The sequence below is a fragment of the Anoplopoma fimbria genome, chromosome 15, assembly GCF_027596085.1.
Source record: "Anoplopoma fimbria isolate UVic2021 breed Golden Eagle Sablefish chromosome 15, Afim_UVic_2022, whole genome shotgun sequence".
In the NCBI taxonomy this organism is placed as follows: domain Eukaryota; kingdom Metazoa; phylum Chordata; class Actinopteri; order Perciformes; family Anoplopomatidae; genus Anoplopoma; species Anoplopoma fimbria.
In genome coordinates this window covers 4,778,319-5,013,569 of record NC_072463.1, presented here as the reverse complement: position 1 = coordinate 5,013,569, position 235,251 = coordinate 4,778,319, and the positions used below count along the sequence as shown (strand labels likewise).

At 37.5% G+C, this 235,251-nt stretch overlaps 8 protein-coding genes, 1 long non-coding RNA gene, 21 other non-coding genes and 1 pseudogene across 34 annotated transcripts in view; 12 read left to right on the top strand and 19 right to left on the bottom strand.

Moving 5' to 3' along the window:
* The first annotated feature begins 745 nt into the window (after window positions 1–745).
* On the top strand, window positions 746–3,852 carry ckba (creatine kinase, brain a). Of its 2 annotated transcripts, XM_054613350.1 has the most exons (8): window positions 746–855; window positions 1,103–1,304; window positions 2,117–2,271; window positions 2,360–2,492; window positions 2,843–3,014; window positions 3,122–3,245; window positions 3,329–3,518; window positions 3,622–3,851. In XM_054613350.1, the coding sequence occupies exons 2-8, from the start codon at window positions 1,112–1,114 to the stop codon at window positions 3,798–3,800; spliced, it is 1,146 nt and encodes a 381-aa protein (XP_054469325.1). In that variant the 5' UTR covers window positions 746–855; window positions 1,103–1,111; the 3' UTR covers window positions 3,801–3,851. The 2 variants fall into 2 exon arrangements, with proteins under 2 accessions (XP_054469325.1, XP_054469326.1); XM_054613351.1 differs by lacking the exon at window positions 1,103–1,304 and having other exon boundaries at window positions 753–855; window positions 3,622–3,852.
* Window positions 3,853–5,115: 1,263 nt separating this feature from the next.
* On the bottom strand, window positions 5,116–56,135 carry mark3a (MAP/microtubule affinity-regulating kinase 3a). Its single transcript, XM_054614667.1, is given in 20 exon segments — window positions 5,116–5,925; window positions 8,176–8,220; window positions 13,330–13,356; window positions 14,855–15,127; window positions 19,028–19,134; window positions 19,737–19,843; window positions 19,846–19,953; window positions 21,031–21,178; window positions 21,919–22,031; window positions 25,071–25,170; window positions 27,552–27,671; window positions 28,346–28,582; window positions 30,757–30,813; window positions 31,990–32,060; window positions 34,349–34,414; window positions 37,134–37,182; window positions 47,882–47,935; window positions 49,270–49,452; window positions 55,472–55,681; window positions 55,760–56,135. Coding segments are annotated over 19 exon segments (2,262 nt in total). The 5' UTR covers window positions 55,523–55,681; window positions 55,760–56,135; the 3' UTR covers window positions 5,116–5,579.
* A 2,680-nt stretch (window positions 56,136–58,815) lies between these two features.
* eif5 (eukaryotic translation initiation factor 5) lies at window positions 58,816–66,003 on the bottom strand. Of its 2 annotated transcripts, none has more exons than XM_054614428.1 (11): window positions 65,788–66,003; window positions 64,162–64,441; window positions 63,921–64,002; window positions 63,288–63,460; window positions 63,086–63,197; window positions 62,851–62,981; window positions 61,626–61,787; window positions 61,224–61,385; window positions 60,930–61,094; window positions 60,160–60,303; window positions 58,816–59,268 (listed from the first exon to the last, which is right to left on the bottom strand). In XM_054614428.1, exons 2-11 carry the CDS (start codon window positions 64,231–64,233, stop codon window positions 59,170–59,172), a joined length of 1,302 nt encoding a protein of 433 aa, XP_054470403.1. In that variant the 5' UTR covers window positions 64,234–64,441; window positions 65,788–66,003; the 3' UTR covers window positions 58,816–59,169. The 2 variants fall into 2 exon arrangements, with proteins under 2 accessions (XP_054470403.1, XP_054470404.1); XM_054614429.1 differs by having other exon boundaries at window positions 64,162–64,302.
* Window positions 66,004–69,239: 3,236 nt separating this feature from the next.
* Window positions 69,240–76,218, top strand: vps29 (VPS29 retromer complex component). Of its 2 annotated transcripts, XM_054614452.1 has the most exons (5): window positions 69,275–69,325; window positions 71,640–71,651; window positions 72,938–73,129; window positions 73,946–74,181; window positions 75,674–76,218. In XM_054614452.1, exons 1-5 carry the CDS (start codon window positions 69,323–69,325, stop codon window positions 75,789–75,791), a joined length of 561 nt encoding a protein of 186 aa, XP_054470427.1. In that variant the 5' UTR covers window positions 69,275–69,322; the 3' UTR covers window positions 75,792–76,218. The 2 variants fall into 2 exon arrangements, with proteins under 2 accessions (XP_054470428.1, XP_054470427.1); XM_054614453.1 differs by lacking the exon at window positions 71,640–71,651 and having other exon boundaries at window positions 69,240–69,325.
* Window positions 76,219–86,202: 9,984 nt separating this feature from the next.
* On the top strand, window positions 86,203–92,997 carry LOC129103818 (exocyst complex component 3-like). The gene is made up of 11 exons (XM_054614422.1): window positions 86,203–86,392; window positions 88,020–88,467; window positions 89,594–89,711; window positions 90,018–90,104; window positions 90,349–90,449; window positions 90,556–90,657; window positions 90,843–90,981; window positions 91,090–91,197; window positions 91,761–91,913; window positions 92,006–92,127; window positions 92,660–92,997. The coding sequence occupies exons 1-11, from the start codon at window positions 86,257–86,259 to the stop codon at window positions 92,892–92,894; spliced, it is 1,749 nt and encodes a 582-aa protein (XP_054470397.1). The 5' UTR covers window positions 86,203–86,256; the 3' UTR covers window positions 92,895–92,997.
* Window positions 92,998–98,169: 5,172 nt separating this feature from the next.
* LOC129103409 (tumor necrosis factor alpha-induced protein 2-like) lies at window positions 98,170–109,746 on the bottom strand. 2 transcript variants are annotated; one of them, XM_054613871.1, is made up of 12 exons: window positions 109,640–109,746; window positions 105,673–105,864; window positions 104,046–104,688; window positions 102,919–103,030; window positions 102,307–102,429; window positions 101,551–101,645; window positions 101,371–101,463; window positions 101,129–101,255; window positions 100,659–100,778; window positions 100,057–100,212; window positions 99,805–99,926; window positions 98,170–98,821 (listed from the first exon to the last, which is right to left on the bottom strand). In XM_054613871.1, the coding sequence occupies exons 1-12, from the start codon at window positions 109,689–109,691 to the stop codon at window positions 98,653–98,655; spliced, it is 2,004 nt and encodes a 667-aa protein (XP_054469846.1). In that variant the 5' UTR covers window positions 109,692–109,746; the 3' UTR covers window positions 98,170–98,652. The 2 variants fall into 2 exon arrangements, with proteins under 2 accessions (XP_054469846.1, XP_054469847.1); XM_054613872.1 differs by lacking the exon at window positions 109,640–109,746 and adding an exon at window positions 106,403–106,425.
* Window positions 109,747–113,218: 3,472 nt separating this feature from the next.
* On the top strand, window positions 113,219–113,425 carry LOC129104029 (small nucleolar RNA U3). The gene has a single exon (XR_008531769.1). It is a non-coding gene; the product is annotated as a small nucleolar RNA U3 (small nucleolar RNA).
* A 1,695-nt stretch (window positions 113,426–115,120) lies between these two features.
* LOC129104028 (small nucleolar RNA U3) lies at window positions 115,121–115,327 on the top strand. The gene has a single exon (XR_008531768.1). It is a non-coding gene; the product is annotated as a small nucleolar RNA U3 (small nucleolar RNA).
* An 836-nt stretch (window positions 115,328–116,163) lies between these two features.
* LOC129104043 (small nucleolar RNA U3) lies at window positions 116,164–116,370 on the bottom strand. The gene has a single exon (XR_008531782.1). It is a non-coding gene; the product is annotated as a small nucleolar RNA U3 (small nucleolar RNA).
* Window positions 116,371–117,486: 1,116 nt separating this feature from the next.
* LOC129104027 (small nucleolar RNA U3) lies at window positions 117,487–117,693 on the bottom strand. The gene has a single exon (XR_008531767.1). It is a non-coding gene; the product is annotated as a small nucleolar RNA U3 (small nucleolar RNA).
* A 542-nt stretch (window positions 117,694–118,235) lies between these two features.
* LOC129104026 (small nucleolar RNA U3) lies at window positions 118,236–118,442 on the top strand. Its single transcript, XR_008531766.1, has one exon. It is a non-coding gene; the product is annotated as a small nucleolar RNA U3 (small nucleolar RNA).
* An 839-nt stretch (window positions 118,443–119,281) lies between these two features.
* LOC129104042 (small nucleolar RNA U3) lies at window positions 119,282–119,488 on the bottom strand. The gene has a single exon (XR_008531781.1). It is a non-coding gene; the product is annotated as a small nucleolar RNA U3 (small nucleolar RNA).
* A 1,118-nt stretch (window positions 119,489–120,606) lies between these two features.
* LOC129104025 (small nucleolar RNA U3) lies at window positions 120,607–120,813 on the bottom strand. The gene has a single exon (XR_008531765.1). It is a non-coding gene; the product is annotated as a small nucleolar RNA U3 (small nucleolar RNA).
* A 542-nt stretch (window positions 120,814–121,355) lies between these two features.
* Window positions 121,356–121,562, top strand: LOC129104024 (small nucleolar RNA U3). The gene has a single exon (XR_008531764.1). It is a non-coding gene; the product is annotated as a small nucleolar RNA U3 (small nucleolar RNA).
* An 839-nt stretch (window positions 121,563–122,401) lies between these two features.
* Window positions 122,402–122,608, bottom strand: LOC129104041 (small nucleolar RNA U3). Its single transcript, XR_008531780.1, has one exon. It is a non-coding gene; the product is annotated as a small nucleolar RNA U3 (small nucleolar RNA).
* Window positions 122,609–123,280: 672 nt separating this feature from the next.
* Window positions 123,281–123,487, bottom strand: LOC129104033 (small nucleolar RNA U3). The gene has a single exon (XR_008531773.1). It is a non-coding gene; the product is annotated as a small nucleolar RNA U3 (small nucleolar RNA).
* Window positions 123,488–124,603: 1,116 nt separating this feature from the next.
* LOC129104054 (small nucleolar RNA U3) lies at window positions 124,604–124,809 on the bottom strand (annotated as a pseudogene).
* Window positions 124,810–125,350: 541 nt separating this feature from the next.
* Window positions 125,351–125,557, top strand: LOC129104023 (small nucleolar RNA U3). The gene has a single exon (XR_008531763.1). It is a non-coding gene; the product is annotated as a small nucleolar RNA U3 (small nucleolar RNA).
* An 839-nt stretch (window positions 125,558–126,396) lies between these two features.
* Window positions 126,397–126,603, bottom strand: LOC129104040 (small nucleolar RNA U3). The gene has a single exon (XR_008531779.1). It is a non-coding gene; the product is annotated as a small nucleolar RNA U3 (small nucleolar RNA).
* Window positions 126,604–127,722: 1,119 nt separating this feature from the next.
* On the bottom strand, window positions 127,723–127,929 carry LOC129104022 (small nucleolar RNA U3). Its single transcript, XR_008531762.1, has one exon. It is a non-coding gene; the product is annotated as a small nucleolar RNA U3 (small nucleolar RNA).
* A 542-nt stretch (window positions 127,930–128,471) lies between these two features.
* On the top strand, window positions 128,472–128,678 carry LOC129104038 (small nucleolar RNA U3). The gene has a single exon (XR_008531778.1). It is a non-coding gene; the product is annotated as a small nucleolar RNA U3 (small nucleolar RNA).
* Window positions 128,679–129,517: 839 nt separating this feature from the next.
* On the bottom strand, window positions 129,518–129,724 carry LOC129104037 (small nucleolar RNA U3). The gene has a single exon (XR_008531777.1). It is a non-coding gene; the product is annotated as a small nucleolar RNA U3 (small nucleolar RNA).
* A 1,119-nt stretch (window positions 129,725–130,843) lies between these two features.
* On the bottom strand, window positions 130,844–131,050 carry LOC129104044 (small nucleolar RNA U3). The gene has a single exon (XR_008531783.1). It is a non-coding gene; the product is annotated as a small nucleolar RNA U3 (small nucleolar RNA).
* Window positions 131,051–131,592: 542 nt separating this feature from the next.
* LOC129104036 (small nucleolar RNA U3) lies at window positions 131,593–131,799 on the top strand. Its single transcript, XR_008531776.1, has one exon. It is a non-coding gene; the product is annotated as a small nucleolar RNA U3 (small nucleolar RNA).
* A 1,224-nt stretch (window positions 131,800–133,023) lies between these two features.
* On the bottom strand, window positions 133,024–161,953 carry exoc3l4 (exocyst complex component 3-like 4). Its single transcript, XM_054614143.1, has 15 exons — window positions 161,782–161,953; window positions 159,049–159,285; window positions 157,591–157,704; window positions 156,679–156,912; window positions 155,056–155,452; window positions 154,752–154,970; window positions 152,741–152,858; window positions 151,659–151,784; window positions 150,975–151,075; window positions 148,951–149,049; window positions 145,776–145,899; window positions 144,226–144,348; window positions 143,501–143,653; window positions 142,400–142,521; window positions 133,024–134,971 (listed from the first exon to the last, which is right to left on the bottom strand). The coding sequence occupies exons 2-15, from the start codon at window positions 159,257–159,259 to the stop codon at window positions 134,755–134,757; spliced, it is 2,358 nt and encodes a 785-aa protein (XP_054470118.1). The 5' UTR covers window positions 159,260–159,285; window positions 161,782–161,953; the 3' UTR covers window positions 133,024–134,754.
* LOC129104030 (small nucleolar RNA U3) lies at window positions 135,609–135,815 on the top strand. The gene has a single exon (XR_008531770.1). It is a non-coding gene; the product is annotated as a small nucleolar RNA U3 (small nucleolar RNA).
* LOC129104031 (small nucleolar RNA U3) lies at window positions 136,222–136,428 on the bottom strand. Its single transcript, XR_008531771.1, has one exon. It is a non-coding gene; the product is annotated as a small nucleolar RNA U3 (small nucleolar RNA).
* On the bottom strand, window positions 137,548–137,754 carry LOC129104035 (small nucleolar RNA U3). The gene has a single exon (XR_008531775.1). It is a non-coding gene; the product is annotated as a small nucleolar RNA U3 (small nucleolar RNA).
* LOC129104034 (small nucleolar RNA U3) lies at window positions 138,427–138,633 on the bottom strand. The gene has a single exon (XR_008531774.1). It is a non-coding gene; the product is annotated as a small nucleolar RNA U3 (small nucleolar RNA).
* Window positions 161,954–188,340: 26,387 nt separating the features above from the next.
* Window positions 188,341–192,271, bottom strand: si:dkeyp-72h1.1 (uncharacterized protein LOC799956 homolog). The gene is made up of 3 exons (XM_054614661.1): window positions 192,194–192,271; window positions 191,115–191,289; window positions 188,341–188,408 (listed from the first exon to the last, which is right to left on the bottom strand). The coding sequence occupies exons 1-3, from the start codon at window positions 192,269–192,271 to the stop codon at window positions 188,341–188,343; spliced, it is 321 nt and encodes a 106-aa protein (XP_054470636.1).
* Window positions 192,272–214,125: 21,854 nt separating this feature from the next.
* LOC129103584 (uncharacterized) overlaps window positions 214,126–235,251 on the top strand; it is a 24,156-nt gene continuing 3,030 nt past the window's right edge. Inside the window, exons 1-3 of the long non-coding RNA XR_008531746.1 lie at window positions 214,126–214,304; window positions 214,500–214,584; window positions 222,116–222,251. This is a non-coding gene — a long non-coding RNA (uncharacterized LOC129103584). The remainder of the gene's footprint in view (window positions 214,305–214,499; window positions 214,585–222,115; window positions 222,252–235,251) is intronic.

Sequence of the window (235,251 nt, the reverse complement as noted above, 5' to 3'; positions counted from 1 at the left end):
TTATATTTATTTATATAACATAATATGTATAATATGTATTTATATATATTTATATATACATATATATATATACATATATATGTATATATATGTATATATACATATATAAATACATATATGTATATATATGTATATTCCGTATATATATGTATATAAATAAATATAAATATTATACATATTTGTTATATATACACATATATATACATATTTATGTATATATATATATTCATAAATATGTATATATATATATATATATATATATATGTGTATATATATATATATCAAATACATATAATTGTATTTATATTTATTTATATACATATATATATATATATATGTATATATATATAAATAAATATAAATACAATTATACATATTTGATATATATATACATAAATACAACTGAAAATACTAGACTTTTAATTTTATATATATATATATATATTATTTTCAGATTATAATTAGATGCTTTCATGTGTAGCATTTTACTGTTGTTAGTGCTGATTTTAATTTAAAACAAACATGTCAATGATCTTTATGTAAATGTGTAATTTAAAGTGTAACTGTTAGTTGTGTTCAGTATTCAGTCACTGGATGTAACACTATGTTGGTAAACAGGTTATTGATCTTAAGATGAACATTAGACTGATGAGTCTCTGCGTGAGGCTCCTCACGGACCAATCAGATGAATGGACTCCTCGTCCCGACCAATGAGAGCAGAGCGGCTCCGCTATAAAGCTCCGCTCTGCTCACTCTGAGGCTGTCGACGCTGCTGCTGCTGTGAGACTCCTCTTCGGAACAATAGGGATCTTTGTCTCCAGTCCAAGTAGTGATAGTCCTCAAACGAGACAGCAGGTAGGACACATCCTGAGCTCTGCTCATGACTTCATGATTATCTGCGATTTTAATGTGAACTGTTAGATTTTATATTAATGCAATGATATAAAATAATACCATTTTAAATTAAATGTATCTGCTGCATATTTGAGCACCAGTTTAACGAATCAGGACACCGTGTCCACTGCAGGACATCCCCGTCACCTGATCACTACTGTCTCCTTCCCTGTCTCCTTCCCGGTGTCTCCTCCTCATCCTCCGCCAGGGATCAGCCATGCCTTTCGGTAACACGCACAACGAGACGAAGATGAAGTTCTCCTCTGAGCAGGAGTACCCGGACCTCAGCAAACACAACAACCACATGTCCAAGATCCTCACTCCCGCCATGTACGAGCGGCTGAGGAGCAAGCAGACCCCCAGCGGATTTACCCTGGATGACATCATCCAGACCGGGGTTGATAACCCAGGTAAAAAAACCAAAGCGGCTTTTCTGCGAATCCGTTCCGTTCTGTTCTGTTCTGTTCCGCCTCACCGACCGCGTCTCCGTGCTTTGTCCCTGCGAGGACGAGCAGCTTCCTGCACTGTGACCTTGTCGAGGGATAAACCCTCCACCGCTCTGACATGGAGAGAAAACCAGTCAGAAACCAGTTAGAAACCATGACTGCTGCCTCCATCAGAGCATATTACAGCTTTATAGGGCAGTAACGTTAAAGATTAGCAGGGTTGCATAATGCATGAAGGGCGGCAGCTGATAATCCACTGCTGCTTTCACTGTTTCCTCTCTCACACACACACACACACACACACACACACACACACACACACACACACACACACACACACACACACACACAGCCCAGTGTAGAGTGATCTGTAGAGTGATCGGTGTGTAACCTTCAGCGTTGAGGTGAAGCTGCTCTGCTGCAGTGTAGCGGAGGCCTCTGCCTCACCCTGCAGACTGTGTTTCTGTCTAGTTCTGAGAGCATGGCCAGGCTGACCCTGAAGAGGCTGTCAGCCGAGGAAGAGTACCCAGACCTCAGTCAGCACAACAACCACATGGCCAAGCTCTTAACCCTGGACATGTACAAGCAGCTGAGAGAGCGGGCTACACCCAACGGCTTCACCATAGATGGTGTCATTCAGACAGGGGTTGACAATCCTGGTACAGTACCGCAGTCCCATCCTGAGACCTGGTGACACTCAGCACATTGAGTTAGTGAAGGATGTGAAGTCCGTCTGTCCGCCTTCTCCCCTGTGACCCTGTTGACTTTGTGTGCAGGCCACCCCTTCATCATGACGGTGGGCTGCGTGGCAGGAGACGAGGAGACATACGAGGTCTTCAAAGAGCTGCTGGACCCCGTGATCGAGGACCGCCACGGAGGATACAAACCCTCTGACAAGCACAAGACCGACCTTGAATCTAGCAACCTGAAGGTACCGCAGCCCTCTGATCCTTAAACATGGCTGACTATAATGCTGAACAAAGAAGCTAACACCTCCCCCTCCTCCTCCTCCTCCTCAGGGTGGTGACGACCTGGACCCCAACTACGTCCTGAGCTCCCGAGTCCGAACAGGCCGCAGCGTCCGCGGCTTCTGCCTGCCGCCTCACTGCAGCAGAGGAGAGAGGCGTGCCGTGGAGAAGCTCTCCATCGAAGGTAAGAGGACTCTCAAACCCTTTATTGCTGACAGTGCGAGTCCTCTGCACTCTGTCAGTGACTCAGCGTGGACAGAAGCCGTCTGTACAGAGTGCTCCGCATACAGATGAGGAGATGTGCTGATTCTTTTGTGTGAAAGGCTTCAGAGTCGAGAGGGCCGGGGGCCTGGAGCAGTGATGCTCAGCGTGATGCTGGGCGCTCTCATTAGTGTGGCAGTGGGCTCCCTCTAGTGGTAGAACCAGGAATAACAGCAGATTAGAGAACAGAGCATTAAAGGGTGAACTGGAATTTATGCATTTGTTCATGTTTCTGTTTGCGTGTGGTCTTAACCTGATCTCTCCTCCCTGCAGCTCTGGCCTCACTGAGCGGAGACCTGAATGGAAAGTACTACGCCCTGAAGAACATGACTGACGCCGAGCAGCAGCAGCTCATCGACGACCACTTCCTGTTTGACAAGCCAGTGTCTCCTCTGCTGCTCGCCTCAGGGATGGGCCGGGACTGGCCCGACGCCAGGGGCATCTGGTGAGAATATAGCATCTATATTGTCACTCAGCTATGTAAGGTTTGTCTTTTTTTTTGGAGATTTAATATGGAAAGAAACTAAAGAATGTAATTATTTTTGTCTGAAGGCACAACGATAACAAGACCTTCCTGGTGTGGGTGAACGAGGAGGACCACCTGCGTGTGATCTCTATGCAGAAAGGCGGCAACATGAAGGAAGTGTTCAACCGCTTCTGTACCGGACTCACCAAGGTGAGCAGGACATGTGACGGTTATCTGACGCGGGCGTCTGTTTCCACGAGCGGCACCTTATCATCCTGTTTTTGTGTGGTTAGATCGAGACCCTGTTCAAGGAGAGGAACCACGCTTTCATGTGGAACGAGCACCTGGGATACGTCCTCACCTGCCCCTCTAACCTGGGCACCGGCCTGCGTGCTGGTGTGCACGTGAAGCTGCCCAACATGAGCAAACATGCCAAGTTTGAGGATGTTCTCAAGAAGCTGAGGCTCCAGAAACGTGGAACTGGTTTGTACCGCCCTCATATTCTTTCATTCTATTGTCACCTAAATACTGTCTGCTTGTTAAAGACACTGACCTCTGACCTTAAACATTCTGTCGTCACCATCAGGTGGAGTCGACACCGCCGCTGTGGGCGGAGTGTTTGACATCTCCAACGCCGACAGACTGGGCTTCTCCGAGGTGGAGCTGGTGCAGATGGTGGTGGATGGAGTGAAGCTGCTGGTGGAGATGGAGAAGAAGCTGGAGAAGGGCCAGTCAATCGATGACATCATGCCCGCCCAGAAGTAAAAACCATCCCGACTCCCAGCAACACCCCCCCCTCCATCTGAATGAATGTTTGACTCCGTCCCTGAAACGCACTCTGTAACAGTTTGTTTGTGTATTTAAGACGAAACGGTTCCTGTGAGGATGAAAATAAAAAAATGTTCTGTTTCAACTCCTTTGTGGTTCATTATTATTATTATTATTATTATGGAGGTGTCATCACGTCCATTGGTGGTTCTGTTCTGAAAGGTGCACAGGACGGATGAGAGCTGAAGATGTAGGTTATAACATTACCAAACTCAAATTTAAACCAACGCCTACAAAATATATCAAATATTCTTAATCTCATACATGTAGCCTACGGCTGGAATAAAATTGGTCCCTGAATGCAGCACGTTGAGGTGATAAAAACACTTTACTTGATTTTCACGCTGCAGTGATGAAGCATCTTAAATCTCTTATGTTTGAGATGATGAATGTGAAATGCACCATTTTAGTTCAGCGTGTCGATGCTCAGGGGCCTAGAGATGCTACAGTGTTGCATTATGGGAAATGAAGGCTGCAGAGTTTGTGCAGCTTGACTCATACCAGACCAGGAATCTCTGCAACAGTTGCTTTTCCTTTTTACAATCTGTCTGATATAAATATCTTGTGTTTATTCAAAAGCATCTCTGCACTTAATGAGCTGGTTTGTTATGAAGTTAAGACTTCCTGTCCAGCTGTAGTGAGTGAGGGGACACGAAGAAATACATCATTCCAGAAATAAAACAACCATGAATCAGTGTGTTCAGCAGAAAGAATGAGCTCTGAAACCAGAATAACTCAAATAGTAACAGTTAACATTGTTGTTTGGGATTTGTAGTCCTTTAGACGTTGACACAAAGATGTCTCTTGACTTCTGAAAGTGTGCGGAGACACTGCGGCACAAAAGACGCATAATACATCCAAGAGTACTTTTCCAAAATAAAAATAAAAACTATATTCTTTTTGGGAATATTCCATATATCAAAGTGTAAAAATGCAGAGGAACCATACATCCAAATAATTACTGAAACATATTTATCTTATTTATAATTTTTCCCATTTGAAATCACTAAAACTTGTGTTAATTAAATCATTTTCTTTTCATGCAAAACAACTTAAATACTGGAATAAAGATCCACACAGAAGCAACAAAATACATATACATTTTTTTATATATATTTTCATCTTGTGTCCGGATACAAATAACCAGCGTGAGACGTTCAAGTTGACAGACACTTTAATTGAGACATGAGTGACCCTTAAACCATGTGACCAATTATACACGGACTCCCCCGCATCTCTACTTTTTTAAATGAAATACAAAAAAAAAAAAAAAAAATGAGTATTGCAGTGAAGCCGTGTTGAAAGTAAAGATACAATTATTTACACTGAAAACAAAAACAAAAAAAAAACCGCTACTTAAATTTCTTTTTCTTTTTTCCCCAGAGGAAAAACGAAACAAAAAAAAAAAAGATGAAAAATAAATAAGACTAGAAATGTTTATCTTTTTTTGTCCACATTCACAGCATGACAAATCATATTGAACTCGTTAAAGTCGGCCTCCGCGTGGCCACAACAGACTGAGATATTAGTAGGTAATTCAGTGATTATTGCCAAAAGCCTTAATCTATACATTATAATATTCAATACATACTCTGTATTTTGTTTAAAAAAAGGGAGACATTTGGAAACTGCTACTTGGATGATTGTACAGCTTAAATACTTCTAGATATATATATGTATACTTTTTAAACCCCCTTTTTTGTTTGTTTTTTTTGTTCATAGCTTTAACTCGTTGGCAACTTTGGAAGCAATGTTTTTGAAAGCGATGGATGATCCGGATATCCGTTTGAAGCGGACGCCGTTGAGGGAGAGTCGGGGCAGCTTGCAGACCTCCATCTCCCACTGGACCAGGTTCTCCGCCCGCCCGTCTCCGTGGACGCAGAGGAGCAGGAAACTCTCTTGCTGTTCGTAGTCGCAGTTGTTGGCGTCGAGCACCTTGCGAATCTCCCGCATGATGTCGCAGGGCTCCATGGAGCTGGTGGTCCTCATACTCCAAGTGAATCTGAGGGAGCGGGGTTTACTGTCTTTATTTTCCCCTTTTTGATCCCCAGGTACATGGCGACTGTTGGGAGGAGGAAACAAAGAGAGAAAGGTTTTAGTGACGCAGATTTGATTCAGTGGTTTTCATCACACGCTGCTTTGACTGTTTCCACAAAAGAAGAATTTATCGTTTGGGAGATTAAATACACAATGTGTCATCAGTCAAAGCAGCTGGCCAAAGTTTAAAGGAATAGTTTGAACTTTTAGGGTTTAATTCGCTTTAATGCCGAGAGTTACAAAAGAATATTGATACAACCATGGGCATGATTGTCTTTATAGTCCTTTTACGACTCTTTGTAGTCCTTTTATGTCTCTTTGTAGTCCTTTTATGTCTCTTTGTAGTCATTTTATGTCTCTTTGTAGTCATTTTAAATGTCTTTGTAGTCATTTAAGTCTCTTTGTAGTCCTTTTACATGTCTTTGTAGTCCTTTTATGTCTCTTTGTAGTCATTTAAGTCTCTCTGTAGTCCTTTTACATCTCTTTGTAGTCCTTTTATGTCTCTTTATGGTCCTTTTATGTCTCTTTATGGTCCTTTTAATTCTCTTTGTAGTCATTTAAGTCTCTCTGTAGTCCTTTTACATGTCTTTGTAGTCCTTTTATGTCTCTTTATGGTCCTTTTATGTCTCTTTATGGTCCTTTTATGTCTCTTTGTAGTCATTTTAAATGTCTTTGTAGTCCTTTTATGTCTCTTTATGGTCCTTTTATGTCTCTTTATGGTCCTTTTATGTCTCTTTATGGTCCTTTTATGTCTCTTTGTAGTCATTTTAAATGTCTTTGTAGTCATTTTACGTCTCTTTGTAGTCATTTTACATCTCTGTAGTAATTCTTTGTCTTTTTGTAGCTGCTTTGTGTCTCTAAAGTCATCATGTGTCTTTGTGTTTTTTGAGACACTTTGTAGTTGTTTTAAGTCTCTTTGTAATTGCTTTTTGTCTCTTTCGTAATTTTGTGTCTCTTTGCAGCTGTTTTGTGTCTCTTTCTGAATACTTTGGTCTCTTTCCAGATGTTTGAGGATTCCTTGAGTTCATTTTCTCTTCCTGGAAGACTGTAAACACGGGCAAACAGCTTACCTGGCTCTGTACCTTGCTACCAATTTACATGTGTAAAAATGTCATGTTTAGGTTTTAATGGACTATTTCTTGGCCGTGTTTCTCATCAAACTCTCTCTGAAAGCGAATTTCCCAGAAAGTCTAAAACTATTCCTTTAAACATAATTCAGCTTGTGGCTGGTGTTTGTTTCCATCAGGGCTCAGCCACTAGCTTAAAGTTTAAGTTGAAGCCCCTCACAAACAGTATCATCATCATCATCACATTCAAGTCACAAAGCTCAGCATTCGTTTTTCTGGAATTCTTTTTGTAAAAGGTATTTATTGTATTTTTTGGGGGCAATTCTGTGCCCTTGTCCTCAGTCAAAATGTGTTCAGTAGGTGATGATATGATCCTTTATCATTATGCAACCAAATTAGAAAGATTTCTGTTTATTGTATTTTTTTATATAAAGTATCATGTCTGCATTTTGTAAATATTGAGTTCACACAATCAAAAAAAAGAGCTCAAATCAAAGTGACGATATGAGCAAATAAAGAGATAAATTTAAGGTCCAAGTTGATGTAAAAAAAAAAAAAGGTCCTAGTTTGTTTCCATACATTAAGAGGTTTAGAGTATAATTAGTTCATTAGAATAAGCTAAAAAAAATGAACAAAAATCGTATCTTATGTATGATAAATTTAGCCAAAAACAAGTTTCACATTCTTGTCCTTAAAAATGAACTGAAGGACAGGAATTAAGAATTTAAAAGAGTTAAACATTTTGTTTATTGAGCAGTGGACTGATTTTATTTTAATCCAGATGGTTGAAAGAGTCTTTGAGGAATAATTCATTCTAAATATCAGTATTCATTTTCCAGAAAACGTAGCTCTGTGACTGTGAATGTGATGTAAACGGGGGCGAGACACATCCATGCTGTTACATATAAAGCATTAAGGGGGGATTAGGAGCATTCTTCAGGTCGACAACACCACAAATACAGCATGCTAACAGAGCATTCCAGTACAGCGACATGCAGACAAAACAAAAACAAGCAACAATGCAACACGCAGGTTTTTACAAACATCCCGGGAGAAACAAAGCAGAGCGGCTTCCTACGCGAAGGGAGTCGAGCAGCTGGAGCTTGCAGACGAGGACAAAATGGAACGTTTAAAGGGGCAGCGACACATTTGATGGGGGGGAGATGATGATGGGGGAGGATGTGATAGGGGGAGACAGGTAACCTCACCTTGAGCCCTCAAGTCTCCCGTTTCTCTCAAACTCGGTTGAGACTCTGAGGCGCATGAGAAGATCAGACATGGAGGAAGAGGAAGATAAAAAAAGAAGAAAAAAAAGAAGATGTGGATTGTTCACGACAAGAAATAATTTCAATATCAATAAAAAAAAAAAGAGAATATGTGATAAATAAGAAGAGTGACACCGATGTGAAACAACAACGAGAGCCACCACCGAAAAAACACAAAGAAATGGAAGGTTTTTTTTACTTTTTTTTTTTTTTTTTTACTTCCAGTGAAGAATCATGAGAAATAAATGAATAAAAAAAAGAAAACAGTGATGAATGTTCTCAAACTGAAACCAACAGTTCACAGACGACCGAGAGGAAAAGCTTCTAAACACAGACATGAATCTGGTGAACTGGAGTTTGGACCCAAAACAGCCGAATAACAAAATCAACTTCCGACAGAGAGCGAAACCTTTCTACACAACTACAGAAACGAGAGACGGCTTAAAGTGAAAACTATTCTTCATCCTCGACCATTAAATCACAAGCTCTCTGAAAGCCGTGTTTTAAAAAGGTCTACAAGAATTACAACATGAAAAATGATAATATAGTTCTTTAAATAAATGTTTCCTAAGCAAAACTTTTTTAGCTCGTTAGTTATAATTTATTATAAAAGAGAAATTGACTTTATTTTTTAGATTACGGTTATACAACAATATATACACTACATGATATACTGAAAAATACCATTTCCAATGAGAGAATATATATTGAGCTGATACAGTCAGAGGTTTTTTCATATCTTTCATACTACTGTATATTTAATATTTAATCTCTCAATTACTATATTTTAATTTTTTCTATAAAAGTTGTTATATGTATACAAAACTATGTATCATTTTTGTATAAGTTATTTTTTTTACTTTTCTTTTTATTCTAATTTTATCTTCCTCCTATTATAATACACATTATTATTGGCTTCCCTATCAATTTATCTGTAGTTATTTTTGACTTTGTGCTGCTTCAACCCCCAAATTTCCCCTCTGGTGGTCAATAAAGGTTTATCTTTATATTAAATAAGCAAGACTGCTTTGGTAATATCGAATATTCACATTTTGTATCCTTTTTTTCTATATTTTATTTCCTTGATTAGACAACAACTTGCATTTCTGTAATAATTCTTTACTAAAAAATACTAAAAATACTTTATTAAGACGTGTATCTAAATTAAATGACAGAAAATAATAATGTTCCTAAAGATTGGAACACTGTTAGCTTTTACTGTGAATATCCTGTTAAACAGACAGGAAAGCAGTCTCTGAATCACTACAAACAAAAGGAAAACGTCTGAGTAAAATCACAAAAGATCAGACTAAAGAAGCAAAATAAGCAGAAATCTCCCTGCTGCTCTCACAGAACGGGTTTATGATTATCAGGCTCCCAGCATGCACTGCAGCCTGGAGGACAGAAACAACAACAAAAAAAACCAAAAAAACAGGACGAGGGTGGAGGAGGAAGTGACTCCAAACTCCCCGACAGCTCGACAACAAGAGGACAAGTGAACAGACAGGACAGCAGGTCCTGGGTCAGTCAAGAGAGGCTGTGAAAGTCACAAGACCGAGGGGGGGAGGGTGAGGGAGGGTGAGGGAGGGTGAGAGAGGGAGTCCCTCCACATAACTCAAGACTTTATCTCAAGAGGAAGAGATTGAGGGATTGAAACATTCCCTTACTCTAGATCTTCATCTTCCTACAACTCTCTATATCTTCCGCTCCTGAATCTGAAAAGAAAAAATGGGAATCTGAAAAAATATCCTCAATGGACACATGACAAGAAAAAAAAAGAGCGAGAGAGAGAGAGAGGGAAAGAATATTAAAAATGTATGGACATGAGGACAGGCCGGATAATCAAATAAAATAAAAAACATGGGAGGAGGATGATGAGAAGGAAGGAAGGAAGGAAGGAAGGAAGGAAGGAAGGAAGGAAGGAAGGAAGGACAGGCGGATAAGGAGACTGGAGGGCAGAGGACTTACTAAGGCTCTTTCCTCCCTGGGTAGAAGGGACGGCAGGCCCTGTTTTGGCTGTCTGCCGTTTGGCCGGGTCAATACTGACCCTGAGAGGAGAGGAAGAGCAGCAAGAGGTCAAAAGGTTAAAAGGACACAGGAAGGTTAGGAAGACAACGAAAAAAAAACACACAGACTGTAAGGAGAGGAGGAGGAGGAGGAGGAGGGATGTGTTTAAACCTAAAAACGCCCTGAGGAGGAGGAAAATGACAAAAACTCGTTGGTTAAAGTCCCAGAATGTGATGAAATGTACGGAGGGTCAAAGGTGACAGAATGGAGTAAAAAGTTATAAGATGAGTCAAAAATATAGCTGAATAAATTAATTCATAATATTGTTTATTAAATAATTAAAATGGAGTTTTAAAAAAATGAATGCATGAGTTTTATATTTTCCATTTAACTTTCAATCAGGTGGTTGTAAAAAAGCAATAAATCCTATATAATTAATATAGGCTTAAAATGTATATATTTTAGTCTTTATCTTCAAGTTGCTCACTTAATTTTTTATATGAACCCAGGTTCAATGACACTCTGGACTGCAAAATACAAATATTTTAATTATATATTCATCTTTTTATTATTTTGTTGGTTAACCATTAACCAAAAAAAGAAGAGAAAAATGTGAAAAATGTCCATCACAGTTTTTTTAAAGTCCACAGTGACTCCCTCAAAGGTGGAGTTTAGTTAAAACCTAAAGATAAAAATAAATAGTATGTTTTAAAACTAAAATAAATGAAGTTTGAGTTTTTTGTTTTTATTGCTTTTTAGAACCAACTGATTGTAAATGGAAAGCATAAAGCTCATAAACATATTTTAATACTCCATTTTAATCATTTAACAGTTCATATTATTCATTGTTGTATCCAGGTATATTTTAGACTCCTCTGATAATCTTTTACTACATTTCGTCTCCACAGAAAATGAAGACAAACACAAAAAAACACAAAACAAAGTGGGGTGATTAGAGTGAGACGGGAGGATTTTGGTGATGATGGGTGACTCCAGAGCTCTGGATGATGAAGAAGATTGTCGACCAATCAGCCACCAGAGGGCGCTGCTGAGCCTCCAGACAGCAACCTGCGAGGGCCAAAAAACTCCTCCCCTGTTCCTGATACCAGTGACTTGTTCTGGTGTCTTAATTACCTAAAAAGCTTAATTTTAGGATTTTTTTTTGTCTTGTTGAGTTTTTTATTTTTCAGTTTCACCCTCTGAACTCTCATTATTTGGAGAAAACGAACCGAGACTAACCCGACAGGAACCACAAGGATTAAAAAAAAAAAGAGTTAAAAAGAGAGTCTAAGATTGTATTTTGTTAGATATTTTATGTTTTGTATTATATAAGAAAAGCACAACCACCCTGATCGGGGAAAATTCTTCTTAAAATGATCCACCAAAGCACAGAAATCCAGTTCAGGAACTCCAAACGTTCCCAAAAAACAAAACAGAAAGTTGCAAAAAGGACAGAAGATTCGACCTGACAGGTCTTTCAAAAGATATTTACTTTTAGTTTAAACACGTAACACCAAAGTCCTACACAAACACAACAATCTACACAAAAGGCTGTGTTCACAAAAGCTCTTTATGGCTCACACATTTCATCCTCAGTCTGAAAACTGGAAAAAATCTCATCCGATAGCCAGAAGAAATCACATCAGAGCCAGAGGCAGTAAAAAAATAAAGAAAATCTCCATTTTCTGTGAACAAAATGCAGCAGGATAACGTTTAGGGCTCCGCCTAAAATCGTGCAGTTTCAAACAGCAGAGAGAGAAAGAGTTCAGTTGATAACAACAATCGATGTGGTGAGAAAAACAAACCACAAATCAATGGCAGCTGTAAGAAGCGACCCAATGCATGCATCAGCAATTGATTAGTGGCAAGCTGCTGCTGCTGCTGTTCTGTTGTTGTTGCTGTTTGGTTAAATCGACTGATTGGTTCAAGGAGTCTGTTCTGCTCTCCCAATCAGCCTTTATCCACTCAGACCAACCACAGCCACACTGGGACCATTAACACGCACAGAAACACCAGTTTAAAACCTGATTAATGCAGAACTCCAACTGATAAAATGATCGTTTTGATCTATCTTTTTTTTTTATTCAATTAACTGTTAGAGAAAGATGGTTTTTAAAATATGCTCACAGCTTTATTTCCAATAATTAAATATGAACATTGATGCCACTCTCATATCTGTGCTGTAAATATGAATCTAGAGTCAGCAGCCCGTTAGCTGAGCTTAGCATAGTGACTTGAAACGGAGGGAAACAGCTAGCCTGGCTCTGTCCAAAGGTGACAAAATCCACCTACAAGCACCTCCACAGCTCACTACTGATGGGTTTTAGTTCGTGGTGCATTACACAGAGAGGTGCTTCTGCTATTATGCCTATTCTCGTTGATATAAATGGGGTGGACAAAATAATAGAAACACCTGCTGCCTCCAAAATTACTATAACGCCAAATCGACGCCTCTCAAAAACATTAAAACCTTCATGGAAGATTGGATTTGTTGCATTAAACTGCATCATTTCTTGCTAGGTGTACCTAATAAACTGGCCAACGAGTGTTTCTGCAGGTAAGACGGTCCAATATACATCAGTTCATGTAAGGACTAAAAAAAACAAGATCTAACATGTTAATTAGTAAACTTAAGAGGTGTTGGGAGGAATATTTTGTCACCTTTGACAGGGCCAGGCTAGCTGTTTCCATCTGCTTCCAGTCTTTATGCTAAGCTACGCTAACAGATTACTCTGCATTTATGTGAGCGGCATCAATCTTATAATATCTAATAAAAACAATTACCCAAACATTCCTTTAACAATAAAACTAGTCATGACAACATGGGTTTATAAGGTAAACTCTCCACGTTGAAACTATCCTTCCCTCACATTAATCAGATAATAAAGTGTGTGCATGTAAACGTACCCAGAGAGTTTGTTTCCTGCCAAGCGGTGTGTTAGTTCAGTGCCAGCAGCCTCACACACGTCTGCAGAGTTTCAGAGGACGTTTTGTTTTTTTGTTTTTTTTTGGTGAAATTGTTTTCCGTTAATTTAGTTTTGGCACAGAGCAAGAAAAGAAAACAAAAAAAAGGCAGTACAAGAGTCCTACCTTTTGGTAAACCTGAATGACATGTTTCTACAACAGAATCAGACAAAGAAACAGTGAGAATGGTGACGGAGGAGTGAGAGGAGGGGGGGGGGGGGAGGGGGAGGAGGGTTATGAGGAGTCTGAAGGAGTGAACTAAGACGAGGTGATTGGATTCATCGACGGTGAAAACAAAGGATGATTTCACCGTCGGATGATTTCAATTCCTCATTTTAGGTCAGTCATAACAGGAGTGATGTCGCTGACCTGGCCGCCAAATTAAGAGCCTTTAATGCAGAGAATATGTTTGATATACGTTTATTCTATGATTAGGGCTTCTATCAAGTATTCAATTAATTGTCTGCTGATCATTTTCTTTATTAAATAAATTATCTTTTTGATTTTTTTTATATCCTTTAATATGCCAGAAAATAAAAGGATTGTTAATCACTGAACTCTTATTTTTTTATTGAAGTGAAAAGTAGAAATACTCTGTTACAAGTAAAAGTCCTGCATTCAAAATTACATCAAAATATACTATAAGTATTGAACTAAAAAGTAATCATTATCCAGAATGGCCCACATCAGAGTTATATGTATTATATTACCTGGTAAAAGTGAAGCTCATTTTAATTTCTTTATATACTGCTGGATGGATTTATCTATAATAATATATTTAAATGTATTGATTTTGATCAAATGTAGTGGAGTATATTTCTCTCTGAAGTGTATAAGAGAAGTTTAAAGGAGCAGAAAATGGAAATACTCAAGTAAAGTACTTCAGTAAGTTTCCTCAGGTGAAAAAACGCCAAAATTAAATCTTCAAATGTTTTGTCCAACTAACAATCCAACACCTTAAGATATCCAGTTTATTATAAAGTAAAGCAGCCAATACTCACATTTGAGAGGCTGGTTTAATTCAATTTTGGCCACAGAATCTATTAATTAATTTATTAAACAAGAGTTCTTTTACAAGCTCAGGTTTGTTCGTGAAAGGTGTGAAAACTCAGATTCCAGATTTAGACCAAAGAAAAAACTAGAGGTGTGATTTCACCTTTTTCCATCTTGCTTTTTAGTACATTCACTGCATAAAAAAGTTCTCTTCTTAACTATTATGCAATAAAATGATCAGCAAACACATTTATTGGATCACTGGGTTTCAACCAGTAACAATATCACAGATTTCATTATAAGGAGGTCAAATCGAGGCTCGTTCAGAGACGTTTCGGTTCTCTGTGGTCGGCGTCCAGGCAGCGACGGATAAACAATTTAGACTCCAGAATTAAATCACATCGTACAGGACAGTGAAGAGTTCCCCCAGCATGAAAGTAATCATCCTAACGCTACAAGGCACTGTGCTGATTGGCTTCTAATCCGGACAGACAGTCACAGGAGATTAAACCGTTCAGAGCAGAGCGCCGGATTAACTTCTATATTTCACATGAAGAACTCAGAAGCTTTGGAAAAAGTTCACATAAAAGAAAGAGAGCTAAACCCCCCCACCCCCCCTCTGGTGCTTCAATGGCGTGAGAGGTGTTTCCTCGCCTACCTGCGGGTGAGTTTGGAGGTGAGCTTGGAGAACAGGTTGCTGGTTCCACGGCTGCGGGTCTGAGAGAGCGGGGTGGCGTCGTGGGAGAGGGTCGGCGAGGCCGGCGGGCCGTTGTACGTGGCCGTGCGGCGGTCCCTCAGCTGGCCGCCGTGGAAGGTGCTGCGGCTGGCGGTGCCCCGCGGGAAGCGCAGGCGGTCGGGAGTGGTGGCGTTGGCGATGCTGTTGATGGACGCCACCGGGTTCCTCTGGCCGCCGGGCGACGCCGCAACACTGCTGAGGGGGAGGAAGACGAGCGGAGACGGTTAACAACTCATTTGAATTTAAGTTTTTCCACTGCAGACACGTTCTTCACTGTATTAGTGTGTTTTTAAGTCTTTTATTCAATATTCTGCAGACGTTTTAAATGTCGTCTGCAAGATTTCCCTCCAAAATATACACAAACCAGAGTTTACAGTGAAGGTCAAAAGGTCGCTGCTGCTGCTGTACAGTTTGGTACGACGAGCATTCAGCTGCAATGGAAAAACTCTCATTTCACTCTCTCACCAGTTCCATCACATTTCCCTCCTTATCTCTAAAAATGGCCGACAGTTTGTTATTCCTACGTGGATTCCTAATGCTGCCATGGGATTTAAGTGAATGAGTCTAGCAAGTTAGATGTCAACAGGGTAGGAAATTAAATAAAAAAGGCAAATCTTCCAATTTAATTAGCTGGTGGATTAAGATTCGTTTTGTTTTTCCAAAAGCCCTCCGATACGTTTTTATTATTTTTTATGATAGAAGTGTGGGAGATAAAACGTTTCTTTTTATGCTTCTTTTCGACAAAATAGTTTTATGAACTTTCAAGACACAGGAACTAAATCTGGAGCCCGTTTTATACACTTCACACACAGGATTAAATTAGTCCAAAGAGTGATTTTGAAAAAATGACAGCTGTGTTCAAGATGCATATTTAATTGTGTTGTTTGTTCATTTCTAAATGGACGTCAATGGAAAACTCCAGGAGTGTGTGTCTGCAGAGTATAATGAGGTTTATTTAGTAATAAAATAACCAAATTAGAGCGAATAAGCAAAAGAAAAAGAGAAAGAAAACTCGCTCTTTTTAATCCTTTTTTCGACCGAATGCTTTTATGACTTTTAGAGCTACAGGAACTAAATCAGGAACTTAAAAAAATCCGGTTTTGCACACTAGCAATTTGTGCTTCCTCGTCATGTGAAATATGCAGATAAGGATTAATAGACGGAAATGGAAGATGCAAGACGCAAATGTAATCCTGTTGTTTGTTGTAACTACTGTTGCTTGATTCTCTTTTATGAATCTGGGTTCACAGAGGAGGTGGAAGAGGAGACTGGAAACTCCATGAAAGTCTGTCTGCAGAGGAGAATACAGTTATTTATTCCTACTTTAATGAAGAACCACATTTTTATGATTAAGAGAGAATAAGTAAAAGAAAGAAGACACTCGTCTGGAGGTCAAACTACAAATAACTTTGTCACAAGATACGCCCGCAACTCTTTCTAAATGTGCTTGTTGACTGTGTGAATTAAACTGAAACAAGTTGTTGCAGTTTTAACGTTCAGTACTGAAGAACTCAGCTGTGATAGCCCCAAACCAGGGACTTCTGGGGGCCAAAAACAATCACATACAGAAGGATTACAGTTTGCTAAAACATTTTGTGGGCCCCTAAAGCAAATTATAGTTGAGTTAACAGGACTAAAACATCTTTAAATAAAATGTACGGGTCAATGTGGGAGATTTTGTGCATAAACTCACCAGCCAAAGAAAAAGTTTAGAGAAGAAATCACTGTAAAAGTGGATATAAATGAAACTGTTGACGTTAATTTCCCACCCTGAGCATCAAGCTCCTGACGTGCACCATGAGGAGGAGTGAGTCGTGTCCCTGATCAGTTAAGAGACTAAACAAAACCAGACGATGGGTCTTAAAAAGGACAGCGGGGGGGCGGAGCTCGGCTCAACGACAAGCTGAGGGGAAGATCCAGACGGAGAAGACCAGGGGGTCAAAGTTCACAGCAGAGGATGGAGAGGAGCGATCAGGAGCACAGCTGTGAGAGTTATTGTCTCCTCCGGTTGATGATGATGCAGACAAGGAAAAATATTATCACACACAGAGTTCAGGAGCTCCTTCATCAAAGCGCGGCGGCTTGATTTCAGTGTGAGGATAAATATTTTCCTCTACTGGTGCCTCCACTTTTTAAATCCGTGTCTGAAATCTACACCCACCATGTTCCAGGTGACATCACTTGTTTTTGGTGGATAGTTCATCCGCTACAGTGATGCTTCCTGTGATGGATTCCATGCAGTCTGTTTCAATATATTAGTTTACTCTGCAAATATAAGAAAATCAGATAGAAGCCGAAACTAATTCTGCATTTAAAGAGGATAATTATCGGTTGCTTGAGTTTGTCTAAAGAGGTGTTGAGGGATTGAGACTGAAAACAGACTAAATGTACATGCACACTAATATTCCTATTATACCGATTAGGGTCTTATTCAGAATGTAGCGTTTTTAATGCATAATATGATTTAGATGTTTGGGATACAGCACCAGTCAAAAGTTTGGACACACCTTCTCATTCAATGTTTTTTTCTTTATATTTATTTTTTTCTACATTGTAGATTAATATTGAAGACATCCAAACTATGAAGGAACACATATGGAATTATGTGGTAAACAAACAAATGCTCAACAAACCAGAATATGTTTTATATTTTAGATTCTTCAAAGTAGTTGAATGAGAAGGTGTGTCCAAACTTTTGACTGGTACTGTACGTTGATGTTATTTTTTTTGGGACATTCGTAACATCTGTCTTAACAGCCAACAGTTTTCCACTAAGATCATTTTCTATGGAGGGCTAACGTTGATGCATAAAGCTGTTGCCGATACTGCTGCATCACTTCCTGCAGATTATTCTCATTAAATGCATGTTTAAGATAGCTAATGGTAAGCTAATACTACCAATTACGTTTTTTTTTTCTTCTAAAATTGGATTCAGACATCTTCTGCAGTAGTTTTGAAACACTGCATGGACGAAAGACGTGTCAAAACGAGGACTGACGTTACCATAAATAGAACTATAAACAACTGGTTTAGAATAACTACAACGTTTAGCAGGTTAGTTTGTGGGTTTGCATGGAAGATAATTAGCCGTGCACGTGTTGAACAGCTGCAGATCATAATTTGAGCATAGATTTCAGACACTGACGACCAAAAGAAAGTTGCTCTTTGCGTTCTTCTCTCAGCAGGAAATGGAGTCCATGGTTTAGTTGCGGTGTTACAGAGTGTGAAGCTGGCTGGATGTGTGGGGTTAGCGAGAGGGCCAGACATGAGAGGAGACAGACTGGAGGTGGTGGTGGGTGGTGCGGGGGTGCGGGGGGTTGGTTTGGAGGCCCTGTCGTCTTACTTGGGCGAGCAGTAGTCCAGGGCGTAGTAGGAGTGGGGCAGCGTGGCCCAGCCCGCCTGGCAAACGTACAGAGGGCCGACGTTCTGATACCTCAGCCGCACCGAACTGGACGAGGCACCGAACGCGGCGGCCGCAAAGCCAGAGGACGGGCTAGTGGTGGCACAAGCCATCTCAGTCATGCTGGTCATGCCACAGTGTGAAATAAAAAAAAAACATCCCCCAGCGGAAAAAACAAACAAACAGGCAGAAATGAAAAAAGAAACAAGATGAGTAAGAAAAAGGGGAAAGTAAAAACAAGAAAGAAAGAAGGAAGGAATCGGAAATAAAGGGGATGAAACAAAAAGGAAATCTTTTCTTGGCGTTTTTCTTTTAACAATAAAACGAGTGAATCTGGGCTAAAATGGTGAAACGCTGCTATTAGAGTTCAACCAGTGTGAGTTTAGAAGGCTGCCGTTATATTTATTGGCCTTTACTTTGAATTTGTGTTCGTAATGAGGACTTTTGCATTCTTGTTGGGTAGGAAAAAAACCTTCTAAAACAGCATTTAGAACACAGAACTGGCAAAAAAAAAAAGCACAAACTGCTCGTGATATAAGATATAAATAAATAAACTGGCTTCCATGACAGGTTCCACAAAAGTGCTCAATAATCTCATTAAAACTCTCCCCGAACGAGGATTTTTTTTTGTGACTGTCAGCGCGTAATGTTTTGGTGCTGAAACCAGGTGAAAGACGACAGACTTCCTCTCTCACCTGTTCTCCTTCCCGTTGGGGATGACGGAGAGGCGGTCGGTGTTGTTTCTGTCGCTGCAGACGTACGTGTTCCTCCGGGTCATCCCCGCCGACGCCGTCGTGTTATTCTGGAGAGAGAACCACGTTTTAATATAAACTGTTTTAGACTGAAATCGGGGAAAGGAATAATAACAACATGCAAATTATAAAATATGTACAAATATGAAAGAATTAAGAAACCAGAAGACAGGTTCAAAGAATGATCACAAAGTTTAAGGTTTTTATAACCATGATTTGAATCATCAGTCGAGAGTTTGGTCTAATTTTAAGCTTTAAACACGATAAAATAATGACAGATTATAAACCAAAAACTGAGGCGCGAATTCACAAAAGGATTGCACAGATTTTAAACCACTAAACCTGCACAAAAAGGACAAAAATAATCTAATCTTTCTGCCTAAATGTATACTTTAACTCATGAAGGATTGCAATCAGACGCAATTTTTTTTTTTTTAAATTACACTCTTTAATACTAATGCTGTTATTATTATATTAAAGAGAAATCATCAGTATTAAAAATAATATGAATAATAGTATTTATGAAACCAAAAAAATATAATAATATGATATAAGTAAAAGCAGGAAACACAAAAAATGTTACTAGTCAGAGCTAGAAATAATTCAGTTTTTATGCTAAATGATACTGCAGCTAAATGTTAGATGGACTCACGGCCGGTCCGGTGGTGACGCCTTTCCTGCGGTCGGGGATGTCGGCCTTGTTGGGGTTGTTGGCGTTGCCTAGCAACGGGCTGGCGGGCGGAGCCCCGCGGCTCCCCGGGTGCCGGGTTTACGCAGCTGGACCCCGCCGTCCTCCTTGGCGCTGTTCTCCGCCGTGGTGGTCTGACTCCTCTTCGGATGAGACATCCCCGGAGGGACGTTCTGACCAACTGCAGAGAGAGAGAGAGAGAGAGAGAGAGAGAGAGAGAGAGAGAGACACAGGGAGACGGGTGTGAGACGGATGTGAGACGGATGTGAGACGGATGAGTCAAAGATGCTGTTTACACCTCTGGCAAAAAAACACGTTTAATTTATGTGTTTTTCATCTAAAATGAGACAACCTACATTTGGACTATTCTGACACTAACCCAAACTGACTAAGAACAAAATCATCAGCACATTAAGGTATTTTTAGAGAACGAAGAGTGATTTAGTTCATAATTAAAAAAATTCTGCCTCTTGTTTATGTTTTTAATGAACTAGAAGTTACATTTTGTCTCTCAAAATGGGTTTGGCTGATCAGAATCAGTACGTTACACATACAAGGAATTTGGCTGGGTGATTAATTGGTGCGTACAGTAAATAAATAAATAAATAATAAAGAACTAAAGACTAATTTTAAAATAGTAATATGAAAATATACAATAAAATATGGTTAAGAAGTAAACAAATAAGAGTATGTTAAAACAGGTATATTATATTATTTAGTGTCAAGATGCATTTAGTTCATTCATCTTTGATTAATTGAAGGAAAAATGTAAAAAAATCACTGGTTCCAGCTTCTGAAATGTGAATATTTGCTGGTTTTCTTAGATTTAAACTGATTCTTTTTGCTTGTTTTGTCTGACAAACTGTCAAAAATGCAATTTCAATTCATCAACTTTGACTTTTCTGACATCCTGAAGATGAAAACAATCATTCAATGAAGAGAATTATCTGCAGCTTAATTGATAATAAGAGGAAACCATCTGCAGCAGCCCTTCATGCAAACAGTTATTCAACATATTGTCATTTTGTATCAGTATAAAGCTCGGTGAATAATGACCGTTTTAGAACCGGAGCTTTAAAAGCTTCTCTGTGGAGCTATTGAAGCTGCAGATCTCACAGAACGGAAAGTTATTGACGAGGTATTATATCACAGTGGACGGGGCTGATCCATGCAAACAGGCTAAAAGGTTAAAGTGCCTCCGTCATGTGACTGCGTCCGACAAAGAGATGGAGACAGAAAACGTCGGCGTCTCGCTCACCTTGCTCGCTGTAGCGCCGCTGTTTGTGGTTGGAGGAGACGCTCCTCTGGACCTTGAGGTGGGAGGGCGACTGGCCGTTGAGCTCGCTGTTGGGTCTCGCTTTGGCCAGAGAAAGGTTGCTGCTGGAGGCCGACTCGCTGGGCTCCATCTGGAGGACAGACGCACAGATTACAGTCTCAAACATTCAGGACATGGACATGAGGGTGAACTAAGTACATTTACGCAAGTACACATTTGAGGTACTTATACATTACTTAGGTATTTACATTTTAGTCCACATTAAACTTTTTACTTTTGACATCTTTAGCTACTTTAATAATACAAAATATAAATAAATGAATACATTATACTAGATTAAACTACACAGCAGTATATAAAATAATGAAATGGGCTTAAACATTAAATTGCATCAGTCATTATAAGCTAGTAATATATTATGTATTAATCTGAAATGGACCTTTTATATATTCTTTCTTTTATAAATTGTCTTATTTTCTGTTTTATTTAGTCTGTATGTTTATGTCTTTTTTATAAAAGCATAAAACAATACAATAATTCTGATACCAGGTTTATTCTAATGTACTGATATCATGTTTTATTATATTATATTGTTCTTATATCATGGGTATTATACTATATTGTACTGAGGTGTTTATTATACTGTGCTGATACTAGGTTTGGGGTATTATATTGTACTAATAACCATGTTTACTCTACTGTACCGATACCAGGTATATTGTACTGTACTGATACCAGGTATGTACCGATACCAGGTATATTGTATTGTACTGATACCAGGTATATTGTATTGTACTGATACCAGGTATATTGTATTGTACTGATACCAGGTATATTGTATTGTACTAATAAGCAGCTTGGTGTTTGTACCTCGGAGGCCTTCCTGCCCAGCAGCAGGTAGGTCGCTGTGATCTCGTCATACTTCATCTTAGCCAGAGACTCCTGGATCTCCTCCAGGTTGTAGCCCATCCCGACCATCACATCTGCACACAGACAAAACAACAAACAAAGGCTCATTTAAATAAATCATAACCATCAATTTAATGAAGAACAATTTATATACAATAAATGATCAAAAGCCCAAAGAGTTTCGTCCATAATGCGACAGAAAAACGCTCCCTGATGATGTAAATGTAAAGAACACGTGATTCATCTCTCTAAGACGTGATCATTATTTTTAAGCTTAAACCTAAATGATCAAATTCAGTGTTAATGGTTATAAATAATAATGAATAAACTTTAAATGTATTGTTAGAAAAACACACAGAAGAATACAGCAAGCGATCAGTCCTCAGTAACACACTCTAAATGTGTTGAAAAGATAAAGTTTTATTACAATTTAAACATTATAATGATGAATAACAGATTATGACGGAATTCTATCTTTATACAAACCCACTTGTATTGATTTCTAACATCTACCTGTTTATATCTTAATTGTTAATCTCATTTTAACTTTGTTTTTATTATATATCCTTTTGATTTGCACCTTATATTTGCACTTTTCACTCTTTGTTTTGCAACTGCTGCACAACAACTTCCCTCGATAGATTACATTTTATCTTATATGCTGCTTGCATAAGTTTATGATGTCTTTTTTTCATTATATATGAATAATTTGTTACAATTATATAGCAGTTAGACATTCGTTTGGGTAAAATTCATGCTCCAGGTCTGCTTTTAATCGATATTTTTATTGTGTATTTTATGTTTATTGTTCCTTAGAACATTTACGTTTCATGTTCTAAAAACTGGCCTTGTAAATTAACGGCCCTTTGTACGACCACCTTGTGTTAACTATGTTTTCTTGTTGTCTGAATTTCCGCTCCTGTTAAGCACTTTGTGACTTCTGTCTGTGAAAAACGCTTTATAAATACATTTGACTTACTTATTTACTGCAGCAGTTTTTCATTTACATTTAGATTCCCGCAACTGTTGACCAAATATACCCCCCAAAAAAACCTTCCAAATGAAACCGACTCATCCTGTCTGACAGAGTTTTCTTGCTGTCGGGGTGGAAAAGCCTGTGAGGCAGCGTTGCGATCGTCACGTCACACCAGTGAACTCTCCACTGAAAGCCGTGTTAATGACATTATTCTGGGTGAATTTTTAACGGCTCTCTCCTCTGCAGCTTTTTCACCGACTGACATCTTCTAAATTTGCTCTTTCCATCGTGGAGTAATCCTCCCCGGCAGACGTGATCAATTTGAGTAAACTAATAAAAAAAAACCCATCTCTGTTCTATACCTGGAAACTAACACTTCATGTGAAATCTGTGATCTGCAGCACAGGAAGAGAGAAAGAAGGTGGGAAACAATCTCCTCCTTTGTAACGAGCAGAATCTGTGATATTCTAACATCCATCTCTCTGTTCATTTCTCACTTTCACCCTCCTGCTCCCCCTCAACACTTCTGCTTCTCCTCAGAAAATGTGCCAGAAGTCTTCAAAGCAAATAACAGATATATTGAATGATATTTCAAGTTAAAAAAAAAGAAAAGAAAAGCTGCACGTTTTGAGCCGAGACGTAGGAAAACATGACGCTGCTTTCTTCGCCCATCTGGTGAAGGAAAAAGGGCTTTTTTTGGGAACGGTTACGTAAAACGTTCGTCACAGATTTATTCAGACGTGACGGCAGCTGACGCCTCTCTGCTGGAGTTAAAGTTAAACGTTATGAAGAGAGTTTTCTGTTCTCTCACAAACAGATTCGATGGCGTGTTTGTTAAGCATATTTAGCAGTTAAAAAATGTAATAAATGTCACACAAACTTCACTATTTAGCATAATTAAGAAGTAAAATTCTGCACACAGTGACAAGAGGAGACGCTCGTTTAATTCCCATTTGTTCATGTTCACGGTGTTTTGCTTGTATGAATCACTATCTAATAAATCTGCCGATGATTTAATCAGTCTGATAAATGTCAAATAAAATGCATCATCTAAGTTTCCCAGACCCCTAAAAGTGACTTCTTTAAATGTTTCTTCTTTGATTTACCATCAAAGAAGAAATAATGAAGCAATAATCCACCTTTGATTGATTGGATGGATGGAATTTTCAAAATAAAATAGCTGCAGGTAAATTTCCTTGATTTATTTACTGACAAATTGCATCAGCTCGTCTATTGAAAATTGGCTCATTCACAGTTGTCTTATTTTACTTTTAATTGCCTTTGTGTGTGAGACGATAATCAGTTTATCTTTGAATGAATGGAAATGGGGATTTTTCAAAATAAAATGGTCACAAATTGTATCAACTCTAATCTCAACGTTTTAAATATTGGCTCATTCACATTTTCATCCTTTTTATTTTGTATTGTGTGTGAAATGATAATTAATAAATGTATTACCTTGCTCTTAATAAAACATGCATTGTGTGCATTATGTAAATCTCACAGCATTTAATTCAAAGTCTGACTGTAGGATTGCAAACGTGATTTTTATGTAAGATTTACTACGCGGTGAAGCAGATGCATTTGCAGGTTTTGTTCACATCTCGACAGTTTAATGAATTTTGCCTTTAGAGACTGAAATATGTTTTTTTTTTTATTTGGTAAAACATTAAAGTAAAGATTTAAATGCATTATTTAGGATTCAGGGATCCCGCAGCAACATTAAGACATCTCTTCCTCAGCTTTTCTTATTTTCCTTGGTGACGGGGAGTTTGCAGAGACACATGTGCAGCTGCTGTTACATAAGATAACCCCCCCCCACCCCATTTACAGCTCTCATCCAGGACACAAAGGGGAGGTCTCTCTCTCTCTCTCTCTCTCTCTACCATTCACTCTTTGCGTGCAGCAGCACTGCTCCTGTTTATTTATTCATCATCACGTTTCATCTTTTCTTTTAAAAGCTCTTCGGCTCTGAAATAATGAGAGCAGCTTTGTGTTGAGGCGCTGCGACCTCGTTAACGTTTATAACCCCTCTTGCATTTTTCTCAAAAGACATACAGATTGTTTTCTGTGATGAAAAAAGGAAAGGAGATGTTTTTTTTTTTATAATAATACAAGATGTTAACGTTTTGTTTACCTATTCTCTTCTGGTCCGTGATGTCCAGCTCCGGTTCAGTGTAAGGCTTGAGCTCGTCCTCCTCAAATCCTGCATTGATCCATCGATCCTTCATGATTTGCTGCAAAATCAAAGACAAACATTTAAAACCCGACTGATGCAGATGTTGATAACGTTATAATGTTAAATATGTACTAAGTGTTCCAAGTTAAAACCTATATATTCAGCCAGGTTTTGATTAAGAATGGTTTAAATATGATTTACATTATTTTGTTCACTTATTTTATTGCATTTAAGTAGAAAATTGTATTCTAGTTTATTGTTATTTATTAGCCACCTCAATGCATTTAAGCTGTAAAATGTTATTCTATATTTTTGTTATTTTATTAACAACTTTATTGCATTCAAGCATTGCATGGATTTGAAATCTAATTTGGCAGTAAACAGACATAATTAATCACTAATACAGCTTCACTTCAATTTCCTTATCTCAATTAATTAGGAAGCAAATTCTGAGTGACAAGGTGTTAAGATGGGACTCTGCTTTCATGTCAATTTGCTCATGTTACAGGCGTTTTGCTTGAAATTGAGAATATAGAGCAACAGTGCAAGTGTGATTCATTTTATTTACTGAATCAAAAGGGGAAATATGATTTTTACATCCCGAGATCACGTGAGAAGAAGCAACTTAAAGAATTCAACTAAATTATTATTTTCTTAAATTAATCTGCAGATGGTTTAATCATTTCGTCTTAAAAAAAAATGGGAAATAAAGTGACGTCTTCAAATTGTCTTGTTTTGTCAGACCAAATTCATATTTACAGCATTGTGCTTTAAAAAGAGTCCTAACAGTAGCTGTGATACAGAGCAACGATGGACGTTCTTCTATTTAACTGTTTATTTTAGGAGTATTTTAGTATTTCTGTGTGCTTTCAGTTTGGTAAAGTACATCATTACATGTTTTACTTTCACTTTCAGCTCTTTAAATATAAGTTTCATTATCATTAAACATAGATTATTATTCTGCCCTTCCACAGTAACGGCCATATTGCTCGGCGCTGCCTCTCATTAGTTTGCACCTTCATTTTTAATTTGCAGCTGATCAATCGCTCTCTGTGGGGGGGTTTTAATAAAGGACGAAGCCAAACTAATTATCGGCGGTCGGGCTTTGATGTAACCACAGCGTCCGCCAGAATCCAGGGCATCGGGTGTCATCTGAGGTAAACAACATCGAGCTTAATTCACTTACATTCAAGATGTTATAAAACCGTTTCCTCCTCAGAAAACAAATCAAATGAACGATGGGAACCAAACCTCTTTGATTAAATGCTCCATTTAAAAAAACAAGAGTTGTTTTAAACCTTCTCACGTGTCCAGAAAATACTATTTAAAAAAGAAATAATGTTTTATATGTAAATGATTTACTGCAATGTGATCGCCAATCTGATTGATCTCTCCGTCCTTCCTGCCTCTCACATCAAACACGACGCTCTAAAATAAATTACATGTCTAAATATACGTCTACTATAATCAGATTATAAATTGTGGAATTATATGATTAACTTTATCAAGAGGTCCAAACTCGTAGTAACAGCCCACACAGTCGAAATGTATTTAATTTCATTTAAAACTGTATTCATAGATGTTTGCTTCGTAAAAAATAGTGAAAATGTACTAAACGTGACACCTTTTACAATGTTTGTATAGTCCAATCTTCATAATTATTACTAATACAATAACATTATCTGAATACACAATATCTGTTTCTAATATTACCAACAGCAAATTTTCGCATATGTGAAACTGGAACCATGAAATGTTTTTTATATTAAAATTAAACGATTATTCAAAAAGTTGCTCTTATAATGAAACTTTTTAATGTTTTTATGCAAAAAAATCTTAATTTATAAAGTGCTAAAAGCCATCAGATAAATAATGTGGAGTAGAAGAAGAATGTGGAATGAAAGGGAGAGATTCAAGTATTGTACAAGTACCTCAAAATTGTACTTAAGTACAGTACTTGAGTTAATGTAATTCCACCTCTGATGATAAGAAAAAAAGATCCCACAGCTGGAATCAAACCGGTTATTTTGCGGTCGTCTGCACTGGTCACAGTCATAAAATAAACCTCCTTTAATTTGAGTTGTTTTAATCATTTTACTCTTTACTTTCTTCTGACTGGACTGAGCTGGTTTCATGAGTCGCCCTGAACGCTGTGAGGAACCATCGACTCACGGATGAAGTGAACAAGAAAGACAATTTTTGGTACGAACACAAGAATGGAGTTGCATTATTCATGGTTACAACATCAGAAAGAAGGTGGAGAGAGAGAGTGGGCCGGGGCGCTCACGGATAAAAAAAAAAAAAAAAAAAAGGACATCGTGGGCGTCAGAGGAGATGATGCAGGAGGAGGAGGAGGAGGGGGGGATAGATGACATTCTCCGATGGTGCAGTGAGATAAGAATTGAGAAGTATATTTACATTTTCTGCGTCCTCCCTCACCTCGAGAGTCCCCCGCTTGGACGGGTTGAGCACCAGGAAGCGTTTGAGGAGGTTCTCGCAGTCCGTGGACATGTAGAACGGGATGCGGTACTTCCCTCTGAGAACACGCTCACGCAGCTCCTGCAGGGAGGACGACAACAAAGATGTTAACAAAAAAAACACTAAAACATGCAACGAGTCAGATTTCGAAATACTGAACATCTGAAGAAATCAATAGAACGGTGTCAGTTTCATGCTAAAGGAAAGTGAGGCCACAATGCAGAAAGTAGCTTCTAATATCTTGTTAATGTGTAAATGTGCTCATATCTATGAAAGGGAAATAAGTGAATGAATAGATACAAATAAATATATAAAAATTGTAAAATAATCATGGTTAAAAAAATACAATTAAAAAAAAGCAATATATTATATATACAAATAATTTAAAATAATGTTAAATAGTCATAGCTAACAAATAAAAAAAAAAAAATAAAAAATCTAAATTAATTATGATAAATTAGGGGTCTAGAGCAATACATCCTATTATATAGGGCATAAAATGGACAGGAGGATGCATAATTTTTAACATTACTAGTATATTTATCATATTCTTTACTGTAAATTTTTTTTTATATTTATTTTGAATTACAGCAGCCGTTTTCTTTTTTTATCGTTTTGCAATCAACAAAAACACCAAATTCATTAAATGTGAAAACCCACTTTGCAATAAACTCCTTTCTGATTCAGATTTTTTAAGTAACATTAGATCATAACCTGGTAAACAGTAAACTATAGTTCATCCACGCCGGCGTTACCTTGAGGTTCTGCCCGTCGAAGGGCAGCGATCCGCTGACCAGCGTGTAGAGGATGACCCCCAGACTCCAGACGTCCACCTCCGGCCCGTCGTACTTCTTCCCCTGGAAAAGCTCCGGCGCGGCGTACGGCGGAGAGCCGCAGAACGTGTCCAACTTGTTTCCCATCGTGAACTCGTTGCTGAAGCCGAAATCTGCGATCTTGATGTTCATGTCTGCGTCGAGGAGCAGGTTCTCCGCCTGAGAATGGACACGAGAAGGGTTACGATCCTTTTTACAAACAGAACATCCATCCAGCTTATAAACTGTTTATCTGCTTATTCAGTCAGAGGCTCTTCCCATTGTGTATTTATGGATTGAAAAGGTAATAAAAAACATGAATAAGTTACTATTATTAAACAAAAGGTCAGATCATGGCTACTAAAATTAACATTAAGTTTTACTGGTCTTCACATTTATTTTAAATATTTATTATTCAATCATTTCATTTTTTCAATTAATTGATTTGAGGAATAGTTTGCCAGTTTAAAAAAAGACTGCACACCTTACACTTTGGTTTTTGAACAGATTACACAAACAGATGGTGTGCAGGCTAGCAGTTTCCATTCACTTTAAGTCTTTATGCTAAGCTAAGCTAGCTAGCTGTAGCTTTAGATTTATTGTACAGATGTGAAAAAGGTTTAAATCTTCTTATCTCACCAACAGCAAGACACTGAATGAGCACGATTCTAAATTTTATGAACCATTTATTCTATTGTTTAGTATTTAAAATGTCAGAAATAAAAAGTTCAAAGTGATCTCTTGAATTTCCCAACAAACAGATATTTCATTTACGATAAGAGAAAAGCAGCAAACATTCACATTAAAAAAAGCTTGATTCAATTATTTTTGGGGGTGTTTTGACTTTAAACAATTAGCCAAACTATAGTCTGTTGTTTGAAAAACTGATTGATCATTTATGCTCTAATAGCACTTGTCCACTTTCATAGAATGATCGGTTTGATATAGCCTCATCGAATAAAAAGCAGTGTCCAAAACGTAGACTTTGACTCAAAACATCTGCTCACATGAGGCTGTAGGCCAGAGACTAATTAGGAAGCTGAAGCAAAGAGAGCAGAAGAAGAAGAAAATATCTTCCATTGAGCTTGAGGACTGAACCATGAGGAGTAAACAACTCTCACTGTAACGTGGATGACCATAAAAAAACAATAAGCACATTTAATCTCAGCGGGTGAGCGTGCTGAAACCAGAGGGATTGTGGTTCATATTTAATCGTGTTCTTCGTATGTTTCTCCACACTCATTAAAAACATACATGTATTCTCCCTCCTCTCGGATCATTCACGGAGCTCCACACAGGAAACAGTTTAGACGGCGAGATAAAAATACAGACGCATCAATATTTATACTCTGGGAGAAAGTAAGGCGGCGTCACGACATGGACGGGGAACATCTACACTACAACGATGTGATGTGGTGCAGAACACGCGAGCGGTTTGGAGGAGACGCCTACTTTATGGAGTTATGATGTGTACAAAACAAACAAAGCTGGGAGGAAGATGTCAGAAAAAGGTCAGAGCAGAGCCTCGTTAGCAGGGATGTGGCGTTTCTGGAGTTGGATGATGAGCTGTTTGGAGCAGTCAGGGGGAAAACGGGAGGCAAGATGAGAGTCATAAAACACGCGAACGCTGACGTCAGATCAGCGACCTTTTCCATCCGATGTGAGTCAGAGCTAATTAGACTCAAAAGGTGGCGACACATTGCACATTTAAACTCTTCATAGGATTACTGATGAACACGAATACTACTGAAAATGAGGTTTAATTTGATTTGCTCTATGATGCAAATTGCCATCTGGAATATGATTTTTTTCTGTAGCTCAGAAATTATAAGTGTGCAGAAAATATTCAACATTCAGCACCAACATATGATTAAACTGTGATGTTTAATGCTTTACTGATATATCAGGAAAATAGAAGAAAAAAACATTAATGTGGAACCCTGAACGGTAAAGAATCAAAACTGATTAATCTGATTGGTCCATCAGGTCTAAATTGCTCAATTTTGGATATTTTTTATACAAAGTCCTGTTTCAGTTCATGTCTTACATAATTTAATACCTATATTGAAAGAGTTCTTGCAACAAAAAAAAACCATACATGTATTGTCAATATAAAGATCAATGGAGATACATTTTGAACTCTTAAAAACCAAGTTCTGTTTGGTCTCTAAATTGAAGTCATGTTTGTGGTTTGTTGTTCATCATTTTTACTGTTTGCCTTCAGAAAATGGTGATGTTGATTTTGATAACTGCAGCACACACTAATGTGTGGGTGTGGCCGCATTGCATTCTGGTTATTGCAGTTTCCGTCAGTGCGAAACCAAAAACTTGATCATTTCCGTCTCTGAACTCACCTTGAGGTCTCTGTGAACAATGTGCTTCTGGTGGCAGTACTGCACCGCCGATACGATCTGTGGGAGGAAAAAAAAGAGACGAGAGTTCAGTTAATGCTGTTCTGTTCTCAGGCTGTGATAAAGGATGTGGTAAGAAGAAGAAGGGGAGGAGGAGGAAGAGATCGAACATAACAGGTGGGGCTGAAGACACCAGGAGGGTGAGAGGACGGGTTTCCTCTGCAGCACATTTCTCTCTCTCACAGAGAGGAACGATCATTATCAAAAAAACAAATAGGTATTTTTTTGTTTAGTAGGTATTAGTTTCATTTCTTGCATCTCCAGCTCCTAATTAAATTGAGAGAGGTGTTCAGTGTTGTTTACTAAAACATCTACACTTTACAGCTCAATGTGTGTGAAACCCTCTTAGCCAGTTTGAGGACGACGGTTTTCAAGCCTTGAGTTTGGCATTCAGGCCGTCGCCATCTTGTTTTTTTGGAAACAGAAGTGACAGAGGGAGGACTTAAGTTAAACCGAACTCTGAAGACATTTTCAGATAACTAACATGTTACAATTAACTTTCATGAAGTGAAAACAAACTGTGAAAAGGTTAAAGTTGTAAGACGCAAACATGAAAAAAATCACAGGCCTGAGAACGCCGTGGTTACGACCTGTCAATCAGTGTGTAGCCCCGCCCTAAAGCATACCCTGCTTTATGGTCTATTTGACTCTAAATGGAGCATAGTTTACTAAATGAACATCATGCTGTATTGAAGAAGACTTGAAACTAGAGATTGAGACCATAAACTCATGTTTACAATGTTTGTCACCGTGTGTTACCTTGATTTTATTTTAGCAGAGACGAATGTAATTGTAATTTGATGTTTTTATGTGGTTTGCTGTTAAACACAGCTTCCTTGTGCTTTAATTAATGAAGATTTTTTTTCAGTTTTTTGGATTCTCTGTTCACCCTGGAGGCATGAGAGAAAAACTAAGTATTGGGAGTGAAGTATTCCCTCTAAACCCTCCTTTTAAACACAAAATAAGTTCAGCGTTTGGCCAGTTTCTCATAAAACATTACGAGGTGAGTGATGGTGGACGGGGCAGGTTTGGACGTCTCATCGCTCTTTCAGACAGCTCAAATGTGTCCGTCCCGGAAGCAGCGCAGAGGACGGCGACCTGTCTGAGGATGAGCCGGAGAGCAGAGGTGTGAAACCGGAACACTGCAGGTGGGGGGGTGGGGAGAAAGCTGCGTACCTGTCTAAATTTAGCCCTGGCCTCCTTTTCCTTCATTCGTCCATGTGCAACCAGGTAGTCAAACACCTCTCCTGCAGAAAAACAAGAGAGAGAGAGAAAGAGAAAGAGGATTAGAGGAGCAATGCATGAGAAGTTAGAAACAAAAAGTGAGTCACAACTTCTAAGAATATGCAGATAAGAATAACTTCAGAAGGAACTTTTCCCGAGCAGCTGGCCTGCACCGTCACCCATGTGCATGTTCGGAGGGCGTTTGTTGACCGTACTGAGGCGAGCTCGGTGCTGCTTCCTCCACGCTGAGCCTCTCCCGGAGGCACAAAGCTGCTGTCGAGTCTCGGATCCGACAAACAGACCCTTCCTCTCGTCCCACACTTCTGCACACTTCCAGCCAAAATGTAACTACGAGGGCTCGTGTGCTAATTGAACACGAGTGGCTGGCTGGCATGCATGTGTGTGTGTGTGTGTGTGTGTGCCGAAAACAGGAACTAAATAAAATAACAAGCATCGGAAAAAAAACGCCCTCCACTTTTCCCTGAATCCTTGAAACCCTCCCACTCTCTCGGCGTTGACCTGCAAAGGCGGTCGGAGTGAACGGTTCTGTACTTCATGGCTCCAGAAAAAGCAACAATTCATGGCAGCTCTGTGAGTCAGCGGCTACAGGCAGAACGTGGCAGCTAACACTTTGCATGTCAGAGCTGAAGGGCACGGCGTGTGCTGTACATGGGGAGGAGATGAGGGAACAAAAGATTGGGAACCTGGAAACACATTTATGTGGAGAGGAAAAACTAGAAATCTGGATCACAAATGTGTGTGAAACAGGAATATAAAAATATGTTTAAAACATTTTCCGGCAGCAAACACATTCCTGAATAATCCAATAATACAGAAGCAATTGTTTGAGCCACATTGCCCAACCGAGTTGCCCTTTTTTTCAGCCCCTGATACAAATATTACCAAAATGGCCTTTGATGGATGTCTCTTGAAACCGCTAAACAAATTCAACAAGTTCCTGGAGAGATCCACGCAGTCCTGCATCACATGCTCGAAAAGGTCGCCTTGAGATTCTGCTTGAATTCCAGAGAATCAAAGCCAAAGTTTAGAGAAATATTAGATTAACTTCATTTTCAGATCGGATGTAAATCGGCCCCTGATCAGAGCTCCCGTCTCAGAGGTAATGGGATTTGCTCCTCGGCGAGCAGGACTTTGTCGGTTTGTCGCCCCAATGTGACCTTTAGCAAGAAATCAATGACAAGATGTGTCTCCTCTGTGACGCTGCATTAAACGAGAAGTCACAAGAAGCTTTCACAAGAGAACTGAAAAGGAAAGATTTCTTTTTTTTGTTTTGCTGTAATCTTTTTTTTTTTAGGCTGCAAAAGCTTCAAAGATGTGCTCTCTGACATCTAATGACATAACAAAGAGATGCCACGTCCTGTTCGTCCATCATGGAAGCTTTTCCTGGAAATGTTTGTCCTACTTTTCACATCTAATGAGCATCCCTCCTCATTCGTCTTCATTTTGCTGCAACACAAAGTCACTCATGATTCACCTTTACAGACTCATCACTAAAACAGAGAGTCGGTCACAGACAGGTGTGTGAGGAGCTTCAGAGGAGGAGGAACTACATTTATCATGTTCCACTAAGTGGAGGAAGTGAGTTCATATCTGATGCTGAACACACGTAAAACTCATGATGACATCGCCGACATTTTGTAGAAATCCACGGAGCTGATGGGAGTCGACCGGCATGTTTTTCTGGCTCTGACTCGCCTTTTTTCTGAGTTTCTGTATGTCACCAGTTCTCCTGTTTTTCCTGTTTGTTTAGAACAATGGACCCGTAAAATAAAGCATTACTCTATATTTAAGTTGTGAAGATGCTGATTTCATGCTTCATGTTATGTCTTTACTTAAATAATATACATCAAAAGGTACTAAGTCATCTTTTTAGGCTCAGTTATTAACATATTAACAGTTTTGTGTTTTCTTCCACATTACTCCTTCCAGGTTGAGGTGGAGTCTGCAGACTATATGCAGCTCCCAGTGTGTTTGAATTATTAACGCACACATTTATCACATTTTGGTGTTAATAAATCATACTTGGGTCTCTGGGAGCAGCACAGAGCTTGCAGATTTCTACCAACTATACCTGGTTCACATGTTCGTTTACAGAACTTTCACAGTCTCCTTTTGCAGAAACAATCACTCGTTTCATGTTGATGTTCAGTGCGAGGAAGGCGGCTTTTTAAGGGTCGTATTGATCTCTAAAATGTGTTTTCTTTCAACTAAAGGATGCGTCTCTCAGTCGGACATGTCGACATGTTACATGCTTTTTACTTTACTGCAACAGTTATGATTTCTGTCTCACCTCCGCTGGCGTACTCCATCACCAGGTAGAGCGTCCTCTCCGTCTCAATCACTTCAAAGAGCTTCACTAAAGGAGGGAGAGAGAGAGAGAGAGAGAGAGAGAGAGAGAGAGAGAGGAAGAAAAGAGAGAGAGAGAGAGAGAGAGAGAGAGAGAAAGAGAGAGAGGAGAAAAGAGAGAGAGAAGGAAGAGAGAGAGAAGAAAAGAGAGAGAGAGAGAAGAAAAAGAGAGACAGAGAGAGAGAGAGAAGGAGAGAGAGGAAGGAGAGAGAGTAAGAAAAGAGAGAGAGGAAGAAGAGAGAGAGAGGAAGGAGAGAGAGTAAGAAAAGAGAGAGAGGAAGAAGAGAGAGAGTAAGAAGAGAGAGAGGAAGAAGAGAGAGAGAGAGGAAGAAAAGAGAGAGAAACAGAGAGAGGAAATTATAAATTAAATTATGTTTAAAAATGGAGGAGATTCAGACAAGAGATTGTAATAAATTCATGCACATAAACGCCAAAACATTTTCCAAACGGGCGCCTAGAGAGAAGAGGAGGGGAGTAAAGTCACGTGGATCTTACTGTGTGTGTGTGTGTGTGTGTGTGTGTGTGTGTGTGTGTGTGTGTGTGTGTGTGTGTGTGTGTGTGTGTAAGATGTTAATTGTTATACAGGTTATACAATCATGTGAAATGTTTTCACTGGGAGGCTCCATAAAAGAAACAAATTAAATAATAAATTAAATAAATATAATAACAAAATATATGAAACAATAAAAACATCCATAAGAAAAAAAAAAACAGTAAAGAAGTTGCATATTGAACAGGGGTTGGATTGCACATACTGGTGATAGATCTGTGTGTGTGTGTGTGTGTGTGTGTGTGTGTGTGTGTGTGTGTGTGTGTGTGTGTGTGTGTGTGTGTCATGACCATGTAAGTGCAGAGTCGAGCCGATCTTAGCACCACTCGATATTTACTGCACGGTCCAGAAGCCGCAGTGTGTTCGTCGGGCTCGGAGATATAAAAAGGAGGGCTGTGTGATGAGCGGCTGAGCGGCTAAATATAGACGAGGTGGGAGAGATGGAAGACAACGAGGGAGAGATGGAGAGCGCTCGCCACCACCGGCCTGGTAATTAGAAGCACATTTCTGCAGAGGGAACCGTGGAGCGTCGGGGAGAAGAAGTTAAAAGTAATTGGAGGGGAATCCCTTCTGCTTGTGATACTTTTTAGAGGAGCTTCATTATAAAGCTGAAACAATAATATGATTAATCGATTAGTTGTTTGAAAAACTGCAACTATCTGGAATAAATGAATCATTGAGCAGATATTTGCTGAATCCGGCTTCTTGAATGTGAAGATTTGCTCCTTTTTCTTTGTTACAACTTTTACTAAGAAGCTTTTGCAATATTTCAACCTCGCCAACAAAACATTTTAATTTATGTATTTCATTAAAAGTTTCCTTTTTTGGCTTTTGGAGGAGAGAGCTGAAATGTTTAAGATGCAATCAATGCTTTTCTTTGATTTTCTACTACAATTCATAATAATAGATAAGTAGACAGAGGCACCATTAATAGGTAGGGTGTATCAATAAATATATATATTTATTATTATGACATTCTTGTTGTCCTTTATTGGTTACAAACTTCCAAACTATTAGGAGTTCTTTCTTTATGTATCTTTGTGTATTTTTGTATATATGTAGCCTAGATTTATACATTTGTAAATATGCATAATTTACTTCCTTTTTCACGTTTGGACTGATAGTTTTGAGTCTTGTGTGCTTGTAAATGCATTGTGGGTATTTATTTATTTAAGATGGCGACTGTCTGAGGAAGAGCCTGGTGCTCAAAACATTACACAACAAATAAAATCCCTCAAAGGAGGAGCTACTTATCTGTTTTAATTCTAACAGCTGCAATCAAACCATGGACGTAAATTATTTACCGCATTTTATTTGTTTTGAAAAGTATTTATTGGTCTCTTTCTTAAAAGACAAATCTTGTAATTGTTGTCGTGTTATGTGACATTAATAACCTAAATATATTCTAGAAGTTATCTTAAGAAATTGTGATTTTCTTATTAATTTTCTTATGTTTTCTGTTCCAACATTTAGTGAAAAAACTGATAAACTAATCTTCAGACTAACTGCCAATGACAATAACAAGCATTAGTTAATATGATGCCATTTGTCCTTCCAGCTCATGTTGTGGTTTTGATGATATTGCGTTCTTGTTGCTGCAGCGGTTTTCGGTTAGTTGGCGTTTCCTCTTGCAGTTGGATGTTTGATGCCAAAGATTGTGCTGCTCATAAAACTAATCTCACAACAAAGTGAAGAGAATCTTCCTCCAGTTTAAATCTCACCTGGTTTGTCAAGAAAACTCTGTATTTATATAAACTTTCACATTTTCCAGGTTTGTTTTGATTTTGAAAGAACACTCAGTAAACTCTTCTGACATATTTTGTGTGAACAAAAACAAAATAAAAAAGGAACTAAAAAAAAGCTGAAACAGCAAGTTAAAGCAGGCTGATGAAATACAGGCTGTGTTGCAGGATCATGTGACTTTCCAGTAACAGAAAGGTCAAAGGTCAGACAGCCTCTCTGAGCAGACGGAGAACTGATCGGTGTGAAAATCTAAATGATTGAGGTTCACTTTATCTTTAACAGTTTTGATATTTCAAATATACATGTGTGTAAAATCTCAACATTCACATTTACTCATATTAAAGTCTTAAATCTTGTGTGTGTGTGTGTGTGTGTGTGTGTGTGTGTGTGTGTGTGTGTGTGTGTGTGTGAGAGAGAGTGTGTAAGACCCACTTACCTATATTAGGATGATTCAAAATCTTCATTATTCTAACTTCTCTGAAGAGCTGAAATGAAAGAGAGGAAACATGTTTAAAGTTCACTCTGTTGGTTTCAAGACTCAAGATTTTATTGTCAACATTATTAATGGGGATTTTTATAACCGGCAAATAAAACAGGTAGTAAAACTTAAATAAGTAGTGGGTAAAAAAAAAAAGCGATACAATAATGGAAATAAATCTGAAAAGACTGACGAGAGCGGTGACGCCGTTTACACAAGTTTTCCGTCTCTACAGTTTTAGTTTCGTGTGGAAATTACTGTAAAAAAGAAAACCGGTTCCAAAATTCAGCGTGTCCAGACACCAGACATGAAATGATCGAACCCAATGAAATTCTATGAAACCCAATTTGATATCGGGGTCAAAAACAAAAAAAAAAATAACTTTTCTTTCAACATACACTCTTTTATTTATATTTGCTTGCTTTTTTTTTTTATTGGAAGTCACCAGGTCATCACATCCTCTAAAACATCTCCTTCAAAACAACTGGATGTATTCCTATATCTCGCCAAAAACTACATTTTACAAGATTACATTTGAACACATCATCATAACAGAATCTACCTTCGCCCAATACTCATTTCTGCTGAATAGAGCCTGAACACACCATAATGTAAATCAATGGCACTATGCATTAACGTTAGCTCAAAGGAAGACAAAAAACTGCTAACGCTAACTAGCTCTCGTCCTGCAGATTTCAACAAAGGATTTGTTTTTCACAATGTGGCATTTAAGGGAAAGAATAAGGTGAATCCATTGGACGTGTTGATAGTGAGTTTACTGCGTCCCAAAGACATTTAATATTGTTCCCCGAACAACTGGACGACTTTAGAAAAACAAGTACCGTCACGTTTTCAGAATTTTTCTATCGACTTGATACCGAATTATCAGTTCTCAAACATCCCTAACCAATAAACCACAAAATTGAGAAAAACTAGGGATAGACCTCCTCAAACAAATACTTTTCAAAGTAATTATATATACACTGCAGTTTCTCTTTAAGAAGTACTTTCAGTTACATTCATCCAACAGCAGTTTGCACTTATTAAGTGGCTTTTCCGTGTCACAAAGCAATAACAAATGTATTATTTACATTTAAAGGGGTGTTCGGATTTGACCACACAGATCATCATACATTTTTCAAATGTCAGTTCACTGTTTTCTCCACGTTGTGAGGAAACAACACACACTCTCTTCACAGGAGATCATGAGTTCAGACACACAAACGCTGGCACATTTGTCGAGGAAATGTGATCAACCTCAACGACAGGATTCCCCTCAGATTGAACGCCGCACAACATGCTCCGTCACGCCTCCACCCTCGGCTCTAATAACCAGACACTCGGTGGACACACGCTCTTCCTCCCCATCAGCATTCAGAGTGACCAGACGAGAGGATTTGTAACGGCCAAGAGTGCTCTTTAAGTCTTCCAATGTACGTCGCACACAAAAAAGACCCGAGTGCTGTTGTATTATTGATCGGCTGTTAACTACACCCGGCCCTCTTCACTTCCATAAAAATATAAAAAGGCATAAATGTTTCATGGGGCGGGAGAAGCCACGGCGTTGGTTTACTGACGAACAAATCGAGAAGCTTTTGCAGCCAGAAAACTAAAATACCTTCAACCAAACGTACAAACCGTTAAACTGTTAGAGCTCAAAATGACGTTTATTTTGACTGAAAAACATTCAAATAAATCCAATTGTTCCATTAATTATGATATATAACAAAGAGGAACAAACAAATGCTCAACATTTTTACTTGCTCACAAGATTAATTATTAAAACCGTCTGTTTTCCAGTTGTATTTTTGCAGCAGCACTGTGTAAGATCTTTGTTTACGGCTTTACTTTTAACATTTTATTCAAATAATTCATTGTTATCCATACATGTATCCTACTGCTACCCAACTGTTCTTTATGAATATTGTTTTAAGGGATTATCTATTGTGTATTGATTTTTTTTCTGACCGACTACAATCAAATAATCATTTATGATCATAAAATGCCCAAAATAAATTGCAAGAGTTTAAGATTATATGTTAAAATAGATTATTTTGTTTGCAAAATAGTCAAAAATTTAACATAATTCAACAAATCTTTTGAAAGAAAGAAAATTTAAATTGCAGTTTTAAAGCTCTGACTAGAAATGCTTCATCATATACATGCAAGTGCATACATGACATTTACTACTACTCTGTATTTTAGGGGTTCAGTGTGACGCTCAAGAACTCTTCGACATGCAAAAACGGGGATCGAACTACCAAATTTACTGAGCCTGACCTTAACTTTTATCTGCTTAAAATATGAAATATTCTGCTGATCGACGATATATAGCTATATTTGTGTTTTTGCTCATTTATCCAAAATGTTCTTTTAGAATAATATATTACCAATAAATGCACAGACGATTTTTTTGTATTTTATTAGTCTATAAAATGCCAAATAGTAATAACAGATGCCCAATGTTAGTCATCAGAGCTCAAAATAAAGTCTTATTTTGTTTGAAAAACAATAAAAATCCCACTTGACATTACTGTTAAATATTAATAAATTATCTAAAACAGTGACTAATTGTTTGAGCAGCACATTTTCTTGCTGAGATAATAAATCATTGCTTATTTATTCTCATTCATCTCTGAGCTTTCATCCTCTCTCTCAGCTGGGAGCGAAATATGAACGACAGCAGTGAAAGTGAGTCTGAGCGACGGATTCAAACCCACGGCGCCTTTAACCCGCTGATCCACTGGGGACGCCCGGGTGAAGCCCTCTGAAGCCCGAGAGGCAGACAGATGGTGACAAACAGCGGGTGGTGTTTTCACATTCAGAGTGTAGAGATACACATGTTGGTGCTGATGTTTCATTCTCTGCACTGTGAACCACATCTGGACGTCCACTATGCAGATGTTTGTGACGTAAAAAGATGTATATACACACTACATTAATGCACCACTCGTTTACATTAAAGCTTATACTTTTCACGACTATTGTGCACCTTTCTACCATATTTAATTTTTAGAATGGATATTTTATTTCTATATTTATCAGCTGAATTGTTTCATGTCTTTGTTTCAAATTAGATTTGACCTATTTTACATTTATTTAGGACTGTTCTCGACAAATTAAAGTCTTAGTCGTCAAATCGATTATTTGTTTCAATCAACAAATCTAAAAAAGGTTGTTTCTCTACATAAATTCACACCAAAGCACCACTTTAAATCTTGTGTTTATCAGAGATGTTTTAAAAGTTTCTTGGAAAGAAGTAATTCAGCATGAAAAAAAAAGAACAAATAAAGGATTAATAGACAAAAGAAATCTTAGTCAACTGAGAACAAAACAACCAATTTGTAGACCAATCGACTTTTGTTTTGTTACATTTGTTTTCAGTTCAGTCAATGGTTTAAATTTGGGAGCAATTTGTTTGAGTGAAGTCCAAACAAATCACTAACTAATTATGAATTCTTCAATAGTATTTCAATTCAGTGTTGTTTTTTCCATCTATCCAAATATGCACTTTATGTTTTCCTCTATAGATCAGCATTGAGTAAATATAGTAATAGTGTTCTTTTTAATTTAGAGGGTATTATATATTTTTTTTGACATATTTAGTTTCATTATTATCTACAAAAGATCTTCCTCATTAACAATGTTTTGGTTCATCTTTGAAAAAAGAAAAAAATATATACATATTAAACACCTAAGTATGGTTTAGATGTTGAGCTACCTCGTCATGTGCAAGCTTCTCATCATTCCAAGTGTTGATTGTAAAGAGGAATGTTGTTCCTGATGAGTGATGTGGGTTTAGGACTCTGGCCTCTTTTGAAAGTTATGACGGCAACCGTAATTATAATTTTCAGCGTAACGAAATACTTTGTTCATGTTACAAAGCCATATAGCAGGAATGTCTGTTTGCATCAGAGCACGGCGACTGGTCGAGCCAGGTAAATTCTTTGTCACCGATGCGGCAGCGAAAGAGGGGTTTTATTTGAAGTCACCAAGGAGTCCTTTACCGTCACCTCTCTGCTGTCCTCTCTCAAAATAAAAAAGGCATAAATGTCCATAAAAATACTTGGAAAAATCATCAAAGCTTAATGCAAAATGTTCAAACATACTATCAAGGAGTCAACATCTGGTTCTAAAGAGTGAAGCCAATGCTGAAGTGTCTTAAAGCTGCATTCTCTCTACTGTCCATCAGGGGGCGACTCCTCTAATTGTATAGAAGTCTATGAGAAAATGACTCTACTTCTCTCTTGATTTATTCCCTCAGTAAACATTGTAAACATGAGTTTATGGTCTCAATCTCTAGTTTCAAGTCTTCTTCAATACAGCATGATGTTCATTTAGTAAATTATGCTCCATTTAGAGTCAAACAGACCATAATGCAGAGTATGATTTAGGGCGGGACTACACACTGATTGACAGGTCGACACCAGAGACGTTTACGGCCTCTACGTCACTCCTCCTCAGTCCATATATGGTCACTTGTGTTTACTGGTTGCAAAAAAACGACTTGGCGACGGCCAAAATACCAAACTCAAGGCTTCAAAACCGCAGTCCACAAACCAAACCAGCCAGTCTGTGACTATTATCATGGAAAAATGTAAGCATTCTGGGAAATGTAGTAAAGTCAAAACAGACAAGACAGGAATGGTCTGGAAACCAAATGGTGAAAAAGTGAACACCTTGGACATAAACTGATGGTGTAGTTGTTTCTCAAAACTGTCATTGATTAATTTTCTGTTTATCAAAATGTTTACTTCAATATTTCTTCCAAAAATTAAGGATTTCCTTGTTTCATATCACTGGATATTTACATCTTTAGCCTTCTTCTCTAACAAAATAAGAAAAGCTAAGACATGAATCTTTTATATTTATGAGATTGTTAATAATTAATCCTTTCCAAGATTCATTCTTTCTAGTTTCTATTCACGATGATGTCATATATCTCCGTCCTGCCGTTTCTGTCTAGAAAGCAGCTTTAAAAAAACCCCAAAAAAACAATAAAATAGTTTTAAAAAGATAACTATCACTTTTATACGATAGTCATTTGAAAAACCCACAACCTGCGGTGAATGCCGACTGTGGGCGGTACGGAGATCATGAATCTCAGTTCAGTTTCTGGTTCAAAAGACCTCCGAGGGGTTAATTATGAGCTCCAGTCAGCGAGGCCTTCAGGACGGAGTCGACCGGTTTGGAAGCAATGTTCACAAACTGAGCCAGGACGAGGAGGAGGAGGAGGAGGAGGAGGAGAAGAAGGAGGAGGAGAGCCTGAGGCCTCCTCGCTGTCCTTACACTCAGACTGTGATCATTATATACTGGAAATACTCTGAGTGCTCACAAAGTACAGAGGAACAAATCTGAGCTGGAAGGAAGACGTCTATCATTTCTGATAACTAGAAAACCGCACAAATATATATTTCAGCTTGTCAGTCCGAGACGAAAAAAAGCATATTAATACTTTTACAGAGTGACCAGTACATGGAAATACTTTGTCAGGTATGTGGTGAAGTAAACAGAAATAGTGGAAAAACAGGAGATGATTCACCACATAATAGGACCATGAGGTCGAGGACGTAAACCCGCCGGTGATCCAGTCATACCACCGCAGTGATGCAACCCCGGATTTCACAATCTGTCTTTGTGATCGATACGAACGCACCTTCAGTACGAGTGACACACGGTTTTAAAAGGGTTAAATTACACCTTTGTTCAACGGACTTAGTTGGAAACCTCCCTTTTGTTGTATTATAACTGATCCGAGGCTCGTAAACTTAATCCTAGGGGGCTCCCTATGAGATCATTTATTGCAGGTTTCTGCCGAGTTGAGACACGAAAAATCGGATTACAGCAACATCAGCTAAGAACGGTGGATGTCTGTGCAACTTTCTTGCAGTAATTCAACCCCCAGGTGTAAATTTAATTAAAAAGAATATCCAGTTGTTTTTTTGTTAAGCTCAGCTTTCTGAAAAAAGATAAACTTGCTCCTCAGTGCAGTTATTTGGTCGCTCTAAAGCTTAAATGTTGTTGTTGTTGTTCCCATCTGGACCAACAGATCAACCTGAGGGAATAAACACTGGTTCGTCTCAGACGTTTGAAGTTATGGGGCAACAAATGAAGAGAAATCTTGCAGGAATATGAAGCCATAAGTCATCATAAATCTATTTGTTAATCTGTTTTAGTCGAAGATCAATCAATCAATCATTTAAATGATTTTTTTAGAAACAAGAAAAAAAAACAACCAGTATACATTTCACAAGAAAAAACAAGCACAAATGGAGAAAAGTCCAAAAGATATTGATTATATAATGATATTTTTGTGGAACAGAATTTTGTGACCTCAAGCTGCGGGTTCAGACTCTCATTGCTGATTTGGTCGATTCATTTATACGAATAGTTTGATAATTATCAGGACGACAAAACTTTCTCCGGTTCCAGCTTTTCAAATGTGATGATATGATATGCTCCTTTTCTGTTTTGTTTCCTTGTAAATTAAACATATTTTGAATTAATCTTTTGATATACATCATATATTTTTATTAGATTCGAAACAAGCAATTTGAAGATACAAAAATTGTGATGACATTTTTTCATAGCTTTTTTATGTTTTGAATGATAAACAATCGATAAGTAATCAAAAGGCAGATTGTTAGTCGTACTGCACAAAGTCTGGAACTAGAATAAAGATTCATTCATCAGAATATATATAATTAAATAGTAAGTAAACAAGACTGAGACTCTGGTTTCAGTAACAGACAGTTTGAAGCTCAGAAATATTCAAGTCAGTACTCAAAAAGTATTGAGGTTCAATTCAGAGTACCGAGTAATAATCACAGACTGTAAATATTATATTATTTTCCCGTTTTATTAATAATTTCAATGTCGCACTTCATAGTTTTCTGCCTCCAGGTTGAAAAACATCGCTTTAAATGACGATTAGGGCCTTTAAAACGTCTCTGTAACCACTAAATCAAAAGTGAAACCTCAGCACAGAGAGCAGAGGTTGTTTACATTTAATCAAGTGTTACACTCCCTCCCTGACCTTTGATCCCGGACGACAACAAGAGTGTCAGCAGGTTGAATCAGGACAGAGAGGAGGAGGAGAAGAAGGAGGAATAGAAGAAAACGGAATAGAAGAAGAAGAAGGAATAGAAGGAGAAGAAGAAAAAGAAGAAGCAATAGAATAAGAAGAAGAAGCAAAAGAAGAAGAAGAAGCAAAAAAATCGAAGAAGAAGAAATCGAAGAAGAAGAAGAAATCGAAGAAGAAGAAGAAATCGAAGAAGAAGAAGAAGAAGAAGAAGAAGAAGAAGAAGAAGAAGAAGAAATCGAAGAAGAAGAAGAAGAAGAAGAAGAAGAAGAAGAAGAAGAAGAAGAGTGTGAGCGGTAACAGATGTGAATGTCGACTCAGCTCCTCAGAACTATTAAGAACAGCGGCTGAAAATAAACGTTCAGGCTTCAGAGACGATATCTCCTCCGCTATCAGCCTCTCGCCAATACTTCCTGTTATATAAGAGGTCAGGGGCCAGCGGCTCTGATGCAGGTCGACCGTTAACAGTTAGCAGCTCACAGGAGAAAGAGGAGCAGAGCAAAATACAACACATCATCCTATCCCTCAAAATCTCATGTGAACCGGAACGCATGATTTCACACGCAGACCCGAGGTCCTCGATGACGTCCTGTGAAGTCTTAAAATACCAACAGAGTAAATGTTTTAGAAGGACGACGCTGAAATTTGTGTCACTGCCAACAAATCCCTTTAAAAAGACAAAAGGCTGTTTCCAAAACCACTCACAACTCATCCGGATGTTCAGTGGGAATTATTACACATTATTACACCCTATATTTGGGTTTTCACGTGCCGTTGAATCCATTGTTGTCAATAAAAACCAGAGAGACGCAGTATATAAATTAACCACCGACGACGTGAATCTTTAAAAAACGTCACAAATATACAATGTTTTAAAGTAGTTTCGGGGCTGTAGCTGTCAGCAAATGTTACTCAAATGGAAGCCACTAAAGCATGTGTTGTTGAGCCATTTAATGCAAAGAAATACACATTTAGGTGGTTTTTATGGTGTGGCTTATTGACAAATTTATATTCTTTTTAATAGCTTTGGGGGATTTAAGAGAGAGAGAGATTTCTTTTGGAAAATAAGCTTATTCTGCTTTCTTGCTGGGAGCTAAATGAGAAGATTGATACCACTCTATATATTATTATGTAGCTACAACCAGCAGCAGGTTGGGTCAGCTTAGCTTAGCGACTGGAAACAGGTGGAAACTGCTAGCCTTGCTTTGTTTAAAAGGTCACAAAAATACACCGAACAACACCTCTAAAGCTCACTAAATAATAAGTTATATTCTTGGTTTAATACGGTAAAAAACAGATGCGTAATAAAATGTTTATGTTTATTGGAGGTTATGTGCCGCAATATTTCTTGTCCAGGACCCTTTACTTCCTAGAGTCCAGTCTTTATGCTATGCTAAGCTAATCAATTGTTGGCTTCAAATTTATCATACAGATGTGATGGTTTTGATTTTGTCGTCAAACTCTCATGCATCAAAGCAAACAAGTTTATTTCCTTTAACCTGAGTGACCCTTGTAGATTGTCAATTTGTTAATTATTGAGCTACATCCCCTTAAAATAAGCCACAAATCTAATCCATGTCAGGGTTTCCTTCAACTCTGAATATCCAACTCATCGACCAAGAAGAAATACAGAGAAAGTAAGTCTATCAATAGAAACGCGTGACAAAGATGTGAACATTTAAAGTGTCAATCATAAAAAAAAAAAAAAGAACTAGAAATGTATAATGATGTGTGATTTCTTTTTTTCTAGTGTGTTCCAGTTTCTTAAAATAAACATTAAAGGAAATCTAAATCCCTGGTGAGCAGCAGGAGAAAAAAAAACAAAAAAAACTGACAAATTCCTTGACGTTTAAGCAGGAACCTAAAAATAACAACTAGAGCCGCAGACAACAAAAGCCTCATGCTTTGTGTTTTTCCGTGAACGGCGCTGTCATGACTCAGTGTTTTTTTATGTCGCCGTCGTGTCACAGCTCCCGAACGCCGACTGGCCTCCGAGGTACAAAAGGACACGATCAATGGAGCTTTGGAAAAGACTGATGGAAAACCGCTAGCCTATCACTGAGAGGGACGAGGAGAGGGGGGCGCTGAACATCGACACCCAACACATCATCATCATCACCACCACCATCATCATCATCATCATCATCATCGCCGCCACGCTAGGCCCCGCCCCTCTCCTCTCCTCCTGTCTGATGAGCTAAACAACCCTCCGGAGCTGCAGAGTCGATTTCGCTCGCTCTGACTTCCGTGAAACCACTTCCAGACCGAGAGACACAGCAAACATGTTCAGATCAAACACAACCACACACACAACCCACCCACCCACACACATACACATACACACACACACACACACACACACACACACACATCTCCCTTGCTAATGAGTAAACTCAACAACAATAAAGAGAGTCAGAGTTATGGGCAGCTCGTTCTCAGCTCACTGACTTTTTTCAAACTGTAAAGTGAAACTGCTTTTTCACTGGGTGGCAACAGGAAAATAAAAAGAAGCATTCACTCTGCAGCCTCTGAAAATTTGCATTTTAAAAGCAAAAACCTGCTTCCTGATTTGGTTGATTTAACAAGGAAAACAAGACTGTCACTCCCTGTTGCATGGCGACCGAACAGCGTGAGGAAAAAGGGTTTTCTTGGAGGCAAATAAATGTTCATAAAGACTCTTCAACACACAGTTTTCAGCAAACAGCGTTTAGATGTGACAAAGTGAAATCTTAAAAACCTTTTAAAAGCGGCCTAAATACTTTTATTTACCCATTTTTCCTAAATTAGCTGAACAGAAACAATAAACCAGTGGTGGAAAGTCTCTCAGTACATTTGCTAAAGCACAACTTTGAGGTACATGTACTTTACTTGTCGGTGTCCTTTCAGAATAAAAGCACTGAGTCAGCTGCTTTCACAGTAGCGGAAAGAGATGGTGTTTGAAATTGCTTTCTACACACTGCAGTGTTGGGAAGTAACAAAGTACATCAGTGTACAATTATGAGGTACTTGTACTTTACTTAACCATTTTATGCTACTTTATACTTCTTCACTACATTTTATAGAGAAAAATATTGTACTTTTAACACTTTTTTTAATGAGTTAAAGTCAGATTCAGATTAATGCAAAATATAAATCAACTAATACATTATGATATACATTAGGTTGGCCAGCTGTATTAAAGAGATTAAAATTAGCTCCAGTTTTACCAGCTGCAACATTACAGTGATTAAAAACAAATACTGTTATATATGTTAATCTGACACAGGACGTTTACTTGTAACAGAGTATTTCTACACTGTGGTATTACTACTTTTACTGTAGTAAAATACCTGAGTACATATTCCACCACTGACTGATAAAATCTCCTTTTTAAGCCTCGTGTTTTATATTAACAAACATTTTAAACCTAATAGGAATAGTCGATGTGGAGCTGAGGCCTCCAAAGAAATCATAAATGCTCTTATACGGAGAACACGTGCTCTGTCCCAGAATGCACTGCTTCCCATTTGCACAATTAATACTCAATCTGTTGTGCTTCATGAATTTATAAACGAGTTCTGCCTCAGCGTGAGAGTAGAACAGCAGAGAGAGAGAAGAGAAAGGAGAGGAGAGGGGGGTAAATTACCTTCTGAAGGCTGTTTGGGTTCAGCTGCGTCTTGTCTATTATCTTAATTGCCACCTGTGGAGAGAAAAAAACACAACACACAAAAACGAAACCGAGTTAAATAGGACGTAACAGAAGATGAGGAGTCTGAGAAAGAGGAAGTGGAATATGAAAAATAAATAAAAAAGCAAAGAGACAACCACACAGAAAAGGGAAACTGAATCGATCTTATCTTTTAAAGGACTAAACAGTCAATCTGAGAGCAATAAAACTCTTTAAACTTCCTCTGTGGGGAAATAAATTCAGTAATATATTGCATAAACAGATAAAAGGAGAGGATTGAGGGCAAAAGAGCTGAATCATATCGTTAAAATATGAACGCTTGCTCTTTCTGCTCATAAATTATGAACAAATCAAACGCTCAGAAGCAGCTCTGCATTAAACTTCTATTACTGCCAACGAGGTTTAGAGCGATGAACCTGTCAGGATGTGAAGTTTAAAATGTACAAAATACTAGCACAGTTTCAAACAAGGTTGTTCTTTTTTGATACCTTATTTTAAAAGAAGGTAGTTTCTATTAAATCCTTTTTTTTCCACTTACGAGAAGAAGTTCTTAAATGTTGAATGCCTTTAAAACACAAGCAGTCGTATAACAAATATTCTGAATTAAATGACGAACTGCCTGATCAAAGAATGAGCAAACAAAACTACAGATCTGACAGGAAATTAAATGCATTGCTTGTAATAAAAAGTGGATATCGACCTGCAGGTAAAATCCCCCACAGAGTTGCAGTGAAACTAAAGAATCCATTTGTTTTTGGTCTCAATGATCAGTTTTCATAGTTTTAGCAGAGAGTTTAGAGGTTTAACTAATGCATGCAACTGTTGGTGCCGACATCAAGGCTTACAAAGCACATATGGTGACACAAAAGAGGATACATGTACTATAAGCATTATTTTATGGTATTAATCTAACTTTATTACAGTATATTATTTATTTTGCATATATTTATACATTATTTTTCCGATTATTATTCTACTTATTTATTTTTATTTGAAACAGAAATGCAAACCTTAGCACATAAACAAACATGAATTTATTTATTTAAGAATTATTAATTATGTATTTTTATTTAAATATTTTTACATTTCTTTATATATATATATATATATATATATATATATATATACTATAATTTTTTACTATTTTTAACCTAAAAAGAAAGTTAAATTAACATTTTAAATTTGCCAACTTTGTTACTTTCACTTTAATATTTGTTACGATATATTTGTAGGGTTACTTTTGTTTTTGCTTTTAAAATTCAAAAGTTTAACCAAAGTTAACTTTCTCAGAGTAAGAACTTCTTAAATATGACGTCCCCCTCCATAAAACCAGCGTCCCGTCTCACCTCTCTGCCGGTCAGGATGTGCCGGGCCAGTTTGACCTTGGCGAAGTTGCCCTTGCCGATGGTTTTGAGCAGCCGGTAGTTTCCGACGTGGGGCTGCTGCGGCTCCTCGGAGCTGCGGGATCGAACGCCGGTCCGGGCCGAGCGCGTGGTGATCTCCTGACGTCCATTACTGTGAGACGTGTGCTGTGAGGAGAAAAAAAAAAACACAAAAACAAAAGACTCGGTATTTTAGAGCAGCGCTGGTTATAGAGTGGAACACTCTGTGAGTCATGTTGACCCAGAGTGACGTTCACACCGAGACTCTGCAGGAAACAAACGCACGATATTTATAGTTCAGCATCCAGACGAGGAAAGGATTTATTCCTCCGGCCGCGGATGGCTGATAAACAGAGTTTTATAGGCAGATTCATCTTTTCATCAACCAAATATCAGAGCAAGATAATACATTAATACACAGACGTTATCCAGAGGATATTACATCTTTAGATCCAGGTTATAAACTTTTATGTTTCTTTTAAATAACATTTTTAAGCAGTTTCTCCTTTTTTTATGCGTTATGTAAACCAGTTTTAATGAAACGTGCCTTTCCTTGACGATTAATTGACTCACTGTTGTCTCGTTTTGTCAATGAAATATCAAAAAAATAGTGAAAAGCCTCCAGTTATTCAGTTCGTCATCAAATGACACCAGGAAAAGCTTGAAATCCTCACATTTCACAGATTGGAACAGTGAATTTTTCTATCAATTTTCTTTAAAAATGATTTAATCTATTTTCGAATTTGTAAAAGAAAAAAAAAAATCCTGTCGATGAAGAAACAGTTCCACCTCTAAAATAGATTATTTGAAATGCAAACTGCTGAATTAAAACTGGTAAAATGTGTATGAACTTAAAATCATAATGAAGATTATCCATACAGGGAGCAATGAAAAGACTTTCTACATACGAATAAAGGTCACGTTCTCACAAAAGTAGCCGACAACTAAATTACAAAAATGTGACCAGGTTGAAGAGCGGAAATCTGTTTAAAGCTTGAGATCAATTAGTTTTTGCTTGTTTCAGATATTTTTGCCAAATTTTCGTGTCCTGCATGTTATCAAGCATAACTGTGCTTTTCTTTCCTCTCTTCTCCTCTTTTAGGATAATGTTTTATTGTAGAATCATAGTGTTTTAAATCAAAATCTAAAGAATGTTTGGCCGAATGTAAAGCCCCTTTAAAAACACATCTATGTTTTGACCTTGATATAAAAACAAAACAAAAAAATGAAATGTAAATTAATCTGGCGAGCAGCTTCAGTCAATGTCACATCCTGTTGTTGGCATGCAGACTTTACAGCAGAGCGTAGAGCAACAAATAAAGGTTTCAAAAAGGTTAATGAAAATGTCAAAGGGTCGATCTATAACAGTCTGGTTACGAAACTACTGTTCTCATTTACACCATGAAAAGTTGTTTTATAGATTTGGTAAACCGCCCAGATATGGATGCATCTGGTCTCTTTATCAGGCTAGTTAGTAGACGACTGTTTAAACAGTATATCTAATTTATTTAGTGGTAATATTTAGCACCTCTGCTCCGTTTCATATCATTCATTTATATTCATTCTTTATGATGATAGTCAGATTATCTGTGAGTATTTATTGCATGTTTTGAGGCTGTAAAAATATGTTAAAGTAGTGTATTCAGAGGTAAAAGAACACACTAAACGTCCAGAAAACCCAATGCACTCTGGTTTTTGCATGTTTTAATTATACAATCAAAGATTAACAGCTCGGTCTGCTGTCATGATTATTTTGTTACACAGCTCTGACAGCTCCACCAATGAAAAGGATTGATTTTTTTTTTTGGGGGGGGGGTTGATGTGAACTCAAACCCCCCCAACAGCTAAACTAAAAAACAAAAACCGGATAGATACTCGGTGCAGCTTCAGTATCGACCGTCGGCCCGATGCCTCATTAACAGAGTCGGTGCCCCTCGGCCCATCCCAAACTTAACTGACCCCATTCAGCCCCGGAGACAAAGAACGGGACGACGACTGAGGAGAGGGAATGAATAACAAGAGTTTAGTCTTTCATGCAAAGCTGGAATTATATATATAAAAAGGAGGTCAAACATGATAAGCATGAAAACTCTACTTTATATTTCAATCCACATGGCACCAATCCAATTTTAAAAAATCATAAAGTTGTCACATAACTAATTCTATAAGCCAATGTGCAGATATTACAGCAGAAATAAGGATTCAACAGAATCTAAAGTCACTATTTGGTTGGAAGGAACCCAATAAACTTACAAAAGCCTCAATGTGAAATAGTTTACAGACACCACATGAGATGACAAAATACCATAAACCACAATAAGGTCACTTTAAACTCTCTGCTGAGCAGCACACACACACACACTATAAGTCACTAAAGGAATATTTTAGGCCTCCTACAGAGATAGCAGGAGAGATAAAAATAGGATAAGGTCACTGTTGAATACAGACTACAAAATAAAAGCCTGGAGGACACGCTAAACTGTTTTTCCACTTCCAACTAATCATCTGTTTATCATAAGAAAGGACACAGAAATATATGTCATTTTTCCATGTTTTCTGGCTAACAACCATTTCCTGTAAAGAACAAAAACAACCCCGTCCCAGCTCAGTTTTGATGGTTTCCTTGTCGGCGGTTACTCACGAGGCTGCGGTGTCTCCTGGCTGCCTGGGAGCCCGTCATGTTTGGACAGGAACTCACTGATGAAGCCCATAGAGAGTCCCACTAAGCCAGACTTTCCCAACTCAGAGCCCAGATAACCACAGAGAGACAGCAGGACGGGGGGAGGAGGAGGAGGGGAGGAGGAGGGAGGGAGGACACACTGATCCCAGTCAAGCCGGCTACAGGAGGACACGCCGAAACCAGTAAATCATGGACGGTGGTGTCCTTTCAGAGTAAAAGCACCGAGTCAGCCGCTTTCACAGTAGCGGAAAGAGATGGTGTTCGAAATTGCCTTCTACACACTGCAGCAGTGGTAGGAAGTAACTAAGTACATCTGTGTACAATTATGAGGTACTTGTACTTTACTTAACCATTTTATGCTACTTTATACTTCTTCACTACATTTTATAGAGAAAAATATTGTACTTTTAACACTTTTTTAATGAGTTAAAGTCAGATTCAGATTAATGCAAAATATAAATCAACAAATACATTATGATATACATTAGGTTGGCCAGCTGTATTAAAGAGATTAAAATTAGCTCCAGTTTTACCAGCTGCAACATTACAGTGATTAAAAACAAATACTGTTATATATGTTAATCTGACACAGGACGTTTACTTGTATCTGTGTACAATTATGAGGTACTTGTACTTGATACGAGTATATCCTCTTCCTGTCTGCAGTTGGGATCATTCACAAAGCCTCCTGACTAGGACACTTAAATCCACAGGACAAAGACTTAGTTACACTCCTTTGCACAACTCTACTACACTTTAAACTTTAATTATATACTTGTTTTAAACATACTCTAAACAACTATTGCAATGTGTATTGTTACGCACCAATCACCAAGCCAAATTCCTTGTATGTGTAACGTACTTGGCATTAAACTGATTCTTATTCTGGTATTTCCATTTTATGCTACTTCTATTTCACTGCATTTTGGAAGCCAATATTGTACTTTTTACTCCACGACACTCATTTGATAACTTGAGTTACTTTGTAGATTAATAATGCAAAATCATATACATTTTTATAGTTACAGCAGTTTATAAATGGTTAAAAATAGCTCCACCATTACCAGCTGCAACACTTAAGTGATATATGTACAATAAATGTTTATGCTCTAGTAACGTAACATTTATTATTCTGAAAGTAGCCAGTCAGCATTAAGAGTACTTTCACTTTTGGTACTATAAGTATATTTCGATGCTTTTACTTTTGTACTTTTATTCAAGTCAAATTTTGATATTTGTAACAAAGTATTTCTACACTGTTGTATTACTACTTTGACTGAAGTAAAAGATCAGAATACTTCTTCCACCACTGATACAACAAACTCAATCAGAATGTGCTGCATATTGCAAATTAAATTAACTATGCCACCAACAACAGACTGTTCAAGAGTAAGTATGTAAAAAGAAAAACCTGTTTATCATAAATGTACATCAACGTGACCTCTTACATTCAACTTTATATTTTCCAGTAATATTTAAAGCCAAATCAAAATAAATATGTTGGTGTTAAATAAGTTTTATACAGTGAAATATGAGTGAGCTCCTAAGTGTGTCCTCTTAACTGAATTTACTAATTGTAAATTATTTTATCCAACGTTTGATTATTTAATTCGTCTGCGTCGCAGTCCGCCATTGGACAGTCAGAAGAGCTGCAATGCATTATGGGACGGTTGATTTTGTCCAGTAAGCTCATGACTCATACTCAGAAAACCTTGCTACTGTGGTTTACATCTAGGCATTTCTCACGAACAAAAACCAAAAGTCCACAAACTATGCAGCTGGAACTCACTACAAAGTTATACTTAGTATGAATAGTTTGTTTGGATGTGACTGAAACAGACTGAGTCTCTTTTGTGAATGATTACTATGCTCCTGTACAACGTAATGCTGACATTTCCAGCAAAGTTACATTCACAACTCAAGATTATCTTCATTATCAATGTAACTGTTGAGTTTTATCTCAGTTAATCAATAAAGAAACATCAGAAAACACAAGACTGGCGACACAATGTCTCGTCTGCAAATGTTGTCTTGCAACAATGCGTAAAAATGTTATCATGCCTTTCTGTCTGCATGTATTATACAACGTTTGGGAATATTTAACATCTTCTCTCATGGACTTAAAGTTTTAGTCTGTAATGTATGTGTGAAATCGACGTACACTTGACGTTAACTTTGCTGCCTTCTTGGGTTTTAACTATTTGCATCAACAAAAATCAAAGCACAAATATATTTCTTCCGTTTCAATTATTGCTCCTGCTGGTTTCCAGTCGTCTTTTTCTGGCTACCAAGTCGTCACAGTCTCAGCTACTGAAAAGTCCTCAGTTCTCCACGGGGATCAATAAAAAAGTCTTATCGCTCTCTGAGGTTTTGTTTGTCCAGGATAAGTCTTATCTCCAGCTGATTCTCTGCTGCTACCGTGATGAGTCGAAAGATTCTGATGATTTCACACATGGACGTTACACAGTTCAGAGTATAAATGTATATAACCAACTGAATTCATGCCAAAAAGAAAAAGGTTGAATTACAGCATTAAAAGAAAGTACAAAGCAGTTAATAGAAATAGGCGGATTAAGTTTTTTATGTTTATATCATTTTTGTTTAAATATCTTTAAGGTTTTAAAGAGGCGCCAATTCAAAAATGGTGCCTTCAATTTCAGAAAAACTATAACAGACATTAGACTCTGACACTTTTAAATGTTTGATGAATGACCCAATAATGAAAATAGTTGCAGCACAATTAAAATGTAAATAACATTGACTGTTGATTGGTAGCAATCTTCTTTTTTAATTTATATTTTTTCTTGGCGGAAGATTTAATAATTTTAGGTTATCAGAACTCTATTTCAAAACATTTTAAATGTCTGTATGTTAAAAAAATCTACAAAACAACAACAATAGATCCGTTGTTCAATGATAACAACAATGCCATGTTGCCCATCTCCTTATGCCCATATTTGTTTAATTTTGAAAAACCCGACCGGAAACTGCGTTGCCGCTACCTTGACAACGCTCTTTCAGACGGGAGACTCTGTTAGGTCACGAGGAGGCGGGGCTTATGAGGACTAACGAGGGAAGCTGAATGGTTGAAACGTTTGAGTGACAGCTCGGAGCACCAATGACAACACCCGGATAGAAGCTACTGTTGCCTGCCAGAATCTGCAGGCAAAGTGCTGTAGTTTTGTTCCTCTGTTGGGCCTAAATGTCCAAACTACATCATAAATACGCTTTTAAATTTAAAACAAAAACATAAAATGCATGTTAATAAACCCTGGCATGAACACTGGATGACATTAAAACCCTTTTTTGACGTGGAGGACATGCTTGTTTACAATTAGTTTAAAAAACAAAGTGAAACAATTAGCTTTATCATACAGTCCAATTATGCAACATACTCTGCCATAACTGCAGAACAACACACACCTCCTGCTTCATTCTTCTTGATTATAATGCACATAAATGCACATAAACAGCCTGTATACTCACACTTTCAGTCACCTTCTCGTTGACAGTGGGTAAAGGGGTTTTTGTTGACATCTTTCTTTATATGTCCTTTAATCCCACCAGGCGGCGTTTGATGTCCCCCCAAAAAAATCAGATTATTGCGTTGCCTTGCAGGGGGACACTGTCTCAGCATGGGTCGTGACGATTTTCAAACCGGACGTGTTTGGAGCCGAGCACCTGAACTGTTAGAGACTGGAATAAAAACATAAAGCACTAATAATCTTATGTTTCTTTTTTTTTTTACACACACACACCGGTGGTCAAACTCACACTAGTGTCCGTCTGTCCGTTTTTTGGTCGGGGTCAGTGAAGCTATCTGAACTAAACGCTAAGGCGCTGTCGCCACTTCAAAAAAATAAAATAAAAAAAGAACCACCCGAGGCTTGTTATTTCACCCACAAAGTGTTTAAAAAGAAGCCATGGCGTCGAGAGTCAACAGCCGAGGTTTCCTGGAAGGGCTCAGAAGGGTTTGGAGGCTGAAATACTCGCCGTCGACTCGGATTTCTTCCATCTCCGACGACCCAAAGTGAAGCTGGTGTGTCTGTTTTAGGTGGGACCAAAATGGCTACTCAGCGGCTGGGCTGGATTAGGATGCGTTCAGGGACCCCGTGCCCGGCTCGGACGTCAGAGCTTCACCAAGAGCAGGCAAACAACCAACTGTGGTGGGAGAAGAAGGTTGCATGTAACTAAGTACTTTTATTCAAGTACTTTGATGTATTTCTATTTTATGCTTTTACTACATTTCAGAAGGAATATTGTATTCATTTCTTTGACATTTTCAGATTTAGATTATTAATAAAAAAAAAAAAATACAAACAGCTAATACATTATGATATATTATTAAATATTTATTATATTCCTTTATTGATCCCCATGGGGGAAATTCAAGTGTTGCAGCAGCTCAACTACACAGATGGTCTGGCTAGCAGAAAAACAATAAAAAATACACATACTATACAACTACACAGACAATAAATACACATACTAATAATAACTACAAATTCATAATGACATTTTTACATCTGGTATTATAAGTAGGCTATATAAATACTACATTTATCTTACTTTTATTGTTATTCTATTAATTCTAAGCATCTTTGAGTACTCTGAAAAGCGCTCTATAAATAGAATGTATTATTATTATTATTATTTCTTATACACATATTTATTACTCTATTGTTTATAGTTGTTTAAATTATTACTCTTAATTTTCTTTTATTCTTATGTTGTTTTTTCCTTATTCATTTTAGATTAAACTGTGGTGCAAGAACTTCTTTCCAGATTAATAATATTCTGTTTTATTTTATCATATCTTTATTTATCGTATCACATCGTATCTTTTGTACTTTTACTTAAATAAGAGTTTAAATGCAGAACTTGTACTTGTAACAGAGTATGTCTACACTGTAGTATTGCTACTTTTACATAAAATCTAAATACTTCTTTCACCAATGGAAGTTTTTTTACCCAAGTAAAAACAGAAATACCAGATTTTATTTATTTAAATAACACTTTTAGAATAATACATGTTGCGTTACTGATAATATTCATTGATGTTTTAATTTACGCATCACTTTAATGTTGCAGTTGTTGGAGCTACTGTTCAGTTACAAACTTCTGGGTATTTTAATCTATAATGATACAAAATCAAATATTTATTGATTTAATTTTGGATTAATAATCCTTAATCTGCAAAGTATTTAAAATATCAAACGTAGTCTAATAAAAAAGTGCAATATTTCCCTCTGAAATGTAATGTAATAGAAGTAAAAAGTAGCATTAAATGGAAATACTCAAGTAAATACAAGTACCTTCAAAGTGTACTAAAGTATTGTAATTGAGTAAATGTACTGAGTAAATATTCCACCACTGATCTACAATTAATATAATGTCGGTTATTTTCTCGATTAGTCGATATATATTTAAATATAATAAACAAGTCAATTATAATTCTATCTTTATTTTGTTCTATCTTTATTTTGTTGTATAGTATGTGTATTTATTGTCTGTATTGTATTGTATGTGTTGTCTGTGTAGTGTGTAGTTGTATAGTATGTGTATTTATTGTCTGTGTAGTTGTATAGTATGTGTATTTATTGTCTGTGTAGTTGTATAGTATGTGTATTTATTGTCTGTGTAGTTGTATAGTATGTGTATTTATTGTCTGTGTAGTTGTATAGTATGTGTATTTATTGTCTGTGTAGTTGTATAGTATGTGTATTTATTGTCTGTGTCTGTGTAGTTGAGCTGCTGCAACACTTGAATTTCCCCCATGGGGATCAATAAAGGAATATAATAATAATATAATGTCAAAGTACTCAATGGTGTTTTATATTTCCGACAGCACGTGAACGCAGCGTCAGTGAGTCCAGCTGAACGGGTGGAGGAAGTGAGGAAACCGGCCGAGCTGCGTCCCATTGGAGCAGAAAGTACAGAGCGGCCTGTCACCATCCAGCAGGAAACGTCTCTGAGGGGATTTATTTAGCTCCACACAGGAATAGTTCAGAACAAATCCAGATATTAAAGGGAGAAAACACACAACAGAAAAACAACCTGCTTTCATTCTTTTAAAGCAATTTAGCATGAATAAAGTTTAAATTTGTGACTTTTTCAATCTGATTGACTATTTAGTCTTTTATTAATGCAATCCTAATAAAATAAATATTTAACACCATATACATACATAAATTAGTCAGAATTATTCTTAAAATCCAGATTTGCTCTATTTATGTGTCGCATATTCTAAATGTATTGTCTCCATGTCCTGTTGGAGTTACCTTTTATGTCCAGCTTTGCCACAATAAATACAATTTCTTTACCATTTTTCATTAATTATAGAACATTTTTGAATTTTGAAATTAAATAAAATGTACTTGTTTTATTGAGATGCACTACACTAAATATAGTTAAATTAAAAAGGTCAACATGAAGCCAATATTTCATTTCACGCTATATTATATATGATTCACTGATTGGAATCTAATGTCCCCTAAAAAAATAAAATAATCAAATTAAATAAGCCCTCAATTCCTACTCATTTGGAATACGGCTGCATTCAGTGAATATTCTCATTTTTGATTCAACTTGTTTTTAAATGTCATAAAAGAGCCCATCACAAGGCCCCATGTTTACATATTTAACAATCCAAAACTCATAAAATATTCAGCAGTCTCTAAAAGAAGACAAAGAAAACAACATGTTCACCTCTGACAAAATGGAGGCCAAGACTTTTGGTGTTTTTGCTTTGAAAGGACTAAATCAAATGACTCAATCATCGATTCTAAGCCAACTTCTTCAGACAGGAAAGAGAAAACAACAACGTGTAGTGGATAGCAAAACATTCATTCTTTATTGACTGGAAAAATACAGGGACCAAAAAAAAAGAAGAAACATGTGCAGTCAAAATGATCCCCCAAAACACCCATGATTAAAATCCCCAAAGCGACTTCGTTTCATCAACTTAATACATCTCAAAACTACAGAGTTAATGTGCAGCAAGTAAAGCACTATGTTAAGTCATGCCACAAAGCAGAGGAGGGTGGAGGGGAGAGGGGGAGGGAGTAAAGGAGGGAGAGGCCAGCCAGTTAGGTGGTTCAGGGCATCCAGAGTCAAAGCCACAACACAAGAAAAGCTTCATCATCGTCGTCATCATCATCATCATCATCATCATCATCAGTCTCTCAGATCGCATCGATATCGATGTCGTCCTCTTCTTTTTCAGGCGTGTCCGGTTTCACAGTCTCAACTCTGAGCTCGCGGGCGGAGGGCGAGTACACCACCTGAGAAGAGAGAGAAAGAAACGGGTTTAACACCATCCACGGAGGTTTCAGACTACAGCTGCAACCTTTGACTAACACTGGAAACTAGAACACGGCTGGTTTCAGTCATTACACGCAGGTTTCTCTACGTTTTTCCACAACATTCAATAAAATAACTCAAGGTTTAAAATGTTAAAAACACAAGCGGCTGGACAAAAACCTTTCCTGAAAAAAAAAAAAAAAAAAAAAGAATAAAGAATAAAGATCGATCCCAAGAATAAATAAAGAAGAGCACGATGCTGACCTTCATTTCATTAGTTTGTATCACTCTGCTTTGACTAATAATTTATGGCTGATGTGGTTTTTAAATTACCTTCACTAAAAAAGAAAGAATTCATGAATATGCAAATATTAATCATATTAAAAGTTAAACTAATGAACACAAGATTATTCCTACTTCACTTAAAAGTATTTTCTAAGATGCATACTGGTTTACGACTGGTTTTAAAGCAAGTTGTGATAAAAGATCCTGTATGCACACACGGAGAACTCAGTCAACATAAAAAAAGAAAAAACATATTTGAGTGTTCAATAATGAAAGGGAGTTTGGACAAATATCTATATTAATTACTTAACAATTACATTGGCAAAAAAGGTTTCAAAGACCTTCGTCAGAGCTCTCATTATGCATAAAGATTTCTTTCTTCTTTGCTGTATTTTTTGATATTTGCATATTGACTGAATATTTGACATCAATAAATGCATTTTTTAAAAAAAGGAAGTTTCTGATGAGCAGCTATGCAGAGGTGGGTTGTCTAAACGTCTGCAGGAACTCACATTTGTTTTAATATCTTCTTTATATAATTACAATTTAATGTTAACGCAACATCGTGATCTACGTCGGTCTGTTACCTCCACGTTCTCATCATCTTCCTCCACCTCCTCCTCCTCGCTGCCCCCGCTCTCCTCCTCCGCCTCCTTCAGCCATTTGACAAACGGAGCAGCCTTAGCGTGGATCTCTTTGGCGAGTTCCTTAGAGACGTACTTCTTAGAAACCTGGAGGAGAAAATCAGTCAGGTTAGTAACGGCTGCAATTAAATACAATGACAATTAATGATAATCTAAATGTATCCACATCATTAGTGGAGCTGATTTAAATATTTATTCATCCTCCTGCCTATAATCCTGCTATAAACAGCTTTACTATTATTACAGGCATTCTTAAAGTAAAACTATAAAACAATGAGAAAGTTTTTAAAGGCCAATTTAACTCTGGTATCAAATAAGATTCATAAAAAATGGAAAGGCACAGAAAACAGGGGACAGGACTAAATCACTGCTAGATGTTTCAAGATTAGTTTTTTGAGGATTGTTTTTGATATTTTCTTGATTTAAAAAAATTGATTTAATATTAAATGCGCAAAAATGGTGTTACAAAAGTGGTCATGTCCATGTTTAAGTATTAGTTTTGGGAAATCATTTTAATCTAATTTAACAGTTGCATTAAATACATCACTCAGAGGCACTAAAGCCAATATTTAATTCTATTTACCGTTGTACAAGTACATATTTAATTAATTTTTTCTTAATTTTCTTGTCAAATCATCTCCATTTCATCTTTTATTTTTGTCCTTTGACTATCATTTGAATGTAATAAATCAATATAAGACATCTCCACCCACCTTCTCTGCCCAGGCGAATATGACGTCTTCATCCAGCAGGTCTGCGTCGTACAGGTCTTTGAGGATGATGGGGACGCGAGCCAGCAGCTGGACCTGATACAGCTTCACCACACACTCGAAACCTCCCAACAGATACTTCTGGGCCTTCTTGTTGTTGTGGCAGAACTGAGGGGCAAATTTATTAAAAAAAAAAAAAATCAGTCAAAAGACGAACAAGATTTAATTTGACAAATGTTAATTTGTCATCCCATAAACAGATTAATGAAAACCACAGTCGTGGATTACTCAACGTACCCGCAGGAAGTGGCGTTTGTACTTCTTGACCTGGTCGCGGATGTTCTCGTTGAAGAGCAGCTCGCTGAGGATGAGGGGGCCCATGGCCTTCACATCCAGACGCTCTGCCTCCGCCAAGATATCCTTATCGGCTCCGTCGATGGTTCCGCTCTCCTTCTTATGCTGGAGATGGGAAAAAACAGTAAAGTTAAGGAGGAATGGAAACCAGATTATACTGAGAAAAAAAAAATAGATTTCATACCTACACTCTAATAGTATTAGAGTATTATTTTTCTTACTTCCAATTAAGCTCATAAATGTAATATTTGTTCTTCATCTTTACAGCTAAATTACTAGACTTTAAGAGGAAGCAAAACAAAAGGATGTTTTGAATAAAGTGTGTTTAAGAACAGACAGTCTTACTTTCACAAAGTTGTAGAACAGGTTGACCCTCTCCTCCAGGGGTTTCTCCAGGTCCTCGCTGAGCGTGAGGTTCTTGGCGTGGTCGCTGATCTCCTCCATCCTCCTCCTCTGCGCCTCCTCCGTAGTCTCCTCCGCCCAGTCCTCATCGTCGTCGTCTCGGTCCTGAAGACACACAAGACAAGCAGAGGTCAAGACAAAGTGATTGAAATGTGTTTTCAAGGTTTTCACTGCAAAATGTTGGTGTAGAGACAAACACCTGATACTTTAGACTAAAAATGAATCCTTGTGTGTTAACAGTTAAAAATGTAAATGTTTAAACACAAGCAGCTGTATGAGAACCTTGGCTGAAAAATATTATGATTGATAAAAATAAAAAAAAGTGGAGTTAGGGCTTTACCTGGATGTGATCATTTTATATTTTATTTTTTTATGTAATATAATTTGGCTGTTAAAAGGATAGGACAAGTTATTTGTCCCCTCAAAGACTTCATCTTGTTAACCATGCTTTATGGGTGTGGCTTTTTGTTTTTGCTGTGTCATTACCATTCATATCTATTCATCCAATGTGTTTATTATCTAGACTCAAAAAAAAATGGCTCAACTTGAAGAGTTGACTTAAGGGCTCACCGACTGATGAATAATCTACTTTAGAAGGCAGCCTTAAATAAATATTAAGAGTAACTTTCAGAACTTGTTATTAGATCTTCACTTTAGATACCCAACCAAATTATTTAAACATGTTTTAAGGCATAAAAAATGATCTGCTTTGACTTTTAATATCTTGTTTTCTTTACCGTCAACTTTTCCTAACTAACGTCCACCCTTCTGCCTCAGATAACAAACCTCTGAGTGCTGCAGTGAACTGATTATCTTACGCTACTGCAAATGTTTGTGGCGTTTTGGGAGGTTCATTTGTTCACCTTTGATACTATTTTAAGGATTGAAACCAACTTAATCACCACACAGACTAAACGAGGATCAAAAGTCACACTGGACTGTGCCATAGTGAGGTATTTTAGTCTTTACTGATCTTTGTTTCGGCGGCGAGTACACAGTCAGCTGCTCACGGGGTCGTTGAACTCAGAGACCACAAACAGTTTCTTAAAGTTCCAACAGTAAGTAAATAACACTGTGTCCGACTGGTATCAGGAGGCTTTGTGTTTGCTGGTGATAAACTCTCACAGCAGCGGCAACGTTGATCCTAGAGAGAGACTAGAAAACCCACCACAGCATCGGGAGCGTCAAAGTTTTCTTGGCTTCCACCCTCTCCGCTGCCGGAGCCGTTCTCCTTGTCCTTCTTGCGGTTCTTCTTCTCCTTTTCTTTCTTTACAGATGCGGATCCACCTTCAGTGGCCTCTGTGATTGGAGAAGCAAAATAGTTATGAACAAAAATCTGCATGAGTGAACGATCCTAATGTGTTTAACTCTGCTGGTAACTAAGAGAAAGAGCAAAATCTCACCTGGTGGGTTTTTGAGGATGAACGTGCAGAGTTTGTGTCTGGTGTCTAGCATGCCGCGGTATCCACAGGCCTTACAGGAATTACCAATGGTTTGTTTCTTGGGATTGACATGCTGAAAGAGAGAAAAAGAAAATCTGATTAGATCGAATAAATCAATTAAAAAAACACAATTAATTTGTCACAGACGCTGTGAAATATTCACCAGATCAGTTTCAGGGTTGTCACACTCGGGACACAGCACAAATTTTTTGATGAACCCATCAAGCATGTCCTGCAACTTGTTCGCCTCATGGGATCCATTGACGATGTAACGGTCGTTTTTGCCATCAAACTGGGTCTGAGCACCGAGTTCACAACCAAAAAACTTGGTCGGGTCTGTGGAGGAGATCAGACAACAGTTTAAAACAAAACAGTCAGAGATTTAAACAAAAGGTATTTTTTGAACTCCTGTAAAAGTGTAAATCATTTTTTATTATTTATTTATTTTAAAATCGACATCCTGCCTCTATAAAAGGGCCGAAAAATGTAATTTACATTCCGTAGCCTTGTTAGTTAAGGGGACACCTATTAGATTAAAGCTAGTGGAACTAATCCCGACAGGTTGTTTGGTTGAAAAGTTAATTATTTATATGATAAAAAAGGAAATATTCATCAAGCTCCAAAAAACAGAAAAGCAGCAGGAAAGGGAGTTAAAAAAGAATCTTTAAATTTCTAAGTTAATTCTGGTGTTTGGTTGATCTCTGGGTACAAACGCACTTCTCCTTGGTTTAATTCCAGTAATATGGAAGGAATAAGAAACATAAAGATGATACTGCAGATGTCGTGTGTTGCTTACATGTTGGAGGCCTGTTCAGCGCCTTTGCAACATCAACCATGTTGACAATGACCGTCTTGATTCCATTCCCTTTGCCTTCAACCTGGATGAGAAAAGAAGAAACACGACCATCAACAACCACAATATCAAGAAAATGACAGTGTTCCTTCTTCATAAATGTCATATTAGGCTTCTCCGATTTGACATGAGAAAGCCGATATTTTTTCGATTTCTGTAATAAATCAAACGCGTCCAAACCTACCTTGGCAATCAGACGGGGCATCTTGTAGCGATAGAACTGGTCCAACACGCTGCGGTTGACGTTGACAGACATTTTGGCTGGCTGTTAGCACTATCAGTAAGATAAAAGGATCTTGGTTGGGGATTTTTCGGGATCTTCTGTCTGGAAAAGAGGGGATGACATAAACGACTGCAAGCGCGCTCTGTCTCTGACATGAAAAACGCTGTGCCGCTGTGGCCGCAAGCTCCTTGCTTGAAGGCTAGATTTCCACCACACAGGTTCCAACGGCTGCGCAACAGCTCTGAAAGAGGAGAGCGACAAAAATCAATGAATATTTAAAAAAATAAATGAATAACAGTTACTGTGTGTGTTCTAGACAATTTGACTTAATAGAGTCTATTAAAACTAAACTGTCATTTAAAATTGTTTGATTATATTTAATTTAGAAATGTTTTGTTGTTGGTTCAACCCTGTAAAGCACTTTGTAAATAACAAGTGCTGTAAAATGCACTTTACTACTGGTGTTACAAATGCTTTAGTATTAGTTCCTTTTTATTGTAAACCTTGCACTGACCCCAAAATGGCGTTTTCCCAGTACCATATAAAGTTGTGTTACAACACTCCATTAGTCTGATCCAGCAACCAGGAAAAAAACTCCAATATATCTGCTGAATTATGATACTTTATTTACTTTGAAAAGTAACAAAACTGAATAAATAATTTGAAGACATCAAATAAGGCTCTGAGAAATTGTGCTAAAGATCCTTTTTTGTCATCTGACAGTTTATAGCCAAACCGATTCTACCCTTGATTATACAACTGTATTTGTAATATAAAAAGGTAGCACACAGTCCAAATTGTAAAATCTGATTCCTGTAGTGAATGACAGACCGAGTTATGACACCGGTATGTCAGTCCAGAAGGACGGGCCAGAGACAGCTGGGGGGGTGGGGGCACTGCAGAGTCCATTATATATATAAATAAGTCTCCTCTTATACAACTTTGACCGGTAATACCTGCATTGCCAGATAGATTACAAATATGAAAAGCCTCTGCACTCAGGAAAAAAAAAAAAAAGAAATACTGCTGACCAAATCAAATCCAGCAAATATCCATGTGATCCAGGAGTGCGCAGGCATGACAGTCAAGTCCAAAGACAAACTAAAAACCAGGGCACTCAACTGGACGCTTTTGTGGCCATATATACGTAACACTAATTGTTTAGTGAAAGCCTTTTGTCCCACATGAGGGCCTCTGGCTTTAGTCACATAAGGCCTTCTCTTGTTATTAGGGTCAAAAACAGGAGGCCTAGCAGCTGCAAAACAACAGCTTTAAAAACATCTAAACTCCGGCTAGCTGGTCGTCTTCATCTGTCCATCTGACATCAACAGGTCTGACAGTGACACAGGGACACAGGGGAGGCAGGGCAGAGGTCCAGGCTGCTCCAGACGGGAGGCTAGTTAGCTTAGCTGGCTGCTTGGTGCAGAGTGCGTCATACAGTCACTGCACACGAGTGAGGGGACTGGGAGACGCCATTTTGATACAGTGGCACATTAAAGCATGCAACCTGCAACGCTTCAAACACAAACATTTAAATAAAAAGGACATGCATTTATATTTATATTGTTACTATTGAAAAAAACTCACCGTTTTCGCAAAACAAAGACATAAACACAACGCTGATCGTCCAAGAGCCGCAGTGAACGCTGGTCGGTGCTGGTGCTGTACTGGTTGTACTGGTTGTACTGGTTGCTGCAGGGCTTCTGGAGGGGGAGCGTCCGAACGGTGCAGGCGCCAGACTCAGAGAGGGGGGCTTATCTGGAACGACCTCGGGGTGTCAGGGGGGAACCTTTAGGGGGGGGAGAGGGGTAAAGACTACAATTAGTATTGTTAGACTACAAAAAAACAAACAAAAAAAAACGCGAACATTAGCAGAATCAAATGTCCGTCATGTGCCCCCGTAGTCAGGGCGGAACTATTGTCAGAACGGAACAAAAAAAAGGACCGGACGGTTCTCAAAGATTCCGTTATGTCAGCTGATCACGTGACGTCAGCTCAGCCAATCAGAGCGCGAACCAGCTACTGCTACACGTGTATTAAAAACACACACATATATAATATATATAATACATATAAATACTTAATATAAATATATTCAACCTCAAGGTGAGACAAGAACACAGCGTCGTTTTTTTGTTTTTTTTTAACTCACAGCCAAAGATGCTAAAGCTAATGCTAACGCTAAAGTGACGTCCCGATGCTAACGCTAGCAGCTAAAGCTAGCGCTGACGACGCAGTGCGGTGTGAGCCGATGCGGGATCGATATCGATACGTTGCGGTATTTTAACTGGCTGGCGTTAGATATCGACACTACTACGACCCGTCGATGTGGAACCCACGTCAGGTAACAATGTGCCGGATCGACCCCACGCCTCACCTCTCGAATGTTCTGCGGAACTCTGCTGCTCACGTCGCTTTTTACTGGCGGATGTCAAGGCGACGGACGCTACCTGCTTCCGGGCGGCGCATTCATTTCAAAATAAAAGCACTTGTGGTACATCATTCTAAAAGTGGTGGAATTGGAACTGAGTGAATCTACTCAAGCAATTTTACTTTTTTGAGCTACTTGTGCTTTATTTGAGTATTTACATTTTCTGCCATTTTAAAACATCCACTGTAATATATTTCGGTAGCCACATACATCTCATTCAATGTTTTTCTTTAACCAGTCAAAAGTTTGGACACACCTTCTCATTCAATGGTTTTTCTTTATTTTTATTTTTTTTATATATTTTTTTATTTTGTATATATACAGTACCAGTCAAAAGTTTGGACACACCTTCTCATTCAATGGTTTTTCTTTATTTTTATTTTTATTTTATATATATTTTTATTTTATATATATACAGTACCAGTCAAAAGTTTGGACACGCCTTCTCATTCAATGGTTTTTTTATTTTTATTTTTATTTTTATTTTTTTAGCTCAACTACAGAGAAACAGATAATAAATAAAACATATTATACAGTAAAAAAATATATAATAATAATAAAAATGTACAGTATATCCACATGGGGGAATTATGTCAAACAAATGTTCACATGATGACAGACTGTGGTCAAACTGTGTTGTTGTACAGTCTGATGGCAGTGGGCACAAATGAGCGTCTGAAGCGCTCCGTCCTGCTCTTTGGTGGAATGAGCCGATGGCTGAAAGAGCTGCCCAGCTGCCACAGTTCCTCATGGAGAGGGGGAGAGGGATTGTCCAGGATGGCTCTGAGTTTGACCTTCATCCTCCTCTCACCCACTGACTCCAGACTGTCCAGCTCCAGACCCACCACAGAGCTTGCTGGCTTTCCTCACCAGCTTATTTAGTTTGTTGGCATCTCCAGTCCTGATGCCACCACCCCAGCACACCACAGCAAAGAAGAGACATTATGCTATTTACACCCCTCCATGCATTCGACAACATTAACTCTAACTATAAATCTAATAATGAATATTAATTATTAATTCATATTAAGTGCAGTACATTTTGTTCGAGGGAGTTAACTCCACTTTTGCCAGCTGCAGCATTAGGAATTCTGACATATCAATACAAACACTGATTGTATTATGACATTTTGAATCTGCATAATGTGTATTATATACTTTTGCTACTGCAAAATGTATATTTTGTGTTACATTACATTACATTACAGTCATTTAGCAGACGCTTTTATCCAAAGCGACTTACAATAAGTGTATTCAACATAGGTATTCAAGAGAACTACTAGTCACCAGAAGTCATAAGTGCATCTCCTTTCTTAAACAAGCATCTAAGAGCATAAACCAGAGCAAAAGTACAGCGCAGAAACAAACTAATACGAAGACAATAAGTGCAACAAACTAATATGAATACAATAAGTGCTAAGTGGAAGGCTCAGAGTAGTGTGTTGATACTTATGTACTGCTACTTGAAAAGTAGGACTTGTACTTGTAACAGTAATTTAAGTAAAATATCTGAATACTTCTTAGTGCTTTTGACAGATGAAATGTGCAAGATTAAAAAACGTAAGAACAGATGACAAGGATTTATGGACCCCTCATTACTTAACGTTCAATGTCTTTCTTCCGGCTGCTGTCAGGTTGCACAACCAGCTCTGCTCCCAGTCGACCACATGACACATGACACTAAAAACCTGTCCAATACAAATACACTGTGCAATTAAAGTTATAATAGTTATAGTTACCTGTTACCTGTGCAATACAATACACTGTGCAATTATAGTTATTATAGTTTTCTGTCTGTATATATAATATTTCAGTTGTGGATTATTTACTGTTTTTATTGCTTATTTATAATACTTGTTTTTTTTATCTTGTTTTTTTTTTTTACTATGTCTCTTGTTTGCACTATAACCTATGCTGCTGTAATCCTGTAAATTTCCCCACTGCGGGACTAATAAAGGATTACAGTACCAGTCAAAAGTTTGGACACACCTCATTCAATGGTTTTTCTTTATTTTTATTTTTATTTTTTTCTACATTGTAGATTAATATTGAAGACATCCAAACCATTGAATGAGAAGGTGTGTCCAAACTTTTGACTGGTACTGTAGTTGGTTTATTATAACCAGAGGTGGAAGAAGTATTCAGCTCCTTTACTGAGGTAAAAGTACTTATACCACAATGAAAATACACCAAGTCCTGCATCCAAAAGATAACTTAATTAAAGGTTTGTAAGGTTATCATCAAAATGTACTGTTAGAGTATTGATAGTGCAGTAAAATGTACTAATACAGTACCAGTCAAAAGTTTGGACACACCTTCTCATTCAATGGTTTTTCTTTATTTTTATTTTTTTCCTAAATTGTAGATTAATATTGAAGACATCCAAACTATGAAGGAACACATATGGAATTATGTGGTAAACAAACAAATGCTCAACAAACCAGAATATGTTTTATATTTTAGATTCTTCAAAGTAGTTGAATGAGAAGGTGTGTCCAAACTTTTGACAGGTACTGTATCTTATTTTAGCTTATTTCACGTCACCTGTTTTATTTTGAAAAAACAAAAGGAAGTCTTATATCTCCTTTGACGCATGCGCGGTAGATTCTCTTCTCTGATTGGCTGACGGCTTGACGCTGTGCGTGCGTAGGCGCTTCCTCAACTTGACTCGCAGAAACAGCAAAATAGAAGATGGTGAGTATGAAATGGCGAAAAGGTGGTTATTTACCCGCATTTTCAGCCCGGTTTTCGGGCACTTTTCTCGCCAGGTGTTTACCCAAACGAGTTGTCGACGTCAGGAGTGCGACGTCGTGTTTTAAAGCGCGTGCACACAGTCTGAATTGAGTTTCTTGTGGAGGGGGAGGAGCTTCAGTCGGATATGGATCAAGGATCACATGACAGCTGAGAATATAGTCCCCACAAATGAGCCCCACAACAAGCTGCAAGCACCCTTAAAGCCCCTCCTTGCTTATGCATGGGGGGCTTGCAGCTTGTTGTGTTTGTGCACAGATCATTATTATTATTATTATTATTGTCTGTTTCATTGATTTCACCACATTTTTGGCACTTTTTGCTGTATGCAAGCTGGGCTAACAGGCTAACAGCTACTATATGCAATGAGGCATGCTCATGTGTCAGTCACTCAGTTATTAAGCAGGACTGTGACTGTGAATGTTTATGATTATTATGATTATACATGGCATGCATGATTGTAAAAACGTCAAAGTTTAGCAGAAGTTTAAATATATATACAGTACCAGTCAAAAGTTTGGACACAGCTTCTCATTCAAGAATGTAAAATATAAAACATATTCTGGTTTGTTGAGCATTTGTTTGTTTACCACATAATTCCATATGTGTTCCTTCATAGTTTGGATGTCTTCAATATTAATCTACAATGTAGGAAAAAATAAAAATAAAGAAAAACCATTGAATGAGAAGGTGTGTCCAAACTTTTGACTGGTGCTGTATATGAAGAAACATACTCCATTGGTATGTTTTTGATACATTTGTAATTAAAAGGTTATAGCTCTTAAATATTGCATTAAGGTTTAATGGGGTGTATGCATAAACATTTTTTTCTGTAAAAGTTTAATTTACACATATTTTACATTTGTCGTCTTACTTAAGCATAAGTATTAAATGTTATTATTATACAATAAGATATTAAAAGAACAAAACAATAGACATTTATTATTATCCATACGCAAAAGTGCATTTAAAAAAAAATGTTTTTAAGGTGATTTAAAAGAGAACAAAGACGGTTCTTGCCTGAGATAAATATGAGGAAAGATTTACACATACGGTACCAGTCAAAAGTTTGGACACACCTTCTCATTCAATGGTTTTTCTTTATTTTTATTTTTTCCTACATTGTAGATTAATATTGAAGACATCCAAACTATGAAGGAACACATATGGAATTATGTGGTAAACAAACAAATGCTCAACAAACCAGAATATGTTTTATATTTTAGATTCTTCAAAGTAGTTGAATGAGAAGTTGTGTCCAAACTTTTGACTGGTACTGTATATCTGATGTTTCTGGATTAATAATGTGTATGTTGCATTGCAACTTTACACCCTGTTGTCTAGTTTAATCTGCATCAATGCATCATATTCTATAAAATCATCATGTGTTTTTATCTCTAAAAAGAATAACAGCCTTTGTGACGATGCGTTTTCCAGCTGATCCAAGAGGCAAGAGAGTTTATTTAGCTGAAGAAGTAGAAGGATTTTCTCAACACATGAAGGAACAATTCATCCTTCAGTTTATCACAAACATTCAACATCAACACATCTGGAGATACAAGGTTTTTTTAGGAAGGGGAAGAAAAACTGTCTTCTGAGAAGAAACTAAAGCTGTCAGATAAATGTAGTAAAAAGAACAATATTTACTTCTAAAATGAAATACAGTAAAAAGTACAGTATTTACCTGTGAGCTGTAGTGGAGTAAAAAGTACAATATATATATATACCTCTGAGATGTAGTTCAGTTAAAAGTAAAATATTTACCACTGAGATGTAGTGGAGTAGAAGTATAAAGTAGCATAAATAGAAGTACTCAAGTAAAATACCTTGAATTTGTACTTCAGCACAGAAGTTGCGTCCATGTATTTACTTACATTCCACCACTGATTATAACTCATTTCCTGTCAGCACTTTCATATGCCTTCTTTGCATGATTTTGCTCTCACTCAGTCAGGTGAAAACTACATTTGTGCTTCATCATCATCACTAACCATCAACCATTAACAGTCGATTCAATCACATTGTTGTTTTATTACTTTAATTTATTTTTGGAATGAATTATTTCTGTCTACTTAATCCATTCACTTTTTAATTTCTAATTTCAGTTTTCCCCTCTTTCTTGTCTTTTGTTTCTTTTTGTTCTTTTCGTATCTTTGATCATGCCCTCGTGTCGTTCTCTCCATGCACATCCCGCCTTCCTCCCTCTCTCACCCACTCTCCTCCTCCCTCCCCTCATTGCCCGTCTCCAATCAACCAGGCTGGTCACCGGGTAAGTGCCCCCCTCCCCCCCGATCCCTGTTTTCTGCTCGCTCTTCTGCTCGCCACACTAACAGCAGGGTTTGGTATTGCACATCTGTGGAGGTCTGATGTTTCTGCTGCTAATTCAGCCACCGCACCGGCAGACTACGATGCTTTAATTCCACCTGCTGCTCTCAACTATTCTGCTAAAAAAGAATTACCCTCATACCCAAAAAGTCTAGAAATAAGTCAGAGTAGGAAACCGAAAGCTCCCTTATTATATTTCAAAATCTGCTATGACTCACAACCTAAAATGATTACTCCTTTGGGGAGTCCTTACTCGTGACTCATCTAATTCAAAACAGGAAATCATTGTGAGTGGAGGCGTTCCACTTCAGAAAGGATGAGCAGGACACATTTTAACATTTCTGTTGTGTGAGGAAATAAAGTCCATAGTAAAACAAATTTACTGTTCTGGTTTTAGAGTAAAAGAACATCTGATTCAGTAACTATTCATCATAAGTGACTCAAATTAAATAAATACTCCCCAAAGGATTTGACAGTGCATGTGTATGCAGCAGCAAGAAGTCATCAGTTCCTGATTCGTTTTATCAGCTTAACTGATTTACGGTGTAAAATAAATAATTGGAATGTTTTTTTAACTTGCCAAAGTCGTAACATGCAACCACGATTAACATTCACAGCATCTCTCCGCTCTCCAGAGGAGTTAAAAAGGTTATTTATGGGTTTCATGTTTAGTATGAACTTAAAGGTTTGTCCGTGTTTGATTCTTATCGACTCCTTGTGTTGTGTGAGAACATAATTATCTCGCTCTCATGTCCTACATCTGTTATTGAGTGTCTGAAATCCTGCTGTGCTGGTTCAATCCATATTTTTCCACCATGGGCGGCTGTTTTTTTTTCGATTATGTAAGAAGAAACTTTCCAGTTTGAATTCAGACACTTAATAAACTCAGCTTGTTACTCACAAAAACTGCTTAATTTACAAGTTTGAGCTTTTATGAATTCAGCCCTGTATATCCACAGTACTGAATTCATCTGGAGAAGTTGTTGTTCAGGTGCAGTAACATTAAACTGAACAGTATTTTGCTGGTTTCAAACAAGATACAAGACAACTTGATAATAAGTAACAGAGGAATACAGCGGTTCTGGTGGATCCCGACCTGCGGCATCCCTCAGAGCTCTTTCCTGGGCCCACTTTCTTTTCTCATTGTTCAGATGCTACATCTCACAGCCTGAACTCTCCCTCATCGGTGGGTGACTAACCTGTATATGTGTGTGTATGTGATGCCTTCAGTTGGTCCTGGTGTTAGGTGACCTGCACATCCCCCACCGGTGCAACACCCTGCCAGCCAAGTTCAAGAAGCTGTTGGTCCCGGGGAAGATCCAGCACATTCTCTGCACCGGCAACCTCTGCACCAAGGAGAGCTATGACTACCTGAAGACTCTCGCCGGGGACGTCCATATAGTCCGTGGAGACTTCGATGAGGTCAGCGTGTGTTTGAAGGCAACAGTGAAAGAGAACACAGCCATATTCATCACTCCACAAAATACAATTTGAAATAGACAGACCCAGTTTCTTCAATCACTAAGTTTTCATGCGAAAATGGCAGAAAATGCTGTTTTCAGCGTCTCAAATATGTTTTATAACTGATTATCTTTGGGTTTTGGACAGACAAACAAGACACTTGAAGAAATCACCTTGGACATTTTTCCCTGACATTTTATAGACCACTCGATTAATCAATTAGAAAAATTAAAAGTAATCATTAGTTGCAGCCCTAGAAATTAATTGTGCTGTCAGTGTGGTTGCAACATTTGAGATTTCTGCTTCTTGTTAAGCCAGAGTGGTCTGTTTATACTTAACAATGTGATGGAGGAATTACATTGTTCTTCAAAGTCTCTGAAATTTTTATTTCAGAGAATTTTCATTTAGAGGTATTAAACTAAGGGCACAGATGGGAGAAAAAGACATAATTTATGAGGCTTAATATTTATGTGCAAGAAGGAAATGAAATGGATCTCTTGCCGGTAATAAAGACCTTTTACCGGCATGTAATGAAATTGTAATTACTCCCTCCTCGCTAGTTGAGTTTTATGTTCCTTGTTCAGAATTTTAAAGAAATAGTCACATTGAAGAACTCCAACATCCTTTTAATACAGTCATGCCACAGCTGATTTTACTCTTTAACCTGCACATATGACCGTTTTCAGTGGTAGATCACTTAGAACAAGTGTATAAATACAAGAATTTTCCAATTAAAACAACAGTGCATACATTTTTTCCCTTCTGGTTTCCTCTCAGAACCTGAACTACCCGGAGCAGAAGGTGGTGACGGTGGGCCAGTTTAAGATCGGCCTCATCCACGGCCACCAGGTGATCCCGTGGGGCGACATGGCCAGCCTGGCGCTGCTCCAGAGGCAGCTGGACGTCGACATCCTCATCTCCGGGCACACGCACAAGTTCGAGGCGTTCGAGAGCGAGAACAAGTTCTACATCAACCCCGGCTCGGCCACAGGAGCCTACAGCGCACTGGAAAGGTAGAGGAATCGTTCAAAGGGGCCTCGGATTAGAAACACAAAGGATTGAAGTCTTAATTGTTGATTACATAACATCACATATGCGTGAAACCCAGATCCGAACTGGCAAAGTGCACATTCATGCAGTTCTATTGTTGCATTTGCGTTGATTATAAAACATCAGATTTCCTCTCATGTGAGCATCTTAAATTAGAATTAGGACACTGTGAGTGTGATTATTTTCTTTGTATTAGAAAATTAAAACTACAGAGATTTTATTAAACTGATAAATTGGTAGAGAAAGCCCAGTTTAGTCCTAACTAATCAAATATTGTTCTCAGTCTTCAATGCAGCAAACGTTAGTATTTCTAGCGTGACATGTTCATTAACTGTTATCCATTTCATCCCAGTCATGGTAGGAAGATACGCAGAAATAAAAATGTAATAATCAAATCAAAAAATACAGATTTACTAGAACAAATATGTCTCTGTAAGTCAACTGAAATTAGTGAGAGATAAAAATCTGCTTTACTGGAGCTGAATGTATTTCTTAACACATAATTATTATAAATTAATAATAATATAATCATGTTTTGCCCACAAAGAGTTGTTTTAAACTTGTTTGTATCCTGCCTCCATCTTAATCTTAAAGCTGCTCAGTGATGGAAAGTAACCAATCACATTTACTCAAGTAATGTACTTCAGTATAATTCTTTCTTTTACTTTAGTAATTCCATTTTAAGCTACTTTATACTTCTACTCCACTACAACTCTGAGGTAAATATTATACTTTGTACTCCACTAAATTTATTTAAAAACTTTAGTAACTTTATTAATACAAGGTGCCTATCAACTAATAACGTATGGTATATTAATATAGGTGAAACTACACATAGTCATTAAACAAGTCATTAAAACAGCTTTTGTTACTTCCCAAATTCAGATTAATAATTTTTTTAAATCAATAATTATGACATATAACAGGTTAAGATAAAATAATTTCACAAACTAAAAACGATTCAAATGAACTCCACCTTTACCAGAAAAAGATTATAATTCAGTAATATTATATATTTGATTCTGAAATAAGCCCTTCTTCATAATGAGTAGTATTTCGGTACTTAAAGCATATTTTGATACTAGTACTTATGTACTCTAAGTAATATTTTCAATGCAGGACTTTAACTTGCAACAGAGTATTTTTACACTGTAGTATGGCTACTTTTACTTAATTAAAGGATATGAATACTTCATTATAGCATTGAAGACATTCAATGTTACATTACATTTGTTACATTACATTTAACAAATTCAACAGCAACATTTTTGCGACTCCTTTCTATCAGATAAATAGATTTTCTTGATAGGAAAGATGTTGCTGCAGATCTTTTTCACACTGATGATGTTCTCCAGTACAACATGTGTAACCATAGAAACCAGACTGACTGTAATCACCAGCAGTGTAAGAGGAAAAGCATTGACCTTTAAACACATCTGTCTTCTCTCCTTACAGCAACATCATCCCCTCTTTTGTATTAATGGACATCCAGGCGTCCACAGTGGTGACATATGTTTATCAGCTGATCGGCGACGACGTCAAGGTGGAGAGAATCGAGTACAAGAAATCTTAAAGGGCGGCGGGAGGAAGAGGAGGAGGAGGAGGAGGAGGAGGAGTTGGGTCAGCGTTGCTTCATCTATCGTTTCATTCCTTGTCCACCAGGGGGCAGCAGCTCCCCTGCAGTCACCACCATGTTAATGCTGTAACAAACTGTTCAGTAGCTTAACTCTAAAAAAGAAATGTGTATTATATTGTTTATACGTCATCAGCATTCGCTTGTATCCGAGCTGTCATTTGGTAACTGTAGAGAATGCAATAATGTCACACGTGTTTGTTCTCAAAAGAAATATTTGGTGCCATTTTTTGTTTCCTTCTTTTTTTTGGATTTTAGTCATTTCCCGCCCGCGTCGTGTCCTGTAACCAACAGGCCTTTAGCTTCATGTAGTCGACCTTTTTTTCATTTGGTTTATTTCCCACAATAAAGATCTTATTTCACTCCATCGGTTGTTTTGTCTTAAATAACAGATAGATAGATAGATAGATAGATAGATAGATAGATAGATAGATAGATAGATAGATAGATAGATAGATACTGTGATTGAGGGAAGAGAGAAGGAGCAGTCACTGAAGGGGAAATCCAGATGTTTTTGTGTTTAAACTTAGTGTACAATACATTTCCAAAAGTCTCCACATTTTCTGTAAATTCAAAGTCCATTAAATCTCTATGACAGCTGAACATCTCTTTCCAAAAACATTTCAGTCTTTCCTCTAAATGTTGGAATCTTGTGACCATTTAAACACTTAAATGTCTTAAATCTTATTTTAAAATGTAGCTTTGAGATTGTCTTGCAATGAAACTAAGCAGCCTTGTTCAAACAATGAAGAAGAAGGGAAAGAACAGACCATACGTGAACAAGCATGTCTGAATACTTTTGGTCTTATGGTGGAACTAAGAATCTGATTTATTGAAAGATTAAGAAACCACAGAGGAGATGTCTTCAGTGTTTATGACGATGTAGGTTTTTTTAATAACACAATTACACACAAATTACTTCACTTTTTAGAGTTTAAATTCTTGGATTTGATGGTTTTTATGATAAAACTTCTGAAGAAAGAGATTTCCTTTTATCCACCATTTTTCCTGACCTTATAGAGAAGTCTCTAAAACATCATTTAGACCCCCATGAAGGGAGATAAAATGTACCAAATATATATTTAAGCAGGTAAATTAATAGATAGAAATGTGTAATAATGTAAGAATATTCAGATTTTAGTTTGTACTCTGTTGGTTCTTTAGGGGTGTTGGGTTGTGCTCAATGAGGGAATTCAGACTCATGACCTCAGTATTTTGAAAACACTGTAAGTAAAAACAATACATGAGAAATTACTATAAATGAATATAAGAAATGATTAATGACGGATACGATTATTAAAGCAATGGGTCAGTGGATATGAAACCTTTGACTCATTAAAGTTAAAACTACACTAATTCAATAATTATAGCCTCACAATAATAAACATTAATGACCAAACAATTCTTTTGGTAAAAGGTTGCACATTCAGCAACTTAACCAAAACTCTCAGTGGAGCAGACACTTATTAGTAATTTATTCAAGTGTTAAATATTACAGAGTACATAAATACATATATTGAAGGGGTTTTAGAGGTTTTGGGTAGTAAGATAAATAAATAGTACATGAGCAATGCTGTGTTTCTGTTGATATATTTCCATCTCCTCAGCACTACTTATACAAAACAAATTAAGCAAGTGTGGAGAATTTTAGATTTTCAATTTAAAAGGTACATTAAACAAATACATGTTGTTGGTATCTGTCTGAATTCCAAACCAAAAAAAACCTCCTGCTGGCTTTGTTTTGCTTGAACATGAATGTGAGCCATTGATTGGAGGTTTTTGGGGTCTGATTGTGACTGAGCCACCCTTTTACATCCCCATCAGACATATAGAAAAAAGTGTATTTATACCATAGAGCATAGGTTTTCAAAGTGGGAGACCTGCCTCTCCAGGGTGAATGCAGATCATTGAATGGAATTGAAAAAATATAACATTAATTAAAAGAGCCTTTTTTCCAAGCTTTGTCTTGCTCACAGTCTCAGATTGTGAAAAACCCATATAGCAATATAGAGTTTAGGAACCATCGAAGTCCAACATATAGGTCAAATAAAGAAGATTTTCAGTTATTTTCAGATAAATAAATTCCCTCTTAAAGGGCAGTAAAAACGTTATCTGTTGCTTCTTGTTCAAAAAATATTGCATGTGGTTGTCGTCACTCCAAAGAGTTTATCATGTGACCAGTTGAGACAATCAGATGGGATCCCATTGCTCATATTTCACCAACACAGGAACTGAACATGTGATTACCTGGAAATACAGTCTTCAAATCGTTTCCTCTCGCTGCCACTGGGGGCGCCAAAGAACAAAATCACCTGGTGAAGGTTTAACAACAAAGCTGCAATCTGAGCTGCTACTCACAGTGTGTTTTTTGTTTGAATAAGATCCACTTTTTTATGGTAATTTATTATAAACCAAGAGGTTTGTTGGCCTTCAACCTGGAGTTGTGAAAGTGGGGATATTATTCTCAGGTTCTATCGACATCAAATGTTATTGCGATAGCTGAAAGGTTCAACAGAAATGTCATAAATGTGAGGAGGTGTCATCATCCCATTCTCCCACAGAGAGTGAACTCATCATCCAGTCCCTCCTCCTCCTCCTTATCTTCCTCAAACAGCCTTATTCTGGCTCCTGGCAACAAAAACAAAAACATTTAATCAACTAAACATGGATTGTTTTACATAAACAAAATAACTTATTGATTAGATGAGCCCTAAAATAAATATACTTAAATATAATAAACACATTTGACTGAAGCTTCTCTACAAAATTACTATAAAATAAGAAAAATATATTTAAAAAATTGCATATTTGAAGCAAAGATATAAAACAAGGCTCCTATGTTAATTGACAGATGAAAACTAGTCCAGCTGACTTACTTCTTGGACTTTTTCTCCTCAGTGTTGGAGATGTTATCGTTGTTTGTTTCTTTATCTTTGTTTGTTTCGATGCTGATGTGTTTGAAAGCCTGCAATGTATATGAAACAGAGGATAGTTACAAATGTTTACATGCTGATTAAAGAACAAAAAAAAGTGAGATTTCTGCAACTTTAAATATGGAATGCAGTACTGGAAATTAAAATATGTTCTCTCAAATACAGATAAAAGCATTTTTAGAATAGTAATGGATGTGTAATCGCCTTGAAAACACGTCTTCAATGTTTTCTTTGTGTTTAAATATCTGTTAATAAGTGTGTGGCCCACCTGGCATGTTTGTTTGGGATTTTTGGAAGAAAGGATTTCCCAGGATTCCTAGCACCAGCGTTTATCTTCTCCTTGTGAGGAACTTCAGCTCGATGTTTATCACCTTCATCATTCCCCGGTGAGATAACAGACGACACAACATAGCCGTCTCTTACAGCCCTGCAGCCTAAACAACCTCAGGCACAGAGCAAAGTAGTGTGTCACTTTTCTGACGTTGATGAACATTGTTTTTTTTCTCATTTTTAATGTTTAATATGAAGATGTCGGCCATATTTTTTGGCCCGGATAATTGTTTTCGTTGCTGCTGTTTACATTCTTATGATGCATATTCAAATAAATCCACTACAGGAATTTACTTCTGTTATTGTTTGTTTTGTTTGTCATGTGAATTTCATTGTGCATCCCTGCATGATGACAATAAATGATCCTTGAAACCTAAAGCAGGTTCTTTCTAATCATTTTGTGACAGAAATACATATACATGTTGTACAATTGCAAAACAGTGTTGAATCAAGTCAAGGTTTATTTAAAGTGTCTCAACATCAACTAATGCAATGAATATTTGAAAAATAATGGCAATTAAACCAACAAAGTGTAGAGAGTGTTGAACCAAACTACTGATACAGTAAGTTAAACATTGTAGGACGGATAGATAACGTGGACGTTTTGACCTTGACTTCTGGGGAAAGATAAGAAACCAGAACTACAACAATTCCAGGAAGTGTGCTGATATGTGTGTTTGATAACTAAGATATGAGAGGGAGTAGTTCATGTAGTGTTGTTTGATGAGGTGACGCACGTGCACGGCGCTGTGGGAAGCTGCGATGGTGTACAGATATTCCTTCTGAGCCGGTGTGAGTGCTGCGTGCTGAGGGAGAGACAGAGGTCATCTTTCACACTCACTCACTGATGGCATTCATGTTGCTGTGCTTCATCCTGTTGTATTTTACTCTAATGACCTTTAATTAGTTTGGAACATAGGATCAATCACTGTTTAATTAGTTGTAGAAATTAGGTCAAAGGCAGCAGTGGAAGAAGGGTTCAGGTAAACTACTGAATAATAGTATAATTTATTTATGTATTTATTTATGTATTTCTTTGTTTATTTACTTATTTATTTATTCATTCATTCATGTATACATTTAATTAAATTAATTAAATGTAATTAAATTTTATTAAATTTTATTAATTAAATTTGGTTGATGTTAATTATTTTAGTTGAGTTATTATTTATTTTTTTAAACTTTAACAACAATATGCAACGGAGTAACATTTCAGAGGAAGTACATTAAATAAAATAAATAAAATAAATAAAATAAATAAAATAAATAAAATAAATAAATAAAATAAATAAAATAAATAAAATAAATAAAATAAATAAAATAAAAAAATAAAATAATTTAAATAATAATTACAAATAAAGTTAAGAGAATGCCTTTAAAGATACAAGCGAAAAAAATCAGGCCACAAACCTTTGAAAGCACACAAAAAATATGTTTTTACTGAAGTTAAAGAACAGATAAAAGTACTTATACCACACTGTGAAAATACTCAACTACACTTAAAAATCTAAGTACACGTCAAAAAAGATTTCTGTTATTTTAGGTAGTTCTCATCACGCTGATGTACGTAAATTGGGTTTAAATTAGTGTTTTGATGCTATAAAACTATTTTGAGGCCGATCTCTCTCTCCGCTTTGCTGCTTCAAAGCCTCAAAACTGCTCCAGCGAAAGTCAGGACATTTGAAAGATCAGACCAGCCCATTCAAATGTATTCCGATTGTCAGAGTTGATAAAGAGGCCATCCGTGAAACTCTTTGTCATGCAAATCATTTCACTGGAACTGTTAAGATGGGAATGTTTTGGTATTTAACTGTAAGAACTAAAGCAAAGGCTAACAGTGTAGTTTCAAAATAGATCTCATTGATTCTTTTACCTTCAGAAATGGTCCTGAGGTCATGGTTTTGGGGATTTGTACGGTCGTTGCGTGTTGTGGTTCATATCTTGCAGCTGGTAGTCTGTAGATTTTCAAACCACTGTTGTAGTTCACAGATGCATCTTTTGAAGCTGTTAGCAGAGAAGAAAAACAGACAGACATTGTGATAAATATTTGCCTCAGTTGAGACTGAATGTTTCCCTAACAGTGTGCCAAGAGGAAGACAGAAAAACCTGCTTTTATAGAGAAGGGGATGACACACATAACTGTATAAATGGGGATATTCGTGCACACTTTTTTGACTGTCTCTCCTCAAAAGCATTCCCAATGCTGCACTCGTTCGTGCACAGGAAAAGTGACAGACGTGGTTGCTTGAGAATGACAAAAGAAGAATTCAAACCCAGCCTACTTTCACATCTCGACACACCTCATTTATTGGCCACCTGAAGGGGAAGATATTGTTGGATTGTCTGTTGGGGAAAGTTTGATGCATAAATCAACTGCTTGTCAGAATTTTTGTAACTTTCCCATATAGATAACTAGACGATAGAGCCCAAGTATGATTTTAATCTCAGAGGTCATATTTGTTTGGTGAAGTTATCAAAGTGTTTCTGTGTATTTTGGTACATGTGAGCCAAAACCAAAGGCTTGTATGTGGACTTAATTAAACAGTTTCTAATCACTAAAGAGCACGAGTTAGCTTTCTTCCAGTAACCTGTATCAGGTCAGGTTCAGGTGTAGGATTCCCCCCCGTTTCCATTGATCTCACGTCACCGTGTCCCAGATAGAAAACCTGACTATCAGGTTTCAAAGCAGACAGGATACTAGACATGTCGTGTTTTATTTAATTAACAAGGAGATCGTTACCAAGGGAAGACAGAGAAATAGACACCTGAAGAAAATGCTGAGACGTTATTTGGGTTTCCTCTTATTTATTTTTCTTTTCAGCTATTTAAAAGAAAAAGTAAACTCACCCATCATTGTTTCATTCATCCCAGTAGTCCTGCAACAGACACAACATAAAAGTGTCATCTCAGTGATATTTACACAAATTTACAGGTTAAAAAACACAATAAGAATATCATATTTGTTGACAACATGCACTGATATTCAATCATTACTTTACCTTGGCAGTGTCTCATCCTGATGGAGCCAGCCGACCGTCTCACCTTCTGCAAATTTCACCTTTTTCTTCATGTCAGGTATCCTCTGAACAAGCATCCATCTGTCCAAACTGAGGTCAGTCCAGGTAATTAAATTATAGAGCCCAGTGGGTGTGTCCTTTCACATAAAGCTCCAGCTTATTTGTTGAACCAAATGAGAGAAATAACAAACTTTTGCAGTAAAATGTTCTGGATTCAACACTAAAAAACAACTTGTATTCAGAGTTTGCATGCTCAAGTTTCATCCATGAAAATCAGGTGAGCTGAAGGTTTCAAACTCACGTCAAATGCAAATATTGTGTCCCTCAACATGAAAGAGCAGGCGGTAAAATAAAAGAATGAAGAAATGTTTCTGTCTGGAATTTCAATCTGATTCTTCCACGGGATTAAACGTGTTTTTTCAAATTCATATCTGCGCTTTCAATCGTTCTAAAAGGGATTTGGAATACTGATTTTACATTTTCACTTTGAATAAACCTTTAGCTTTAAGTTAATTACTGATGTAAGCATTACGTTTATGTTTAAAAACATGGTTGATTTGAAAAGTCAGCATGGTTTTATATATATATACTTCCCCACAGGATGAAATTAAATGACTTTGGTGGTACATAAACTATTTACTTTTCCATTAGTACCATCACCTGGTCTTTTATTTTGTAGTCTAAAACTATAAATTTATGACGTTGGCATATTAACATTTCAATTTTATTTATATAGCACATTTCCACACATTCGCCTCAAGGGGCTTTGCAGTCTGTACAGCATATGACACCTTCCTTTGACCCTAGATTTGGAAAAACTCCAATTACATTACATTACAGTCATTTAGCAGACCCTTTTATCCAAAGCGACTTACAACCAGCAAGCTTATATTACATATCATTACATATCAGTCACCCATTCACACACTGATGACACACTGATGACAGACTCTAACTGACATTCACAACATCCAGTCCACACCGATGGCAAGCCTTGCCAGCTTGCCCATCAGACTCTAACTAACACTACGCCACAGCCGCCCATGCAAGGTGCCAGCTGCCCATCAGACTCTAACTAACATTCACGCAACATCCAGTCCACACCTTCGGGAGCAACTTGGGGTTAAGTGTCTTGCCCAAGGACACATCAACATGGATTGCCAAAGCTAGGTATCGAACCTCCGATCCTCTGAATGGAGAACGACCCTGCTCTCCACTGCGCCACAGCCCATACCAATGTAAGCACGCTGGCATTAGCATTTAGCTCAAAGACCCACAGAGATGCTACCAAGGCTCTAGACTCCTTGTCTTGGTATATTCTAACATCACAACTCCCTTTATTTATTTACTTTATTTTGTTTTTTATATTGTGATATTTACACATCCATAAGTAGATGTTTCCTGTTTTTTATTCTTGTGCTTCCTCTATCATTCAATTTGATATTGTGTATTCATGTGGTACTTTTATATTGTTTATAATTGATAATCATCTCCTGATTGGAGATGCAACTGCTCTGTTGATCCTGGTCTGTGTTTTGCATTAATATACATTAGAAAGCCCCTGAAAAATACCCTTAGAGCCACGGTACGTTTAAATGCACCAGCCAGTGGTTAGGTGGCGTTTTGGCATGCTGTTGAACTCAACCAGTGGTGAACTCCAATATTAAATATGCATGTCCTGTGTCATTTGTTGGGATTAAAGGGACCCCATCTCTCCTGAACCTGGGTAATGGATATTCCCCCTTTGCTCTGTGTGTCTGTAGAAGAGACGGGGAATTCCTCTGATAAATTCCCAACGGCGTTCTCTCCCACAACACTTTCTCTGTTTGTTACCACCAGACACACCCATACCAACCTACCAACCTGTTACTGAATAGAGCTACGTCACCTTATTCAGAAACGTTCTTTGTAATATGAGACATCTTCTTCCCCATCTGCAACTCGCCTCATCAACAAGGCCCGGGACCCGGTCTGACATGGACTCTTATCAGATCCCAGAGACACGTCACGCTACATTAACGACGTCTTCACATCCGTCTATACACGTTACATTAAAGCACATCTTTGGGAAAATATAGCTCGTTCTTTTTAAACTTCACACTGTGGACCTTTGCACATTCCTTGGACAATTTTGCACATTTAAGAACAAAACTATCACTTTAAAAAAAAAAAAAAAAAAAAAAACAGCACAGCTCTTTAATTTGAATTGAATACACAAATACTGTACCTCCAAAAAATATTCCTTTTTATATATATATATATATATATATATTTAGCTATATTTTATATAGATTTTACAGTATTTTATTGTAATTCTTAATTATTTATTTATGTTTCTTTTCTTTCCTTTTTTATTCTTAATTTGTTTTCTCTTACTTTGTTTAGCTTATTATGTTATGTACCAAAACAAACAAAGTCAATGTACTGTCACATTCTTGGCAATAAACCAGATTCTTATTCTGATTCAGTCATTGAGAGGCACTAATGCTGAATAAAATATGAAACTGGAAATAAAACAGTTTCACATTTAAATCCCCTCTGGTGTCTTTTCTTTCCATACAAATTTGCCAGCAAGAGAAAGTGCATAGCCTCTTATTCCATTTGCAAACAACTCTCTTGGTTGTCAGTAATGACTCAGCACAATGGTATGTGGTTTGATATCTATATAAAAAAATTAGTTCTGGTCCGCAAAACTGTGAAGCAGCTAGTGGACTTGATAACTGTTTACTTTGGATTTTAGTTACATTATCAATAAATTAATCTGCATGTAAACTGTGTCACCATGCAACAATAACGTCAAGCAGACATTTTGACTTTCCTTTATTTGGGTATACTGTCAAGTTCCTAGGTGTTTTTCAACTCTTGCCCAACTTGAAATGGCCTGGTACATGAACCTCAAAGAACGCACGGGACAACTCTTTCCAACACAGCTCAATTTTTATTTATTTTTTTCCTTATTTGTTTCTTGTTGATGAGTGGTTGGTCCATCAGGTTGAAAACCTTCAAAACACAAAAAGCATAAGTTACCCAAACATGCAAATAAATTTTAAACAATTCTCAGTACCAAGTACCAAGGCTTACAACAGGTGGAATTTCTGAAACAATCCCAACTAATGACTAAGAGAATGCAAACAGTATGCAGAAAGCTCATCAAACATTAACCTAAGTTGAACAATCAACACAATACACTCAACCAAAAGCCAAACTCTGAACTGATATGCATGCTGTCTGTATAAATGATTACTAAATAATCATCACAATAAAAAGTCTTGTTACCGTACCAGTGGCTCCTTTGGTTGTACCTCGAGTTGAATCCTTTGTTTGTTGCTCTCTCTGCTGATATGCTTGCTGAGAGACCTTCCATTCACAGGTGTTCCAACTTAAAAGGGTAATGAGCAGCCTGCACTGGCCTGCCGGTGGTGCATTGTGGGACTTGTAGTTTTTTAAGGCAAAGTCATGTGAGCTGATATGAACTGAAATTAATCTTTACCTCAACATATACTAAACCTAAGGCTTTGGTTTAGTCTTTAAGTTTTAAGGTGGCTCAAAATGGCCTTTTTTACAGCAGACAATTTGAGGAAAAGCACAGATGTAACTAACAACATGACATGTGAGCCACCATGGACCCTGAAACTGAAACTGAAACAGCAACATAGAATTCAGCCATCATTCATTTTCATTATTTGCACCTGTGCTTTTCCTCCACTCAGTCAAAAAGTATTCTTATGACAAAGCATATTGTATGGAATGCATTTAGAATGGTTGGCAACATATTAAAGTAAAGTACACATGATTTGTAGTTAGGGAGCTTGCAAGTACAATAACTTTCACCTTATTATTTGACAAAACAATCTCACCACAATGTTAAATGTGCTGCTCTGCACCATTCCATTGTTACTCTATTATTACTTAGGTGGAGTACTGACAGGTTATTACTGCAGCTCTTCTCAGCATGATGCAGCACATTTCTCTTTAGCAGTGGGGTTCAGCCCAAAAGGAAAGTGAAAGTGCAGTGTTGATGATGACGTGATGGGAAAGCCCAGTTCACCTTCCCTAGCAAAACAGCACAGAGCTTCGGACTCTCAGATCAAAAGCAGCACTCAGCAGTAACGTGCATCAGACCAAATGACACAGTGTGAAGACAGAGGCTCTGTGAAGCCTTTCCAACTGCGGATGAAGAAAATGAGGGGATTCAGAGGACTAAGCAGATCTTGGAGGACCGACAGCAGGAGACCTCTAATAGAGAATGACATACAAGAGGGTAAGACTCTTCTATGAGTTGCTTTTGTTTGTAAATGCACGAATGAGCTCCTTTATTTATTCAGACTCATTATTTAGATAATTGTTATCCTTTATATCCTCTATTGTCTGTCCTGTAGGTGTAGATTTATATTTCAATGCAGCTTGAAATTAATATAATTGTAAATGCACTTCTTCTGTTGGTGTGAGGAATGTGCAGTATCGAAGTTATACAGTATATAGATTATATTATTATATTATATATATAGATTTTTTTAAAAAATTTTTTTACTGTTATAATGTTTCTCTGCCTTGTTTATATTGTTCTTGCATTTATTGATTCTGTTTTTACCATGTAAAGTGCCTTTGAGTAGCTTTTAAAATGCTATATAAATAAATTGTTTTATTATTATTATTATTATTATTTATTATTATTATTATTATTAGAACATCTGAAAACTGAGATATGAAATGGTGAATTATCAAAACAGATTGGCTCAGAAAAACACAACTGCAGTAAGAAGTAGAACTGCTTTTACTCTTCTGATTCAGGTCTTCTCTAACAAATGGTCTATTAAAGTGACAGAGGTATGAAACATGTAAAAACTGTGAACAACAATTGAAAGTGGAGAGAATTCAAAGTGTTGGAGCAGTATTTGGACAACTGTAAAATCAGATTTTATCAAACTACTGCATGCTTCCTGGTGTTGATAACTGGCCTGTTGGGATTTTTGTGAACCTGAACAAATATTTGATCATTATTAACCTTGAGGAGTGTCTTGAAGGGAAACTATGCAAAAAAACAGGTTGACTTGTCATTGGTCCAGGTTTTATTTCCTCCGTACTTCCACAAAGAAAAACCAACCTGTTACTCTACTTTCACATGGCTATTTGCAAAACAATGCTGAGCAGCCAAGAACTCGATTGATGAACCAGAAATAAAAATAAAATGTGAATGGACTAGAAAGTAGGCATAGATTAATGATTATTCTTTTTTGCAAAGCACAAGTACAGCTGATGGTGATGGGAATGTCGGTAGATTTGAAGGTATTTGGTCCTAAACCAAAGAATGTGATGAGCTGGTATTTTGACCTGATGGTGGCGCTATTTGCAAAGTCTGAAATCACCAAAGTTATTAGAATTCAACAGTGTCTGTATAAAATGTCATGGCAAATGCCCATTATCGATTAATCTGCAGATTATTTTCTCTACTAGTCGACTGATTGTTCTGTTTAAGATTCTGAAAATAGTGACAATGTTTTTTTTCTGTCCAACCAACTGTCCAAACCTCAACATTACTGCTAATAAATTAACATTATTAAAACATCAGAACATCATATGCATAGCCCAACAAGAATGAGAATTTTTCAAGAAACTAAAGCTGCAAAATAGTTGTAGTGAAGTAAAAAGAACATTACTTCCCTCTAGTGGTGTAGAAGTAGGAAGTGGCATGAGATTAAAATACTTAAATCAAGTACAAGTACCTCTTATTTGTACTTAAGTAATAAGTTACAGTCCACCACCACGTTTAACACTCATAAAAGGAGTAAATCAGTACAACTGTGACATACATGTTTCATTTCTTTGTATTTTACAGTAATATTTAAGGTGTTTTTACCCTAAAAGGCTTGCATTTGACTCTTTCATAGACCAGGCTTCTAGCAGCTATGACAACCTAACCCACACTTCGAACAACAACGAAGAACGACGCCGGCAGAGTGAGGAGCAGATCACACTTCAAGAACTAGTTGAACTTCTGGGTATGGCCCCTGAGTCCTTGACCTCAGAGGACGGATCTCTTGGCTCAACGCGTCCTGCAGAACAGCAGATTGTTGTTCGCCTCATACAAACATTTGTGAACCAGCACTTCCCGAAGCCACCGGCCACTGTGGACCAAAACCTCTATCAGTACCTGTTTAATGTGCAGACAACTGTGAAAAAGGAGCTTGTGAGGCTGGGTCCCCGGTTGCAATCTGAGGGGTTGATCGAATGCTACCATCGTCAGACATTTGATCATCTCGATGATCTACTTCAAATCATCAGCTCCCCCGAGAATTCCTTTGTGCTGATGCAGTGGGTCCTACATACATATCTGAGGTATCTTTCTCTACTTTTTTTACCCACTCTATCTTACCAGGTATCAGGGTAGTATTTGAAGCAAGCTTACATTAACAACAAACCTCTGTGTTGTGTTGTTGTAGGTGCTGCCATCTGGTAGTGCTTGTAAATCACTACAAACACAGACAGGGACATGAACATATGTACACCCACAAAACAATAACACTTAAAATGACTAATCCAGAACAACTCAGTGCTGAAAATAATATAATTATATTGTTGAATTTTATAAATTAAAGTGATGGAAAAGTTCATTATTCTTAGTTAGCATGCACCAGGAGGCTATACACCCTGTTCTTCCCCAAGGGCTGTATTTGTGGCGACCACACCACAAGCGTAATTTAAGCTTTAGCCTGTTAGCTGTGCTTTTATTTGAAAAACGGCCTTTAATTTTGTAAATACGGTACTTATTTACATTTTATTGAGCATAAACACATAATAAAAATTGTTTTATACATCTAATGACCTGTAACTGGACAATTTGACATTTTGGGATAATTAACACTCTTGCTCAAAGTTAGATGAGAATATTTATATCACTATCTTGATAAATATTAAGCCATTGCCAGCAAACAGTTAGCTTAGCTTAGCAAAAAGACTGGGAACAGGGGGAAACAACTAGCCCAGCTCTATCTATCCAGAACTCTAACAAAGTCCACCAACAAGTACCTCTTAAACTCACTAATTCACACGTTACATCTTATTAAAAAAACAAGTTTACTGGTCCCCGTCAATAAATATATCTGCACATAACCCATTGTATATGTGGCAAATTGTCGTTTTTACACTTTTTTATTTCGATAAAACAAACAAGAAGCTTTCGACGTGCTGGAAGGCTGGTTTTGTTATTTCTGTACAGAGCCATGCTAGCTGTTTCCCCTCGTTTCCAGTCTTTGTGCTAAGCTAAGCTAATCATCTTCTGGCTGTCACTTCATATTTACAGACAAATATTTTCTAATCCACATATAAGCATGTAAACATACAAAAAAATGTCACAATCTACTTCTTGTATTCTGAATAACTCTTTTATTATCTCTGAAAAGAATTATATTTGATACAGATGTTGCTGCTCAGTTATGATATTGGTATTTGTGTTACTTTCCAGTAAGGACCTGCTTGGTCATCCTGACCTTCAATATATGGATCCCATAAAAAACATTGACCTCCTGCTGTTAACCGAGTGGGTATCGAGAGCGAGGGAAAAACTGCTTGAAAATGTGCAGGTACGAATATGTACCTTTTTAAGCTTGTCCTTGGTAGTACAATTTAAACACCTCATCATATTAAAAGATACTACTTGTTTGTTTAACCTCTTACACCTTTTATGAGGTATTTATGTGTCTCTGATAGCCAGCAAGCTAAATCCCCCAAATGCCATCATTACTTTATTGTGTCTTTATTAGCTATCAAGCTAAATCACAATACTCCCCTCAAAGTATTGTGAATTAGCTTGATAGCTAACAAAGACACGATAAAGTTATAATAGAATTACTTCTGATGTATGTCTGTGTGTATATTTTGGTTCACAGAAAGAGATTAAACAGCGCCTTGAGAGAATTCTGCAGATTGAGAGAAGAAACAATGCTGATGATGAACTGTATGTAGACACAATTCAGGTACTTACTGACCCAGAAATATACTATAGGAGCGTCTGTTGTTTCTGTAAAGCACCATATGGAAGGAGTTGTGTGTGTTTGTGTGCGTATATATATATGTCTATTTATAACTTTATCTCTTTTTTTTCAATTAAATATTTGTTTGATTCCTTTTTTATATTCTATTTTTCAGTCTGTTCATTTGTTGTATAATAATAATAATAATATATATTTTTTTTCCTTTCTGTTTCTGTTTCTCTTTAAGTGCATTGAGGCCATGCCCAAAGAATTACTCAAAATCAGCCCAAAACTGTCTGATGAAGTGCTTGAGATTTGTTGCAAAGAGCTGCTGATATTTCTAACACGGTGAGAAAAAAATGAAGGATTTCCACATAGACTTTTATGAACATATATATCATGATAAAGTCAGTACGTTGCATTGCTAAGACTGCATATTTTCTTTGGTTTGTAGGTACACCGCTGAGCAGCGTGACATTCTTGTAGAGAAAGCAAGAATGGACGAACCAGAAACCGAACACTTCTTCAAGACTTTGAAGAACTGTAAAAACCTCAAGTGAGCATTATCAATTCAGTTCTCATTATCTCATTATCAAGCTTGTTATTGTTTCTTAAAACATATTTTATCTGCAAAAATAATAATAACACACTCTGTAAACAGCTAATGCAACATAGTAATGTAATTAAAATACACATGGTGTATGTAGCCTAAAGACTTGATGACTTGACATTTCCTCTCAGGGAGCACGTCCAGACCAAAGCTAAAGACTTAGGAACATCCCCTCTCAAGGAAATCATGACCGAAGCTGAGGCAAAGCTTGAAGACATGGAGGCTTTTACTTTGAAACTTCTGAGGGAAATCGTATCTGACATTGCAGAGGTAGCTGGTCAACTTAATCACAAATATACTGTTTTCTTACATTTCAAAACAAGCATATTTTTCTTTTGAGAAATGTCAAACCATTATTATTGTTTTGTTAAATCGCAGAGCCACCTCAAGAAATACTTCAAATCGGATAACACTGAATTCATCCTCTTAATCCATGAGGTGAAGAATCTTTTCTTCAAGCTTTCGAGCTATCAGGATGTACAAAAGGTAAGCCAAAAAATCTGAGCTCCAACAGTCTTGAATCTTTTTTCCCTCCTAAATTTCTATTTCTAAAAGATCTGAAATATTCAAAAGTTTAAGTGACAATGAACAACAACAAAAAACTATTTTCTGATTTATGTGGAGCTCTGTTTTGCCCTTTTGAGTCTGGCAAAATGTCAATTTTTTTCAACATTTGTGCTTATTTGTACCAGACACATATACGTTTCCATTCGTCCATGAACAAATACATTTAAAAGAAAAGAAAAGTGAAAATTAATGTTCCATCCTTGATGCGATGCGGAAATTATAGACTTTTTTTTTTTATTTAAGACCGGAAAGTTTCACTTAAGAGTTTGTATTGGATTTATTAAAATGGTGACGGATTAATTTGCAGATATGCACTTTAAAAGTATTGAAATGGAACCCAAAGGGAAACTATATTACATGCAGAAAAATACAACGTAAATTATCTCTGAATAAATTGTAAAAAATATGAATTTATGGCATCATTTTTGTGTCTAAATATGTTTGTGTTGTTTCATTCTTGTTCTTCTCTTTGCGTCTCTCAGAGAGTGATGGACGAGGCCTACAAGCTCATCGCTCACATTTACCTCAAACGTCTCATCCAAATCAGGCAGAGCAAACTGAGGAAGTACTGGCATGATGTTAAACAAACATTGGCTGAAGATGCTTTGCTGCTTCACAACAACATCTCAGATCTGGTGAGGTCAACGCTCTGCTTGTTCTTATGATATTGATTTTATTAACAGCTGGATAAAAGCCTTAATGACCTGTGTGTGTTGTGTTGTTTCAGGCTCCTGGTGTTGATCAGTGGAACCTCATGCTGCTGAAAGTCAAAGAGCTATTGGAATGCAAAGACCTTGATGCGACCAAGATGACAGCTGCAAAAATGTACGAGGAATGCCGGGCGTGGAGGTAAATCTTTCTTATGTTCCTTACACACATCCGTGTCCGTTTTTTTCCAAAAAAGTTGGCGTAGTCATCTGTGTAAGTTAAGAAGGTCCGATCAATAATCAGAAACACGCAAAGATCTGTTCTGTTAAAGCACTAAACATTACTGGGTTAACCTTTGTGCTACTGGGTTAGCCTTTAAAATACTGGGTTAGTGCTTGTTCTATTAGGCTAGAGAGTTCTATGAACTATGACCCGTTCCTTGTTCTTGCAATGCAGACACAAGAAAAGGTTTGGGTTGTCAGAACTATGAACAAGTTCCTCCGCTCCATAAACAGCTGTAAAAGATAATAATAATGTGGAGTTCCTTTTTAGGGGCCACAAACGGTGCAGGTTTTCTTACTTTTATTCTACAATCTCTGGTTTCACTTGGGCTCTCTGTTGATTTGTGTTTCCTAAAGTCGATGTTTTCGTTTTGGAATTTGCCTAAAGTCAGCATCTAGTGGCCATTTAGGGAAGTGCATCTCACTAACTCCTCCTGTTGTTTTGTCTGCAGTGAGGACCTGGAGCTCCTGCCTGCGATACTGCAATGGAAGGGTCTTTCTGGATCGCAGATTAGGGAGGTGCAGTTTGCCTTGGAGGACATCCCTGGCTTTCAACCCAGACCCAGAACTTCATCTGGGTTCTCCTGTTTTACCAGATGGCTGATCTGCTGTCCAAGAGGCTCGTCTACAACAATCATAGAGGACAGGGCTGATGTCAATTCTCAAATCTATGTGGTAATATCCTAATCAATGCACTGTTAGACGATGTGTTTTTGGTAACTTCAGCTTTAAAACCATCAAACTCTTGGGGTTTTATTGGTTGTCAAAGTTGTCTACGTTCTTAAATATGGACTTAGTTTGAAAAAAATATGTTTCAGGACATTTGCAAAATTATTCTTTTGCAAAACGCTGTACATTAAGTGTTACATATTTCAGATCTGCCAACCTGTACACATTTTATGTTGCAGGTACGCTTTTTGACACTAAGTACGTACGACTTTTCAGTCTGAGGTACGCAAAAAGCTGGTGACGCCCATAAACTGTATGAAATATGGCCGTAGGTTTCCGAAGAGCCGTTGTGAAGCTCAAAGTGGGCGGCTCCGACCGACGCCATCTTGGTTACGACACAGCCTGACCGTTACTAAACCGTTTATTTGTACCAGGCTGTAAACATGTTCCATTCTGCTGTAAAGATGGGCATTTTGACATGGAGGTCTATGGGGATTGAATCACTTTTGGAGCTCACATTTTTCAGCTCCGGAGTTTGACGCTTGGTGACGCCTCGTGATGTTGACCATTTGTGCAATACTCGAACAGTCTCACAGCAAGAGGCAGCAGCAATAGCCTAACGTTATGTATGTATTTGCCTCAGAACCTGCTGGTTCACCAGCCACTTAAGTTGGAAAAGTAAGTTAACTTGTCTGTGTTGCAGATGGTTAAACGTATGGGAGTTTTTATAGAATTCATCATTTTAATTATTGCAGTCAAACCGTTATCCTAACGAGGGCATGCAAATATTAAAAGGGATCAAATTACAACAAAGCTGAATATTGAGGTCTATGCCCAGAAAGAAAATACCATGAAACGTTAATGTTGTTGTAATATATTATGAAGGAGAGATGTGTTAATTCATTTATATGTTTTAACTTTAAGGATAAGAGATTAATGGACAAAAAAGAAAAGGTGTTAGTCTTAGACTTTCTTTAAAGTTGGCAGGTTTCCATATTTAAGTTTTTTATGTTCAATCAAAACACTGGAACAAAGAATTTAAAGTCAATAAAGGGAAAAGTAAACTTTTTTTGTTTTCTTACACTGTTACAAAATGGCACTACTTTTGTTTCAATCCCTTAAATGCTCTTTATTTTGTTGTCTTTTAGTTTACGTACTTTCATTTGCTCTGTGTGCTGAAGGTACTAAACGTTAAAGATGTTGAACTGCACTTATCTGTCTCTTTATTATAATTTAATATTTTAATATTATTTATTAAATTATTTATGTGAATACATTGATATTTTATGGACAGTCAGTCACACAATTTAAAACTTCTGTTATAAGAAAAGATTCTTCTGGTTTTGGTAACTTAAACATTTGTGCTGAGTACTTTTTGATTTGTATATCTTAATAAAATCAGGGTAAATATATATATATATATATATATATATATATATATATATTTACTCTAATTTCTCCATGTTAAATTTTGAATAATGCATTTCAGTGAAACTTCAGGTACTTTTTTGTGTGAGTATTGGTGTACTGGTTTTAGTTCCATCTTCTTTCCCAGAAAAAAGTTGTATTTTATGCTTCAATGTAACAGTTCTTTGTAATTTATTAGAGTTAAATATTGTAATCTTCTGTGGTGGTTGTCTTTGTACAGATGTTATATATCGGGTTACAGGGACACAAAAAAACAGTTCTCTTTTTCTGTCAGTAAAGCAATTAATAAAATGATTCAATGAAAAGTCGTATTTTGGCTGCGTATTCATTGAGCCGTCACCAGATGGAGACGAACATCAACGTACGAAAATGGGACTTGATTGAAAGTTGTAGTGAAACAGATAAATGTGAGGAAACACAAGATGACTAAAGCAATAGGACTGGATATTTTTGTCACACAAAATTATGTTTATTTTTTCCTACTTTTCTCATTAACCCTTAAACTCCATTCTAAGGTCATACATGTAACCTGTAAATAGGACTCTATCAAGTACACTTTGCTTTATTTTGAAGGCTTCATGTTGAAGTTCTTTATTTTTCATATGCACATCAATCCTAGTGAACTGGATTAACAATAACACCTTTAAAAAACACTCATACAATAAGTTTAAAAAGAAAATAACTTAAACATAAACATGAAATAATGCAGAAGATGAAATATGTGAATCAAATATATGTAAAATAGGATAAAATAGAAAAGAATATAGAACAGATGTGCACATGTTACCGCAAGTCCTTCCTTCCTGCTGCTGTCAGGCTGCACAACCAGCTCTGCTCCCAGCAGACCACATGACACTAATACACTAATACACTGTGCAATACAATATTTATAATAGTTTCTGTCTGTATATATAATATTACTGTGGATTCTCTATTGTTCTTTACTGTTTTTTACTGTTTTTTATTGCTCATTTGCTTATTTATAATACTTATTTTGATCTTGTGTTTATTTTTTATTTACTATGTCTCTTGTTTGCACTATCCTCTTTGCTGCTGTAATCCTGTAAATTTCCCTTATCTTATCTTATCTTATCTTATCTTATCTTATCTTATCTTATGTTCATGTACAGATATGTCATTTATAAATTTGTGCAAAAATACATGATCATTTAGAGCAGGAAAAGACAATAATCCTGCTTTAACACAATAAACTGTATTTTGGGAATTATCAGACAAAAGGAAAGTTCTATAGTGAAACAAAACAATGACAAGAGGTAAAATGTGCATCCTGTTACTATAGCGATGCTGAAGATAATGTCATTAATAATCTCCACCATTCGTTCACCTGTGAGGAAGATCATGCGTTCTGTCGTGTTTGTGTGTGAGTGTGTATGTGTCTGTCCACGACCGATCTCACATACTACTGGATCCATCAACCTAATATTTTCTGTGTTCATTTATGACTCTAACCTCTCGTAGTTGTGGTGGTTCACACTTGAAAAACGATATTATTGACTGTTTTATTCTATCATTGACTGCTCACTCCTCACTACTTTAAACCTGTCTTAAATGGACCACGAGTGATCAACAATGCTTCAGCAGACTAAGACGTTTACGGATAAAAACAAGCCTCACTAGTCTGCCGCAGAACACATTTCGACCTCTGTCATGGTTAAAAAAACTGACAAATGAAGAAATGTCTGGTTTTAGTTTAAACCTGAGCATCTGCAGATTAATTCCATACTGGGAATTATATGTTGTACTACATTTAGGCAAGATATGAGATAAATGAATTATAGTTTGTGTTATCTTCTCCACCATCTTGACTCTTTCTTATCTCTTTTTTGGGAGGTGAGACATAAACAAAAGTTTTTGACTTTCACAACCAAGGAAAATCCATCAACATGAATTAACTAATAACAAAACAAAAGCATTTTTCCTCAATGACCAATTTGCTTGCTTAGAGACATTTTGGCAGCGGCCCTGCTGACACTGGGATCCGTGGCTCTGCAGCAGAAAACCACAGAGGATTTCCTACCCGGCGAGCTTATCTTCCTTCACTCATTCTCCGAGGGGAACTTGTAGCTCTGACGCCCCCGTCTTCCTGAGCACAATCTTCGAAATATGTATTAAAAAATAAAAAAACACTACACGCGACAGTAATTTGCAGCAGACTGATATCCTTCCTCTGCCTTGAAAAGCCGCCCTTGTAACTCTGAGATAATGAACTAAAAACACTTCGGCTTGGTGAGCTCAGTCTCTTATTCCCACACAAGGGGCTTAATGATTTCCTGGGATTGTTTGTTGGGATTTGGCAGTTTCTGATGTTGTTGTTACTTTATGGTCTTTGTAACCAGATAAACTATTTAATATTAATAGTAAGATTACAAGCTTTCGACCTCTGGCCTCCCAGTGGAAAACATCTTCTACAAGATTCTTTAAGAGCCATGTTGTTGTTTTTAGACGTCACTTTGGCTAAAAAATCCTCTAAAATTACCCTGAAATTTGGTACACACGTTCATTTTCCCCTCAGGATTATAATCACTTCGGTGACCCTCTGACTTTTTATGTAGCGCCAGCAGCAAACACACTTTTAGCTAAAAAGAAATAAAGAAAATGTCCCATATTTGTATTGATAGTATGTTATGTTTGGAAAACACATCCATACTTTACACATTTAGATACCTCTCTTTATGTTTGTTTACTACATGTATGACAAAACTTTATTGCAAACAGTTTTTCATTCACTTTTAGTGTGTAGTTGGTGCTGTGTATTTTATTTACACATTTATTTTATCATATCGATAAATTTCATTGTTTCATCTATTGTAATGTTTTATCAGGGTTTAACTCTTACCTCAGTTTGTCTTGATTTATTGAGCTTTCTGCTGCTTTGTCTGTCAAAGCACTTTGTAAACTCTGTTTTTAAAAGGTGCAGTATCAATAAATGTATTATTATTCAAATGATGTTTTGTGTATACTGTTTTGACACAAAAACAGATTTTTCTAAAAGAGTTTCCAGACTTTTGCAAGAATTGTTTGCTTTTGCTAAAGATGCATAATGTTTTGCTGGTTTGTTGTAAAGTTTTGTGGTTAGCTTGTAGAGTTTTGCAAAAGTTAGCATATAGTTAAAAAGACAGTGTCTAAACAATCAACAAAAAACTGTAATGATGCTATGACTTTTCCCTCCAGTGTCACCATGAGGTCGACATTTGTGGTTTTGAATAAAATGTCTTGACTATTATATTGATTAAATTAGGTGCAAACATTCATGTTCCACATCAGAAAGAATTGTTTTCTCTTAATCTTTTGGTCTCAGATGGCTCAGTTTGGCTGAGCAGGCCACTCCTAGAAGAGTCCTAGTTGGTCCAAACTTCTTTAAATTTAGAATTACAGAGGGGGCTTGACTCCAGAAATGTTTTTACAGCCTCCCCCAGATCTGTGCCTCGACACAATCAGGTCTCTGAGTTCTGCAGAAAATCATGGCTTGGTTCTTGTTAGCTGTGAATCCTTTTATAGACACGAGTGTGCCTTTCCTAATTAGGTCCAATCAGTTGAATTAGCAGCAGGTGGACTTCAATCAAGCTGCAGAAACGTCTCAAAGATGATCAGGATTTAAAGTGTCATATCAAAGGGTCTGATTACTTATGTCAATGTGATATTTCAGTTTTTCCATTTAAATAGAAAATAAATGTTAACATACAGTATTTTGTGCTCTAACTTGTGAATGTTGCTGTAAAACTTCTACATCTAGAAGTCTTTGTTTTTATCCACAAAGACTATTTTGTTGCTGTTGAATATGTACAGCAGAGGGTTAAGATGTACTAGTCAAGATTTATAAGAAAAATCACATTAAAATCACACACAAGTTTCACCAAATTTATTTAAAATCATAACTTACATTCAACACTTTCTGTAACAATACCCTGCACGTCAGATAACGTTAAATAAAATGTAAAAAACTAAAAATGAAAGCTCCCTTTAGTGCACATGTAATGCAAAAAATACATAATAAAAAAACAACAAACTATAACACTGATTTATTACAAAAATGATACTCTATCAGACAATCAAACACAGACGCATTCATTCATGTTTTTAGCAGTTAAAAGCACCTTATTTACCAGCAATAATGTGAACTGTAGCTTATTCTTTCATACAGTAACTCATTCATCATTTTACAGTCAGACTGAGGACAATATTATTTCCAGCCTAAGTGACATTTGAACCCAGCTTTGTAACACTGAGATAGCATCACCTGTTTGTGTTCACTCACAGACAAACACAGTAATAAGTACAACCCGACTTCAGTCCAATTTTCAAAAAGAAACTGGAAGGAGTTTACGGCTCATTTGACCTGAACTTTGGAGAAAAACGTCCGAACACCGTCTTCGCTGCCCCGATTCACAGCACCACTCTGTGGGTCTCTCGTGTCCGACAGAATATCTTTGACGGTTTTCCTGTCGGCTTTAGTGAGGTTGGTCTTGAGCTTGAGCAGAGCCGAAACATGTTTCTCACTGTGGGTGAAAGAAGGCAGAGAAAAGGTTAAAAATCTGTGTTTTAATACCGTTAATCTATTATTCATTATTTTAATCTCAGAGACACTTGAAGATAGAATGTAGAGTGAAGGTTGTTGCTATTCACATAATTTAACAAAACAAAACAAAACAAAAACAAAACAAAACAAAAAAAGGAATATATTCCTGTATTGCATGTTAACAGCAGCAACAAAAAAACACTGGTGAATTCTCTGGGTGGATAACATGTCCGGCATCTTAACAGGAAATTTCAACATCAGGGAAATATTGTCCAAACATCTGCCTCCCTCGTGTTGCATCGTTGCGTAAGTTTTGTGCCACTATTTTCCATGACTGTTGTTATTCGTCTGACTCTGCCACAAGAAATTAATGAATTTCCCGAGAGTTCTGCCTTTTAAACTGTGTTCTGCCTGGTTGATTTTCTATTTTTTTGCAGAGTAAGCAGCTGTTACACATGAACAAACAGACTGCGGAAACAAGTGGAACCAGGTTGCATCGCTTTTAATGAACATAAACTTGGTAACTATAAGCAAACATATTTCCAGTCTGCTGGGTCTTTTATGATGCTGTTTGCAGTCTTGATGCTAAGCTAACGATCTCCTAGCTTCAGCTATTTATAGAATAAACATGAGAGAGTTCTTATTCATCTTCATGATATTCATTTAACTCTTGGCAAGTGTGTTTCTCAAAGGTATTCGTCTCGGGTTAGAACTTGGTTTCATTATTTGGCGTTTACTCAAACTGACATCATCATTGACTGCAGACACAACAACAAGCTTTATCAGATCCATCCTCCTTATGTCACTTCCTGTTGAGTGGGTGTGTTTATCCTCACCTTATCTATGTAAACCACTCACTCATCTCGATGCTTTTCTGTCCTTTTAAGGTCTAAATAAGACCACTTCACGTCTGAAAGAAATATGCTGTATATGTTATATGTTTTGTGTGAGTGCAAAAGTTACCTGAGGTCAGGATATTCGGTACCCAGCGATGCTACGTGCATCTGAATGGCGGGGAGGTCTTGGAGTTTGAGAACTTCTGCAATCTTGGTCAGGATGTCTTTCAACCAATCCTCCTTTGACCCCTGTGAAGACAGAGCAGCTAGAGTTTAACTCTTGTTTTTTGGGAAGTATTTTCTCTGCTGTGATCACTGTGGATTCTCTCTGGATCACTAGTTCATCACTTTGTGGTGCGTTCAGTGACTCAATTCTCACCATTTTGACGAATAAGTCGTGTAAACTCTCTGCGTTGTTCTTGGCGGTGGTGTAGGCCTTCAGCTGCAGCTCCCTGTCCTTTAGTTTGACATTTCCTTTCAGGAGCCTCTTCACATATTCTGCCGTCACCTCCTGGTGCAGCTGACCCAACAGCTCCTGAAATAAAGCCAAGAATCGAATATGAAATTGAGAAAAGATTCTCTTGATCTTTTTTGAATAAAAGGGATTTTACGTATATAAGTCCATTCATTATTATCATTATAAATACGTAACATATGTCTGACTATTTTACAAAGTGTACCAAAGTGTTTGAGAGTTTTGAATGCATTTTTCTTCACTTGCAGGAAGCCATTGTTTTCCATTCATGTCTTTACAGTTTGGAAATCAGTGTGCAAACTGTCTTCAGCTGTTTAATCCATCACAGTGAACAAAACTGATATTCATACTGTAAGGAAATAAATTGAAACCAAAGGCTCCCTGTAAGGAAATATACATTTAAAACATTAACAAATGGTTGTTAGGGGTGTAAAGTTTATATTGTTTGTTACATAAAAAAAAAAAACAGCTTCTCCCCTTTATGTTAAATTGAAGTGTGTGTTTACCTGGTGACAGGATTCAATCGAACCCTGAAGATCCTGAATCTCTTTTGCGATGTCGACCAGCAGCTTCTCAAACAGGGGCCTATTCAGCCAGTCTGTGGTTCCCAGTTTGCGGTAGTGTGACTGTGTGAGGAACACACATGACGCGTTAGACAGGTGACACTTTCATGAACAGTAGCAGAGAAGTTGCAATAAAAGAAAAAGATAGAGCTACAATTCAATATACAATGTCCCTTGCTTTAATTAACTGATATTTTTATTGTGGAGTAGTTTGTGACATTTGTTTTGAAAAATGCCATATGAAAGAAAAATCTTCCATGTTTGGTGCAAAAATACAAGTTAGTCAATCAGTCACGCTAATCGGTTTCTATAGAAGGCATACATATTTGCAAACAACCTCACAAATATATTGTTTCATATTTTAAAAGGTTTTAAAGGAGGAAATAGAAGTAAAGCTTTGTTGTAAATCTCACTTTGAGGCGCTCGTGCACAGCTTTCAATAAGTATGCGTGCGCTGATTGTTTCATGTCGGTGAGAACCAGCAGACAGTTTTTCTGCACATCATCTGTGAACAGATGTTTCTTCTTACTGAGGACGTCCCTGCAGACAGAACACACACTTCATCAGCTCACAGGGATATTCGTTTGTGTTGATCTTAATATATCCACAGACACCTGCCTCGTCTCGCCACAGCGCCTAAATGTCAGAGACGTACCTGAACTGTTCGATACAGCCGAGGTTCGCCTTCATGGCCGGTAGGGTGTTTGGTTTTTTTTGCTTCATGATGTCATTTTGGAAGCTGTTAAACCTGCAGGAGTTGAAATACAATAGATTTTTAGGACAATATATCTTTTAAATAAGAGCCTATTTTGGAGAAAATCATCAGTTTTGTTACCTCTGCATCAAATCCTTCAGTTGGCACGTTATGCTCTGGGCCTTCTGCAGATCTCCCACAACTTTTTCAGCTGAAGTCACCATACCATTGATGAGCTAAAGACAGATTAAAGATACAGATCAATGACAGCATTAAAAAGAAGTACTGAAAACTGAACCCCAAACTCTGTCAGCTTTAGTTCCTTGGTGGACTTTCTAAAAAAACAAAAATCCCTGACTCGCTGTTTTCCTTGTTGGTTAATCTTTATCTCAGGATCCGGACTCGACTTTAGTCAATATGGGAAACAGCCTTGAAAATATTGTTTAGGGAAATACCCTGTTAGGCCTATTGGCATGACTTCTCCTGATCTAAACATTGTGTGTGACATGTTGCTCTCTCATGATAAGCAAAGCCTTTTCTCAGATCAACATTTTATAGCAAAATAAAACTTTTTATGTTGAGATTGTGACCAGAAGTTAATGAGTCATGAAAACATGGCGAGGCTTTGATTTTGGCCACTTGCGAGCAGTGAAAAAAAATAGAAATTGTGAGCAAAACTTTAACATATAATCACCTTTTTAAAGTTAACTAGTCAAACTTGTTAGCAAACAGTTCCACATCCAGCAGTTAGTGAGAAACATGATCTGATATTTGTGATCACCTGACCAATATCCACTCTCTTTTAGCTCTCTTTTTGGTCTCCACCAACTCCTGAGGGAAATAGCCTATCTGTCTCTTCTAGCCGCTTTAGCATCATGTTGCCCATGAAAACCGTACCTGAATGATGTCGTAGGAAACAGGACTGACGAAGCAGTCGTCCACTCTTGTCGGCTCCTCTCCGTCATTCCACTTTTTCTTCGCTTCCTCGAGGACGCGGCCGATGTACTTCGTCAGCTCTTCCTGGACGCACAACAACGTGTTGCTGTCAGTTATAACGTCTCTATTGATGATTTAACTATTCTTAGAGCAGTAACAGCATCATAAAGTGGATTAAATTAAAAGGGATTATAATCTGAAGCGCACAAACAATCTCAGCAATCTACCCTTCAGATATCTTGTTTAACTAATAAATATGGCCTGGTGCATGTGATTGAGATTAAGTCAAGGACTTTCATTCACATGGGAACATGAGTATTCACAACAAATGTAATCCCCGATGCTGAGATATCTCACTCTGGATGTTCTATTTGTTTTGGATTTATTGATTTTCTGACGAACATGGGGAATGTTGGACTGCTACTTGTCTACAAACACCCAAAACTAGACCTGAAACTAGATAAAGGTATATACCGAACCCAACCAAAGTAAGACATGACTCAACAAAGTAAGACATGACTCAACATGACTAAAACTGAAATAGAGCACAGCAGCAGCAGCAGGTCAGGTTACCTGTTGTTTAGTCAGGTATTGCTCCTCCAGAGGTTTCAATAACTCTTCAGGCAGCAGCTTCCCCAACGATTCAATATCGATCTCATTGGCCAGCTCCGGCTTTTGAAGGATTCTGTCACAGAGAGAAGAGATCACAATGTTCATCAGTTACATTTTAAGCATCAATATTATGATTTCAATCATTATGTTAGAGGCTCAACCTGCTTTCCTCATATTTTTAAATTTCAGTTGTTTTTCAACAAAAGACTTGTGACAAACTGGTTTGTGAATATCAGGGTAGTGAAAATGACTCAAGCCAAACTGTAAAAACAAATCTAATTTAGTGGGTGCAGAGCTGCAGGATCTGTGCCACGCCTGCAAGGTTTTTCTACACAGTTACACAACTTTAGGGCGGGCTGCTTTGTCCCTCCCTGAGCAGTTGAAGGTGAAAGTGGTGCTTCCTCATTCATTCAGCTGATTTCACATGAAGGACAGGTTTAAATGACAGATGAAGAGATGGTTTAAGAAAGTTATAGATGAGAAATGTGTGCATTTTCTGAATACCATCACATTGCCTCCACCAGGCATTAAACTCAAGAGGAACAAATTTAATTTAGCTCTGCGACAGTGGAGCTAAACCTAACCTGTTTGGCTTGAGTTGCATTAAAACAAATCAAGGTGTGCTTAAAAACCCTTCTACTCATTGTCAACACTTCAGACAAAGACTGATTTCTTTGGTTTTGTTTCGATATTTTTCACAAATAAGTAGCATTATCTATTGATTCACAAATAAAAGAAAAAAGTAGAGGAAAACTCAATACATTAAGCTCTAGAGGAAAAAAAAACTTAATTCCACTGCATAATATGAAAATGACAAACACGATTGCTAACTTTTTCTTGAAGGGGTTAAGCACATTCCATGGCAATCTGTTCATTAGATTGTTATATTTCTTTAGTACATGTGGAAGTTTTGGCACTATTTTGTGGCAAAAAAGTCCAAATGTTGTTGAGAAATCTTTATATGCTTTGGATCAACGTGTTGGCCAACACTGACATATCGTCATGTTTTGGCCCCACTACTCCCAAAACAAAAATACACCAACATGATAACAGAATGGACCCAGAAATATAAGTACTTCATGACTTACTTTGGATAATGCTCGTTGACCCAGAGCAGAAGGTACATGCAGTCCTTGTCCCCCAGACCAAAGTCTGCGATCTTCCTGAGTCTGGCGCTGGAGGTCTGGTGGTACAACCTGGCGTAAAAATTACAGATGTCCATCTCGGGCGGGTAGCATCCCTTCACCATGTTCACCACCTGCAGCAAGTCATCCTTCAGCTGCCTGCCCATGGCGCGGATGTCCAACTGGAGAGAAGACTGGCCGGCCTGTTCAGCGGGGGGCATCGAGGGGTTGTCCATTCGCTCCTCCACCAGGCTGCGAAGCGTGGAGTCGTGGAGAGCCATCCAGCTGGAGGGCCTCCACGCCGGAGGATTCCCATCCCTCTTAATCCACTGGTGGTCCTGATCCTCCTCCTGGTTCACGGCCTTCACGGCGGATGTCAGAGCATTCGAGCTGACCTCTTCCAGGCTGAAGGAGAATCCCAGGGTCTGCAGTACGAGGCCTTTCAGGGCACTGCGGTCCGCTGCAAGCTTGTTTACTTCTTCCTCATGATGCGTCAGTGACTCGGACTTCTTTATCTCCCCAAACAGATGCTCCTCTCTCTTTATCAGCAGCTCGCCGGCTTCACACAAGCGTTTCGCCTCGAGGATCTGCTCGTATGTGAGGACAACTGAGGAAGGAAAGCAAAGACATCTTTAGTGAAATGTTGTCTATGATAAAAATGAGGCGTCTGGACTTCCTATAATGGTTAGAAGAGATATAGATTACATTTAGGGCTGCAGATCCGCTTGACCTACACTTGTAAACACAATTATTCAATATCATAATGAAAAAATAGTAGTATTATCACCTATTTAAGTAAGGTACTTAAGTGTAGAATGGGTTTCTTGCTGCTTTATAATACTATTTATTTAAAAATATTCACAGTGAACTTTAATGTAAAGCTGAAACAATTTGTATATTTATCTTATTTCTACGTCTTCTATGATAGTCTTTGGGGTTTGGGAAACTAGGGATGGACATTTTACAACTAGTTGAACAATGTATTAACTAATGGATAAACGAACAGACAGATAACATGATGATAAAGATGTAGTTTTCGTTACAGTACTTGAATTTATAGCCTTTTTCCCCTCATTAATATTCTTGTCTTAACTCTTCTTAAAGTCAACAGGTCACAATCTTTGCATTGCATTATATTCTATATTCTTGGATTATATTTAATGTTGAAGCTGGTAAAGGTGGAGAAAAATCATTTTAGTTTATTTTTATACATTTTATATACTACCTTACATACTGCATTGTAGCTTGTGAATTTCCACATGGGGACCAATAAAGCCTTATTGTCTAATAATAATATAAGTCTGTAAAGTTGTCAAATAAATGTTGTGAAGTAAAAATAACACTATTTGTTGAGTTTTATACATAGCATAAAATTTAAATACTCAGGTAAAGTACAGTAGAAATACCTTTTAAAATGAAGTACTAGAGTAAATCTACTTAGTTACATTCCACAGCTGGATATTACTGTAATATTCCTGCAGTAATCCTTTGTGAAATCTTAATGTATATACTAGGTTGTATAAATTAAACTAATTACAAATGATGGTATGGTAATGGTAGTAAATGGCCTTTTGATTGTAGCTTCACTGACCGTGTTGAGGCTTCTCCTCCTTGGTGGGTGAGGTATGTCCATCGGTCGCAGAGGTGTTGCTGTCGGCCCGAGGTCTGTTGTTCCTCCGGAACCTTTGCGGGATAAAGTTCACCCTGAAACCGTCCGTCTCGGTCCGCATCTTTAACCGGGAGAGAATAGGGATCCCACGGTCTGAGAAATGCTCTGATGAATCTGTGTGGAGACAGAAATAAATAATAAGAAAAACAGCATAATAACACAGTTTTTTGAGCGTGGTATCAGGATTTTTTACACAAGAATAACTTGAGCACCTAGTGTCCAGTAGAATCATATCATCTTTATCTCCAACACAGTTTATCTATAAAAGCTAAAAAATCTGCAAAGAATAAAAAAAAATCCCTGTACCCTATATTATGAATAACTCTTTAACTAAGTAAAAGGACATACAAATACCACATGATAAAAAAACAGAAGTTGCAACTAGCCCGGAGCACAAAAACGTGATATGAAAATAACAGTAAATAAAAATACAGTATTGTAATGAAGACTCACTTTTAAGCTTCATATTTAATAACTGTAAAAACTCATCCTAGAGATCATGCACACAGCTTTTAAAATCCAACTGAACAAATGAGTTAAAGGCTCATCCTGTCCCACTTGACATATTTAATGCCATCGACCAGTCCAGACATGCAGATTAATATCTGTAGTTCAGTATTTAAATGAAATCCCTTCAGCAGCTGTTACTCACCTTGTTCTCACAGTGACTGCTCTGTTAGTAACTGAACACAGCTACTGGAGTATTTATAGCAGCAGTAAGCTCCGCCTGCATTTCCCTGGTGTAACTGACTCTGGGCTGTTGGAAAGTCCAAACCAACCCACACACAGACAGAGAAGCTGGAATTGCATCAGTTGTTATGAAATGTGTTGCCGACATTCATAGTCCCCAGTGGATGAATCCTACTTTTGGTGATTCCCTCACTTTTCCTCCAGCACCACCAACAGATCAATACATATAATCTACTGTGGATGCCCACAAAAGTAAAAGTCCAGTCAGAGATTGATGTCAATAAACTCCCATTGAGGAAGAGCAAATTTTTCTTCCATCCAACAATTTTGTGTTCATACGTGCAGGTCTGCAACTACCAATTTATTTCAGTGATGGAACGCAACTACGTACATTTACACAAGTAATGTAATAAAGGAATAGTGTTTAAGATTTAGTGGCATCTAGTGATGAGGTTGCAGATTGAAACCAAATAAATCCCCTTCAGCTCACCTCTCCCTTTCCAAGCTTGTCGGAGAACTACGGTGGTCTTCAGGTAGGGATGGTTATCTTTAGGACTTTATTACTACTAGGAGCTACTCTTATCAATACACTCAACATGTTAAAAATGTAAAAAATAAATTAAATCAAAACAGGAATAGAATTAAGTTTAATTTATATATAACTGAATACTGTGTACAACAGCAAAGTCACGATATGAAGTCATTAATATCTTTCTGGAAACATCTCAAACATCAATAAAACAAATAGCATTCCTGAGTTTATAAGTTTATAAATGATAATAATCCATAAAGAACAGAGACATCAGACAGTATTAGTCGTTCCTCATGTCCTCTGTCCAACTGTCTGCTTGATAAAGAGACTTCAGACAGACAGCTTCTGTTCCAGCTTGTCTAAAAATGCTTTCACCAGGTCCTTCGTGCAGTACTTTTGTAAACATAGTGGCGATGGATGAAACACTGTGAAAAGAGCTGATTGAATTAGGTTTCACTTTCATCTACATGTTCATGCTTGTTGATAAAGTTTTGGCTTTTCACTGTTTTACTGTAATAATATTATTTACAGTTATCTTCACTTCACCTGGTTCACTTCAGTCCAACGTTGCATATTTGCTCGCTGACGCTTTGTGTGGTTGTGTCTATGTGTGTGTTTATACCTTTGTGTGTTTTTGTGCCTATGTGTATGTAGTTAGAGGAGCTCAGCCCGATGAGAGCTGTTGATTCTGTTGAAGACGAACCGCTCATTATGTACACATAAATGGCTTTTTCTAAGCTAAATAAAACATAACGATTCCTAGTTTCCTTTAAAGGAATGTAGCATTTCATTGATCTAGTTGCAGAAATGGAATTAGCCTTTTATATGCATCTGGTCTTCACAGAGCTTACTGAGATGTTTCTACAGGATCCCAGAAAGGACAAACCAAACATTGGTTCTAAAGAGGGCCATTTGCATTTTCGCATCTTACCACCATAGTTCTCCTAAATGCTTCTCACATTGAAGAAGTTTCAATTGGTTGCAATATGCAACCTCACGGCTAGATGCCTCTAAATCCTCCACATTAATCCTTTAAGGGTAGATGACAACGTCATCATCTGCAGTTTTCCCAACAGTTATGAGACTCTATGTTACGAGGAAATCAACAATCTTTCCAAGAAGCTTATCGTTGATTCTAGGAAGTAGGAGGCAAGGCCACACACATCCCTGTTTACATCAAATGAGCTGAAGTGGAGCAAGTTTTAAGTTCCTGGGAATCAGCATCACAGAGAACCTGACATCTCCACCATGGCTAAGAAAGCTCAGCATGTCTATTTTATTAGGAAACTTAAAAGGGCAGAATTCCTGTGCCAAGTTCTTGTCAATTTCTACAGAGGAGCAACAATATGCATCCTGACTGGAAACATGACAAACTGTCATGGGATGTGTACGGCCCAGTACCCATCCTGTCTGTTCACCATGCTGCCGTCTGGCAAGAGATACAGCATAATAAGCTGCCGAACCACCAGACTTCAGAGGAGCTTCTTTCCTCCAGACTGCACCATAAGTACATGTCACGCTGGTTTTGCACATTTTACCACACCACTACCTTTTGCATTTCCCATATTCCCAATAAACTAAAGTCTGTAAAGGTAAGGATTTGTATAAACATAACTGTGTATATCATTTTATTCTATTCTAATTCAAATATTTGTATGTGTGTTTAATGTGTATGAGTGCCAACTGTGTTGTAAAATGACAAACAAAGCCTTGTAACTTGTGGTTTGTCTATTTGTTACTTTAAAGTGAACAATATTTGTATTAAGTGTCTCCGAAAAAGTATTAAGACACTCTACTCTATTTTCACATTTTGTTTTTTACCCTTTATGCCACCAAAATGTCAAAGTAAAACCAAAACAAATCAGGATTGTAGACATTTTTGTGAATCAATTAACATATAAGTATAAGTAGATATTTTTAAATTCTCCTTAGATCAACATGTGTTCTCTCCATTTTCTTTTTACACCACATTTCTTCTATTTCAGATTGGATGATGAGTGAAGTGGAATCTCTGGCTCAGACTCCATGTGTTTCGCAGCACCTTATAACCTGCTTCAGAACCTCCTGGATCCATTTTCTTCAGATATGTTCACATAATATGTATCATTTAGGATTTTCTATGTTGTTAATTTATTATGTTGTTTATTCTGACATCTATTGTCCATCCAAGGAGAGGGATCTCTCCTCAGTTGCTCTTCCTGAGCTTTTATTTTGAAACATGTTTTACTTGCTAACGTTGTTTTTTTTGTTAAAGTGTTTCCTTCTAAGGACATAAAGTGTTGTGTTGTGTACAGAGTGTAAAGCCACCTTTGGGAAATATAAGTAAAATCGACTTGATCTCTGGTCGGAGGTCACTGCAGGATGATCAGAGACTTTTCATTAGTGTTGACTGTGAGACATGTCATTTGTCTGTCAGTGATCAGCTAAAGTCTCCATCATTTGGAAAAAGAGACCAGAAACCAGAGTAGCAACACAAATTACAAATAATACTAAACAAATAAACCATCCTGACGTTTTTTCCAAGATTTAGGAACAAAAGGAGCCAATTTATAAGCATTAACATTATGTTCCAAAACCACATCAAAAACGTTTTAATCATTCTGGTCACAAAGCACCCGCTGGTGACTTTAATAACCAGGATGATGTGCTGCAAACAGCCTTTCTTACCTTCTGCTCTGCAGCATTTGCAGGGAAACCAGCAGCAAAGCTTCAAACACATCCCTCCTGAAGGCGGCCCGACTCACAAGTGTTTCTACAGCTCCTTTGTCTCTGCAGAAGGTCGCGCTTTAACACTTAAACCGACGAGAAGACGCAAGTTTATTTGATGTCAGGAAGCCACGCATTGAGAAAGTGCACTTTTTCCATTTCTGCACAATATGCCCATTTCCTCTGAGAACTTACTTGTGATGTGAGAATGAATGCATGAGTGGTTTCAAAGTGGGGTGTGTACATTTTGAAATGTCTCTCACACTGTGGGGTAAGCTGTTATTTTAACCGTTCTTCAAATCAGCTTCTGCTTCAGCATTTAATTTCAAACCATAAAACATTTACAAATGTATTACCTGCGTGCAGTCCAGGACACACATCAATAATGCTTTACGATAAACATATTAAAAGTTCTCATGAACTGTCATAAAATACTACAAATTGGTTTTCACTTCCTCAGAAAACAGAGAAGTCAAAAGCGAGTTAAGGTTTAAATTTGGTACCTCTGCTAAGGCCACGAGATCTTTTATTTTTGATTACGTTAAAGTGAAACAACACCTCACTGATTTATAGATAAGCAGTGTACACAGTACATACACATACTTACTTTAATACGTGCAATATGATAAGATGTTATTTTTCAAAATAGGTGACTTAAAGTAATAGTTTGTATAGCGGAGATTAAGATGAGAGGATACAACTTTTATATCAGCGTGCTACTGTTACAGTACGGAGCTGGAGTCAGGATGTGGTTAGCTTAGCTTAGCTTAGCATAAAGACTGGAAGCAGGGGGAAACTGCTAGCCTGGCTCCCTCAGCCTCCTCGAGGGGTCTTAAATCAAAAAAGAATTGCAATAACCACTGGTTGTTGTACATTCCCGAGATGTCAGTGGTTCAGGTATGTGAATTGAAAAGCCAGTTTTTGGTTTCAGGAGGTTTTCGCACTGGAACTGTTTCTGGTTAGACAAAAGTTTCTCCATCCACCCGGAACTGTTGCCTCCAGCTGCAGTGCAGATATAGTGTGTGTGTGTGTGTGTGTGTGTGTGTGTGTGTGTGTGTGTGTGTGTGTGTGTGTGTGTGTGTGTGTTTGTGTGTGTGTGTGTGTGTGTGTGTTTGTGTTTGTGTTTGTGTGTGTGTGTGTTCTAATTATTTCTTCCTCTCAACCTTACAGAGCTTGTAAAACTGACCTACTGTAAACCTTTAACTATAATTCAAATCAAACTCGATCTGAACTCGGCCCTCTGGGTTTTGCTGAGAGTTTCTGGACGTTTCTCTTTCACCAAAATAAAAACACCCTGCTATTTGGACAAAAACATGTAAAAAGAAAAAAAAAAAGAGAGACTTTCTCTCTTTCTAATTGTCGCCATGGAAACCCGGATGAATGAGCCATTTGACTGGCCGGAAAAGACGGCTCGGCATTCAGCCTCAGAGCGAGCCTCAGAGCGAGTTTCAGTGTGTATGTGTGTCTAACCACACACACACACACACACACACACACACACACACACACACACACACACACACACACACACACACACACACACACACACACACACCTAGACCACCAGAGTGTGTTTCCTATTCTGTGGGTGTCATAAAACACACATCTTAACAGTTATCTAAAAATCTGAGTTGGTAAAATCAACAAAAACTGTTTGACCAGAGATGACCAAAGTCAGCACGGTTCATCTAAGGGGGAACACGAATGTTCATATTAAATTTCATGGGAATCCATTTGTAGTTGTGGACTCGCCAAAACGTGTTTCTTTTTCAACCAAACACAGTTCAAAATATGTGCTGTTTTACTCCAGCGTGTTTACTTTTACAACATTAAAATAACTAAATAAAGCTTTATTTATATTAAAAGACTAATGTGGATATCCTTGTGTTTACATTTGAATCGCACAGATTGCACATTTATTAGAAAAGGATTTAAAAGAAGAAAAAGAGGAAGCGTTCTGATGTTTTTCTTTCAAATATAACATTTTCACTGAAAAGGTTTTTACAACATCATTTCTTTCCACAATGACCCAATTTAACATTGCACTCTACCTGTTAGCACGCGAAAACTTTTGCAAAACACGAGCTAAACGAAAAGCGAAAGCATCCGAACTGCAGCTGTTCAGACTTGCATCAGCACCGAAAGTAAAACAGTAACAGACAGACACCACAGTGACCACAGGTACAGCAATGGGGCTTTTAGAAAAGAGAAGCTTTTATAGGAAACCAGATGTTTTTCAGTTTTACCTCTAAGAAGCGTGAGACTTAAACGCCAACTGAAGAGCTGATCACATCCTCCTGTTTTGTAGATTTTAATGATGATAACCTCTGTGTTTACATCATGATGCTTAGTGCTCAAACACAGTCAAAGTTGATGGACAATGTTCTTTTCTCTTGTTTATTATCTGATTGTTTTGTTGCTGCTGTTTACATTCCTTATTATGCAAATTGAATAAATGCACAACAGGAATTTACTTCTGTTTTTTGTTTTGTTATGCTTGCCATGTGTTTGTGGTTTTACAAATGGGCACATGAATTTAGTTGTACATCCTTGTGTTGCACATTGACAATAAATTATCCTTGAATGACGTCTTCTTCTGCAATAGTTTAACGTCACCTGACTGGAGAATAATAACCATAAACTATTTTTCTCAAAGTGCAAAACCCATAATATTCAGTAACAGGCAGAAATGCAAATTTATTTACATCTTGTTCTGCAGATTTCTCTGGACATTTGGTTAACATTTGTGCTGCATGGATGAAACCCTGACTAGTGGGATGGTGGTGGTGCTGCTGTTGGCCTGTCTAACAGCTGTGCAGGTGCATCATGGGTATGCATGCTGCTAAAAGGTTCATTAGGTTCACAGTCAGAGTCACAAAACAGGAAAAAGTGCAAAGAATAAACCTGTAAAAGTGTCATTATTTTGTTCTGTGTTCATGATGAAGAGATCATGTGTTTCCTTCAGAACAGGAAACTGTTAGAAAGACTCTTTTCTTTCTTTCTCCATTTTGACACAGGAAACATGACCTGAGTGCAATAGCATTTGTTACATTATGTAACAATTTTAGTTTCACTTATGAATTAACTTCAGAAAAAAGCTCCACTCAGATCATGTTTCCTCCTTCAGAGTCTCATCCAGAAACTCTGAACAGTCTTCAACAGTGGAGAAGAAACAACCTCTTTTTGATAGACGTGTGTCCAGTTATATGCTCTTTAAACATGTTTTCTTACATCTAAAGGGCTGTGTTGTGTTTTTTAAGGAGAAATTAACAGATAATGTAACAAAACGTTTGCTATACGACTGAATTTTGCTGCAGAAATTCGGGAAATTATAGTTCATAACCTAGATTTAGTTTTGTCTTTATGGATCTCAAATTAAAATCAAATTTATATTATAACTGACACTCCACTCAGATGATGTTTCCTCCATCAGAGTCTCTGTGATTGTAGGAGGTTGGTCTTTGTGAAGATCAGGAGTTCACCATCAGTCAAAGTCCTCGTCTCCAGACATGAGACCCTGAGAAACATCCAGAACAAACCAAGACTATACTTTCAGGGATCATTTCTTTAGTTGTTGACTTGAGGAATGTGTTTCTAAAGAGTTTGGTCTCGCTGCCCACGATGAAGAGTTCAGATGTTTCCTTCAGAGCAGGAAGCTGGTGGGAAGACTTTGTTTCTTCTCCACTGTTGAAGACTGTTCAGAGTTTCTGGATGAGACTCTGAAGGAGGAAACATGGTCTGAGTGGAGCTTTAACTAGCTGTGAAAACAAATCCTTATCTTCAATTGTTAAAAGCTTTTGGATAGACTTGGAAATACAATGTTTTGTGCACTTGCAATTTCCTTTACAGATCTTTAAAACACTAAACTTCTGCAGCAAAATGCTCCCATAGTTGATCTCTATGATGTGAAAGCTAACAACTGAACCTCCATTGATGATTCATATGTATTTATATAGCAGAAGTTTTCAGGTACGAGAGGGATACCTGTAAATGTAGCAAGACTTTGAGATTTAGATGAATCCACCTTTTTTGACTTACAAAAACTTGTTTTTGCCTTTTTTATTGATTACTGACAAAAATGACCTTACAGGTCTCCCAAAACAAACTCTGAGGAAGCTTCACATGTTAAGAATAAATGAAATTCTAAAAAGATATGAAAATTTTTCATATTACACCAATTTTGAAATCAGATTTGATGATCTTCCTTTTTTTAATTGTTTTAAAATTCATTTTGTTGCTTTTTGAACCTGATTTGATTTTCACATGGTTTAGATTACCCAAAATATTTAACTGATATGCTTCCACTACATATTCACAGGTTTAAGTCAATAATAAAGACCATTAAGATCCTCTGAGACTCAAACTTTAATTATCCCCAGAGAAAATAAAACTGGAAAAGCAGGATTTACCACTATGCAACAAATTCTGTCTGAATCTGAGGATTTAAGAAATAAAGAATTATTTACCTTTAAAACAAGACTGAAGACTTTTATGGCCTTGAATTATGTTTGCATTTTCTATTTTTATACTAAAATGTCTGGTTATTTTTAAACATTAAAGAGATGTAAAAACTTTAAAAGAGTCTGAAGTATGACTTTGTACACATTTATTCACTTTGTTGTTTCTGAGGTGTCTCTGCAGCCTTCAACACTTTTTTTTGTCCCTTTTTGGAGTTCCTTTATAAACGTTGCTCTTTGCATTTAGGGCCAGCAGAGTCCAACAACATCAGACATAAATAATGATACTAGTTGTGTTTTTTTAATAACCTCTTTATCTTTCACCTTTCTGGGAGCTTTAAGGACTTCAAATCAGATCTAAACCTGCTGTAATCAAGACAGGAAGAGAAGTGAAAATCAAATCAAACAATAAACTCTTGTGACTTTGTGTGAAGGAAACATTGATGTCAAAAAGCCCCAAAATAAAAACACCAAAATACAACTTACTACTTCTTCTTCTGTGAAAAGAGACTGAAAATGAGAAAACTTTAAGATCTTTTTTATTTATTTTCAGTGTGAGTCATGTAAAAGCCTTTTTGTTGTGCAGGGCATGTCATATATATGTTATTATCAATACAACTTTTTAAAACAAAAATTACTCTTGATCTGAATCTAAGAAACTATTATTACAGACATTGCTCTGCTGGTCAGCGACTGAATATGAGAAACATTCATATCTTCATATTTCATTTAGTATTACTCATGTAAAAGCCTTTTGTTTTGCAGTGCAGGTCATTTTCAATAAAGATTTAGTTTTGTCTTTATGGATCTCAAATTAAAATCAAATGTATATTATAACAACAACTGACACTCCACTCAGATGATGTTTCCTCCATCAGAGTCTCTGTGATTGTAGGAGGTTGGTCTTTGTGAAGATCAGGAGTTCACCATCAGTCAAAGTTCTCGTCTCCAGACATGAGACCCTGAGAAACATCCAGAACAAACCAAGACTATACTTTCAGGGATCATTTCTTTAGTTGTTGACTTGAGGAATGTGTTTCTAAAGAGTTTGGTCTCGCTGCCCACGATGAAGAGTTCAGATGTTTCCTTCAGAGCAGGAAGCTGGTGGGAAGACTTTGTTTCTTCTCCACTGTTGAAGACTGTTCAGAGTTTCTGGATGAGACTCTGAAGGAGGAAACATGGTCTGAGTGGAGCTTTAAGCAGCTGTGAAGAAAATATTTCATCTTAAATCTGTTAAAGGCTTTTAGTTAGACCTGCTAATGCAACAACTTGAGAAGTTGAATGTTTTCACACAATTGAAAAACATCAAACTTCTACAGCAAAATGCTCTCATAGTTTATTTAAAGAAGGTTCAAATTCAAAACTGAACCTCCATTAATGATTCAGTAATTATATAGAACAGAAGTTCGGTTACACGAGGAACGTCTGTAAATAATAGCTTCCGAGATCAAGTGTCAATTTTGTTATTTCAGACTGTTTTTGGTGTTTTTCTATTGATAAAGACATATATGACCTGTTCTGCAAAACAAAAGGCTCTTACATGACTCATAATGAAATTAATATAAAGATCTTAAATGTTTCTCATTTTCACTGGCTGACCAGCAGATTTCACGTCTCTTTCAAAGAAGAAGAAGAAGTAAGTTGTCTATTGATTTTTTTAATTTATTTTTGACAGCAGGGGCTTTTTGATGGCAATGTTTCCTTCATACAGTCACGAGTCGATTAACTTCCTTGAAAGAGACACGTGAATCTGATGGTCAGCAGTTGAAAATGAGAAACATTTAAGATCTTTATATTTATTTCAGTATGAGTCATGTAAAAGTGTTTTGTTTTGCAGTGCAGGACATATATGTCATTATCAATAAAAACTTTAACCTCCTTAAACAGCTATCAGAGCTTTTTGTTGCAAAACTTTGAATTTCTTCAACAACTTAAAAACATGCAAGTTAACCAATAGTTGAATTTCCAAGTCTAACAGATAGCTTTTAGCCTTTTAAGATGAAATATTTTTCTTACAGCTAATTAAGCTCCACTCAGACCATGTTTCCTCCTTCAGAGTCTCATCCAGAAACTCTGAACAGTCTTCAACAGTGGAGAAGAAACAACGTCTTCCCACCAGCTTCCTGCTCTGAAGGAAACATCTGAACTCTTCATCGTGGGCAGCGAGACCAAACTCTTTAGAAACACATTCCTCAAGTCAACAACTAAAGAAATGATCCCTGAAAGTATAGTCTTGGTTTGTTCTGGATGTTTCTCAGGGTCTCATGTCTGGAGACGAGAACTTTGACTGATGGTGAACTCCTGATCTTCACAAAGACCAACCTCCTACAATCACAGCCTCGTCACTGACATGTTGCGTCTACTTCCTGTTTAAATGTTTTACTGATAGTGTTGATCTTACAGCAGTCTCATATTTGCCAGATGTGTGTCCAGTTTAGAGAAACTGACTTTGGTTATATAATAGAAAATGCTCTTTAAACATGTTTGCTCCCCCTGAGAAGGCCTGTGTTGTATATTTTAGGGTAAATTAAACATATTTAGTAATTAAGACCGAAAGTTGGTGCAAAACCTTTCAATCAAAGAGAAACAGACACCAAATCTGAGTTAATACAAATTCTATGAAGAAAAATGTCAAAAACATCCGCAGCAAAGTTCAGTCTTGTCAAAAGTTTATGAACCTTTTTGTTGGTTACCTTGGTTTAATGTTGTATATTTATAAGTTTTGTCTTTTTGAATCTCTAAATTAGAGTTTGTTTCCTATAAAAAGGCAGCTGTGGCACATGTTAAGGTAAATTGAACACATTCAGCAGTTATTAATGAGATGGAAATAGATGCAAAATGTGTCAATCACAGAGAAAAGACACCAAATCTGAGAAAATAAGATATGAAGAAAAATGGCAAGAATTTCTGCAGCAAAATTCAGTCATTGCAAAAGTTGTTTACCTTAGTTTAGTTTTGTATATATGTACATTATATTTGGAAATATGAGTTTCTAAATAAATAAACTTGAAATTTTGAAGAAAATTAAATTATAAGAACAAGCGACGGTCCACTCAGATGATGTTTCCTCCATCAAGTGACACTTGATCTACATCTTAAAACTATTATTTACAGACGTTTCTCTTGTAAACGAAACTTTTCTGTTAAATAACTAAATATGAATCATTAATTGAGATTCAGTTTGGAACTTTCACCTTATTTTAGATTAACTTTGAGAGAATTTTGCTGCAGAAGTCTGATGTTTTACACACATGTAAAAACACCAGAGCTCTCAAACTCTTACAGTTTTAATTATACTAAAGAGCTTTTAACAGTTTACCATCAAATTTTGTCTTTACAGCTACTTAAATCTCCACTCAGACCATGTTTCCTCCTTCAGAGTCTCATCCAGAAACTCTGAACAGTCTTCAACAGTGGAGAAGAAACAAAGTCTTCCCACCAGCTTCCTGCTCTGAAGGAAACATCTGAACTCTTCATCGTGGGCAGCGAGACCAAACTCTTTAGAAACACATTCCTCAAGTCAACAACTAAAGAAATGATCCCTGAAAGTATAGTCTTGGTTTGTTCTGGATGTTTCTCAGGGTCTCATGTCTGGAAACGAGGACTTTGACTGATGGTGAACTCCTGATCTTCACAAAGACCAACCTCCTACAATCACAGCCTCGTCACTGACATGTTGTATCTACTTCCTGTTTGAAATGTTTTACTGATAGTGTTGATCTTACAGCAGTCTCTTTTTGATAGACGTGTGTCCAGTTAAATGCTCTTTAAACATGTTTTCTTACATCTAAAGGGCTGTGTTGTGTTTTTTAAGGAGAAATGAACAGATAATGTAACAAAACGTTTGCTATACGACTGAATTTTGCTGCAGAAATTCGGGAAATTATAGTTCATAACCTAGATTTAGTTTTGTCTTTATGGATCTCAAATTAAAATCAAATTTGTATTATAAGAACAACTGACACTCCACTCAGATGATGTTTCCTCCATCAGAGTCTCTGTGATTGTAGGAGGTTGGTCTTTGTGAAGATCAGGAGTTCACCATCAGTCAAAGTCCTCGTTTCCAGACATGAGACCCTGAGAAACATCCAAAGCAAACCAAGACTATACTTTCAGGGATCATTTCTTTAGTTGTTGACTTGAGGAATGTGTTTCTAAAGAGTTTGGTCTCGCTGCCCACGATGAAGAGTTCAGATGTTTCCTTCAGAGCAGGAAGCTGGTGGGAAGACTTTGTTTCTTCTCCACTGTTGAAGACTGTTCAGAGTTTCTGGATGAGACTCTGAAGGAGGAAACATGGTCTGAGTGGAGCTTTAACTAGCTGTGAAGAAAATATTTCATCTTAACCTGTTAAAGGCTTTTAGTTAGACCTGCTAATGCAACAACTTGAGAAGTTGAATGTTTTCACACAATTGAAAAACATCAAACTTCTACAGCAAAATGCTCTCATAGTTTATTTAAAGAAGGTTAAAATTCAAAACTGAACCTCCATTAATGATTCATAAGTAATTATATAGAACAGAAGTTCGGTTACACGAGGAACGTCTGTAAATAATAGCTTCCGAGATCAAGTGTCAATTTTGTTATTTCAGACTGTTTTTGGTGTTTTTCTATTGATAAAGACATATATGACCTGTTCTGCAAAACAAAAGGCTCTTACATGACTCATAATGAAATTAATATAAAGATCTTAAATGTTTCTCATTTTCACTGGCTGACCAGCAGATTTCACGTCTCTTTCAAAGAAGAAGAAGAAGTAAGTTGTCTATTGATTTTTTTAATTTATTTTTGACAGCAGGGGCTTTTTGATGGCAATGTTTCCTTCATACAGTCACGAGTCGATTAACTTCCTTGAAAGAGACACGTGAATCTGATGGTCAGCAGTTGAAAATGAGAAACATTTAAGATCTTTATATTTATTTCAGTATGAGTCATGTAAAAGTGTTTTGTTTTGCAGTGCAGGACATATATGTCATTATCAATAAAAACTTTAACCTCCTTAAATCAGCTATCAGAGCATTTTGTTGCAAAACTTTGAATTTCTTCAACAACTTAAAAACATGCAAGTTAACCAATAGTTGAATTTCCAAGTCTAACAGATAGCTTTTAGCCTTTTAAGATGAAATATTTTTCTTACAGCTAATTAAGCTCCACTCAGACCATGTTTCCTCCTTCAGAGTCTCATCCAGAAACTCTGAACAGTCTTCAACAGTGGAGAAGAAACAACGTCTTCCCACCAGCTTCCTGCTCTGAAGGAAACATCTGAACTCTTCATCGTGGGCAGCGAGACCAAACTCTTTAGAAACACATTCCTCAAGTCAACAACTAAAGAAATGATCCCTGAAAGTATAGTCTTGGTTTGTTCTGGATGTTTCTCAGGGTCTCATGTCTGGAGACGAGAACTTTGACTGATGGTGAACTCCTGATCTTCACAAAGACCAACCTCCTACAATCACAGCCTCGTCACTGACATGTTGCGTCTACTTCCTGTTTAAATGTTTTACTGATAGTGTTGATCTTACAGCAGTCTCATATTTGCCAGATGTCTGTCCAGTTTAGAGAAACTGACTTTGGTTATATAATAGAAAATGCTCTTTAAACATGTTTGCTCCCCCTGAGAAGGCCTGTGTTGTATATTTTAGGGTAAATTAAACATATTTAGTAATTAAGACCGAAAGTTGGTGCAAAACCTTTCAATCAAAGAGAAACAGACACCAAATCTGAGTTAATACAAATTCTATGAAGAAAAATGTCAAAAACATCCGCAGCAAAGTTCAGTCTTGTCAAAAGTTTATGAACCTTTTTGTTGGTTACCTTGGTTTAATGTTGTATATTTATAAGTTTTGTCTTTTTGAATCTCTAAATTAGAGTTTGTTTCCTATAAAAAGGCAGCTGTGGCACATGTTAAGGTAAATTGAACACATTCAGCAGTTATTAATGAGATGGAAATAGATGCAAAATGTGTCAATCACAGAGAAAAGACACCAAATCTGAGAAAATAAAATGATATGAAGAAAAATGGCAAGAATTTCTGCAGCAAAATTCAGTCATTGCAAAAGTTGTTTACCTTAGTTTAGTTTTGTATATATGTACATTATATTTGGAAATATGAGTTTCTAAATAAATAAACTTGAAATTTTGAAGAAAATTAAATTATAAGAACAAGCGACGGTCCACTCAGATGATGTTTCCTCCATCAAGTGACACTTGATCTACATCTTAAAACTATTATTTACAGACGTTTCTCTTGTAAACGAAACTTTTCTGTTAAATAACTAAATATGAATCATTAATTGAGATTCAGTTTGGAACTTTCACCTTATTTTAGATTAACTTTGAGAGAATTTTGCTGCAGAAGTCTGATGTTTTACACACATGTAAAACACCAGAGCTCTCAAACTCTTACAGTTTTAATTATACTAAAGAGCTTTTAACAGTTTACCATCAAATTTTGTCTTTACAGCTACTTAAATCTCCACTCAGACCATGTTTCCTCCTTCAGAGTCTCATCCAGAAACTCTGAACAGTCTTCAACAGTGGAGAAGAAACAAAGTCTTCCCACCAGCTTCCTGCTCTGAAGGAAACATCTGAACTCTTCATCGTGGGCAGCGAGACCAAACTCTTTAGAAACACATTCCTCAAGTCAACAACTAAAGAAATGATCCCTGAAAGTATAGTCTTGGTTTGTTCTGGATGTTTCTCAGGGTCTCATGTCTGGAAACGAGGACTTTGACTGATGGTGAACTCCTGATCTTCACAAAGACCAACCTCCTACAATCACAGCCTCGTCACTGACATGTTGTATCTACTTCCTGTTTGAAATGTTTTACTGATAGTGTTTATCCTACAACAGTCTCTTTTTGATAGACGTGTGTCCAGTTAAATGCTCTTTAAACATGTTTTCTTACATCTAAAGGGCTGTGTTGTGTTTTTTAAGGAGAAATGAACAGATAATGTAACAAAACGTTTGCTATACGACTGAATTTTGCTGCAGAAATTCGGGAAATTATAGTTCATAACCTAGATTTAGTTTTGTCTTTATGGATCTCAAATTAAAATCAAATTTGTATTATAAGAACAACTGACACTCCACTCAGATGATGTTTCCTCCATCAGAGTCTCTGTGATTGTAGGAGGTTGGTCTTTGTGAAGATCAGGAGTTCACCATCAGTCAAAGTCCTCGTCTCCAGACATGAGACCCTGAGAAACATCCAGAACAAACCAAGACTATACTTTCAGGGATCATTTCTTTAGTTGTTGACTTGAGGAATGTGTTTCTAAAGAGTTTGGTCTCGCTGCCCACGATGAAGAGTTCAGATGTTTCCTTCAGAGCAGGAAGCTGGTGGGAAGACTTTGTTTCTTCTCCACTGTTGAAGACTGTTCAGAGTTTCTGGATGAGACTCTGAAGGAGGAAACATGGTCTGAGTGGAGCTTTAACTAGCTGTGAAGAAAATATTTCATCTTAACCTGTTAAAGGCTTTTAGTTAGACCTGCTAATGCAACAACTTGAGAAGTTGAATGTTTTCACACAATTGAAAAACATCAAACTTCTACAGCAAAATGCTCTCATAGTTTATTTAAAGAAGGTTAAAATTCAAAACTGAACCTCCATTAATGATTCATAAGTAATTATATAGAACAGAAGTTCGGTTACACGAGGAACGTCTGTAAATAATAGCTTCCGAGATCAAGTGTCAATTTTGTTATTTCAGACTGTTTTTGGTGTTTTTCTATTGATAAAGACATATATGACCTGTTCTGCAAAACAAAAGGCTCTTACATGACTCATAATGAAATTAATATAAAGATCTTAAATGTTTCTCATTTTCACTGGCTGACCAGCAGATTTCACGTCTCTTTCAAAGAAGAAGAAGAAGTAAGTTGTCTATTGATTTTTTTAATTTATTTTTGACAGCAGGGGCTTTTTGATGGCAATGTTTCCTTCATACAGTCACGAGTCGATTAACTTCCTTGAAAGAGACACGTGAATCTGATGGTCAGCAGTTGAAAATGAGAAACATTTAAGATCTTTATATTTATTTCAGTATGAGTCATGTAAAAGTGTTTTGTTTTGCAGTGCAGGACATATATGTCATTATCAATAAAAACTTTAACCTCCTTAAATCAGCTATCAGAGCTTTTTGTTGCAAAACTTTGAATTTCTTCAACAACTTAAAAACATGCAAGTTAACCAATAGTTGAATTTCCAAGTCTAACAGATAGCTTTTAGCCTTTTAAGATGAAATATTTTTCTTACAGCTAATTAAGCTCCACTCAGACCATGTTTCCTCCTTCAGAGTCTCATCCAGAAACTCTGAACAGTCTTCAACAGTGGAGAAGAAACAACGTCTTCCCACCAGCTTCCTGCTCTGAAGGAAACATCTGAACTCTTCATCGTGGGCAGCGAGACCAAACTCTTTAGAAACACATTCCTCAAGTCAACAACTAAAGAAATGATCCCTGAAAGTATAGTCTTGGTTTGTTCTGGATGTTTCTCAGGGTCTCATGTCTGGAGACGAGAACTTTGACTGATGGTGAACTCCTGAGCTCCAGGTCCTGCACACCCATTTGCTCCCTTAAAGTTTTACTTTAACAAGATATTTTTTAAATGCATAATCAAAAAGGCATCTTAAAGCATGTCTTGCCCCTTGAATTGAATGTAGTCAATCTGAGGGGAACAAATTAAACAATTCATCCCTTTTGCTATGCTGGTAAATACTTGAACAATAAACAAACTCCCAGCACTCATTATCAAATTAACACAAAAGATGTAAAGTGCTAATGCATCAGAGAAGCACCGAAGATGGATTGAAATTGGATTTCTGTTGAAAAAAAGCAAAAAAGTGTCCTTATCCAACTTGAACACAATTTTGTTCCTGCAACTTGTTGACCTAGAAATCAAGTAAACAGTTTGCAGGCTATAGGGCTAATTCATTTGCTGCCCAGCTGTAGCACATTAACCAGCAAGTAGCTGCTGGTGTGGTCTTTCTACAGCACGAGTTGGGTTTGTATATTTTTTATTCCCCACAACAATCAAAGACTGTCACCAACTTACTCCTCAAGTTTGTTGAGGTTAAGGAAGACCTTTTTTCTTTACTGTTAATAACAAAAAATGCAAGTAAATTTGGCTTTCACAGCTAGTTAAAGCTCCACTCAGACCATGTTTCCTCCTTCAGAGTCTCATCCAGAAACTCTGAACAGTCTTCAACAGTGGAGAAGAAACAATGTCTTCCCACCAGCTTCCTGCTCTGAAGGAAACATCTGAACTCTTCATCGTGGGCAGCGAGACCAAACTCTTTAGAAACACATTCCTCAAGTCAACAACTAAAGAAATGATCCCTGAAAGTATAGTCTTGGTTTGTTCTGGATGTTTCTCAGGGTCTCATGTCTGGAGACGAGAACTTTGACTGATGGTGAACTCCTGATCTTCACAAAGACCAACCTCCTACAATCACAGCCTCGTCACTGACATGTTGCGTCTACTTCCTGTTTAAATGTTTTACTGATAGTGTTGATCTTACAGCAGTCTCATATTTGCCAGATGTCTGTCCAGTTTAGAGAAACTGACTTTGGTTATATAATAGAAAATGCTCTTTAAACATGTTTGCTCCCCCTGAGAAGGCCTGTGTTGTATATTTTAGGGTAAATTAAACATATTTAGTAATTAAGACCGAAAGTTGGTGCAAAACCTTTCAATCAAAGAGAAACAGACACCAAATCCGAGTTAATACAAATTCTATGAAGAAAAATGTCAAAAACATCCGCAGCAAAGTTCAGTCTTGTCAAAAGTTTATGAACCTTTTTGTTGGTTACCTTGGTTTAATGTTGTATATTTATAAGTTTTGTCTTTTTGAATCTCTAAATTAGAGTTTGTTTCCTAAAAGGCAGCTGTGGCACATGTTAAGGTAAATTGAACACATTCAGCAGTTATTAATGAGATGGAAATAGATGCAAAATGTGTCAATCACAGAGAAAAGACACCAAATCTGAGAAAATAAAATGATATGAAGAAAAATGGCAAGAATTTCTGCAGCAAAATTCAGTCATTGCAAAAGTTGTTTACCTTAGTTTAGTTTTGTATATATGTACATTATATTTGGAAATATGAGTTTCTAAATAAATAAACTTGAAATTTTGAAGAAAATTAAATTATAAGAACAAGCGACGGTCCACTCAGATGATGTTTCCTCCATCAAGTGACACTTGATCTACATCTTAAAACTATTATTTACAGACGTTTCTCTTGTAAACGAAACTTTTCTGTTAAATAACTAAATATGAATCATTAATTGAGATTCAGTTTGGAACTTTCACCTTATTTTAGATTAACTTTGAGAGAATTTTGCTGCAGAAGTCTGATGTTTTACACACATGTAAAAACACCAGAGCTCTCAAACTCTTACAGTTTTAATTATACTAAAGAGCTTTTAACAGTTTACCATCAAATTTTGTCTTTACAGCTACTTAAATCTCCACTCAGACCATGTTTCCTCCTTCAGAGTCTCATCCAGAAACTCTGAACAGTCTTCAACAGTGGAGAAGAAACAAATCTTCCCACCAGCTTCCTGCTCTGAAGGAAACATCTGAACTCTTCATCGTGGGCAGCGAGACCAAACTCTTTAGAAACACATTCCTCAAGTCAACAACTAAAGAAATGATCCCTGAAAGTATAGTCTTGGTTTGTTCTGGATGTTTCTCAGGGTCTCATGTCTGGAGACGAGAACTTTGACTGATGGTGAACTCCTGATCTTCACAAAGACCAACCTCCTACAATCACAGCCTCGTCACTGACATGTTGTATCTACTTCCTGTTTGAAATGTTTTACTGATAGTGTTTATCCTACAACAGTCTCTTTTTGATAGACGTGTGTCCAGTTAAATGCTCTTTAAACATGTTTTCTTACATCTAAAGGGCTGTGTTGTGTTTTTTAAGGAGAAATGAACAGATAATGTAACAAAACGTTTGCTATACGACTGAATTTTGCTGCAGAAATTCGGGAAATTATAGTTCATAACCTAGATTTAGTTTTGTCTTTATGGATCTCAAATTAAAATCAAATTTGTATTATAAGAACAACTGACACTCCACTCAGATGATGTTTCCTCCATCAGAGTCTCTGTGATTGTAGGAGGTTGGTCTTTGTGAAGATCAGGAGTTCACCATCAGTCAAAGTCCTCGTTTCCAGACATGAGACCCTGAGAAACATCCAAACAAACCAAGACTATACTTTCAGGGATCATTTCTTTAGTTGTTGACTTGAGGAATGTGTTTCTAAAGAGTTTGGTCTCGCTGCCCACGATGAAGAGTTCAGATGTTTCCTTCAGAGCAGGAAGCTGGTGGGAAGACTTTGTTTCTTCTCCACTGTTGAAGACTGTTCAGAGTTTCTGGATGAGACTCTGAAGGAGGAAACATGGTCTGAGTGGAGCTTTAACTAGCTGTGAAGAAAATATTTCATCTTAACCTGTTAAAGGCTTTTAGTTAGACCTGCTAATGCAACAACTTGAGAAGTTGAATGTTTTCACACAATTGAAAAACATCAAACTTCTACAGCAAAATGCTCTCATAGTTTATTTAAAGAAGGTTAAAATTCAAAACTGAACCTCCATTAATGATTCATAAGTAATTATATAGAACAGAAGTTCGGTTACACGAGGAACGTCTGTAAATAATAGCTTCCGAGATCAAGTGTCAATTTTGTTATTTCAGACTGTTTTTGGTGTTTTTCTATTGATAAAGACATATATGACCTGTTCTGCAAAACAAAAGGCTCTTACATGACTCATAATGAAATTAATATAAAGATCTTAAATGTTTCTCATTTTCACTGGCTGACCAGCAGATTTCACGTCTCTTTCAAAGAAGAAGAAGAAGTAAGTTGTCTATTGATTTTTTTAATTTATTTTTGACAGCAGGGGCTTTTTGATGGCAATGTTTCCTTCATACAGTCACGAGTCGATTAACTTCCTTGAAAGAGACACGTGAATCTGATGGTCAGCAGTTGAAAATGAGAAACATTTAAGATCTTTATATTTATTTCAGTATGAGTCATGTAAAAGTGTTTTGTTTTGCAGTGCAGGACATATATGTCATTATCAATAAAAACTTTAACCTCCTTAAATCAGCTATCAGAGCTTTTTGTTGCAAAACTTTGAATTTCTTCAACAACTTAAAAACATGCAAGTTAACCAATAGTTGAATTTCCAAGTCTAACAGATAGCTTTTAGCCTTTTAAGATGAAATATTTTTCTTACAGCTAATTAAGCTCCACTCAGACCATGTTTCCTCCTTCAGAGTCTCATCCAGAAACTCTGAACAGTCTTCAACAGTGGAGAAGAAACAACGTCTTCCCACCAGCTTCCTGCTCTGAAGGAAACATCTGAACTCTTCATCGTGGGCAGCGAGACCAAACTCTTTAGAAACACATTCCTCAAGTCAACAACTAAAGAAATGATCCCTGAAAGTATAGTCTTGGTTTGTTCTGGATGTTTCTCAGGGTCTCATGTCTGGAGACGAGAACTTTGACTGATGGTGAACTCCTGATCTTCACAAAGACCAACCTCCTACAATCACAGCCTCGTCACTGACATGTTGCGTCTACTTCCTGTTTAAATGTTTTACTGATAGTGTTGATCTTACAGCAGTCTCATATTTGCCAGATGTCTGTCCAGTTTAGAGAAACTGACTTTGGTTATATAATAGAAAATGCTCTTTAAACATGTTTGCTCCCCCTGAGAAGGCCTGTGTTGTATATTTTAGGGTAAATTAAACATATTTAGTAATTAAGACCGAAAGTTGGTGCAAAACCTTTCAATCAAAGAGAAACAGACACCAAATCCGAGTTAATACAAATTCTATGAAGAAAAATGTCAAAAACATCCGCAGCAAAGTTCAGTCTTGTCAAAAGTTTATGAACCTTTTTGTTGGTTACCTTGGTTTAATGTTGTATATTTATAAGTTTTGTCTTTTTGAATCTCTAAATTAGAGTTTGTTTCCTATAAAAAGGCAGCTGTGGCACATGTTAAGGTAAATTGAACACATTCAGCAGTTATTAATGAGATGGAAATAGATGCAAAATGTGTCAATCACAGAGAAAAGACACCAAATCTGAGAAAATAAAATGATATGAAGAAAAATGGCAAGAATTTCTGCAGCAAAATTCAGTCATTGCAAAAGTTGTTTACCTTAGTTTAGTTTTGTATATATGTACATTATATTTGGAAATATGAGTTTCTAAATAAATAAACTTGAAATTTTGAAGAAAATTAAATTATAAGAACAAGCGACGGTCCACTCAGATGATGTTTCCTCCATCAAGTGACACTTGATCTACATCTTAAAACTATTATTTACAGACGTTTCTCTTGTAAACGAAACTTTTCTGTTAAATAACTAAATATGAATCATTAATTGAGATTCAGTTTGGAACTTTCACCTTATTTTAGATTAACTTTGAGAGAATTTTGCTGCAGAAGTCTGATGTTTTACACACATGTAAAAACACCAGAGCTCTCAAACTCTTACAGTTTTAATTATACTAAAGAGCTTTTAACAGTTTACCATCAAATTTTGTCTTTACAGCTACTTAAATCTCCACTCAGACCATGTTTCCTCCTTCAGAGTCTCATCCAGAAACTCTGAACAGTCTTCAACAGTGGAGAAGAAACAAAGTCTTCCCACCAGCTTCCTGCTCTGAAGGAAACATCTGAACTCTTCATCGTGGGCAGCGAGACCAAACTCTTTAGAAACACATTCCTCAAGTCAACAACTAAAGAAATGATCCCTGAAAGTATAGTCTTGGTTTGTTCTGGATGTTTCTCAGGGTCTCATGTCTGGAAACGAGGACTTTGACTGATGGTGAACTCCTGATCTTCACAAAGACCAACCTCCTACAATCACAGCCTCGTCACTGACATGTTGTATCTACTTCCTGTTTGAAATGTTTTACTGATAGTGTTTATCCTACAACAGTCTCTTTTTGATAGACGTGTGTCCAGTTAAATGCTCTTTAAACATGTTTTCTTACATCTAAAGGGCTGTGTTGTGTTTTTTAAGGAGAAATGAACAGATAATGTAACAAAACGTTTGCTATACGACTGAATTTTGCTGCAGAAATTCGGGAAATTATAGTTCATAACCTAGATTTAGTTTTGTCTTTATGGATCTCAAATTAAAATCAAATTTGTATTATAAGAACAACTGACACTCCACTCAGATGATGTTTCCTCCATCAGAGTCTCTGTGATTGTAGGAGGTTGGTCTTTGTGAAGATCAGGAGTTCACCATCAGTCAAAGTCCTCGTTTCCAGACATGAGACCCTGAGAAACATCCAAAGCAAACCAAGACTATACTTTCAGGGATCATTTCTTTAGTTGTTGACTTGAGGAATGTGTTTCTAAAGAGTTTGGTCTCGCTGCCCACGATGAAGAGTTCAGATGTTTCCTTCAGAGCAGGAAGCTGGTGGGAAGACGTTGTTTCTTCTCCACTGTTGAAGACTGTTCAGAGTTTCTGGATGAGACTCTGAAGGAGGAAACATGGTCTGAGTGGAGCTTTAACTAGCTGTGAAGAAAATATTTCATCTTAACCTGTTAAAGGCTTTTAGTTAGACCTGCTAATGCAACAACTTGAGAAGTTGAATGTTTTCACACAATTGAAAAACATCAAACTTCTACAGCAAAATGCTCTCATAGTTTATTTAAAGAAGGTTAAAATTCAAAACTGAACCTCCATTAATGATTCATAAGTAATTATATAGAACAGAAGTTCGGTTACACGAGGAACGTCTGTAAATAATAGCTTCCGAGATCAAGTGTCAATTTTGTTATTTCAGACTGTTTTTGGTGTTTTTCTATTGATAAAGACATATATGACCTGTTCTGCAAAACAAAAGGCTCTTACATGACTCATAATGAAATTAATATAAAGATCTTAAATGTTTCTCATTTTCACTGGCTGACCAGCAGATTTCACGTCTCTTTCAAAGAAGAAGAAGAAGTAAGTTGTCTATTGATTTTTTTAATTTATTTTTGACAGCAGGGGCTTTTTGATGGCAATGTTTCCTTCATACAGTCACGAGTCGATTAACTTCCTTGAAAGAGACACGTGAATCTGATGGTCAGCAGTTGAAAATGAGAAACATTTAAGATCTTTATATTTATTTCAGTATGAGTCATGTAAAAGTGTTTTGTTTTGCAGTGCAGGACATATATGTCATTATCAATAAAAACTTTAACCTCCTTAAATCAGCTATCAGAGCTTTTTGTTGCAAAACTTTGAATTTCTTCAACAACTTAAAAACATGCAAGTTAACCAATAGTTGAATTTCCAAGTCTAACAGATAGCTTTTAGCCTTTTAAGATGAAATATTTTTCTTACAGCTAATTAAGCTCCACTCAGACCATGTTTCCTCCTTCAGAGTCTCATCCAGAAACTCTGAACAGTCTTCAACAGTGGAGAAGAAACAACGTCTTCCCACCAGCTTCCTGCTCTGAAGGAAACATCTGAACTCTTCATCGTGGGCAGCGAGACCAAACTCTTTAGAAACACATTCCTCAAGTCAACAACTAAAGAAATGATCCCTGAAAGTATAGTCTTGGTTTGTTCTGGATGTTTCTCAGGGTCTCATGTCTGGAGACGAGAACTTTGACTGATGGTGAACTCCTGATCTTCACAAAGACCAACCTCCTACAATCACAGCCTCGTCACTGACATGTTGCGTCTACTTCCTGTTTAAATGTTTTACTGATAGTGTTGATCTTACAGCAGTCTCATATTTGCCAGATGTCTGTCCAGTTTAGAGAAACTGACTTTGGTTATATAATAGAAAATGCTCTTTAAACATGTTTGCTCCCCCTGAGAAGGCCTGTGTTGTATATTTTAGGGTAAATTAAACATATTTAGTAATTAAGACCGAAAGTTGGTGCAAAACCTTTCAATCAAAGAGAAACAGACACCAAATCCGAGTTAATTCAAATTCTATGAAGAAAAATGTCAAAAACATCCGCAGCAAAGTTCAGTCTTGTCAAAAGTTTATGAACCTTTTTGTTGGTTACCTTGGTTTAATGTTGTATATTTATAAGTTTTGTCTTTTTGAATCTCTAAATTAGGGTTGGTTTCCTATAAAAAGGCAGCTGTGGCACATGTTAAGGTAAATTGAACACATTCAGCAGTTATTAATGAGATGGAAATAGATGCAAAATGTGTCAATCACAGAGAAAAGACACCAAATCTGAGAAAATAAAATGATATGAAGAAAAATGCCAAGAATTTCTGCAGCAAAATTCAGTCATTGCAAAAGTTGTTTACCTTAGTTTAGTTTTGTATATATGTACATTATATTTGGAAATATGAGTTTCTAAATAAATAAACTTGAAATTTTGAAGAAAATTAAATTATAAGAACAAGTGACGGTCCACTCAGATGATGTTTCCTCCATCAAGTGACACTTGATCTACATCTTAAAACTATTATTTACAGACGTTTCTCTTGTAAACGAAACTTTTCTGTTAAATAACTAAATATGAATCATTAATTGAGATTCAGTTTGGAACTTTCACCTTATTTTAGATTAACTTTGAGAGAATTTTGCTGCAGAAGTCTGATGTTTTATGCACATGTAAAAACACCAGAGCTCTCAAACTCTTACAGTTTTAATTATACTAAAGAGCTTTTAACAGTTTACCATCAAATTTTGTCTTTACAGCTACTTAAAGCTCCACTCAGACCATGTTTCCTCCTTCAGAGTCTCATCCAGAAATTCTGAACAGTCTTCAACAGTGGAGAAGAAACAACGTCTTCCCACCAGCTTCCTGCTCTGAAGGAAACATCTGAACTCTTCATCGTGGGCAGCGAGACCAAACTCTTTAGAAACACATTCCTCAAGTCAACAACTAAAGAAATGATCCCTGAAAGTATAGTCTTGGTTTGTTCTGGATGTTTCTCAGGGTCTCATGTCTGGAGACGAGAACTTTGACTGATGGTGAACTCCTGATCTTCACAAAGACCAACCTCCTACAATCACAGCCTCGTCACTGACATGTTGTATCTACTTCCTCTTTGAAATGTTTTACTGATAGTGTTTATCCTACAACAGTCTCTTTTTGATAGACGTGTGTCCAGTTAAATGCTCTTTAAACATGTTTTCTTACATCTAAAGGGCTGTGTTGTGTTTTTTAAGGAGAAATGAACAGATAATGTAACAAAACGTTTGCTATACGACTGAATTTTGCTGCAGAAATTCGGGAAATTATAGTTCATAACCTAGATTTAGTTTTGTCTTTATGGATCTCAAATTAAAATCAAATTTGTATTATAAGAACAACTGACACTCCACTCAGATGATGTTTCCTCCATCAGAGTCTCTGTGATTGTAGGAGGTTGGTCTTTGTGAAGATCAGGAGTTCACCATCAGTCAAAGTTCTCGTCTCCAGACATGAGACCCTGAGAAACATCCAGAACAAACCAAGACTATACTTTCAGGGATCATTTCTTTAGTTGTTGACTTGAGGAATGTGTTTCTAAAGAGTTTGGTCTCGCTGCCCACGATGAAGAGTTCAGATGTTTCCTTCAGAGCAGGAAGCTGGTGGGAAGACGTTGTTTCTTCTCCACTGTTGAAGACTGTTCAGAGTTTCTGGATGAGACTCTGAAGGAGGAAACATGGTCTGAGTGGAGCTTTAACTAGCTGTGAAGAAAATATTTCATCTTAAATCTGAAGGAGGAAACATGGCAACATTTACTTTTTGGAAAAAAACTGTTAATTCCATAATCCTTTATCGATGATTGCATTGTTGTTTTTCAGTTTTTTACAACACAACCCAAAGTTCTCGAAAGTTTGTGATGGGTTTGATGGATTGTCATCAAAAAATGTGATCCATACATTTGGTTTAGGTCAATTCATCATCCGGTTTGTTACCAGCTGTGAACGATGCTGCTGTTGTTTTCACTTTGTGAGTCTGTGAGAGCGTCATCATAACTAAATGTGGAGACAACGAGGAGCTTCTCAGTCCTTTGGTTTTTATATTTCTGATGGTCTGTGGACAGATTGTTTCACCGTGATAGCGTCACAACTGTGTCAGATGCAGTCATGAAACTTTACAGGCATGTAGTTTTGTTTAATTTAATCCTATTTAAGATTGTATTACTATAATTCTACCTTGTTCTCATGTATTTTAGAGGGTTTTTGTTTTCGCCACTTTTTAATGCATTTGTTTGAATTATTTGTGTATATATGTAAGAGGTTCTGGCCTCCACGTCGTCCATTATTTCCTGCTAATAGACACCTTGAAGAGCATTATCCAGTTTATACCATGGTCACTTGCAAAAGTAAAAAACATTTAGACAAATAATATTTATTGTTGTGCGTTTTGCAACCAAAATCTTAACTTTTTTCATAAGCCAATAACTCATTTTCCCTGGTAACCCTGAGGGTTTGCTTATACCCAAAACAATCATTACCATCCCATAATGTTCTTATGCAATGAAAACGTTTAATACTCAAGGAAATAGGACAGACCTTGGATACGCTCATAGAACCCTTTGACTGACAGCTAACGTTATGCTAGCAGGATTCTATATATATATTTCATAACATTAGCTTTCTGGCTAACAAGAAAATAACAAATATAATAGATATGCAGCTGTATTGTTTGTATGAATCTCTACAAATAAAGTTTTTTTATTATCAATAAAGATGAGTGAATGAGTGGATTGTAAAGATTGAAGATTTAAAAGGTCAGTGACAATATATTTAAAATGAATCCACATACGGCCAACATCTCAAGTTTTTACATTTGAGCAATTACAAGTTTTTTTGTGTTTCTTATCAGTTTCTTGATGTCTATCTGAGTTTCTCTGCATGCAGATGGAGTCAAAGGAGATTCATGAGATTATTTGTTTCGTATGTTTTATTAAAAAAAAGGATTAAATAGGTTTGGACATAATCCCTTTGGCACCCTTCACACTAAAGTAGATCTAAAACAGAAGCATTTCATATTCAAATTCTTATAATTGTCGGGATTTGTAAGAACTTTTGTTCCTAAAACAAGTCACAAAAATGTCATAAACCCTGATTCAAAACATCCTGAGATTCTAAACTTTTGACTTCTCCCAGTTGACAACAATGATAAATACATAAACTATTTACAAACACACAAAAAAATACATAATTATGATTAAATGAATACATAAAATGTGCAAAGATCACATAAAGCTTGGTTAAGCAGAGTTTTCTACCATCTGAGATCACAAAGGTTAATCTGACATCAGAGATCTGACAGTAGAACACATATTTTACTAAAATAAACCTTCATATTTAAGTCTTGAAAGCAGTTTTGAGAGCTAATACATACACATACACAGTCTTGTATCGTTCACTGGGTTCAGTTCCTCAATCAACATTCACATGCAAAGAGATTCGTACAGTTTTTATCAGTAGATCCGACACTTTGAGCTCAAATTAAGGTCCAGCACAGTCATCACAGAAGACGCATTTTCCAGCAACAGTATAATACCACTGCAGAATAGTGACTCTTCTGAAACCTGCTTTTAATTTGTTACATCTGCTGAGAACTTCACACTCACGTTAAAGTTTCACAATATTTGATAAATGGGACTTAGTTTCCTTCCCAAGAAAATAATCCTGCAGTTACTGACAATGCTGGACTCAGTCTTATTGCGTAACACACTGCTTGCGTGCACCTTTAATTTATGAGGCATTTCTACATTTGTTACGTGTTAGAGGAGGCAGCACATTTTTGCTGTTGGAAGAAACAGAAGTTCACTCCTCTGTTAGGCCACAGAATTCCCTGTAATATGTGTAAAAACTGTGGACATGTGTTATTTAATTAGTTTCAACTTACTTTAAACTTTATTTAAAGGACACGGAGGATGTGATGCTGTGTTTTTTTGTCAAAAAATCCCACGAAAGAACAAAACTATGTCTTAGTCCGTCTCTCGATACTTCTCAATGTGTCTGTGACAAACATAAATCTATAAAAACAGATGTATTGTTTCATTTTTGAAAGGTCTCAGTTATTTGCTTATTGTTGTTTTTAATCAGACAAACCAGGAGGAAGTGATTCATTTCCTGAGGACTATTTTCAGCGGCGGATTAATCCACATTTGACGCTCTTGTGAGTTTTTTCTTTTTACATCTCGTACATTTTCTTGTGTCCGATTCACCAAACTTTCTTATCCGGACAAACTTCTCGTTTCAGCCTCATGAATATCAGCTGTCTATTATGAATCGAGACGTTTAATTCACAAAAATGCTTATTGATTCGTGTTAAAGTCTAATTTATTTATCTTTTATTGTGTTTGAGAATGTGCGTTCATTTAGGGTCTCTTCTTACTAAGCGAACACCAACAAACTCTTATTGTTAGACAGGTATAATAAAGGTAAAATGATTCCATAATTAAAGTCACATAATACAACTTCAATGTAGTAATGGAGATATTGAGAACGATCGATCCTGAAAACATGAACTGTTTCTGTGTAAGAAGGTGCAGTTTAGTTTAGTGTTTAAGAGCCAGAACCTTAATTTGAGTCTAAATGTGTCAAACCACCTTAAATAAACGTTTCTGTCATAGCTCCACCTGTAATTGAACTCCTCGTCTTCCATGTTGCTCTAGTTTCCAGGCAGCAGGAAGCCGAGGCAGGAGAAAGGCAGATTGGAGAGGCAGTCTGTGTTGACGGTGACCTGCATGTCGCCGAATAAATCCCGGTTCCTGGCGCCGCCGTCGCCCAGTCTCTTCTTCAGCTCCGAGTGCCGCTGGAGGATCAGCTGGTGTTCTCGGCCTCGAAGAGGACCTCTGAAATTCAGGACGGCAACCAGGTGCTTCTTGCTACAGGAGGACAAGAGAGAAAACACAAATGTATATAATTTAAGTATCATAAGTGCATTGGATGTCAAATTCACCAGGAAAAGAAGTAGCACAATCTGTTTTTGATTGTAGGAATGTAAATCTTATTTAAATTTGAAACTCAAAAAGACAAAAATCTTAAATATATATAGAAACTGATTTTCTGTCTTATTCATAAATGCTAGATGTGTTTAATTTACCTTAAAATATAAAACAATGGCCTTTTTTAGGGGAAACAAACATGTTTGAAGAAAAAAGACACTAAATCTAGTTTAATACAAATGTTATGACCAAGAATGTCCAGAATTTCTGCAGGAAAATTCAGTCGTAGCAAAAGTTTTGTTAAATTCTCCTAAAAATATATGTATATATATGTTTAAAGAGCATTTTCTTTTATATAACTAAAGTCAGTTTCTCTTAACTGGACACACATCTGTCAAATAGAGACAGTTGTAGGATAAACACTATCAGTAAAACATTTAAAACAGGAAGTAGACGCAACATGTCAGTGACGAGGCTGTGATTGTAGGAGGTTGGTCTTTGTGAAGATCAGGAGTTCACCATCAGTCAAAGTTCTCGTCTCCAGACATGAGACCCTGAGAAACATCCAGAACAAACCAAGACTATACTTTCAGGGATCATTTCTTTAGTTGTTGACTTGAGGAATGTGTTTCTAAAGAGTTTGGTCTCGCTGCCCACGATGAAGAGTTCAGATGTTTCCTTCAGAGCAGGAAGCTGGTGGGAAGATGTTGTTTCTTCTCCACTGTTGAAGACTGTTCAGAGTTTCTGGATGAGACTCTGAAGGAGGAAACATGGTCTGAGTGGAGCTTTAAGCAGCTGTAAAAATCAAGTTAATTATTTTATTTGGATTTAAAAGGACCAAAATACAATTTAGAAGAAGTTGCAACAAATCCAACAGAAGTCTGAAGAAGATGTCAATCAGTCACTGTGTGTTTCTTAAAGTCAGGGATTATTTGTTGGTAGGACGGGACACAAACAGGTGTTTTCACTTTCTCTGATTAGAGCTCCTCTCACTCTGTTAGTTCAGTTGATCTTGTTTGAGCAGAAATCTTACATTTTAAAGTAGCACAAGGAGTTTAGATATGCAGTTTAATTCTTTGCGCAGTTTTTGCTCAACTTCAACCTGAGAATATATTTATTAATTAGACATCATTAAATCATCTTTAAGAAGCTTTAGAGTCAAATTCTCAAAATTTAAACAAGATAAAGACTCCACTCAGATCATGTTTCCTCCTTCAGAGTCTCATCCAGAAACTCTGAACAGTCTTCAACAGTGGAGAAGAAACAACGTCTTCCCACCAGCTTCCTGCTCTGAAGGAAACATCTGAACTCTTCATCGTGGGCAGCGAGACCAAACTCTTTAGAAACACATTCCTCAAGTCAACAACTAAAGAAATGATCCCTGAAAGTATAGTCTTGGTTTGTTCTGGATGTTTCTCAGGGTCTCATGTCTGGAGACGAGAACTTTGACTGATGGTGAACTCCTGATCTTCACAAAGACCAACCTCCTACAATCACAGCCTCGTCACTGACATGTTGCGTCTACTTCCTGTTTAAATGTTTTACTGATAGTGTTGATCTTACAGCAGTCTCATATTTGCCAGATGTCTGTCCAGTTTAGAGAAACTGACTTTGGTTATATAATAGAAAATGCTCTTTAAACATGTTTGCTCCCCCTGAGAAGGCCTGTGTTGTATATTTTAGGGTAAATTAAACATATTTAGTAATTAAGACCGAAAGTTGGTGCAAAACCTTTCAATCAAAGAGAAACAGACACCAAATCCGAGTTAATACAAATTCTATGAAGAAAAATGTCAAAAACATCCGCAGCAAAGTTCAGTCTTGTCAAAAGTTTATGAACCTTTTTGTTGGTTACCTTGGTTTAATGTTGTATATTTATAAGTTTTGTCTTTTTGAATCTCTAAATTAGAGTTTGTTTCCTATAAAAAGGCAGCTGTGGCACATGTTAAGGTAAATTGAACACATTCAGCAGTTATTAATGAGATGGAAATAGATGCAAAATGTGTCAATCACAGAGAAAAGACACCAAATCTGAGAAAATAAAATGATATGAAGAAAAATGGCAAGAATTTCTGCAGCAAAATTCAGTCATTGCAAAAGTTGTTTACCTTAGTTTAGTTTTGTATATATGTACATTATATTTGGAAATATGAGTTTCTAAATAAATAAACTTGAAATTTTGAAGAAAATTAAATTATAAGAACAAGCGACGGTCCACTCAGATGATGTTTCCTCCATCAAGTGACACTTGATCTACATCTTAAAACTATTATTTACAGACGTTTCTCCTGTAAACGAAACTCTTCTGTTAAATAACTAAATATGAATCATTAATTGAGATTCAGTTTGGAACTTTCACCTTATTTTAGATTAACTTTGAGAGAATTTTGCTGCAGAAGTCTGATGTTTTACACACATGTAAAAACACCAGAGCTCTCAAACTCTTACAGTTTTAATTATACTAAAGAGCTTTTAACAGTTTACCATCAAATTTTGTCTTTACAGCTACTTAAAGCTCCACTCAGACCATGTTTCCTCCTTCAGAGTCTCATCCAGAAACTCTGAACAGTCTTCAACAGTGGAGAAGAAACAACGTCTTCCCACCAGCTTCCTGCTCTGAAGGAAACATCTGAACTCTTCATCGTGGGCAGCGAGACCAAACTCTTTAGAAACACATTCCTCAAGTCAACAACTAAAGAAATGATCCCTGAAAGTATAGTCTTGGTTTGTTCTGGATGTTTCTCAGGGTCTCATGTCTGGAGACGAGAACTTTGACTGATGGTGAACTCCTGAGCTCCAGGTCCTGCACACCCATTTGCTCCCTTAAAGTTTTACTTTAACAAGATATTTTTTAAATGCATAATCAAAAAGTTATCTTAAAGCATGTCTTGCCCCTTGAATTGAATGTAGTCAATCTGAGGGGAACAAATTAAACAATTCATCCCTTTTGCTATGCTGGTAAATACTTGAACAATAAACAAACTCCCAGCACTCATTATCAAATTAACACAAAAGATGTAAAGTGCTAATGCATCAGAGAAGCACCGAAGATGGATTGAAATTGGATTTCTGTTGAAAAAAAGCAAAAAAGTGTCCTTATCCAACTTGAACACAATTTTGTTCCTGCAACTTGTTGACCTAGAAATCAAATAAACAGTTTGCAGGCTATATGGCTAATTCATTTGCTGCCCAGCTGTAGCACATTAACCAGCAAGTAGCTGCTGGTGTGGTCTTTCTACAGCACGAGTTGGGTTTGTATATTTTTTATTCCCCACAACAATCAAAGACTGTCACCAACTTACTCCTCAAGTTTGTTGAGGTTAAGGAAGACCTTTTTTCTTTACTGTTAATAACAAAAAATGCAAGTAAATTTGGCTTTCACAGCTAGTTAAAGCTCCACTCAGACCATGTTTCCTCCTTCAGAGTCTCATCCAGAAACTCTGAACAGTCTTCAACAGTGGAGAAGAAACAACGTCTTCCCACCAGCTTCCTGCTCTGAAGGAAACATCTGAACTCTTCATCGTGGGCAGCGAGACCAAACTCTTTAGAAACACATTCCTCAAGTCAACAACTAAAGAAATGATCCCTGAAAGTATAGTCTTGGTTTGTTCTGGATGTTTCTCAGGGTCTCATGTCTGGAGACGAGAACTTTGACTGATGGTGAACTCCTGATCTTCACAAAGACCAACCTCCTACAATCACAGAGACTCTGATGGAGGAAACAAGATCTGAGTGGAAGTTGTGTCGTATACAAAGAACAAAAACCTGATTTTATCTTCAGTGTTTCAGCTTTTTTACCACGTGAGATCTGGAGGAATGGCATTTAAGTTATAACAAATATTATAAACAATAACAAAGCTTTAAATGAACAAAAACAGAAGTAAAGATCATCTCACTGAATTTCATAAATCTCAGCTCAACATCAGTACTCCATATTAAGATTATTTTTCCTGTTTGGTTGACTCATCCTCCCACATGTCTCAGCTCAGAAACACATGATTTATGAGCAACATAATCTCAGGGGTTAATACAGAACACAATCTATGTAAATAATCCAGGTAATTTGGGTCAAAAGGTTAAAGTTTCAACACTGAGACAAACCTCCTTTTCATCCGTGTCAAACCAAAAACATGACATTAACTTTGAGTGAACTGAAACCTTTCAGATGTTGAGTTTTGTCTGTTTGGACTGGAGCTCCATCGGTTTATTTGAACAGTGAAGTCAAAAACTCTTTGTTGTTTTTGGGTTAATCAGTAAGTTAACACACTCCCCGCTTCACTACGTTCATCTATTATTTCATCATCACTTCCTCATTCTTCTGGTGACTTTAAACCAACTTTGTGTGTTGAATCTTTTAATTAAATAAACCGGGGGATTCCTGCAGAGCTTCAGTCTGCTGACCTTTCCGTCTCCTCCGTGCAAACAGAAGCACCGTCCTCTAACACTTCCACAATTACAAAAAGGGGAAACTCTGATGCTTTTGAAGCATTTTCAAAAAGAAGTTAAAATCAGGATGTTGGTTAAATGTCATCACTCTGGGTTTTGTCTTTTTTTGTGTTGAAGAGAGTTGAGTTAGACTTGTTTAACCAAACAAAAAACACTGTTTTTCAACACACAGGACGTGTCGCGGCGCTCTGGGAACCTCAGAAGTTTATGTTTCACTTAAACCAGGGGTCTCAAACTTAATTTACTTGGGGGCCGCTGGACTCTGGGTGAGGCTGGGCCGCATCGGGTATTCCACAAGAAAAGCTTTGTTAAAAAAATTCCAATCTTCTCAAATGTCTTTATTTTTATTTTTTTAACACAAAATAAGATGAAAAAATAAATAAACAAATTAAGAATTAATAAGTAAATAAATCAGTAATAAATAAATAAAATAATAATAATTAGATTTCTCTAGTCAGCAACTATGTGTGGTTTCTTCAGTCTTCTATATCTGCTGTATTCAGATTTAAACGTCTTTATTAACAGTTCTTTAACCTCAATGGGTTCTTCTGAACATGAATTGTCCTGGACATGAATGGAACATTGAAGAACATGAACTGTTCTTCTGAACATGGCTTCTCTTGCCTACTCCTTGCTGCTAGAGACCTGGCAGCGCTTCCTCTCGCATAGCTGAGCCACATTTGTCTTGAGGGAGGAAGCAGTTGAGACCCTCAGTATGGCTTGAAGATGATCATCAGTAAGTCTGGACCTGTACTTGGACTTATTGAAGTTCAAGGTGGAGAAGAGCTTTTCGCACAAGTATGTGCTCCCAAAAAGGCACATGGTCCGCTTGAACATTCGGGAAGGCTCAGGGAAGCTGGGGGTCAATTCTCTCAAAAATTGCCCAAGCTTGTCTGCTTTTCCACTCACCTCCCTGAACTTGGCTTTGGGGTCAGAGTTGCACTGAGCTCCATTTGAAGCACAGGAGGGGCATCTTGCACATCAAAGGAGAAGGGGTCCGCAAAAATTTGAAATGTGGCTCTGTGCGTCTTGAAGTCTGCAAATCTGTGATCAAATTCCTCCTGTAGCTTCAAAATGGCATCAACATACTTCTCACCACTGAATGGTGTGCCTGCATCCACGAGTGCCTTGCATGCTGGGAAATGGCAAAGGTTTGTCTGAGAGAGCTGGGCTTTCCATAACACAAGTTTTGTGGAGAATGCTCTCGTTGTCATAAGCAGCACTGACGAGTTGCCCCTGGCCTTGTAACTTCTTGTTCAGTACATTAAGCTCATGTGTGATATCAACAAGAAAAGCTAAGTCCATGAGCCATTTGGGATCACTTAGCACAGGAACAGCCACCCCATCCTTCTCCATGAAGGCTTTCACTTCTGCTCTCAACTCAAAAAATCTCTTCAAGGTGTTTCCCCTGCTGAGCCAACATACCTCGGTGAAGTAGAGCACATCCCCATATTCTGACTCTATTTCCTCTAAAAAAGCACAGAACCTTCGGTGCTTTAAGACTGTTGTTGCCGACGGACAGGTGTCGGTATGTGACTGCAGACCACATTAGACTACATTATTTTCTTACTTTTCTTTTATCTCGCCGCGTACGCATCACTTTGATTTATTTTGTCAGAGAGAGACATATATACGTATAATGTCCCGCTGGGCAGCAACGAATGTCCGCGTTTGCCTCATAGACACAAGGCAGCCAGCCAGCACGGAGAGAACTCTCCATGGCAACGCTGCTGTAACTGTAACTCTCCATGGCAACGCTGCTGTCACTGTAACTCTCCATGGCAACGTTGCTGTAACTGTCACTCATTGAGAAATGTTTCACTGCTTGCATCAAGCCCGGTCGATGTCCCGCCCCCGATAGCCATATACCCCACCGTGATTGGTAGGTTCGTTCAGCTCCGCACACAACACTGTAAAGTGCCATTCATATAAAACTCGCGGGCCGCACTAACATTAAACTTTCATATTAAGGTGGGGGCCACAAAATATCGTCTAGCGAGACCCCTGACTTAAACAAACCCGTCTGGTTTATGAGAATCTGACTGGAAGTGAGAGAAGGAAGCCAAAACCTTCAACCTGTGTGACCTTAGCTTTCACCTTAGGGTCATCCTCATGACTAAAGGTCTCTACTCAAACTTCTGCATTAGCTAATTGAACATGAAATTGTTTGAAGTACAATTCATGTTCAATTAGCAGATCTGTTTTGAACTGATAGAAAAATATCACTTGTCATCGAACATTTTCTGATCGGGGCCACTTTTACACAGTTTAAAACAAAAAAAGAACGTCTTAAAAGTATTGTCAGTGGTACAAATGGGGGTATTTTTACTAATTTACTTAAGTATATTCAGTTTGTTCCCTTTTATACTTCTACTCTGCTACAATCCAGTGTGAACATTTTTATTTTTTACTCCACTATGTTCATCTAACGGCTATAATTACTTTGATTAAACACACAAAACATCTGTGAATGTGTATCCTTTCCTAGATTGGGGGCTGGAGTTGATCCCAGCTGTGATTGGACGAGAGGAAAGGTACCACCTGGATAAATCGCAAGTCAATTACAAGGCTAGAACATGGAGGCCCGACCAAATAGACCCTTTTGCAACAGAGTGTGCATGTTGTCAACAGAAGCTGCATATTTTTCCAGAGTTAAGAAGCTTCAAACTTCTTTAAAGGGGGTGGTGGGGGGGGGGGGGAAACCAGGCTGACAAGAGGAGAACATGCAAACTGTATGCAAACAGGATCCAAGCCCGTTGTAGATTAAAGGCCCAAAAAAACTCTCAGGTGTTTTTAGTTAAGTTGCTGATTAGACCTCTTCAGGTTGAAGACATTCTGGGATTTATGTAACTTTTCTTGGATTGATTTTGTTTTTTTAGTGAGTTACAGAATGGTTCAGATAGTTGTTAGAATCTCACTCACCTGAAGTCGGGGTATTGCTCCACTAAAGGCTGCAGGTGGTTCTTTATGTCCGTCTTGTTTTTCTGACCGATGATGTCGCTCAGGTCGTCTCCCACAGCGAAGAGCCACTCGTGAGTCGAATTCTACCACAGAAACAAAACATGCAAAAATAGGAGTTTAATGTTTTGAATTATTTGAATTGTAAGTTTGGGAAACACCTAAAAGCATTCATTATTTAGTGGTTCTTATATTCTAATTATTCCAAAAAGCCACAAGATAGTTATTATGACATCAATCTATTTTATCAGCGGGTAAAAAGTTTTTAAAAATATGAAAATTGTTGTTTGTCAAGACTAAATCTGAAATTTGTATGATATTGTAAATTAACTTTACTGGAAACAATCTTGTCAGAGAGACTTTTTTTTACATGGTACTGAAACAAAATGTATCAACAAAACATCCTCAAGACATCAATTTAAAATAGAACTTCACCAATTTTACACACAAAGTTCAGTTTGTTTTCTAGGTTTTCTAAGGTCTGATAACTCATCAGTTATTTTGACTTGAGCCTGGACACTGCAAATGTCTTTGAGTTGCATCATGGGAAATGTAGGACCCAGCCTTTTTGGAGCTTGACACATTCTGGGGAGTAACATTCAGAATATTTTGCTGAATTGTTCTTTTTAAATCTTGACATTTATGAAAGAACAAATACTAAAACAATGAAATATCCTTTTATTGGTGGAAGAAGTACCTAAATACTTTACCTTAGTAAAAGTAATGTAAAAATAGTCAAATGTTACAAGTGAAAGACCCTCATTCAAAATCTTACTACAGTAAACGTGCAGATGTATACGCATATATATACATTTTAGCTAAATATACTTAAAGTATCAAAAGTAAAAGTACTCTTCTGCAGTAATATGTCACCTGTGACTGATATATATTATTATATCTGGCATTATTAGACTGTTATTGATGCATCAATGTGTAAGCAGGGTTTTGCTGGGATAGTATTAGTATTTTCAGGGCCCTCTGAAGGGTCAGACGAAAAATCTAAGGGGTCGTTTTTGTTTTCCATAATTTGAAACATGTTGAAGGGGAAGTAAAAGAGTTTATTACCATGTTCTCAAACACATCAGTGAGTTTTCCACACTGCACACGGATCTTGTTGGCTGCCTTCTCGTGTTTGCGGTTCTTGCATGAGTAGTTATTCTTCATCAGCTGGCCGACGTACTCCCTCACCACGTGGTAGTGCAGCCGGCTCGCAAACTCCTATTGCCGGGAAACACAAATACAAACACACAGACAGACATACTCAGAGCGGGCGGGATGCTGCATAATCACAGGATAGGCATACAAAAGAAAAGAAAAGGGGAAATACGAGAGTGTTTGTCTTTATTCATCTATCACGCGACCAGCAGCCATCTGAACCAACGCCAACGCTTCCACCTATTCATTCCTGGATGTTTTCAGCGGCCAAAAACAATAGCGCCCAATTAGTTTCACTGGAACTTCCAAGAAAGTCATGGAAAAGCAAACAAGGATTTCCTCTCCTGACCTCCAAAGTGTGAAAAGCTTTTAGTTCTTGCAGCTCTTTAAAGCTTAACAACAAACATGACTGGCGAAACTAACACACATTGTTTCATCCAGTTCTATCTCAGTGGGGATTTTTCCAATCAGGATGGGACAAATGCCAGTAAATGTAACTGGGAAACTTTATTGGATCATATAAGAGGTCGGGGTCTTTCCTGTTAGGCAAATAAAGCGGTAGGTAATGGCCGGAAATATGTCCCTCCAGCCGCTTTCCTCCTCCTCCCCCTCCTCCTCCTCCTCCTCCTCCTCACATGATTATGTGGAGGCCTCATCAGTGCGCAGTGTTGGGAAAGCTGCTCCGTCCGTCTGTCGAGCTCCACAAAGTCTTCGTCGTTGGTGAGCCACTTCCTGGTCATCATCCTCCTCAGGTACGGCTGGAAAACAGCACAGGAAGCAGGTTCAAAGTGACAAATAACTATATTGTACATTGTCTTATTCTCCACAGGTTGGAGATGTGCTTGTATCTGCTCATATCTGCTGAAATGTGGGATTTTAACAAGTCCTCTAAATCAAAAGGCAAAATACGTTGTTCTTAATTGCCCTTTAGAACGACACATCTAAACGTTTTCTGATCCGATCCCCTCAAATCACTGACAGAAAATCTGTAATATGATGCAAGATCGCTCTGGTTAAAGCAGCTATCATTGATATTATCTAATATCACAATGTCAAAGAGCTTTATGGTGATTTTAAACTCATTGTTTATCTGTCAGACCAACACGTTCGGACTCCCAACTCGTCAAATACCAACGCTTAAAACTACGTAGCCCTCTCGCGTCAGTGCTGGGTGTCAGTTTTCACTCCTTAAATGCAAATGTTTTTTCAAAATAAAGTTTCGTCTTCGAAGAAAGTAAGGTTTAGGTAACAAAACCTCTTAGGTTCTGGAAAAGAGCGTGGTTAACGTTAACTTGACTGTATAACAACATTACCGGCATTAACAACGTCAAAAAAAAGATCAAATGTCTTTGAGTTGCATCATGGGCGACACAAAGGCTCTCAGGAAGGATGTGAGAGTTGATGATTGGACATAAAGGAAAACTGTTGTTTGTACTGGTTTCCTGCAAACAGTCAATGATTCACTGACAAGAATGGGCGGCTGTGGCGTAGTGGAGAGCAAGGTAGTTCTCCAATCAGAGTGTCGGTGGTTCGATACCCGGCTTCGGCAGTCGATGTGTCCTTGGGCAAGACACTTAACCCCAAGTTGCTCCCGAAGGCTTGCCATCGGTGTGGACTGGATGTTGCATGAATGTTAGTTAGAGTCTGATGGTGGCACCTTGCATGGTAGCCTGTCATCAGTGTGTGAATGGGTGAATGATATGTAATATACTACTGATTGTAAGTCGCTTTGGATAAAAGCGTCTGCTAAATGACTGTAATGTAATGTAATGTAATGTAACAATCTTTCTCCAATCTTAGCCCAGTAGTTTTTGTGATTAAATTAAACAAACCTTTAACATAGTGGTGGAAGATCACAGATCAACAGTTTAATAATGACCTGCTGTTCGTTTTGTTCATCACAAATGACCCATTTTGATGATTAGGTATTTACTGCTTTTCTCTCTTACATCTTGTTTTCACGTGCCTTCCCCTTCTCCTTTTGTGATCTTTTACAGAAAGCGACTTGCTGGAAAGAATAACTGCATAGATTTTCAGGAAGGTTCAGGAAAGGAGTATCCCTTTTTCAAATCCCCTTTTTAGAAACCGCAGCAGTTCCCCGAGTGAGGAAATAAACTGGTGAAAACCGGAACCATGCTTTCACCTAAAATAACACTGGTTTTCATTCGCGCGTGTGTGTTTGTACCTTCACGTCGTCTTTGAACTGGTCCTCCAGCGTCTGAGTGAGCCTGGTAATCAGACACGTCGCCTCTTTTCTGAACCCGTCCACCTCGTCTGGACACGAGCCCCGGTAGCCCTCCATGTGCTGCCTGCAGGAGCACAAACAGCATCACTGACGGAGGCTATAAAGCAATGTTTTAGTGTGTCTGAAGTAGTAACTTAGTTCAGTTAAACTTGTAAAGTTATGCAGTATAACCAGGCGGAGAACTCAAGTTCTGTCGAGCGAAACCGATGCGGAAGTGTCTTAAAACTTGCATTCTCGCTAATGTCCATCAGGGGGCGACTCCTCCGGTTGTATAGAAGTCTATGAGAAAATGACTCTACTTCTCTCTTGATTTATTCCCTCAGTAAACATTGTAAACATGCGTTTATGGTCTCAAGCTCTAGTTTCAAGTCTTCTTCAATACAGCATGATGTTCATTTAGTAAATTATGCTCCATTTAGAGTCAAATAGACCGTAAAGCAGGGTATGTTTTAGCTTACAGTGATTGACAGGTCTCTACTAGAGATGTATTCAGCGTCTCTACGTCCTACGTCTCCTTCGCAGATTTATCTTGGATAAATGTATTTAAATAACTATCTGAAAAAGTAGAAAACTAAAAAGAATATATATATTTTCATCTTCTTTCCTCTGTCATTAATCACAGATTTATCTGGTGACCCTTTTGAAGGCCCAACTGGGAAATATATTGGGAAATATATATATTTAATTTCCATTTTCTGCACAACAAGCACTTTTACTTTTGGTGCTTTAAGTACAATTACAGATGCAGTCTTCTAGAATTTCCCATCCAAGCAAACATCCAGCTGCTGGGAATCCCCCCCCTCCCTTTGTATCCTTATTCACATTAAATACGATAAGAACGGCTGATTTCAGGGACAATCACTGCTCCTCCTAGTGGACAGATGACACATTGCAGCTTGGTTTCCACATTTGGCGCCATAGGGGCGTTTGGAGTCGGACCACAAAGGTCCCAACACAGATCCACAACAGATCCGCCTATGCTCTTAGAAAAAGGGTTGAGGTTCTACACAGACTCGTAAGCTGCTCTTCATCCAAAGAACCCATTTTTTGACAAAAGAGTTCTTCAAGGATTGTTGAAAGTGTTGGCTCTCCTAGCCTACACACCCCTTAAATTCATGTGATCAGAACCATGAGAGTTGTGGAGCACATGACGCTTTTGGAACCTTTCAATTCCCAAAATGCTGGTTTTGGTTCCCATGCGTACAGACTGGCATATCTAAGTAAAGCCAGAGGGAAGGTGTTAAAGGATCTAAAAGATAAAATATATAATATATAAAATCTGCACTGCCGAAAAAACTGTGATCCCCTGGTTGGGTTCTAGATAAAACCCTTAAGATATTCATGTTTTCTCAGTAGAACCCCCTGGGTGAGTTTTTAGCCACCTTAAGAAGGTGGAAAGGTTCTGTATAGAACCCCCTAGAGAGGGTTCTGGATGGAACTATTACACCATAGACACCATTAGATCATCTTTTAGGGGGTTCATGGCAAGACCCTTCAAGTTAAGTTCTAAGTAGAAAGCTCTAAGAGGACTCCAAGTGGAACCTTTCTAAAAGGTTTTATCAGGAACCCTAAAATGGTTCTCCAATGAGAATAAGAGCCCTAGATGGTTAGCACCTTTATTTTTAAGAGTGGAGGCCACGTCATGAAGGAGGGAGAAAATCTAGGTCGCTGCATCTGAAGCTGATAACACTTTTACATAAGTACTTCTACTTTTAATGGAGTATTTTTACACTATTGTATTGTTCTTCCACCAGTTTTTCATCAAGACTGCAGCATTATTTAAACATATTTTCACACCACAAGTAAAGTCGTCACCCTAAACCTGAATCCATGAGGCGAATTAAATCGAAAAGATTAAAAGCCACAGACTCCCCTGCACTTCTAAACCCTCAGCAGCAGTAATAGAAAGCAGACATGAAATCTGCACTATAAATCACATCGCTGTCTAAATCTTTGGATGTCCTTGAACAACCCGCTGCAGAAAGCCACGTCAGCTTTGGAGGAGACTGGTCGAAGCAGCTGTGGGAGGTTTTTAGAGGTTCATCTGGCTGCAGCCTCACTGCCCCCCCCCCCTCACTGCAGCCTCACTGCCCCCATTCCCCCCTGCCTCACTGCAGCCTCACTGCCGCATTCCCCCGCCCCCCTTTCATTTATAACACGAAAGTGTTTCTCGCACACAGACTCAATTCCCCGAAATCACTTGATCCTCCACTCTCTCCAGGCCTGGCACAGTGTCTCTCTCACATGACCTCATTACCAGTGTGGTGAGGCTCTGCTGTGCATGTTAAAAGAGAAAGTCTTCGTAACAAGCTATAGAGAGACAATGCAGCTCTGTTGCTCTCAGAAAAAGAATTCTCCAGAATCACTGTGCTTTTAACCGCTTGTTTTCTGCATCAGAGTTTGTTAATGAAGATACAGAAACAAAAATACAATTTAAAATCACGAGTTTAAGGTCACATTATTGGTTCCTTGTGGAACCTTTTCTAAAGGTTAAGTAAAGGTTCCAACTTTACTTAACCTTTAGAAAAGGTTCCACAAGGAACCAATAATATTTACCTCTGAGATGTAGTGGAGTAAAAAGTAAAATATGTACCTCTGAGATGTAGTGGAGAAAATGGAAATACTTTCGTCAAATGTGTACATTACTTGAGTAAATATGAAGTATTGTATCTGTATTTTTCACTAATGTACTGTGTTTTACTCTTAATTTGTAATGTTCTTTATGTACGAGTCAATTTTGCACTCTGATGGACATTAAAGATGTATTCTGTAATATTTAAATACAGATACATTTATTCAAATGTATGTGTACCAATTTGAGCTTTTATTTTGAAGATCAAACAACCTAGCATTACTACCTTTTATTCTGATAGTTTAGTATGTTTACAAACAAGGAGCATTTTAGTTTGTACTGCTATTTTAAAGTACTCTTTAGTATTTTAAAGTGGTGCTCTTATGTCTGCTTCTGTCACCCTAAAAACAGGAAATCCTCGCTGAATGGATCAGGTGATGTTGTTTCCCCCTTGGTGGCACGCTTCCCTGCCTACAGATCTGTCAGGGCACATTGGTCTATCGCCGTGCCTCATGGGTGATTTCAGGAAGTCACATGACTTACTGTAAAGCAGTGAAGCTGTTGATGTATGTAATCTGATACTCGGCCCAAAGAGGCTTCTGTCTGAGAGCGCTGCAGTGACGCTTGAACTCCGCCTCGAATCTGTGAGGAGGAAAGAGGAGAAGAGAGATGGATTCATCCTGTCAAACCACTAACAGGGTTCAATCTCCCACTTTAAATAGACTTCCTGTTTGGATGACATTTAACCATAAAGTTCATTTAAAGGGGCTTCACAGAGGAAAAGCCTCCAGGAGGTGGATCTAAAAACAAGAACACTTACATAATGTGTTTATAAACAAATCTAACATGTTATATATTAAGTATTTAAGTTAAATCTGTAACAATAAATCTATAAATGTCAGTCATCAATTCTCTTTTTTATACTTACGTACTTAAAATGTGGAGATATTCTGCAGCCAGAGGTGTAATGTAACTGTTGTACTTGTACTTAATTTGAGTATTTCAGCTTTATTCTTCTCTTCCACATATATTTGACAGCTTTAGTCACTTTTGCAGATTCTGATTATTAATTCAACATATGAATCCACTAATAAATCTTGATGTATTATTATTATTATGGATTAAACTGCACAGAAACATATAAAGTAATTTAAATTTAAGTGATGTACATCAAAAAGTATAATCCAGTAATATAATATATATGATTCTGAAATGGGATATTCAGCAAAGTGAGTACTTTTGGAACTTATGTATATTTTTATGCTAATACTTTTGTACTTTTACTGTACACTGGCACGATTTTGAATACAGGACCTTTACTTGCCGTTTTACACTGTGGTATTTGCTACTTTTACTTTAAGAAAATATCTGAGTACTCTTCCACCACTGTCTGCTGAACTCATTTGTTTAACTTCCTTTTTATTGTTTTTTTTCTGTAAACTTTTTTGCTGCTGCAGAGATAAGACCAAAAAAAGATAAATGTAATATATCTGTGTTTTTAAGATAAAGAACAGTGAAGGAGAAGAGGGTCACATTCTGAATGATAAACTGTTTCCAAGTTGAGTTGAAAACATGATTAATCATAAATCAGATGGAGGAAATATTCCGACATTACAACAGTGTGGTTATTGCACATTACTGAGTGCAGGATCCTGTTTTCAGGATGTTTCCCTGTGGGTGGGTTCCCCCTCACACTTATACCTTCCTCTTTTACGTCTGTATTTATACATATACATGTTTTTTTATTGTGTACCATGTGGTATTTCCCTCCCTCAAGTGTTTGATACCATTTGACCTTTGACTTCCTCACTAATACAATAATTCTAGGAGTAAATATGATGGCAGCCTTCAGCTCTTACTGTATGTTCTTATAGATGCTAAAATATCTTATATTAAATAATAATAATAATAATAATATTATTATTAATAATGATACTTTTAGAGGTTGTTACCGTCCATAGATGTTGAGGCATTTCATTAAAAACACAAATTTCTACCTCGTGCTAAACGATAAATCAAAGGATCACTAAAGTCATTGGGTTTTATCATCAGAGGGCTATACATGCTTAAAAACAAACTTCATGGCAATCCATCCCATAATTGTTAAGATATTTCATTTTTGTTTGGTACATGCCAACTTTTCTCCTCCTCTAGCTAGCAGAGCTAAACATTTTCTAAAAATAAAAGGAAATATGTAGCAGAGTGTGAGAATCCACTAAAATCATTTGAATATCTTTCTTACGCTCTTTAAGGACAAAGTCACAAAAAGCATAATCAAAACACATTTTGGAAGATAAAGTTAAATTATGTCCTCAGAAATATATTTAAACTGCTAAACTTTTATCCCAAAGTTCATTTTAGATTTTAGTTTAAAACCTGTTTTATGTTTCAAAAAACATCCTTGAACAACAAAAAGGGAATGTGAGTTGCAGTTCATGTGTTGCTTTATTTTGAAGGGACAATGCCAAGCATCACTTTGCTTGTTAAATATTTATGCTAAATGTATATTCTGTATATTAATGACCTTTATGTATTTGTACACATTCACTGTCTCTGTGTTAACAAACCTCGTGGGGAACTCTCTCAGCTCTCGTAGACAGGAGGAGATCACTTTCTGTTCCAGTTGAGCATCTATGAGTCGGGAGTTTGTGATATTTCCTTTCACTTTCTGCAGAGAGAAAACATAAAAGCACACAGTTTAATACACACACATTAATAATGAGGTTAATATTTAGCTCTCTGCTGCCGCCACATGGTCAAATCACAGCATTGCAATTTTGACTTTTGTCATTTAGACTTATAAATATTTACTTGTTTTTAAAGAAAGACAAAAATACAAGTAAAAAAGTAACAAACACAAAATTAACTTAAATTATATATATTTTTAAAACACACCAAACATTAAAAACTAGACAAAAACATCAACTCAAGTCTATTAAGCCACATACTTTGAACAGATATTACATGTATTAATTAATACATATTTAATGTACTTGTTTTGTAATCATTTAAATCAATATATATAATACAGAAATATATATATATCATTTATAATTTTTAGTTGAAGATATGATTTTAACCAAAATTAAGTTATTATTTCTTATTAACACAATTTAGGCACACAAGTTTTCAGATTTTTACACAGATTTTTTTAATACTATAATGCATTTTTTTAGAAGATGTCTGAATTTGATCACCCCACATGAAAGCATCAAATGATATCTCATCTTTGATATAAGAAATAGTCGTACCGTCCAGATGTCCATGTGTAGCGGAGAGTTGAGGAAGTCGTCCTCCTTCTCTGGAGACTTGCTGTGACTCCAAACTTCCTCATTCTCAAGTTCAATGAGTCTGTCCAGTGAAGACTTTATGTCGTCCTACGGAAACAAACACAGAGAAGAAAGGTGGAAGATCTGGTAAAAAATCTCTCATGATGCATTTTTAGCTCATCTCCACAAGGATTTTCACAATAACTGGTACTAATATACAAACGGTTAGATATTTTGAATGCCATGTGGAGGCTCAAGGTTACAGAAGTTGGTTTAGTTTTTATAAAATTAACTTCAGTCAGCTAATTAGAGGCTTTTGAGCTTTTATTTTGTAGGTCAAAATAAAAGTGTCTTAAGTTGGTTGCAGCCCACTTCTCAAAATTCCAACAATTACATTTCTAGCTATATTCTACGGTTGTGTTTCTGTTTTATGACTATGTGAGGAAAAAGATCATTTTAAACAAAACTTTCTTCATATTAGAGGAAATATGATTTGTTAAGTTTTATAGACAGGAGTGTAAAATTCTGACCTCCCTGGGGCTACTTCATTGTCATTTTCCATCCTTCCACAAGATGCCCTCGACCTTTTCCTCTATACCCCATCACCTGACTGCCCCACCCACCTACTACATATTTAGCTATTTAATCAGCCCTTTATCACTCTCTTCTACCCAATATGTCAATACGTAGTTGTTTTGCTTGTGTTTCTTTACTATTTGAGATCCTGTAACCAGAACCTGCCTGGAATTAAAACATTGAACTTGTCCTGTCTGTCTTCTTTGTCTGCTTTTGGGTCGAATCCTGCATTTCCTGAGTCGTGACAAACTCATTAAATGCAACTTGAATTAACAAGACGAAGGTCTGAGAACAAGGGGTCGATAGTATGTGGGATTTTGTTCTTTTGCACATAAATAAACATTTTATTTCCCTTCATTAAGGAATAAATGGCCTGTTTACTTTACCACCTAGTGGAAAAAAAAGCTAAAGAAATGTTTTTATTAAATCTCCAAGGTTGCCAAAATCCCCAAATTCCCAGAAAGTTGACAGACAGCGATGCTCCTCACCTTCACTCTGCAGCAGTACTTGTCTTTCAGATGCGTCAGGAAGTCGCCCTCCAGCTGCAGGTCAGAGCTCTCATCCTTCATGTCCGGCTGCAGGGAGGGATTTCCCATGATCCTCTCGCTGTCCGGGTGAAACAAGACACATTTAACAACATTTTACATGCGATCTGCGGGCGCCAAAGAATGCCCAAGAGACGTGTCGCTTCATGTTGGGGAGGAGAGAAGAAATCAGGTTACAAGCTCTGCAGATTTCACCAGAACAGTTTGGGAAACAATCTTTAAATAATGCTTTGAAGCATTAAAAAATAGTTTAAAATACTTCTAAGTACACGCAGTTCACAGTTACCAAGAAATGCATCATTCTTATAAATAAAAAAAAGAATACAGGATAATTAGTATTTGTGTATGAACAGTAATATCACAGTGTGTGTGTGGTAAACTGAATAAAGAAGTGTTTTTTTAGGCTGCTCTTTTACATAATCTGCGAGACACACGACCTGATTACATCTTTTTCCATTTTGGCCTCGAGAGAATGTTGTGCTTCTTTTTTTATCAGTTTATTTTTGAGCTCCCATGTTTTTTGGGGGGGTTTGGCAGAGTTGCCTCTTTTTTACTTATTTTTATCTGCTTCCCCGACTCATGCTCACTCTGCTGCTGTCTTTAAACATTTCTGTCTGCATTTGCTTTACTGTTGAGATGTGTTTTTTAGAAGATTTTTTTCCTGCATGTTTGAGATGATAAACATTTCTGCAGAAAGACAATCAGTCAGGAGATGTAGCCAAGATGTCTGGAGTCTGGCGTCATCCCACTCTTTCTCTCTTTTTAAAAAATATTTTTAAAGTTATTTTCCAATCACTGAATGAAGGCAAACATACATGCACTGGTTTAAAAGCCCAAGCTTCACATCATGTCAATTTGTTTTGGTAATTTGATTTCATGCCCTTTTCACAGCAACCTTTCTTTTTGACATGTCATTGCAGGCCCAGTTCCTTTATGGTTGGCTGAGGTCCTGGTTTTGTTCGTGCTGGCTCACTGAAATGGCCTCGAGTGTAAATAGAATGGGATCATAATTAATTTGCTCAATTACACCAGTGTTTACCCTGCTATGACGTGTAAAAATGAATGCTGTCAAAGCGCCAATTTGCAGCATAATTGTTTTGACACTGAAAATGTATTATTTTTGTCTATTTTTTGCTAACATGATGTATATTCCTAACATCTTTTTTTGTTTAATCAAATAATCACTTAATTGATATTATTCGTAGAACTGTTGAATTGGATAAAACTTGGATACAACCTTATTACACACATTGTGCACGTAAGTGGTCGGTGTGGGGGATTAAAATGACAGTTATTGAATTATTTAAATATTACCATGCTGAAAAACAAAGTTGTTCTTTATTTGTCTTGTACTTCTCTACCAATTGGTTCATACTGAAGACATAAATATTTGAAAATACCTCACAATTATATATTGTGTGATTCAGTACCACACCAACAGACTATTTAGTATGCCAAAAAAAGATCTGGTCTTTCAAATGCAGTATGCCAAAATACCAGGATGTTCTACTACGTGCGGTCACATTTTGCAGTATGCAAGCCAGCATGCTTTTCTGGCTATGATGACCCACAATCCTTTGCACAAATATTTTAGCAAGAGGGTCAAAGTTTAAGGTGACAGTAGTATGTCCCAGTTAAAAGCATCCTGCATGCAATAGTACATACTACAGCTAAAGTTACATTTTCTAAAAAGGTTCAGTAATTTCCTTAAAGAGCTGCTTATTGTAGTTTTTGTCAAACAAACAAGATGAAATGGTGTGTTTTCTGGGGACTATTTTCAGCGGCGGATGAATCCACATTTTGAGCTATAGTCAGAATAAACTACAGTGTGTGTGTTCATGGTGATATCAGGCTTTGATACACACAATAAACGTGTTAGCAGATACATTCGCTGTTGGTTTCGTTTTTTTCCTCTGATTTGTTTGTTTCAACACCCTGATAAACGTTCACTGACCTCTTGTAGCAGTTGATGATGAAGTCCAGCAGAGAGAACAGGTCCTTCAGCTCCGTCGCCTGCTGCTCCAGCTTCTTCATGTGCTGCCCGACGACTCGGTGGTAACTCCTCATGTAGGAACTGAAGACCTTGAAGCTGGGCGGGTACGACCATCGCAGCTCCGTCTTCACCTTCTGCAAGTCCTCCATGACGGCCTTACCCAGCAGCCCCAGATCCGCGCTCGACACCTTCGCCTGCGCTCCCTCCTCCACCGCCTCCCTCCACGCCTCCATCCAGCTGCCCGCCAGCCGCCGGGTTCCTCCGCAACCAGGAGACGTTCTGCTCCTGCCGCTCCAGGGGAACGCTCGACACCTTCGCCTGCGCTCCCTCCTCCACCGCCTCCCTCCACGCCTCCATCCAGCTGCCCGCCAGCCCGCCGGGTTCCTCCGCTCGTCGCTCCTCCTCTTGGATGATGCGAGCCACGGGAACCAGCATCTCCTTGCTTCTGGAGGGGAGAGAGTTGGAGTCGCGCACGATGGTGTTGATCTTTTTCCTCAGCTCCCCGTAGAGGAGGTTGAGGTCCTTCTCCTTCTTGACCAGCTCCATGGGGGAGTCCTCGCCGCAGCGTTCCTGCTCCTGCTGGAACTCCTGCCGCAGGGCGAGCAGGTTCAGGTGAGCCTCCTCCAGGATGTCATCCTCGATCAGCTTATTGATCTGCATCACTGGGAACACAAATTGAAGAGCTTGAATGTTCCATTGGGATAAATACAGGAAAGGGAGGACACACAATGTTCTCTTTATTTGTTAAACATATTCTCAATATATCATTAACAATGCACAGCAGAGAAACTCCAATAAATCCAGAAGAAATGATTTGTGACAGTGAATTTAACTCCTCTTTAAAGCAGGATTTAGACACCGACTGTGGTGTCTACAGACAAACTGACCCCTCTGTATTTACACTGGGAAAAAGATTCCTATCAGCGTCAGCTTTTGTTGCCAAAACAGACAAAAGATAAGTTGAATATACGGACAGAGAAGGAGACAGGTAGGTGTTTGAGAAAAGGTTGCATTCCTAACTTGCAGCTACAAATGTCTTCAAACACTTACAAAGTTGCCAACTCTTTTTTATGTACATTAAAAGGAAACTTGTGCAAGTATAAATTACAGAAAATCTAATCAGAATAAACCTGACGGACATTTAATGGTTCCACAAAGTTAAAAATATTACATATCAAACAGGAAATATTTGCAAAAAAGTTAAGTAATTTGTCGACTCAATAACTCACCGTGTTACCTTGAAATTAAAATAAAATGTATTTTTCTCTCATGCCTCCACGAAGATTACAAAAACAAAAAAAAGTATTTATGAATTTAATTAAATCTGTTTACAAACTCTCACATTACTCTTCCTCTTCACTAAAACCTTACTATTTAAAACGCTTACGCATAAACTTCATCTCCTGTGTGAGTCAGAACATTTTTTTGTTTTGATTGTTAAAAACTAAATATTAAAAAATCTCAACTCTCAACTTTACTGTTTTGATTCCCTCTCAGTGCTCTCATAGCGTCATTTCCAAAGAAAATGTTGTCAAAAGCCACTACAACTACAGCGAACAGAAGAAAGACTCAGTTAAAGATTAGCTGGGGATGTTTAGCAGCTAAAGAGACAGAAGGTTCTCACAGGAGGTGGTGGAGACCAAAAACAGAGCAAAAAGAGAGAGAATATTGGACTTAAATTCATCAGGAGAACAGAAGTATGACTCCTAATGAATGATAATGTTGTTCTGTAGCTGCTGGATGTTCACCAAAAGAAGTTCACCAAATCAACTCACAGCTTGTTTCTGCTTTCCTTCTTTTTTTTTTTTAAATCAATCATTGCAAACTAGAAGGTCAGCAAACCCTCCTTGGATAAATAACGTTATAAAACATGATAAACAGGCTCTACCTGACAGAGGTGTGTGCGGTATTTCTGGCAGTGTGTACGACTCCTCCATTTCCTCTTCCTCCTCCTCTTCCTCCTCCTCTTTCTGCTCCTTCCTCTCCTCCGCTGAGCCCTCAGAGACGGAGACCAGCGCCTCCAGTCTCCCGGTTTTGTCCTTTTTGTTGCCGAATCCTAGGCTTCGACGTATGGACGCTCCCCTTTTCAGGAAAGAGTCACCGAACCCGCCCATGTTCGGATCTGAGAAGATGGAAAACACACTTTTTACTGACCCACACAATTGTAGTCATACAGATGGGAGGATATTGTTTCAGTGCATTATCCCCATGTCTTTATTCAGTGACCAGTGAGAGGTGTTGTGTGCCAAAAGTATTTTTACATGGTTTATTCCAAATATAAAAATCTTAATGCTACAGTATACAATGATTCAGATATTGAAGGTTCAATCTTGACACTAGAGCAGCACTAAAAACAATCACCAGGACCTTTTTTTATTTATCTTTATTTAATATTTATCTTGCCGAGATATTTTAGATTTTCTGGCAGCGTAATAGTGTAACCACATAAAACCACACATAATAGACCTTAAGGACAAAACAGAAAACAAGTTTAAAAACAACGTAAAAATGTCACTTAAAAGAGACGACTCACAAATCAGCAAGAACACTTTTAAGCTAACGTGGATGAGAATTCCTTAAAGCAAGTCTGTAAGGCAACTTTTGCTAAAAACTCCACACTTTATATGGGTATCCGCAAACTTTTGGCCATGAAATGTATGTATTGTTGAAAAAACAACATTATTTTTGTAAGTCATGTGGATATAAAATATAGAAATAAGGGAAAATGTGATTATAACTTTAAAATCAGCAGCTAGGTGACTGATATTAAAAGGGATCTTGTAGTAAGTGATGGAGTTACCTGTCTTTGAACGCGTCAGACCTTTTCCAGTCTTTTCGCTCTCATCTTCCTCTTTTCTGCTGAAAAGGGCACCGATGTTCTTCAGAGGAGACGTGACTGAGCCGACACTCAGACCTGAAACGGAGAAGCAGAACGTTTCACAATCACATCAGTAAGGGTGCGTTACTGGGGACCTAAAAATAAACCAACCAAGGAATGCAAAGATTAAGTCTTGATGAAAACAATCAAATAAAGTTTGGCCCGGCTCCCAGAAGAGGGAAAGTCACCTGAGTCTTTAGAAAGCAGTTTGCCCTCATTTCAGACAGTGACGATGGTTTAAAAGAAAAGCAGGAGGACTTACTGTAAATTAAATTACCTGTTGTGTTAGACTAAACCGGAAAAATGTAACTTTGCAGAATGATGCAGAATATTCAAAATGTTAGGACTTAAAAATAAAAACACTGAACACAATGTTTTTCTGTCATATCGCTGTCGAAGTGTCGCTTCTTTAAAGGAAAAATCAACCCTAGAACACTTTGAAACAGGTAAAAAAAAATAGCCTAAGTCTAGAAAACATCTGCTTTTAAATAAATTGACTGATAATGGACCCAAAGATTTAGATAATAAAGTGACTCTGCCTCTCTCTGTCATTTGCATACATCTGATAAAACAATGCAATGTGGATCTCTGCCTCTTTCTCAAATGTATTAAGGGGATAAATCTGAGGAGGGCACAAGATGAACAAGGACAAATCCAGATAATTGAGACAATAAATTCTAAATGTTATAAAGTCTTTACTCTCTTGTGAAATACGGGATTGTTTTTGCCTCTTCAGGCCTCTAAAAAGTATGTAAATTGAATGAGAGAAGGGCACTTTGTTAAGTATTTGTTAAAGCTTATTGGGTCACTACTAAATTACAACACACTGAATGATAGGAAGGTTTTGATTATAGTCAGGGAAACGTAGAAATTCTGCACATCGCAAAGTTTCAGTTGTTAAATACCAAAAAGGAAACGGACATCAATCTTACAGGGTTGCTAATTAATATATAAAATAGCTTTATCAATCTCCAGATCCAGCACAGACCAGTCGAATTGTTTAAATAATAATCGACACCTTCATCTAACGATTAATCTCTATCGCTCGTGTTCTTTGAGAAAGAAAATGTGTCATAAAACGTTTTTTCTTGTGGGCATTAAAGGGAACTCTGGAAAATGTAGGCAATCAATACTTAAGGTTAGGAGGTAGGTAAACAGAGTAATTCAACACAAAAAGTGATTCATTTGTAATCTCATATTAGAGTTTATTTCAAGTGAGCTCAAAGCGGAAACACATGTTGAAAGTTTTAAACACTTCCTGGTTCTGTGGGGGATTTTTTCTGTCGTGCATACAAACACCAAATCTCTTTTCCTTTGACCTTCAGAGGCCACATTACTGTCTGAACACAGATCCCATGTCAGTTAATGTCAGGTACTCACTGGGTGACGGCGGCGGTTGTGACTTCAAATCCTCGTCGGTCGTGACCTTTGACCCCTTGCCCCCAGGCGACAGTGGGCTCATCTCCGCCGTCCGACGCATGCTCCTCCTGAGCGTCTGAAAAACTCCCATGGTCGGCGTCTTCCCGTTGCTCTTGAGAGACACTCTGTCCTCCTCTGGGTTCTCAGTTGACTTGTCCATCATGTCAGACATCTCATCCCCGTTAATTAACGTCCCACCTGTGAGGAAAAATGAAGAGGTGACAGTCTGACCTGCTCTCTGCTCGGCTCGGAGGGTGAATGGTGGTTCAGGTTTGCTTTTGCTTTTGGGTTCAGACAGGAGAAACAGGCGGAGCAGGGTTTTTTTTGTTTACAGATAACTACTTGGCAGAGCAGTTCATGTCATGTGGGAGAATGAAATATGTTGGGATATCTTGTAGCTTCATGTTGTACACAAGGGTGTCATCACCACTGGAAGGAAGATGTCCCCAAATCCTATTTTTGTCCCCACTTACTTTAATAGCTTCAGGTTGATTCTTTTATAAATAAGATATCTCTTACAGAATTTCCTCTGACTGCTAAACTCCTATAATTATATAATAATCACTTGAAATAAACTCTAATATGAGATTACAAATGAATCACTTTTTGTGTTGAATTACTCTGTTTACCTACCTCCTAACCTTAAGTATTGATTGCCTACATTTTCCAGAGTTCCCTTTAATGCCCACAAGAAAATTAAAGGGATAAAGTGAGACACCCCAGACAAAAACATTGTTTTTTTATGCAAGAGATTATGGTCTATTTTACTTCCAAAACACGTCTTCTTTCAGATTAGTGGAAAGACAACATTAAAAAATCTCAAATGTAGGTGTTTATTTCACTACTTTGTCTATTTGCGTCTGTAGATTTCTCCTAAATTCAACAAAAATAACCATCAGATAATGCCTCATTTGCATATTTAAACATAACATTTCAGAAAACTTGTAATACAAAAAAAACTTTATGTCAGTAATCAACTGGGGATGTTTTATGTTGATATTGATTTTACCCTATTCACCTGTAGTGTCTTCAAAATATATAATTAAGGCCGTTTTCTCTAAATGAGTTTTTTCTCAGACTCTCATCCAGAAATCTCCACTTCAAAACCAAAAACAAACTTTCCAGTTTCATTCATATCTATATTCTGAAGGTTTTCACAGAGGGGTTTGTTCATATATCATTCATAGCCTGATTTATATAACAGTTTATATCTAAAAACATGGTCAAAATTGATATTTGTTTTATGGCTGTGGACAGTATTTTCTGATTCATGGAGTGATACAAAGAAATTTCCCCAAATTCCTCTGAAAAACCTTTTACTTTACTATGTCAACATATCAATCAAGAATTTTGACCCTGGCTTTATCCAATAATATTAAAAATAAGCACTTATTGCCTCTTTTGCATATCCAAACTTAACATTTAAGAAAACTTGTAATACTCAAAATGATTGTCTTCATTTAAATAATCAACAGGGGAAGTTTCATTGTGATGTCTGTTATTTTTCCCCTTTTCCCCTGAGGTGTCAGAAAGTCCACCATTCTTTGTTGCTTCCATTATTAGCCAAGTATCATCCAAGAGGCCACTTTTAATTCCACTTGTTTAGCATTAAAGTTTAAAAAACATTATTTTCGCCACAGATTCTAAAACATTATTAACAATGACATACTCGGTATAATTTGTATATCTATGTACAGATTGTCATCCCTGTATAAATAAAAGGATTAATTCTTTAAGTCAACATTGACGCCGTGCTGCTGGGAACGTAGATACTTTCAGTTTTATTTTACTTTGGAGGTAAAGCATTTATTATCTGTTTTGAATGTCTCTAAAGTCAGTAGGTAAATATGTGGTTGAAAAGACAAAAAAGTGAAAGTAAAAACAGCAGCTCACCAACAATGCTCTTTACTGTCACCACAGCACTTTACAGTGCAGCTACAATTTATCTAAAAGTAATTCATTAATTTGACCCTTTTAAGACAGGCGGGAAGACGTCCAGAAGCTTCTTGCACAAGTAGAAGTATTAAATATCAATAAAAGAAGCCTCTTTATTTATTTGATTAATTTTTAAGATAATTTAACTGTCGATTTAAGGTTTCAACATAAACAAATATAGATTTATTCCGTGTTTGTAAGTTAATTAAAAATAGAAGATTTACCATAATTATTTAAGACGTTTAATTTGTAGATATAATAATACAATTCAAATTAAATGTCAAAATAATAAAGGTAAAAAAATTAAAATGATGGAGTTTCCTTAAAGGGCATTAGGAAAACAACAGTTTGAATCTCTGCAGGGATACACTAATGCCATAAATAACATTATTATAAGCAATGATATGCCACTTTAAATGCTCGATAGAGTGTTACAACTCTATTATCATATAATGAAATTTACAAGAACATTAACAGGCCTGTCAAGTCATGATTTAATCAAACAGGTCAGGATCAACGCATTAAAAAGTGCTGATAACAGTGTTTGACACCAAATAACCTGCTTTACACATACAGAGCGCCATTGATTTACCAGTCAAAACGTATCCCTACAAGTTAAGCAAAACCTTAAGTTTGATTGCAAAGACAAATATTTGACAAATGCATATTATCTGTACATTACGTTAAAGAGTTACAGGCTCAAACTGAATGTATAGAGAGAGAGAGAGAGAGAGAGAGAGAGAAAAGGTGTCCTCTTACCTGCGTAGCTCAGGTAGAAACTACTCTGCCAGCTCACCTTCTGTTCACCTCCACTTGTTTCCTGCTTTCACTTTCTGTACCTTTGTGCTACAACCGCTTTAAAAAGGAGAGTTTACTTTGCCTGGAGGGAGAAAAAGAAAGAGTTCAAAGTAGTTTTTATTTTTTTAAAAAGCATGGCAGCTGGTATATCTGGTCAAAACCACATGACAAAGATTACCCTCCTACCTTCTGCTGTGTTTTAGTGTTTGGAAAAAGAGAGAGGGTGAGTTAATGATTAGACAGATATAGAATCTAAAGGGGTGTCTGTCAGCAGTCTGAATCAGATCTTCACAAGCTGTTTTAACGTTACAGTAAACATTAGTGTACTTTAAATAAAAGATCAGATTACAGGTAGATCTTTTACCTGGAATGTGGCATTAAAGCAGGCGACCATGCTGCATTTAAGAGCACCCCGTAAACTCCTGTTTCAAGGTCTTTGGTCATAAATGAACAGGTGTAATAATCTAGCAGTGGTTACTCAGTACTCAGATACATTACTTGAGTATAAGTACTACCAGTTCAGTAATGTAAAAGTACGCCGTTGCTAGTTAAAGTTTCTCCATAAAATTGGTTTTCTTAAGAAGTATTTTATCAGTAAATTACATATAAAAAGTACTCATTCTGAAGAATAAACTACTACACATTATAAGATTGTCGGTGGGGAAACGTAGTCAATGTATATCAAATTTGAGGTACTTATACTTGTGTCAGGGGCATTTCTTTCTGCAAAATGACTACTTTTATTTTGGATGTTTTTAGTACATGTTGCTGATATTACTTCTGTTATTGTAAGAGGGTTTTTAAACGCAGTACTTATACTTGTAGCGGAGTATACTTACACTGTTGTATTGGTACTTTTACAGAATGAAAGGACCTGAGTACTTATATATTAATTGTTGTAGCTGCTCAGAGTGGAGCTAGTTAAACTACTTCATAGTTAGCCAGTTTAGTTAAGTACTAAAGGGTCACAAGATAAATTTGAAGTGTTGTGAGATGATTTATTGGAGGAAAAAACTAATTTCTGATACACAAATCTGTTTTAATTATTTTGAACTTAAATTTTTTATATGAAATAAAGGAGAGTTGTACCTTTGTTTTATTAAATCATGACTTGACGGGCCTGTTAATGTTCTACTAAATTTCATTATAAGATATAATAGAGTATTGACCCTCTATTGAGCGTTTAAAGTGTCATATCATTGCTTATAATAATGTTATTTATGACATTATTGTATCCCTTGCAGAGATTCAAACTGTTGTTTCCTCCATCATTTTCATCTTTTACCTTTATTATTTTGACATTTAATGTGAATTGTGTTATTATATCTACAAATTAAAGGTCTTAAATAATTATGGTAAATCTATTTTTAATTAACTTACAAACACGGAATCAATCTATATTTGTTTATGTTGAAACCTTAAATCAACAGTTAAATTATCTTACATTTCTTTGAATGAAACCATCTGAGTAGTTTCTCTCTTGCTAACAACTCATAGACGTTGGAAACATGATGTGGGGCCTCAGTTAGACATTGTTTTTTGTGAGAGAACAAAGACCAGGAATGTTTAGAACCGTTGGTTTAATCTTTAACATTGTTTTGTAATGCTTGTTTTTTCTTACGTGAAGTCTATGTGTCAGATGAATAAGTTAATAATAACTTACAACATTTCCACTTTGAAATATAGTAGAGTAGAAGTATAAAGTAACAGCAAATGACAATACTCAAGTTGAGTACAAGAACCGTAAAATACATACAGTCATTGAGTAAATGTTCCTTAGAACTTTCCACCAGTGTAATTTACATTTTGGTAAAAAGGTTGCAAAGAAAGTGAGAAAAAACATCCTATTACAATATAAAGATAATAAAAAATTACACAGTAAATGTGATAAAATATTTAAGTACAATGAAGCGTGGATTCTTGTGGTGCATTCAGGATCTCCTGAGTGGTGATAACAACTTAATGAACCCTGTCACTGAGACAAATTTCCACTTAAGCCATAAAATTTGATTTGTCATCTACTGCAACCTTCTTATAGCTTGTGAACCAAAAACAAGCAAAGTTTACTTATTGAAGTAGTAGGGTTTTTAGAGACATAAAAAAAAGGTTAAATAGAACAATGGCAGTAAAAATAAAACTGATTTTGTCTAACAAGCTTTTAGTATTTTCTTTGAATCTCTACTTGCTCTAGTTTAGGTAGAGCTGCATTCAAACAAACCTAAAACAAACCCTCAGTTGTTGATAATGCCTCCCTGCTTTCCACCTGAACTTTGTCAGGTCAAAGTGCGATGAAATAAATAAAAAACATGAACCGTGTACGTCCACTGGAGGGAGATATCTGACACATTTGTTCCTGATGATGAATCCAAAAAATATTCTTGTGCAGTCACGGAGGAGGCAGTGTCGTAACATTCATGTTGTTGTTTTTTTTTTTAATTGCAGGAGATAGATGTTAAATATAGTTTAAAGTGTGTGGATATAAATATTGAGATTTGTATTCAGCTGCTGTTTAAATCAGGTCATGTCAGACATCTGCTGCAGCTCCAATGATCGAGAAAAGATCAGCATTGTACATTTCCGGTCCAGATGAATGGCATCGTGACCAACTGCTCCATATTGTGTGTGTGTGTGTGTGTGTGTGTGTGTGTGTGTGTGTGTGTGTGTGTGTGTGTGTGTGTGTGTGAGTGACATACAGTGAGGGGATTATAGATCTACGGAAATGAAACAGTTACTGAGCTGCTATCTACAGTATAGTGTCAGCAACAGCTTAACACAACAAACCATGTTTTATCCATTCATCCATCTTGTCTTTATTTTATTTATCTTTTTTTCTCTGACCCAAATCGAAATCTTTAATGAAAAATGTAGGTGAAAACTGACATAAAGACATATTTAAAATGTAGTTTTAGTTGTTTTTTTTTTTAATAATCGCAATACTGTTTTCCACATATGAAATTTAACTCAATTTAAGGAGTAAATACCCACTTAAACTATTTTTTGAAGCTATAAACTAAATGATATGACTGAACTGTGATAAAACAAATTAATGCTGGTGTTAATATTGACATTCTTTACAAATTAAAAGAAAAAGACGAACATTTCATGGTTGAATATGGCTCAAAACACCATTTGATGTTTAAAATTGGCCCAAATCTTACACGTGAATTCTGAGATAAAGTCAACAGTTTGGTACAAATCTTCGTCACGAAATAAAATAAAGTTAAAGCCCTCTAATGAGACTTCTTTCTTCACCTCTACTCACAGCGAATATTAATTATTACTTTAACAGTAACCACTGTGTAGCATTACAATCACAGCTCAGCTCATCTAGGGGCCGGCTAGTTAGCCAGCTAACGTTAGCTGGCCACAAAACAAATGTTATGTTATCTTACCTGATAGATGTTATCCAGGGAATCTTTTTATCAGCCAGTAGGGGAAAAAACGAACAAGAACCTTTTTTTTAATGTCATTGCATCCTGGTACGAAATACACATGTGTCATAGCTTTAGTGAGAGATGTCACAAAGTCGATTTCTGGATGTACATTCTTTTTATTACATATTTTCACAGTCTAATACTTCCAACAGTTTGACTACAAGAATGCAAAATGATCTGTTAAATTGACAAATGTCATCTGGCCCAATTCAAACGGGATTAAAATGATGCATTGGATGGATTTAAACTCAGACCTTGGCAGGAAGCTACACTTTGTGTTAGTTTAACATGTTAGTATGCTGATACTAGCCAATTAACACAAAACACAACGAACAGTTGAGGCTGAAGGGAATAATAATAATAATAATAATAATACTTAAATTTTATATAGCGCTTTTCTAGATACCCAAAGACGCTTTACATAGGGCGAAGACAAACAAAACAAAAAAGAACACAAAGGAGCAAACGAAATAAACAAACAGAACATTTTAGTAAAAAATGTCATTAGTTTTGCACGTTTGGTCATAAATCAGAGTTTCGGATAAATTAGAATGTTTAACTCATAGTGACACTGGACAAGAAGTCAGTATATCACCAACGCTTTTACAATTCATCCTGACGGGAACATTAATTTGTTTAGCAAATACCATGTAAATTCATGAAACAGCTGTCGAGACATTTTGCAAAAACACCATAAATGTTACGCTAGAAAAAAAGTCAGGGGATATATGTTTATATCATGCCACTCCATCCAGTAGCTCTGGAGATATTTAAATAATCTAATCATGTTTCTTTTAAAAGTGGTTGGTCAATGGGTTTGCAAACAGTCCAGGGATTTCCACCGTGGCTCTTTAACTCAGCAGCAGCTTCGCCACACAATGGATGCTTTTGACCACAGGCTTCAGATTAGTGTTGCATAATGAAAGGAAAGCTGTGGCGTGTGAATGGTGTGTGTATGAGACCAGATGTCCATGAGCTTAGATGTTGAATGTTCAATTATGCTGCAGTGCTACAAACCCTCTTTGTCAAGCTAAGGAAATGTAATTGAGATTATTTGATATGATATATGCTGTATTGTTTTGAAAAAAAAAAGAAACAAATGACTATTGCGTTATCCCCAACCTCGGTCAGATAATCATTCCTGTTTCTTTTCTTTCAGACTGCAGGGCTTAAATGTGTTATCATACGATTCATTTGCATTTTCTTTTTCTCACACAAATAATTTGGAAATAGCAGATTATTTTAGCTAAATATGACATAAGGGTCTAAATGTCTTGTGGGGTGCTAAACTTAATATATTAAAGTGAAATTAAACATACGTTTTTAAAGTGTCCTGTATTCATGTATTATTTGTTCCATGCTAAATATGTTAACAAACATAGATTTTAGTTATGTATAGTCAGTTAGCTATTTAAGTTAATGTAAATTCTGATTAAAAACTCCAGTTGACTTTTTACTGTTCAAAGTTGACTCAAGTTAAAACAAGAACCTTGTGAGGTACAGAATGAACCAGCTAAAACTAGAAATAACAGATGTTTAAATGTCTTTTGTTGTGCTAAACAATAATATATTAAAGACACGGCAAAATAAAAAATATACATTTCAAATATCCTCTGTCCCGTGTTAATTGTTCATATATCAATATATCCTAAATATACATAAATAAATCTGCAATTTTATTGACTCTTAAATACTGTGGCTAGCAGATTTGACCAGGTGTAGCTACCTATCTATACAAACTAACGTAAGCTCTAGGAGTGGGTTAAAACTCAAGTTGACTTTTCACCGTTTCAAGTTAACTCATGTTAAAACTAGAACCTTGTGAGGTCCGCAATTCACTTTACGTCCAGATATTTAACATGCGCTTTAAGGAAATAACATGATTTAAATGGGTTGTGTTGTTCTTAACAACAATATATTAAAGACACAGTATCCCGTTTTAATTGTTAATTTATCTTTGGTTATATGCTAAATATATCAAAATAAATCTGCAGTTTCATTGACTCTGACAACGTTGGCTAGCAGATTTGACCAGGTGTGACTAGCAAGCTATCTTAGCTAACGTTAGCTCTATCAGCTGTTTAAATGCTGTCTCCAGTTGGCTTTTTAATATTTCAAGTTGTCTCATTTTAAAACAAGAGTTTTGCGCTTAACTGCAATACATTAAAGACACATTCAATCTTAATCCTATGTCCCTGTGTTAATTTATCTCATACAGATTAACGACAATTTTGGGGGTATTTATTTATCTAAATCTCTCTTTTCTCTACAATGTAAAACTAGTTTTCTTGTCTCATCTTGAAGTCAGCGACAGTAAGATACATGTATACAATAAATGTAATTTAGGGCAATGAGCTAACCTTCCCTTCATAAAATAAAACACAAAAAATTTCACTAAACTGTTATGCGCTAAAGCAATGCAGAGACTGCTGTGTAACTGTTTGTACTTATAACAGGACAAAATTAAAAAATCGGCAATTTCATATCATAACAGTTGAGGAATAGCGAAGGAAAAAGTGGCTTGCAGTGGCCATCAAGAGTATCACGTAACTTAAACACCTAAAGGAGCGTCAACGAAAACGGACCCTGGCCTTCAGAAATTGAAATCATACGAATGTTTGATGTACCCATTTCATAACAGGGGATAATAACAAACAAATCTACTACTAATAAGTCATTTAATAATAATAAATATTGGGATTTAAGGCTACATAGTTTCATGTTGGAAAAGAGGAATCATGATTCCTGGTATTTCTCATTTGAATGCACAGGCAGTAATAGCTCCATGCTGACACATCTCCATCACTGAAATAATAAAAAGTCATGTTATTGGACGAAATATTACATTCGCTGAGTGAAAATTACATATGGAAATTAGGTCCATTCATGCCTGTCAGACCCAGATGACCCAGACAGCCTGGAGGTTTTCTACCCGTCAATCAAACGTTAACACCAGACAGGAAATCACCCGACACAGATACTGCAAATCTATTGTTGCTTCTCATCTCTGCATCGCTGCAGATGGAGCTCTGGTTTGTGAACCAGGATAATCAACTGAACAAAGCTGCACATTGTGTCCATTAAAATAACCCAGGAATGTCTTTTAAATGCGTATTTTTCTGGGGTTTATTGCACAAAATTGTGACATAGTAAGTCACTCTCCTTGTTTCTTTCCCCCACATATGCTTCCCCTTCATGCCTTCATAGATTGTGTCAGTTTAAATTCACAGTGGACATTTTTTGGGGCTGTCTACCACCATTTTATATTATTTTTCTCAGAACACTTTGACAAAAATATACCCTTCCAACTGTTCCCCTGGAGAATTTCCATTCTGTTCAAGCTGTCAGTCTCTCCATCGGTGAGCCTGTTTGTCTTGTGTTTGTCTGTCACAGTGACTGACTTTAAGTTGTCATGCATCTCGTTCATGCTCAACAAAATATGGTCTAGAGTTGAGTGTTGTTTTTTATTATAAAAAATAAACAGTAAAACTAGTAGTAATTAAATTAATTTGATTAATTTATGAACACAGCTAGGTTTGGGGTATGGGCAAAATCTTGAAATTTCAGTTTTTGGCTCCGAGCAAAGGTGAGTTTCACAATAACAAAAAACTTTTATCAACTGACATTTATCAAACAGATTTTTGACACTAAAAGCATTCCAGATTCACTGCATCAACTAATAAAATATTCAACATACACATAAACATAAAGAAAGGGAAAGTCAACAGGAAGATGGCAGGAAAGTGTCAGCTAGTATCAGCTATTTTTCTCCTTTACCTTTACTGTTGGATTTCCATAATAACTCATTCTGTTTTCAGTTTTCTCTAGAGCAGAGAGAATAAGAAAAAAAAGAACAGGTGAGTATTTTTATACTTGCCAGAGAGCTTTCATGAATATGGGTTAAAGGTAGAAAGTAGGGAAAGAAAGAGACAAAAGAAAAAGACAGATACAAAGAGAAGATGAGCTTCAGAGAGGCGAGGAGGGTTAATACTGCTTCCATGCGAATAGGGCTTAAGAGAGGAAAGCTTAGAGGAACACGAAGAGGAGATATGGTTTAATATTTATGAAAATTGGGTTATAGGGAGAGAGCGAACTGACACAATTTTCATTATAGTTTCCTGATTTAGTGAGACGAGACAAGAGACACAGTGAATATATACTATGGAGTCATTAAAACAATATAATGAAATAAGTAAGAACTTAAAGCTGATTTTGGGAACTGTGTGTGAACAAATGTGTATATAAAAACAAAAAGGAAGTCATGGTTTAGTCAAAAGCAATTACAAGAAAATAACAAAACATACAATAACCAATTAATGTCCAGGTATTTGACTGAGCAACTGAAACCATAAAAGATGCAGTAAAAAAAAAGCTTTTGAAGAACTACTTCAAGTTGCTAAGCAGACTGTAAACAATGACTTCATTTACATGTACAAAATATACAGTTTTTTGCCCTTATTCCAAAAAAAGACAATATTCCTATTAAGCTGTTTACATAGCTAATGACAATTAATAAACCACTGATATTCCTGTTTACATCAGCCATGCATACTATTACTGATACTACATACTGATTAACGGAACCTGTGGCGTACTAGTTCGACCTTGGTAACAAAGGCAGTGTTATACTTGGATATCAGTCAGTGCTTAAAGTTGAAAAGAATTATGTCAGAACTCCCCTTTTTCACATGTTGGAGCACTCACATTTAATTCTATCCTTAGGGCTAAAATAGCAGTATAAAGAACATTTCCTTTCAAATCATCGTAGCTGGATGGTTTGAGCGGCGGCAATTTTTATGTGTAATGTTTCCATTGCAGCCGTTTTAGAGGGCTAATTTTTGTAAACACGGAACAGATTTACGGCAAGTTGGGTGAGATGAGGTGAGGTGAGGTTATACAATACCGACTACAATGAGCAGTGGAGTAGTAACGCTAGGTAGAGTAGAGCGCCAAAGTAAAATTGAAATACTCAATGCTTCATCCACACACATTCTTAAATAAAAAGGACAGAGTAAAGGGATCCCGAGGGACAGTTTGTGGTGTTAAACAGTTCCTGTGCTGCTCACAATGTTGTCAGAAGAGTTTTGCAGGAATGTGTTGAAGGCAAACAAACACACACACACACACACACACACACACACACACAAACACACACACACACACACACACACACAATCACTCCTACAGAATCTGTAGCTGTGGGCTCTCTTCACAGAGGAAGGTCACAGATGGCTACTAATGCCCCGATCACAAAAAACATCAACCTCTATCTTCATCTCCGCCATTACATCCTCCCTCAAAACAAACACACACACACACACACACACACACACACACACACACACACACACACACACACACACACACACACACACACACACACACACATCAGCTGCCTTTTGCAGAGAATAAATGAACCTGAACTGGAGTTTTTTTTAAACTCAGTCTTGTGTTGCTCCGGTGTTGCAGCATGGTGTAGTCTGTAAAAACATAGTTGAGCAATATGCATTATGTAATACTTCAGCAACTTGTCACTCATGTGTTTAACAATGTTTGATGTGTGTCTGTTTATCAGATGTGAGGCAGAAAGCCAAAAAAGTTCAGATAAATTATTACCTGCTCGGGGAACTGGAACAGCCTGATTAGTTTGCTTAAATGCAATTCTGACATACTTGTACTTTTCCATTATGCTACTTTATTTGTCGACTTACTTTTTTTCTCCACTTCATTTATTTGACGGTTATAGTTACTAGTTACTTTTTACATATACAAACATGTGATATTCTTATATAATATTTTGTTAATGATCTACCCAGTAATATACAAAGTATCTAAAATAACAATAATAATAAATACACAAATAAATATATTATATAAATAAATATAATAATAAAATAAAATAAAAAACATATTGAAAAAGTACAATGTTAAATTAAATGTTAAACACTCATTTGTTTGTGATAAAAAAAGAGTAATATAACATACTATATTAATACAGTATAACACTTTAAAAGGAGCCATTCTGGATTATGAGTACTTTAACTTTTGATACTTTAAGTAGATTATGCTGCAAAACTTCTGTACTTTTAACACAAGTAACATTTTGAATTCAGGACCTTTTTCTTGTATTGGATTATTCTTATTTCTTATGAAAGATTGTCCGGACATCCTTCACATCCTCGTGAAAGTGATTTTTTAGGACAACCCGGTATTTCTTCAAATTTGGCACGATCATCCGCTTGGACTCAAAGATGAATTGATTAGATATTGGTGGTCAAAGGCGTGACACTCACAAAACACGTCTTGGGCCATAACTCAAGAATTCTTATGCTTATTATGACATTGTCACACAAATGTCTAATAAGATTTAATGATGAAGTGATTTCATTTTGAACAGACATGGATATAAAATGCAACTGGACTGGTTGGCGGAGTCAAAAAACCACGACCCTTTGTTATAAGTGGCATAAAAATAAACTTCATTTTAAATATATATATTAGTTTTTTTTTACCTAATTAGGTAGTTGATCCCTGAATTGTTTTGGTCTCCAACATTAGATGACATTCCTGATATTCACCATTTTCACGCTACAAAGCTGCTAAGCTAATATGTTAGCAAACAATTCTCTACTTCCACGTTGTTTATCAACTTTATTTTGAGTCAGTCCTGCAAACAACACCATGCTGATGGTAATACTCAATAGAGCGCCAAATGTGTATTAATCCACCGGTGAAAATAGTCCCCAACAAATTAACCATTTGCTGCTATTTGAGCAACGTTAGCTAAAAACTACACTGACCAGCAGTTTAGTAAATTACAGGCAGGAAATCTGACACCATGTTAATGTAGCGTCTCACCCCAATTTGCACAATCTATATGTCACCGCTGTGATAATGAAAAACCTACTTTAACTTGACTTCCCTTACCTCGATAATTGGTGAAATCAGCAAGGGACTTTGAGTTTCTTCTTCCACCTGTTGAATCTATTCATTTATATAGAAATAAATGCATTCAAGTGCTTTAAATTATATACATCCTGTTTTTCTGTTGTGTCATTTATTCAATGAAGGTGGTGTTTGACATCACAGGTCTGCTTTCAAAGCCTCACAGTTTAGAGGTTGAACCGCCTCGCTGCTGCGTGGTGCAAACATCAAACGCACCTTCAGTCTCAGATGTATTTATATCACACACACACACACACACACACACACACACACACACACACACACACACACACACACACACACACACACACACATAAACTACCCTTGTCTGCAGTGAATAGACCATTTTAAAGGATTTTGTCTGACCACTTCTTTTTGTTCTCCCCGCTGAAGGCTAATTGAGGTTGTGCAAATTAACAGAGGGAGCTGTCAGATATGGAGGGAGGCTGGGTGGAGAAGGTGGTCAGAGGAGGGGGAGGGGAAGGGGGAAAATAAGCACTTCCTCCTCCGTGGATCCCAAAATAACCTGCGCCCCCGTGGCTTGATCGCCCAACTACTGAGGACCGGGTATCCCAGCTGTGAGACGGGCTGTCAGAGTCACTCTCTCTCCGACACACACACACACACACACAGTCATGCTTTCACAACTTTTGGGGACATTACATTGACCTACATTCATTTTCCAGGAGACTTACCTTCACATTAATAATAACGACTACCTGCCTGAACCTTTCCCTAACTTTAAACCAAATTGCAAACTAAAATGTTTTAAAAGTATCAAAAATTGGGGGTCTGTGCATTTTGTCCCCAAAAGGAAGGCGAGTCCCCACAATGTAATGGAGGAATCACATTGTGTCCCCACAAGACAGTTAAACACACGTATATACACACTCCCTTCTTCTCTACTATGCAGAGAAAACAACATCATGCTCATTTATTTGTTACATTCATAGAAAGTATATAAGAAGTGGAGGTACTCATCGCGACGCCACCCTTTGGTTTGTAGACTGCCATTTTGAAGCCTCGAGTTCGGCAATTTCGTCGTCGACATCTTGGATTACGGCCATAAAAATGTTAGTTTTTTGGTAATCAATGAACGGAAGTTACCATATATGGAATGCGGAGGAGTGACGTTGAGACGCCGTATACGTCTCTGGTAGCAACCTGTCAATCACAGCAAGCCCGCCCTAAATCATACTCTGCTTTATGGTCTATTTGACTCTAAATGGAGCATAATTTACTAAATGAACATCATGCTGTATTGAAGAAGCCTTGAAACTAGAGATTGAGACCATAAACTCATGTTTACAATGTTTACTGAGGGAATAAATCAAGAGAGAAGTAGAGTCATTTTCTCATAGACTTCTATACAACCAGAGGAGTCGCCCCCTGATGGACAGTAGAGAGAATGCAGGTTTTAAGACACAAAGCATCGGCTTCACTCAATTATTATCTCTAGGTTGTATTGTTCCAGTTGTTATATGTTTAAGTTAATTCATGTATTTGAGTGAATATAGTACGGTTACATATGTATTATCCGCTTTAATTGTTCACGTTTTTATTGTTCTGTATTTTATTCTGTTACATTCTCTGTACTTTCTTTTGCCTTGATTTATTTAATAGTAGAGCTGAAATGTGTCAGCTCAGATTTAGTCATTTAAAGCACTTGAAAGGTCCTGTATAAATAATATTGTTAAGTTGTTAAAGGAATCTAGAAATACTTTCAGAAGAGTGGTAAGGGTTTAAATGACTGGGTTTTTCAAACAATGCTTTTAAATTGAAGCCGATCTATAAGAAAAAAATATAACTAAATTTCAGATATTTTAGAGGATTTCTAACATTGCAAGACATTTCTAAGATAAAAGAGGGTTATCTGAGCATGATAGATGCCCATGATTAACACTCTTCTTTGGTACATTTTAATTTAATTTTAATTCAAAAGTTAGGAGCTCTAATGGTCAAACTTTATTACTCTCCACCACATACACCTACAGTGAAATGTTTTCAATCAAAGTGGTCGCTTAACATCACAGATCCTTTTTCAATATCCTGTTTTCTGTTCAAAGGTTGAACCACCTCGGTTGCTCTGTGATTCAAACATCAAACATGCATTCAGTCGTACTTTAACTCTGGTTTATACCTCTTCAAGTCACATTTTCAAGTTGCTGTATTGCACATGCTTAACATATAAATAAATAAGCCAATCATCAACTCATGCTGTGCAGCAAAACGGTGGTCAAACCCACAGACTTTTATTTATAATTCTAGCAGCAGTCCCAAATTTCCAACATGTCAGGTTGAATTTTTGGGGGATTGAAATAAAGCCAAAGAAATCTAGAACGTTTGTAAAATTATGCCGTAATAATCCCCTATCATCTACTCCTCCTGCCTCGCGTTGTTGAGATGAAAATGGCAGCGTGATCGCGTGCAGCATCCAGAATGAGCAGCCAAGTTCCTCTGAGAGCGCGAGAGTCACAACAAACCGTCTTGACAACGGAGAGGAGAAAATGAAAGATTTAAATCGCCTCAATTTTTGTGTCTGGATGACACTTTCAAGTTTGCAGACAAAGTTAGATTTTTTTTCACACTGAAGTCAAATCCAGGTTAAGAACAAAAGTGTGTGGTTTTATTTTTTGGAGCACAGGATCTGATGCAATGAGTAATAATGTTAAAAGCCTGGCTTTGATGTTACAGAGGACAGGGCGGTTGGTGAGAGTGGATGAGCTCCAGTTATAGATATTCGGCGGAATAAGCTGCACAATAAATATAGTATATATATAATAAAATCAAAATGGAAAGAGCACAACTTCAAACAGAGTCCGCCGCAGGATGAAAAGAAAGATTGTAGGAGAAGATTTGGGAAAACCTGAGACAGAGAATAATGCTTTATTACTTATTATAGCTGGGGTTTAGAAAATTCATCCTCGGTGAAGCCAACAGATGAGGGGCTGCAGATGTGCTGGGCAACTTGTATGACGGTGTAATTGAATTTGAGAAAGGCAGTGTAAAAGAAAAAAAACAAACCTATGGCCTCAAAAACATGAGAATCAGATATAAATAAAACATATTGTCCTGTGACCGAGAGCTACATGAAATGACCGCAGGGTTAAAGTTACGCTCCACCTGCTGTGTGAGCTGCTGCTTCAGGTGATGCTGCGAGCTGGATGATATGGACGCCACCAAGGGAGGAAATGTAAGACGCCACCGAGGGATTTATTACAGGTTCCACATGATCTATTCATTCTTTCAGCTCTATGTTTACAAGGACTTAAGAATGTATGCTAATGAGCCTCATCTAAATAACAAGATTTAAGAGTGTCTTCTGTTTGTGGAGCAGAACCTGATTAATGTCCAGTCCACCTTATGGTGTTAAATTATTTTATGATCTGGTTACGGCCTGTTTTCTAACCTCAAACGCTTTCACTAGCTTTTGCATTGCACATTTTGAATTTAAGTGGATTAAAAACAACTGAACAGCAAGGCCAAAAGTCTGAAAAAACAGATGAAAAAACAATGATACTGTAGAACCTCCTTCCACATCTTCTATTGATTTATTTTCCAGCAGTTCAGAAAATGATCATGTGAGCATCATGTTTTCAGCAAGTATTTTCTTACATGTGTAAGGTGTTTAGAAACAGATCTCAGATTTTTACTAAATATTGCAAAACAAGTTTTAATCCAGGGAAGACGCCACAAAGGTTGTGTTAAAAACAAAACAATGAAAAAATATCCCTCTTCTTCTTTTGGTTTAATTTCCTGCAGTGTAGATGAACTGTAGCCTAAAAAAAATGATTAATGACGTGGTGCAGTTCACACAGTGAGGCAGTTGTATTTTTCGTAAAATTAGCTGTACTTTGAGCTAAATGCTAACATCAACAAGCTAACATGCTTACAGTGACAATGCTAACTGATGTCTATCATGTATAATGTTTTCAATGTTTATCTGCTGTACTAGCATGCAAACATGTCACAAAATATTTGTACAGGATCATGATTGTCTGAACCAAACTTTAATGGAAATCCATCAAATAACTATCAAGATATTTCATTCAAAACCATCAAATGTGAACATAATGGTGGCGATAGAGGGAAAGTCAGCGTCTCACAGAAGGCAGAACTCTTTGTCTGGGCTGCATGGAGATATGTAGAAAAATTAATCTGAATCCATGTCAAATATATTGAGATATTTCAGTTTGGACCAAATCAGTGGACCAACCGACCTCCATAGAAAAAGTACCCTATAAAGTAATTTGACAAAAAATATTTGATAAATGAATGCTCTATTACGTAAATGGGAATGCAGTTTTTGCTCAGTTCTTATAATCACTAGATAATAAGTAAGATTCCCCTTAAAATAACCCATTTAGGAACTACTTTTTCACTGTAGTCACATTTCAGGAGTTTTCCTCAAGATTCAAGATCCAAATTTGTTTCCCACTTTGTAGGAAATCTGGATGGATATCCACCCGTACTGCATCGGTTAACAAATGACATAAAACAGAAAATAGATCAACAGCTACAGGTAAGAAAAAGCACATCCAATAACATGATACTAAAACATATACTGAAGCTAAAACTAGATTATAAAATATATAAAAAGTGCTACCACTGAAAATAGCCACTCATCAATAAATAAGTAAAGAATTATGCTCTATTGGTTTCCATCTCGATTTCACCCTTATATGATCTTCTGCCTTTTAAATTATTTATTGTGGTAGGGATATAAGAGTTTTTAAATCTATTCTTTGAACAATGTGGTACTTTAAACCTTCTCCCAGATGTTGGTAGATAGTACTCAGTGTAGATGATCGGTGATCGGTGATGTACGCTGCACTCCTGGACCCATTTTTAAAAATTTTCCTTTTCATGTTGAAAAGAGACGAGAATGAAATCACAACACGTTATTTTAGTAAAACTGTCCAAGAGTTGAAATTGCATCAACGCCAAATGTCACATTTAATTGTCAGTGTCTTGTAAACGAAGACAAAATGTTCACACAGAGAGAAATAAATCCTTTACAGAGCAGGAAAAAAAAAAAAACAAAAAACAGTTTCTCTCTGGAGGACGAGAGATAAATGGTGAAGAATTCAAAGCAGCAGGTCAAATAGCTAAATCATCAAACTCTCTCTGGAGCGCCGGTTCTCACCGTCCTCCTCCAGAAACATCAGGTTGCCACGTTGGTTGAGGAGGAATCAGTTGCAAGAATTGTCTTCTGTCTGTTGGCTTTACCAAAAATCATCTTTAGCATTATATGAAGAACGAAACAGGAGGATAGTTATTGTAAAATGTTTGTTTTGGGGCTTTTATTCAGTGATTGTCTTTGCTGAAACTGAGGCCAATATTCCTTAATAGCAAAACAAAATCTTTCTTTCCTAATAATTTACTAATGATAAATAATTTCCTGGAAAGTATATGTGTTTTTCCAGTGTTCAATTGGTACACTTATGATTAATTAATTAAGGTTAATTGCCAGTGTTTCTGAAGAGATCAAAGTTTCCAATAATAAACTGATAATAATTTACTTGGGTTAAAATAAAATAGAGCTTTTCTTCAAAAAAAAAAATAACTTTAGCTAAAATACCTGAAATAACAGAACTTAATTTTACTTTACTATGATTATAACCACATTACATCGATCTTTTCGGGAAACTGATTTGGAAATGTAAATATTAACTTTCACATGAACTTAATCTGGGGTTTTCCATATCTTCTTCAGATTTTTTTTCAACAACAATGGAGCAGTATTAAGTTTTTGGCTGGTGCAACACTTGTTAGTAGCATAAACTCTAAAGATTTGATTGATCAAATTTTAAAGATAAAAAAAACACCAGAGTGATCTTTTGAAAGAAACATCTCTGTCCTCTCTCTGTCACTGGAAGGAACAGAAACATGAGCTCTGCAGAGACCGGGTTATGAGAGGCTGCACATTAAAGTGCTGTGACACTGGGAGTTGGATGGACTTTAAATAATGCATGCAGCGTCATCGGCTCCGTGTCATGAGGACGAGCCGGAGATGCAGAGACTCGGCTCAGCCTCAGAGGCCCCGAGGCTCTACGGTGACCTACCGCATCTCCGAGGCTTTGAGAGGGTCAACGAGCAAAAATGAGACACGGTTCAATTTCAAACAGGTGGTTATTTGACTTCAGACACAAAAATGACTCATGGCATCGAGAGAATAGCGTGAATGTCTCTTCCCCTTTGGTGGCATCTTCTTTCTACAGCCTAAGATAGATTTATATGTAAAATCAACAGAAGTAGGACGTAAATAAGTAATAAGTTTTGGTTCAGTGATACGATGGCCGTCATGGTAGTAAAGAGGCGTAATCAATGAGCGACATGCAGCAGTTTGTTTTCACTTCAGTCTTGCTAGCTGGCGAGCTTATTGCTAACTTGCGATCCTGTCAGTCCCGATAGGAACCAAAGATTCTCTCTATTTTCTTTCTAATGCTCTGTTTACTTCGCCTGGCATTTTGTTCACCATTTCGGACTGTTTCGGTCAATAAAAGTTATTGAAAATAAAGCTGTCGGAGCTAACAAACTAGCTAGCGTTTTTTATTCAACTCCTCAGCTTAGCTCTATTACTTACGAGGCAACAAGTTTTCACAGTTTATTCAAACAAGGTATCCTCATGCTGCGGTTCGTATGACAACTAACAACAAAGTTAGCCCTTTTTTTCTTTTACTTTGTCTAAATGTGGAAGTTTCTTAAAACTTGCATTCTCTCTAATGACCATCAGGGAGCGACTCCTCTGGTTGCAAGAAGAAGTCCAATTGTTCTGTTGAGTGAAGCAGATGCGGAAGTGTCTTGAACTTGCATTCTCTCTACTGTCCATCAGGGGGCGACTCCTCTGGTTGTATAGAAGTCTATGAGAAAATGACTCTGCTTCTCTCTTGATTTATTCCCTCAGTAAACATTGTAAGCATGAGTTTATGGTCTCAATCTCTAGTTTCAAGTCTTCTTTAATACAGCATGATGTTCATTTAGTAAATGATGCTCCATTTAGAGCAACATAGACCATAAAGCCGTAAAATAAATCAGTTTTATGTTGCAATGCTAAAACAAAGTTTTGGTTTGGTTAAGGACACAAAAATTGCTTCATGGTAGTAATAGTAATAAGCACAACAATCATAAATGAATATATAAACTTTAATACACAGGTTTCAAACTTTACAGTAGTTCTACATTTTATATAACGTGCATATTAAATAGGACTTAGTTTGCTCTGGTCTCAGTCTTTGCTTGGTCCCCTTTGGATCTGGTTTTAACTGATCTGATCTGCCTGACACATCTTCAGTGTAAGAACTGGGGCATCCTCGTGCAGAGAGAGTCTGTTTTGTTTTTTCGTGTGCTTGCCTCGACTCCCAAAAGAGTAAAAAAAATAAGACAGTCTGCTTGTTGATTACACTCCCTCCGTGTTGTTTGTGTTCTTTTGTCTACTGTTCAGGTGAAATCGCTGGGTATATTGCAGCGTTATAAGACTGTATAATGCAGCAGACACAGACAGAAAGAAACGAGAATGAAATGAGAGGAGCAAACATTTTTCCGTGAGCTGATTTTTCACTCCTCATCACAGGCCTCTGCCAACATCATCCACTGAGCCAACAGGAAAACCATCCAAAAGGCAGATTTTTTATTTAAATTTTTATTTTGAGTGAGAATCAGGAGCTGCTGAACAAAATAACGTTTATTCAAAACCCAGCAACTTTTACTTATAAAGAAATGCTGCTCTTCCTCACCACTTCAGACTTCACCCAGCATGTAGAAGTGTGACTTCGTAGTGTTACATCCCCCTTTGGTGGACATGTAAATGGTGAAATGTGCTAATGTGTTGCTCCCAAAAGCTCTTTTGGGCCTCAGCTTCCCTGTAGGTCATCCTCCATCGTACTACTGACGGGTTAATCTGTGGATCTGCAGCCGATTACAGACCATCCTGGGTAAATGTCAGAAAGGTTATGTGTTTATGTTAAATTTATTTAGCTTAGCTTGAGACAGTAAGTTCTGTCAGTTTAATCAAAATACACGTTTTCTGTCCCATAACTTACTGAGCCGTTGCTTCTGTTTTCACTCTCACAGAGGACGTTAAATAAATATTGTTTGGTAGTTTGACACCACAAATTGATGTTTTTACACTTCAGTTTTTGTACAATTTTTGGTCTATTTGACTCTAAATGGAGCATAATTTACTAAATGAACATCATGCTGTATTGAAGAAGACTTGAAACTAGAGATTGAGACCATAAACTCATGTTTACAATGTTTACTGAGGGAATAAATCAAGAGAGAAGTAGAGTCATTTTCTCATAGACTTCTATACAACCGGAGGAGTCGCCCCCTGATGGACAGTAGAGAGAATGCAGCTTTAAGACACTTCAGCATCGGCTTTACTCGGCAGAACCGGATGTTGCTGCCTGCCACGCTAACTGTTACCACCTTTATACAGTCTTCATGCTAAGTTAAGCTAACCAAATCCTATTAAACATCACTATCAGAATGTGGAACCATTCCCTTAATGCAAATATTGGCGACAGGACTTTTTACAGTTTACTTTCTAGACTTGTTTTTTTACATAGTGAGACTGCAAATATATATATTAAATATTGCAAAACTTTCATCCGTGGGCCTCAGACTCAATCACCATTGTGTGACCTCAATCAGCAACAGATAGTGACGTATAATTTTTAATGCAAAAATGTATTGTTGTATTGCCACTTTTACATAAGTAATAGATCCAAATATGGTGTCTGACGTAAACAAACTGTATCCCTCTCTGCTCTTCACATCAGATATTTGTGCTCTTTAAGTGTCAGGGCTGTTTACCTCACGAAGCCTTTCATAAAACCATCAACAGTAGGCGGAGGAAAAACCCACTCCAGCATCAGCAGCAGCAGCTCACATCAACCTCTCTTCCTCCTCCCAACCCTCTCCAAGCTCCACCTGCAGAGCCGCCCCATCTAAAATTGATTAGGGTGACATTTACTATTCATAGAAAAGGTTACTAGAGTAACCCTGTGCTGTGCCGCATGTTTGAGTGGAACATTATTCACAAACAAATGAAGAGGCGCTCTTCACTGAACTGTGTACCGGAGCTGAATGGCAAACTGGTTGTGTAATTATGAATAATATGCATATCTGCTGGTCGAAAACAAGATTTTATATCCCTCTCTTTAGAGGAAAGATAGGGGAGAAAAATGAGTTTAAATCATTACTGTAAGATCAATATTGTAGTGTTTTGTTGGAGCTCTTTTTATATTTTCTTTCAGATGATGGAGATCAAAACTTTTAGTTTAAAAAGTCAGTTTAAAATAATATAATCCTGATTTACAATTATCTGATTGGCTGGCAGCTGTCAGTTAAAATATATCAGAGTTATAGTTCAACAGTTTAACCACCGCTCTTAATCAGTAACTTAAGAGGTAAGATTAACCTGCAGGTAACCATAGCAACAGTTATTGTGTGTCCATCCTCCGTTACCTGAACTCTTAAAACTGCAGCTATGGTTGGCAGAAGCAACATTTTCTCTCCATCCCTGTTCAGTTCACTAAAAGGTCATTAGCACGGACCAAATAATTCAGCTGCTTCCTACTTTATCAACATATCAATTTGATCTTTTAATGTCACTTAACTTTTCAAAGAATCTACCCCCAAAAAAGAACAATTCTTGTTATGAGGACAGATTTATCTCATTTAAACAAAACAACAATTATAACCTAAATATTTATTCTTCATGGTGGCAAATCACATGCTGAAGTCCTCTATAAACAAAATGTATTAAAGTAATATTATCATCATTAATTAGACTTTGGTTTAAACAAACAGTAGATAAAATCATGTGTCACTTTTAGACCAATCAGTTTCAGCTGTTTAACTAAATGTTTTCTGTATTTTGGCTCACAGACTACATCTTATTTTGTCTCTGCTACGTTTTGACCTTACAGCCAAAGTAAAAACCTTGTTTTTCAGTCTTGGCGAGCTGATGGAGGACGAGGCCGGGCTGCAGACGGAGGGCGGCGGTGCGTTTCCTCCGCCTATCACGGACACATTTGAAAAGACCCGTTTGAAGCCAGCAGGAGTGGGAGATGAAAGTCCTGGCAGAGCACACGTTGACATCATCAAAACACAACTCCCTCACAACACTCAGCGGCTGTAATGGCTGTGTTAAAAGGTACTTTTAAATACACAGATTTACAAGTGGACACCGGCGTGGTCCGAGTGGTCTTTGTTCTGAACCGAACATGAATGAATCCTTCACAATGAAACAGGAGAGCAGCCAGAGCAAAAGAATGGTTATTTATGGGGGATTGAGTTGGTTCATGTCCACGGAAAAGGTTGAACAAAAAAACAAAAACACGACTGATTTAGTAAAATGAAGTTTCCTCTCACTCAGATATTTGAGGGCGGAAGGAAAGAAGGGAAGAGGAGACAATGAAGGAAAAGATAAAAGAAAAGGAAGGACGAAAGGAAAGAAAGAAGGAAGGAAGGAAGGAAGGAAAGAAAGGAGGATGGAAGGAAGGAAGGGAAGGAAGGAAGGAAAAGAAAGGAGGATGGAAGGGAGAGAGGGAGGAAGGGGAACAAAACCAGGAAGAAAAAGGTAAGACGGGAGAAAGGCAAGAAAGGAGGAAGGAAGGGAGGAAGGAAGGGAGGAAGGAAGGAAGGAGGGAAGGAAGGAAGGAAGGAAGGAAGGAAGGAAGGAAGGAAGGAAGGAAGGAAGGAAGGAAGGAAGGAAGGAAGGGGAACAAATTATGGAAGAAACAGGTATAACCAAAGAAAAGAAGAAAGGAAAGAGAGTAGGAAGGAAGGAAAGAAGGGAGGAAGGAAGGAGGGGTAACAAAATAAGGAGGAAAAAGGTAAAACGGAAGAAAGAAAAGAAAGGAGGATGGAAGGGAGGAAAGAAGGGAGGAAGGAAGGGGTACAAAACCAGGAGGGAAACGGTTACAGGGAAGAAAAGAAGAAAGGAAAGAAAGGAGCAAGGAAGGAAGGAAGGAAGGGGAACAAAATGAGGAAGAAACAGGTATAACCAAAGAAAAGAAAAAAGGAGAGAGAGGAGGAAGGAAGGAAATAAGGGAGAAAGCAAGGGTAACAAAACCAGAAGAAGAAAGGAAAGAATAGAAAAGAAGAAAGGAAAGAGAAGAGGAAGGAAGGAAGGGGGAGCAAAACCAGGAAGGAAAAGTTGAATGTATGCATAAGATACAAAGAATAACCACGCTGCCGTATTTACTCCTATTTGACGTTATTTTGACTGTTGATGGAGCTGCTACCATGTTAGCATAGCCTAGCACAGACCGCTCCCAAACTAGCATTTTTAGAGTTCTTTGCTAGTCGTCTTGCGGAGAGAACTAACAAAACATGAATTCATGCTTTTTACAAGTCGTCATCATTATGTAATTATTTCGGCATATTTTTGTTATCCGTTTATTGCTATTAAATTACAGCAAAATGGTTTATTTTGGGTTCATACAGCTGTAGTAAACTTGCTAGATACAGTGAATACAGCTCGGTGAAATTAACCCAGTTCTTCTGGACGATGTTGTGAACCCATCGTTTGGTTTTTCTTGGATATCCGGGACCTCCACAACTTTGCGTTTGGTGTGAACACAGCATAAGGGGGACATTAATGTCTGGACCAAAGTGCACCTACCTTTTAATATATATATATATGAACTTCAAGTGAAGTATCAGTGAATCTGAGCAGCAGCAAACGTTAAAAGCTTCCACCTTAAGAGGAGAGATGAGAGCGAGTCCTCCCTTCCTCTGAAAAACAGCTTGTGACATTTGAGAGATAATTGACACTGCACCCCCCTCCATGGCAGCCTCGCTCCCCGCAGGCCTTCATTTTCCCAGGAGTGACCCCACTTGCTCCGACGAAGTGCTCTTCACAAGGTTGCCATCCGACAAAGGTCAGATCCAGAGAGAGCGAAACGAGGCATGAAAGGAAAAAAAAAGATGGGAGATCCCGTCCGTCCGTCTCGCTGTCTGGATCACGACACCGCGCTGCCCTTTAACGGCGTGTCAGCCTCAACGCGCCAACAAAGTGGACGTGGGAGCGCCGCGCATGTCGCCCTGTTGGTTTGATTGTGTTTATACAAGACAGAAGAGGCACTGAGACACGAAGCATCTAAGCTACAAACAATCAGGTTTATAATGTTTAACTGCAGCAAATTCATTTCATTATCAAAAATGCAACTTTCTTGCCCTTCTGTCCTCTTGTCCTCTATCATCTGTCCTCTGTCGTCCTCCTCTTGTCCTCTATCATCTGTCCTCCTATCTTCTGACTGCCTTTCCTCTTTTACTCCCCCTTTCCTCTTGTCCTCTATTGTCTATCCTCTGTCTTCCCCATTTCCTACTTCTCTGTCCTCTACCGTCTGTCATCGGTCTTCCTCCTCCTGTCCTCCTGTCTTCTGTTCCCCTGTTCTCTTTTACACCCCCTTTCCTCTTGTCCTCTATCCTCTGTCTTCTTCTTCCTGTCCTCTATCCTCTGTCCTCCTGTCCTCTGTCTTCCTCCCCTGTCTTGTGTCTTCCTGTCTTCTTCCTCCTGTCCTCTATCATCTGTCCTCTGTCTTCCAAACCCTGTCATCCTGTCATCTATAGTTATGTCTTCTGTCTTGTCTTCCTGTCCCCTTATCCTGTCCTCTGTCTTCTTCCCCCTGTACCCTATCATTAGTTATCCTGTCTTCCTCCTCTTGTCCTCTATCATCTGTCCTCTTGTCCTCCTCTCCTCTATCATCTGTCCTCTGTCTTCCTCCCCTTGTCCTCTATCATCTGTCCTCCTGTCATCTGTCTTCCTCCCCTGCCTTGTGTCCTCCTGCCCTTCCTCTATCCTCTGTCTTCCTCCTCTTGTCCTCTACCATCTGTCCTGTCCTCTATCATCTGACCTCTGTCTTCCTCCCCCTGTCCTCTATCGTCTGTCCTCTGTCTTCCTCCTCTTGTCCTCTATCATCTGTCCTCCTGTCCTTTGTCTTCCAACTCTTGTCCTCTGTCCTCTGTCTTCCTCTTCCTGCCCTCTATCGTCTGTCCTCTGTCTTCCTCCTCTTGTCCTCTATCATCTGTCCTCTGTCTTCCTCTTACTGTCCTCCTGTCTTCCTCCTCCTGTCCTCTACCATCTGTCCTCATGTCCTGTCTTCCTCTTCCTGACCTCTGTCTTCCTCCTCCTGTCATCTTTCGTCTATCCTCCTGTCATCCATCGTCATTCTTCCTCCCCTCTTGTCCTCTATCATCTGTCCTCCTGTCCTTTGTCTTCCTCCTTTTGTCCTCTGTCTTCCTCTTCCTGTCCTCTGTCTTCCTCCTCTTGTCTTCTATCATCTGTCCTCTGTCTTCCTCCTCTTGTCCTCTATCATCTGTCCTCTGTCTTCCTCTTACTGTCCTCCTGTCTTCCTCCTCCTGTCCTCTATCATCTAACCTCCTGCCTTGTGTCTTCCTCCTCCTGTCCTCTACCATCTGTCCTCATGTCCTCTGTCTTCCTCCTCCTGTCATCATTGTCATTCTTCCTCCCCCTGTCCTTCTGTCCTGTCTTCCTGTCCCCTTGTCCTCTATGGTCTGTCATCCTGTCCTCCTGTCTTCCTCCCCTGTACCCTATCATTAGGTATCCTGTCTTCTATCCTCCTGTTCTCTATCTTCCAAGCCCTGTCATCCTGTCCTCTATAATTATGTCTTCTGTCCTGTGCATCACAATTTTCCCAAAACAAAAGTGACGCCTATAAATTGCCAAAAACACCAAATAAAATTCAGTTAACATTGATACAAAACAGCCGGTGTGAATCGATTACATCCCATGCTTCATATGTGGTCGTATCAGAGCTGATATGAAAGTCTTTCAAGACAAATATAAATAATATTCCCATTCCTCTCTGTTAATGAACATATACAGAGCTCCAGATACATGAATAACATCTTCTGCTGTGTGTCCATGTTGGATTTGTTTATAAAATGATTTTGATTGAGGACACTCCAGCAGACGATACCGTTTATATGAATGCTTCCTGTTCTTTGGCCGTGAGGAGACATGCAGCGGAGAGGACGGCAGATGTTGGGTTTACTTTTTCGTTGAATAATAACTGTGAGGAGAAGGAACATAAATCAGAAACTAAAATAGGAACAGAGTTTGGATTCACGGTGCAGCCTCCAGCTAAGAGGAGAAGAAACAGAGCTGAGATTAATTCACCGAAAAAGGTAGAGGAAGAGAAACAGAGCAGGGCTGCATCTTTGTTTTTATGAGGGAAATATAATCCACAAATAGTAAGATTAATATTTATATGTCTAGTTTGTGCTTCTTTTTTTAACAATCTTTTTATCAATCGATTGTTTTGGTTAGGTTCCTCACATTGCAGGAGAGCAGAGGTCCCCAGTAACTAAGTACATTCACTCAAGTACTGTACCTTTTATTTATACTATTGGGTGACATATAATACTCATTACTATGTTTTCATTTGTGTGTAATCACCTGGAAGTAAGAATCATTGTGTTTATTTCGATAGCTTAGAATGAGCCCTTGTTACGGAGTCCTTCATGTTGCACCGCTATGTTTCTACGGGGGCCTAGAAGGGACAAACCAAACACTGGCTCTAGAGAGGCTTCCACGTTTTTGAAGGGCCACCCAGGAGACAACCTCCGGTTCTGCCGAGTGAAGCCGATGCTGAAGTGTCTTAAAGCTGCATTCTCTCTACTGTCCATCAGGGGGCGACTCCTCTGGTTGTATAGAAGTCTATGAGAAAATGACTCTACTTCTCTCTTGATTTATTCCCTCAGTAAACATTGTAAACATGAGTTTATGGTCTCAATCTCTAGTTTCAAGTCTTCTTCAATACAGCATGATGTTCATTTAGTAAATGATGCTCCATTTAGAGTCAAATAGACCGTAAAGACCGCATGTGTTGTCAAATAAGTGCAAATGTTTTCTTAATTTGCAGACTGTTAAGCTCTCTGGGCCACCGTACTTGAAGCATTATAGTCATTAAATGTAATTAAACTTTTTCCATTACAGGAGAAAAATAATCTAAGCCAATCAGAGAAGACCTCCCCTTTCCTTTTCACCGTCACAAACCACAGGAACAAATTAAATCAAAGAGTGTTTTAAGAATTTTGAAAAGGTTTATTACTTGTGCGATAATATAGGCTTCCAGTATTTTAAAAAATATCATGTCTGTGACAAACGACACACGTCTAAAATACACTGGTTATTTTTTTTTTACTTCAGTAACAAAATGGACTACCTTTAAATTCCAGTGAACATATTGCTCCGATAAGTAAAACAGAACACCATCACATTCCCTTGAACACCAAAGACAACACATCATAATATATTAAAGAATGTGTCGTAACAACATCGAAATAAAGTGAAGAAGGCTTTCTGAATCAAATACTTTAAAACATCGTCGCTATTATTACAAAGTGAAAAGTGAGACCAAGCATCACCAAAACTACAGCAGTCAGCACTTAAAATACAGTGATGTAATTTACATCTAGAGTTAATGTAAAAACTGTGCACAAAGTACAGTAGCTACCTTTAGTAGTAGTAGAAGTAGTAATATGGCACACATGAGCTAAACAGCATTTAGAAACATCTGTCCAGATCAGATGACATCGTGAGCATCTGGACGGCGACGGCTTGGAGCCAGAGAGAGGACATTTAATTCATCAAATTAATAAATATCAAAAATCACAAAACTGGAAATGTAACAACAGTCATATTAGATGGGGAAAAAATATATATTTAATCTGGAGATTAAGTGTTTAAATTCTGACATTGAAAGCCAAAAAGTTAAAGTATGTTTTGTTTATTTCCAGGCAGATTCTCGTGAAAAGAAAATAGCCAAAAGGTAAACTGGAACGGCTTAAAGATGGTCTTTATAAGCTGCCAGAACAACCTCCTACATCATCATCAGAAGAAGAAGAAGAAGAAGAAGAAGAAGAAGAAGAAGAAGAAGAAGAAGAAGAAGAAGAAGCGTACACAGAAACAAAAACTCTCCATCATGACTCAGGCTCCAAGCCCCCCCTGAGCTGGGGTTTGGGAATCTGTTTTTTTCTACCCTCTCTAGTCTCTGTGATCTCTCTATCATCAAACCTGCTCTTCTATCGGACTCCTTTTTTCATTCATCCAACTCTGGACGCACTCACAGTAACGGTGGATAAACCAGGACGGAGACTCTCTTCAGTTGGAGTCCTGCATCTCCGCCCCTGAGGCCTCTTCGTCCACGCCGACATTCGACTGGTCCTCATCTAGGGGAAGAGAAAAAACAGGCAGATTGATCATTCCAAAATATTTCAATGGGATATAAAGCAGAGTTTGAACCGTTCTCCAGATCGAAATGCAGAACTTTAACAGGACTAAAGTACTCTGCACATTCATCAACACAAAAAGAAGCCGTGCTAGCAGCTCTGAGAGGCTTTACTTATGTGTTCACATGCACACAACTTGTAGGAGCTATTTATTATTATATTTTTTGGGGATAGATTTAGATAGCTTTTTCATTTTTAAGTTATTCGTTTAGTTTACTTAGTTTGTTTGTTTGTTTGTACATCTTTATATATATATCTATATATGTATATATATATATATATACATATATATATATATATATATATATATATATATATATGAGTAGGCTGTTAAAGGACCAGCATGCACTGGGTTGGACCTAAGGAAACAAGACTTTTTTTATTAGTGATTTTTAGTTATTTTGTTTGCTTACTTGTTTTTCTTTGCTAAATAAATCATAAGAAACACTGAAATTTTGCATGGACAATGAACTAATTCAGAGATAGCTCTTAGAATGTTAGCATGTTAGCATGGTAACATTAGTACAGCTGAGGCTGATGGGACTGTTTGCAGGTATTTTTTAATAAAGCATAATATAGATAGATATATTCTAGAGATATTCTACGGAAAACAAGAAATGTCAACCTTAATCATGATGGCGCTACAGGAGAAGTCAGTGGGATTCCACCACTGGGGAACATGAATATCTTATGAAAATATCATTGCATCCATCAACATTCATACTCGTTTTTTATACTGATGGATTTTGATCAGGAATCAATTTCCTGTACGAGTTCTGCTTGAATGCAGCTTTCAAATGAATGTCTCCAAATGCAAAAAATATATATTTCTGAGTCCTGCAGCACACCTGCATGCTCATCCAAAATATGGATTGTGTTTTGGTTCATTTGTTATGTAAAAATGGGGGAAATGATCTTGCACATCATGTTGCAAATCACAGGCCCCAGATCCTAAATTAGATTAGATTAGATAAATAGAAAAAACATTATAAATAAAAACTGTCTGCAAGGATTTCCACTTCAAAATAAAGTGCAAATGTCTGAATTCAATTGGACTAATGGTCTCTAACAGCTTTGTTGGCCACAAACCCCAATTTTTTACATCAAATGCGGTGAGTTCTGCTGTTCAGCTGCATTTCAAAACGTCAAGTGGCACTCGAGAGTCAGATGCAGAACCACACGGGACGGCATGGACTGAGGTGAAAATGTGTTCGCTCTAATGATTCACCCAAAGTGGAGAATTGCATTTATCCTGAGTTCAAAGACTCCAGCAGAGACAAATGTTCAGACTGACTAGATATAACAATTCATTCTTCAACTCAGTGATGCATATCATCAGATGTCTGTTCCACAGTATATGACTTTGCTTTCTTCCTTCGGTTCAGGTGATAATGACAGCAAAGCACATCATTAGCATAAAGAACAACAGGAAGTATTTACAGGAAATAACCTTTTATGGGTTTAAAGAGACGGATGTTAATGTGTGAAGGCCAGCAGCACCTCATGTTTGAAGAGACACTCAAATGACAGCTTGTTTGTATGATGGATGAACACAAATATGTTAACTAAGTGATGTGTTTAAAGTATTTCTAAATATGTTAACTAAGTGATGTGCTTTAGTATAATTTTGAGGTACTTGAGCATTTCCATGGACATGCTACTTTAAACTCCAATACATTATTTAACGGCTGGAGTTACTAGTTACCTTGCAGATTAGGATCTTACATGAAAGAAATAGAAAAGATATCATAAGCTTATAAATTAAAATACATTGTTGGTTCCAAACCTTTTTGACTTTTTGAAAATCAGCATCTAGTTGAGGCTCCTTGTCACGTTTTAACTGCATTCTCTCTACTGTCCATCAGGGGGCGACTCCTCTGGTTGTATAGAAGTCTATGAGAAAATGACTCTACTTCTCTCTCGATTTATTCCCTCAGTAAACATTGTAAACATGAGTTTATGGTCTCAAACATTATGTCTATTTAGTAAATGATGGTCCATTTAGAGTCAATTCTGGATGCAAAAACCAAGATGGCGACGGCCAAAATGTCAAACTCAAGACTTCAAAACCGTATTCGTCAAACCATTGAATGACGTCGTAGTGACTACATACACTTCTTACATTCAGTCTATGCTTGTAATGGTACGCTTGAATTTTTTACATGGATGTTTAGCTACTTTTACTTGAAGGGCCAGTTTGTAGGATCTGGCGGCATCAAGTGGTGAGGCTGCAGATTGCAATCAACTGAAACTTCTCCTGTGAAAACACTTAGATGCAAATGGCTCTCTCTAGAGCGAATGTTTGGTTTTTCAGTTCCGGGCTACTGTAGAAACATGGTGGCCAACTCCCTGAAGAGGACCTGCTCTACATGTAGATATAAAGGGCTATAAGGTATATAAAAAAAGAGATTTTACACTATTAAAAACATGCTTATAAATATTATATTCCATTTCTGCGATACATTAGCTTGAATGCTACAAACTCGACCTTTAACTTAAGGATCAGAATACTTCTTCTTCTTTTGACTTGAGTTTATAAGTCACTTGTATTTGTCCACTTAGAATCTAAATGAGCCATATAACAAAAATGAAACCAGGTGAACATTTTCCACTGTGGCCTCTCAGTGACCTCACGCTCCTTCTCACCTGCAGTTTGTTCGTCTGCACTCGGCCTCACAGTTTGGGCGTCCGGAGAGCTCGGCTCGTCCGGCGGCCAGCGGAGCTCGCCGCTCTCCACCTCGGCTCCGTCCATCGGCTCGACCACGATGGAGGGAAGCCTCTTGGACAGCTTTGGATACCTTTCATGGGTATCTGGGAAGATCTGTTTAAACACTTATGTAAGGTTTTAACTGAAGGGGTCATCGTGTTTCACAGCACATGTGAAAGAACAACAATGCGGTAAAAATCGGATTAGAAAAACTGTGTGTGTGAGATGAAAGATTAACAGCTGGACTTCACTGACTTCTTACTTTTGATCTCTTGGAACTTGACATGTGAATATGCATGTGATGTTACCATTTATATCTTCTAATTCAATTCTTGTCTTAAATTATCGTTGGTAAAACAAGGATGTATAAAACTGGCTAAAAGCTAAAGCTTCTTTCACACCTGCTCCTTAACTCTAACATTGTCCATACATGACCATGAGGAGCGGTATGTGAGACCTAAACCTAAAAAAACAACCAAATTTAACACAGTGTTAAGCTGGATGCCTAAATGTTTTGGCCTCCAAACCACTAAATCAGTGCCAACATGTTTTTTTAGGTCCATTTCGTTGTAGTTTTCTTGAGCTGTTCTCACCTAAAGAAGGTCAATTTCAGTAGATATCGGACTGAAAAGTGAAAAACACATAAGAAACACAAACGGAAAATGGGAGAATTTATCATTAAATAAAACATGAGTGAGCGACTCTTTACACTAAATGATGACACATTATGTTTATTAATTAAATCAGTAGTAGATGATACATCACTCAAAAAACCAGCAGGACTGAGTCCAACTAACAACTTTCGTCACGCCAACCCACATTTTACTCTTGCTCATCACTCCTGTGACTCACCACTGTGTGTTTTATACTCCAATAAAACCTGGACTGGTTTTCATTTAAACACACACACACACACACACACACACACACACACACACACACACACACACACACACACACACACACACACACACACACACACACACACACACACACACATAAACACCTGAAAGGATACTGCGCCCTGATCTGCTCCAGCTCCACCCCCGCTGAAGTCTTCCGCACCAGGCTCAAGAGAGTTCATCACCTCGGTCATCCTGAAAAGGAAACACATGCTGATGATCAATAATCAATAAACTGACTCTGGCGTTGTGTTGGCATTCCTCAATGCTTCCTTATTACTGTCCAGTATCGCTACCAAGAACTATAACTTCCTCTAGATATTTCCTAAACATCTTGTCTGACCATAGATTGTTTATAAGAAGTGGAAGTAGTCATGGTGACGTCACCCATTGGTTTGTGGACTGATGTTATGAAGCCTTCTTGGATTATTGAAGTCGCCATCTTTGCTTTTTTGCAACCGATGACCAGAAGTGACCATATTTGGACTGAGGAGGAGTGACGTAGAGACGCCGTAAACAGCTCTGGTAGTGGCCTGTCAATCACAGTAAGTCCCGCCCTAGAGCATACCCTGCTTTATGGTCTGTTTGACTCTAAATGGAGCATAATTTACTAAATGAACATCATGCTGTATTGAAGAAGACTTGAAACTAGAGATTGAGACCATAAACTCATGTTTACAATGTTTACTGAGGGAATAAATCAAGAGAGAAGTAGAGTCATTTTCTCATAGACTTCTATACAACCAGAGGAGTCGCCCCCTGATGGACAGTAGAGAGAATGCAGCTTTAAGACACTTCAGCATTGGTTTGATTTTTTTAAACTGGAGGTTGCCGTCTTATTGGTTTATCCCAAAGAGAGATAGACTTAAACATTACGGTTTAAGCAGCTTTCAGTGATGTTTTTTACTAGAGTCTTAACAGAGGAGACACCATGCCTCAATGTGACATCCATTATGATCACTTTAAAACGCTATTAATAAAAATCCTTATTGCCTTTTTTATTTTTTAAACCAGCCAACATCACCAGTCAGACTTTTTACAAGTGACAAGTTATCAGAAAACACCACTTTCCATTCAATCACACCGGGCAGTTGCTGTTGCCATGGGGACGGTGCGATTGAGATTGTATGCCTCTGATTGTCTGAGTAGTGCACTTTGCCTGTGATCTCGGTGAGGGGGGGTATTCATGTGTGCCGTTACTCAGCAATTACCACCGCCATTCATGACCGAGGGGTCGTCGTTGTTGTGAGACTTCTCCTTGTGAAACCTGGAATTTGCGTTCTGCCCCTTCATCGTGCAGCAGCGCTGAGACAGAACAGCCTTTATACACCTCATCAGAGGCTCGTATTGTTGCTCTGTGTTTCACTCCGGCTGATCTCCGGAAAGTAGCAACTGGAGAAGAGGCTGACACATGATTCCAGTCTGATCTCTGAAGAAGTTGCTTTCCACTGAAGCGTAACAGATATAAGAATTTAAACATTGATGCCAGGCGTGACGCTTTTATGTTCTGTCTCTCTTCAGCTGAACAATAATAACTTCTTATTTGAGTCATTGGGTCTGAACAAGGTTATCCATGTGTTAACGTCTGCAGGAAGCCGCTTCCCTTCTGCCTCAACAGAGAAATGAAATGTTAAGTCTTTTAACATTGTAAGCTGGTTTCAACTGGTGGTTCAAATTATGGCATCTTGCTTTTTAAAATATGTAATACATCAATTATAGGTCTTAAGTGGGTTTAACACAGTGTAAAATGTGTCTTTTAGCCCTGTTTTATATTGGATTTTCTTTGTGTTAAAGTTCAGCCACCTAAAAGAAGATTTCTTGGTCCTTGAGTTATTAGATGTTGCTCAAGTGAGGCAGTAAATCAATAGTTTTTTGCCCAACATGAAAACTGAAATTGATTCTAAAATCACAAAGACCACAGATGTCTGAGCTCTGAGCTACAAATCTTAAAGGTGCAATGTTAAGTTTGCATGTGAACGACAAAAGTTATGTTTAAATTCGTCTTTTCTCAGCAAAACTCATGTGTTTTTATTTGCAAGATTTAAAATATTGCCTGGTTGCACTTCTTTGCATGTTAACCAACGTTGCTCCACAGTGCCACAAGTGGTCAAAACCTCCATGTTGTACCTTTAAGCATCATTTGGAGTTACAATTAACAATTATTTGTATTACTGTTGTAAATAGTATTCAGATATAAAAGTCAAGTAAAAGTAGAAATAGAAAAATAAGTAACCATGCAAGTAGTTTCACGCACTTACTATATGAAAAGTAAAAGTACTCATTATGCAGCAGAATGTCCATTAGAATGTTATATTTTTATATTATTATTACTGATGCAACTGTGTAAGCAGTATTTTCATTTTGTAGTTGTTGGAGGTGGAGCTACTTTTAAGTACTTTATATACTGTTGGGTAATTAAATTGATAACGAAACATCATATTTGATAAACTGATCCCATGTTTTGTTTGATAAATCTTAACGTGAATAGTAACTAGTGACTATAGCTGTGAGATAAATATAGTGGAGTAAAAAACACAATATTTCTCTCTGAAATGAAGTGGAGTCGAAGTAGAAGTATCTCAAAATTCTACATGAGTACAGTAGTACTTATGCCACCACTCCGAGTGTCCAATACGTCTAAAATTGAAGATTTCTTGGTCATTAATAGTCCCAAAATTGAAATGTTTTAACTGTATAATGCTGTGAAAAAGCTGCATCCAGTAAATGTTTGAGTTAGTTACTTGATAAATCACTTTCAACAACTAATCAAATATCAAAACTGTCTTCAGTTGCTTCCTTGTTGATTAACTAATCGCTTCAACTAATCTAACAGTTTCCACATTTGTCATTTAGTTTGCTGAAGATTAATTGATTAAGCCATTTTTTCAAGCAAAAACGACAGTTTCTTAATTAGATTTTTTGTTGCTTTTTTTGTCTTTTGGATGAAAATCTGAATATTTGGGGGGATTTGGACTCTTGGTTGAATTAAACGAAACATCCTGTGGGTCTAAGGACATTTAAACATGCATTTTTTCACCGTTTTCTGATTTTATAGACTGGTAGACAACCTGCAGATGAAGTGATAATGAAAACAATTGTGAGTAGCAGCCAGAAAAACAACAACTGAACAAGCCAAAAACCCACAGGAGCACCTTGATCTACTGCAGAATCAGACTTCAGTTTGAAGCCAGATACTTGCACCTCCTAGATAAAAAAATAAATAAAAAATCTGATTTCCTCATTAAACAGAACAAAATCTCCAGATAATATTTTCATCCTGAAGCCTCATTTCCATTTCACTGTTTGCTCTTCAGATGAGATATGTGCATCTGGTGTGACCTCACAGATTAAAATTCCTCCTCTTCTTCAGTCCGTCCATCATGAGATTCATCACAGTGGAGACGGTCCAGTTAAAGGAGCAAAAATGTGCATCCTCTGAGAGTTTAATTCCACTATTTCATATTTACAGATACAGGATATTGATAGAATGACCGCTCTACTTTCTCTCTCTCTCTCTCCTCTTATCACCCCATCTGCACTTCAAACATCTTTTCTTTTTTTTTTTTTTTACCATTTCTGCTGCTAAATCAGAGCCAGCAGCAACACCACCTCCTCAAATGCAGCTTCCTCTGTTATATCCAGTAAGTTGTTTTTTTTTACAGCCCAGGGACATGAAATAAAAATGAAATCCATGTCCAAATATAGTGATACTCTTCTTTCACCATACAGCCTTGTGAAATCATCCAATGCTCTTTTTTTGCTTAATTTATTCACATTTCCTGTTCTATTTTTGACTCAAATGGCACATAAACTTAGCTGCATGCATTTAATACAATACTAATAAATGTTTAAACTCTGCAGGTTTGGAGCGCAGATTTAGCTGAAAGGCACACACAACAGGTAGCAGGTACTATAAATAGATTTAAATAGCAGTGTATTAAACACAGCTTCTTCTACACCTACACCTACAATCCCACACACTGAGCAAAAAAAAAAAGGTGAAGCAGGTTTATATGATTTTTTTTTCCAAAACCTCTAATGTGCAATTTCATTCATTCAATAGTTTTATGAAAAACAAATAAAAGCTGATTTTAGTTGAGTGTTTTGAAATAAATGATTGTTTCCAGAGTGGTTAAAATATAAGAAAAAGCTCCGTACCTGTCTGCGGGCTGATCCAGTGTCTCAGAGCAGGAAGGTCTCCGTCCTCCGCTGCTTCATCACACTGATGCTGCTGCTGATGATGATGATGATGGTGGTGGTGATGGTGGTGATGATGATGATGATGATGATGCGGGCTGTTGTGGGCGATGCTCCCGGTGAAGTTGCGGCTCACATCGAGGTGTTCAGAAGCTGCGCAGTGGAGCTGGACCAGTGCTGCGTTCAAGCACTATCGGAAACGTTGGGACAGTAAATGTACTACTACTACTACTACTACTACTACTACTACTACTACTACTACTACTACTACAGTACCAGTCAAAAGTTTGGACACACCTTCTCATTCAATGGTTTTTCTTTATTTTTATTTTTGTTTTTTTTCTACATTGTAGATTAATATTGAAGACATCCAAACCATTGAATGAGAAGGTGTGTCCAAACTTTTGACTGGTACTGTAGTTGGTTTATTATAACCAGAGGTGGAAGAAGTATTCAGCTCCTTTACTGAGGTAAAAGTACTTATACCACAATGAAAATACACCAAGTCCTGCATCCAAAAGATAACTTAATTAAAGGTTTGTAAGGTTATCATCAAAATGTACTGTTAGAGTATTGATAGTGCAGTAAAATCTACTAATACAGTACCAGTCAAAAGTTTGGACACACCTTCTCATTCAATGGTTTTTCTTTATTTTTATCCCGAACCATCAGTAACTGTTTATGAATTCTTTATGGTCTGGAAGAGTCAAAAGCATTTCCATTCAGTGTTGTTTTTCCCATCCATCCAAAGATGCACTTTATGGTTCCCTCTATAGATAAACATCTTGTAAACAAGCTTTGTAAAAGTGTTTGATGTCAATTCAAACCAGATTTCTTTTTAGTTTAGGAGGTATGATTGAAATTTTGTTTCATATTTATTCTCATTATTATCTACCCCAAGATCTTCCTTGTTGCCAGTGTTTTGGTACTTTTTTGTAAAAAAAAGTTTAATGAAATCTTAAGTAAAGAGGTAAAAAATGAAACACCAAAGTATGGTTTACATTTTGTACTACCTTGTCATTTGCAAGTGCCTTCATCATTTCAAGTGTTGATTGTAGAAATAAATATTATCTACATTGTAGATTAATATTGAAGACATCCAAACTATGAAGGAACACATATGGAATTATGTGGTAAACAAACAAATGCTCAACAAACCAGAATATGTTTTATATTTTAGATTCTTCAAAGTAGTTGAATGAGAAGGTGTGTCCAAACTTTTGACTGGTACTGTCTGTACTTTCTACAATTGATAAACTGTGCTTTTAATTTGAAGGAAAGCTACATATAGTCCAAACTATCATGCATTTGTTGTTACAAAGCTGAATTATGGTAATTAATTCCTTCAAGTTAGTAAACTTGTTGCAGCTTCAATTTTAATTGAATTCCACGTTATCCTAGAAGTTGGGATCTACGAGGAACACTTTAAGGCAGCGCCTAATTAGAGTCTGTGTCTCCCTCTAGTGTGTAAATATGTGTATTAATACTTCCTATGACAATGTTTTAAAGTCATGACATAATACCCTTACTTTGAGTAATGTAACGTTACTTATAAATCATCTCATCATCAATCAGGAGTTTTCCAATTGTGGAAGAGGTAATCAGATCTTATACTTAAGTAAAAGCAGCAATATTAAGTTAGTGTAAAAATAATCCATAACCAGTAACGTATAAACCCTGTAAATAATAAACCTAAATCTTACTCAAGTAACAGCATCAAAATATTCTCAAACTACCAAAAGTAAAATAACTCATTCTGCAAAATGGCCCATTTCTAAATCATATTTGTTTAAAAGTATTGATGCATTCATGGGTACATCACTTTAATATTATAGCTGGCAAAAGTGGGGCTAATAATCATCAGTTACATACTGCTGGGTAGCTTAATTTACAATAAAAAATCAATTTGTATTTTATATTCATAATATAGATCTGCAAATTAGATACTAACTAAAATGTAGTGTTGTAAAAAGAACAATATGTGAGTGGACTAGAAGTAGCATCATTACATGGAAATATTTTTGAAAAGTTCAAGTGCCTCAAAATTGTACTTATGTAAAGTACTTGAGAGTAAATGTACTTTGTTACCCTCGACTGGTGTAAACGAAGTAAGTGATTCTAAATTCGGTGAATTTAAATTTAACTTATTCAAATATATAAAATGAAACAGAAGAAACAAGAAAAAAAAACACTCTAGGCCAACATGACTTCCATCATCAGCTTCAGCCCCAGGGTTTACATATAATAATATTTATTTATTGTGCATAACTTTGCAAACATGATGCATCAGAGGAGCATTAATCAAAGGAAACTCCAGATATCTTCATAAGCTATTTACACAGCCAGTTTAATTTCCCCACTTTTTGTACAGTGATTTTGAAAGAGAACACACTGCTGACATATTTTTTTACTGTAGCAAATTAGGTTCTAAGCAAAACATTAATAAAAAATATAGTTGCAGCAGTACACTTGCTGTGTTTGATCATAAGCATTTCATTTCAGCACTGATATTGTTTCTTAACATTTTAGCCACAGCAACAAGAATATCTCAGTGATACATGTACATATTCACTTTTCTGTCATATACTGCTCTATTGTATTGTAGGTTTTCTCTACTGTCAACTTTACAGTGAAATTATTGTAAACATATTTTGGAATGTCAGTAACATTGATTGATTTTTGCAACAGGCATTTTCAGATAAACCATATTTAAATCAAATGCACTGGTGATTATCATCTGATAAATACGAGCACAAGTAAGTTGGAACAGTGTTGCACTTTAAAAACTACGAAACGACAAATATATTATACGTTTTGATAAACAAAAGACATGGCTTATTATAGTTCTGTACCATAATAAGCAAGGATATTTGGTGAAGTCCTGTCGTAATTTGCTGTAAGGGCATTCAGTTACACAGCGTATTAACAACTTGTCACTGAATTACATGAATACATCTCTTTATAGGTCAACAACATGCAGCCAGAGATTAAAGATAACTGACTGATTCTTTCCTGTGATCTGTAATTAAAACTTTCTAACAATCTTTTCCTGTTTTGCCATCCTTTTTTAATCTCACCTTTCTGTCACAGTGTCTGTCACGGCCACTAAGGCTGGATAATGAGGGATCGTATCTTTAGACCTAATTTACATAAATGTATTTCACTCGTCTGCTCCATCAAAGAACCTCATTTTGTCAGAGTGCACAGAGTCTTTCAGTCGTTGAATGGATGAAGCTGTCTCACCTGAGATAGGCTCAGAAGAGTCAAACCTACGTGTGATTTGTTTAGTTATAACAATTGTTTCTTTGCTTTCACTTCTTTCACTTGATGTTTCCCTAACCAAACGCCTCTCGTAGACCGTTTTCTTGCCGCTTTGTGAATCCTCGACGGTCCATGATGCAGCTTCGTTAGCCTCTGATCCTTGGGGAAGGCCTCCGGCCGATTGGATTTGGACAGCAGTTAGTAGCTTGGCACGCTGCGATTCTGGGGTGGCTTGTATATTTGATGTAATGACGTGTATTTTTCCTGATTCCAGTCTGAGCGTGTCTTCCGACGAAGATGAAACCCCAGATGACAGAATGGTGATTTTCTCAGGCAAGTTGGGCTCAATGGAGATCATCTCAGTCCTCGTGGTGGAAGTAATAATGTTACTGTGCATATCTCCAAGTCCTGCAGCACTAGGATCAGAGTATTTGACAGTTACCTTGGTTGGAGAAGATGAGGAGAGGCCAACATGCTCACTTGTCATCGCAGAGCTAATATCAGCAAAGGCGTCTGATGACCGGACAGAACTGGTGGGGCTCATTTCCTCATCCAGCGATTCCCCTACTGGGCTCTTTGCGTCCTTGCGCTCGTCTCTTTCAGCGATCTTGGCAGGTTCTGATGGGGAGGACAGGCCAAACCTGGGGAATTTAAACCAGCCTGTTCTCTCAGGACTCTTGGTAGCATTTTGCTTTGTTTCCTTTCCCTTTGCCTCCACCTGCTTTCCACTGGGTACATCTGTTTCATGGACTTCTTTTGAGGTTTCAAGATTTTCAGTTGTTTTTGGAACATCAAATTCAACATCAAAAGTCTTGAGGATGTCACCAAATGATGTAAACGTAGCTTTTGGTGATTTACTCTCTTCTTTTGGCTGAACTTTTATTTCAAGCAGATCTTCTTTGCGTTCAGTGTCAACAGGTACATGCTCATCTTCAGGGTTGGGATTTGAGAAATTCAGCTTTGGCATTTTAAATGATGGTAGTTTGAATTTGCTTGGAGAGGCAAGACCAACAGCGTCAGTTTCAGTCTTTGGCGTTTCAGAATCTGTTATTGCTGCCTTGGACACATCTGTTTTAATATCAACACTTGGACCTTTGATGTTGACAGTAACATCCTCCTTAAGTTTAGCTCCAACAGTTTCAACTACTTTGTCTGCACCAGGTGCTTCTACGGTGACATTGTAAGTAGTTGCTCCAAATTTCGGCATCTTCAATGTTGGCATTTTAAACTTCGATGGGGATCCTCCAACGTCTTTCGACTTATCTTCATTCTCAGAGGTTTTAATTTCCACACTAGCTGAAGTTTCTTTGACTTCAATTTGAGGGAGTTTGACCTCTGCTTTAACTACTGACACCGTGAAACCATCTTCCTGTGATGCATTTAAATCTCCTTCAGGTCCTTTTGCTTTTGGTAGTGCAATGCCGAACTTTGGAAATTTAAACATGCTTCCTTGACCATCAAGTTCAGCTTCAAGCTCGGGAGCTTTAATTTGCAATTCCGGTTGCTTTACTATCACTTGTCCCTCTGGAAGAGAAACTTCAACACATGGAGGCTCAGCACTGACTTCAGGTTCTTTAACACTTGACTTTGAAAAAGAAAATCTGGGAAGTGAAAATTTTGTTTTTTTCAAGTTTGCATCAGGTTCTTCAGCATGTGGCTGTTCTATTGATATTGCCCCTGTAGGTCCTTGGACTTCTGCTTTGGCCTCTGTTGGTGTAACATCCACTTTGGATGTTTCAAGGTTGACATCTAGATCAGGGACTTTATCACCTGTCTTTGAAAAGGAAAACTTTGGAAATGTCCAGTTTGATCGTTTCATCTTGGTTTCAACCTCAACTGTTGGTGCATCTGATGCTGAAATGATACCTTCTGGTTTTTCTACTTCCACATCGGGCAGGTTGATCTCAGCTTTGGCTTCTGGTAATGTCACATCTACATCTTTCTTTGATAAACTTAAGTCAATTTCAGGTCCCTTAACTTTTGGCATTGAGATGCCAAACTTTGGCATTTTAAACGTGCTTCCTGATCCTTCCAGTTCACTTCCTTTAGCTTTCATATCTACAGATAGGCCTTCAGTGTCAATGCTTGGAGCAGTGACATCCACTGTAGCTCCGTCAATTTTAATGTCTTTGTCCACATCAGGTACTTCCACACTGACCTTTGGAGTAGCAGCTCCAAATTTGGGTAATGTGAAGGTTGGCATTTTGAATTTTGATGGTGATCCTTCAACATGACCAGTTTGGACTTCAATCTCAGGAGCTGTGATATCCACTGTAGCAGACGGTTGTTTTATTTTGACATCTGGAAGTTGAACTCCGACTTTGGCTTCTGGTAATGTGACATCTACATCTTTCTTTGATGAGCTCAAATCAATTTCAGGTCCCTTAACTTTTGGCATTGAGATGCCAAACTTCGGCATTTTGAACCTGCTTCCTGATCCTTCCAGTTCACTTCCTTTAGCTTTCATATCTACAGATAGGCCTTCAGTGTCAATGCTTGGAGCAGTGACATCCACTGTAGCTCCATCAATTTTAATGTCTTTGTCCACATCAGGTACTTCCACACTGACCTTTGGAGTAGCAGCTCCAAATTTGGGTAATGTGAAGGTTGGCATTTTGAATTTTGATGGTGATCCTTCAACATGACCAGTTTGGACTTCAATCTCAGGAGCTTTGATATCCACTGTAGCAGACGGTTGTTTTATTTTGACATCTGGAAGTTGAACTTCGACTTTGGCTTCTGGTAATGAGACATCTACATCTTTCTTCGATGAGCTCAAATCAATTTCAGGTCCCTTAACTTTTGGCATTGAGATGCCAAACTTTGGCATTTTGAACCTGCTTCCTGATCCTTCAACATGACCAGTTTGACCTTCAATCTCAGGAGATTTAATATCCACTGTAGCAGATGGTTGTTTTAATTTTACATCTGGAAGTTGAACTTCGACTTTGGCTTCTGGTAATGTGACATCTACATCTTTCTTTGATGAGCTCAGATCAATTTGAGGTCCCTTAACTTTTGGCATTGAGATGCCAAACTTTGGCATTTTGAACCTGCTTCCTGATCCTTCCAGTTCACTTCCTTTAGCTTTCATATCTACAGATAGGCCTTCAGTGTCAATGCTTGGAGCAGTGACATCCACTGTAGCTCCGTCAATTTTAATGTCTTTGTCCACATCAGGTACTTCCACACTGACCTTTGGAGTAGCAGCTCCAAATTTGGGTAATGTGAAGGTTGGCATTTTGAATTTTGATGGTGATCCTTCAACATGACCAGTTTGGACTTCAATCTCAGGAGCTTTGATATCCACTGTAGCAGACGGTTGTTTTATTTTGACATCTGGAAGTTGAACTTCGACTTTGGCTTCTGGTAATGTGACATCTACATCTTTCTTCGATGAGCTCAGATCAATTTCAGGTCCCTTAACTTTTGGCATTGAGATGCCAAACTTTGGCATTTTGAACCTGCTTCCTGATCCTTCCAGTTCACTTCCTTTAGCTTTCATATCTACAGATAGGCCTTCAGTGTCAATGCTTGGAGCAGTGACATCCACTGTAGCTCCGTCAATTTTAATGTCTTTGTCCACATCAGGTACTTCCACACTGACTTTTGGAGTAGCAGCTCCAAATTTGGGTAATGTGAAGGTTGGCATTTTGAATTTTGATGGTGATCCTTCAACATGACCAGTTTGGACTTCAATCTCAGGAGATTTAATATCCACTGTAGCAGATGGTTGTTTTACTTTGACACCCGGGAGTTGAACGTCAGCTTTGGCTTCTGGTAATGTGACATCTACATCTTTATTTAAAAAGCTCAAATCTATTTCAGGTCCTTTTATTTTTGGCATTGAGATGCCAAACTTGGGCGTTTTAAACTTGCTTTCCTGGCCCTCTAATTCTATATTACCTTCTGGTGGCTTAAGCTCCAGTTCAGGTTGTTTGACTTCCACATTTGCTTCTGGAAGAGAAACATCAATATCTGGGAGACTGACATCAAATTTAGACTCTTTTGAACTTTGCTTTGAAAACGAAAATTTGGGTAATGAAAACCTTGACTTTTTCAATTTACCATCAAGGTCTGTAGCAGGTCCCACATCTACTGAAATACCTGAGGATTCTTTGATATCAATATTTGGAAGATGTACGCCCGTTTTGGCTTCTGGTAGTGTAACATCAACTTTTGGGGCATCAACGTTGACATCAGTTTCAGGGGCCTTAATGCTTGTCTTTGAAAATGAAAATCTTGGAAATGTCCAACTTGTCGATTCTGAAATTGAACCTACAGGCTCTTTGATTTCAACATCAGGAAGTTTTACTTCAGCTTTTGCTTCTGGTAATTTTAAATCGGCTCCATCCAATTTAATGTCTTTGTCCACATCAGGTACTTTCACAATGACCTGTGGAGTGTCAACTTCAAATTTGGGTAATTTGAACGTTGGCATTTTCAGTTTTGCTGCCGATCCTTCAACATTACTTGTCTGAACATCAATTTCAGGAGCTCTGATTTCCACCTGAGCAGAAGATTCTTTTAGTTCAACATCAGGGAGTTTGACTTCAGCTTTGGCTTCTGGTAAAGTCACATCTACATCTTTCTTTGGCAAGCTTAAATCAAGGTCAGGCCGTTTGATTTGAGGCCCGGAAAAACCAAGACTTGGCAGTTTAAACTTGCTTCCTTTTCCTTCATGTTCAGTTCCTGTAGATTTAATGTCTATTGATGGGCCTTCAATGCCAATGCTCGGTGCTGCAATGTCAACTGCAAGAACCTCATCGGGAACTTTAATGTCAGCTCCATCAATTTTGACGTCTTTTTCGGGCACTTCAATGGTGGCACTTGGAGTACTAATTCCAAATTTTGGTAATTTGAATGATGGCATCTTATATTTTGATGGTGATCCTTTTGTACCCTTTGTCGCAATTTGAATCTCAGGAGCTTTAATTTCCACCTGAGCAGAAGTTTCTTTCAGTTTAACATCAGGGAGTTTGACATCAGCTTTGGCCTCTGGTAGAGTCACATCTACATCTTTCTTTGATAAACTTAAATCAATGTCTGGCCCCTTGATTTGAGGCCCAGAAAAACCGAGACTTGGCATTTTAAACTTGCTTCCTTCATGTTCAGTTCCTGTAGTTTTAATATCTATTGATGGGCCTTCAATGCCAATGCTCGGTGCTGCAATGTCAACTGCAAGAATCTCTTCAGGAACTTTAATGTCAGCTCCATCAATTTTGACGTCTTTTTCGGGCACTTCAATGGTGGCACTTGGAGTACTAATTCCAAATTTTGGTAATTTGAATGATGGCATCTTATATTTTGATTGTGATCCTTTTGTACCCTTTGTCGCAATTTGAATCTCAGGAGCTTTAATTTCCACCTGAGCAGAAGATTCTTTTAGTTCAACATCAGGGAGTTTGACATCAGCTTTGGCCTCTGGTAGAGTCACATCTACATCTTTCTTTGATAAACTTAAATCAATGTCTGGCCCTTTGATTTGAGGCCCAGAAAAACCGAGACTTGGCAGTTTATACTTGCTTCCTTCATGTTCAGTTCCTGTAGTTTTAATATCTATTGATGGGTCTTTAATGTCAATGCTGGGTGCTGCAATGTCAACTGCAAGGACCTCTTCAGGAATTTTAATGTCAGCTCCATCGATTTTGACGTCTTTGTCTGGCACTTCAATGGTGGCACTTGGAGTTCCAACTCCAAATTTTGGTAATTTGAATGATGGCATCTTATATTTTGATGGTGATCCTTTTGTACCCTTTGTCGCAATTTGGATCTCAGGAGCTTTAATTTCCACTTCAGCAGAAGTTTCTTTCAGTTCAACATCAGGGAGTTTGACATCAGTTTTGGCCTCTGGTAGAGTCACATCTACATCTTTCTTTGATAAGCTTAAATCAATGTCTGGCCCTTTGATTTGAGGCCCAGAAAAACCGAGACTTGGCAGTTTAAACTTGCTTCCTTTTCCTTCACGTTCAATTGATGGGTCTTTAATGTCAATGCTGGGTGCTGCAATGTCAACTGCAAGGACCTCTTCAGGAATTTTAATGTCAGCTCCATCGATTTTGACTTCTCCGTCCGTATGAGGCACTTCAATGGTGGCACTTGGAGTTCCAACTCCAAATTTTGGTAATTTGAATGATGGCATCTTATATTTTGATGGTGATCCTTTTGTACCCTTTGTCGCAATCTTGATCTCAGGAGCCTTAATTTCCACTTCAGCAGAAGTTTCTTTGAGTTCAACATCAGGGAGTTTGACATCAGCTTTTGCTTCTGGTAGACTTAAATCTACATCTTTCTTTGATGAACTTAAATCAATGATAGGCCCTTTGATTTGAGGCCCAGAAAAACCGAGACTTGGCAGTTTATACTTGCTTCCTTCATGTTCAGTTCCTGTAGTTTTAATATCTATTGATGGGCCTTCAATGCCAATGCTCGGTGCTGCAATTTCAACTGAAAGAACCTCTTCAGGAACTTTAATGTCAGCTCCATCAATTTTGACGTCTTTGTCTGGCACTTCAATGGTGGCACTTGGAGTACCAACTCCAAATTTTGGAAATTTGAATGATGGCATCTTATATTTTGATGGTGATCCTTTTGTACCCTTTGTCGCAATTTGAATCTCAGGAGCTTTAATTTCCACTTCAGCAGAAGTTTCTTTCAGTTCAACATCAGGGAGTTTGACATCAGTTTTGGCCTCTGGTAGAGTCACATCTACATCTTTCTTTGATGAACTTAAATCAATGTCTGGCCCTTTGATTTGAGGCCCAGAAAAACCGAGACTTGGCAGTTTAAACTTGCTTCCTTTTCCTTCACGTTCAATTGATGGGTCTTTAATGTCAATGCTGGGTGCTGCAATGTCAACTGCAAGGACCTCTTCAGGAATTTTAATGTCAGCTCCATCGATTTTGACTTCTCCGTCCGTATGAGGCACTTCAATGGTGGCACTTGGAGTTCCAACTCCAAATTTTGGTAATTTGAATGATGGCATCTTATATTTTGATGGTGATCCTTTTGTACCCTTTGTCGCAATCTTGATCTCAGGAGCCTTAATTTCCACTTCAGCAGAAGTTTCTTTGAGTTCAACATCAGGGAGTTTGACATCAGCTTTTGCTTCTGGTAGACTTAAATCTACATCTTTCTTTGATGAACTTAAATCAATGATAGGCCCTTTGATTTGAGGCCCAGAAAAACCGAGACTTGGCAGTTTATACTTGCTTCCTTCATGTTCAGTTCCTGTAGTTTTAATATCTATTGATGGGCCTTCAATGCCAATGCTCGGTGCTGCAATGTCAACTGCAAGAACCTCTTCAGGAACTTTAATGTCAGCTCCATCGATTTTGACGTCTTTTTCGGGCACTTCAATGGTGGCACTTGAAGTACTGACTCCAAATTTTGGTAATTTGAATGATGGCATCTTAAATTTTGATTGTGATCCTTCTGTACCCTTTGTTGCGATCTTGATCCCAGGAGCTTCCATTTCAATGTCAGGGAGTTTTACTTCAGCTTTGGCTTCTGGTAAAGTCACATCTACTTCTTTCTTTGATAAGCTTAAATCAATGTCTGGCCCTTTGATTTGATGCCCAGAAAAACCGAGACTTGGCAGTTTAAACTTGCTTCCTTTTCCTTCATGTTCAGTTCCTGTAGATTTAATGTCTATTGATGGGTCTTTAATGTCAATGGTGGGTGCTGCAATGTCAACTGCAAGAACCTCATCGGGAATTTTAATGTCTGCTCCATCGATTTTGACTTCTCCGTCCGTATCAGGCACTTCAATGGTGGCACTTGGAGTTCCAACTCCAAATTCTGGTAATTTGAATGTCGTCATCTTATATTTTGAAGGTGATCCTTCTGTAGCCTTTGTCGCAATCTTGATCTCAGGAGCTTTAATTTCCACTTCAGGCTGTTTGGCTTCAACATTGGGGAGTTTCATTTCAACTTTTGCTTCTGGTAATGTGACGTCTACATCTTTCTTTGATAAACTTATATCAATATCAGGTCCTGTAACTTTGGGCATTGAGATGCCAAACTTTGGCATTTTAAACTTGCTTCCTTCAACTTCTGCTTCACACTCTGGTAGTTCCACTTCCCCTGTTTTCACTTCAACCTTTCCCTCTGGAATCGCAGCATTCACAATCTGAAGACTGGCATCAACTTCTGGGGCCTTAACACTTGGTTTTGAAAAAGAAAATCTGGACATTGAGAACCTTGGCTTTTTCAGTTTTGCATCTACCTCAACACCTGGCTGTTGCTCTATCACAACACCACCTGAGGGCTTTTTGATGTGAAGCTCTGGCAGATGGACCTCTGCTTTAACTTCTGGTTCATCAACGTCTGTGTCAGGCACTGATATGTGCATGTCAGCTCCATCAATTTTGATTTCTTTGTCTAAATCAGGTACTTCAGCAGTGACATTCGGAGTGGAGGCTCCAAATTTGGGAAATTTGAATGTTGGCAATTTAAATTTTGTTGGTGATCCCTTCACACTGCTTACTTGAGCTTCAATCTCAGGAGCTTTAATTTCCACTTCAGCAGAAGATTCTTTGAATTCAATATTAGGGAGATTTACTTCAGCTTTGACTTCTGGTAATGAGATGTCTACATCTTTCTTTGATGAGCTGAAATCAATTCCAGGTCCTTTTACTTTTGGCATTGAAATTCCAAACTTTGATATTTTGAATTCGCCTCCTTGCCCATTAATTTCTGCTTCACATTCTGATGATTTCATATCCAAAGCAATTTTAGGAGCTTCTGGAAGCTCAACCTCAGCTTTTGCCTCTGGTAGTGTTACATCTACATCTTTCTTTGAGAAGCTTAAATCAATTTCAGGTCCTTTAACTTTTGGCATTTTGATTCCAAACTTTGACATTTTTAACTTGTCTCCTTGTCCATCAAGTTCACCTTCAGGCTGCACAAACTGCATTTCAGGCTTTTTAATCTCCATCTTAGCCTCTGGAATTGAAACATCTATTTTTCCAAGATCAACCTCTGGAAGTTTGACATCAACTTTTGTCTCTGGTAATTTGACATCAATGTCTTTCTTTGGTAGGCTTAAATCAATTTTTGGTCCCTTCACTTTTGGCATGGAGAAACCAAGATGTGGCATTTTATACTTGCTTCCTTTCCCGTCCAGTTCAGCTCCTGTAGTTTTCATATCCACTGAAGGGCCCTCAATGTCAATGCTGGGTGGTGCAATGTCAACTGCAGACCCTTCGTCAGGGATATTAAGATCAGCTCCATCGATTTTGACATCTTTGTCCATATCAGGTACTTCTACAGAAACGTTTGGAGTAATAACTCCAAATTTCGGTAGTTTGAAGGTCGGCATCTTAAATTTTGATGGTGATCCTTCTGTACCTCTTTCAGGAGCTTTAATTTCCACCTTAGCAGAGGGTCTTTTCAGTACAACTTCAGGGACTTTTACTTCAGCTTTGGCTTCTGGCAGTGTTACATCCCCATCTTTCTTTGATAAGCCAAAGTTAATTTCAGGTCCTTTTACTTTTGGCATCGACATTCCCAACTTTGGCATTTTAAACTTGCTTCCTTGCCCGTCAATTTCAACTTCACTTTGCAGAGGTTTCATATCTAATTGATCAGTAGCTTTTATATCTACTGAAGGACCCTCAATGTCAACACTGGGTGACTCAATGTTAAACGCAAGCTTTTTAATGTTAGCTCCATCGATTTTGACATCTTTGTCCACATCACATACTTCATCCTGTTTGTAAACTGCAATCTCTGGAGCTTTCCCCTCAACTTTAATACCAGGTTCTGAATGTTCAACATAAGGAAATTTGACTTCTGCTTTAGCTTGAGGCAATGTGACATCTGCATCTTTCTTTGTTAAGCTTAAATCTAATTCAGGCCCTTTTATTTTTGGCATCTTTACACCAAATTCTGGCATTTTAAACTTGCCTCCTTGCCCATCAAGTTCCCCTTCAGTCCTCATAGGTTTGACTTTGAATTCAGGTTTTTCAACATCCATCTTTTGCTCTGGATTGAAAACGTCTTTCTTTCCAAGAGTAATGTCACTGGAAGGGGCTTCTGGGAGTTTGACTTCAGCTTTAGCCTCTGGTAGTGTGACTTCTACATCTTTTTTTGATAGGCTCAAGTCAATTTTAGGTCCTTTCACCTTTGGCATGGAGATGCCGAGATTTGGAATTTTGAACTTGCCACCCTTTTCTCGGCTTTCCAGTGTTTTAATCTCAGCCCCATCAATGTTTATGTCCTCATTTGCATCAGGCACATGTACGCTGATGTTCGCAGTTACTGCTTCAAATTCGGGCAGTTTGGCTTCGACATCTTTTACCTTACCTCCAACTTCTGGACAGGAGATGTCAGCCTTTAGGCTGTCAGCATTAAGATTAACACCAAAACCTGTCAGCCTAACGTCGCCACCCTTTTTGGAATGTGAACCATCTACTGAATCAATGTATTCAATGCCGTCAATTTCAGGTATTTTGACATCCGATATGACTTGTCCAATCTTGTGTGGCAAGTAAATTCCAACGTCAGGGATTTTTATTTCCGGTTTTGAAATCTCAAAGCTAGGCATTGTTATATTTGCGCTCTTTGTTTTGAATGTTGCTGCAGATATATATTCAGATTGGATGCCCTCTTTGCATTGTGTTTCTTGTGTCTGAAGAATGTCTACTTCTTGTGCACTTTCTTTTCCAGGTATTATGATATGTTCTCGTATATACACCTCTTTGTCGCTTTGTTTTGGCTCAGTTTTGTATTCCTTTTCAGGGTCTACCTTTGTCACCATTAAAAGTTCCTCCGAGGCTAAATCAGTAGGTGTGATCTTTGGTAGTTTGATTGTTGTCTTGGAGATTTCTGGAGAGGCAGTTACTTCAAACCTACTGAAGTGTGCATCTTGTTTTGTTTTGGTGGGTGTTTTCACTGATATTCTTTGTGCATTTGCATCTATCACAGTAATTTCCTCAGGAATAGGCACTCCACTTGTGTCAACCTGAGGCAGTTTAAATCCTGGCAATTTAGAAACAGCCTCTTTCACGCTATCAACATCAATTAACATTTGTACAGTTTCAGCTTGAATTTTCTCATAATGTCCGGTAAAAACAGTTTTAGGCTCTTTAATTCCTTTGGCTGAGGTCCTCTTGGACATGTCCTCCATACCTGGAATCTCAATGTCTTCACGTTTGGGAAGTTTTGCTCTGGAAAGGCTGTTATTTGACCGTCGCTCATAAGGATCTTCTTTCACCTCTGTACCATCAGTTGTAAGTTGCTCAATTCTTGTTGTGCATTCTTCAACATTTACATTCATTTGGGGGATTGTTTCCTCACTGGCGATGTCACTAAAGCCTATTTTAGGCAGTTTGAATGTTGGATCTTTCTTTGTTTCTTGTTTCTGTTTAATGTCCTTGCCTTTCTTTGTTTTCTCTTCACCTTTCTGTGGAGATGTTTGTATCAATGCAACGTCAGATATTTCAAGTTCCACCTTTGGTGCGCTCATTTCGATTATTTGGGTATTGGCATCAAGCTCAAGTTGATCTCCCTGTCGTTTTGTGTGTGTTTCAGAACTTGGGATCACATCCAATTTTTCATTTTCAGGTTGATCTGCTATTTCAATACTTGCCCCCAGCGTATTCAGCCTTTTTGGTGACGATTTTCCTTTTGCATCTTTCTTGTTCGATTTATCCTTCCCCAAAATTTTTATTTTCAATTGAGACCGTTCTTTCTTCTTTTTCTTCCCATCAGGGGACTTGATACCAGTTGGACTTTCTTGACCAGCCAGAGCCACAGTTAGATCTTCTGTTTTCAAAGTGCTAGCTAAACTGATGAGTTCCACCTTGTGTTGAACAGCTTGAGGATCAGTCACTTCTTTATCACGTCTTGAGGCCTCCACTACTTTCAGCTCCTCTGTCACATAGACTTGAGGTGTTTCCCCTGAGGGGCTTTCAAGGCACTCAGTTGAAAGCATCTGCGCGGATGTTGGTGCGTCTGTGTCCTGGTCTTCAGATGAACTTACGCGGCCTCGTTTTGTCAAACCAGAAAGCTTAATTTTATGCTTCTTCTTGCCTTTGAGAGTATCCTGAGATTTTATAGGCGACTCTGTGTCACTTGTGGTGGGACTAAGCTCTAGCTTTCTCTGCTCATCAGCCTCGGAGGAACTGTGAGACCTTGTAAAGCGGGACTTGCGTCCTTTTCCAAAAGAGGGAAACTTAGGCCATGAAATGCGGGCTTCACCACGCCTTTTGGTTTTTCCTTGCTCCCTCATTTCTGGAGCGTAGACGTCGTCCTCCTGTTGAGCAACAGAAACACAAAATGTCATTTTTTTCCCCCCCAAGACAATTATTTTTATCACAAAGAGTCTGACAACATGAAAATAGTTACAGGGATGACGTCAGATTCGATGGTCGATTCAGTCTCTGTGACGACTGGTTTGCGTTTCAAGCAGAGCTTCACTTTGTAACCCTGAGTGTGCTCCAGAATCTGAATGGCGTCCTCGTATGACATCTCGTTAAAATACACAGTGGCGCTCAGAATCTGATCACCTGCGTAAACAGGAGCAAAACATTTCAGAAGCACATAGATGAGGAGGCTGTCAGGGTCTGTCTGATAAAGGGGAATTTAATTAATTAAAATGATGAGTATTAAATAGTCACTTTGCAAGTTTCTTTAGGTTCAGGTAATGACATTTGTAAGGTCGAAAATGTTGGTACTACATATTTGTAATTTGTAGATTTAGAATGTAAAGATTGGAAAATATACAACAACATACAACTCAAGATTTAAAAGTACCACATATTGTCCAATGGACCCAATTATAGCCTCATTGATCCCACTTTTCTCAATTTGTGGTAGTTTTCACTGTAATTGGAAAGCATTTCCAACTGCTAGCTTACCTTCTTTCAGTTCCAGACTTTTTGAGGCAGGTGACTCTGGTACCACTTCCTTAATGAAGATCCCCTCTTTCCCCCCTCCACCATAAACGAGACCCTCTGCACATCCATCTTTGGTTGTTTTCACTATCACTCCGGACTCAGGGCTGTGAACTTCCTGCCAACACAAATCAAAATCGACACGATAAAATCAATTTACCTTTAGCTGTGGTGTTCTCTTCTCCAAAACAGCTTGAAGGAATTCCCAGATAAGATAGAGAGAGGAGAAGGTGGGAATGTCTCACCTTCAGTTTGCTCATCTTTGAAGTTGAACGCTTTTCAAACATGGAGCCAAGCCCAGACTTTTTAGTTTTCTTTCCAATTTTGCAGTGTGGGTCATGCTCCGCTTCACACTAAAAGAAAAATTGAAAAAATTGAATTCTAACTAAACATGAGACTGAAAAATATACATACATACTTTTCATACCATCAGAAAGCCCATCTTACACCATACTCTGTTGACTGTGCACAAATACAGAGCCTGACATGTGTAGTAGCGTCATTGATAAATTGTTCAAGTTACTGTTTTGTGCACTCAATAAAGTTAAATTAAATTCACATGATTTTGTGTTTAAAAGCCCAAAAAAACAAACAATATCCACATATCTCACCCCAAGAGCAAGATACATTTGTTTTAAACACAAGCTCTCCATAGTGGGATCGTAAATTAAAAATAAATGGATTATGATAATTTAATAACTCCTTAAAGGAATACGTTACCCTTAAAATGATCAATTTCTCACCATGTTTCAAATGGTATCTTTTAAATAGTTTTAAATTCAAATGGTAATATTTATGGTGAAGTATTCCTTCAATTTGAGGGAACAAATTATTAAAGTGATGGAACAATTTATCACAAATTTCCCCCCTGTTGCTGAGCATAACCGAAAGCAAGTGTTTGTGTTTCCTAGGAGGATGCTGCTACTTCAAAGTTGTAAAGAAAGAAAAACAGCCAGAACATTTTCCTCCCATCACAGGTTTTAATTTTAAAGGTGCTGACAGAAAAACACAGCAGCACACCAAACTTAATTACACATCTCTGTTAACACCACCATGTGTGTACATTGTGATTCAGACCTCACAGTAATCAGGATGTGTGATTTAACTTATTTCCAGTGGGTGAGGCCTAGATGAAAATAACTAATAGAACATCTAATCTAACACAGTTAAGGATGTTTAAGAATACAATACTTTTATTTAATTCCCATTACTGTGACTTAATAGCAGAATTGGTCATCAGACACTGATGCAGTCCAATAAAACTCTTCTGCAATTTCAATAGTTATGTTTTACTTATTAAAGACACTCCTTAAACTTTGATTTTAGGATACGAATCGCTCCATGTGAGCAGAAATGAGCCAAATGCACATGTTTGCTACTCTTGGTCACAAGCTTATTTTTCCTAACTTCATTTGCCACGGCCTAAACGAAATAGACTGTTGAATCCCAAATAGACAGTTAAAAGACCCAGTGCGTTTACTAACTATTTAAGGGACCAGTTTATAGGCTGTAATAACCTGAATTCTCAAATGTGTGATGACCCCTCCTTTCCAGTAGGGGTCTGTGTCCTCTCTGCTGGTTCTTTGTCTTTCAGGTTGTTGATTGCTGCTGATGAGCCACACCTGAGCATCGTAGTCCAGTCATAAAGACTCAGCACCTGAACAGGGAGGGCGGCTCTCTCCTCCTGGGGCTGTTCTTTGGCTGACCCAGCTGCTGTTTTGTTGGCTTTGTTTAGTTATTGTGATTTGTTAATAGTATTTGTTAAATAAATGTACCTATTTATTAGATATACACCCGTCTTGTCTCCTTCATGTTGCAGCCTGAGAGCCGGGTTGTAACAAATGTCATGCTAAAAGTTTCCCCAGTTGAGGTGAGAAATTAAATCAAACCAAGTTATCTCTGCTGGATTTTGATATCTTAACTGCATATTTAGGTTATTAAATTGCATGTAAACAGGTTTCTATATTTATTTTCTTGACCTTGTTTGTTGTGTCTGTTGTGTAACATAGTTGTGTGTTGGTGCCGTGTACCTCTTTGTCACTGTCGGTGTATTTTTCGGTTTCAGGATACTCCTCCACGGGGGACGATCCTTGAGGCCGCGGTCGCTCTGTGAACTGAGCTTGCTCGTCACATGTCTGCGTGGACATAAGGTCAGTCAGCACAAAACAAAAACAGTCACATGGTCAATTCCACAAAAACAGTTGTATTGTTTCAAACAGAAATCATGACATTTGAGTCACTTTTAGTTAGACATTTATTTTAATATTTCTTAACTAGGTCTGGGCGATATGGCCAAAATCTTCTACCCCGATATAGGTCATTTTATATCTCCATAATGATAAATATTAAGATGTAGCATGTTTTCTAGTTTAAATAGTTAATATTAGATAACCACATGGTAAAGCCTGTGCGGATTAGATACTTGACAAATGAAAAGTACTCAATATTTTCTCATTTTATTAAAATCTTTACGTGCAAACTGAAAATAACAGTTTCAAGTGAAATTATAAAGCAAAACATAAATACATATTTCTACATATACACAGTTTGTTTATCGCTTTGAGCTGAGTGGTTATGTAAAGTGTGATGTATAAACAATACCACAATCTTCAAATGTTTTTCCCTCAAACTATTACACTTTTAATTTTCTGTGAAATTTAAGCTAGTTTGTTATTATCAATTTAGGCAACAGATTGTGTATTACGATATTGCAACATATGATTTTATTACAATAAAACTCTGTTGAAATACTATAAATTATCAAATTGAGTGATATCAAGTCTGAACAACATCTCCTCTTCTTAAGTAGCTGTGCATGCAGCTTGAACCACAAAGAAAACTGTATCAAAGACTAGTGTGATAACACCTCGTTATGCCAAAGACAGCATTGTCTGGGTGTTTGGCTGTATGTCATTTAAGAATTGTCGCATTAGTAGTGTGATGGCTGGTCTGTCAGTCCAACACCAATGCAAAAATATTTCCAAAATAATTGTATTTATTCTCATATAATATATACATACTAAAGTACATTAACATAACTGTGGTCTTCAGTCCTCCATACATCATTATTATTAATTGCAGATGGTTTAATTCCATAAGAGACAGGTTTAACATGCTGTTCTGAATTTTTTCACACCATTCTTTCCTCAGCAAATATATATCAGAATATGGAAGATGACTTTTATTCATATCATATGAGTAATATAAGCGTATCAACTTAATAGTTTTGAACCAGGGCCTTTGGATCAAGTAGCTCAAGAAAAGTAAGGTGTGCCACGTTTGGAAGGCTAATGTGTCATAGATATATTTAATCAACATTTAGGTAAATAGTAGCGTCGGATCAGACATTCCTTGTGTAAATAGGTTTATAACTGCATGCTTTATTTTAGTTTTAACATTCTGTTTATCTGTTGATTGAAGGCGACACAGAATCCTTTAGTGACTGATGAAGAAATCAAACAGAAAGACATCATTTAAAAGTCACTCACTGAATCGTCCTCTGTTCCCGGCTCTGGTGCTCTCAGCCTTCGACCGGCTGTTTGCAAGAAAACACAGAAAATAGACAAAACGTAAACACCAAAAAATATATGCTGATATGACAACTGCTTGTTTTAGTAGCATTTAAGTAAATAGTAGAACTTTATTCAACAATATACAAGTGTTTTATTACTTGATTTTATCATAGTATGAAAACAAAGTAAGAGATTTGTTGCATGAATGAACGAATGAAAGACAAAAACTCTGAACTCAAACTTCTTTTATCTGCATTTCTATTTTTCAAGCAGTAAGCCGAGACTTTCACCTGCTCTGACTCCTGCAGTTGTTTTGAGGCTCAGAGAGACACTGGAGCCGATGATGAGACTATTTAGAGTTCTTCCTGGCAATAATTCCCCAGAGGAACCCGCTGCCTCCTTTCCCTCTGTTAAGTGATCCACTGTATTGATCCAAAAAAGATAAGACTCCCAGCTCAGCCCCTCAAGGCTGCTGGAAAGGGAAAGTCTGACTCGGTTAGTCAGATTAATATTCCTAACCCGCTTTGATACTTAACCGTTATTTGATTTCAATCCATTTTGAATTACCCAATCAGGCCATTTTAATGTGATAATCATTATATCAGGAGGATGAGGTCCATCTGTTAGTATATCAAATGTTTGGAATAAAGAAATCCCAAACTAATAAATGAAATCAGGAGTGGATTCTGGAGAAACCGTGTTGCTCTGTCCTCCACATTTTCTGTGTGGTTTGAGCTCCTCATTGGCTAATAAATTCATATCATCAAGAGGCCGTTTATCAGCAGATTGTTATGTTGTCAGTAGGAATTAGTATTGAATAAATGTGGTTGGGCTCCCAGATCTCTGCAGTGCAGATTCCACACGGAGAATCAAATCATTTCTATTGCAGATGCATTTGTTTGGTCTGCAGTCATCACAAGTCTTACTTAAGCACTAAACTTCTCAACTCAAATCAATAATTAAAGGAAAATGCCACCCAAATCGCATCAACATCATATTAACTTAAGCTGCATTGCCGTATGAAGGTTTCAATTATTTCACATAAAGTAGCACTAAAGTTAATTAGTGAACAATTTGAACAAAAACATTAAAAACAAACTCAAAATACTTGTTTAGAATATTCAAAATCTTTGTAGTTTAAGTGTATGAGCCAGTGAGAGAGGGTTACAAGCTTTTCTGGAAGTGATATAATAGAAAACAACATATTTGGATGTAATCAGCCTTTTACTCCCCAAGTAGTTGTGAGAGTTTTTTAAGTTTTAAGTTTCTTAACTTTATGTGTTCTGGCAAGTATTTGATGCAAAAATTATGATTTTTGGTTTAATATGTATCTGAAATCCTCAAAAATGTATTGAATTATACAACAAAAAGTATTCATGATTACTGATATAGACACAGTATTGACAATAAATACTGTAACACCATGGTTTCTCAACTAACCACCACACTGACACTCCACCCATTGCTTTAATGTATGTCATGTGAAGATCTCTGACTGCCTGTGTAAGTGCATTAGAACACATTTAAGACAAGAGACTGATGGCATAAAAAAAAAAGCCTCCTACTGTATCAGGGTGTGTTTAACAATCCGAGAAAGTTCAAGGAGTTATCAAATGACATTATAGTTCTGATACTGAAAATAAACCTGAAACACAACCTGCACTGTCATCGTAGACATACATCGCTCTGACACCAGGATCAGAAAATAACCTCACAGAACATTGATCTGACAGAAACATAGATTCACATTGTGAACCCAGAAAGCACCACGGTCTAGACGTGTTGTGAAATATAACAATCAAGTCTCTACAGCTGCACCATCCTTCTCCTCATCAACCTTCTCTTTCACACCACGTATGACTGACAAAAACAACATTCTTGGAACTTCAATTTTAACGTGGAATCAAAGAACTCACCTTCCTGCTCCTGCTGTTATTTTAACTCCTGGAACTAAAACCAATGTGTCAACAACACAGAATCCAAACTGCCTTTAAACATTCCTGGAGTGAGTGTGACTGCCAAAGTGGCTAACAAGATTTGTTCAGTCTCAGATGGACAAAGGAGGCGGGACACTTTTAGGTTGCAGTCAAACCTTGCCTTAACTTGGGTCACTCCCAAACTGAAGTAACTCAATCAAGTCCTCATGTTGACTTAAGTTCACATACTTACCACCACATGTTCCTTAAAATAACCTTAAATGTACATTAATCTGTCATCAATTAATAAGATGTTCCTCCCACTTCAAGGGGAAGAACATCTTTAACAATCCTCAATTTTCAACAGTTTACTTTATAATTTAAAAATATATAAAACTACTGTACTTAAAACCTCATATTTTCTAAAGGCTTTTGCCATCGCAGCAAAAAAACTACCTGTGATGAATTTAACTCTCGAAAAGACATTTAATACTTTCAATTAACTAGAGTTGAAGGTAATGCTGCCAAACGGAATTTCGTTGTATCACTACAATGACAATAAAAACCTCTTTATCTTATCTTATCTTATCTTATCTTTATGAATCAAGGGACCTTTAATATGATCTGTTGAAACTTAATGAGCATTTTCACTAAAGCAAACCACTAACAATCACATGCATAAAACACATTGAAATCCTTGTATCGTTGTCAATGTGATTATGTTAGCTAGCAGATGTTAGCATTTAGCTTAGAGCTCTGTGCAGCGTCAATGAAGCACGTCTTTGTTTCATGATAAGCGAAACCTGTATTTTACTCAAATGTATTGACATTATCACCCAGATATGATGTCAAGGCTGTATGTAACATCCACATTAAATACAGTGTATATTTAAGTAATATTATCATATTATATAGGCCTATTTATGTTGATATTAATATTCACAAAAAAACCTTGCATTAAAAAAAACTTGACCCCAAGTAACCAAAAAGCCAATTGGCACTAGATCATTATCATCACATGTCTTCACATGTGTTTAGCCATATATGGTAGGTACATTTGCAGTGGAATTTTTACTGGACTAACTACGGACATGGCAGATTTACACAGGATTAAAATCAAAGACGACCTCCGCAGTTATTTAAAAAATGACTAAGGGTCCCGAGGTAACTGGAGTCCAGCGTGAAAAGAGCTTTAGTCTTGTTAGTGTTTCATCTCAAGCTCTCAGCTGCAGTAGTCGTGAATCATGGTGTGAATGTGTGCAGGGAGCTTTGTGGAGGGTTCAGGCCCTGCTCGGCATGACTGGATGATGTATGTTATTCACCACTTAATTCAGGCGGATGTCCAGTGTTCCTAACCCAACTACTGGCACCGCACATGTAGAAACTCCTTTCTCAAATATTTGTCATGTGGGTGCTGCAGAACGCCTGATAACAACTCTCACTGCTCACTAAAAATTGTAGAAAATAAAATCACATAGTAGACTTATTTACTTGTTTGACTTATCATGGATTAGATGTAGTAAATGTATTAATTGTAAAGCAGCCGCGGGATGTTATAATTTGACTTTTATGGTGATATTCTGCAGATATATAAACTAAAGCAGCAGGTGCTGAAGTCTTTTGTGGTGCAGATCCTGCATGATTCATATTTGGGTGCAACTGCAGCTCTGGATTTGGGTGTGGCTCGTCCCTCATTGCTGATGTGACGAAGGAGGAGGCTTTTAAAATACCCCGACTGCAAACAATACCGATGTGGACACTTAAACTCCTTCGTCCGGAAAATAAGCTGAGACAGTGAACCTCTCATATAGCTGCTTGTGCTGGCATTGATACAAATCACAAGATCTCACAAACACAAAATCTGCAATCCAGTTTGTAGATTCACTCTTGACTATGAAAGCAGATCTGTATTCTGCTAGTTGCTTGTCCTCAGCTCATCTCTTACGTAACCACCTTCTGCTCCACTTTGCGTTTCCTGTTGAAAAACACCTGGAAGGCTCCCCGGAGCTCCCCTCTTCACTAAACTAATACAAAGATATACAGCTCATTATTTGTGCTCCCGGATTTCTGATTCTTGCAGACAGACACAAGCTCCTTTCACTGGAGGACTGTTTGTTTGCATCCAAATTATAATAAGATTTGAGTGAAGGGAAGGAAAACAGAATTAGATTTTGCATGGATTACATGAACATGAGACTGCAGAAGCGCATGCTTTCAATGTCCTAAACTGCTGCACACTTACAGGGAGTTTCATCACAGCTCTGGAATTCTTATCTCAATCTAACTGCATTGCCACGACATTCAATCACAGCAAAAAAAACAGACACACACAATGTTATTTCAGGTCACCAGCCTACACCTGGGTTGAACTGTGTCTGCAAACTCCTCTGTGCTTTTGTTTTGCTTCACATGCCTGGAGCACAAAGTTACTCAGATTTAATCAAGATCATTTCCTTGAGTTAGTTGATTAAGGGGTCTGATATATATCAGGTTGATTTTGGATGCAAGTTATTTAACCGATTACTGCCAAAGTTGTTCACTGACAACAACCACAGTCATGGAAATAGAGTCTTGATAACATGCATTTCTTTCATTTTGTCACTTGTGTTTTTTAAGATTGAAGCCAAGTAACTCAAAGTTCCTCTAGCCTGCGTTTAGTCAGGGTTTGAATGTCTTATAATGGTCTAAAAGATGTTCCTTGTTCTCCCTGACAAGAATGAAAATAAGGATGGAAATTGATTAGACACACACATCTTACTAAAACCCCAACATGTCGCACTATTCTCAAAATTGTGAAAAGCAAACAAAACAAACAAACATATAAAGCGATGTCCACCTGATGCTCCAAGCAGGTTGAAACAAATTCTCAGATTGTCTCTTTTGACTGAAGCTGATCTGCACTGATTGACATATAAACTATTCAAGTGGTGTGATATTGATTCAGGAGCAGGATTTGTCCCACTGAGGCTGATGAATCGTAATGGATCAGGATCGTCTGATTTCAGGCTCCACTGCTGAGCAGACCGGCCTCTGTCTGGCTCACTTCCTAGCAGTAAACTAAGCGCTCTCTCTCTCTCTCTCTCTCTCTCTCTCTCTCTCTATCTCTCTATCTGACCTTGAGTGCCGCCTGAAGCCACTCACAGCAACACAAACCTCTCCACATCTTCAGGCAGATTTAATTATGAGTAGCGGCAGTGGTAAATGAAGAGAATTGTTGGAATTAGAACATAGAAACACAGCCAGTATTAGCAAACATCAACATTAGCTTTTTCCTCAACATCAGCAAACGCAATAATACAAGAATAATATGTCATATACTACTATGATGTCCACTTTAAACACAATATACCTGAACTAAGCAGTTCAATCAGACACAAAATGGTTTCCAGGAAGAATGATCGTGATTCTCTCCTGACTTTTCTGACCATAAATCATCCACATGTCATGGTGGTGATGCAGCGGTTTCCTTGGCTCATTTTACTGTTTGATTTATTAATCCTCTGTAAGAACTCCTACTCTTTAGAAGCTCTTTAAAACATCAGTGATTTTTACCGACAATGTCTATAAAGTGTAATCGACAAACGACCACTAAAAGCAAACGGCTGAAAAAATCATACACAAATTTGTAAATGATATCTACAGGAACTATTTCCAGGAAAATGCTCTGAAACCAGTGACGTGTTCATCATGATCAACAGGAACACTTCTAATTCTTCTCAGCATATTTTTCAAGATCACAAGCATTACGAATATTACTTGAATGTAATCAGTTTCACACAAACTGCGTAGCTATGCTCTACGCCCTGACTCGTGATCATATATGATTTGTTTACATGGACTGTAGAGGTGTTAAATCATGGAGGCAGATCATCAAACGTCCATTTGATGTAACCATAAAGATAGAATACATTTTCCCCAACTTACTCCGCGTTTAAAATACAGAATAAGATGTATCAAGAGAAAGACTTTGAGCAGTGTACGCAATGAGATGTGCATTGCGTACGTTTTAGAGCTTTCTGCGTCGTAAACTTTTTCGAAATGTTAATATTTTATTAAAAGTGAAGCAAGGTTACAGCTAGCAGCTCTTCCCTCTTTCACATAAAGAATGCAGCTTTAAAGCTTAGAAGGGGGAAGAGTTATGTCCCCACATTTCAGTCGCCTTTTTCATGTTTCCCCCCAGGAAGTTATTTCTCTATCACTATTTCTGCTTCACTGAACTGCCACAGTAACGTTGTCTCCTGTTTGCCTTTCAGCCCTCTGCTTCAAACGCACACAGTGGGGAGGGGGAGACGGGAGATGTGCAGAGCCGCCCGACATCCTCGATGATGACATCTTCAAACACACACACACTCCCCTGCGCTCTGCAGACACACCCAGCGCTCGCTGCAGGTCAGCAACACAACTCAGCATCAGCACCAGCACTCGCTCACTCTCTCTCCTCGTCTCAAAAACACACACACACACACGTTATCTCTCCCGCTGCACTACTAAACTCTGCTGCTGCCTGAATCAGTGAATGTCTCTGAGAGGAGGGTGGGGGGGAAACAGCACAGACAAAGTCATAGAGAGAGGGAAAAGAGAGAGAGATATGAGAGAGATGCCCACCCGTCCCTGAGGAGGCGGCCTGCCAGTTGGGGAAGGCCAGGTGGAAGCAGTCGCACATGATGGCAGAGGTGGTGGAGGCGACGGCTGCAGAGACAGTCCTGGGCCGGGCAGGCTGGGGGGAAGGAGGGAGGGAGGGAGGAGGAAGAGGGTGGTGGTGTTGGAGGGTTAGGCAGGTGCTGCTGTTGCTGCTGCTGCTGCTGCTGCTGCTGCTGCTTCCCCTACCCCCCGACTCGTCCAGAATCAGCCTGTGTGTGCAGGTTGCTAGTCGCAGTGAAGGGATGAGTTGCAGGAATAAACCAGAGAGAAGAGAGAGTGAGGCTGCTGCCTTCTGTCCACCGAGTGAAGGAAAAACTCCCTCGCTTGCCCCGTAAACATGGACCTCCAGTGCAGCACACTAACTTAATTATGGGAGGAGACACATCCCTCAGTTCTCCTTTTACTCCTCCCCCCCCCCCTCCTCTTCTCCCTCTTCTTCCTCTGGTCTCTGCTCATTGATCGACCCTAATCGGACAAGGACAATCACAATGTCAGCTTCTGGCTCCAGAAGTGACAGGACGGGGTGGGGGTTGAAACAGTGTATTGTTGACATGGAGCCATAACTCAATTTGTCGCTGTGTACACTTAGTTTAAAATCACCCATTGTGGAGGCAAGATGATGGAGATCTCATGAGGGAAAGCCTGAGAGGAAACTAGATCAAACTAAAACTGTGAGGCTGAAAAAGTTTGGTGTTTAGGTGAAAACAAGCAATTCATCCTGGTCTCTTGAAAGACTGAATCCAGTCAAAAAGATAAGCATGACGCTCCGTAACATACAGTTTGCACCGTGTCCACGTGAAAAATACCAGTCGAAACTATAAATAGAGCCGAGTTAGTCGTTGAAAAAGGGTTCTTCATGAATTATAGATGCTAATGTAGGAATGAGGGGCAGAGAATCTGCTGAAGTTTTGAGTTTAAAAAACAACTTTGGTATCCTGTGATTAGATATTGGTATTCCCTTCTGCAATTTTCAACTTTGATTCATGCAGTGCAGAAATGACGAGTAGATCGATTTATTTGTCGATCAACATAAAAATAATGGACAACAGCTTCTATAACCATTTGCTTGTCATTGATTGATATATATTCTCTGGCTTCATCCTCCAAAATGTGATGATCTGCTCGCTGCTTTACCAACATTTTTAGACATTTTATAGACCAAAGGATTTCATGAATTAATTAATAAAATAATGAACAGATTTATCAGTAATTAAGTTATTAGTTGGTTATTTAGGAAACTTCTTTTCCTAACATTTCTGCATTTTCCTCAGATTTTTTTTATTTATCTTTTAGGTTATTTTTCAGGAAAAAGTGACAAAGTTACTAAAAATAGTTTGGTTTCAAGTCGTTTGAAGAAATCACCTTGGGCTCTAAGACGTTTTTAAAATATATATATATATATATATATATATATATATATATATATATATCAACAATAAGAAGTGAGAAATACAGTACATCACCAGTAGTAGTTTTTTTCAGTAGTACTTTAAGTGGTATTATAACTTTAGAGGCCTGCTCGTCCTGAAATCCTGAATCAACGGACTCATTAGGTCTTTCCCTGAAACAGACGTGACTTCAAGCGATTCCGCCGATACATCAGTAACCTCATGATGGAGGTGAAGGAGAACACACAGGTTAAGAGCTTTTTCAAAATGATCAATTAAGAAATGGCTGCCTACCAAAAACACAGGCTGTAACTCCCTGAGGAGGAGGTTACTAATGTTGACCGTATATTTACCCAGCTGCTGGTTTCTACAGGATGACATCTCTTTCAAAACACACATCCTGTCTGTCAGCATCAGGTCGCAATAGAAAATCTTCAGGGAGTTTTTTTTACCTGGCCTTCTGGCCGATATCCCACAAATCTGGTACAGATCGCCGCTGCACTCAGAACGTCTGCTGTTGTGTTTGATCATCAGTGCTAAGTGATGTTTGGACCTGAGGGCGAAGCTGGCGGTGCATTAGTTGGGACGAGCACTCTGATCAATACGGCAGAAATGCAAGGCAGCATTATGGTGTGACAGGCAGCGCAGGTATCAGGTGGCTTGTAGTGTGTGTTTGTGTTTCTTCCTCTAACATGCTTTACATTGCATGTGATAAATGACTGAGGAGGGATGACAACAAGAGTGCAGCTTTATTTCCAAATCGTACGTCTAGTGTTTAGGTCTCCAGATGTCTATCAAACAGTATCATCAATTATCTGCTGCTCACTTGTCATGCAGTTACTTTCCAGTGATGCAGCAGTTCAATCTGATTAAACGAAATGAGCAATTATTCAAATGGGAGGAAATAATTGGTAGTTTTATCCCATTATGCATTGAACCACACACCAGTTAAACTGATTTAATTATCACATTTCTCTCCCGGCTCTCCATTTTTTGGGATTTAATAAATGTTATTTTTCTGAATCTGCATTCAAGTCAGGGCAAATCCAGACGGATGAGATAATCTCTTTGCTTCCTCTCTTTTTCTATTCTTCTTCTTGGCTATGAGCTCACAACATGACACAGCATTTAGTTTTGGCACCAGTTCAAAAAACATTTCCAAACCCTAAATCAATATCTGGCTCGAGGAAAAACGAGGAAAATATTCACAACAAGCTAAAAAGCTGTATTTTCTTTTACTAGACTGATGCTCCGCCATATTCAGGCTTTTTTTTATGTTCATATTTGTATTAAATTACATTTTCAAAGCATTTATCAGAAATATGTAACATGAGAATGCTAGAAGACAAAAGGACACGAGTCAGAACAACGTGGACATCAATACTAGAGTCAAAGAAAGGCAGATTGTTCTGTGGTTTGTTGTTTATCATCTCAGGTAACATGACTGAGTGACCTTCAAAAATGTCACAAATTTCCTATTTATTATATTAAGAATCGTTGAGAATATGGCAAAAGAAAGCAGTCATTTTAAGTATTATGCTCAGATTGAACCAGCCTTCTTTGCACTTAAGCCAGATAAAATCTAATTCACATAATCGAAAGCCAAACGACTCAATCGAATATCTATAAAGCTGATGGTTAATAATATTAATTTAGTATAACGACAGATAAATTACAGTAAAGGGGAAAACCTTGCACTGAAATATGTTGCAGACTGTCACACTTTCTCCTTTTCAACATTCTTCCGGAGTGTTTTTTAAAAAGTCTGACATTATCTGCACCCTTTACCTGTCCTCACCCCACAGACAGAATATTTACTACACGTCTATTTCATGATCAAATCAAACCTTTATTGTCCCATAAAGGTGAATGTCATTGCAGTGGCATGTTAAAGACACTATCATTGTTTCTATAAATAGCTGGAGCGGCACTGGGAACTGCTCCTCTGTGCTGCGTTGAAATGTTTCTGTGACATTCAACTTGGTCACGTTGATCTGAGGCGTCCTTTTACCTTTACTTTAAGTCAGTGTGGGTGTTTACATCCTCGTCCATTGAACCGTAAAGGGTTTTTTAGCCCTTTGAGAGGGTTGAAAGGGCAACCATTCCCACAATGGTCTCCCAGTATGGACGTGAACACCCTCACACACCCTTAAAGCTGAAGGTCAGCACTTAGAAACATATCTGTGGTACATAACAACCTATTAGAAATAACATTTATTGCCTCTCTGATAGAAGTTATTGATTTTAGAAGTTAAAGAGGACAACACACGCAGCTTATCGTCTGTAGTTTGCCTCAACTTTTTATCCGTTATTACTGGCTTTACCGATGCCACCACTGTCCATTCTGATGATGATGTTTAACTTTTTCGCCTTCAAATTAGAGGCCTGTATCCTGTGTGCCAAGTTTTCCATTTTAAGATTTATCAGAAGTCTGGAAAGCGTCTCTCATTCAGACCAGTAAGAAACATATTGATCATCAGCTGCTGTCTTCTGCCTCTGCCAAAAAAAAACCCCTCCCAAACCTCATTCACAAACGTCCAAATAAGGCGTTGCACACACAAAATGAAACAAGATTTTGCAATTGCATGGTCTATTTGTAAAACATATTGCTAAATGAAGAAGAAACATCTAATTTTAGAACCCAACTGGATGATAAACTTGGCAGCATGAATCATGGAGCTACAACAGGTTCATAAAAGCTGAAGTCATTGATTTTGGCCATTTAAGTACGGTGGAACAAACCTGAAACACAACACTCACATAATGTATGATCACATTTGTAATTAATATGGCAATTAATTATTCTCTGAGCAGAAAAGTGTCTTATGTTTTTGTTTGTTGTTGATGTGCACCTACATCAAGTGTTCTGCAGCATCATAAACAAGAAAACAGTTTCCTATGTTGGTTTTGAAGCGGTGCCGTTGGATTTCTTGCTGTTAAGCTGCTGTGGAAATGTTCCGCTAAGGTGTGAGAAGTCTGAGTGCACTTCAGTTCCCATAAAAATGCAACCTGATGAGCAATCAGTTCCACAAAACACACTGTGAAAGGCCAGAGAGGAGCCGGCATCACATGTCAATGAAGCCTTATGATAAACATACACAGAACATGCATGCAGGCACATACCACATATTTCATATTGTATGTTCTTGGGTACTTCTTTACTCTCTGTAGGAATGTCAATGGATGAGACTGTAAATGATCAATATGTTCTGCTGGATTTTTATTCAGACTCTGGGACATTCAAGCACTTCATGTTCAGTAGCAGAGGACACAGATATACACCTGTTCACTAAAGTTGACTTCAGGGCAATCTGCATACGGTCAAACTTCAAATAAAAGCAGAGCTCCACATTTATGGGGTTTTGACCTGGCAGCAACCTTGCATTCTCTCTACTGTCCATCAGGGGGCGACTCCTCCGGTTGTATAGAAGTCTATGAGAAAATGACTCTACTTCTCTCTTGATTTATTCCCTCAGTAAACATTGTAAACATGAGTTTATGGTCTCAATCTCTAGTTTCAAGTCTTCTTCAATACAGCATGATGTTCATTTAGTAAATGATGCTCCATTTAGAGTCAAATGGACCATAAAGCAGGGTATGCTTTAGGGCGGGGCTACACAGTGATTGACAGACGTATACGGTGTCTCTACGTCACTCGGTATTCCAAGATGGCGAAGGCGAAATCACTAAACTCAAGGCTTCAAAAAAGCAGTCCAGAAACCAGTCTGTGACTACATCCTCTTCTTAGTTATAGTCCATGATTTCTTTACAAATACATGGAGGTCTCAATTAGACGCCAGGTAACTTATGTCAATATGCTACACGTCAATAGGTCAATTAGATTCTACACAAATCAATCGTACAGTTCATTTTACAGAAACCATGACGACCATTTACTGTACTATAAGTATAATTCATTCAGTTTTCCTGCATGTTAAATAAGTCTGTACTCAATTACACTCTCTCTTACTCTCTTTTGGAACCAGCTTCAAGTGGTTGTTAGAGAAATGGAAGTTTTTGGTAATAACTTGATAATAACATAAGAGCAAAGTTTTTGTTTTCATTCACAGCTTAACATTCAACTTGGTGATACGTAATGATACAGTTTTTTAAGATTTATTCAGGGCACATTTTGCTTTTATTAGATAGTTGTCAGTGGAGATGTGACATTGAGAGGAGAGAGAGAGGGTCTTCAATCACACTTTGTACATGTTCAGCATCTTAAACTCCAAGGCCACCAGGACACTCCATGATACCACGGTTCATAGTGTAGGAAAATAGAACCATCCAATCAATACCACTCTCATAAACAATTATATTGGAATTGTAAAGTGCACTTTATTGTGAATTCTGCATTGTGAGCATTAAACACACTTAAAATGTCGGCATCATTTAGTATGAGGCGGTTTCTTTTTGCAGCTGGGTTTATTTTGAGAATAAAAAACATCACTACAAGCGGTACTATGGTACTATAACGGTAGTTATACCCTGATATAATACATTTGAGATATGTTCTGAGCTTTTGTGTGAGTTCACCGAAGAAAATTCCTGTCTGCTGTGTTGAAACGGCGGCAGTAATTAGTTGTGTAAGAGGGGATACAGTAAATATCTCTGCTGGTTATTTTGATGAACATCATGCTTTCCACTCAGCAGCAGTGTATGAAATTAATTATATCTTCATGCCGTACAGTGTGATTTGATTCTCAACAGTGATTAGAGATGTGTTGGAAATTCTGCAGTGACATTCTTTGACTTTACATGATTTGAAATGCATTTTTTTACAGACGGCTGGACTCATTACTCAATCTGTGTATCATGTGGCGTCTTCATGTTGTTGCATAACAGAGAGCAAATAGTAGAATATGATCAGAATGCAGACGATGTGAAATCAATCATGATACAATTATGTTGAACGTGGAAATTATGACTACTTAAATCTCTAGTTTACTTCCATATTTGACAGTTTTTGCCCTCATTTTTTAGGAGAAAAACAGGTAAAAAAATCTTGTCGGTTTGTTGGCTCTTTCAGAGTGTTTAAGTGTTGCGTGAGCTGGTGTCATTGTGCAACAGGGCGTTCCTGGAAGAGAAAAACCTCAAAGGGTTGGATAAATCAAATACCTTTAAATGTGTTTATAGTTGCGGTCGGCTCACCGTCGGCTCACCGTCCTCTCTGCTGCTCATTATGTAGATTACAACAGCGTGTTTGGCATTTAGAGGATAAGAGCTGATGCTTGTGTTGCACAGACTGACACACTTCATCCGTTTCAAAACCTGATAATGAGCGATGAGTGGAATATTTAACGGCGCCTCAACATGTTCTTATTCCAGACAGAATGATTTTGCTGAACTTCCTCTGACCATGAACTCTACTAACAGAGTTTTGAGAGGAATGTGAGAGCACATTCAACTGTCAAGATTCAATCACCTTGACCATTTGTCATTGCTAATTATCATATTACAACTGATTTAACACATTTTTTTGCCAATTTTGTGCATTAAGTTTTTTAAATTTTTAAATCTGGAGTCTAGAATAACTAAGTGATTGGTTGACCTCCTGATTTGTACATTGACCTCTTGTACAAATTTAGTTTGGTCTATATTACGACATTTATTGACATTTATAACAACAACTGGAGTCATTTCGAAGGCAAAGTATGTGATTCACTAGGAAGACAGCCGAACCCACTAATCAGCTGACTGACATCGACAGAATTGAACTCTCTCGTACTTATTAGAAAAGCAAAATCTTATTCTACTCGTCGTCGCTTGCAAATACCTCTGGCAATGCATTGTAGTTTGAGAAAATGATCAAATTGTTCTCCTCCCACGCTCCCCCCTTAAAATCAGTTTTGAAAATCAAATCATACCAAACAAATTAGATTTGTGTGAATCATTTAATCATCATTTAATTTCTTCTAGAAATATTTTCAACACAGTTACTACTTCTTCACCAAATATTATATATATATATAAGGCATTACATTGTCTTTTTCGTCAGTAAGCTGAGGTGAGACTGATTGAGATGCTTCCGTCCTTCACCTCAGTGACTTAAATAACCACCTACCAATCTCAAAATGATTCAGCTTAGCAAAAACCTGATCTAAAATTATAAAAGCCTCGATACATACTTCACAGAAAACTTGACATTGCTAGTATTTTCATTATTTTAATTTATGTTCTTTTCCCTTGTGTTGAATGCCGTAGAGTTGAAGGCTGCTTCTCGTCTCTGCTTGTCACAGTATTGTGAGTATTGAAAAACTATGTAAAGAAACTATTTCTAAATGACAAAATGCTCTTTTTCTGAGTTCTTTAAAAAAAATGAAAAAAGTGTGTTCAAATACTATTCTGCAAACAAATGGAACAAGCTCCAAACAAACATAAAAGCCACATTCTTTTATTTCACTTGAGCATTTAAAAGGTTGTACTTAAGTATTTTGCACCACACCTGTAGATGCTTTTTCTTAATTGCTATACAGTCTGTGATTTATCTGCATAAGTACTGTCTCACAGAGCTGCTAGCATTCTGAATGTATGAAAAAACAGCTAATTTGCTCTGTAAGATTGAAACATTTTTGAAAGAATGACATCCAGTCAAAGATCTAATTATTTTAATCCAAATATTGTGAAGTGATTAAGGACAATTAAAAGGTTCACGCTTGATTGAGAGGTCTAACTAATAGCTGTAATCAATGTAATCAATGCCCGTCATGTGACCACCTCATGATGGGCCTCCGTACATGTTGGTGTGCTCACATCTGCCTCATGCATGGGTCTCATCTGCATGCGACCAGCAGCTAATGACTGTGACTAATGGCTCCTACCGTGACTTTAATTACCCACATTTATAATTAGTTTGGAGAAAATTAGATCAAACTGTGGAGGCAGTGCAGCCGTATGCTACAATGACACTCTTGTTCGTGGACTTCAGTTGGCTTCTGGCCAAGACTTACCATCAACATCTTTATCATAATCATCATATGCAGCAGCAGCAGCAGCAGCAATGTTATCATTTGAAAGTCTATTTTTGTTGAAATTATCCTCCTTGGAAACAATTTAGATAATTAATGAATTGTTTAAGTCATTAATTAAAGGTGCTAAATTCGAAATTTAGAGCATTTATTTAGCAAAAAACATTAATTTGCTATGTTAAGATGAAGTGGAGAAATGTCTACTCAGTCAGTCTGTACTATTCAATGGCAGAAAAGTTATTAATTACTTTTACTTAAGTAGAAGTAACAATACCTCATGCTAAAAATACTTCATTGCAAGTCAAAGTCTTGCATTAAAACATTTAATTCAATAAAAGCACACAAATATTTGCAGCAATACGTATTTAAAGTACCAAAAGTAAAAGTATTCATATACAGACATGCTGCATTTCACTTAGCAGCAGGTAAAAGTAAAACACATTTTTGTGATACTGTTATGATTGAATAATCTATATAAAGCATGTTATTTAAAAAAAAAAAATAATTATATGGTAAGAAAATAAAAACCCTAATCTGCAAAGTAACAAATAACTTTAGCTGTCAAATCAATGTAGTGGAGTAAAAAGTACAATAATTCACCCTGAAGTGTATTTAGAAATAAAGGCACACAAGTAAAGTAAAAGTGCCACAAAATGACTCTTTAAAGAACTTGAGTAAATGTACTTTACACTGCTGGTACTAATACATTTGGTCTGAAGCAGATAAAGCAAGTTGATTTTCTGTACGATTTTAAATACAATTAATTTCATCAAGTTCTTAAGTTAATGTCTCTAGTGCAAGAATAGTATTTTATTTATTTTTAATTAGTAAATCTGTGATTAATTCCACTATTCCACATATTTGATCTGTTGCATTTACACCGTTTTTTTTTAAGTTTGTTTTTTTGTCCGTTGCTGTTTGGAAATGACCTGGTCTCTAACTTCCCCTTACCACCCCTCTCAATTATGTCTCCACATGGTGCGGGGTCAGAGACGAATCACCACGGCCTGAGCTCTGTCTCGTCCTACAGTTAAGAAAAACAACATACCAGCAGATAATTCGCTTCCCCTCTAAAACAAAAAATGAATGGAGGGGGGGGCTATAAGTCTGAAGCTGCCGGTTCAAATCCATTTCTACGTGTAGAAATAAGTTCAGGTCAGATCTCGGGACCTGTCTGGAGGACCCTCGTAAATCACTTACATGTAATCAGACCTAAAGGAATTCGTTCCTCGAGGTCATGGCGCTGGTCAAACACATTCCAACATCTGTGTTCATCAGGACAGAAGCCAGAGTTGAGACAGAAGATTTCATTCATGCTTTTGTATTCCCGTGTCACACACAGATACATGTTGTTGTTGTTTCTCTCTCAGGCCGATCCCCTGATTAGGGTTCATGTTTCTGCTGAATTCCAGTGAACCGTTGCCTTTAAAACCAAAACATTTCTGTGTGTATTTATGTATCAGGCTGTAAACCATGTTACAACTAACTAAAGTAAGTTAAATTTATATCTATTCCTCTAAAAAATAAAGTTACAAGATACTTAACACGTCTACAAAAAACACAACAAGAATTTTAGGGAGCAGAAAATACATTTTCATAATCGATTACTTGTTGAAGTCCCCTTTTCAGCAAAGAAAAAACAAATGATCCCAAGTTCCAGTTTCTTAATTTTGAAGATTTGTTCTTTGTCTTTGACTTACTTTATATGTGCTTTATATACTACATCAATAATTTGGAACCGTTGATTCCTCAAAACAAGCTATTTGGAGACATCAACTTGGCCTTTTTTCACTATTTTCTGACATTTTATAGACCAAACAATTGGTTGATTTATCAAGGAAAATAATCTGCAGATTTATCGATAATCAAATTAATTGTTAGTTGCAAATTAAAAATAGAAAAATCTAAAAATAAAACAGACCATTAGACTAATGGGGGAGGGGTTTTATAAGTAGCCTATGTAAGTGGATGTAAACACTGTTACAGATGTTTTAAGCTGACATGTGTGCTATATTTTAAAGATTATTTTAAGTATTTACTTTTTTAACCAGGGTTAAAGCCAGAAAAGAAAACCTGAAGCAGCATTTTTAGACCAGCAAGGGGCACTAAAACTAAAAAAAAAAGGGTAACTTCTACATCTTTCAACCTCGTTATCTGAAGGACAAATTGCAATTTTTTTGGGGAAAAAACACATTATTCTAGTATAAAATACAGTAAAATAAATGTGCAAAGTAACCAGCCTGTTTATTCAATCAGAAGTGGGGAATAACTGATACTGGTCAAAATATACCAAAAGCTAACGCAGACTACTTTACATGTTGATGTAGTAGATACCGTAACTGTAAAAGTATTACTACTTTACCTCCTTTTTTACCAACACAATTAGTATATTAGTTATACACAACAGAAATCATGTATTATTTTTTTGTTTATTATCTTCGGACGGATTAGGACATGGCTTGTTTAGATTTCATTAATTTTTCTATCTTAAAACAATAACATATGAACACTGGAACAGGTTTTGCTTGTTGAAATCATTCCTGTAGTTCATACTGGCTGTTAAGTGATCCCTTCCTGGTGCACTTTCAGTATGAGGTGATGGGGGATAAATTGTTGGTTGTGTCCGTTTATCTGAAGGTAATGAGGTTTCAGCCATCTAAGTTAGTAAAATCAAGTAAATATCTTCCAAAATAACTGTCTTTTTATTACAAAATCCCATTTTTTTTTGTTGCAGCTCAGCACAGAAACACAGAGAGGGAATTTCAAACTCTCATAGTCTCATATAAGCTTGTTAAGAACAAAACTTTAATGTAACATCCAGCGTGAACAGGAGGAATGACTACAAGCTAAACCTTTTGAGTTTTGATTTTTCACTCCCTGTAAGCAGACGTGACCATGCCCAACATCAGATCTGATTTTTGCTCAAATGCAGCCCCACCTCACACATCATTTACACTGATAAAACATGTTATTTTTAACATTAAAAACACATTTCTTCTACATGAAAAACTCGCCACATGCTTCTGGATTCATGCGTCCATCATCAGCCCAGTCGCTTCATCCCATTGGTCATTGTTTTGCAGCAGCAGCAGAGGTTGTTTTGTTCTGTGAGTGTGTGCTGAGTCAGCCAAAGCTCTGCTTCACTCCACCGCAGTAGACGGATGTCTGCCTGCAGAGAAACATTAAACCCAGACTCTGCAGCACTCTGCTGGGCCGCAGGCAGACTTTTATACATTTATACAGCTTTATACCACCCAGCTTCAGTTACGCTGCGCCTGAAGATAGATACATCAGATGGATACATAAAGACACAGTTCACTAGTTAGTCTGATAAGCTGCCTCCACATGTGTTAAACGGCAGCGTTATCAGAGGTTGTGTGCAGTAGCTCACGTGTTGCTCCTCCTCATGTGTGACCTCTCCCTGAATTCCTGTCCGCTCAGCAACAACATCTACCGTAACTCTGCTTCTGTCTCATTCTCAGGAGTGAAAACAGACTCTGTAGTGCAGGGAAATATGACACTGCGGTAAAAGAAGTAAATGCTGCAAAAGACAGTTTGATCTGTTTGCTGGTTGAGCTGCTTTATCATTCAGATAGATGCCTGTAAATGGAACATTATATCTGCTTTATTTCTTTTTCCTGTGCAGCAATGTTTAACTGTAGAATCCCAATAATGAACAGATGCATACTAAGAGAAATTTAGGCTCCATGGAGCAACGTTTAAATAGATTTAATCCCAGGCAGTTGGAAGCTTTTTGTTGCTGCTGTTTAAGTAGAACAGACAGAGGTAGGAGGTAAATAAGGACACTTGTCTTTTAAGTCAAGTCAAATTTAATTAATTTGATTATTCCCATTTTATGAGACGTATTCTCTCCAATTTGTCTCTTTTTACTGCACTGAACTGATCAGACAGCCCAAGTAAATGCTTACTCTCAAGATTAAAATGTTTATTTTATATATTTTATTCATGGTTTTATTTGATAGTGACGGATACAGCCTGCATAAGACAAACTGAAAACAGCTACCCCATGCAAGTATCACACTGTTTATAGCAGACACTAGTTTATAACATCCGTCTCTACAAGGGCTTCTATGAAACTAAACATAATGGAGGTTGTTTGAGGTTAAACTGCCGAACAGAACATGATGCACCTCCTAAACACTGCTTACATGTTAACACCTCAATAATGTAATGATGACTATATTTAATACTATATTTAAAGGATAGAATATGTGTACTAGTATATTGCCCTGTAGTATTGCAGATGTGTCTGCAGCAGAGAGGAGAGGGTTAAACATCACCCAAATACTTTCCATATTTTAAAACGCTGGCTTTGTGCAATAATCATGTTTGTGATGAAGCTGCAAAAACACACAGCTTCCACTACCACCA

Coding starts and splice junctions, on each gene's coding strand:
- LOC129103409 (XM_054613871.1), bottom strand. CDS start 109,691: ATGTGTTTGAAGCTTTGCTGCTGGTTTCCCTGCAAATGCTGCAGAGCA. Junction 101,256..101,370: donor GGCTGTATCGAACAGTTCAG/GTACGTCTCTGA, acceptor TTCTGTCTGCAG/GGACGTCCTCAGTAAGAAGA. Junction 99,927..100,056: donor ACGACTTATTCGTCAAAATG/GTGAGAATTGAG, acceptor CTGTCTTCACAG/GGGTCAAAGGAGGATTGGTT.
- si:dkeyp-72h1.1 (XM_054614661.1), bottom strand. CDS start 192,271: ATGACCGAGGTGATGAACTCTCTTGAGCCTGGTGCGGAAGACTTCAGC. Junction 191,290..192,193: donor CTGGAGCAGATCAGGGCGCA/GTATCCTTTCAG, acceptor GTGTTTAAACAG/ATCTTCCCAGATACCCATGA. Junction 188,409..191,114: donor TGCAGACGAACAAACTGCAG/GTGAGAAGGAGC, acceptor CTCTTCCCCTAG/ATGAGGACCAGTCGAATGTC.
- eif5 (XM_054614428.1), bottom strand. CDS start 64,233: ATGTCTGTCAACGTCAACCGCAGCGTGTTGGACCAGTTCTATCGCTAC. Junction 61,788..62,850: donor TTGACGCTCCCGATGCTGTG/GTGGGTTTTCTA, acceptor GTGTGTCTTCAG/GACCGAGACGACGACGATGA. Junction 60,304..60,929: donor TATTCGCCTGGGCAGAGAAG/GTGGGTGGAGAT, acceptor TTTCTCCTCCAG/GTTTCTAAGAAGTACGTCTC.
- exoc3l4 (XM_054614143.1), bottom strand. CDS start 159,259: ATGTCTGACATGATGGACAAGTCAACTGAGAACCCAGAGGAGGACAGA. Junction 152,859..154,751: donor ATCATCAACTGCTACAAGAG/GTCAGTGAACGT, acceptor TCACCCGGACAG/CGAGAGGATCATGGGAAATC. Junction 151,076..151,658: donor TACACATGGACATCTGGACG/GTACGACTATTT, acceptor TTCTCTCTGCAG/AAAGTGAAAGGAAATATCAC.
- vps29 (XM_054614452.1), top strand. Junction 73,130..73,945: donor TCCGTGGAGACTTCGATGAG/GTCAGCGTGTGT, acceptor GTTTCCTCTCAG/AACCTGAACTACCCGGAGCA. Junction 74,182..75,673: donor GCCTACAGCGCACTGGAAAG/GTAGAGGAATCG, acceptor CTCTCCTTACAG/CAACATCATCCCCTCTTTTG.
- LOC129103818 (XM_054614422.1), top strand. CDS start 86,257: ATGACACAGTGTGAAGACAGAGGCTCTGTGAAGCCTTTCCAACTGCGG. Junction 90,105..90,348: donor TGTATGTAGACACAATTCAG/GTACTTACTGAC, acceptor TTTCTCTTTAAG/TGCATTGAGGCCATGCCCAA. Junction 91,914..92,005: donor ACAACAACATCTCAGATCTG/GTGAGGTCAACG, acceptor GTGTTGTTTCAG/GCTCCTGGTGTTGATCAGTG.
- ckba (XM_054613350.1), top strand. CDS start 1,112: ATGCCTTTCGGTAACACGCACAACGAGACGAAGATGAAGTTCTCCTCT. Junction 2,493..2,842: donor GGAGAAGCTCTCCATCGAAG/GTAAGAGGACTC, acceptor TCCTCCCTGCAG/CTCTGGCCTCACTGAGCGGA. Junction 3,519..3,621: donor GCTCCAGAAACGTGGAACTG/GTTTGTACCGCC, acceptor CGTCACCATCAG/GTGGAGTCGACACCGCCGCT.